Genomic DNA, 233,474 nt, shown 5'->3' with positions numbered 1-233,474 from the left:
AGTCAGGATATGAACTTGTGCTATCTGGTTCCAGAGATCATATGGTTGATAATGGAAGGAACAACCGGTACAAAGATGAGAAGGTATGCATGGGTGTTTACGTGAAGGATTGAGATTATTTCAGTGTGGCTGGAACATGGTATACACATTGTGTCTACCTCAGTGGCTCTCCCAATCTCTGTGCCTCTTCTCCTGTTTTCTCATCATTCTCTCTATGCAGTACTATTTTAAATACATAGCTTGACCTTTGAACCACACTACAGATGCAGACTTGGGCTCCAAATCTGAAAAAAATGCTAGCCCATGGTTATAACCTCTTAGAGATCAGTGTTTTTTCTTTTCTTTTCTTTTTTTTTTTTTGAGACGGAGTCTCGCTCTGTCGTCCAGGCTGGAGTGCAGTGGCGCGATCTCTGCTCACTGCAAGCTCCACCTCCCGTGTTCACGCCATTCTCCTGCCTCAGCCCCCGGAGTAGCTGGGACTACAGGCGTGCGCCACCTTGCCCGGCTAATTTTTTGTATTTTTAGTAGAGACGGGGTTTCACTGTGTTAGCCAGGATGGTCTTGATCTCCTGACTCCGTGATCCGCCCGCCTCGGCCTCCCAAAGTGGTGGGATTACAGGCGTGAGCCACTGCGCCCGGGCTTTTTTCTTTTCTTTCTCCCTGACTCTGATTGGTGCCGAGACCTCACTTTCCATCATCCCATGGGGTTTTGTGGGAGGGGCCAGTTTACCTCTGGTTCACAAGGACTTGAGGACTTGAGGACTGTGGAATCCCTGGTAATCCCTAGCCTTGACTTCTGTGTTCTTGCTTCCAGAATCCATCAAAACCACAGCTCAGTTTTGCAGCTTGGAGAATTCAGATGGACAAATGCCTTCATAGGAAAGGTGGCTTTGATGTTCCACTTACTTCTCTGGGTTCTTGCTTTCTCTTAGACTTGAGGCTGGAATTTCTTACCATCCTGTCAGCAATTTGATGCTTTCACAAATATGAAAAGAGAATTATCCAGCATGCTTAGTTATTTTCAGCAGGAGAGTTGGTCTAAATTACTAGTCCTTCAACTACAGGAAACTCAAAGTCCCAAGACTCATCCAACTCTCACAACAACCCTATGATGTAGATACAATTAACTTGATTTTTCCAATGAGGCAAATGTGATTCAGGGAGTTTAAATAACTTGCAAAAGGTCACACAGTTAATAGATGATAGGGCCAAGGTTCCAACCCAAATTTCTCTGACTTTAATTTCCACATCTCTCCCACCATATTCCCAGGTTCACCACTCACTAGCTGTGTGGCCTTGGGGAAGTCACTTAACCTCTCTGTGTTTAAATTTTCTCATTTAGAAAATGAAGGTAATAAAAGAATCAACATCAAAAAATTGTGCCAATGAAATGAATTAGTGCATGTATAGCATTTATAACTGCCTTGCACATAAAAAGAAAAAATATTTGCAGTTTCTAACATTATTATTATAGTTCTCTAGGGAAATCAAACTTGTCTAGAAGCTGGAAGTTCATGACCTATGACCTATTTAGAGAATACTTGCCAATCTCAATCTCTATCTCTCTGTCACACACACACACACACACACACACAGAGACACACACACAGACACACACACACACTCTCTGTCTCTCATTCATTCATTCATTCACCCTTTATAGGCAGCCTTCAGTGTGTAAGGCCTTCTACACAGAGTACATTTACGTCTTGCAGAGCTTTGGCCGTGGGTTTCTTCCCACTCTGGAGTCTTGTTTTCCAAAGGGAGGAGGAACTCCCCTTCTGGTCTCTAGGATAAGAGAGGAGGCCTGTCTGAGTAAATAAATATTTTGGAGTTACAGTATGTGATGATGCCCTTTCCTGTTTTCTTCACCTGTTTCTGTAGCCTCCTGGTACACAGTGGATAAACAGGGAGTTACTCTTGTGGAGGCTCTGCCACCAGACCCTCACCTCCCCCAGATGACAGGAGTCCTAAAGCATTAGTTAGTTGCATCTCTCTTTTTTTTTCCAAGTGTCAGCTACCTCTTTAGAGACTGCCAGACCCTCTCTGAAGATGAGAGGCCAAACCCCGTGGAGCCAGAGAGTCATTCGTCAGATGAAGAGGTGACTAGCCACAAATATCCATCAATTACTTGCCACGTGCAAGGAACGCTGTGTTGACGTTGTGGAGGACGGGAAGGTTATCATGACACAGCCTTGTGGTGAGGTAAGGAGCACAACAGCTCATAAATAATTTTCATTTAACAACAGAAGATTGTCATAAGGCAGTATTTAGGTACAAAGTGAATGAAATAGCTGTTGATGCTGGTATAAGGGATTCAGAGGGGAAAGAGGGAAGTGTGTGTGTGTGTGTGTCTGTGTGTGTGTGTGTGGTGGAGTGTGAATGTATGTGTTTTGTGATTGGTGTCAGGGTCCCACATGGGAGGCAAGTTGAGTGAGAACACTATCCATGGGATAGGGTGTGGGAAAATAGTGGGGTTTAGGGTCCAGGAAATACGGGGAAGGACTAGAGGCAATATATCTAGTTAGAGTACAAAGATTCTAGGTGTGAGCCATGCTGACAGTATGTATTTAATCTGAAGGGTGGTTCAAGGCAACCCATATGAAATCAAGTGGTGTCTACTTTGACCTTGTTCCTTCAAACCAGCTGGCCTGTCCACGCACCACACATTTATTGGTAAGGCTAGTCCTGGATGCATGAATACCTTTTCTTTTTGAGACAGGATCTCACTTTGTAGCATAGGCTGCAGTGCAGTGGCATGAACATGGATCTTTGCAGCTTTGACCTCCAGGGGTCAGGTGATCCTCCTGTAACTGGGACTATAGATGTGCGCCACCACGCCCAGCTAGTTTTGTGCTTTTAGTAGAGACAAGGTTTCCCCATGTTGCCCAGGTCAGTCTTGAATTCCTGGGCTCAAGTGATTGGCCAGCCTCGGCCTCCCAAAGTGCTGGGATTACAGGCGTGAGCCACCACGCCCAGTCCATCAACACCTTTTCTAATAATAATCTAGAATCCTTCACTCTTGCCCTTGAGAATAGGAAAGTGAAAGGCTTCCTAACTCAGAGACTTATTAGACCATGAAAGCGGAAGAGTTAGCTTCTGGTCATTCAAAATAAACTGAACCTAACCTTTTTTGTTCCAGCCTCTGAATCCCAGGTTTCATAAAGCTTGTTTCTGTTCTCATACTACTTCCTGTGGATCCTTATTCCTGTAGATGTAATCTTGGGCCTGGATGAAATGAAGCATAAAGAAGGAGTAAAAGACAGTGATTAAGAACTAGGCCGGGTGCGGTGGCTCACGCCTGTAATCCCAGCACTTTGGGAGGCAGAGGCGGGTGGATCACAAGGTCAGGAGATTGAGACCATCCTGGCTAACACGGTGAAACCCCATCTCTACTAAAAATACAAAATATTAGCCGGGCATTGTGGCGGGCACCTGTAGCCCCAGCTATTTGGGAGGCTGAGGCAGGAGAATGGCGTGAACCCGGGAGGCAGTGCTTGCAGTGAGCCGAGATCACACCACTGCACTCCAGCCTGGACAACAGAGCGAGACTCCGTCTAAAAAAAAAAAAAAAAAAAAAAAAGGCAGTGATTAAGAACTAAGACCAAGAAAAAGGCTCACCTATATGATTCCTGGTAAGCACTGAAAAGGTGGGCATGGCTTTTTTTTTTTTTTTTTTTGAGAGGGAGTTTTTGCTCTTGTTGCCCAGGCTAGAGTGCAATGGCATGATCTCAGCTCACCGCAACCAGGCATTTTTAAAGTGTTGACCAGGGTGGACCATTCTGAAGTGTCAGTATGTTTATTGTTTGTAAATGTTATCAAGATGTGATTCAATTGAAATCTTTTTTTTTTTTTTTTTTTTGACAGAGTCTCACTCTGTCACCCAGGCTGGAGTGCAGTAGTCCCATCTCAGCCTCCCAAGTAGCTGGGACTATAGGCCTGCACCACCATGCCTGGCTAATTTTTGTATTTTTAGTAGAGATGGGGTTTCACCACGTTGGCCAGGCTGGTCTCGAACTCCTGACTTCAAGTGACCTGCCATCCTTGGCATCCCCAAAGTGCTGAGATTACAGGTGTGAGCCACCGTGCCCAGCTTGAAATCTTTAATACTAATAATTCCATTATTCTGTTTGATGTTTGCATACCAGTTGGTGTAAAACACAAAAGTAGCTGCAGATCCAGTTGCTCAGTAGTTCTTAATCTTAATGCCACCAGCTGAGTGGTTGTGAGGTGTTTTCAAGGTACTTCTTTCTTGCATTGCTTTGAGAGAAAGGATAAGGGAATGAAAATAGCAGAATGAGCAATGGAAAAAGGAGGGAGCGGGGTTTTAACCTTGGCCCCCAAGAGGCAGCAAAGGAAAAACAACACAAAGAGAATGAGAAATCCAGACAGTCATTGAAAGGAGAGGGAAACGCCTCAGGAAATGCAAGAGAAAGCAAAGGCTGTGGGGTAGGAAATAGAGACTGAGAGTCCTAAGCATGGGCACTAAAGGGACTGGGGTAGTCTCAGTTGGAGATGGCAGCATTTTCCAGAAAGATTAAAGCCCATTATTACCTTTAGAAACAAAAAGGATGTTGGAAGTAGAGAGCACAGTGGTGTGACTGCCTTGCCATGGTTCATGAGCTAGATGCCAGCCGAGGTAAAATCCCCAGAGCAGGAGCTGAGAAAGGAAACATCCTCCACGTGGGCAGACACATGCTGAGAGCCTGGAAATCATCCCAATGTGGATCCCTTTTTAAAAGCCCACAAAACAGTGCGTGCAGGTACATTTCCAGCAACTGACTAGGGGTTCAGGGTTGCAGCCAAGCTAAGCTGGGAGTCTCGATAGATTCAAATGGACCAAGCCTTTGACCACAAAGGAGAAGAGAATGCACATTTGTTGAGCACAATAATGCTGTGAAGAGGATGTCTTACCTCCATTTTGCAGGTGAGCAAAGAGATGGAGTATACAGTGACAATACATTATTCATCCCTGCCCAAGGTCACACGTGAGAAAGTGTGAAGCTGGGATTCAAACCCCAGCCTTTCTGTCCTCAAGCCTCACCACTTACGTCATGCTGGGCATTGTTTCATTTTTTGAAATCTCACCTAGTGCCAACTTCTTTATATACTTTCTCTGAGCTATAACAGGATCCAGCCATGCGCTTAAGTGTCAGCATGTCAGCATTTCAAAAACCTGCCACTTCCACAAGACCCTAACACCTAGAGCTAAAATTGGGCAGGATCTCAGGGCCCAGGCATCTCTTTCCTTTTCTGATGATTTCATGCAGTGTGGGGGCAGGGAGCCCTGAGTGGGTAGAGTCCAGATTAGGAAATATTTCCTTAACTGGCCCTAAGGCGTGTGCTCATATATTTCTTTCCTTATATTCATAGACTTATTTAAGAAATATAGACCTCAGAAGACGAACACACTCAATAGATTTTCCTTCTGTTATTTGGAGGAATGATGTGATATGATTGATTTCTATCTTTGTTAAAACATTTAATTACATCTTTCATCTTAAATTATTTGAAAATAGAAGCATTTTTAATAAAAATGGCTGTATAGGGGAAAGTAACTAATATTCACTGTGAGCCTGTTTGTGTCAGGTGCTTTAATCTAGGTGATTTCCTTTACTTCTAGGGGGAAGGTATTACTATGGCCACTTCATAGAGGAGGAAACTGAGGTTCAGAGACACTACCAAAATAGTAGGTGGTCAGAGCTGGGATTTGAATCCAAGGACACTTGAATCTTGACTAGGCAACATGTCAGGCTTTAAGAAGGAAGTCTTGGGATTAAAATAGAAAAAACATTTATGGAGCTTAGGACAATATCTGGGACATAGTAAGCTTTAAATAAATGTTAAGTTTTGTTACTGGTGCTATTATTATTGAAAGATGATCTGTAAGACCACCTTAAAATTAAAAAAAAATTTTTTTTGAGACTGAGTTTGGCTCTGTCATCCAGGCTGAAGTGCAGTGGTGCAATCGCAGCTCACTGCAGCCTCGACCTCCTGGGCTCAAGTGATCCTCCCACCTCAGCCTCCTGAGTAGCTGGGAATACAGAAGCATGTCGCCATGGCCGGCTAATTTTTTAAAAATGTTTTGTAGGGATGGCGTCTCGTTATGTTGCCCAGGCTGGTCTTGAACTCTTGGGCTGAAGTGATCCTCCTGCCTCTGCCTCCCAAAGTGCTAGGATTATAGGTGCATAACTACACCCAACCAAAGACCACATTTCAAAGAGAATATCTGATGTATTAATTTTCAACCACATCTGGCAGATGAATGAATATCTGGAGATATGACAGTGATCATTATTCTGATGGCAACACTGGCAGGTTACATTTACACAGTGATTTGGGCTTTGCAGTCTTTCCATGGTGTCCCCATTCCTAGGGAAAACAGACCATCCTATAGGATTCCAGGAGGCTATTGACTTGTCTTTTGATAGTCAACAGCTGGAAGGAAAGATAGAGGGATTGAATGAGTTCTGAGTGCTGGCGGCAGTTGTAAAAATGCAAGCTCAGGCCTTCCTTGTAATTAGCAGAAAACAGTCACAGGTCAGAGATAAGAAACAGAAGGGCTGAGTCCGTTGTGGGAAGCTTGTCTGGAGCCCTCTCTGCTAAAGCATTCCCGAGGTTGGTGGAGAGGATCAGGGTGAGCTTCTTACTAACGATCTGTCTAAAAGATCAGAGGAATGGCTGATATTTAAGGAATTTTTATCTCCATTTTCCCCCTTGAAATTTGCTTCATGTGGGCTACTAGTTTGCTATTTCATTTTTCCGGTGTTTAGAAAAATAAGTTACATTTTGGTGACTATTTCCTTGCTCTGGCCCTTGCTCTTGGCCATACTGTTTACCTTTCCTGCCTGAGCACCTCCTGCTGGCTCCTCAGGGCTTACTCAATCATCTTTTTTTTTTTTTCAGTGGCACAATCTCGGCTCACTGCAACCTCTGCCCCCCGGGTTCAAGCGATTCTCCCGCCTCAGCCTCCTGAGTAGCCGGGATTACAGGCATGCGCCACCACACCCCGCTTTTTTTTTTTTTTTTTTTTTTTTTTGAGATGAAGTCTCAGTCTGTCGCCCAGGCTGGAATGCAGTGGCTCAATCTCGGCTCACTGCAAACTCCACCTCCCTGATTCACGCCATTCTCCTGCCTCAGCCTCCCGAGTAGCTGGCACTACAAGCACCCGCCACCACGCCTGGCTAATTTTTTGTATTTTTAGTCTACTAAAAATTCTGACTATCGCCTGCATGGTGGACTGAGAGATGGGTTCACTCTGTTTTGGAGACATTTCCACCGCACTCCTCTTTCCTGAGCACTTACTGCATACCAGTTGCTCTGTTGATGAAGGATATAAGGCCCAGGTGCTCCTCTCCAAAAGGAGATTCAGACACTTACCAAATATTTTTAATGCAGAAAGAGACATCACTTCAAAGTAATATGGGCTGTGATATAGGTAGAGAAGAATGCCCAGGATCTCCTTGAGAAGGGGTACTTAGCCTAGACTGGGGAGAGAGAGGAGGAGAAGCAAGCAGTTCAGGGAGGCTTAAGATGCTTGAGGCCTGGCGCGGTGGCTCATGCCTGTAATCTCTAGCACTTTGGGAGGCCAAGGCAGGCAGATCACAAGGTCAGGGGTTCGAGATCAGTCTGATCAACATGGTGAAACCCCCTCTCTACTAAAAATACAAAAATAAGCCGGATGTGGAGCTGGGCGTGGTGGCTCACGCCTATAATCCGAGCATTTTGGGAGGCCGAGGTGGGCAGATCACGAGGTCAGGAGATCGAGACCATCCTAGCTAACACGGTGAAACCCTGTCTCTACTAAAAAAACTACAAAAATTAACTGGGTGTGGGGCGGGCGCCTGTACTCCCAACTACTTGGGAGGCCGAGGCAGGAGAATTGCTAGAACCTGGGAGGTGGAGTTTGCAGTGAGCAGAGATTGTGCCACTGCACTCCAGCTTGGGCAATAGAGTGAGATTCTGACTCAAAAAATATAGATAGATAGATAGATAGATAGATAGATAGATATAGATAGATGACAAAATGACCACCGATGACAAGGATGAAAGTTTGGGTGATGGATCTTCTCCTTCCCAGAGATAGACTTCCTTGGGCCGGCCTAATGTTGTCACTATTCATTTAATGTCCCTTTAGGTCAACAGCCAGAAATGGAGACAGATGCTGGCTTCCGTAGCAGCAGGCTGCCTCTAGCAGGTCTTTTTCCAGTTCTAACCTGGGATCCAAGCCTGTTGTGGGCTACAGTACGCAGGATTTGCACTTCCCTGGCACATGGATGAGACACTGTGATCCAATTGGTAGCTGAAATTCCATGTTTATGCAGAAGAACATCTGTAGATTTTGTCTCTGATACAGCCCAGTTACAGCCAGACTCGGTATTTAAAGAATGAAGCAAAGCAACCACAGAAAGAGATAAAATGGCAAGAACTCTCTGTCTGGAGTCTTTGTAGTTGTTTCAAGTATGAATAGACAGGAAAAGAAAATAGGAAGATAGAGGGTGGGGGTGGGGATGGAGATATGAGCATTTATCTACCAGAGCTGGCATATGATCAGTCCTGTGTCAGCTTTGGGGTAGAGAGGACCTAGACTATTTAGATCCAGAAAGATGTGGGCTCCTGGCTCTGGCACACGCATGATGATGCTGGTACAAGGTTATTCACTGCAACATTGTTTATAGTAGCAAAAGATGGGAAACAACCCTATGTCCACCAACAGAAGACTGCTCCATTAAATTATGGTATGTCCATACAATGGAATACTGTGCAGCTGCAAAATGAAAAGAATGAGGAAGCTCTTTATGTGCTGGTAATGAAAAGATCTCAAGATATTTTGTTGATCTCAAGCTCTTTATGTGCTGAAAGAAAAAAAAGCAAGGCATGGAACAGTATGCACAGTATGCCATGTTTTGTGTAAAAATGGAGAAAAATAAGACTTTGTACTCTATTAACTGAAATATGCATAAAGAAATGCTAAAAGTATACAAGGAACAAATGGTGGTTACCTGTGTTTGTGGCAAGGAGACAGATGGGGGAAACTGACAATCTGGGGGTCAGTGGACAGGAGACTTTGTATTGTATACCTTTCTATGGTTTTGATTTTTTTTTTTTTTTTTTGAGCCAGAGTCATGCTCTGTCACCCAGGCTGGAGTGCAGTGGCATGATCTTGGTTCACTGCAATCCCTACCTTCTGGGCTCAAAAGATTCTCCTGCCTCAGCCTCCCCAGTAGCTGGGATTATAGGCACATGCCACCACACCGGGCTAATTTTTGTATTTTTAACGGAGACGGGGTTTCACCATGTTGATCATGCTGATCTCGAACTCCTGACCTCAGGTGATCTCCCCACCTTGGCCTGCCAAAGTGCTGGGATTACAGGCGTGAGCCACTGCGCCTGGCCCCCTTTCTACGGTTTTGATTTTTGAATCATATGACTATATTACCTATTTACAAGCCAAATCAAACAAACAAGCATCATAGCTCTGTCATTGTTACCAGCTGATCCTGGCAAGTTACTTAACCTCTTCCAGTCCCACTTTCCACATTAGAGAAATGGGGATATTTATATTTGCCCCACCGGGCTGTGAGGTCAGTGAACATCACTGAACAATGGAACATAGAAAGCACTAAACACAGAGCGGGGCGGTGGGGGGGAATGGGTGCTCCCAAAGGGTGTGTCATAGCCCTTCCCTATAGCAATGCCAGCGTCTCTCAGGTGTTGTGTGTGATTGTCATGTGTTGGCTCACATTTCTCAAGAAGCACTTCAGGAGCCACTTTCTGCTGCTTGCCTTGTTGTGAATCTGTCCGAGTCCTCACCCCAGTTAAAAATGTACAGTGACCTTAAGAGTTCAAGCACCTCTGAACACTCCTCTGGTAGGCAGGGCAAGCCTCTAGAAACTTCTGCTTCACTTTTCTGCTTGGTTGATTTCTCCCCACTCAGCTCCCCCTGCAGAGTCAACTCCCACTCACCCTCCCGGGGAGCAGTCCCCGCCTCAGGTACCTCACTGTGACAGAAGCTGGTTCACTGAACACTGAACATTTGGACAGTATTTGGGTCCATTCTGTCTCCATCTCACTCAAGTGCCCTCTCTCTGAATCAGTTCTCTGGGCTTCAGAATCCTAGTGAAGTCAGAGGACAGTTGCCTCTTATTGGAGAACCAAAACCTTCTGCCCCCAGGCAGTCTCCCTTAGGAGGCCACTTGGCACATCCAGCGCTCCCTTGGTAACTTAGAGACCGCGGGGTGCTCTAACTTCCGGGCTGGCATGTGATTTCCTGCAGGCCTGTGTAGACAGCCCTCAGCGGGGCAGGAGGATGTGAGGAAAGAACAGAGTGTTCCGGGCAGAACAAAGCCAGCTGCAAATTTGCTCAGGCCCTTTCGTTTCTTCCTTGAAGGGACCAAGTGCAGCCTCTAGCGGCTGCTTCTGGACATGGTCACGGGAGTCAGACCTGTGGGACTTGTGGGACTTGTTTACCTTAAACTGGGCCACAGCTCCAGAGCCTGAGGAGGCAGCAGGACTTGCTGACAAGGTTCTCTGAAAACCTTCACCAGGCAGAGTTGTGGTCTGTTCCGCAGGCCAGTGCATGAGTCAGACTGAACCTGTACCCCACGCAGCTCAGGTCCAGGGTTCAGGACCAGGCTGATTTCTGCAGTGAGCTCAGCTTCCTAACCCACAAGGGCGTGCAGAACTCCCCCTTGCTCCTTCCTGTAGCTGTGCCCTCGGCCCTACCCTCCTCCCCACCATCTCTGTTCCCCACCTCGATTGTAATGGGCTGTCTGCAGCAATGGTAGGGGTTTGCAGCTGTTAGTGGCTGCTTTCCTTGAAGTTCTTCTTTGCACAGATCCTGAGACTTGATATTTGTTGAATGAACAACATCAATCCAATTTGAGTAAGTTGAAAGCAGACCTGAAGTTGAACCGGACCCATTTGCCTTAACTTATTTTCTAAGTTATTTAAAAACGTATAACATCAACTCTTACAAATTTTGGTATTGTGGAATGCTATGTTGGAAATACTAATCAAATAGATCTCTCTTACTTCATGGAAGACCAGTATAAATTCTCTGTTCCCTAATGAAAACAAACAAACCCCCCCAAACAAAAACACGAAACACTTGAGCTCTCATCAGGTACATGAAATTATTTCAGGGGCTAGGCACGGGATTTCCTCTAACCCAAGGTGAATCTCTTTAGGGCACTCAAAGGGCTGTAGCACAGCATTTACTTTTTTCCACATATTTCTTCAAATTTCTGTTTTCTATATTACCAGCTACCATCCACAGAGAGTCATAAATCCCCTGGAGGAGTCGTATGTGACCCCACGTGATTAACTTTGCATCTGTTTTGCAGCTGTTCACTCTGCAGTTTTATTTTGCCTTTTGGAAACCTCAGGGCAGTGCTTCTCAAATGTTAATGTGCATACGACGAATCACGTGGGCATCTTGTTAAAATGCAGAGTTTTGAGTCTAGGGTCTGGGGAGGGCTGAGATTGTGCAGTTCTAAGCAGATGCCAGGTGGTGCCAATTCTGCTCCACTGGACACCACACTTAGAGCGGCGAGGTCACCAAATAATAGGGGTGAAAAGATTGTGAGAACACCGACATCAGTGAGAAAGAGGCTGGCTGCAGAGACCATGGTAGGAGGAGTTTTCCTTGGTGATTCTGCTCCTCTCCTCGCCCTTTCACTTTCCCTTTCCTTGTAAATATCCTTTACTGTGGTGTTTCTTTGATTAAAGAGAAACTGTGTGAGCAGAGCCAAAGGCCACATTTATCTATGGGTAGCATCTATGCTTCTTCAGGTCGTCTGGGCTGGAAGAAAACAAAAAGTTCTGCAGCCAGCGGTAACTGAAACCAGTGAGACTTCTGCAGCCTGTGTGTGCGCACCCAGAAACAGACCCAAAGCCAGCAGTTTCAGTTCCCTCAACTTAATTTTACTAATGTGATAGAGAGGCAGCAAACATCTGCAAGGAACCAGAAATCCTTCCTTTACGTGCGCTGTAATCTGAAACAGTTTCTCAACCGTGGCGCCGCTGACGTCTTGGGCTGCCTAACAGTTTGCTGACCGGGAGGCCGAGTGTCCTGTGCACTGCAGGCTGTTTAGCAGCATCCCTGGACTCTACCCACAAGATACCAGCAGCACTCCCAAGCTGTGACAACCCAAAATACCTCCAGACATTGCCAGATGTCAACTTGAGGGGCAAAATTGCCCCCTGGTTGAGAATTACTGGTGTAGGATAGGATAAGGTATAATGTGTCAGTTCTACAGAATGTCTACCTTCCCCATAGGGGAAGAAAGTCTTTTCTTCATACTTGTGGTAATTTCCAAACATTTCTGTAATAAACATGTTTTACTTTTATAGTTAGAAACAACTATTTGGAAAAAGAAAATAAAATGTTTTAAGAAGAGTTTCATCATTCTCATGCTACAAAAATATATATATATATATTTTTTTTTTTGAGACAGAGTCTCGCTCTATCGCCCAGGCTGGAGTGCAGTGGCGCGATCTCGGCTCACTGCAACCTCTGCCTCCTGGGTTCAAGCAATTCTCCTCCCTCAGCCTCCTGAGTAGCTGGGATTACAGGCACCTGCCACCGTTCCCAGCTAATTTTTGTATTTTTAGTAGAGATGGGGTTTCACCATGTTGTCCAGGCTGGTCTGGAACTCCTGACCTCAGGTGATCCATCCGCCTCAGCCTCCCAGAGTGTTAGGATTACGGGCGTGAGCCACCGTGCCTGGCCCTTAGTGAACTGTTTCTCAGTGAGACACCACCAAGTGAAATTTCCAGATAAGTGAAGCTAAGGCATGTGGGTTTATATTCTGTGCTTCTTCTAACTAATTCATTCTGGCTTCTAGAGAAAAAGATCTGAGGTTGTTCATATGTAGCAGGAAAGAACATTGTCTACCATGGGTTTGGGCGTGGGGTGGAGGTGCCATTATGCTTGCTGTGGATTTGTCTTTTTAAAAACTGAATTGCCATCTTTCCTTGCACCCCAACATTTGGTTTGCTCTCAATAAGGCAGTAGCTGTGGTCTAATGGAAAGCATGTTGGCCTCGGGGTCTGAAGATTTGAGCTGGAATCTCAGCTATGCCACTTACTATGACCTTGAATGAGTGGGTCATTGACTCTCCCCTCCTGAGCTTGGACTATGAGCTATTCATTCCCAGCTCATAAGGTGTGTGTGAGGATTAGAGGAGATGACAGATGAAAGCATCTACTTAGTATCCGGCTTATGGGGGGTGCTCAAACATTTATGTGCATTTATACAACCCTTATTTATTTATCCATCCAATAAGTAGGTGACACAAATTGGGGGCAGGGAATATGATCTTGTACTGAATACTTAGAGAATTTCCGAAGATGAAAATAGGGCCCTAAAGGGGCTTGTTCAGGAGAAAGGAAGCATCCTTCCCTTTGGGTCAAACATCCTCTCAAAGTGAAGGTATATTTAGAAGCCTTCAAACTGGCTTCCTGCTCTAAGGGAAGAAATATTTGCATTTGTAGAGATGACTTATTAGGGAAGCTCTAATAAGTTCTCAAAGTGTGGTTCCTTGACCTGCAGCATCAGCATCACGTGAGAACTTGTCAGGAATGAAATGACAAAGGCCAGCTCCTAAAACTCAATCGATTTGTAGGTAAAATACTCAGGCCCTCGCTCATAGGCTTGGTTCTTACAAACTTCAGATGCTTTTAATCCATAGCAGAGAAGAAACAGCAAATAAGAAGTGAAGTGGAGCTATTAGAAGGTGGACCAATAAAGGCAGAGATAAGATGGCAATCGATGGAGAAAATTCAAATACTAAGTCCAGACTTAAGCTCTTTAAATGTAGGGTAAACAGCAACATACTTCCTCAATAGCCTATGGTCATTACTTAATATTCTAAAGGGAGATATTTGTAGTGCTGGCCTAGAATCATCAAGAAAAACTTAAACCATGTTTTTGTGTTCCGTTTAAAATGGTAGGATGGTATGGATTTCAGAAAGACTTTTTTTTTTTAGATAGAGATTCGCTTTTCTTGCCCAGGCCGGAGTGCGATGGTGCAATCTCGGCTCACTGCAACCTCAGCCTCCCAGGTTTAAGCAATTCTCTTGTCTCAGCCTCCCAAGTAGCTGGGATTACAGGCGTGCACCACCACACCCAGCTAATTTTTGTATTTTTAGTAGAGACGGGTTTTCACCATGTGGGTCAGGCTGGTCCCAAACTCCTGACCTCAGGTGATCTGCCCGCCTCGGCCTCCCAAAGTGCTAGGATTACAGGCGTGAGCCACTGCACCTGGCCAGAAGACTTTTTTAAAATAAAAAATATACTTCAAATAACATTTGAGTACTTTAAGGAGTTAGCTTTACTTATTTGAGAATTTCACTTTGTGGCATGCTTCCTTCCCTCAAGAAACTGATCAATGAGGCATCACTGTAACTTGTTGAGGTCAAGAGCCATTCCCCATACTTTTACCCACTCCTGTTTGACCACACTGTAAGAACTCAATAAATATGTGTTGGTTGATTAAGCTTCTCTCTAGGCATTGGGAAAAAAATGGGGTAAACTCAATTGTTTTGTAGTTATCATGCTGTTGCCACCATGCCCGATTATTGCTTTTATCTTCAAAGCCCAATGTTCCCTGCTGATTTCTGTATTGTTTGCTTCTTTTCTTCTTTGCAGAAAATGAAATCTATGCATGGAGTGCAACCTTGCTGAAAACATTTGTTTCCTTTCTATATTGTCTGTCCATGGCCTGCTCACTCCCTTCAGGTACTAATAATAATTATAGCTGTTCAAGATTCAGTGAATTTCATCATTCCTTGTTACCAGCTATGAAAATCATCGATTGGTTCAAGGATTGGCTATTTGTTGAAATGACTTATTAGGGAAGCCCTAATAAGAGCTTCTCAGAGCATGGTCTCTGGACCAGCAGCATTAGAATCACCTGGGAGCTTGTCAGAAATGCAAATTTTCAGGCCCCACTCAGACCTACTGAATTAGAAACACAAGGAATGGGTCCCAGCAATCTTGGTTAACAAGCCTGCCAGGTGATTCTGATGCCTGGTCAAGTTTGAGGTTGGCTGTTCTGGAGTACCATCCTTCATCTCACCCCTTACTGTACCAAAGGAAGTGGGGTGGGGGTGGGGGAGACAAGTTGTCCTCAGTTCAGAATATTTGGAATATAAACCTACAGAGATAACTAAGCTTAGTAGAAACAGCACAGGCTGAGATAAACCTTGGCTTAAATTCTGGCTCTGCCTACATGTCTTTGAGCATAGCATTAATACACCCTAAATGTTATTAACCATTTTGTGACTCAGTGTCCTTAATACTTTGCAGAAGCTAAATGTTAGGTCTCTTGCCCTTACGTTGTTTAGGCACTAGAAGTGTTTCCACTTGGAAAAATGTGTCTTCCTATGTAAACCACATTTAGTGCCCAGAACCAAATGTATCTGAAATACTAACTTGGCTTTATACTTTAGGTATATTATGGGTTAAAAACACACTTAACAGGCTTTTGTGTGCTGGCTTGGGAACTTTATTATCCATTTATTTCATCATTTAGTCATGCCTTTTAAAAAGCACAATACAATTTCCCTATAGGGAAATATATTCCAAGTTTCAAAAATGTAATTTACACATAACTTTTGTGACATGCTCTGTTCATTTGATGTCTCTATGCAGCCATTATATCTTTAATGTAATCCAGATAGTCAAACTCAGGGAGCAGGGATTTAGAAGCTCCACAAAATGAGTATCTTTCCTCAATACTAGTAAATAGTCTTTGTAACTAAGTAAAACTCAAAAGTTGTGACTTGTTTTCAGTACTGACTACGCTCAGCTGAAAACGAAGAATAAGACATTAGGGCAAACCTGGGCTGACTGAGGCATAGAAGAAAATGGAAACAGAGTTTGGGCACCTGTTTGGCCATGAAGCCACGTCCATTGTCTCCAGGGTAAGTTCTCACTGAGCCTCCTAGCACCTTAGCCACCACATCATAAGGTGACTTTAATGCTGTAATTCAAGGGCAAAAGCTCTAGACTTTTGAAATGAACCACTCATATATATATATATATATATATATATTTTTTTTTTTTTTTTTTTTTTTTTTTTTTTTTGAGACGGAGTCTCGCTCTGTCGCCCAGGCTGGAGTGCAGTGGCGCGATCTCAGCTCACTGCAAGCTCCACCTCCTGGGTTCACGCCATTCTCCTTCCTCAGCCTCTCAAGTAGCTGGGACTACAGGCACCTGCCAACACGCCCGGCTAATTTCTTTTTGTATTTTTAGTAGAGATGGGGTTTCACCACGTTAGCCAGGATGGTCTCGATCTCCTGACCTGGGGACCCACCTCAGCCTCCCAAAGTGCTGAGATTACAAGCGTGAGCCACCGCGCCCAGCCCATATATATATTTTTTTTTTCTAAGAGGAAATGCACAAATTGTGAGAAGAGATCTCAGCTTTTGTTCCAGATCTGTAAGTTTTCTCCTCTTTAAAACTGGTCTGAGCCAGGCGTGGTCCCAACTAGTCGGGAGGGACCTGTAGTCCCAGCTAGTCGGGAGGCTGAGGCAGGAGGATGGCTTGAGCCCAGGAGTTTTAGGCTGCAGTGAGCTATGATCACACTGCTGCACTGCAGCCTGGGTGACAGAGCAAGATGTTGTCTCTAACAACAACAACAACAAAATTGGTCTGTGAAAATTTAAATGAAGACTGCTAATTTGTGTGAAGCAGTGTGGTATAGTAGGCAATGTGTGCATGAGGGGCAGAGGATCTGAGTAACCCTGGCCTTATTTCTTGCATATAATCTAATTTTTTTTTTTTTTTTTTTGAGATGGAGTCTCGCTCTGTTGCCCAAGCTGGAGTGCAGTGGTGTGATCTTGGCTCACTCCAACCTCCACCTCCTGGGTTCAAGCAATTCTCCTCCCTCAGCCTCCAGAGTAGCTGGGACTACAGGTGTATGCCACCATGCCCAGCTAACTTTTGTATTTTTAATAGAGATGGGGTTTCACCATGTTGGCTAGGCTGGTCTCAAACTCCTGACCTCAGGTGATCCACCTGCCTCGGCCTCCCAAAGTGCTGGGATTACAGGTGTGAGCCACCGTGCCTGGCATAATCTGATCTTTGACAAGTTATGCAACCTCTTTCAGCCTAAGTTTTCACATCTGTAAAGGAGTAATAATAATACTAATGATACTCAACCTTCCTAATTCCCAGGGCTATTGTTGTAAGGAACAAATAAGATGATGTATGTTAACATCTTAACCAGTCTATACGGACATGGAATATTTATCTAGGAAAAAAACCTAGAAAGCCATCAAGTGGAGCTTTTTTGACCACAGGAGGCTCTTTTGATAGCAGAATGAACAGGAAGTAACCACAGATGGAATGGACTTGCATAATGAGAGAGATTTTTTCCAGCCAACATTTAACCCTTTTTCCTGCTTATAGCCAATGACTCCTGATAGCTGGAGAAGGTGTTCATGTATGTTTCTCACAGGTACTTTCAGGGGAGTTTCTGCAGAGGGCATTTGTGTGGAACTTTTCAACAGTTAGTGGGAATAAATTAGGGCAGTAGAAATACAGTTGAAGAATCTGAACTTGAAAAACTGTAAACGGCAAAGCCATACAAAAGTGAACCTAGTGAAACAGTAAAGTTATGTTTGTCTTGTCACTCATGACTGCGCTTACCCTCCAGAGGTCTGAAGGCTTAGTCTCTGAAGGGATCAAACAGAGAAGTCTCTGGATGGGATACTCGAGACATATTTGTGGGTGTGAGCACAATACCAGTGAATGCCATGCCAAAAACTGGGATTGAATGGCTATATGCACGCTCAATTCAGAATGAAGGCCAGGTGCGGTGGCTCACGCCTGTAATCCCAGCACTTTGGGAGGGCAGATCACTTGAGGCCAGGAGTTGGAAACCAGCCTGGCCAACATGGCAAAACTCTGTCTCTAATAAAAATACAAAAATTAGTTGGGTGTGGTGGGATATACCTATAATCCCAGCTACTTGGGAGGCTGAGACATGAAAATCATTTGAGCCTGGGAGGTGGAGGTTGCATTGAGCTGAGATTGCACCACTGCACTCCATTCTGGGTGACAGAGGGAGACTCTGTCCAAAAAAAAAAAAAAAAAAAAACAAACCCAGAATGAAGGGACTCATTGTTTTCTTCCTTCAACCAGAACATTGGTACCAAGGACATTACCCCTAGGTAGGAGGATAGAAGGCTTTTCTTTAAGAAACTGACCAGATCAAGAAAAAAATGCCTACATATACTGACATCAGTGTTTTACCCCAACAAGTACCATCTATACAAACCTAGAATGAAGTTCAAAGTCAACAAAGCTCATCATATGCTCAGAGTTTCAAATCAGGTTTTCTTCTCTACTGGTTAGTATAAGTAGATGGCCAAGAAGTACTAGTTATCTGAGAAAGTCTCTAACATGATAGGTTGGGATGAAACAAGAAAAAAACCCACAACAGTTTAAAGAATACACAGGCAAGACAGGGAGAAAAGAAAGTAATAGAAAATAACCTATTATTAAAACCCTCAGAAGGAAAGGAAAGGATATTCCATCTATGGGAAAAAAACCAAGATGCTATCTATAAAAAGAAATATTTGGAGGACAAAAATGTGCTTCTGGAAATTAAAAACATGATACTAGAAATTAGAAACTCAGTAGAAGAAAAGGAAATCAGCTAGAAAGTAGAATAAAAATATGGAAATAGAAACTAAGCTAAAAATGTAAGAAAGTTAAAGGATCGGGAGATCTAATATCTGAATAATGTGAGTTTCCAGAGTGAAAGAACAGAACACAAAGGGGAGGAAATCATCAAAGAAATAGTTCAAGAAAATTTCTCTGCATTAAAAGACATGAGTTGTCAGATTGGAAGGGTCTGTTGAATTTACAACAAAATGAGTAAAGACAGATTTACAACAATGCACATGTTGTGAAGTTTCAGAACACTGGGAATAAATAAGTTTCTACAATCTTTGAAAGGAAAAAACTTTATCTTTTTTTGTATTTATCATACAAAGGATTGGTAACAAAAGTGGCTTTGAACTTTTTAATCACAGCCTTGAAGATAAGAAAATAATTGAGCAGTGCCTTCCAAATTCTGAAGGAAAATTATTTCCATTCTAGAATTCTATATGTAAACTATCACTTCAATTTGAGAGGTGAAAAACTACTTTTTCAGGTGTGCAAAATCTGTAAAACTGGGTCTTAGGTAACCTTTCTTAAGAGGAATTAGGAGATCCAGTTAGAAGAGAGTCCCCTGGAGGATGAGAAGATCCCAGAATGAGAGCTGTGCCAGTGGTGCAGATTAGAAGAGTAGACTAGAGAGACAGATTGAGTGCCGTCATCAACAATTCCCCTGCTGACATTTACTTTTTTTTCAACTTTAGGAAAGCATGCCTGGGTTTCATATTAGCTTCTAATCTTGTCTTGACCGCATATTGATGAAATTCCTACATCGCTGCTGCTTAGACCTTCTAAGGTCATTTATTTCACCCCACAGAATTTTTCTGTTTTCACTGACTCCTGAAGGCTAGTTGGCAAGGACTGGGGTCAGGTCACAGCAGGTTTAGAAGCAGAAAATACTCAATTCAGAGTATAGTCCATCCACTCAGAATGCTTGACATCCTTTGCCTGACCCACAGGACAGTCCTGTCTGATGGCCCAATTGTGGCAAGCCCTGTTACTGAGGTCTCACTGGTATGCCTGGCCCTATGACTTCACCGGAAGGGGCTCTGATAAACATTCCGGGCAGCTGGAGACAGAGTGTGACCTGGAGACTTCTTCAGCTTTTCTTTTCTTGGAAGCCTTCATCTAAAAGTGGTGATATTATCTGTTTTGTTTTTTTTTTTTTTTTGGTTTGCTTGTTTTTTTTGTTGTTGGTTTTTTTTTTTTTTTGAGACAGAGTCTTGCTCTGTTGCCCAGGCTGGAGTGCAGTGGCCCAATCTCGGCTCACTGCAAGCTCCACCCTCTGGGTTCACGCCATTCTCCTGCCTCAGCCTCCCGAGTAGCTGGGACTACAGGCACCCGCCACTGTGCCTGGCTAATTTTTTTTGTATTTTTAGTAGAGATGGGGTTTCACCGTGTTAGCCAGGATGGTCTCCATCTCCTGACCTTGTCATCCACCCGCCTTGGCCTCCCAAAGTGCTGGGATTACAGGCATGAGCCACCGCACCTGGCCGATATTATCTGTTCTTTACAGGTCTAGGGTTGTGCTGACTACTGAGTTTTTCAAAATGAAACAATTATTTTTTAGGGATACATACATTTGTGCTACAACTTAATAAAATGCAAAGAAATGCTTAACATTAAAGTCAGAACGGTGGTTAATTCTCTGGGGAGTGAGGGAGAACAGGGTGCAATTAGGGAAGGGCAGGGAGTGGACTTTAAAATGACTTGTAATGTATTAATATTTCTCAGCCTAGGTGAGGGGTACATTGTTGTGTAATTCTTACTATTTTGAAAGTGTAGGTTGGGCCTGGTGGCTCACGCCTGTAATCCCAGCACTTTGGGAGGCCGGGGCGGGCAGATCGCTTGAGTTCAGGTGTTTGAGACTAGCCTGAGCTACACGGTGAAATCCCATCTCTACAAAAAATGCAAAACTTAGCTGGGTGTGGTGGCATATGCCTGTAGTCCCAGCTACCTGGGAGGCTGAGGTGGGAGAGTCGCTTGAGCCCAGGAAGTTGAGGCTGCGTGTGAGCCAAGATTGCATCACTGCACTGCAGCCTGGGCAACTGAGACCCTGTCTCAAATAAAAGTGTACATATACAGTTTATACATTCTTCTCTATTATCTATATTGTAATACAGTTTTTAAAAATTATTTTTAATTTTTATGGATCCATAATAGTTGTATGTATTTATGGGGATACATGTGATATTTTGATACAAGCATGTAATGTGTAATGATCTAATCAGGGTAACTGGGATATCCATCACTTCAAACATTTATCATTTCTTTGTGTTAGGAACATTCCAATTCTACTCTTTCATTGATTTTGAAATATGAAATAATTATTGTTAGCTATTGTTTCCCTATTGTGATGTCAGACACTAGATCTCATTTTTTTTTACCTAACTGTATTTTTTACCCATTGACCAACTCCTCTTTGTCCCTGACCCCACTACCCTTCCCAGCCTCTGGTAACCATCCTTCTACTCTCTATCTCCAACAGTTCAATTTTTTATTCTGCTCCCCCATATGAGTGATAACATGTGATATTTGTCTTTTTGTGCCTAGCTTATCTCACTTAACATAATGTCCTCCAGTTCCATCTATGTTGTTGCAAATGACAGTATCTCATTCTTTTTTCATGGCCAAATAATATTCCATTGTGTATATGTATCACATTTTTTGATCCATTCATTTGTTGGTGAACATTTAGGTTGATTCTCTACCTTGGCTGTGAATAGTGCTGCGATAAACGTGAGTGCAGATAAGAGCGCATAAGAGTGTAGATATCTCTTCAATATATTGCTTTCCTTTCTTTTGGGTGTATACCCAACAGTGGGATTGCTGGATCATACGGTAATTCTATTTTTAGATTTTTTTGTGAAACCTTCATACTGTTCTCCACCTTGTCTGTACTAATTTGCATTCTCACCACCAGTGAATGAGGGTTTCCTTTTCTCCACATCCTTGCCAACATTCGTTACTGCCTGTCTTTTGGATAAGAGCTATTTTAACTGGGGTGAGATGATATCTCATTGTAGTTTTGATATGCATTTCTGTTATGAGTAGTGAGATTGAGGATTTTTTCACATAACTGTTGGTCATTTATATGTCTTTTTTTTTTTTTTTTTTTTTTTGAGACAGGGTCTTGCTCCATTGCCCAGGTTGGAGAGCAGTGGTGTGATCTCAGCTCATTGCAACCTTCACCTCCCAGGTTCAGGCAATTCTCCTGCCTCAGCCTCCTGAGTAGCTGGGATTACAGGCACATGCCACCACGCCCAGCTAATTTTTGTATTTTTAGTAGAGATGGGGATTTTGCCATATTGGCCAGGCTGGTCTCGAACTCCTGACGTCAAGCGATCTGCCCGCCCCGACGTCCTAAAGTGCTGGGATTACAGGCGTGAACCACGGTGCCCGGCCTCGTTTGTATGTCTTCTTTTGGGAGATGTCTATTCAGATCTTCTGCCCATTTTTAAATTGGATTTTTCTTTTTTTGCTATAGAGTTGTTTGAGCTCCTTATATATTGTGGTTATTAATCCTTTGTCAGATGGGTAGTTTGCAGATATTTTCTCCCCTCTGTGAGTTGTCTCTTCACTTTGTTGATTGTTTCTTTTGCTGTGCAGAAACTTTTTAGCTTGAGATGTTCCCAGTTGTCCACTTTTGCTTTGGTTGCCTGTGCTTTTAAGGTCTTACTCAGGAAACGTTTGCCCAGAGCAATGTCCTGGAACATTTCCCCAGTGTTTTCTTTTAGTAGTTTTATGGCTTCAGGTCTTAGATGTAAGTCTTTAATCCATTTTCATTTGATTTTTTTTTTTTTTTTTTTTTGAGACTGAGTTTCGCTCTTGTTGCCCAGGCTGGAGTGCAATGGCATGATCTCGGCTCACCGCAACCTCTGCCTCCTGGGTTCAAGTGATTCTCCTGCCTCAGCCTCCTACATAGCTGGGATTACAGGCATATGCCACCACGTCCAGCTAGTTTTGCATTTTTAGTAGAGACAGGGTTTCTCCATGTTGGTCAGGCTAGTCTCGAACTCCTGACCTCAGGTGATCCACCCGCCTCGGCCTCCCAAAGTGCTGGGATTACAAGCATGAGCCACTGCAATCGGCTGATTTGATTTTTATATATGGTGAGAGATAGGGGCCTAGTTTCATTCTTCTGCATATGGATATCTGGTCATAATAGAGTTTTGAAATACAAATGGACCCAAAGTTATGCAGCAGATGGAGGATTCCTAGAGTGGATGCTTGGGTTATGTTGAGCTCCAAACCCCAAGGCTTAAGGTAGAATTATTTTGGTTCCGATAGAGAGGAGGAAACTCCCAATTCCTTAGTATTAAATTCTCCTAGGAAGCTATTTTCTGACTTGCAGTGGCCTGTTCTGCAAGGATCGAGTCACGGGAAACATCAAGAAAGATGTGGTTAGTTCTTTACCAACTGCTGGACTGCTGGAATGTTCTCTGCCTTGATTCAGATGTTACTAGGGTGGGAGGGAAGCCCCTAATTATAGTCAGTTACTGACTCATATCCATACTTTGCTCATGGTTATTTCCTCTGAGAAGAAAATATGTGGTATTTTTGCCTAATGGGTGCGTATGTGTGTGTTGTTTATTATCTCTCCACAACGTCTTTACATGACCTTTAGCTGTAGGGTTGGGCCTTCCTAGGAGCTCTTAAGTCAGCTCCAGCTGTGCACACTGCTGCTGGATTGCTTTCACAGGCACACCCAGAATGTGGGTGTGGCATTGAAATACGCAGCTCTCTGGGGTGTCATTTCACACTACCTGCTGTGGTCAGTAGTAACTGAACAGGATCTGGAAGCACACCTGCTCCTAGGAACTAGTCAGGACTCCCTAGGTTACAAGGAGCAGAAACCCAATGCACAGATTTAAATGCAAAAAAGACTTACTGGCATATGTAACTGTACAGCATTGTAGGAGATTCAGGTACAGCTGGATCCAGGCCCCCACAGGATCATTGCAAGCTATTTCTATCTGCTTTCTTCTGTACTGGCCTCTTTTCAGGTGCACTCTCCCCCATCTGGTGGCCTGGGGCAGTTAAGTTTGTGTTAATATTTTACTTGCTTATTAACTCCAGTGTTTTTTATATACTGAGTTCTTTTTGAATGCTCTCTCTCTCAATAATTCCAGCAAAGGTTTGGAGACTTTTAATGGTCCAGCTAGAGCTATGTAACCATCTCTGAAGCAATCACATTGGCTAGGGCTGTAGAGTGGTCTCACCGAGAGGACACACATGCCCACCCCATTTCTGAGGGAGGGGCTTAGATCCACATGACACGGATTGAGAAAAGAAAGGTAGCTTTTGTTATAACAACTATTTGTACATACAAACTTCTCTGGAGTTAATTTTAGACAACTAATTTTTGAATACAGCGAAGTTTGAAATGATAGATTATAAATCTAATTTGTGAACATCGTCTTCCTACCTAACCGTATTTTGTGAATTTTCACACTTAATGAAAATATGCTTTAAAAACATAGAAGTTTTCAATTCAAGTGAGTAAGGAAGTTTCTGTGCCGGGCATGGTGGCTCATGCCTGTAATCCCAGAACTTTGGGAGGCTGAGGTGGGAGGATAACTTGAGGTCAGGAGTTTGCGACCAGCCTGGACAACATGGTGAAACCTCGTCTCTACTAAAAATACAAAAATTAGCTGGGCGTGGTGGTGGGAGCCTGTAATCCCAGCTACCTGGGAGACTGAGGCAGAAGAATCACTTGAACCTGGGAGGCAGAGGTTGCACTTAACCAAGATCCTGCCACTACACTCCAGCCTGGGCGACTGAGCGAGACTCCGTCTCAAATATGTATATATATTTTAGTAAAGCCATTGGGCAGCAACAGAGCTCTTATGTCTTTATATTGAATGGAAGAAAAGCCCAACAGAAGAAATCTACTGCTTCTGACAGATCTTAGGGCATAATTTATTCAGACTTGGGGTCTTGAGTTCAATTTGATTCATTGAAAGCTCAGGAAATATTTTGGTTTGGTTTAAAAACTTGCCCATTTAGTTTTCCTACTGAAGGGATTTCTAACACAGTACCTGGAAAAAGAAAGTGTTTCTAGATTGAAGGAGTTTGCTGCAAATCTTCTCTCTTATTAAAGAAATACTCATATTTCTGACTTCATATTTTCCCTTCTCTGAGGGGGCTTGTATTCTCTTTCATTGCACAGGGGTAAGATGCATTTTGGAGATGCGTTGCTTGATTTTAACTTCTGGCTCTGTTTCTCTGACTGTGACTTCATCAGAAAGCTAGTCACTCAGTGCTTTTCTATGCTTCCATTTCCTCATCTGTGAAAACCTACATAGGATAACCTACAGAAACTACTTAGGATGGTGCCTGGCACGTAGTAAGCCCTTTATTGGTGTTTGCTACCATTATTGTTATTTCATGAGCTCTCAAAGCACACAACCACAGGCCTGTTTTACTTCTGGTTGAGATGAAGCTTGGAGGGCAGAGGGCAGACGCCTGAAGCTAAGCAGCTTATTAAAAGTAGAATAGAAATAGATGAGAGGAAACCAAAGTGCTTTTCTCTTTAGATAGTTATCAAAGCACGCTTCGCTGCAGACTATGGGCTTGGGTATGGCCAGAGATCAAAGGCCCTCTTATGTGCAGTGACATTTCTGAGCACAGGGCCGAGTTATAAAACCCTTGAATGGAAGGTTTTGGAACTTGGAACACGGCTTGGGCTAGAAGGGCAGGGTTTTTATAGAGGCGATTCATGGAAGTGCTTATGCTGGTGAAGAATCCAGACTGTTATGACTCACTTGTCTCTTTATTGCTTTGGACCGAGAACTGTTGTTTCCTTTTAAGTCCCTCTGTAGGAGCTGAGCTACAGACTAGGGCCAAGATGACTCTTTCAGGAAGACAGAGTGGCTTCAGTGAGTGTGAACAGGAATACTGCCTTGTTGGGCTCTGGGTCAAGTGTCCTGGACAAGCAGAATAAGGATTTTATTTTACCAGGGTAGAGTTGCTTTTGGAAACTGGCAGCATCCTTAAAATCTTAAACTTCAGATAAGCTTTCCTTTTGTCTGTCTGCCATTTTCATTCTCTGAAAGGCCAAACTAAATTTGATGGTGTGACAAGTAGAGGACAGAAGAACAACTTTGGAAAGTAGAAATTAATGTGTCTGGGCTGCTGCATATAGAACTATGGATAGCAGAAGGAGTCATTTGAAGTCCAGGTTGCCTGAGGTCCTGCTAGATCTCCTGGGAAAAACTGAAGGGGACTTTTGCACTGATGGTGAGGCCTCATGCGGTAGGCAGACTCCTAAGATATATTGCAGTGCTCTCCAACTCCTGGTCCTTACCTCTTTAGGTAAGCTCCTCCCCTTGTGTTCAGGCCAGACCTATTGACCTGCTTCTCATGAATGGAATATGACAAAAGCAATGGGATGTCACTTTCATGATGAGGTTGCAAGAGGCTGTGATTCCTACTTTGCTAGGAATCTCTCTTGCTGCTGCTTTCTCCTCTCTTTTGACTTCTTGGCTTATGTGCTTTGATGCTGAAACCAGCTGCCATGTTGGAGGAACCTGCAAGGCAAGAAATCCAGGGCAGCTTCTAGTCAGCATCCAGCAGAGAACTGGGTCCTCAGCCCAACGGCCCAAAAGGAAGCGAAACCTGCCAACAGCCACCAGATGAGTTTGGAAGTATATCTTGTCCCAGTTGAACCTTGTGTTGACTGTAGCCCAGCTGGAGTAATTTTCAATGCAGCAATAGATAAAGAATATACCAGGTCAGTAAAATTTACTGTCTTGAACAAGGAGGGAAACAAAGATTACCCTCAAACTCTGGGGCTTTGGATACTCTTTGTGAGTTTGGAACTTATTGTGAAGTAGCAGATCATCCAGAATTCAAGGAGACAGTGGTTCTTGGTCCCTGGGGGATCCTAGGTAATGTTATGGTCTCCAATACAGTGCTTGGCAGTTATTCCAAGACATTTGAGAAAGGATGCTAAAGCCAAGAGTGCCAGGATTTCTTTGGGACTCCTAATTGAAGCTGAAGTCACTGGTTGGGAGAAAATCTCCTCCTTGGTGAACAGGAGCAGGAAGTATTAAGTGTGGGGAAAGACAGAGGCAAATCCAAGTCTTTGTTTATTTATAATTCTGGTTTCAGAATGGAGCTACCACATGATCAGGAGGAAGAGACTCGCAAAGAAAGATGAAGGTTGCAGAGGGGTGCTGTGGAAATAGCACATGCTGAAGGAGTCTTCTAAGCAGCCCAGAGGCGATGACATACCAGTGCCAGCAGAGGAGGAGAACCACGCTTCAGTATAACAAAAACTTCAATGAATCATGCTCAATGTGGAAAAGTTGAATAGACATGGCTAAGGATAAAATAAAAGAACATACACATAATCTCACTGCCCAGAGAGAAGCAATGTTGACATATTTCTCTTCCTCAATGCATATTTATATATTATTGATATTTTTACTGTCGGTGCAATTTTGCTTTAATTAAACATTTAAATTATGAAATAATTCAAACATACCAAAACAATATGTCACCAAGTGTGGCAGTTTGGATTAAGATGGGTGGCAACAGAATGAGTTCCCCTTCATTCCAGGCAATAACATTGGCTAAGACAAGAAAGACATTTATTTTTCTCTCACCTAAACTATGTCTGTAGATGGTCAATCCAGGGCTGGTTTGGCAGTTCTATATCATCATCACTGGGGATGCAACCTCCACCTCCCTGGTGTGCCATTCTTGGGATGCCTTTGTGTTTGCAAGATGGTTGTTGGAACTCCAGAAATCTCACCCACATCCTACCCCATAGGAATTTCTCTTTCTCTCTAAAGAAACTCCCAAGAACGTTTATACCACACTTTCATTCATATCTTGTTGGCTAAAATGTAGTAACATGGCCACATCTAATTGCATGATAGGTGGGAAATGAAGTTTTAATTCAAGATGATGTGACCAGCTAAAAAATTATTTGCCAGGCCGTGGAACTGTCAACCAGATTTAACATATGATATCACTTCGCTAATTTGGGTCTCTTTAAAAAATTTTTAAATTAAGAAATGAAGAGTTAGGCCAGGTGCAGTGGCCCATGCCTGTAATCCCAGAACTTTGGGAGCTGAGGAAGGTAGATTGCTTGAGCCCAGGAGTTTGATACTAGCCTGGGCAAAATGACAAAACCCTGTCTCTACTAAGAACACAAAAAATTAGCCAGGTGTGGTGGCATGTGTCTGTAATCCCAGCTGCTTGGGAGGCTGAGATGGGAGGATCTCTGGAGCCCAGAGAGTTTGAGGTTGCAGTGAGCTGTGATAGCCCCACTGTACTCTAGCCTGGGTGACAGAGTGAAACCCTATCTCAAAATAAAAAACAAAAAAAAAAAAAATGAAGAGTTAAAGATATAGATAGCCTCTACTTTCACCAAGGATATAGAAAGCTAAAAAAGTATTACTCCCACATAACAAGAAAATGCCAGATAAACTACAACATTATAACTTTTCTTAAACCCATCTGAGAATTGAGTTTGGAAGGTGACTAAGCAGCCTGAAATCCAAGCAAAGACCAGCCCCTCTGAGAAGAGAGAAGATCCACACATTAGCTCCCCTTTGGGCAGAGCATGGGTGGTGGAGACATCGGGTACCATATTAGTAGGTAAGAAGTCAACTAAAATTTGTAATGATTTGGTAAAAGCTGAGTATGGGCTACGGTGACAGTATAGAAACCTTGGGATCCCAGACACCAGGGAAGTTCACACTTATTAGTAGTTTCTTCTCCATGGACTTCTGTTGAGTGCTCACAAGAAAGATTGAGTCAAGGAGGGAGAACAGAAAGTTCTCTAGTTGGTTAAGACCTGAAGGATGGAGGAAATTGGTCACTGCCACAGGAGACTCCTCCCCTACGGAACCAAAGCCATGAGCTATTGAAGGAGAAGCGGCTGAGAGGTAGCGCCACAGTGAGGACCCAGGGAGCTGGGGGAAAGGTCAAAGACAACATTCTTTCTACGCCAGGGAAAGGGGTAGGAAAACATTCTAAGTATGAATGCTATACCAGTACAACTAGCAGCCTCCTACTGGTGAGGAAAGTGCAGGAAGTTATGTCTTGCACAAGACCTAAAGAAAAAAGCAGAATTTGGCTTACAGTGGGGAAGAAAGGCAGGATCAGTAAGAAAGTCACACCTCTGAGACCCAGGCACAGCTTACCAGTTTAACAGAAAATCCTCTTCCTTCCAACAGAGAATTCCCCCTTCTGTCCCTCCCCCTGCCCCACAAAATTAGGTGAGCAAGCCCTGAGTTTCAAGCAATGCAGCTTACTACTGTGGAAGAGACAAGAGCATGGGAGGAGATCCTCTGTGTAGTGCACACACACGGGAAGGCTGAAAGCTAAGGGTGGAGTAGAGATATTTAGAAAAACCCTCCAGCATCCAGCCGCCACACCAAGCGCAAGGTCACACTAGAGGAATCTGAAGCCACTGGTTCACTAGTTACACTGAAGGTAACTATAGCAACAAAATCCCCTTCTCAGTTCCTGACCGGATTGACTCACCCTCCCTGCCCCACTAATAACCTAATTTTAAAAATGTGTAAATGTGGCGGGGTGCAGTGGCTCATGCCTGTAATCCCAGCACTTTGGGAGGCTGGGGCAGGTGGATCACCTGAGGTCAGGAGTTTGAGACCAGCCTGGACAACATGATGAAACCCTGTCTCTACTGAAAATACAAAAATTAGTCGGGCACGGTGGTGGTACAAGTCTGTAATCACAGCTACTCGGGAGGCTGAGGCATGAGAATCACTTGAACCCGGGAGGCAGAGGTTGCAGTGAGCCGAGATTGCGCCATTGCATTCCAGCCAGGGTGACAGAGCAAGACTCTGTCTCAAAAAAAAAAAAAAAAAAACTGTATCCATTTTCAGGCACAAGTACTATTTATCTTCATCTTTATTCTACACACACTGTCCAGCAGTCAGTTAAAAAAAAAAAAAAAAAAAAATTACAAGATATACACATAAGAAAAAAAAGCCTGATTAAAGATGAATAAACCAATTTATCTATTTTTATTTTTAATTTTTAAAAAATTTCAATAGCTTTTGAGGTACAGGTGGTTTTGGGCTAATGGAAGAATTATATGGTGGTGAGTTCTGAGATTTTAGTGCACCCATCACCTGAGTAGTGTACATTGAACCCAATATGTAGTTTTTTTGTCCCACAACCGCTTCTTACTCTCCCTGTTCAGAGGCTCCATAGTGCAGTATATCATTCTGTATGCCTTTGTGTCCTCATAGCTTAGCTCCCACTTATAAGTGAGAACATACCATGTTTGATTTTCCATTTCTGAGTTACTTCATTTAGAATAATAGCCTCCAATTTCATCCAAGTTGTTGGAGGTATTATTTTGTTCCTTTTTTTTTTTTTTTTTTTTTTTGAGACGGAGTCTTGCTCTGTTGCCCAGGCTAGAGTGCAGTGGCGTGATCTTGGCTCACTGCAACCTCCACCTCCTGGGTTCAAACGATTCTCTTGCCTCAGCCTCCCGAGTAGCTGGGATTACAGGCGCCTGCCACTGTGCCCGGCTAATTTTTGTATTTTTTAGTAGAGATGGGGTTTCACCATCTTGGCCAGGCTGGTCTCGAACTCCTGACCTCATGATCCACCTGCCTCGGCCTCCCAAAGTGCTGGGATTACAGGCATGAGCCACTGCGCCCGGCCTATTTTGTTCCTTTTTATGGCTGAGTAGTATTCTATGGTGTATACCACATTTTCTTTATTCACTCATTAGTCGATGGGCACTTAGGTTGGTTCCATATCTTTGCAATTGTGAATTGGGCTGCAATAAACATACATGTACTTTTTTTTTCATATAATGACTTATTTTCCTTTGGGTAGATACCCTGGAGTGGGATTGCTGGATCAAATGGTAGATCTACTTTTAGATCTACATTTCTTTAAGAAATCTCCATACTGTTTTCCATAGAGGTTGTAATAATTTACATTCCCAGCAGCAGTGTATAAGCATTCCCTTTTCACTACTTCCACACCAACATCTATTTTTTTGACTTTTTAATAATGACCATTCTGGCAGAAGTAAGGTGATATCTCATTTTGGTATTAATTTGCATTCCCCTGATGATTACTGATGTTGAGCATTTTTTCATATGTTTGTTGGCCACTTGTATATCTTCTTTTGAGAAATATTATTCATATTTTTGCCCACTTTTTGATGGGGCTATTTTTTTTTCTTGCTGACTTGTTTGAGTTCCTTGCAGATTCTGGATACTAGTCCTTTCTCGGATACACAGTGTGCAAATATTTTCTCCTAATCTGTGGGTTATCTGTTTACTCTGCTGATTATTTTTTGTGCTGTGCAGAGGCTTTTAAATTTAATCAGGTCTCATTTATTTATTTTTGTTTTTGTTGCAGTTGCTTTTGGGGTTTTAGTTATAAATTCTTTGCCTAAGCCAATGTCCAGAAGAGTTTTTTTAAGGTTACCTTCTAGGATTTTTATGGTTTTGAGTCTTAGATTTAAGTCTTTGATTCACCTTGAGTTAATTTTTGTATAATGTGAGCAATAGGGATCCAGTTTCATTCTTCTAAATGTGGCTAGCCAGTTTTCCCAGCACCTTTTATTAAATAGGGTATCCTTTCTCCAATTTATGTTTTTGTATGCTTTGTTGAAGATCAGTTGGCTGTAAATATTTGGCTTCATTTCTAGGTCCTCTGTTCTGTTGCATTTGCCTAAGTGTCTGCTTTTATACCAGTACCACGCTGTTTTGGTAACTATAGCCTTGTAGTATAACTTGAAGTCTGGTAATGGGATGCCTCCAGATTTGTTCTTTTTGTTTAAGATTGTTTTGACTATTCTGGCTCTTTTTTGTTCCATATGAATTTTAGGATTGTTTTTCTAATTCTGTGAAAAATGATATTGGTATTTTGATGAAATTGCATGGAATCTGTAGATTGCTTTGGGCAGTATGTTCATTTTCACAAGACTGATTCTTCCAACCCACAAACATGGGATGTGTTTCCATTTGTGTCATCTATGATTTCTTCCAACAGTGTTTTGTAGTTCTCCTTGCAGGTACCTTTCATCTCCTTGGTTAGGTATATTCCTAGGTTTTTTTGTTTGTTTGTTTGTTTGTTTGTTTTTGCAGCTGTTGTAAAAGGGATTGAGTTCTGGATTTGATTCTTAGCTTGGCCATTGTTGGTGTATAACAGCGCTACTGATTTGTGTACACTGATTTGGTAATCTGAGACTTTACTGAATTAATTTATCAAATCTAGGAGTCTTTTGGAGAAGTCTTTAGGGCTTTCTAGGTATATGATAATACCATCGTGAACAGTTACAGTTTGACTTCCTCTTTTCCAATTTGGTTGCCCTATATTTCTTCCTCCTGTCTGATTGCTCTGGCCAGGACTTGCAGTAATATGTTGAATAGAAGTGGTGAAAGTGGGCATCCTTGTCTTGTTCCAGCTCTCAGGGGGAATGCTTTCAACCTTTTCTTATTCAATATGGTTTTGGCTGTGGATTTGTCATATATGGCTTTTATTAATTTGAGTACTTTATTAATTTGAAAATTTATTAAGTACTTTCTACGCCTAGTTTGTTGAGGGTTTTTTAAATCATAAAGTGATGCTGAATTTTATCAAATCCTTTTTCTGCATCTACTGAGATGATAATATAGTTTTTGTTTTTAATTCTATTTATGTGATGTATTACATTTATTGACTTGCATATGTAAAACTATCCCTGCATCCCTGGGATGAAACCAACTTGATGAGAGTGTATTGTCTTTTTGATGTGCTGTTGGATTCAGTTAGCTAGTGTTTTATTGAGATTTTTGCATGTGTGTTCATCAGGAATATTGGTCTGGAGTTTTCTTTTTTTGTTATGTCCTTTCCTGGTTTTGGTATCAGGGTGATACTAACTTCATAGAATGATTTAAAGAGGATTCCCTCTTTCTCATTCTTTTGGAATAGTTTCAGTAGTATTAGTACCAACGCTTCTTTGAATGTCTGGTAGAATTCAGCTATGAATCCATTTGGCCCTGGGATTTTTTTTCTTGGCATTTTAAAAAACATTCTGATTCAATCTCATTGCTTGTTATTGGTCTGTTCAGGGTTTCTGTTTCTTCCTGATCTAATCTAGGAGGGTTGTATGCTTCTAGGAATTTATCCATTACCTCTAGGTTTTCTGTTTTGTGTGCATAGAGGTGTTCAGAGTAGTCTCCAATAACATTTTGTATTTCTTTAGTGCTGGTTGTATATCTCCAGTTCCATTTCTAATTGAGCCTATTTGAATCTTCTCTCTTCTTTTCTTGGTTAATCTAGCTAATGGTCTATCAATTTTGTTTATCTTTTCAAAGAATCAGCTTTTTGTTTCATTGATCTTTTGTATTTTTTTGATTTCCATTTCATTTAGTTCTGCTCTCATCTTTATTTCTTTTCTTCTTCTTCTTCCTCCTCCTCCTCCTCCTCTTCTTCTTCTTTTTCTCCTTCTTCTTCTTCTTCTTCTCCTTCTCCTTCTCCTTCTCCTCCTTCTCCTTCTCCTTCTCCTTCTTCTTCTTCTCTTCTTCTACTTCATTTTTTGAGACAGAGTCTCACTCTGTCATTCAGGCTGCCAAGCAGTGGCATGGTCTTGGTTCACTGCAACCTCCACTTCCTGGGTTCAAGTGATTCTCGTGCCTCAGCCTCCAGATTAGCTAGGATTACAGGCACCCCTCATCATGCCTGGCTAATTTTTGTATTTTTAGTAGATATGGGATTTCACCATGTTGGCCAGGCTGGTCTCGAACTCCTGACTTCAAGTGACCTGCCGTCCTCGGCCTCACCAAAGTGCTGGGACTGCAGGTGTGAGCCACTGTGTCCAGCCTAACTGTGTTTTTTTAAAATTTCTTTTTCCCCCCTTAAGGATGTGACTTAAATGTTTATAGTTTATTGTAGCCTAATTCAGGGGTGAAGGCTCTGTATGCTTTCAGGGGTGCTTTCAGGGGTGAAGGCTCTGTATGAGTTCCTTGGTTGTAGAGTCTTTGGAAGATGGCTTTTTCAGATGCTGGTTGTAGTAGCACTGTGCTCAGTGTGTGAGCAAGTTCACTGTCTCCCATAGGATTGGAATGACAGAGGTCTCTTGAAGCTTATCTCATTCCCCCATATTATGCACTTCTTTCTTTATTTATTTTTCCCCAAGTATTTTATTTACTGGGTTGAATAGTCCAGGCTTCAGACCAAAAGGGGAGCTAGCCATGGGTGAAAACCAGCTGTGGTAAAGCAGGTGGGTAAATGCAATAACCAATAATGGACAGAGGTCCCTGCCTTGACAGAGGTGGCTGGGGGAACTCTCAGTGAAACATGCTGAGGTCTTATCAGAAGGCAGGACTGGAGCCACCTCAGCTCTTCTGCCAGGCTAGCAGGAGAGCTATCCACCTCCCAGACATACTCTTGATCCAGTGTTCTGGCTATTTAGAGCAGATAGGCACCTCTACTCATCTGCAGGAATGTTGATGTTCCAAGTAGAGAGGAATTGTGACTCTGTCTCTCGTGCAAGCCTGCACCTGGAGGGTGCTCCTCCAGTAGGGATGCAGTCACCCTGAAGTGTTCCAGAGAGGCTGTCTAGAGGTGCACCCACACTGAGTTCCCATGGGAAAAGCCCCAGCTGTGTTTGCAGTGGTGAATGAGGTGGAAAAGAAATCCCCCTCTCCAAGGCCTTTCACAAACACCAGCACTGCCTGACTTGTAGGAGGAGAGCTACAGATTTTCCCTGCTGATCCCAGCACTGCAATTGTGCCTCTGCTGAAGGAAACTTCCCACCAGCAGAAAGACCCGAGACTCAAGTCTTGCCACCTGGGTTCTTTTGTCCCACAGGGTGTTCCCTTGATGGGGTGCACTCCCCCGCTTCCTTTAGGAGTGGGAGGCCCTGAAAGCCAGACTACTGTGAATGCTGTTACTCCCCTGAGTCTAGCCACCCAATGTGGCTGCCACACTGCAGCCTGGTGCTAGGGAATATCTGCAAGGGATCCAGAATTGTGACCTGCCCTCAAGTCTCCCAGCAGCAGGTACCAGCACCAGCTCTAATAGGAGTGGCAGAGGAGTGACATAGACTCAGAGATTCCTTGGTTATAGAAAGTCTTCATGTATTGGCTTCCTCAAATGCCCATTTGGGTAGTAATAAATAGGTCACATGGGCAGATTCAGGACCTCCTGGTTAGCCAGAGTGGTGCAGGCAATGATGATGGCTGGGGTCACACACAAGTTTTCTCCTTCCTGGGCACAGTGTTATTCTACCTGCAGATGCTGTAATGGACTGTGTGAGTTGGCCTCCAGCCAGGAAGTGATGCTTGCCAAAGAGCACCAGCTATAGCAGAAGTGATGGAATTTGTGCTTGCCTTATGCTACCCAGGGCTGGTACTTTGGATTATCAGGCAATGGGTGGGGCCATAAAGCTCTGAAAAGTTTCTGTTCTTTGTGCTCCTAAAAGTTTCTGTCTTTCATGCTAAGCTACCAGGGCAGGTGGTGGGCAAAGCAGGTGGGGGCTGGGTCAGGCAGGTGCATGTTTTGACTCTTCACATGTGGTGCTAGCAGTGGCCCCTGTGGGAGTTGTGGGGGTGGTTCTTTGGCCATTGGGATAATGTTCCAGAGAGGAGCATAACTGCCTCTGCTGCACAGGAGAGTTCACGCAGGGAGTGGGGAGTAACCGGCAGCAGTAAGCCCCACCCAGCTCCCGTGCACTTGGCAAGGCAGATCTCTTACCTGCAGATTCTGCTAGCAGCAGCCAGCTAAGTTCCTGGCCATCTATGCTTAGAACTCAAAACTTCCTTGGATCATAAGCCTTCCCCTGTGGAGACAAGAACCACGGCTTTCAGGCCATGCCCCTCCCAGTCTACCTGCACAGCCAGGGCACCCAGCTCATTTGCTCATGGCTGCAGCACACTTCCCATTTGCTCCTGGGTTCTGGCCAAGGGAGTTCTTCCCCACTCAAAGTTATATCGTGAAATTCAGTTGGAAGCTTCTTTTAATTAACTCAGGCAATGGCTGCTGCCTGAGTAAGTTGGCAGACTTTTGTGAGGTCTCCTGTGTGGCAGAATAAGGAATGGCTTCCCTTGGTCCATGCTGGAGACTGGGAGTGCGTGCAAAGTTCTTCCTGCTGCCATTTGTGCTTTAATATTCCTCTCCACTCTCAAAATCAGTTCCAGTGTTGGTTAAGGCCTTTCCCTGTGGCCTAGATTACCAGGTCTCCTGGTAGGGGTATATATCCTGGAGGCAGTCACTCCCCTTCTCACACTCTGGGGACTTACAGGGTTTTTTTGTTTGTTTGTTTGTTTGTTTTAACGTGGCTGGTGTCATAGGCTGCAGCCTGCTACTTTAAAAAAATAATCTGTGGGCCAGGTGTGGTGGCTTATGCCTGTAATCCCAGCAGTTTGGGAGCCCAAGGCAGGTGGATCACTTGAGGTCAGGAGTTTGAGACCAGCCTGGCCAACATGGTGAAACCAGTCTCTACTAAAAATACAAAAATTAACTGGTGGTGATGCATGTCTGTAGTCCCACCTACTCGGAAGGCTGAGGCAGGAGAATCGCTTGAACCCAGGAGGCGGAGGTTGCAGTGAACTGAGATTGTGCCACTCCACTCCAGCCTGGGTGACAGAGTGAGACTCCATCTCAAAAAAATAAAATAAAATAAAATAAAATAAAAATAATCTGTGGATTTTAGTTTTCCTGTTTAGTTCCTGCAGTGTTTCTTGGAAGTAAAGTCACAGTGTGAATATCTACAGGCTATTTTGTCTTTCCAAGTGGGAGTGGCATGTGAACACTGCCTCTGATCTGTCATCTTGGAGAATAAAAGCAATCCTAAAGACTACCTAGATGTTGAGACTATCTGGGAACTTAAAATAATTATGATTAATATGTTAAAGGCTCCATTGAAAAATGGAAACAACATGTATGAATAGACGGATTTCAGTAGAGAGATAAAATATATGAAAGAGTCAAATTTAATTGATAGAAATAAAAAACAAGGTAACAGATATGAATTATGTCAATGAGCAGTTCAGGAGACTTTACATTGCTGAGGAAAGAATATATGAACCTGAAGACAGGTCGTTAAAAATTATGCAAACCAAAACACAAAGAGAAAAAAAAGTAAAAACCCCAGAGCACCCAAAAGCTATGAGACAATATCGAATGGTCTAACATAAGTGTAATTAGAATACCAGAAGGAGAAGAGAGAAACAGTGAGGTAGAAGACATAAACTATATTACTCACCCCATTTTTTCTTCTTAAAGCTAACCACTTATCCTAAAGTGAGTGTGTATTACTTCCATCCTGTTTTAATACTTTTTAGTATAGCTAAATGTGCCACCAAATATGTGTATAGGTTCAGACCTGAACGGATTTCAAACAATGGAGTTGCTTTTGTTTTTAAATGTATATAAATGGCATCATGTATCCTTTTTGTAATTTATTTTTTAAATTAAAAATTAACATTCATTAATTTTTACTGGATAGTATCCCATTATATAGTTTACTTATTTTACTGGATAGTATACCATTATATAGTTTACTTATTCCCCAAATCATAGAAAAACTGGTTTATTTTAGTTTCTACTATTATAAAATTATATATATAATATAATAATATATTATATATAATATATATATAATATATATTGTATATATTGTATATTATTATATTATATTATATATAATATATAATATATTATCTGTGGCTGGCCTTTTATTTTTGTTATCAGCTCCTTTTTTATACAGATAATAGAATTTTAATTTGTAAAATTTAACAATTGTTCTTTTTGTGTTTTTGCTGCCTTATGAAGTGCTTTTTTACTGTAATATCATAAAATTACATTTTCCTCTATTTTCTTCCCAAAGTGCTAGAAATGTTGTTTTTCACATTTGCAAGTTGTTATATGTGAGATAGGGTCTCATTTATCATTTTCTTCATGAAACCAATTGTCCTGGTACTATATTTTCAATTGCGTTTTCTTTCCCCAGTGTTTTCAAATGCCACTGTTGTCTAGTTTCAAGTTGCCACTTATATGTGGGTGGGTCTGTTTTTAGGCTTCTTATTCTGTTCTCTTGGCCTGTTTTTCTGTCTTGGTGCCTCTTCTATTTTCTTCACTTAACATTATTTCATAGGAATATATGAGGAAATTTAGAGGTGGCCAACAGTGTCTGGACCACTGAGAGAACAGCTGTAAGACTAGAGTGTTTATTTTTCTTCCTTTTTGGGCTTTATTTTTAATTGAAAAATGATAATTGTGTATGTTTGTAGGGTATAATGTGATATGTCGATACATGTATGCGTTGTGGAATGAGCAAATCAGGCTAATTTTGAGGAGTTTTGATTCCTGATGAGCTTACTGGGCATAGACTGGAGAACCAGAGACTACTCCAAAACCCTCTGGATCGCCACTCTCATTAAATATGATGAGCAAGCCACATGGCTGGTGCTGTGAGTGTGATGATAGGCTTTGGGGAAAAGGAAAGGGGAACTTCAGCCTGTTCTCGTCCCACATACTTTCACCTGAAAGTTTATATGAATTATTGAAATTCTTACCATAGCTTAGATTATTAAAAATTAAACCTTCTGATGGAAGAGGCAACATACTTACATACCAGAGTGGGGAATTGTTTTAAAGAAACACAAATGTTCCCCACTTTTTTCTCATATGGTAATAAAAAGTGAAGGTGGAAGAAATCTTTGACATCATCTAGTACGGGTCGCCTAGATGGAATTTTAAGAAGAAGTTTGTTATACTGATGTACTATGTTCTTATGACAGTTGTGGAAGAAGAGCAAGAGTCATCTTAAGTCAGAAGAAAGTGATTTCACTAATACTCCCTGGCTAGCTTGACATTTGTCTTCTAAAGTTGGAGGGTCTAGGGCAGCTCTATGACTCATACCTGAAAAGTCTAAAATCAGGAGGCCATGGTTGGAGCTGTTCCTGCCTGGCAGCAGAGTGACAGGTGATGGCTGTATCCTGAGCTACACTTTCACTAATAATGGGCAAAGATGCCTGTTTTTAGAGCTGTGGAAAGGAAGATTTGAACTGGAATAAATTTATATTATTCATATTACTTTGGACTAGTCCCAAATTGTGTAAATATTAGGTTATTTGCGATTTTATGCAGGAATAGGGAAGAAACTGCAGAGAAAGTTTGAAGGGGTGGGGAGAAATAATAAAGTTAGTTTTTTTTTTCTTATACTCCTTTGGGTCCTGCTTAATGAAAACACTAGTTAAATATGAATCTTCAGGTCAGGTGCAATTGTTCACACCTGTGATCCCAGCACTTTGGGAGGCCAAGGTGGGTGGATCACCTGAGACCAGGAGTTCGAGACAAGACTGGCCAACACAGTGAAAATCCGTCTCTATTAAAAATACAAAAATTAGCCAGGCATGGTGGCACGCACCTGTAATCCCAGCTGCTCAGGAGGCTGAGGCAGGAGAATGGCTTGAACCCAGGAGGTGGAGGTCCCAGTGAGCAGAGATCCTGCCACTGCACTCCAGCCTGGGCAACAGAGCGAGATTCCATCTCAAAAAAAAATATATATATATATATGTATATGTGTGTGTATATATATGCATATGTGTGTATGTACATATATATATGAATCTTCAGATTGGGGAATAACAAGTCACAACTAAGATAAAATAAACATTTAGGTAAAGTCACAAAGAGAATATATTTTTTAAATTCCTGCCTGCCCCTCCCAACCCCTCCAAGAATATCATGTGACTCTAAATGTGTGATATTCTGAGGGTCCAACATCACCTGTGTGATATTCTGGGCAAAAATGAATAACCCGAATCTAATAAAGAAATATCAGACAAACAAAATGAGAAACATTGTATTTAAAAATTTGGGGGAAAGGAGTATAATAAAACTGTCCATGTAATAAAAGACAAAAGCTACATAAATAGTCCAGATTCAGGAAGGCTTAAAATATATAACAACTAAATGCAATGCCTGAGAAGAGATTGGATTGTGTACTTGAGGTGGGGAGATGGAGGAAGAATGTGATAAAGGACATTACCAGGCCAACTGAAGAAACCAGGAGAAGAATGGAAGATTAATAAAAATGTATCACTGTTAAATTTATTAAAATTGATAACTGAGCTGAGGGTTATACAGGAGAGTGTCTGTACTCTTAGGAAATGCACACTGAAGTATTTAGGGGTAAAGAACACAGTATGCATACCATATCCTCAAGTGGTTCAGAAATTTTTTTTTTTTTTTTTTTGAGATAGAGTCTTGCTCTTGTCGCCCAGGCTGGAGTGTAGTGGTGCTATCTAGGCTCACTGCAACCTCTGCCTCCCGGATTCAAGTGATTCTCCTGCCTCAGCCTCCCGAGTAGCTGTGATTACAGGCTCTGGCCACCATGCCCCACTAATTTTTTGTGTTTTTAGTAGAGACGGGGTTTCGCCGTGTTAGTCAGGCAGGTCGTGAACTCCTGACCTCAAATGATCCATCTGCCTCAGCCTCCCAAAGTGATGGTATTATAGTCATGAGCCACCGTGCCCAGCTGCAGAACTAAAACATTTTAATATCCTAATATTTTCTTTGTAATTCATGCATGTTAAAATTTTAAGATTATTTTTATTTTTAAATTTGTGTTATTATTTATTTATTTATTTATTTATTTATTTATTTAGAGACAGGGTCTTGATCTGTTGCCCAGGCTGGAGTGCAGTGGTGAGATTTTGGCTCACTGCAGCCTGTAAGGCTTAAGAGATCCTCCTGCCTCAGCCTCCTGAGTAGCTGGGACTACAGGTGTGCACCACCACACCTAGCTAATTTTTGTATTTTTTTTTTTTTTTGTAGAGATGGGGTTTTGTCATGTTGTTTACACTGGTCTCAAACTCCTGGGCTCAAACCATCTGCCCACCTCAGCCTCCCAAAGTGCTGGGTTTATAAGCATGAGCCACCAAGCCCATTCTAAAATTTAAGATAAGAACAAAAAATCTATAACTTCTTAAATGGTTAAGGGAAAATAGAGGGAATAAAGAAAACAAGATACCCTCCCTTTTCCAAAAAAGGGTGAGGAAACGAAAAGCATAAAAGCAGAAATATATAAAATAAATAGTGAAAATATGTTTCACTATATTGCCAATCACAGGGAATATAAGTATGTATAAAAGAGAAAACCATATAGAAGTCAAAACAAACTAATCAGATCTATATGTATCAACACAAAAAAGTCTCAGACACATTGTACTGCGTTTATAAAATAAGATGCAAAAGGATATCATACTAAGGGACCCGTTTGTAAATTTAAAAAATGACATAAAACAACATTGTATATTGTTTATAGATACAAATATATGTAGCAAAATTATAGATGCAAGAATACACACCAACTTAATGATAGTGTTTATTTCTGGAGATGAGAGAGGGCAGGAATGGGAGAAAGAGATGAGGGCAAATTTTTTTTTTTTTGAGACAAGGTTTCACACCGTCGCCCCGGCTGGAGTGCAGTGGCACAATCTTAGCTCCCTGCAACCTCCACCTCCCAGGTTCAAGTGATTCTTGTGCCTCAGCCTCTCAAGTAACTGGAATTACAGGTGTGTGCCACCACTCCTGACTAATTTTTGTATTTTTTTTTTAAGTGAAGACAGGGTTTCACCATGTTGGCCAGGCTGATCTCGAACTCCCAGCCTCAAGTGATCTGCCTGCCTCGGCCTCCATAACTGCTGGGATTATAGGAATGAGCCACTGCACCCGGCCTATGAGAGTGATCTTAACTGTATCTGCAATTTTTTCCATAAAAAACAAAAAATAACAATTCTGAAACAACACTTAACTAAAAGTTAATGTGTTACCTCTGGGTTGACCACAAATGGGTGCCTGTTATATTTATTTCTGGATTTTTCTGTGCATTTAAATTATTTGATAATTAAATCTCTGTATTTTCTATTTCTTAATTACATTTCTCTAAGGACACAGAGATGATGCAGTCCTGCTCTCACAGGTGCTGGCTGAGGTGCTTATTAAAATACAGCTTCTAAAAATAGTGCCAGAACTATATTGGGTGTGGGGGTGAGGGTAAGGCAGCTGAGTCCTCACCTGTCATAGCAGGAAGACAATGGGTAATGTCTGATGCTGGTTATTTGTGGGCCTAGGGTCGCTCCAAGTTTCATGCTCTTCCCTGCTCCGCTGAATCCAGTGGACTGCACTGTCCAGGCTTTCTTCCTAGCTGGCTTTCGGGTTCAGCCAGTGGGAGGCTCTGTGGGAAGATGGGAGGGTGGGATTCAACAGAGGTCAGGGTAGCTCTTCCCAGCTCTCTTCCTGCTTTGGCATGCTATGTCTGACTGTAGCTGCATCCTAGGTACAGCTCTTACTCACTGGGCTCTGATAAGTGTTTCCTTCCCTTGTCTCAATAGGCCCTGGAAGCGGGGAGGGTAGTAATAGCTTCTCACCATTGCTAGTCTCTAGGTGTCCTACCATACCTTGTTTGTTACCTTATCCAGTCCAGAAACTCTGTGAATAGTCCCTTCATTAAAGCCTTTTCATTTTAACCATCTGGGATGACACAAGAAACACTGTGAAAGGTAAAAATTGCTTTTGTTTGTTTGTTTCAGAACTCCTTTGCTGTGGATGAGAAGATTGACTAGGTGACTTGCTCCAAGTTCAAAGCCTGTTTGCATGAAACAACAACGACTTGTCTTTGTTTTGTTCTGTTTTGTTATTTTGAGACAGGATCTTGCTCTGTCGCTCAGGTTGGAGGGCAGTGGTGCAATCATGGCTCACTGTAACCTCTACCTCCTGGGCTCAGATGATTCTCCCGCCTCAGGCGCCTGAGTAGCTGGGACCACAGGTGCATGCTATCACACCCAGCTAGCATCTTTAAATGATTTTTGTAGTGATGGGATCTCCCTATGCTGCCCAGGCTGGTCTTGAACTCCTGAGCCCAAGCAATCCTCCTGCCTTGGCCTTCCAAAGTGCTGAGGTTACAGGTGTGAGCCACCGCACCTGGTCACAACTTGATTTGAGAGTATATGGTTGACATCTTGATGAAAAGGGATATGGCTGGCCAGGCATGGTGGCTCACACCTGTAATCCCAGCACATTGGAAGGCCAAGGTGGGCAGATCACGAGGTCAGGAGTTCAAGACCAACCTGGCCAACGTGGCCAAACCCCATCTCTACTAAACACTGAAAAATTAGCCGGGTGTGGTGGGGGGTGCCTGTAGTCCCAGCTACTCAGGAGGTTGAGGCAGGAGAATCGCTTGAACCCGGGAGGTGGAGGTTGCAGTGAGCCGAGATCGTGCCACTGCACTGCAGCCTGGGTGACAGAGAGAGACTCCATCTTAAAAAAAAAAAAAAAAAAGGGTTGGGGGTATGGCTGATACACACAGAAAGATCTACTCTCCTAAGACCTTGTGCCCCAAGAATTTTATGACTTCTTGGATGGTATCAATTGTGTTTTATGATTTATTTATTCATTTACTTGATAAGTTTTGATCGAGTGCTGCTCTGTACCAAGAACTGTGTCAAGAAATGGGGACACACTGTTGTACAAGAGGAAGTCCTCATGTGCCAGGAGTTTACAGTAGACAGGGGAAGACACACAAACCCATTATGAAGAAATATGGTAAATGCGAGGGGAATGGAAGCAGAGGTGCTCTGGAGTACTCAGGAGAGTTATTCAGTCCACCCTTGTACTGGCAGGGATAGTCTCCCAAAAGAAAGGACATCTAACCTGAGAGCTGAAGAATAAATACTAGTTAGCCACGTTAAGGAGGATGGGTAGATGGGAGGGAGTGAGTTTTAGTTTTAAGGCATTCTAGGTAGAGAGAAAAGCAATTTGGGCAAATCTGGTAGGCGATAAAAATCATTTGGGAAACTGAAAGTCAGTTTCTTGAGTTGATTGCAGGAGGAGAGGGTGAGATAAGTTAGGAGAAGAAAAACAGGGATCGGATCACAAAAAGCCTTTTAAGTAAGATTAAGGGTAGGGGTATTATTATGAGGTCAATACAAAGCCATTAGATCTTTTGAGTAGGTGGTACGCAGTGTAATTGCATTTGCATTTTTAAAAGATTACCTTGTCTATACGGTGAGAAGAAACTGGAGGTGGATAAGAGCAGAGGCAGCTCCCTCAGGAGGTTGTTCCTGTAGCCCAGGCCAGAGATCATGAGTTGGACTTGAGGCTGGGGCTGGAGAGAAGCGGCCAGAGAAGAACACATGGCTAAAGCAGGCAACCTGAAAACTTTCAGGAAATTATTGTCATTAGAGGACAGCCTGGCAAAATGCAAATTGTTCTGTCCTTATTTGATCTCAGCTGGACTATGAACTCTGGGGGGACAGGGACTATTTTGTATTCATCCCCGTTTCCAGTACTACGGAAGTACTCAGGAAATGAATGTTCTTCCTAAGTGAGTCTCAGTGACATGGTGTTTGGATAGAGTGGTAACTCTCACGCCTTTGCTGACCCACCTTTATTAGGGAAGTTCAGCAGCGATTGTGAAGTCAATGTGTAGCACTACTGCGGCAGGGACATTAAGGTGCAGAAGCCTTACCCAGTTCACAGTGCACACTGAAATACCCAGGCTGGTTTTTCCTGACTCAGTTCTCTTCTGCCATCTGCTGGGACAGTCCTTCATAGCACATCAAAGCAAGATCACCAACGAAGACAAGCCTGAAAGCTTTGTGGGTGCCGCGGTGGACAATGACTTGGATAAGTTTACAACTTAGTCAGAGATGCAAGTATCACATCCAAACCACTGTGTATTTGAAGCTAATCTTCAGTATTTATTTCCCAAAGACAAAATGTCTTTTTTATAAGAATGAGTTCATGTCCTTCGCAGGGACATGGATGAAGCTGGAAATCATCATCCCCAGCAAACTAACACAGGAACAGAAAACCAGACGCTGCATATTCTCACTCATAAGCGGGAGTTGAACAATGAGAACACATGGACACAGGGAGGGGAACATCACACACGGGCCTGTTGGGGGGTAGGGGGCAAGGGGAGGGAGAGCATTAGGACAAATACCTAATGTATACGGTGCTTAAAACCAAGACGACAGGTTGATAGGTGCAGCAAACAAACCACCATAGCACAAGGATACTTTTTTTTTTTTTTTTTTTGAGACGGAGTCTCGCTCTGTCTCCCAGGCTCTGGAGTGCAGTGGCACAAACTCGGCTCACTGCAAGCTCCGTCTCACGGGTTCACGCCATTCTCCTGCCTCAGCCTCCCGAGTAGCTGGGACTACAGGTGCCCGCCACCACGCCCGGCTAATTTTTTTGTATTTTTAGTGGAGATGGGATTTCACCGTGTTAGCCAGGATGGTCTCGATCTCCTGACCTCGTGATCCACCCGCCTCGGCCTCCCAAAGTGCTGGGAGTACAGGCGTGAGCCACTGCGCCCGGCCGCACATGGATACTTATGTAACAAACATGCAGGTTCTGCACATGTATCCCAGAACTTTAAAAAAAAAGTCTTTTTTTTTTTTTTTTTGAGATAAAGTCTTGCTTTGTCACCCAGGCTCCAGGCTGGGGTGCAGTGGCATGAACATGGCTCAGTGTAGCCTAGCCTCCTCCTGGGTTCAAGAAATCCTCCCACCTCAGCCCCCCAAAGTGCTGTGAGATTACAGGCGTGAGCCGCCATGCCGGCCCATGCAGACCATCTTAAATGTCTGTATTCTCCTTTGAGTTTTTGCAACAACCTTACGATAGGCATATATTTTAACATTTTTTAGACAAGGAAACAGAAACACAGACATTTAAATGAAAAGCTAACTTTGAACAATAAACAAGTAGCCCGAGCCAGGACTGAAGCTTCCTTGACTCCTGGTTCCATACTTTTCTCACAACGTCTCAACGTCTCCAACACACCAAGGGAGAGTTCCAACAGGCTGAGACATGCTGCTCATCTGCAGCAGGGAGAGGGCAGGCCTAATGTGAAGGCTGACAAGGCCGGTGGCTCCCTCAGCACAGAGATGCAGAATGTTGGCATGGGGTGGGGTGGGGGAGAGCAACAGAAACAATTCTCCACGTTCTATGTTCCCCCAAGATATGTCAAGGTGATGTTTCCATGGGAAAAAATTTTTTAAGTATATGAAAACTAATAGAACTTGAACTTTTGGTGGGCGTTGTCAAATAAAATAGACCCTACTATTTTTGTTAATGTGTGTGGTTAAGACTAAGAAACTATTGCACCATCCTTTTTTTTTTCTCTCTCTCTCTTTTTTTTTTGGAGACAGGGTCTCACTTTGTCTGTCGCCCAGGCTGGAGTGCAGTAGTGAGATCACAGCTCACTGCAGCCTTGAAAAGCTGGGCTCAAGCAATCCTCCCACCTGAACCTCCCAAGTAGCTGGGACTACAGGCATGTGCCACCACATCTGGCTAATTATTTTTTACTTTTGTAGAGACAAAGTCTTGCTATGTTGCCCAAGGAATCCTCTTGTCTCACCCTCCAAAAGCACAGGGATTACAGGTGTGAGCCACTGCACCTAGCCAACTTTTCTCATTTAAACTTGTTATTCTTGTATGAATGCCCAAATACATTCTTGGTGTTAAAAAATCCAAACATTCAGGTAATGCTAAACATTCCTTTTACTACAGGTTTCAAGCCTTCCCCCAAAGACAACCACAGTCAGGAGTATGCTTCCAGATCTTCTTCTAGGAAATATGGGTGTTCTATGGGAGCATAGTCTTGTTTAGTGTTTTATCTCCCTTATATGAATGGGATCTTGCTCCCCATTCCCCTCCCCAGGCCTCTGGAAACCACCTTCTACTTTCTGTCTTATGAATTCGACTGCTCTAGGTACTTCATGTAAGTGAAATCACACAGTATTTGTCCTTTTCTGACTGGCTTATTTCACTTAGCATCATGTTTCAAAGGTTCTTCCATGTGGTAGCCTGAGTCAGGATTTCTTTCTTTCTTAAGCTGCATAATATATTCCATTGTACGCATGTACCACGTTTGGTTTATCCATTCTTCTGTTGGTGGACACTTAGTTTGCATCCACCCTGTGGGCTATTGTGAGTAAGGCTGCCATGAACATAGGTGTACAGGTATCTCTGAATTCCTGCTTTCCATTGTTTGGGGTATATGCCCATAAGTGCTGCAGCAGCTTTCTGAGTACATTTCAGGCTGCGGGTGTCTTCTTCACTTGAACACCCCTTGCATTTGGGCTGTTTACCATAGTTACCCACTGATGTAGTTTGGATTTATCCCCCTGCAAAAATCTCGTGTCAAATTGTAATCCCCAATGTTGGAGGTGGGGCCTGGTAGAAGGTGACTGGATCATGGGAGTGGATCCTTCATAAATGGTTTAGCACCATTCCTTTGGTGCTGTATTCATGAGAGAATTCTCACGAGATCTGGTTGTTTAAAGGTATGTAGCACCTCCCCGCTGTCTCCCTCCTGCTCCAGCCATTTGAAGCGCTTCTCTCTCCCTTCACCTTCCGCCATGATTGGAAGCTTCCTGAAGGCTCCCCAGAAGCAGAAGCCGCTATGCTTCCTATACAGCCTGCAAAACCATGAGCCAATTAAACCTCTTTTCTTTATAAATTTCCCAGTCTCAAGTGTTTCTTTATCGCAGTGCAAAAATGGACTAACATACCCACCCACCAAGGGCACTCCTTTTTCCTTTCTAGGGTAGCTATAGGCTTAAACAAGTGGTTCTCCATTTCTAAAGATTTGGGGCAGGAGAAAGAAGCTGTTCTCAGGCTCCTGTACTGTAAGACTCAGTTCGAATGTCCCTGCCTCTGTTGTCTTCCCTGATCAATCTAGGGACTGAGTGCCCTTCTCCTTTTCACTGCGGTAGCACTGTGCTCTCTTATTTAACAGCGCAGTGTCGCTGCTCTTTGTTTAGAGTCCCATCTTCCTCAGGATCCTGCGAACTCCTTGAGGGAGAAGATTGTGCCTTTTCAGTCTTTGATCTGCTGTATTGTACACAGTGGACAGTGTCTATTTTTAAATTTTTAATTAATTTTAAAAACATCTTTAATAATTATATACAGTTTAAAAATTCAGGACCGGGCGCAGTGGCTCACGCCTGTAATCCCAGCATTTTGGGAGGCCGAGGCAGGTGGATCACTTGAGGTCAGGTGTTCGAGACCAGCCTGGCCAACATGGCAAAACCCCGTCTCTACTAAAAACACAAAAAGTAGCTGGGCGTAGTGGCCGGTGCTTGTAATCCCAGCTACTGGGGAGGCTGAGGCAGGAGAATCACTTGAACCCAGGAGGCAGAGGTTGCAGTGAGCTGAGATTGCGCCACTGCACTCCAGCCTGGGCAACAAGAGCCAAACTCCATCTCAAAAAAAAAAAAAAATTCAGGCCAGGCGCAGTGGCTCATGCCTATAATCCCAGCACTTTGGGAGGCTGAGGAGGGAGGATCACAAGGTTAGGAGTTCAAGACCAGCTTGACCAACATGGTGAAACCCCATCTCTACTAAAAATTAAAATAAAAAACATTAGCTGGGCATGGTGGCATGTGCCTGTAATCCCAGCTACTCCAGAGGCTGAGGCAGGAGAATCACTTAAACCCAGGAGGTGGATGTTGCAATGAGCCAAGATCGCACCACTGCACTCCAGCCTGGGTGACAGAGCAGGACTCTGTCTCAAAAAAAAAAAAAAAAAAAAAAAAAAATTCAAAGAACAAATAAAAGGTTGGTAAATGTTAACTTCCCCCTCCCTATCTTAGTGCTACACTTCAGAAGGAAACACGTCTGTTTCAATTTTCAGTCCTCTGAGTGGTAATCAGCTTCTCTAAGTAGTAAACTTGAACCACTATGCCACCAACCCTGTAGGAGACAATCTATTGGCTTCTGCTTTGGTTGATGAGAATTTAGTTCACCTGTACCACCAGCCACCTTTCTGGCCCCCATTGGTTCCAAGCCTTCACCCCGTCCCCGCCCATCTCCAGGCCCATTTCCTTGTGGCTTTGCAGTTCTGCCCACTTACATATCCTGTTTTTTACTTTGGGCAGCCATATCATGTGCTTTGGATAATGGGATGTTTGCAGGCATGATGTAAGTAGGGGTTAGAAAAATGCCTGTGGTTCTGGGCACAGTGGCTCACGCCTGTAATCCCAGCACTTTGGCCGAAATGGGCGGATCACTTGAGGCCAGGAGCTCGAGACCAGCCTGGCCAACATGATGAGACCCCGTGTCTACTAAAAATACAAAAAATTAGCAGGGCGTGGTAGTGTACACCTGTAATCCCAGCTACTCAAGAGGCTGAGAGGGGAGAATTGCTTGAACCCAGGAGGCAGAAGTTGCAGTGAGCCAAGATAGTGCCACTGCACTCCAGCCTGGGTGACAGAGCAAGACTCCATCAAAAAAGAGAGAGAGAAAGAAAGAGAGAGAGAGAGAGAGGAAGGAAGGAAGGAAGGAAGGAGGAAAGATGCTTGTGCAGTAGGCTGTGTTCTGTTGTACCTCTGTCATCATCTGGCTAGCCTGCTGGTCTTGGGAGAAGGATAGAAGATGTAGGGCAACACCATCCCAGTGAATTGTAGACTTGCAGACAAGGAGCAAAGCAATCTGGCCAGCCCAGCTAGATCAACTGAATTCTAGCACATCTGTAGATGGGTGAACAATCATAAATGATTATTGTATCAAGCCACTGAGTTTTGGGGTAGTTTGTTATGCAGCAGTAGCTAACTAATACATACCATGATGTACCTTCCCAGTCCCCCTCCTCCTTCTCCAGTTATATCACCATTTTTGTTCCTCAATTGTTACCAGTTTAACCTTTCTCATTTCATTAATTATTGATGGTATCACTTCTCTCCCCATTTTTTTTTTTTTTTTTTTTTTGAGGTGGAGTCTCACTCTTGCTGCCTAGGCTGGAGTGCAATGGTGTGGTCTCGGCTCACTGCAACCTCTGCCTTCTGAGTTCAAGCGATTCTCCTGCCACAACCTCCTGAGTGGCTGGGATTACAGGTGCCCACCACCACACCCAGCTAATTTTTGTATTTTTAGTAGAGACGGGGTTTCACCATGTTGGCCAGGCTAGTCTTGAACTCCTGACCTTAGGTGATCTGCCCACCTTGGCTTCCCAAACTGCTGGGATGACAGGTGTGAGCCACTGTACCCGGCCCCCATTTGGTATCATAAGTTTATTTTCACTCTTCTTCCTTCCACTGCACTCACCACTTTCCAACAACTGCTTTCCATCAGGTACAGCTTAGCTTTTACACAGAGATGTTTGATTTCACTAACATTTTGTTTGTAATAGAACTTTCAGACACTTGGAGCTTTCTAAGTCCATCAGGTTTCTATGGAGGAAAACTGACAAGATACTCTTTTAGAGCAAACCCACAATTTCCCATGAGCTAGTTTAATGTGTTTCTCTTTCTTGCAATCAAATGATCCCAGATTAATACACCCGCAGTCCCATCAAATCTCCTGGGACCGAAATGTAAGCAGAAGGAAGACTGAATGGCAGGATGTGACTTCTTTGCGTTGAGTTATGTTGGATTTTAGCGGTGGTAATAAAACCCTGGGATGTTTCCTCTCTGACAACTCTTTCTACTGTCACAAACATTTGTGCTAGTAGCAGATAAATAGCACACATCAATTAAATGTAACAACTATCCCTTACAAAGCTCTGTCTTAATTAGTAAAGATCAATTAAACCAAGATGGGCATTGTGCCCAGGAAGTCAGTGTGGCATTTAACAAGAAGGATATTCTTGGTTGATACACTTTGCCATAAATTTTTTACTAGATAAAATAAAAAAATTTGGAGATGAAAATGAGTAGATATTTTGTAAGGTTTAGGCTGGAGATGGCGATGTTGGAACCTGGAATTCTCAATTGGTAAGAATGCTATCCTTGGGTGTGAGGAAGCTCAGATCTTTCCTGACCCCTCCACACCTACATGGGTCAGAGAGTGTAATGAGGGACCCTTCCTTTCTTCAGACATTGGGTCCTTTATTTCCCCCATATTCTCTGGAATCGTGAAAAGAACCTGGATTTGGAAGTAGACAGTTTTACATTTGAGCAGCCACTTTACCGTGGCTTGGCAAGTGGAATTTGGGCAAGTTCCTTAATGTTTCTGATCTTCAGTTTCCTCAAATAAGGAAAATAAATAAATGCTGAATAGGTTCTGCTGTGAAGAGTGAATGAGCCAAGCATATCATATGCTTGAGTCATAGAACATCACAAAAGGTAGCTGCTTTTATTCTTACTATTATTATTCATCACCTGAGACACATATTTATCTTAATATTTAACTTAGCTCACTTTATTATCCCATACAATTTATAGTGAGAATGTATTTTCCCCCCTGATATCCTTTCTTCTGTGATAACTCCAAGATCTCTCCTCCCTCCGGGATATTCCTTGATACTTGGATGCTTTCTCTTCCAGTGGAGAAAACCGAAAACAAGGGTGTCTAGGATTTTTGGCTGTTTTTGCTTATCCTAACACACAGTGGCACTGTTGAAACAAGCAATCTTGCCACTGGGTGCCATCCTTCTGGTCCAATGCCCAGAGATCTTAGAGAACCAGATAGGCACCTCCGTGGAATATAGAGATCTGGGCGGCAGCTGCTATAGCCCATCTCAGCCTCGTGGAGAGATCACTTTTATTTAAGTACGGCTTGTGATGACTATCATGTGTGCAGAAGGGATCCTCACCCTGGTGTGCCCTGCCTGTGTCTGAGACTCAGTCCTGCTCCCCTGTTTAATTACTATGAGTTTTGAGTTGACACATCCAGAAGCTCCATGACAAGTGATTTCTCTCCATGCAGACAGCTACCGTCATACTCAAGTAATTAGCATTCTTCTCCCCAGCAGTATCCACTTGCAGGTTCCTGCCACAAAGACGCCCTTGTAGGGAACCAGCTCTGAATAAAGCTTGGAAAGCTCACACCTCCCTGGGCACATCTCTGCCCAGATGAGTTCCTTGGACCTGGATGTTTCTGCCCACACTCATGAGACCTGGGCTGGAATTAGAAGGCTGTCAGTGCTGAGGGAATGTTGGAATTAACATCACGTGTTCACTTTCACCTTTTAAGCCAAATCTCAGGACTTTAAATGCATTGAGGGCATTTGCCATGGGAAGGAGAGGCATGAAGAGATACCCAAGATAAATGGTTTAATCGGGAAACAAATTGGCAAACTAGGTGTATAACATGATCCCATTTTCCTGTTTTTTCTTTTGCACTTCTCTATTGTCTGAATTTAATGTACAGTTATAAAGAGTGTGAATTAGTTTTACACATAGTAAAAAATGATAGATTTAAAAAACCACCCTATTCTGCCGGCAAGTTGGTTGGAAATAGAGGCTTCAACTGAAAGAAAAAAGTAGGGGGATAATGTGGTGCCTTTATCAGGATTGCTTTTGGAAAAATTGAAAAATCATCAAAATTATTTGCTTCTAGTGTTATATAATCCAGAATCAAAATTATTTTAATATTTTTAAATTTATTTTTGAGACCGAGTTTCACTCTGTCACCCAGGCTGGAGTGCACTGGTGCAATCTCGGCTCACTGCAACCTCCACCTCCCGAGTTCAAGTAATTCTCCTCCCCCGGCCTCCTGAATAGCTGGGACAAAATTATTTTTTAAATGAGCACAAAGTAAAATTCATAAGGTAATATAAAACTATATTGTGAGCCGGGCTTTGCTTCCTTAAAATGATTTCTAAAGAGATAAAAACAATTTCAAGGGCCAGGTACAGTGGCTCACGCCTGTAATCTCAACACTTTGGGAGGCCCAGGAGTTTGAGACCAGCCTGGGCAACATAGTAGGACCCCATCTCTACAAAAAATTTAAAAAATCAGCTGGGCATGGTAGTGCATGCCTGTAATCCCAGCTACTTGGGAGGCTGAGGCAGGAGGATCACTTGAAGCCTGGGAGTTCCAAGCTACAGTGAGCCGAGATTGTGCCAGTGCACTCCAGTCTGAGTGACAAAGCGAGACCCTGTCTCAAACAAAACAAAACATCCGTATCAAAGTCTAACAGTAACCATACACTAAGGACAACAGCAGAATCAGGCAAGAGCAGATGGTGTTTCTGTCTCCTTGTCGCCAAGAAAGGTTTCTATGCCTTCCTTTCATGTAGGCTTCCTTCTTCTGTTTTTACTTTTGATCAAGTGGTTAGTGGCTGTATTTTTTATATTTGATTATGCCTCCACAATGTAGAGTGTCTGAGCAGCATCCCTCTATTCAGTTAGAGATTAAAAACTGAGGAGATGAGGGAAATTGACATTTAATGGATACCAACTGGTACTGAGCACTGGGCCAGTGACTCTACTGTGGTCATGGCTCAGAAGCCTGTGTCCAAGAGGGTTTAAGAGCAAATTCAAAGGTGCTGGCTTTTATTTTTTATTTATTTATGTATTTTTTATTTCTATTTTTTATTTTTGAGACAGAGTCTCGTTTGCCACCCAGGCTGGAGTGCAGTGGTGCAACCTCGGCTCACTGCAAGCTCTGCCTCCCGGGTTCACACCATTCTCCTGCCTCAGCCTCCCAAGTAGCTGGGACTACAGGTGCCCGCCACATGCCTGTAGAGACGGGGTTTCACCATAGCCAGGACGGCCTTGATCTCCTGACCTCATGATCTGCCCGCCTTGGCCTCCCAAAATGCTGGGATTATAGGCGTGAGCCACTGCACCTGGCCAAGCTGCTAGTTTTCAAGACACTTGGTCCTTGGATCCTGCATCTATGAATGTGGGAATTGCAAATATGTATACTCCTTTATCGAAGAGAAGAATTCAAATTTTTCCAAATATATATTCAAGTCTATTTTAGCTGCATATGTTTTCTGTATTAATTGGGTGATGTTAGCTGCTGTAGCAGATTAACACCACTTCTCAGTGGATTAACATGAACAAACATAGTTCTTTCTTAGTTTCCTGGTCCATACTGGTTGGGAAGTGTTCAGTATGGCTACTCAGAGCCCAGGAGCCTTCTGTCCTGTGGCTCTGCCCTCTGCTTGGTCCCCAGAGTTCTTTTCATTCAGTGGATGGGTCAGGGAGAGCGATTGTGTGGAAGACACACATGTTTCTTAGTCACTTTGACCTAGAGGAGACAACAGCACAGCATCATTTCTTTGGTGAGAACTAGTCCTGCCTAGAACTGGGGCTGGGCAGCCCCTTCCCACAACGACTGTGCACGGTGGAAAGGATCACTTATCTTTGATGGTCAGCCAATCCTTTCTACCACGGGTATACGCATGACTCCAATCAATGATTCCAGAAAAATGTAATATTTAATGTCCTCAAAGTCATTTTCCAACTTCAGCAGTGAAAATGGCAAGAAAGAGAGGTCATCTGGAGTCCACTCAGAGAGAAGGTCGAGATTCAGATCAGGCATCCTGGAGCTTCCCGTTTGTATTTGCACAAGCAATCTATCTCCAGACCTGATATCTCCTCAGCAGGTTGGTCAGAGGGCAGGCAGAAGCATCTCTATCTGTCAACAATTTTTTTTTTCTTTAGATGGAGTCTCGCTCTGTTGCCCAGGCAGGAGTGCAGTGGCGCAATCTCGGCTCACTGCAACCTCCGCCTCCTGGGTTCAAGCAATTCTTCTGCCTCAGCCTCCCGAGTAGCTGGGACTACAGGCATGTGCCACCACGCCCGGCTAATTTTTGTGTTTTTCGTAGAGACGGGGTTTCACCATGTTGGCCAGGATAGTCTCAATCTCCTGACCTCATGATCCACCTGCCTCAGCCTCCCAAAATGCTGGGATTACAGGTGTGAGCCACTGTGCCCAGCCCCACCTGTATCACTGATGAGGATTTATTTCCCAATCAGCAACCCTGGACAACCAAATAGTGCAAACAACTACATGTATGAATGACTCCCAGGGGTTTCTTTTTTTTTTTTTTTTTTTTTTGGCAAGATGGTATCTTAAGAGCAGGAAAAAATTGACCAAGTTCTTATGAGAGAGAAATAAATTCTTCCATCATGCCGCTGTCGGTAACCATAAATAAGTCGCCATAAATAAGATCTAGGTCTTACAAACGTGTCTGCTACCTAGGACAAGCCCAGAGCCAAATCACATCTCACTATCCAGAACGTGGTTGACAAAAGTGCCAGTTTCCCTTAGACACACAGCATATTCCTTGCTGCAGTGTAATTGGAGTTTTTTAAAAAAAAAAAACAACAAACAATTTGCGGAAGAATTGACATCTTAAAAAACAAAAAAAAAACAAAAAAAAAAAACTTGTTAACAGAAGATTCCATAGAAAAGGAACACAAGAGTGAGCGGTTGGGATCGGCGTTGAGCCTCATAACTATCTCTTTAGTGTCTGACTTGCATCTGTTCAACTAGGTCTGTTTTATTAATGCTTACTGGCCTAAAGCTACAGCCATAATATTAAAGATGCGATGTTAGCACAGCAATGACATATAGATTGTTTTCCATAGGAAAGAAATTAATGCTCGTGTAGGATATTGAAGCCCTGGCTTTCCTCCAACTTTCTGGCCTCCATGTTCAAAGGCTGGATTAAAGGTAAGATTACAAAGGGGCCCCTAAGGGGGTTACCATTAAGAATGGGATAGAGATCAATGAAAGCTAGACTAGGGGACTAAGGCTGAGATATCACCTCACCTCAATGTGAGACCCAACTTCCTCTGCATTGCTCAATCCTCAAGCATCAGTTAATCCATATGGACTAGCAGGTACTTGGTAAAGAAGGAAACAAAGTGATCCCTTGACTCATAAACATCCAAACAGCTTTGTCAGGCAGGTGGCAGAATTTCATTTATCATAAATGCTGGGGTCCTTTTGTCACTAAGAGAGTGTAGCCACCTCCAGTTTGATCCAGGCCAATATTCATGCTCAAAATATTGAAGGGTGGAGCATTTAAATTCAGTTTCTAGGCAGCTGCCATCTTGGATACCAGGGACTCTGAGGCCCCAGCCCAGGAGGCCCCTCCAAGCAGACGAGAACAACGAGAGTCTCAACCACAAGGGAAGGTGGGGGTTGAGTGGGAAGATCACAACCCAGTAACTTGGTCGGTGCTTCAGGGCAGGGCTCCAGACCCATGAATAGAGAGGGCCTTAGAAACCAGAGGCTGGGTGGAGGCAAAGCCGCACCAACGGAGTGCACTCAGAATCCGGAGCCAGGGGACTGGAGGTGATGCTGCTCCGGACTCCTCGAGATGTTCAGACTAGATGCGTCTGATAAAAGAAAACTGACTCCTCAGGAACTCCCTCTCCTGTGGGAACAAGTTCCTCTTGGGAATGGTTGCTTCCATGGGTTCTGGGTCAGAGGGAGATTAGACTGTGGCTGACCAGCCTAATTAGGGCTTTGTTCCTGAGCTGAGCTTGACAAAGTTCTTCTGCAAAGAGTAGTAAATATTTTTATTTTTATTTATATATATTTATACATTTAGAGACAGTCTTGCTCTGTTGCCCAGGCTGGAGTGCAGTGGTGTGATCTTAGCTCACTGCAGCCTTTGCCTCCCAGGTTCAAATGATTCTGCTGCCTCAGCCTCCCTAGTAGCTGGGATTACAGGCACGCAACACCACATTCTACTAATTTTTTGTATTTTTAGTAGAAACAGGGTTTCACCATGTTGGCCAGGCTGGTCTCTAATTCCTGGCCTCAAGTAATCTGCCTCCCTCAGCCTTCCAAAGTGCTGAGATTACAGGTGTGAGCCACCATGCCTGGCCAAGAGTAGTAAATATTCTTAGCTTTGCAGGCCATAGGCTCTGTCTTGCTATCACTCAATTCTGCCCTTGTAGCACAGAAGCAGCCACAGACAATATGTAAAAAATGGACATGGCTGCATTTCCCACCCCCGCAAAACAAAACCTTTATTTACAAAAACAGGCAGTGGGCCAGATTTGTCTTGCAGAATGTAGTTGGCTGACACCTGTTCTGGAGAAAAATACTCTTTTCTGCACAAGGCCATCCCTCCTATCCATCAAGCTTCTTGTTTACGGCCCAATGCGGGTGCTCCTTGATACTTCTATTTTCCTCCTTTCTCCTTTGCTTTTCTCTGCTCCTTTTTTGTTTCTCTCTTCTATATCTTCAATCTCTTACTGTTTTTCTTGTAAAGCACTTGCCCACCACATTGTAATGTAATCATCTGCACCCAGATCTATCCTGTACTGGACTTCCTTAAGGCTCTGTTTCTGAGAGTTTGTAGTTTTTCCACAATGTTTTTTAGGCAGTCGGTGCTCGTTCAATGTTAGCTAATCAGCCTGCTCAACTGGGATATTTTACTCCTTTTCCTGAATGCCTGGTCTCCCCCTCCCATAACCTCCACAGCAGCTGTGTTTCAGGAGCAGCTCCTCCTCTCTGTTTGGAGCTCTCAGTGTTGGAGGAACAGCCACTGGGATGGGATTCTCTGAGTCCAAGAACCTTCAGCAGCTGGTCCCTGCCTGAAGAGAGAGCTGCTGTTCCAGTTCACAGCACACCTGGTTGTGACAGGAGAACAAAGTAGTCCTGGCAGGAGCATGAGTCAGACCGAGAGGGGGAGAAAGCCTTTTGGTGAAGGTCCCAGAAGGCAGAAGGCTTTTCATAGGGCTCGGGTCAGAGATGTTCCACCCAAGAGGATGTCTGGCAGGTGGCAGCTTCCTTTCTACACTCTTGCCCCATTCATCCTCTCTTTGGCCCTCATCTCTTCCAAGAGAAGGACTCCTTCCTCTTGTTTTGCAAAATGACTGATTGTCATTTATGCCAATCTAGTTGACAGACCCGGGTCAATGCAGGGCTAAGGTAAGTGTCTGACTCACGAGCCCCTGGGGCAGCAGCTCCTCTGATGGTTATAAAGAGCCACTCAGGAGATGTTGGGCCTCCGCACATGGTCTTTTTTGGGAAAGAACTTATCTGCTAAGTGTGCATCTTAGAGGCCTGCTGTAATTTTGGCTTCAGAAAGGGTGTTATCTGGGGCTTGGCCTGAATCCATGTTGCTCTTGGTCTCCTTCGGTGAGACATTTCGCCCTCCCACTCCTCCTTGCCCTCTTGCTAGTTTCACAGATGCACCAATGCATCCATTTTTAATCTGACCAAATCAATTACAAATGTTACAGATAGTAATTACCCAAGGAACTCCCGAAAACTAATTATGTAATATGCAATCCTCACAATAAATTACACCTTTCCTTTGGCTTGATGTTCCAGAAAACTGTTTTCTGCTCATGCCTGTAATCCCAGTACTTTGGGAGGCAGAGGTGGGTGGATCACCTGAGGTCAGGAGTTCGAGGCCAGCCTGACCAACATGGAGAAACCCTGTCTCTACTAAAAATACAAATTAGCCGGGCATGGTGGCACATGCCTGTAATCCCAGCTACTCAGGAGGCTGAGGCAGGAGAATCGCTTGAACCCAGGAGGTAGAGGTTGCAGTGAGCTGAGATCACACCATTGCACTCCAACCTGGGCAACAAGAGCGAAACTCCGTCTCAAAAAACAAAACACAAAACAAACAAAAAAAAACCTGTTTTCTGAGGAGGCAGAGAAAGAGTATTGCTCAACCCTGCCAGGGACGCTCACGAAGCGACTATTTAGCTCTGCTGCATGTTTGTGGGTGTTTGTCAGAGATGGCCACAGGCTCCATGCCAGGGCTCTGGGCAGCAGCCACATCATCTCTTGCCACTATGGGGGATGTTGCCAGAATACCCATGGGCCCGTGTCTTGTCGTTCCACCACCAAGAGAAACTTCAGTGTCCTTGGGAAAACCTGGGAGGCCACGTAGTGGAAAGCGAATAGCAGATGCAGGAGATGCTTAAAAAGGGAAGAGAAGCAACGTGTTAACCTTGGCCTGAGACTAGTGGAGTCCTGTTAAGGGATGGATCACTAGAGCATTCCTCAGTAACAGTGCCTGTCAGAGAAGAAACCCAGAGCAGACATTTACATTTTTCTTTTCTTGTTTTTTGTTCACTATCAACGGACAATGGAATATCAGAGTTTGCTGAATCTCAGCTTTAGGTACCAATAAAAGCTTTCCTTGACCTAAATGCGTTTGAAAAGCACACTATGCAATTATATCAGTGATAAAATGAAAAATTAGCTCATTTACAGGACTCACAGCCTCAGAGTTGCAGACCCTTCGCTGGGAGCTGCCATTCATGTGAAATGCTATTCATAACTGTTAATAAAATCATCAGGACAAAAGGGGAAACAGGGAGTAAAGTTGTAAACATCCGAAGCATGCAGCAGGGATGGAGAAGTTTAGCAACAATTGTTTATGTCGGGGGGGCCAAGGAAGGCTGACAGAATAAAAACGTTCTTTGAGTTTGTATTAGTCTAGAGTGACAGAATTAATGGAATATATATATGCACACACATATATAGGGGAGTTTATTAAGTATTAACTCACACGATCAAAAGGTTGCACAATAGGCCGTCTGTAGGCTGAGGAGCAAGGGGAGCCAGTCCGAGTTCCCAAACCAAAAAACTTGGAGTCTGATGTTTGAGGGCAGGAAGCATCCAGCATGGGAGATAGATGTAGGCTGGGAGGCTAGGCCCATCTAACTTTTTCATGTTTTTCTGCCTGCTTTATATTCACTGGCAGCTGATTAGATTGTGCCCATCCAGATTAAGGGTGGGTCTGCCTTCCCAGCCCGCTGACTCGAATGTTAATCTCCTTTGGCAACACCCTCACAAGCACACCCAGGATCAGTACTCTGCATTCTTCAATCCAATCAAGTTGACACTCAGTATTAACTCTCAGAGTCTCAATAGTAGTGAGAAGGTTCCCAGTGAGAAGGAGTGAGCTTGGGGGTGGTCCCATGTGCCTATGCACAGAGTTGGTATGTGTATGTGGCAGTGATTGTGTGTGCATACACATGTGCACATGCATTTGTCTGTGTGCAGATATTATTGTGTGCATGTGTGTATGCATGTGTGTGGATGTGAGTGTGTGCACGTGTGCATATCTGCATTTGCGTATGCGTTGCTGGGTATGGGTGTGTGTGCATATGTATGTGGGTGTACATGTGTGTATGTGCCTCTGTGTGTGCACGTGTGTGTGTGTGTGTGTGTAGGGACATTGAAACACACTAGATAAGATAAGAGCCCTTTACTCTCCTCCTGCAGCCTTGGCCTTTACTTCCCTGTTACAACCTCCATGGTTCTTACTGTAGATTCCCATTGAACCGAACGCCTCCTCTCCTAGGAGGGCCGCGGGATGGGGAGTCAGTGTGTTCTTCAGCTGCACACCCAGCCCTGAGCCTGCCTCCTGGTAAGTGCTAGCTCAGTGTCTGCAGAGTGGTGGAACTGCACCCCACACTGATGGGATGGGGGACAGTTAGTGTGCATGGCAAGCAGTTCTCATCTCACCTCCTTCCTCACCAGATGTGCTAAGTTCTATTTTGCAACATGAGCAGTCTAGGTTTTGTCACTTGTTTTTTGAGCATTGGTTTTCTTTTTTTTAGTTTTTTTGAGACGGAGTCTCTCTCTGTCGCCAAGCTGGAGTGCAGTGGCGCAATCTTGGCTCACTGCAACCTCTGACTCCCTGGTTCAAGCAATTCTCCTGCCTCAGCCTCCTGAGTAGCTGGGATTACAGGCACAGGCCACCACAACCAGCTAATTTTTATATTTTTAGTAGAGACGGGGTTTCACCATGCTGGCCAGGATCGTCTCCATCTCCTGACCTCGTAATCCGCCCGCCTTGGCCCCCCAAAGTGCTAGGATTACAGGCTTGAGCCACTGCACCCGGCTGAGCATTTGTTTTTAAAACAGAAATGCATTTTTTTGAATTAGCATGGACCCAATTCTGGCATATAGAATAAAGTCTATAGAAATATAAAGAAACTCTTCTTTTTTCAAAATTCTTGACATTGGAAGAAGTCAAACCTCATGGAATGCTCTCAGTGCCTTTTACTGCAAACCCCAACTTCTTTCTGGTGATTCTCACATTCTCGCCTCTTATGTCCACTTGGTAATCTGTCGTTTTAGTTTGGAAATGATTCAGGAACCTACCCAATCACTCCTTGTAAATGCTGCTTTTACGAAAACAGTCATTCTTCCTTGCCTGTGTCACCACAAAAGTTCTAGCTTGGTTTCTTTTTCCATTTCCCCTTCATTCTGCACACTTTGCTGAGGCTACTGTATTAGTCCATCTTGCACTGCTATAAAGAAATATCTTTACATGGCCAGAGCCAGAGGAAGGCGGGGGGCATGCTGCACACTTTTAAATAAACAGATCTCGTGAGAACTCACTCACTGTGCAGTACCAAAGGGGGATGGTGGTAAACCATGAGAAACTGCCCCCATGATCCAGTCACCTCCTGCCAGCCCCCATCTCCAACATTGGGGATTATAACTGAACATGAGATTTGGTGGGGACACAGATCCAAACCATATCAGTTACCTTTCAATAAGAAGATCTAGTTGTATTAAATGGGAAACTATGAAATTGCCAATATCCAACCTCTCTTGACCTGCAAAAATTTGCGGTCTAACAGAGGTCACCATGACACTGCTACCTAGCTCTTGAGTCTGTGTTGGCCTCTCATGACAATGGGTTTTTGAGAAGAAATTGCTGTATTTTGTTGCCTAATCGCTTCCTTAGGATTAAATAAGTGGAGTGGTAACCAGAATCTCATGTCCCATCAATGTCATTTGCTGGGTAACCAACAGCAAAAATCAGATATTTACCTCTGACATACAATGTTCAAATGAAATAGTAAAACGTCTCTATGTACACGTTTTATGCCTTTTTGTAATATCAATTGAATTCTATCCTTTCTGAAGTCACTACACCATTTCTCCCAGTATAAAATTGTCTACGAAATCTCAGAGTTGGTTCTGACACTACTAATTTTGAGTTGAGTGACCTTAGACAAATCACCTACTTTTTAAGCTTCACCTTTCTCATATAAAAATTAGGCATGTTAATAATAGTTAACTCATCGAACTTTTCTGAAAATTAAAATAAAAGTGCATATAATGTGGTAAATAGGGTGACTCACACCTACTAAGTGCTCCATGGAGTACATTGTACATTTTAAAATAACTCAAAGAGTGAGATTGGGTTGTTTGTAACTCAAAGGATAAATGCCTAAGGGGATGGATACCCCATTCTCCATGATTTGCTTATTTCACATTGCATGCCTGTATCAAAACATCTCATGTACCCCATAAAAATATGTACCTACTATGTTCCCCCAAAAAATTTTTTAAAAGAAAAAGTATTAAAATTTGTTTTTAATTATTTATTTATTTAGAGACAAAGTCTAGCTCTGTCCCTCAGGCTGGAGTGCTGTGGCCCAATCTTGGCTCACTGCAGCCTCTGCCTCCCAGCCTCAAGTGATCCTCCCACCTCAGCCTCCGAAGTAGCTGGGACTACAGCCACGCTGCCGTGCCTGGCTAATTTTTGTATTTTTTGTACAGACAGGGTTTCACTATGTTGCCCATGCTGTTCTTGGCCTCCCAAAATGCTGGGATTACCGGTGTGGGCCACCATGCCTGGACTTTTTTTTTTTTTTTTGAGACGGAGTCTCGTTCTGTCACCCAGGCTGGAGTGCAGTGGCACGATCTTGGCTCACTGCAAGCTCTGCCTCCTGGGTTCACGCCATTCTCCTGCCAGCCTCCCAAGTAGCTGGGACTACAGGCACCCACCACCACGCCTGGCTAATTTTTTGCATTTTTAGTAGAGACGGGGTTTCACCACGTTAGCCAAGATGGTCTCGATCTCCTGACCTCGTGATCTGCCCACCTCAGCCTTCCAAAGTGCTGGGAGATTACAGGCGTAAGCCACCGCACCCAGCCCATGCCTGACCTATTTTTATAGACACAAGGTCTCGCCGTGTTGTCCAGGCTGGTCTCAAACTCTTGGACTCAGGTGATCCGCCCACCTTGGCCTCCCAAACTGCTAGCATTACAGGTATGAGCCACTGCGCCCAGCCTATTTTTATAGAGACATGAGTCTTGCCATGTTGCCCAGGCTGGTCTTGAACTCCTGGCTTCAAGCAATCTTCCTGCTTTGGCCTCCCAAAGTGCCGGGATTACAGGCATGAGCTACTGTGTCTGGTCTAAAGTCTTTATTGATAACATTTTGAGTGATACTGATTAAAAAATAAAAAAGTTTTACCATAGATATTTGTGTTAGCTTTTTTATTGTTGTGTAACAAAATACCACAAGCATAATGGCTGAAAATAACACATATCTCACAGCTGGGCACAGTTTAGCTGGGTCCTCTCCTTAGGGTTTCACATCGCTATAATCCAGGTGTCAGCTGGGGCTGCAGTGTGTCTCATCAAAGGGCCAACTGGGGAAAAAGACTGACTTCTGAGCTCCTTCAACATGGATGGCAGAATTCATCTTTAACTGTAGGACTGAGGTCTGTTTCCTTGATGACCTTTGGCTCTGAATTGGGAGCTGCTCTCACCTAGGGACTGCCTGAAGCTCCTTGTTGCCTGGCTTATCTGTAGACTGTCTTACAACATGGCAGCTTGCTTCTTTAAAGCCAGCAAGGGCTTCTCCAGTCTGCTAAGATAGTATCTTATATAGAACATAACACAGGAGTGACATCCCATCACTTTTGCTATATTCTTTTGGTTAGAAACAAGTCAGGTCTCCCATCCCAGCACTTTGGGAGGCCGAGGTGGGCGGATCACTTGAGGTCAGGAGATCGAGACTAGCCCGGCCAACATGGTGAGCCCCCATCTCTACTAAAAATACAAAAAAATTAGCTAGGCGTGGTGGCTAATCCCACCACCTGTAATCTCAGCTACTAGGAAGGCTGAGGCAAGAGAATCACTTGCACCTAGGAGGTGGAGGCTGCAGCGAGCTAAGATCGTGCCACTGCACTCCAGCCTGGGTGACAAAGTGAGACTTCATCTCAACAACAACAACAACAAAAAGAAGTCAGGTCTTGCCTACACTCAAGGTGAGGGGATTGCATAGGGTATAACGGGTGACACATGAAGATCACGGGGCCCATCTTAGAATTCTGCATACTATAGTATTCTAATAATCTCTAATAGATGTCCAATAATCTCTAATAGATGTCTAATAATCAGTAGAGAATATTTTCAGTTTTATCTTCATTGAGTACCATTTTTTTAGATTTATAACTAATAAAACACTATTTTTATATTAATTACATTTCCTTCGCTTTCTTGTGAGGGTTTAGAAATTAGTCTATACATTTATCCTGGGCTGTATTTTTCTGTGGGCTTTCTAGGGTGTGATGTGAGTACACAGAGTTTACATGCACCTCACTGAAACCGTTTTTTTCCTTGCAGCACTGTAAGGGCTGTGGTAACATAGGCTGGGCACGGTGACTCACACCTGTAATCCCAGCACTCTGGGAGGCTGAAGCAGGCAGATCACTTGAGGCGAAGAGTTTGAGACCAGCCTGGGCAACATTGTGAAACCCCGTCTCTACTATAAAAGTACAAAAATTAGCTGGGCATGGTGGTGTATGCCTATAGTCCCAGCTACTCAGAGGTTGATGCAGGAGAATTGCTTGAACCCAGGAGGCAGAGGTTGCAGTGAGCTGAGATCGTGCCGCTGCACTCCAGCCTGGGTGACACAGTGAGACTCGGTCTAAAATAAATAAATAAATAAATAAATAAAAAACAACGTAAAGGGACTTAAACTCTTGGTTTAGTGTTACTTAACTTCCAAAGATTAACAGATTAGTCATATATAGTGTCGGTGCAGGTATAGGGAAACTGGCACTCAAGTTGTTAAGTTTAACCGGTACTTTCAGTTCCGATGTGTAGTTTGGCAACATATCAAAATTAAGAATTTGCATTTGCTTTGATCTAGCAATTCCATTTATAAGGATTTGTCCTACAGAAATATGTGGTTAAGAATATTCAAAGCAGAATTGTTTAATGTCAAGTAAGTAGAAGAAACCTAAATTTTCATCAGTGCTGTCGATTAGATATCAAGTCACTGATGCAACAGAATTTTACATAGTTGATTAAAAGAATGAGGCACGGCCGGGTGCAGTGGCTCACGCCTGTAATCCCAACACGTTGGGAGGCCGAGGTAGGAGGATCACCTGAGGTCGGGAGTTCGAGACCAGCCTGATCAACATGGAGAAACCCTGTCTCTACCAAAAATACAAAATTAGCCGGGCATGGTGGCCTACGCCTGTAACCCCAGCTACTCGGGAGGCTGAGGCAGGAGAATCGCTTTAACCCGGGAGGCGGAGGATGTGGTGAGCCAAGATTGCACCATTGTACTCCAGGCTGGGCAACAAGAGAGCAAAATTCCATCTCAAAAAAAAAAAAGAATGAGCCACATGTATTATGGCTATGAAAAGTTTTCTATAAGTTTGAAAACTTCAATTTTTTCAAGAGCAGTAAGAGAAAAATTTCCTTGTAAATAAAGTAATAGATTTTTCCTGGTACATAAAGAAAATATGACCTGGAAAGAATAGATCTTATATTTAAACAAAACAAGGCTTTGATTGTGTTAATACAAAATAAATATGACAAGGAAAAAATTAATTTTTTGTTAAATTCATTGTACTCAAGTTGGAAATCCTGGCTCCTTTCTTAGATACATACTATCTAATTTTATGTTGTTGTTATTGAGACAGGATCTCATTCTGCTGCTCAGGCTGGAATGCAGTGGCGCAATCATGCTCACTGCAGCCTTGACCTCCTGAATTCAGCGGATCCTCCCACCTCAGCCTCCTGAGTAGCTGGGACTATAGGCATGTGCCACCTAATATTTTGTATTCTTTGTAGAGATGGGGTTTCGCTTTGTTGCCCAGGCTGGCCTCCAATTCCTGGACTCAAGTGATCTGCCCACCTTGGCCTCCCAAAGTGCTGTGATTACAGGTTTGAGACACCACACCCAGCCTCCAAGTTTTAATATAAACATATTTCTTAATTTCACTGTGGAAGGGGTCACATGACAGTAAAAGAATGCTTTAGAAATTGTCATAGCTACAATGCATGGATCATTGGGACATCACCAGAAACTCCTGTATTCTATATAGAATACAGGAAAATCCTTATGAAGTTATCTTGAAGTATGGGAGCAATTTCTAACATTTTGGGTTTTTTAGCAAAGCACAATGTAGCTTTAATAAGACTAATGAGGACCAGGTTGTCATTTACAGGGACTAGACATCTTAATATCTGTTTTCTATTGGAGGGCTGGAGGGGCAGATTACATCCAAGCACTCTGGAATCTGTTTTCTGTGTGTGATGCAAATTGCATAAAGGGAAAGTAACAAAATCGTTTAAATTAAGCAGAAGTCTGTAACAAGGTTAAGTAAAGGCTAAATGTTGTCGTTTCTTGTTTATCATTAGGAACACGTGATGATGGTAGTGCTGGTCTTGAGGGTGACTGGGCTCAGAGATGATCATAGGTGCACCTAGGTTTTGAGGCCTAATTTTCTAGTTTCTAGAAATGAGGTTAGAAACAAGAGTACTGATCAAAATCTCCCTTGGCTATTACTGTTAATATGGTTTGCATCTAGAATGACACAGAAAGCTCATTACCCATATCTTGTCTAATGGCAGTGAGGAAAACAGCGTAAGTTCATGAACACAGGGATCTAGCCTTGGTTAATGAGGAAGAGTATGAAGCAAGGTTACTGACATTTCTAAATGTCTAGAATCTGATTTGAGGCTGGGCACGGTGGCTTACACCTATAATTCCAGCACTTTGGGAGGCCCAGATGGGAGGATTGCTTGAGCCCAGCAGTTTGAAACCAGCCTGGGCAACATGGCAAGACCCCGTCTCTGTAAAAAATACAAAACATTAGCCAGGCATGGTGGTGTGCACGTAAGATCCCAGCTACTGAAGAGGCTGAGGTGAGAAGGTCACTTGAACCCAGGAAGTTGAGGCTGCAGTGAGTCACGTTCACACCACTGCAGTCCAGCCTGGGTCACAGAGCGAGACCCTGTCTCAAAAAATCAATCAATCGATCAACCCGATTGTGGCAGATGAAAAAGTTGACAGTTTGATTTGGAGCTCATGGAAACTTTCAATTAATCTTTTCCCATATTTTGAATTTCTAGAGCAAGGAGACTGGCTTTCACAGAGGTTAGGGTTGAGTTCAGTTTTCTTCAGAAGAACTTCAGAATGCACTACAACAGGAAAATCATATTCTAGATGGAGTCAAGTCAATCTGTTTATATATCAGATACATCTATGATATACATGTAGCTACTATCTGATTATGTATTAATTAAATAGATCATAAATGTGGAATGATGGGGACTTTGAGAGATTTGTAACTGGAGCTGCCTTCATGCTTGTTAGAATGGTGGGGTGGAAGAGTTCCCAGTTTTAAAGGAGAAGTACAAGAAGACCCATAATGGTTAGCAAGATATATAGAACACGGTGGACATAGCAGCACACTTCTCAAGTCAGGTAAGCTGGGGCTGAAATCTTGCCTTTCCCACTTATTATGTGATCTTGGGCCAGATTGATTTACTATTTTATTTTTTATTTGTTTTCATTGAGCCTGGGCCTTTCTATGCTGCAGGTCAGTCTTGAACTTCTAGCCTCAAGCTGTCCTCTTGCCTCAGCCTCCCACAGTGCTGGGGTTATAGGACTGAGCCACTGTGACTCGCCCAGTTTACAATTTTTAATGGAGGGTGAGAGAGTCATAAGAACAACAAAGATGGTAAAGGGAATTTGAGGAGAAAAAAAAAAAAAAAAACAAGGTACAAATAAAAACTGCCTGAGTTCTTTTTACTGACTCCCTCATAAAAAGGCAATTTTCAGATCAAATGATTTTGCAGACATTGCCTTTCCTTCCTTACAGTGCTTATTTTTTTCAGCTCCAGGTTCAAGCTCAAAGGCCTAAAGTTTTCCAAACATCTGAAGAAGAAGATTTTTGAGACTGTCCCAGCCTATTACATAAAGGAAACATAACCGAGAATTTTGTCTAAATGTTTTTATTTGAAACAAATATTTGCACCAAGTAAGAGCTTATTTTCCCCACTTCAAATTAAAACACAGTGCAACAGGGGCCACATTTATTTGGCAGGACAGTTCCAATATGTGAACATCCTCCTCCTCACTGCTGTTGGGGTGATTTGACTCATAAGCAGCTGTTCTTACACAAAATATTAACCCGAACTGCTAGTGTCACACAAAAGGAAGTGGTCTTGATTGTGTATGTGGGCCAGCATGTTCTACAAATGCTGAAAGGTGGGAGAAGCACAAATACAACCCACTCTTTAAAAAACACTAAATAATTCAAAGTAAAATGTTCTATCCCCGCCCGCTCCCTGCCCCCGCCCCCACCTTCTCCAATAATAAAAAGTAGCATCGAGATTTGATTTGTATCCTGACCATTCACAGAGTGTTGCCCCATGGGACTTGCATCATTAGGGTTATGGATAATCACAGTTCATTTGCTTTGAAGAGACATGTGTCTACTCCTTCCTCCTCTTCTTGCCTTCATGCTCATGTTCTTTGGGGTGGCTGCTGAGGGTCTTTGAGAGCCACCATGCAGTCTGGCTTCTTCCAAAAATTTGTCCAAATCAAAAGAATCTTCCTCAAACTGAATGGTCCTTCTTAGCCTCTCGGCCTCTCTGCCTATGATCCGAACCAGAAAACTCCTTGTCGGGAACAAATCTAGGGAACAAGAGAAAAGACTATGAACTATTTTGTTTTCACTAGTGTAAACACTGAAAAAGAGTTGTACAGCTTGATACCTGTTGGTCTTTATTCTGGCTTCTAGGTCATCACCATACATGCCCTTGTCCAGATTTTTACTGGACCTATAAATACTCTGGACCATATCTTTACCACCTCTCCAGGCTTGATCATAAACATTATACATTTCCTCTTCTATACCTGCAAATCCACTGTCCATACCCTGTAGAAAAGTGGATGACATTAAATGAAAATATAAACATCGATTATTAAAAGATGAATCTGACAACATTCATGTGAAGGTAAACTCTTGCTAATTTGTAGCTTAAATTTTCCACAATCTGAACTGCAAATTTTAAAAAAGTCTTCATTGGACTGCACGTGGTGGCTCACACCTGTAATCCCAGCACTTTGGGAGGCCAAAGAGGGCGGATCACTTGAGGTCAGGAGTTCAAGACCAGCCTGGCCAACATGGTGAAAGCCCGGTGGGTCTCCTCACACGCAGAATCGCCCCCAGTCCCTGGGGTTGGGGCTGCCGCCTCTGGCGCCTTCTGGGCCAAGGCCACCGGGTAAGCCAGGCGCTGGCAGCACACCCTTTGCTCCTTCAGCTGCCCATGTGGCAGTGCCTGTTACTTCTCCTTGGCGCTGGCTAAAGCCGAGTTTAAAAAGGCCACCTGCAGGAAAGAAGTGCGCATTCTCGTAGGCGGATACACAGGACAAACGCGGCAGGGAGGGGGACAGGAGCCCTTCCTTTGGGGCCTCAGAGGGTGCACCTGTGGGTCACAGGTGAAATGATGTCTGATCACTGGCTCCCAGAGAAGGCATGAGGGTCCAGAGAAACCAGAAGGCAGGAAATCAACAGCATAAGGGGGTTCGGGAGGGACCACAGAGGGAGGCAGCAAAGGTGGGGCAGTGGGAGTCAGGCTCACCATGGCCGCCCAGCTCTCCAGGTCCCCTGGGATGTTCGGCATGGGCTGAGGCGCCCCCTCCTCCTCCTTACTGCCCAGTCCATCTCCTGTAGGGGGTTGCCAGAGGGGTCCTCAGACAACCCAACAAGGGAGGTACAGTGGGCCACCTCTCTCCCCACCCTCACTGTGTAACCCTGGGCCAGCCCCTTCCCAGAGGGGAATGAGCAGCTGTTCTCTATTTTCATTTTTTTTTTCTAGGAGCCAAGGTCTCGCCATGTTGCCCAGGTGCAGTCCCACTAGCCATCGGTGCGGGAGTTCTGACCCGCTCCCTTTCTGACCTGGGCCAGTTCACCCATCCTCAGGCAACCTGGTGGTCCCCTGCTCCCAGGAGGTCACCATATTGATGCTGAACTTAGTGCAGACACCCGGTCGGCATAATGACCGGTTGCTCTAAAGGTCTCTTCCAACTCCTCAATCCTATGCTGCTAACAGTCCCCCTTTCCTCCTGGGGCTCTCTCCTCTTCCTCTGAGTGGTCTCCTGTACCTTCCCCAGGGAGAGCCATGAGGCTCATGTGGGCCTGTAGCTGCTGGTTCTGCTGGCTGGTAGCTTCCAGGTGCTCCTAACGGGCCAGGAAAGAGAGTGAGAAGGCACGGAGGTTGCCAGGTCGTCCCCCTCGGGGCCCCGCCCTCAGTAACTCCCTTGCCTGAGTCTCCTGCGGCTCTTGGCGGGCCATCTCGGCCACTGCTTTGCCCTGAGCTTCCTGCTGCTGCAGCTGGTCCATGAGCCGGGTCTGCAGCGGTAACTGCCTGTGCAGCACCTCCTTCTCAGAGGCCAGCTGCTGATAGGCAACCAGGTACTGTTGCGGTGACCCAGGTACTGGTCTGGCTGCTGCTGCAGACTCTGAGCCTCTTGGCTCCTCAGCTCCACCTGCTGGAAGACCCTGGGCATGAGGGCAGCTGGTGGCTGGCTTCCAGTTCTGGGCCCATTAATAGGGTAGAGAGGGCACTGTGGGGCTCTGTCACCTGCCCAGGTCCCTGGCCCCTTGCTCCAGGCCTAAGTGACTGCCTCCCTTACCTAGAAGCCCATGCCTCCTTCCCCAGCCTCAAATCTCACATCCTCTTCTCACCATTTAAACTGTAGGCCACAGACTGGAGGAAAAGCAGAGGACGCCAACCACCAACTGCTAAGTGTGCTACATGCCTAATGTTTCCATGTATTATCTCATTTAATCCTCAACACCTCTGCGAGGAAAAAGCTCACTTCCTTTTTAAGTGAAAGAAACCGAGTCTTAGAGATGCAAGGTAGTTCAATGGTGAGCAGTGGAGCTGAGGTCGGAAGTCAGCTTGAAGCTAAGGAGGCTCTTATAACTCTCTTTCCCTATGATTGGGGGGCTCCGTGCCTCTAGCTGGGATGATGACATCCAGACCTGGGAAGAACCCAGGTCTACCCACCTCTAAAATTCGGAGGACAGGAAGCAAGAAACAGTCACAGCACTGCCCTGGAGGGTGCTGGGGTCACCTGTCCCCCAGGCTGGAGCTGCCTCTGGCCTTGCACCTCTCTTCCCCAGAGACTGGTGCCTGCCTCCTTGCCCTTATTGGATGGGGCAGAGGTTACCATCTGCTTCAGCTCAGCCAGCTGCTCCTCGAGCTGGTGATTCTGGGAGAGCGTGTGACTGATGGTGGCGCGGTTTTTCTGCACAGAGGACCTGCCCGCCTCTCCCTGCTCCTCCCAGAGCTCTGCTTTCCACTCCCCCAGCCTCTTCTCCTGCTCCCAGTTCAGGTGACTCAAGCCGTCACTGGCTTCCTCCTGGGCTTGGAGCTGTCCTGCCAGACTCTCCAGCTCCTTTTGCAGGTGCTTGACCTTGGCTTGTAGCTGCTGCTCCACCTCCAAGGGTCCTGCTGGGGGCTCCAGGTGTAGGGGTTTGGCTGAGAAAGGAAGCAGACAATAAGGGCCTCTGGACTCTCAAAAAGCCCTCCTCTTGGTGCATACCTCCTCTCAGGCTCCGCAAACTTGGCCTCCCTGCTAATGATTCCTCGCACCCGGATGGTAGCCAATCTTCCAAGCCACTTTCAGATAGAGAGCACTGTGGGTGGCTGACAATGGGCACTCCTCCCTCTTTGCTGATGGGGACACTGAGGCTCATGGAGATGACAAGACTTGCCGTCTCCTGGCACAGACCTCTTTCCCTCTGCCTCAAAGCCCTTCCATGCATCCACCTCCCTGGGACATTCTAAGCCACCCCTATAGCCCTCTGATGCCAGTCCTGCTTTGAGGTCACCCTAGCCCCAGCTCACCCATCTGGTTCTTCAGTTTGGCCAAGCTTGTCTCCAGCTCCTGTACCTGATGCATGTTATGCTTCTTCTCCTCCTTCAATGTATGAACCTCCCCAAAGCACAGGGGGAAAGGGCCCTGGAGAAGAGGGGCTGGTGGCTGGGCAGGCTACCATCTCCCTCTCTGCCCCCTACCCCCACAAAGCCCAGACCCATGACCACCTCTGGCTGTGCTCCTCCCATTGCACAGATGCTCAGAACGATCAAGCGACCTCTCTAAGGCGGGGACTGAAGGGTCAGGTCTCACCTGCTCCGACATCTCCTGCATCCTCTGCCACCATATGGCATGCTCTCCATGGAGATACTCAGCATACTGGTCTCTCCATTTGTAGATACTGCAGCCACTCCATCACCTGCAAGAATTGACACAGAAGTTAGGAAGGGCTGCCACTGGTCCTCACCTACTCCTGGCCACCTGGGGTCATCTTCCTTCAACGTCCCTCCTTCTGTAAAGCCTCATGAGCCCCAGATATGCTTCCAGCTGTGCCCACTCCTCCATGGCCTGCTGTAACTGCTGGTTAGCATCCAGGGCTTCGCAGCAGCTAGACAACTGGATGGTGAAGCGGGAGAAGTTTCCATCTGGGGAGCCTGGGCCGTTCCACACAGTGCCTTTAAAAGGACTAGGGCTAGGCTCCCTGTACAACTCAGTCAATAAAGATCTCTATCAAGCAGCTTTGCTTTAGAAACAAAAAATTAAATAATTTTAGAGATCTCAGGCCAGGCATGGTGGCTCACGCCTGTAATCCCAAAACTTTGGGAGGCTGAAGCAGGTGGATTCCTTGAGCTTAGGAGTTCCAGAGCAGCCTGGGCAACATAGCGAAGCCCCATCTCTACAAATACAAATTAGCCAGGTGCAGTGGCATGCACCTGTAGTCCTAGCTATTTGAGAGGCTGAGGCAGGAGAATAGCCTGAGCCTGGGAGGTGGAGGTTGCAGTGAGCCAAGATAGCACCACCACACTCCAGCGTGGGTCACAGGGTGAGACCTCATCTCAAAAAATAAAAGAAAAAAGGTGATCGCAACTCTCTATTATTACCACGGAATAGTGAAAGTGTTGACTTGAACCTCAGAAGGAAATAAACAGACTCATGAGCTAGCCACATAAACGTAATCTATAAAATAATGGTTTTCATCCATGATGCTTTAAGAAAAAAAATGTTAAGCCCTAACCTTGAGATTCTAATTCCCCAGGCCTATGACAGGGCCTCAATTTGTAGATTTTTTAGCAGTCTCTAGAGGATTCTATGGCAGGAGCAGAAAAAGGACTCAAATTTTCCAGCTCTTGGCTGGAGCCTCCTCATACCCGGCATGATCCCTAGACTATGGCCCCAGCTGGATGGGGCTCCCACCACCCTGGACCTGCAGGCTCTTGCCTGCTGAAGCATGAGGTCGGCGATCTCCAGTTTGTTTTTCAGCTCCTCCAAGTCACGCTGCATCCCTGCCTTGTGGGTCAGTACGACTTGAAGCTGCTCTGCCTAAGCTGAGTTCTCCTGCTTCAGCTCCTTATTGCTGTTGCTATGGCCAGAGGCAGCAGAGAAAGGAATGAACGAAGAATAGAAAGGATTGCTTTGGTGATCAACCCTCTACCCTCGCCCCACAACCATAGAACCCTGGCGCTGGAGGGGACCCCAGGAATCAAATGTCACAGGTGACAAGCCAGAGAGAAGACATGAGTTGCCCGAGGCTACAGCATGAGTCAGGGGCACAGATGGCACTAGAGCTTAGCGGTGCACGCATGCAAACCTGTACGACCACCTCACCATGCTCACCTGCACCCCTCCCACCTCCCAGCACACCACCCATGCTAAGGGCCCCAGACCTCCCACTCCACCTTCCCCCGTCCTAGTTGTTCTTGTCTAACTGCAGCCTGAGGGCATCTCTGTCTCTGTTTAACTGGTTGTTGTCCTGCAAATACAGAAAGGTGAAGTCAGGATACAGCAGGCAGAGGAGCAGCTGGCCGACCAGGAACCACAGCTACAGTGACTATTCCACAGTAACACTTCGTCACTCTCAATCATGCCTGACATGTTTTCAAGGCATTTCCAAGACCATGGTCTCATTTGTTTCTCAAAGAACTCAGTAAGGGTGGAAGGGACAGGGAAAGAGATCGAATTTATAGCTGGTTAGCAGAGGCCCAGAGACATCAGAAAATATTGCTATTGTTCTTACCATTATGACTACAACTGTTTGAACCTTTACTGAGTGCTTCACCAGGCACCATGCTAACAACCCCATTAATCCTCACAACCACCATAGCAGACAGTTACTATTATCACCTCTATTGTGCAGATGAAAAACATGGGGTATTAGAGGTTAAGTGCTTGCCCAAGATCACTCAGACAGAGCTGGGATCTGAACATCCAGGTATTTCTGATTCTCCATGCCCATTTTTTCACTGTGAGGCAGGAAAATAGGGTATGCAGGCAGGGAACACAAGGCCAGTTCACACTTCAGCTATAACAGGAAATATCCTCTCCATAGGGTGTACATGTAAATGACTTTGTAACTTTACTTCATCCTCTCCAGTTACATAGGGTGTACCCGAAGTAACCAATGGAATCCTCTACGGGGTCATTAAGCCCCAAAAAATTTTGTAATGGGGCCTTTAAGCCCCTGTGCTCCACACTGTGGAGTATGCTTTCATTTTCAATAAATCCCTTCATTCCTTCCTTGCTTTGTTTGTGCGTTTTGTCCGATTTTTTCTTTAACATGCCAAGAACCTGGACGCCCTCCACATTTAACAGCTAGGGGTGGGAGCACAGATAGAAAGGGAGATAATCTTGTGTTCACTTTCTGAAGAGTACATTTGCATAGTCCAAAACTCAGAAAATACAGAAGGGAAATATCTCCCAGCCACCCTGTTCCTCTCTCCTGAGTTTTTTACAAATCCTTGCAGACATGTTTTATGTGTATTATCATAGTACACACACACACACACAGACACATACATACAAGTGTTCCCACTCTCTACACAAATGGCAACATACTAAAGATACTCTTCTGTATCTTAATGGTACAAGTACCCTAACCCCTACCTAGGACTTGGTCAACGCCACAGCCAGATAAGGGCAGGACAGGCATTTGGCCTCCAAGCTCCGTGTCCAGTGCTTGCTCCCCACAGTGCCCCCCAACTCACCCATAGCAGCTGACACAGCCCCAGGCTGCCTCTAATGACCACATGCAAAAGTAGCAAGAAATGGCCCATTGTTGCGGGAAGTCAGGGACCCCAAACGGAGGGACCGGCTGGAGCCATGGCAGAGGAACACAAATTGTGATGCTTTCATGGACATTTATCAGTTCCCAAATAATACTTTTATAATTTCTTATGCCTGTCTTTACTTTAATCTCTTAATTCTGTTATCTTCATAAGCTGAGGATGTACATCACCTCAGGACCACTGTGATAATTGTGTTAACTGTACAAATTGATTGTAAAACATGTGTGTTTGAACAATATGAAATCAGTGCACCTTGAAAAAGAACAGAATAACAGTGATTTTTAGGGAACAAGGGAAGACAACCATAAGGTCTGACTACTTGCGGGGTTGGGCAAAAAGAGCCATATTTTTCTCCTTTCAGAGAGCCTATAAACGGACATGCAAGTAGCAGAGATATCACTAAATTCTTTTCCTAGCAAGGAATATTAATATTAATACCCTGAGAAAGGAATGCATTCCTGGGGGGAGGTCTATAAATGGCTGCTCTGGGAATGTCTGTCTTATGCAGTTGAGATAAGGACTGAGCTATGCCCTGGTCTCCTGCAGTACCCTTACACTTACTAGGGTGGGGAAAAACTCTGCCCTGGTAAATCTGTGGTCAGACCAGTTCTCTGCTCTCGAACCCTGTTTTCTGTTGTTTAAGATGTTTATCAAGACAATATGTGCGCTGCTGAACACAGACCCTTATCAGTGGTTCTGCTTTTGTCCTTTGCCTTGTGATCTTTGTTGGACCCTTATCAGTAGTTCTGCTTTTGCCCTTTGAAGCATGTGATCTTTGTACCTACTCCCTGTTCTTACACCGCCCCCACCCCCCACTTTTGAAACCCTTAATAAAAACTTGCTGGTCTGAGACTCAGGTGGGGATCGTGGTCCTACTGATATGTGATGTCACCCTGGGCAGCCCAGCTGTAAAATTCCTCTCTTTGTACTGTCTCTCTTTATTTCTCAGCTGGCCGACACTTACAGAAAATATAAAGAACCTATGTTGAAATATTGGGGGCAGATTCCCCCAATAGTCCATGCTACCTTCTGGGTGGGACATGCTTTCCTGCAGAAGGGACCTTTAGGCTCACTCCTCCATCTAGAAAGCCAGGCTGCCAGGGTACAGTTAGGCAGTTGACTCACCCTATTTGCCTTTTTCTGCTCCTGCTCCAACTCTCCCACCCACCGTCAGGAATAGTGCCAGCGGCTGGCTAGATCCTCAGCCTCTTCTGGAATGAGAGAGGTTGAGATGGGGCCCAAAGGACTTCCCCTAAAGGCCTGTCAAAGTGTCAAGTTGAAGGCTGATGGGGTGCCCAGATTCCCACCTTCAAACTGCCTGGCAGCATGTTGGGTGTAGTACAGCGCTGTCTGCAGCTGAGTTTTCTCACATGTAAGGATTTGTATTCTATGAACCTGAGCCTTTGGGAGAAAAACCAAGCCAGGCATGATGGCTATTGCCTGTAATCTCAGCACTTTGGGAGGCTGAGGCAGGTGGATCACCTGAGGTCAGGAGTTCAAGACCAGCCTGGCCAACATGATGAAACCCTGTCTCTACTGAAAATAGAAAAACTAGCTGGGCATGGTGGCGGACACTGTAATCCCAGCAACTTGGGAGGCTGAGGCAAGGGAATCGCTTGAACCAGGGAGGTGGCGGTTTCAGTGAGCCAAAATCGTGCCACTGCACTTCAGCCTGGGCAACAGAATAAGACTCGGTCTCTAAATAAATAAATACACAAAGCTTTTCCATTTAATAAGCACGCAAAGCCCTTTACCAGTTTAAAACACATACAAACCCCTTCTAAAGTACGGCTAAATGCTAAGTGATAGGAGAGAGAAAAAGGACATAAGTAACTCCTACTCTCATGAGGTTAATGACTAAATCCTATTTTTCTAGAATCACCTGGCCTCTCTAAGCCCTGTGAATGAAACTGAATTTCTCACTCGATACCTGGCTATGACTTGCAATCATGAAAACCAAGAATTGTGTTATGTCACTGTGTATTGCTTGTTACCTGAAATCCACACTAGGCTGGGATCAAGGGTTGAATCTTCCATGATTTTCTCCATAACCCCTGTGCTTCTTATCCCAGACCAAACTAAGCTTTTTTCTAGAGTTCTACAATTTACAGTTAATAGACAAGAGTGGTTCTCAAAATGTAGTCTATGGACTAGCAGCACCAGCAGCACCTGAGACCTTTTTATAAGTGCAAATTCTCCGGCCCCACCCTGGACCTGGTGAATGAGAAACTCTGGAGTAGGGTTCAGCAATGTGTGCTGCAGTAATCCCTCCAGGTGTTCAAGAACCTCTAGCATACAGCAGGTAGTAAAATGTGTTTCCTTCTATAGGTCCAAAGCCAGGGTTACCATATGTTCTGCCTTGTTATGAAACAAGGGCATGCAATTAAAAGACATGAATCTCCTTCCTACTCGCACCCTCCATCCAATGTGTTTTATTTTTATGAGTTCAATAAGAAAACAAGTGGCAATCAGAGATTTCATCTAAAAACGTATGTTTACAGGTATCAGTTCTCACCCAGCCTGATTTCATCCAATATCATTTATATTCTCTTACATGTAAAGTTTTAGAAAAGGATCTTCACAATGTAAGACTCAGGCACACTAGGAGTTCTACAACAAAACACCAAGTAGATCAGAATGTCCAAACTTACTGCAGAAGAAAAGTGGAATCATTGGCTATATTTTCAAATTGCATTAAACAGGAAATTAAAGTTTTGAATTTTTTCACCTTTATCCTTCCAAGTTAATAGAATTAAGCCAAAATACTCCAGTCTTCCAAGCCTCTAGCCAGGCAAAATTTTACTATATTACTTCTTGCTTTTCAATGGCTATAAAGCAGACTCCTGGTAGGCACATTTGGTATACCTGCAAAGATGAAGAACTAAACAGTTCCATCTGTTCAATACTGAAACAAAAGTCCTGCAAACCTCGGATGGTGAGTGTAATACTTCAGCACTAGCACCAAAGCCTCAAATATGAAAAGATACCAAGAACACCACTAGCAAACAAAACTAAACTCTCGGCCGGGAGCTCTAGTTCATGCCGTAACCCCAGCACTTTGGCAAGCCAAGGTGGGAGGATTACTTGAAGTCAGGAGTTCAAGACCAGCCTCAGCAGCATAGTGAATTCACATCTCTACAAAAAGTTTTAAAAATTAGCTGGGTGTGGCAGCACTCTTCCTGGGGCTGCTGTGCCATTGCTGGAACCTTCTCTATGGAGAGTACCAAGTACTTCTACCTGTAGCGCTTTCCCTGGCTGGAATCATGCAATTGTCACAGTAGCCCGAGATCCAAGAAGGCAGGGCAGGAGCATCATTTCCCCTTCCCAGCAGGTGCAAGGGAGGCTGGGGGGTGAGGCACAAGCCTGTGGGAGGGTGAGGGGCAGGAGGGGTGCATGGTGAGCCTCTGTTGACTGCTTGCTGCCTCAGCTGGATGGTCAGGACCCAATGTCTATTACAGGTTAAATTACAGAAGTATTTCAGATTTTGGATTTTTTTCAGATTTTGGAATTTGAAAATCTGAAATTCAAAATTCTCCAACGAGCATTTCCTTTGAACCTGGCCTTCGAACATCATGTCGGCACTCAAACGGTTTTGGATTTTGAAGCATTTCAGATTTTGGATTTTCGGATGAGGGATGCTGTATTATCTTCTGAATGAGGCCACTCATTCAGGAAAGCCCAGAGCTTGGGGACATGGAGCTGCAGGCCAAAGAGGTGATTTCTGAAGTGGCTTTCAGTGCGGAAGGGCCTACAAAGCGGTTTAAAGCAAGCCACAAAATAGGAAACCCAATATTTAGCTAATGGAACTCTGATAAAACCTGCTCAAGATGTTTGTCTCTACTAATTCAGATGGAGCCAAGCCAACACATCATTATTGTTTTAAAAAGGCACCAATCCCTCTGCAAAAGCACTGAATTGTATCATGATACAATCATCAATTGTATCATGAATCACCATCAGTGGTGGTTTTTTACGGATATGAAGAAGGGGTTTTCACAAGACATTGCACGACACGCTATCTTCCAAATCTCTAAACATTTCTCTCCACAGCCCAGTCCTCTCCATAGTTGTCCAAATCCCTCCCTCTTTTCTCTTGTTGTCTCCAAAACTCAAAACCATGCTCTGACTTTCTGTATCCTGCCCTCCCCTTCTTGGACCACCTGGGAAGCCCTCCGCTTCCCCGGGGTGTCCCCTCCTCCCCTCCTGGGATCACTCATCTTTCCTCAGATGGACCAGTTTGGCCTCTCTTAGTTTCTCCAACTCTGCATCTCAACCTTTCTCCCTTCACTACACAATAATGTACAGGAGGCAAAGAGCCCACAAACCAGGGAACCTCCCTTTCCAGAAGGGAGGAGAGAGGTGACTACAAATATTTGGTTATGATTTTCTTCCCTGCCACGCCTGTTTTCATGGGCAGTGCTGAGCCCCAGTACTGGCAGAGCTCAGAACCAGGCTCTTATGAGCTGGGGCAAGTGGGGCCTAGGGAGCCTCTGGGTTGAGGACCTTGCACCCCACTCTGCAGCTGCCCTGCTGATTTGGCTTATGCAACCTCTCCTCCCGGGCTCAAGCGATCCTTCTACCTCGATCTCCCAAGTATCTGGGATCTGGGCTACCATGTTTGGCTAATTTTTGTATCTTTTAGTACAGATGGGGTTTCACCTGTAGCCCAGGCTGGTCTCGAACTCCTGGGCTCGACTGATCTACCCTCCTCAGCCTCCCAAATTGCTGGGGTTACAGGTGTGAGCCACTGCGCCCGGCCTTGTGCCAGCTTTTAAATATCAACAAGGACAGATTAGAGAACAGTGGAAGAGGGTGAGCAGCATGATGAGGTGATACAGAAATAATTTCACATGAAGAACTGGGCATGCTTGACCTTTTTTTGTTTTTTAAGCCATTCTGGGTTGGGCGTGGGGGCTCACACCTGTAAGCCTGTAATCCCAGCACTTTGGGAGGCCAAAGCAGGTGAAACCCCATCTCTACTAAAAATACAAAAATTAGCTGGGCGTGGTGGTGGGCGCCTGTAATCCCAGCTACTCAGGAGGCTGAGGCAGGAGATTGCTTGAACCTGGGAGGCAGAGGTTGTAGTGAGCGGAGATTGCACCACTGCACTCTAACCTGTGTGACAGAGTGAGATACTGTCTCAACAGCAACAACAACAATGCCATTCTGTGAGGGTTAATTAAGAAAATAGGGCCAGGCGCAGTGGCTCACCCCTGTAATCCCTTTCACTTTGGGAGGTCGAGGTGGGTGGATCACCTGAAGTTAGGAGTTCAAAACCAGCCTGGCCAACATGGTGAAACCCCGTCTCTACTAAAAGTACAAAAAATTAGCCAGGCGTGGTGGCATGTGCCTGTAATTCCAGCTACTCGGGCAGCTGAGGCAAGAGAATCGCTTGAACCTGGGAGGCGGAGGTTGCGGTGAGCTGATATTGCGCCATTGCACTCCAGTGTGGGCAACAAGAGTGAAACTCTGACTCAAAAAAAAAAAAAGAAAGAAAGAAAGAAAAGAAAAGAAAATATATGTATGCACCAGAGATCAACATTAGGTTAGGAGCATTTCTGAGATTTGGAGCTATTCAACAATGGAAGTTCCTGGCACACACATCAGGTATTCATAATACCCTTTCTCAGGTGTTTGGTCACTGCTAGTGAGCCTGCCTGGATCAGTGTTTCCCAAATGGCAGTCATTTGCATCTTTGCATTTTTTTGGGGGGATGGGGGTATATCCCATACCAGATTTTTTAAAAATTGACATTAAAAATACATGTTTAAGATGTGTAAAGTGCACTCATCTAAAGTGCACTGGATGTATTTTTTATTCATATACATACTTTTGTTATCCATCACCCAGGTCAAAATACAGAACCAGCACCACAGACGGTTCCCTCCTCCTCCTTCCCAGCCAATAATCTTCTCCTCCCACCTAACCAACTGTTCTTACTTCAATCACTGTCAACTAGTATTTTACGTTCTTGAACTGCATATAAAGGGTCTCAATTTTTACTTAACGCTTTTCTTGAAATACACTTGTTTTTTGCCACTTTTTATTTGACCTAAGAAATAACATAAATGAAACAATGGTTTGACGTGATAGGCATTTCCCTCCTAATGCGCACTAAAACACTTAACTATTTGAAAAAAGAAGTTTCTTGGTGTACCAACTAATATACTCTCCTCGGTTGGTACACGGACCACATTTTGTTTGTCAAAGCAATCCGATGATTTCTGAGGTCCTCTGCATCTCGAACACGGAATGACTTTGTGGTGATCGAGTAGCCAAAAGTTCACGGAATGCACTGTCACAATTGTGATTCCGCCATAGCGCCGTGCATCCATCCAACACTTGTTTAATACCTATATTTAATACCTAATACCTTAGACTGTCCTAGGCTGTGCACACAGAAGACTAAACCCCACTTCCTGAGTTGAAGTCGGGGAAATAGGGGAGTAAATCATTTCTCGACGTGTGGTTAAGTGCTACAGCTCAGGTAACCACCGGCACACAGAGAAAGGGCGGTTTCTAGAGACAGGGCGGAGACGAGACCGTGGGTGGGCATTTCCCAGAGCAGCCTCTGCCAGCCACCCTACTATGATCACTTTGCCACAGAGCAGCAGCGGCAGTCAACCTCAGCCTCCCTTAGCAACCTGAGCGCCCCGCCCAGGTGCCGTACTATTGGTCTCGTGGAGCGGGATGGGCAGCTCTGCCGTGCAATCCCAGCTCGCAGTTCTTGCTCCGCGTGTACTCACGGGAGGACTCGCAGGCGTCACCGCCCTCTTGCGTGCCCCGCCCACCCCCGGGCAGCTTGTAGCAGATGCGCGGGCTGATTGGGGCTACGTGCAGGGCGGGCGCGGAGCCGGAGCAGCAGCGGTGAAGCCTGTGGGCTTGGCCGAGACCGCCGTGCCCATTGCTCGCCTCGGTCACCGCCGCTTTAGCCGTAGCCGCCGCCGCCGCCGCCAGGGGAGCGGCCGCCTATTGTCTTTCTCCGCAGCGAAGGTGAGGAGCTGTCTCGACTCGGCCCGCGGGGGAGCCCCGGGAGCCGCACGGTGAGAGTGCAACTTAGTTGGCGGAGTTGGGGGAAGTTTTGTGATTTGAGGAGGGGTCGGGGTGCGGAGCGCGGCCCGCCCCCTGCGGGCGCTCGGTGGGGCGGACCCCAGAGGAGGGTCGGGGGCTGCGCTGGGCTTCGGGGGCAGGCGGGACGGACGGGTAGCCGGGCGGCGCGGGGACCTCAGCTCTGCGGACCCCTCCTCCCTGCGCATCACCCTTCTCCCGCATTGTCTGCTTGGGGCTCGGCGCGCCTCGCACTCCGCAGCCCAACTTGGGGCCGTCGCCGCTTTCCGGGTGGGGGGCGCGCCCGGCCGCGGATGGCCCCGAACCCCTGCCCCGGGGTCCCCGGGTTGGCGCCGCTGGGGCGGACTCACTCCTCCCCTGGGGCGGGCGGCCGCGGTGTGGAGTCCGCGCCGCGAACAAGTGCTGCGGGCGCGAGGGAGCGGCTCCCCGGGGCCGACGCGGACGGTAAACCTGTCCGGCGGCGCCCGCCTGCTGGGACCTCTCCGCTGCTTCTCGGGGGCGCGGCCCGGCTGAAACTGCGCCCGTCGGAGGCGAGCGGCCCTCTGGCGCCCGTGCAGCCGGTCCAACTTGCAGTTATACTTTGAGACTAAACAAAATTTTTTTTTTTTTTTTTTTTTTTGCAAAGGCAAACCGGTATGTGGAGTTGAAAAAAGCAAAAACCCTCAAATTTTCCTTTTTACTTTCTTTTTTTTTTAATCAAGAAAGGGGTAGATAGGTTTGTTTTGTTTTGGAAATAGTTCTTGTAGCAGAGTGATACCGTCACATTTAATGATCCTACTGTGAACTCAGGAATTCACGATGAAAGTTGGATTGAGCGGTATTTTGGTGTTCATTCTTTGCTAATACTCATTAATGAAGTTAGTTGGAGAGTTTGTTGCTTCAGTACAGTAAAAACCAGTGTGCCTTTCTTTTTGTTACTACTCCCCCCTCCCCGCATTGTTTTATTTTTCGAAGAAACAATTTATTCAGTTTTTCTAAGCCATTGGATTGCCCAGATGAGGACAAACGGTGCAGTTCTTGAAAGGTCATTATTGGCAAGTTTGTGAGGGAGCTAAGATCAGTTGAGATAAACCAGTGTTACTGTTCTTGTATTCTGTGGTGGACTCTTGGGGATTTGCAGGCTGCATTAAGTACAAGTCTGGTCCAGTTTTGGGTGCACGTATTCCACTGAATTTGGTTCGTCTGGCTTATTATGTGAACATGATTCTGTTTCAATTCCCCACATGGAACTAGCTTAAATGTCTGTCATTCATAATGACAAATGAACAAAATGGCCAGAGTGTCATTTATTAACTTCAGTTGTATTCCTTTACCTTACCTTCTGCTAAATGAAAAATAGAAATTTGACAAACACTGTGTGTGTCAGTTTGCTCTGAGTGATTTCTCATGCTAAGTGAGTCATGTGGAGAAGCGCTCCTGGGCTTTTCTGGTTTGGTGGGCCTTGTGTTATAAAACCAATTTTCTTCACCTGATGAAGCTAAAGACAAATCTTCAGGCACAGGCATTGCCCTTTTAAACTACAGAGCCACTTTTAGGATTCACAATCCTGGCTCCATGGCTTCCCTTCCTGGTTGTGTGGTTGTGTGTGTGTGTGTGTGTGGGGAAGGGATTGTCAGGGAGGGACATAATGTAAGCAAGTACTACTTACAGCATAACGTGACGAGTGCACCAGTTGCTTTCCTTCTCTGGGCGGTGATGGCATGTTATACTGTAGGAACTATTGTTTTAGGATTTCTCACAGTTCATTTGCCTTGACTAAACGATAACTGCACACATACTATACTATAAATGGACTCCTCCTCTAATCCTTTAACTCCTTGAGGGCTGTGATAGACCTTATTTAGCTTTGTACCCTCTTTGCCAGTGGTCTTAACATAGTGCAGGCACAGTATGTGTTTGAATTGGGTAAATTATTTTTACTGCCTAGTGGTAGCTAGTGTACACAGGAGAGAGCCACCAACTGTGGGGGCTTGTCCAAAATGACGGTTCACTTGCAGATCTGTGATGAAATTTACTTTAAAAGGATTTCTAACCTTTTTTTTTTTAATCTGTCGGTTATTTTTTGAAAAGAAGTGGGGCTTAACTAGTACTCTAAGGATTTTAACAAGAGATTCCGATTTAGAAATCCGTCCCCCCCCTTTTGGTGAAATTATTATTTTTTTAGAGTCGGAATCTTCACTGTTGCCCAGTTGTCTCCCTGGGACCCAAGCCATCTTTCCACCTCAGCCTCCCACAGTGTTGGAATTACAGGCGTGAGCCACCCTACCCAGCTGGTGAAATTATTAAAATTGTGAAAACTCTCCCCCCATTTTGAAATTGGAAAAAAATTAGAAATTTTAGAAAAAAGTATACCCTTTGGAGCTAGGTAGAGTTCAGATCCCCACATTTCCATTGAGTAGTTGCATAGCTTCTCAGAGCTTCAGCTTCCTACTCCATAAGGGTTAGTAACATACTTTGCAGTGTTGTTAGGAATCAGTGAAACTGTGTGAGATATCTAACTGCAGTATCTAACATGAAGTAGGTAGCTATTTCCTGGTAGCTGTAATGATAATAATTTTGATAAGTTTTTACATGACTTAAGTATTCTTAGAAGTCTGATGCTTCTGAGTATGGAGGCTTAGCTATTTCTTTCATAAAGAAGGGGCCCTGAGACTTGTGAGTCTTACCCAAATGCATTTCTTCAAAGGTGTCAGATGAACTGAAGGATAATGGAAACAATAGCAAATTTATCTTCTCAGTCACCTGTGAGTCTTCCTTTGAGAGCTGGACTTGCAGAGTGGCTTGGTAGGGTAGAGCTCTTTGTGACTATGCTATTTAGGAAATGGTGAGAGATGGATTGTTTTCAGTACATCAGTCATAAGAGGATATGAGTTAGTTCCAACTTTCCTTATTTTACCTTAGTCTTGACAAATAACAAGTATGGATTATGTCTGTATTTCTCAGACTTGTTTAAGGTAGAACTGGACTGGGTGTTAACAGTGTTAGTTCAGTAGAGACATGAGCAAATCACTCACTTCCCCTTCAAGATAACACTTTAAAGGTGCCACCATTTGCAGAAGAAAGCAGTGATTTAAAGCAGCTATACTAGCACAGTTTAGAATACTTATATTACCCAATGGAGTAGAAACATTCTAGAAATATTTACCTGTAGTGGGAGTTGAACAGTGAGAACACACGGACACAGGGAGGGGGGAACATCACACACTGGAGCCTATTGGGGGTTGGGGGGCTAGGGTAAGGATAGCATTAGGAGAAATACCTAATGTAGATGACGAGTTGATGGGTGCAGCAAACCACCATGGCACGTGTGTACCTATGCAACAAACCTGCACGTTCTGCACATATACCCCAGAACTTAAAGTATAATAATAAGAAAGAAAAATAAATATTTACCTGTTAAGGACATTTCTGTGTATTTTATTCCATCTTTCCAATAGTTTTCTTATGAAGAGATTATAGTAAACCTTTAAACTTACAGATTGAGGGTAAACCTTTACAAATTATATTTGGTCACACTTACAGATTGAGGGTAAAAACATTCCTGACAAAGCTAGGCGAAGACACTTGGACTTTTTTTTTTTTGAGACGAAGTCTCTGTCTGTCACCCAGGCTGGAATGCAGTGGCATGATCTTGGCTCACTGCAACCTCTGCTTCCCCGGTTGAAGCGAATCTTCTGCCTCTCCCGAATAGCTGGGACTACAGGCACGCGCCACCATGCCTGACTAATTTTTGTATTTTTAGTAGAGACGGGGTTTCACCATATTGGCCAGGCTGGTCTTGAACTCCTGACCTCGTGATCCATCCACCTCAGCCTCCTAAAGTGCTGGGATTACAGGCATGAGCCACTGCACCCGGCCGAAACTTGGACTTTTGATGTTTCCTTCTTTTAAAGTTAACATCTAGCACTTGAATAGACTTGGTTATTACTAATGGGGACAGGCGTCCATTTGGAAGTAGCTTCCCTCTCTCTCTTTCCCAGGTTAGGCTGTCTGACTGCTGTAAATGGGGAGAGAAGAGAAAGCCGTGGGTGGAAGAAAGTTTGTTTCATGGCCTGGCGCAGTGGCTCATGCCTGTAATCCCAGCACTTTGGGAGGCCGAGGTGGGTAGATCACTTGAGTTCAGGAGTTCAAGACCAGCCTGGCCAACATGGCGAAACCCCGTCTCTACTAAAAACAGAAAAATTAGCTGGGCATGGTGGCAGGCACCTGTAATCCCAGCTACTTGGGAGACTGAGGCAGGAGAATCGCTTGAACCCGGGAGATGGAGGTTGCAGTGAGCCAAGATTCACTCCACTTCACTTCACTCCAGCCTGGTCGACAGAGCGAGATCTCGTCTCAAAAAGAAGAAAAAAAAAAAAAAAAAGATAGGGTCCCACTCAGTTGCCCAGGCTGAAACACAGTGGCAGGATCACTGCTCACTGCAGCCTTGAACCAAGCAATTATCCCACCTCGGCCTCCCAAGTAGCTGGGATCACATGCATGCACCACCATGCCTGGCTAATTTTTTTATTTTTGTAGAGACAGGGTCTCTCTATGTTGTCCAGGCTGGTCTCAAACTCCCGGGATGAAGCAGTCTTCCCACCATGGTCTCCCAAAGTGTAGGGCTTACAGGCGTGAGCCACCATGCCCAGCCTGCTGGGGTTTTTGATTGGCATTGCATTGAAGCTGGAAATCAGTTAGGAGGCAATTGACATTTTAATAATGAGCCATGAACATGGTATATCTATTTAGTTAGACCTTCTTAGATTTTTCTTCAGTGTTTTGTAGTTTTTAGCAATTGGATCTTGCATGTATTTTGTGATCTTACACATTTATTTCATGTGTTGTGGTACTGTTGTGAATGATACTTCTCAATTTCCAGTTGGTCATTGCTAGTATATATGAAGATGATTTTATGTTATATGCTGATCTTGGATTCTACAACCTTGCTAAACATTTTTAGTACTAGAAGCTTTTTTGTAGATTTTTGGATTTTTGTGCGTAGACAGTAATGTCACTAGCAAATAAAGGCACTTTAATTTCTTCGTTTCACTTTGTATACTTTTTTTTTTTTTTTTTTTTTTTTTTGAGACAGAGTTTCTCTCTTGTTGCCCAGGCTGGAGTGCAATGGCGTGATCTCGGCTTGCTGCAACCTCTGCCTCCTGGGTTCACGCGATTCTCGTGCTTCAGCCTCCCCAGTAAGTGGGATTACAGGCGCCCGCCACCACGCCTGGCTAATTTTTGTATGTTTATTAGAAATAAGGTTTCACCATGTTGGCCAGGATCGTCTCAAACTCCTGACCTCAGGTAATCTCCCCGCCTCGGCCTCCCAGAATGCTGGGATTATAGGCGTGAGCCACTACTTCCGGCCTAAGAGGACACACTGTTTCTTTGGCTTATTAAGAGGTATTTGGTTAGTTTTAGACCAGGGGTTGGTACATTATAGCTTGCTGACTGGATGTAACATGCTGCCTCTTTTTATAAATAAAGTTTTATTAGAACACAGCCACACCCATTCATTTACATATTGTTTAACAGAGACCATATAACCTACAGAGCCTAAAATATTTACCACTATGCACTTCGCAGGCACTTTGCTGACTACTGCTGTGGACACCAATTTTAATTTAGGCATATAAACTTTTTTGTAGCTTCTGAGGTTTTGCATTAATTTGCTCAGGCATATAGGTTGGTGGAAGTGCTTTCTGTTCCTTCTCCCAAACCAATCACACAGCCGTGTAACTTCATGCCTGAGTTTCTCTGTGGTCCTCTGTAGTGATTGAGTTTTTACATAGTTCTTTGCAGCAGCATGAATTTCAAAAATCTCCAAACTTTTGCTATTGCTAATCTTTGTAAACTTTGCACACCCAGCGCTGGTACATTCTGATGATGGTGTCCACACTACACTCTATGAAGAAAAGAATGATGATTGTTTATATTAAAATGCAGGAAGAGAATTGTAGCAGCAATTTTGCTTCTCTAATCAACAACACCATAAGAGACTTACTATGTGTGGGCAATGGGGGAGAATGTTAATTTATAAATTGAGATAGTTGTGTTAAAATTGAGTGATTCTTATTTTGACATTAAGTGAATGTGTCTCTTTTATACAGCAGAAAACTGTTAAAATTTGTTTTTTCTCATCAGTATAAAATAAAGTGGAAAAGGTGGGAAGAATACAAATCCTTAACTACTGTGCTTCTGCTTATTTCCCACCCGTCATATTTCTGATTCCTTACAACTGTAGCTGGCTTTACTACAGAGTGGTGAAATTGCTGAACATACTTAAAACCACATCATTTAAGACTTTGAATTTTGACATTTCCTCCTCTTCAGTCTTTTAAATACTAGGCAACCTGTAGGGTTCCACTGTGTCTGTCATGTATTGTCCCTGTGTTACATGAAAGCAGCCCCAGTGAACTTGTGGATTTGCTCAGTCATTTCACTGGTTCCTGGGTAAGGAAGAAGTAGGATTTTCTCTCTTAAAATTCCTTGGTGAAATCATTGAATGGGCATGGTGTGTTTCTTTAATTTTCCTTTTGGTCAAAAATCTGACAAAGCAGACTTTCAATTGGTTTTGTTCTTTCAATAGGTTTAGTTTTTCAGTGTGTTTACTCTGACCAAAAACTGCCTTCCTGTAATATGCTCCTTCCTTTAGAACACAGTTCTTAAGTAGAGTTTGTTTAAATGTATAAAATAAGGTAATACATTATATGCAGTGAGGTTTTGCATCAGAACCCTGAGTTCTCAATGTTGTGGCAGGTTTAAGTGTCTAGAACACCTTTTACCTGTTTTTTTCTGTTACTTGCTTTTTTATTATTGGGGTAAATGATATCTTCTCAGGGGGGCCTTCCCTCAGCACCATGTTTAAAAGGGTGTCTCCCTCATTTGCTATTCCTTCTTCTGTTTTATTTTTCTTTATAGAATTTGTTACTATGTGAAAACTATTTATTTTAATGTTTTATTTACCTGTGTTACCCCTAGAATAATATCTATGGAGGTAGGGATTTTTGTCTGTTCCTTCTGTGCCTACAGAGTCTTGAGGAGTATGCTGTCTGGCACGTTGTAGGTGCACAGTGACAGCTGAATTAACAACGTCAGGGAGAGTTTGTAGGATGGGGCTCGAGGTGTAGGGCAAGTCAGTTTTTAGATTTGAGGTCATTAGCAGGAGATCCTCTTACGATGTTGGGGGAAACCCATGTTTTAATGTCAGACTGGGTTTGAATCTGGTCTCTCCAACTTACCCTTTGACCTTGGTGTTAAATGATTTAACATTTGAAAGATCAATTTTTTCACTAGTGAAATAGGGGAAATAGTATCTTTTTAATGGGGATTAAATGCAATATCAAATATAATGCTCTGTAAATGTTAGTTTTGTCTTTCCCCTTGTGTGCCAGCATTGTGGACGTCTGAAAGCAACCTGAATTTACCAGTCTGTTTCTGGAGCCTTCTGGGGTCATTACTTTGATTACTTTTGACAGATACATTCTTTTCAGCAGCCTGCGTTGCCAGCATAACAATGACCTGTCCCTTTGGCCAGTGTGAGGGACAGACACTTTGTCATCCCTCCTTTAATCCGTGTATCAGAACGACTCTTACGAGTTCTGGCTTTGAAACATGTTTAGAGGAGTTTATAATTGCAAACAGTTCAGATGACATCAGCCCTTTCTTAGAGTCCTCTGAGTTTGCTCAGCTTCCTCATTCCAGTGTGGCGGGAACCATTCAGTTAAATTGATGTTTGTGGTCTTTACACATAGTCATCCTAAGTTTCTTGCAAATCACGAGAGATCAGAGGGCTGCTAAGTCACTAGTTTGTCTCTGTAGATTTCTCTAATCCAAGCTTGTCTAACCGCGGCCTGCAGGCTGCATGCAGCCTGTGAAGGCTTTGAATGTGGCCCAATACAAATTCGTAAACTTTCGCCGGGCATGGTGGCTCACGCCTGTAATCCCAGCACTTTGGGAGGCCGAGGTGGGTGGATCACCTGAGGTCAGGAGTTTGAGACCAGCCTGGCCAACATGGTGAAACCCCGTCTTTACTAAAAATACAAAAATTACCTGGGCGTGGTGGCACGCGCCTATAATCCCAGCTACTTGGGAGACTGAGGCAGGAGAATCGCTTGAACGCAGGAGGCAGAGGTTGCAGTGAGCCGAGATAGTGCCACTGCACTCCAGCCTGGGTGACAGAGTGAGACTCCATCTCAAAACAAACAAAAAATTAATGAGATTTTCTTGTTTTGCAATTTTTTTAAAGCTTATCAGCTATTATTAGTGTTAGTATATTTTATGTGTGGCGCAACACAATTCTTCTTCTTCCAGTGTGGCCCAGGGAAGCCAGAAGATTGGATACTGCTCCTTTAATTTTTATGGATTAACAAGGTGTTAATTCCTGTATCAGTTTCACTGATATTTCTTCTGCTTGATGCAGGAACACTTGACAAGTTAGTTAAGGTAGATTGGTCCATAAATTTATAGGTTCTTTCATTCCCATGTCCTGGGCAAGTCTGAGCAGGACCTGGAAAGCTGATTAAAAGGCCAGTGAGCACAGTGAGCTTAATTGTAAATTAAATGGATATTTAATACATTGAGAAGGCACTCAAACCTTTCAATCTTTCATTTTCATCCATGCTTGCTCTTTGAATCTGATGGGCTTGAAATTGACCTTGTTCTTGTAAAAATGTTGGTTGGTTATTGCTGCCTTTCTCAAGCTTGGTTTTCAGTGTGGATTTCTGCAGATAATTTTTGCACCTAAAAGTACAAAGTCATTAAGTGAAGACAGTCAGGAAGGAAAGAGTGCCCTGAGGCAGGAGGTCTGTTTAGCGCATGGGGTGGACCAGAGAATGAATGGGCATCGGCATGGAGGTGGTTCAGTCAGTGTGGGAAAGCCACCTGCTTCTCAGCTTTCTACTGCGTTGTCCAGCAGAACACATTGAAGCTTGGGGCCTGCAACTGGTGTGGAGATGATTGCATTTAGGAGGCTGATGTAGATTTTTCCCTTTTAAGTGTGTGCTAACTGCTTTTTGGCGAAGTCGTGATCCGAGACATACACAGCTTGATCTGTGGCAGATCTGTGAGGATTGTAATATGGAGATGGTTCTGTTATTTGAGTTAGGCATGGCTAGGCTACCAAGGCATTGCTTTCCAGTCCAAACATTTGGTCATTTCAGTTTATTGTAAGTGAGGCTTTTGTGATTTGTTAGAACACAAAGTTTGTTATTTTGTCTGTTTTTTGCATGTATGAATGACACTTTATACTGTTGTTTATATTGCTGGTTAGTATGTGCCTTCATTTACCTATTGTGAGTGAGAAACTTCCTCAGATCAAATTATAGTAAAGTCACTTGGTTCTGTTTCTCTGACTCTTAAGAGGATGAGATCACTTTATACTCAAACTCAGGGTGTTTGGTAAAGGACCTATCATTCTGAGCATTTATAGCCTAGATGAAGTCCTGGTCCAATCACTAAGTTAAACTTTTAAGAACATGCTATTCTTAATGTTCAGGAATTCAACCCTGGAAGCCTTCTCTAAATCTTAATGAGATTTTTATGAGAATTCGTTTAGTGAAAATATCAATCAGGGGATCCAGCTATTAACTTTGAGGAGGTTCATGCCTTTTAGTGGTTAGAGAGGCAAGCTGTAGCCTCCCTTCTCAGAGAAGGGGAATTGAGGAAGAGAGTTCTAGTGGTCCCTTGCAATCTTCCCCTCACTTTCCAGGCTCCCTAGTAAGACCGTAAGAAGTCCCTAAGTAAACAGCATTTTGTGTGTTTGATGGACTACGTAAAAATGTAAGTGAACATACAATGGTTTTGCTTTGATAACTGTTTTAAATATCCTGTTGGTTGTTGAAACTTCTGTGACAGTGAAGCCTTTTGTCTTTATTTTTCAATCGGAAGATCTTTCTTCCCCACTTGAAAAGATTGAGTCTGGGGTCAATCCCTGACCCCGCTTCCTTCCTAAATCTCTTAGTGTATAGCATACAGCTGGGCATATGGTAATCTCGGGCACAGGATTGTACTCATAGAGCTATGCTTGACACCTAGGACTTTAGGTGGCTTATATATTTTCGATGACAATTTTTAATTTTATTCTCATTTATTCCATTTCTGTTTCAGTGTCCTGGGTCATGAAACTTAATCCACAGCAAGCTCCCTTATATGTGAGTAAATCATGAGATTTCTTATTATTTTGTATTTATCTGTTCTGTTTACTTGTTATAATAAGCCACACTCTCACATGATAGATTCTCAAGGAAAATTTTAACCATATATATATGCATGAATATATTGGTGTAAGACACTTCAGAAATTGAGTTTGATTTAGTAAATACTAAATGGCTAATCTGTGCATGGAACTGAAAACAAATAATACCTGTAAGACTTGAGAGTTAATTTAGTCAGGGCGATAGTATGCACGTATGAAACAAATTGTCCTGCAAAACAGTACTGTAGCTTCTTATTTTTACCTGCAGTTCATTTCTGTAAAAGTAGTGTGGAGATCCTCCTACTGCCACTGTGATTTACCTCATGTTGCCACTAGGTGGCACTATGTCATTGGCAAGAGTACCGTTTTCTTTAGGACTCTGGGTGAAAGCTGATATATCATCTCCCTGAAGTGAGGGACTTTGAAGATAAAATTGATAAATGATTGAATCAAGGCTGGAAAAGGTAGGCTGTAGGCGACTATTCTTTATTATTGTAAGAGTGAATTAATTGAATTTGGGTGGTGAAAAGTGCCTGTTTGATGAGAAGCCAGCTTAGGGTTGTGGATGGTTAGAGCTATGAGAGGCCAGTAGATGCTGGGTTGCTATGCTCTGGAGAGGGTGAGAAAATATATTTGTAATAGGACTTGATTGCAGCCTTGAAGAATATGGGTCATTTAGTTGGACAAAACCTTCCCAGAATTAGTTGAAGACAAAAGGCAAATGGTCAGGAATGGGAGGCAGTGAACATAGTGTTGGATGAATAGTGGGGGGATGGTGAGTGGAAACTCTGGCCCACCCAAGTTTGTGTCAGGTAATAATGTGAGATAAGCCTGAAAAGGTGGATAAAACTCAATTGTGAAGGAAGACAAAGGTGTGAGGATTTGTTTTATGACCATCAAGGAGCCATTGATGGTGTTTATTTTAAGGATGCTTTTCCTTTTATGCATTTATACATGAATACATAAATGTACTTAACCATTCTGTATTAATAATAGTCATTTACCTTTCCAACATAAAATGTTCATGTAACTTCTGCATAGCTGATTTTTATGTTAAATGTAACATGTAAAGAAATATGTGTGTTTTTAGAAGATGTCTTATGTGCTCATTTTCTTTCTAGATTACTTGGAGATAATTTATGTTTACCAGTGGTTTTGCATGTGAACTGAGTACCTTGGGTTATTTATTATTATTTATTTATTTTTTGAGAAAACTGGTCTCGCGCTGTCATCCTTGTTGGAGTGCGGTGGGGCGATCATAGCTCGCTGCAGCCTTGAAGTCCTGGGCTCAAGCAGTCCTGCTTCAGCCTCCCGAGTAACTGGGAGGACAGGCGCATGCCACCATGCCGAGCTAAATTCTCCCTTTTAAAGTGTGTGATTCTTTGGTTTTTCATGTGTATACAGTTTTGCAATTGCCATTGTCTGACCAGAACATTTTCATCACCCCCCAAAAAAGTGCCATATCCATTAGCAGCCACTCACCATTCCCTGCTCCTCTCAGCCTGTGGCAACCACTTATGTACTTCCTGTCTTTACTGATATACCTATTCTGGAAAGTTCATATATATATGATTATATATGATATATATATAAAAGTTCGTGTATATATAAAATCACGCAATACATAACCTTTTGTGACTGGCTTCTTTAATTTAGCATAGTGTTTTCAAGATTCACTCATGTTAGAACATGGATCAGTACCTTGTTCTTTTTATTAATGAATGACAGTCCAGCGGCTGGATATATCACATTTTACTTATCCATTCATCAGTTGATGGGCAGTTGAGTTGTTTCCACTTTTGGTCTATTACGCATAATGCTGCTGTGAACAGCAAGTTCTGGTGAAGACATGTTTTCATTTCTCTTGGGTATATACCTAAGAGTAGAATTGCTTGGATGTATGATAACTGTGTTTAACATTTTGAGAAATTGGAAAACTGTTTTCCACAGTGGCTGCACCATTTTACATTCCTACCAGCAGTGTGTAAGGACTTCAGTGTTTCCATGTGCTTGCCAACACACGTTATCTGACTTTCTGATTTATAGCCACCCTAATGGGTGTGAAGTGATACGTCATTGTGGTTTTGATTGCATTTCCCAAATGGCGAATGATTTTGAGCATCTTTTTATGTGCTTATTGGCCGTTTTTCTGTATCTTTGGAGAAATGCCTATTCACATCCTTTGCCCATTTTTAAATTGGGTTGTCTTATTGAATTGTAAGGGTTCTTTGTATATTCTGACTACAGGTCCTTTATCAGATAGATGATTTGCAAAAATTATCTCTCATTCTGTGGGTTGTCATTTCACTTTCTTGATGGTACCCTTTCAAGCAAAATTTTCAGTTTTGATAATGTTCTGTTGTTGATTGTTTTTTTTGGCATCATGTCTAAGAACAATTCTTTGCCTAACCCAAAGTCACAGAGATTTACTCCTATGTTTTCATCTAGGAATTTTTTAGGTTTAGCTCTTACATTTAGGTATGTAATGTGAGAGTTCATTTTTGTGTATTTTGTAAGGGAAGAGTCCAACTTTTTTCTTTTGCATGTGGATCTGTAGTTGTTCGAGCAGCATTTGTTGAAAAGACTATTCTTTTCCCCGACTGAATTGTCTTGGGCATCCTTGTTGAAATTGATCATTAATGTGAGGAATTTTTTCTGGACTCTGAATTTGATTCCTTTCATTTAGGTTGTCTTTGATTTCTTTCAACAGTGTTTTGTAGTGTTCATTGTATAAACTTGGTACTTTCTTGAAATTTGTTGCTTATGATTTTATTCATTTTGATGCTATTGTTAGTTTTGTTATCTTAATTGTTCAGTTTTTGATTGTTCATTGATTATATATAGAAATACTATTGATTTTTGCATACTGATCTCTGAAACTGTAGCCTTGTTTCAGAGGTCAATTATAGACTATAATCTGGCTTGTTTGTTTGGCAACAGCTCTTAAGTGGATGCCTTAGGATTTTCTATGTACAGGATCAAGTGATCGGAGATCGTTTTCTTCCTTTCCAATCTGGATGCCTTTTATTTCTTTTTCTTGCCTAATTGCCCTGAGAAGCATCTCTGGTACAACATTGAATAGAAGTGGTGAGCGCAAACATCTTTGTCTTGCTACTGATCTTAAAGAGAAAGCATCCAAGCTTTCACCATTAAGTATGATGTTGGGTGTGGGTTTTTCACAGGTACCTTTTGTTAGGTGAGGATGTTCCCTTCTATTCCTAGTTTGACTATTTTTATGATGAAAACATGTTAGATTTTGTCAGGTGATCTTTCTGGGTTGAGATGGCCATGTGGGGTTTTTTTCCTTTCATTAATGTGATATATTACATTGACTCAATTAAATAGTTTTTATTTATTTAAAGAGATGGGGCCTTGCTCTGTCACGCAGGCTGGAGTGCAATGACATGATCATAGCTCACAGCATCGTGGAACTCCTGGGATCAAGGGATCATCCCACCTCAACCTCCTGAGTAGCTAGGACTACAGGTGTGCGCCATCATGCCTGGCTATTCATTTATGTATTTATTGGGACAATGTCTTGCTCTGTCACCCAGGCTGGAGTGCAGTGGCGTGACCATGACTCACTGTAGCTGCAATCAGGCTCAAATGATCTTCCCACCTCAGCCTCCTGAGTGGTTGGAACCACAGGCATATGCACCCATGCCCAGCTATTTTTTTTTTATTTTTTGTAGAGACGAGATCTGACTATGCTGCCCAGGCTGGGCTCAAGTGATCCTTCCACCTCAGCCTCCCAAAGTGCTGGGATTACAGTGTGAGCCATCCTGCCCAGCCTGTTTTTATTTTTAGAGATAAGGTCTTGCTGTATTGCCTGTCTACCTTGGTTGAATTTTTAATGTTAAGCCAACCTGGCATTCCTGACATAAGTATCATTTGATAATGCTGCACAATCTTTTTTATATGTTGTTGGATGTGTTTTGAAAGTATTTTGAGGACTTTTGTGTCTATACATAGAGATATGTTCTATAGTTTTCTTGTGATGTCTTTGTCTGGTTTGGGTTATTAAAGGTTTTTGATTAGGGAACTGTTGTAAACAAGTAGTTGTGTTATGCAGAAGGATGGCTCCCCCAAATTTATTCACTTCTTAATCCCTAGAACCTATGAATATTTACCTTACATGGCAAAAGGAACTTTTCATACTTGATTAAGTTAAGGATCTTAAGATGAGAGGTTATTCTGAAATATCTGAGTGTCCCAGTGTAATTACAGGGGTTCTCATGAGTGAGAGGGAGTATCAGGAGAGTCAGTGGTCAGAGATTTGAAGATGCTGCACTGCTAGCTTAGAACCTGGAGGAAGGAGCCCATGAGCTTCGGAATGCAGCTCTAGAAGCTGGAAATCGCAACAGAACACTTTCTCCACGTAGAGACTCTAGAAGGAGCACAGCCCTGCTGGCACCTTGATTTTTAAACAAGTGAAAGTCATTTTGGACTTCTGACTTCCAGAAATGATAATATGATAATAAATTTGTATTGTTTTAAGCCACTGAGTTTGTGATAATTTGTTGTTAACAGCAATAGGAAATAATAGAGTAGTAGTTTGGGGAAATTAGTGATAAAGGATAATTGGGAAGGAGAGGAGAAATGCAGTTAGATCAGTTTGAGTTCTCTGTATGTTTCACTGTGTGTGTTTTGTAACATTTTAGTTTTTCCTAAAACCACAGGATTGATTGACCTTCAGAAGGCAGCTACTTTTTGCTGTTAGTCTGTAACCTTTTATCAAATCCATATTTTCCCCAAATAGGCTTGACAAGAAGCATTCTAAATAATCTCCTAATAAGTTGTTTTGACTTCGGATATTGAAATTGCAGGCCCATCTCCCACCCATCTCTGTTTTCTCACCTTTTTTGTATGTTTTATAATAAGTCTTACATTGAAGTGTATGTGTCTGTCTGTCCCTCCCTCCTTCCCCCACCCCCTCCCTCTCCTTCCGCACTCGTTTGTGTGTGTGTGTGTGTGTGTGTGTGTGTGTGTGTGTGTGTGTGTGTGTATGTAATTACAAAGAAGTTGTAAAGGCCTTTTAAAGTAGTTGTGATGTGATTTCCCCTCCTTTTAAAAAATAAAATATGTTAAGCCTAAGTATTAACATCTTAGAGGGCATGTAGGTGGAGACTTTGACTTTCTACTTTATATATCTTTGAATCGCTTAAATGTTTACAGTGAGGATGTTATTTGTATGATATATAGTAATTTTTGATGAAAACATTTTGAAGGGTGAAAAGAATGTCCTGTCTTTTGAAAATAAACCCATCTTTGTGCTAATTAACACTGGAGGCCAGCCAAGGCTTTATAATAAAATATTGCATTCAAAACACCTATGAAAGTAGCTAGTTGAAGAATATAATTTGCCTTGAAACGTAGCTTGAAATGGAAATATATTTCTAATCATGAAAGGTGTTGCTTTAGTAATAAATGAAAATAAAATATCCCATTATTATCCCTTCATAGAAAACAAATACAACCCTAAATGACATTTTAATTAACCAGTGATTTTCCTCTAAAGCTGAGATTTGTTTTTTTAAGATGTAGGTAGGATTGGCAAATAGTGTACAGAAATCTGGACATTCTTTGAAGATAATTGTTGGGGTGGGATGGGGGCATAGAGTACTGTTTTACTGTGTTCATTTTTATTGAAGAAACTGTGAATTTAGGCCAAGCAGTGATTTCAGAGTGGAAGATGGAACAGGATGTTTAGTGGGTTTTGTATACTATTTTTGTAAAAGGATTTGGTGCAGAATCTTTCATAAAATGAAATCTTTTTTCAGCATATCTGTTATTTACTTTTACTTTTAGAATTCACAGAAAGGGTTTTTGTTCGAAGAACTACAAACCTTTATTGACTCCAGATTTGACTCAACTCTTTTATATTTTCCTTTTCTTTCTCACTGATAAGGGAAGGTACTTTATAAAGTAGATTTGTCATTAAAAAAGAAAAAAAGACTACATTTACCTGGTCAGAAGTTCTTTTGGGTTTAAAGAAAAAAATTGCAGCCCAGGTTGCAACAAATGGTCTGACAGTTATAATATGTTACATCTTTCTTTTTTTTTTTTTGTTTTGAGACAGAGTCTCACTCTTTTGTCCAGGCTGAAGTGCGGTGGCACAATCACAGCTTAGTGCAGCCTTGACCTCCCAGGCTCAAGTGATCCTTCTATCTCAGCCTCACAAGTAGCACTCACCATTCATGGTGGCTAATTTTTTTTGTTGTTGTTTTTTGGAGAGACAATGTCTCCCTATGTTTCCCAGGCTGGTCTTGAACTCCTGGGCTAAATGATCCTTCTGCCTCCACTTCACAAAGTGTTGGGATTACAGGTGTGAGCCACCATGCCTGGCCTCAACAAAAGTTGAACTATGTACTGTAGCCAGCCTCAACAATGATAAACTTTTGGCTAATCTTATTTCATTTATACTCCACTTTGGATTATTTTGAAGCAGATTCCAGACAGATCACTTCATCTGTAAATATTTGTTTGTATCTCTTGAAGGTAAAGACTCTTTTAACCATGGATGAGTGTCTTGATCAAATCAACATGGCTTGTTCATGTTGATACCATTTGCTCAGAAGGGAAAGATTAAGGGAAAAATGGGGTTGGATTTCAAATGCCAGGACCTGTCTACTGGGTTTGTGATTTGTTATTCTCTAAAGTTGTAGCTCTTAAAGGAAGGAGTGAGTTTGGCCTATTCATTAACTTTTCCTCTTTAGACAGTTCAGATATTTATTGAGTTCTTCTACAAGCTGGGCCCTGCCTTCTTCATGCTTACCAAGAAGCATTTTTATGCAGTTTCTCTAATGTTTGGGTGAACGGTACCTTACTAAGTTGTTTTTCACACACGTGCGTGCTAGTTCCTGAAGAGTCCTGTCCAGGTGCTCTGCCCGCTTTTCCTTTCAGGCTTCTGTATCAGCTGCTGTTTCCCTATAGAATGTGCCCTGACCTCCACCCCTTAACCCTACCCAATTTGCCTTTACATGTCTGACCATCCATCAAGGCTCTTCTGGGTCATATTCAGTCCATGTTGCTATTTCTCCTTCCTCCCCTCTTTAGTCCTTACTATTTTTGCTTTGGTCATGTTTTCTTACACTGTATTCTGTAAGCCTGTTTAATTTTTTTATGGTGGCAGGGAAAAATATTTTATAATTATTCTTTGTGCTTTTTATCTTCCACTCAATTAATGCTTGGTAAATATTTGTTTTGTTGAGTAAATGACACTATTCAAGCTATACTGTGCTTGAACAAAAATCTTAACTGCCTTGTAAGTTAACTGCTAAGAATTTGTCATGGATAGTACAAAAAGGTCTCTAAGGGCTTGATGGAAGTCTGTAAATTGACTTCCTATGAAAGAGAGTGTAAGAAGTGAAAGAAAGCAAAACAGAGTAGATGTTTTACTCTGTTTGCCAAGGGATTTGTGCTATTTTTTTTTCCTGTTTTATAAATTTGTCCTAATCTTAAATAATGAAGGGAAAAGAGCACTCTTTTTCAACCTCAAGGAATCCTTTTTATATTTCTTTTCTGTGAAGCCATGTTATGAAAGATTGTTATACAAACTTAAGTATAGTTTTTCCATCTTCAGTAACAGACCTGATTGCCGTCTAGTTACTGGTTCTGATCACACCAAAATGCAAAGCAGCTTGTTCTAATAACTTGTGCAGGCCTATTGGGAACTAGTATATGGCTTTGAGTCCTTTTGAAGTATTTAACATAATTTGGCAATTCCATTACTCCTTTTATGGACTTCTTGGCATCTGTGAACTCTTGGTAGGGAATCACTGTTTCAGAATGAAAAATGTCTCCCAGGGCCGGGCGCGGTGGCTCACGTCTGTAATCCCAGCACTTTGGGAGGCAGAGGCGGGTGGATCACGAGGTCAGGAGATCAAGACCATCCTGGCTAACACAGTGAAACCTCGTCTCTACTAAAAATACAAAAAAAAAAAAAAAAAATTAGCTGGGCATGGTGGCGGGCACCTGTAGTCCCAGCTACTCGGGAGGCTGAGGCAGGAGAATGGCCTGAACCCGGGAGGCGGAGCTTGCAGTGAGCTTGCAGTGAGCTTGCAGTGAGCTTGCAGTGAGCTGCACTCCAGCCTGGACGACAGAGCGAGACTCTGTCTCAAAAAAAAAAAAAAAAAGAAAAATGTCTCCCAGGAAGTAAATTAGCCAGTAAACAAATGAAACTTCATTTTTTATATGACTTGTAGAGCATAAATTATTACTCTTTCTGTATAAATGGCTGCTTTCTAGGCTGCTTTTAGTGAGATTGTTAGAAACAAGTGAACGGTGCTGTGAGGAAGAACCAGCACTCAGGCAAAAAAGTTTTCTCAGCAAGACAATTGGCTTCTGCAGGTATGCTGCTTGCATTAGTCATGATTGCAAGAGCACACACCAAACGGGGTGGAGCAGGGGTTCTTATCCCTAACGCAGTCCCTACCTCTGTGTCATTCCAACATGGGCTGGAGTAGGACTGCACAATCTTTGCTGACCCAGTTGGCTATTGTGAATATTTTCTCTAATAAGGAAGGGAGGGGGAATGTGAGTTACAGGTTGGAACTGGTAGGAAGAGTTGTTTACAAGGCAGGTTACTAAGCAGGTAACTAAGCTGGTAAGTAGGGTCGAGAAGGTACAGGGAAATTGTTCTTAGGAACAAAGAACAAGGAAGTTGAACAAGTTAAACCTTTGAAGGGGAACTTACTGTACCTAACAATTCCCCCCTCTTAATTTTTGTAATTCTTCCTCTCTAGACTTTTTTAGCATGTCTTTGCTTTGCTGTTCTGCTTGGTTTTCTAGAAGGAAAAGCTTATCTGAATAGGGTGGAGGAGAGCTAAGAGAGGTTTTGGTAAGTTCTGTCTCTATGAGTCTTTGTAGTAGTCCATGAATGTATGGTATGATACAGCATCCAACAAGAATAAGCACACCTATAACAATTGTAAGAGAAGTAAATATTGAGGATGTTAGGCCTTTCCATTTTCCAGACCATTTCTCCATTAAACTTGTAGAGGGATCATTTGTTCCAGAAATGCTTGCTAACTCATTGGATAAGGAGGTTGGGCTCTGCAAAGCTTTTGTTACTGTTCCATCAGGGGCTATGTTATTAGGAATAAAAGTACATCATTGGACTCCAGTCATGACACAGACACCGCCTTTTTCTGCTAGCATCATATCTAGGGCTATCCTATTTTCCCAGACTATTTGGTTAGTGGGACCTAATTGGTTGGCTGTTCCCTTAATGTCGTGTCTTGTGTAGTAACAAACCTTTGTTGGTTGTAATAAATGTAGTTTATCCAGTCTACAATTTTGTTTACAGTTGACCACCAAAACAGCACAGATTCAAATCCTGCAGCCGTTTGATTTCGGGCCTTAAATTTATTTGGTACCCCTCCTGGAACTCCAATAGCATCTATATAAATGTGGGAGTCAAAGGACCCATGAAGGGCACTTCTTCTCTTATGATTTTCTCTTCTATTACGTTAATGGAATGCTAGGGTGAAAGGGATGGCCAGTTGGACTAGAGCACAAGTACCGCTCCAGTTACTTGGCAGAGTGTCCAGTAAGGGTCCACCACAATACCACCATACATATGCTCAGGGATGAACAAGGGCAGACTGACTGGTAAGCTCTTGGGAGAGTTTAAGTTCACCGCATCCCTTTAGGTCTCCATGAAATGCCAAGTTTTCCCCTTGTTGTGAGAGACCCAAGGTAAAATTGGTGTCAGTAGCTGGAGGCTGGATGGCCCTCAGGGGCTGACCCTCAGGGTGTTGGACTTTAGGGAATAGCAGAGAGAGCTTGGCAGGATTCATTACCCCAGGCTGTGGGGTCTTGGGGAAGAGCTACCATACAGCTCATGCCCAGTTGGCTGGAAGACCATCCAAGTGGAAAGGGGACAGCCTGGGCCTCTGGCCTACCATGCGCACAAGCGTAACAATTGCTTTTGTTTAGAGTGCGGACAGAATATTTAATCCATTCTAACCAAGCATTCGCATCTTGGTACCCTGTCTCGATTGCTATGGTTTGTTTCAAATTTTTAACTTCTACAATGGCTACCTTGATTTTATCCTTGGTTGAAGGAAGAACAGCGGTTTCGTTGGGAGAGAGTGTAGAAGGAGGTGGAGGAGGTAAGAAAGTAATGAAACGCATTTCAAAGGATTCTATAAGATGTGTCCCTGCTATTTTGGCTCCCATGCCGTATAAGCGACTTAAAGTAGGTTTAGGGTTGGCAGAAGTGGGGATAAGAATAGAAATTTGCACTGGATTACATTGGTTATACTGGCAGTCGGGGGGGCGGGGGATGTTTCCTTTAACAAAGCAAACATGGTTTTAGGGACTTACAACTGCCTGTTGACAAGGTCCAGACCTGATGTTCAGTTGTCCACATAATATCATTCCAGCTGTGGCAGGCCTGTTTCCCTACATTTCTTAAGGAACAAGAGTCGTAATGGGGGAGGCTTTTGTCTGAAAGGGACAAAGATACTTCTCTGAGACTGAGAGTTGCTTTTGACTTTGGAGATCTCCACAAGGTATAACAAGGCAAGCATCAAAGGTAATAGTTTGGGATGAGCTCGACCTAGTTACATTAATAACGAGAGGACTAGCAATAGAAGGGGAAAAGAAATACAGCATAAGAGGATCAAACCCGTTTTAGCTTTAACTTGGTTGGAATTGGCCCTGAAATAGCTGTCCATGATTCTGGAGTGGGTGGTGCTCTTTTGACTCAGGTATGATGAGTCCATTCTTTTTTGGTGGTGTGGACGGCTGTTTCAGTCATTAGAAACACTAGATAAGGTCCCTCCCAGGTGGGCTTGAGCTTCCCTTCTTTCTAACCTTTGATGAGAATGTGGTCTCTCTCTGGGCTGGTGGTGGTGAACTGGAGATTCAAGGGGTGGTGTATGTGCCAAGAGGCCTTTAGTCCTAAGGAAAGAGAAAGTGGAGGATAGACCAAGTATATAGTTCTTGAGAAACAGATCTTTTGTTTCGAACGAGGAATTTCAGCAGTGGAGTGTAGATAAGGCAACTCATACAGCATTTCATAAGGAGGTAAGCCGACATCTTTCCTAGGGGCAGTTCGGAATCTTCACAAGGCCGTGGGGAGGCATTTAGTCCATGGCAGCTGAGTCTCTAGGACTAATTTGGTTAGGTGGTTTTTCGGAGTCTAATTCATTCTTTCTACTCTTCCTGATGAAGGTGAGTTCCAGGGGTTATGGTAGTCCCATGTTATATCTAGTACTTGGGCTAGTTTCTTAACAACATGTGCAGTGAAATGAGTCTCATTGTCTGAATCAACATTTTCTATTAATCCAAACCTGGGTATAGTATTTTCAACTAATGCCTTGACTACATTATTGGCAGTTGCACTTGAAAAGGGAATAGCTTCTACCCAATGAGTGAGGTGATCTATCACTAATAAATATTTTAAGTGACCAATTAGGGGCATTTCGGTGTAATCAATGTGGACACTTTGGAACAGCCTTAATCCTGGATTTCTCCCTCCAACAGGTGGTTTTCTGAGGATCTGCTTATTAGTCTTCTTACATACTAGGCAACTATCTGTAACTTGTCTTGCCAAAATATAAATTCCTATACATCTGTAGACCCCGAGGACTGCATCACACATAGCTTGAGGTCCCTAATGAGTCCCTTGATGCAGATGAGAGAGAATTTCCCTCATGAGGGGTTTGGATAACATTTCTCTTTGGTCTGGTGACACGCATTTCCCTTCTGAATTTTCTTTGGCTCCTATTTTTATTAATTTTTCCTTTTCAGTGGGAGAAAAGATGGGGACTGTAGTCGGGGGAGGAAGGTAAGAGGCTAAGTGAAAAACAGGCATTTTCAGAGGAAACGGCAGTGTGTTTGGCTATTTGATCTGCTAGGTTATTCCTTCCGCTTTGAAAAGAAATACCTTTCTGATGTCCTGGAACATGGACAATAGCTATTCTGGCAGCTGCAGGTTATCTAATACTTGGGTGATTAATTCTTTGTGGCCCAGGTCTTGGCCTTTGCTATTAATAAGACCTCGTTCAGTCCAAATTTTTCCAAAGGTGTGAGCTACTCCAAAGGCATACTTGGAATCAGTATAAATAGTCCCTTCTTGGTTTTGCAAGTGCTTTAAGGCTTGATTTAATGCAAACAATTCACATGTTTGGGTAGACCAATTATTCGGCAGTCTTCCTGACTCTACTTCTTCAAGTGCCTCCCCATCTACTACTGAGTACCTATTATGCCTTTTTCCTTCAATTACTTGGGAAGAGCCATTTATAAATAAGTCCTGCCCTGTTTTGTAAGGGGTCTGTCTTAAATCAGGCCTATTCTGCCTTCTAAAGGAATAGGATATTGCTTTTTTCTTACTATTTCTCCAGGGGTTTTCAACTTTATATGTATAGGGGGAATTTGGAGTTTTCCCCTATTTTCTTCACTTGCCCAAACATCAGGATGAATGTATGTTTCTTCTGCAGTGGTGAGCAGGTTTAATGAAGTGTAGAATCCTTCAGAGCCAATACGTAAACCTATACCTAATTTTAACATTAAGTCTCTTCCTGATAGATTAGTTCCTGCCTCTGGAATTAACAAAAATTCAACATTAGCTGAGCAGTTTTTACATCTAATTTCTGTTTCTTCTAAAATTTTTAGTTTGATTCCCTCTCCTTTTACCCCTGAGACTACAAGCTCCTCTGAGGACCAGGTTATATTGTGGGGGAAGGTAACAAACAGAGGAGCAGGCTGCTCCTGAGTCTACTAAAAGGGTCATAAGCTCAGATTTGGGTCCCACTTCTAAATTTGTCAAGGGCTCTTGGTGGGATTCAAGGTAAAAGAGACAGAGCCCCTAACCCCCCTATTCCTCCTTAAAGGTCGTAAGTGGGACAACTTCTCTTTCTGATTTTAATTCGGGACAATACCTCTTGAAGTGGCCTACTTTCTCACAATTGAAGCATTGATTCTGTCTCTTCTCTCTATTTTTGGGTTTCTCGGCTTTGCCTCCTTATGTTCTTTATATGGCTTAGGAAGTGGGAGCCTAGGATCTTTATAGGTTTTGGCTCTCGGGAGGCTTTGTTTGGGAGTCTGTGGGTCTCCAGGTAACAGAGAGTAATATTGGTGTGTTTTATCCTTTGGGGCCCCCTGTTGGAAGGTGGATAACATAATTTTCATTTTTTCTTTTTGCTTCTCCTCATCCCTCCTTACACACACTTCTGAGCTTCTCTAAGAAGTTTGTTCATGGGACGGTCCTTCCAATTTTCTATCTTGTAATTTCCTTGTGATATCTGGCTGTTAGTAACAAAATGAAGCTTTAACATTCACTGCCTAAGAGGATCTTCTAAATCTAGGCCAGCATATTTTCTCATTTGTTCTTTCAACCTGTCTAAAAGTTCCGTAGGCCCTTCATCTTTCCTTTGTTGTATGTTGAATGCTTGAGTAAGATTTTGGGTTCGGAGTACTGCCTCCCGAATCCCTTTTATTATCATTTCCCTAAGTTCTCGCATATCCTCTTCAGTGGGCTGCGTTATTATTGTCCCACCGGGGGTCTTGGTTGGGGAATTTTTGATCTGCTGCATGAATGTTTTGGCCAGGAGGGTGTTCATGTTCCCAGGCTACCATAGCAGCTCTACGGATCATGCTTCTTTCTTCCCCTGAGAAAAGGATGCCTAGGATGGACGTTAACTCAGCCCAAGTATATATAACTGTGGTCCTAGAAATTGGTTAATTTGATCTCCTATTCCATAGGAGTTGTCTAATAGTGTGGCTTGAACTCTTTTTAGGTTTTGGACCTCTGAGCTGGTTAAAGGAGCATTTACAAAGCAAATACCTCCTCCTCCTAGGGCACCTCTCTTAAGGGGAAGAGAGGTGGAGCTAATTCTCCCGAGGTAGAGGGGAAGGGGAAGTTCTGAATATCCCTTTTACATTGCTCTGTCTCATGTTGAAGTCCTTTCAGGGAAGAGTACTTAGGGTGGTAGTGAGCAGGCTCTTGGGATGATTCCCAAGAGGCAGGGTTATAAGGAGGGGGAACAATGTGGGTAGGAGAAGGGTCTAGGACAACTGCCTCTGCTTGAGGCGGAGGGAGGTTAGGGTTAGGGGTATTGGATGGGGGAAGGTGGTGGAGGAGGTTCCATGTGTTGGTGAGCTGTCTAGGAACAGGGACCTTATCTTTCTCAGAGGAGTTAATTTCTGACTTGCTTTTCAGGATTGATTGCTGAGTCCAAATGAAACAACAATATTTTATCATTTGCTGCTTTTTCTTGTATTTAGTCCTTTTATTCTCTTTCCAATATTTTAGCATAAGCCCTAGGGGACTATCAGGAGGAATGTTATTGTTGCTAGCTTTATCCTTTTTATCCCCTGCATTACTTGAGGTATTTCCCATCTTAAAAAGGGTTTGGGGTGAGGCTCAATTTCCCCTACTAGAAATTTCTTCCCAGTTACGAGAGGTTTGTATAAGGCTCAACCTCCCCTACTGGAGATTTCTCACCTTTCCTTTCCTTTCCTAGAGGCTCAGCCCCCCTGCTGGAGGTTTCTTGCACTTTTCTCCTTTCACTTCGTCCTTCTCTGGCTGCTTCCTTCACGGGAACGTTGGTTTCCTGTTAGCAATGGCTGTTTCAGTAGAAACCCCTGACCCAGACTCCTTTACAGAAGGGTCGCCTTAACCAGTATAAGGTGACCACAGAACCGCAGATCTGGACTGAACACTTGGTTTGCGCTCAATTGTGAGTCTCAACACACACTTTCAATCTCCAGGATATCCCAACCACCAAGGAAATGCTTTGTTGCTGTTGTGATGTTTCTTACTTTGGTCTGTGCAGATAGTTACCTGGTCACCATGGTATGTGAGGATATTTTTCTCTTAAGTTGTTGGTCTGTTCCTTTCCACATTGCTGAGAGTCCGGGTTTATTCGTCACACTGGGTGGGTCCTGATCCCTCACCATGAGGCCACTTCAACGAGGCAGTGGGATGCCTCTCCTCACTATTGGTGACCGGAGACCCTTTTCCCAGAGGAGAGTGGGAATTCCAGACGAGCCCCCAGATTGTTAGAAACAAATGATCAGGCTGGGCGCGGTGGCTCGCCCTTGTAATCCCAGCACTTTGGGAGGCCGAGGTAGGCGGATCATGAGGTCAGGAGATTGAGACCATCCTGGCTAACATTGTGAAACCCCGTCTCTACTAAAAAAAAAAATACAAAAAAATTAGCTGGATGCAGTGGCGGGCGCCTGTAGTCCCAGCTACTCAGGAGGCTGAGGCAGGAGAATGGCATGAACCTGGGAGGCGGAGCTTGCAATGAGCCTAGATCAAGCCACTGAGCTCCAGCCTGGGCGACAGAGCAAAACTCTGTCTCAAAAAAAAAAAAAAAAAAGAAAAGAAAAAAAGAAACAAATGATCAGTGCTGCAAGGAAGAACCAGCACTCAGGGAAAAAAGTTTTCTCAGCAAGACAACTTCTGCAAAAGAGTGCTGTTTGCATTAGTCACGAATGCAAGAGCACACCAAGTGGCGTAGAGCAGGGGTTTATATCCCTAACGCAGTCCCTACCTCTGTGTCATTCCCACATGGGCTGGAGTCAGACTACACAATCTAAGCAGACCTGATTTGCTATCGTGAATATTTTCCCTAATAAGGAAGGGAGAGGGAATGTGAGTTACAGGTTGGGACTGACGGGAAGAGTCGTTTACAAGGCAGGTAACTGAGCAGATAACTAAGCAGGTAAATAGGGGTGAGAAGGTACAGGGAAATTGTTCTTAGGAACAAAGAACAAGGAAGTTGAAGTTAAACCTTTGAAGAGGAACTTACTGTACCTAATAAGTTTTTTTGATTGGCTAATTAAATGTCTATTCATTATTGCCAAAAAGTGCCTACCCCAACAGGAAGATACCAAATTTTAGAAAATGTTGGAGCTCTCTCTGAATCTAAGAGGAAGTGAGTAGTTTAGCTTTTATTTAGTAGTTAGGACCTTAAGTAAATCACTTTTTTTACTGTGTTTCTGTATAAAATAGACAATATTTTTTGCCCTGCAAGAGAGCATGTAGAGGAAAGCTCTTTGGCAATGATACTGTGCCCTATGAATAAAAAAGTGATGGTGTCATTTGTGGCTGAATAACAGTTTATTTCGGCAATGCGGTTAACTTCATCTTGCATTTTTCTCATTTTTACCATGATTAAAAAGTAGTCAACTTGTACAAAGGAAAGAAACAAACCTTGACTCAGGAGCCTAGGACTTTTTCTTTGGTTTGCCCTCCTGGGACAGATTACCTTTCCAAATTGAATTTGTGGAGGAGCATTGGGAAATATCAGAACTGTCATAGTAAGCACCTAAGTGGTACTTTTAGTAGAGGAGTTATTCCGAAATTATATTAGGCAGATAGAGAGGGTAAGGAGTCCTCAGTAAGGCTTTCGCTTTTAATAGAAACAACTCCAGAAACATTTCTTTTTCTTTTCTTTTTATCTTTTTTTTTGGAGACAGAGTCTCGCTCTGTCACCCAGGCTAGAGTGCAGTGGTGCGATCTCAGCTCACTGCAGCCTCTGCCTCCCAGGTTCAAGTGAATCTCCTGCCTCAGCCTCCTGAGTAGCTGGGACTACAGGCTGCCAAGCTTTGATATGCAAATGCCAGCGCTTAGAAACTGTGTCCATTCAACATGGAGATTCCCACCCTCTTCTAGTCACCACCTCAAGGTGACACCTCCAGATGACCCCACGTGTGCAGGACAACATGGTGACCTACATTTGCATATTAAAAGGCAAGGGTGGGAGGGCCACGTTTTTCTCGGTCTACATGAATGACATGCCTGGTCAAACCAATGCCCTGGGCCCTGTGCAAATCAGACACCACCTCCTCCAGCCTCCCAATATAACCGAGTACTATTCTGCCACACATGGGGCTTTTTCTCTGTTCGGAGCGCCCTTTTTCTGTACAGCGGGGAGCCTTTCTTCTTTCTTGCCTATTAAACTTTCTGCTCCTTAAAACCAGTCCTGTGTGTCCATGTCGTTTAACTGGCATGAGACAAAGGACCCCGATGTTTCTCCAGTCATCAGAGCCATATCACTTTTAGTCCAGAGGAATTATTGTTTTCATTTATCTGACCAATTTATAATATAGAGTCAAATTCCTAGTGGTTATCCTCCCTCATCCCCATTTTTATGCCCTTCCTTGAAAGGAACAGATATATGAAGAGGAGACAGGTTTCCCTTTTGTGAATAGTATATCCCTTAGTATCTTGATTTTTTTTGTGGGGGGGTGGGGTGGGGGGAGTTAAACTTACTTAGACCTGGTAAAGGGCAGTATTTGATAAATGTCAGCTAGTTTAGGGTTAGGGAATTGAGTTGAATGGAGATAGTCACTGCCAAATGTAAAGCATGACTGGAGAGTCACAGTGATGAAGCCGGGGTCCGTTTCTCCAGATCCTTTGTAACAGTGTTATGTGATGTCTTCTAGAAGATCGTTCTGAAAGATAATGCCAACTCGGAACCTAGGAAACCATCCAGTGGATTTCTGCAGCTTAGGTGGTTCAAATCCTCATCAGCACCTTTGTTTTCTCTGCCTCAGTTTGCTTACAATGATGTTCTCAGTAGCTGTAATTGCTGTCTGTCTTTGAATACTTAAGCATTTTTTTAGCTCACAGGGGTGTGTATCCATTTTTCTTTTACCAAGTGGTAGAACTTTGACTCTGCTTTTGTGGGCTCTGGGTTAGCAACTTGGTTGTTTAGTTGTAAAATGATTAGCAGGGAAAACCGTGTGTGTGTGTGTGTGTGTGTGTGTGTGTGTGTGTGTGTGTGTGTGTATTTTAAGTTTCTTTTGTTGTCAGAGCACTTAGAATTTTATATGGAAATTCTGTCAGTTTACTTGATTCTCCACCCCACATTTATTGAACAGTAAAGTATGAAGGTAATGCATCGCATAACCAGCCTTCAGAAGAATTACAGCTGCTGTATCTCTGAACTTTCAAGAAGAAGTTTGTGCATCAATTTTCAAAAAATTATGAAATCCCTGAAGATAGCTGTGTTCTACATTTGGAAAGATACAAAAACTGAACCTTCTAGCAGGCAGTTTTGCTTGCTGGTGCTTGAGATAGAGCCACACATTGGTCTCAGTGGATTTATGGAGAAAAATAAGTACAGAAAGTTATTTCTAAATAAGACCAAAAAATCCTTTTCTTAAGTAGTGACAGGTAAAGAGGTTGTCTTGGCTAACCTTGAATTGTGTTGCCCTTGATTGAGACAGTTTTATGGTGGGGATGGTAGTGGTGATAAACTTGTTTGAAATTTGTCCGCCTATAGTAACCTTTGTGGTAGCTGTCACAGACAACTTCATCCTCACAGGCCCTAAAATTACTATAAAACTAATAGAATGGAAGAGAAACAAAGGACCTGAATAATTGGATGCTTAATTGTTCTGTGTTTTCATAACCGGTGAAAAAGAGCAGTGTTAGAAGTACTTAAACATTCCACGTAAGGAACACTGCCTGAATTTATATTGTGATTTTAGAGCATCATTCACTGTTTAAAAACAGGCATATTGTGGGTCATATTTTAAAGACAAATAGAAAACTTATCTTTTCAAGATGGATATAAAGCTTAACCTTATCAAAATTACAAAATGTAAAGGATATGATTGAAAAATATTAATGCATAGATTTAAATATTGGTCATCATTTTAGATGTCTTTCAAAATAGGTTGTCTCTTAAATATTAAACCGTACCAACATTGAACATGTTGTAGAGTTTGTGCTCAAGGTTAAGTTTCCTGGGGTGATGGATATTTTATAATATGAATAACAAAAACTTATTTTAAGAAATTTAGAAAATTTTTAGGCAAAACTAGAAAATAATACCGATAATTCTTACCATTCAGAATGTACTACTATCAGAATTTTGTATCTTTCAGTCATCTGCTCATCTCTTTTCTCCTTTGCTTGTATGTGTTCCTTCTCCCTTAAAAAATCAGATTTTTTTTTGTAATCTGCATTTTCACTCAACAATATTGTAGATCTGTGTCATAAGTTACTCCTCTACAGTGCCTTCAGTTATTGTGTGCTTTGTGTTGGATGACTGTACCATCTAGTCTTTCGTGTTTCCTGGTACTGACTACACAGGGGTGAGAGAGAGAGAGAGAGCGAGAGAGAGAGAGAGAGTGTGTGTGTGTGTGTGTGTGTGTGTGTGTATTTTTTTTCTACCTTAACTAATGCTTTGGACATCAACAGGTAGAGCTAAATCCTTGAAACCTTCCAAGTGGTGGCTTTCAGTTATTGCTGAATTGGTTTTTAGAGATGGAACAAACTATATTGTATGGAAACTTTTTTTTTTTTTGAGACAAAGTCTCACCTTGTCGCCCAGGCTGGAGGGCAATGGCATGATCTTGGCTCACTACAACCTCCACCTCCCAGGTTCAAGTGATTCTCTTGCCTCAGCCTCCCGAGTAGTTGGGATTACAGGTGCCTGCCACCATGCCCAGCTAATTTTTGTGTTTTTACTAGAGGTGGAGTTTCATCGTGTTGGCCAGGCTTGTCTCGAACACCTGACCTCAGGTGATCCACTCACCTTGGCCTCCCAAAGTACTGGGATTACAGGCATGAGCCACCATACCCAGCCTTTTTTTCTTCTAGGTACCAGCTTTTATTTATCAGATTGGTAAAAATGTTAGAAAGTGTGCAATGAACTGGGCATTCTCACAGTCATGGCAGAAAGTATAATTATCTTTGACTTTCTAGAAAGCCGTCTGGCATTCTAGAAACTTGCCTAACCTCTTCCCATTTAGGCAAGATGAATTCTGACTACCCCTAGGTGGCCAATCTTGTCCCTGTGATTCCATATCTCCCAGAAAGAGAGGTCTAGTCTCAGGGAAAACCCAGATTTTCTTGGCTTAGCCCACCTGACAGCTGATCACTGGAAATGGGGTGGGCCAGTAGAGTCCTTCGGTCAGGTTTTGTGTCAAGAGAGGGATGTGGAAAGATGGGAGGGAGGTAGCAAAACTGGCCTCAGTGGAACTATGTAAGTTAACATAGAATGGCAAAGGAATGTTTCTTCCAAGGAAGAAATTCTAGGGAAGGAAGAAAGTGGAGGGGAAGGCAGCAGTTCTCAAAGTTTTGGGGTCAGGATTCCTTTACACTCTTAAAAGTATATTGAGGGTCCAAGGAGCTTTTCTGTATATAGGTTATATCTATTGGTATTTATCACTAGAAATTAAATCAGAAATACTTAAAATATTCCTTAAAAGTTCACCAAATATTGTTATAAATGCTTTTATGAAAAGAAAATTTCTAAACCCAAAGTAGTACAATCTTACATCTTTTGCAAGTTTCTTTGATGTTTGATATGTCATTTGCACCTGCATTCAATTTATTGTGTGATATTTGCTTGAAAAAATGTGAACAAAGGACAGTCTCATACAGATAGCCATTTTAGATCATTATGGATATTTCTTTTTTTTTTTTTTGTGGAAGATGGGAGTTTTATTATTACTCAAATCAATCTTCCCAAGCATTCAGGGATAGGAGTTGTTTTTTTGTTTTTTGTTTTTTTTGAGATGGAGTCTCACTCTGTAGCCCAGGCTAGAGTGCAGTGGCGCCATCTCGGCTCACTGCAAGCTCCGCCTCCAGGGTTCACGTCATTCTCCTGCCGCAGCCTCCCGAGTACCTGGGACCACAGGCGCCTGCCACCACGCCCGGCTAATTTTTTTTTTGTATTTTTCTTTTTTTTTTTTTTTTTTTTTAAGTATTTATAGATCATTCTTGGGTGTTTCTCGGATAGGGGGATATGGCAGAGTAATAGGATAATAGCGGAGAGAAGGTCAGCAGATAAACACATGAACAAAGTTCTCTGGTTTTCCTAGGCAGAGGTCCCTGTGGCCTTCCGCAGGTTTGTGTCCCTGGGTACTTGAGATTAGGGAGTGGTGATGACTCTTAAAGAGCATGCTGCCTTCAAGCATCTGTTTAACAAAGCACATCTTGCACCGCCCTTAATCCATTTAACCCTGAGTTGACACAGCACATGTTTCAGAGAGCAGGGGGCTGGGGGCAAGGCCATAGATCAACAGCATCCCAAGGCAGAAGAATTTCTCCTCCCAGATGGGGCGGCCGGGCAGAGGCACTCATCACTTCCCAGACGGGGCGACCGGGCAGAGGCACTCCTCACTTCCCAGATGGGGCGGTCGGGCAGAGACGCTCCTCACCTCCCAGATGGGGTGGCTGGGCAGAGGCGCTCCTCACTTCCTCCCAGACCGGGTGGCGGCCAGGCAGAGGCGCTCCTCACCTCCCAGACAGGGCCGCTGGGCAGAGGTGCTCCTCACCTCCCAGACGGGGCGGCCAGGCGGAGGCGCTCCTCACCTCCCAGACGGGGCGGTTGGGCAGAGGCGCTACTCACTTCCTAGACGGGGCGGCCAGGTAGAGGCGCTCCTCACTTCCCAGACGGGGCAGCCGGGCAGAGGCGCTCCTCACTTCCTCCCAGACGAGGTGGCGGCCGGGCAGAGGCGCTCCTCGCCTCCCAGACGGGGCGGCAGGGCAGAGGCGCTCCTCACTTCCCAGAGGGGGCAGCCAGGCAGAGGCACTCCTCACTTCCCAGACAGGGCAGCCAGGTAGAGGCGCTCCTTACTTCCCAGAGGGGGCGGCTGGGCAGAGGCGCTCCTCACTTCCTCCCAGATGGGGTGTCGGCCGGGCAGAGGCGCTCCTCACTTCCCAGATGGGGCGGCCGGGCAGAGGCGCTCCCCACTTCCCAGATGGGGCGGCCAGGCAGAGGCGCTCCTCACTTCCTAGACGGGGTAGCGGCAGGGCAGAGGCTGTAATCTTAGCACTTTGGGAGGCCAAGGCAGGCGGCTGGGAGGTGGAGGTTGTAGCGAGCCAAGATCACGCCACTGCACTCCAGCCTGGGCAACATTGAGCACTGAGTGAGCGAGACTGCGTCTGCAATCCCAGCACCTCAGGAGGCCGAGGCGGGCAGATCACTGGAGGCCAGGAGCTGGAGACCAGCCTGGTCAACACGGCGAAACCCCGTCTCCACCAAAAATACAAAAACCAGTCAGGTGTGGCGGTGCGCGCCTGCAATCCCAGGCACTAGGCAGGCCTAGGCAGGAGAATCACAGGTGCCTGAGGCAGGGAGGTTGCAGCGAGCTGCGATCACGGCAGTACAGTCCAGCTTTGGTAACAGAAGGCGATCGAATAAAGAGGGAGATCGAAGAGGGGAGAGGGGAGAGGGAGAGGATATTTCTTTTTTGAGATGGGGTCTTTCTCTGTCTCCCAGGCTGGAATGCAGTGCTGTGATCACGGCTCACTGGAGCCTCATTCTCTGGGGACTCAGGTGATCCTCCCACCTCAGCCTCCAGAGTAGCTGGGACTACAGGTGTGTACTACCCTACCTAGCTAATTTTTTGTATTTTTTGTAGAGATAGGGTTTTGCCATAGGTATTCAAATAGAAAGTTTTGTTTTTGTTTTAGTATATAAAGAAATACAACTTTCCATGTTGGAAAAATTTTAAAAACCTTTTTTTAATTATAAAACTCATAAGCAACCATTGTTGAGAAAATTAGTAAAGTACAGAAAAGAGAAAAGAAAAAAATTAAAGTCTCCCACAATTTCTCTATCTAATATAACCACTATTACCACTATTGACAGTTGACATGATGGCCATTTTCCATTTTCTACCAGTATATATTTTTTCTTTGCTAGTAAAATACATAACCCTTATGCATATGTTTAAATAGTTGAGGTCGTATTCTCTATAGTTTTATATTCTTTTTTTTTTTTTTTTGAGACAGAGTCTCGCTCTGTCACCCAGGCTGGAGTGCAGTGGCGTGATCTCAGCTCACTGCAAGCTCCACCTCCTGGGTTCACACCATTCTCCTGCCTCAGCCTCCCCAGTAGCTGGGACTACAGGCGCCTGCCACCATGCCCGGCTAATTTTTTGTATTTTTTACTAGAGATGGGGTTTCACCATGTTAGCCAGGATGGTCTCGATCTCCTGACCTCGTGATCTGCCCACCTCGGCCTCCCAAAATGCTGGGATTACAGGCGTGAGCCACTGTGCCCGGCCGTTTTATATTCTTTTAAAAAGTATTTACTGTATTTTCCCATGATGTCATAGTCTTTATAGAAAAATAACAATCATTATTTTCAGTTGACATGATTGTTTACCTAAAAATAGCCAAAGGAACCAACTGAAAAAAACAATTTTTAAGATTACTGGTTAAAAGTTCTTTTATATAAAAATCAATAGCCTTCCCCAATGTTAGCTATAATCACATAGAAGATATAGTGATGAAGTATTTTTTCAGGTATTTCAGCAAAAGTTAAATACCTAGGAATAAACTTAGATGTGCAGGACTTTTATCAAGGACATGACAAAATTTTGCTGAGTGGAATGAAAGATTTGCATTCTGTGTTCCTGGATGAGCAGATTTCATGTTATAAATATGTTAGTTATCACCATGTCTTCATATTAATTTATAAATGTAATTTCTGCTGGGCACAGTGGCTCATACCTGTAATCCGAACAGTTTGGGAAGCTGAGGCGGGTAGATGACAATTAGCTGGGTGTCTGTGGCACACACTTGTAGTTCCAGCTACTCCTGAGGCTAAGGCAGGAGGATCACTTGAGCCTGGGAGGCAGAGGTTGCAGTGAGCTGAGATCATGCCTCTGAACTCCAGCCTAGGTGACAGAGTAAGACCCTGTCTCAAAAAAAAAAAAAAAAAAAAAAAAAAAAAAAAAAAAAAAAAAGGTGTGTATATATACACGTTTTATATTTTATATATATATTTATATATATAAATTGTGTATGTATGTGTATATATACAAATTTCAGTAGAAATTCCAGCAGGTTTATTTTTGGCACTTGACAAAATGACTCTAAAACTTGTTTAGAAGAGTAAATAATAAAAAATAATAAAGTATAGACTCTTTCAACCAGATATTAAATAAAATATTGTGGACTAGCCCTGGGCCAGACAGATAAAGGCAATGGAAGTTTAAAACCAGAGTCATGCAAGTGAGAATTTAGTATAAGGAAAAGGTGGTATTTTAACTTAATAGTGAAAAGATAGATTATTCTGTAAATAGTTTTAAGAGAACTGGCCATTTGAGGAAGTTTCAGTCTTAACTTCAATTTTTGTCAAAATAAGTTGGTTTAAACACATCTATTCTTAAAAAGCAGAACAGAAGAACATTGGTTTGAAGATATTCTACGAGTTAAGGCTGAGGCTGGGCACAGTGGATCCCGCTGTAATCCCAGCACTTTCAAGGCCAGGGTGGGAGGATTGCTTGAGCCCAGGAGTTTGAGATCAGCCTGGGCAACACAGCAAGACTCTCTCTCTCTCTCTCTCGATATAGATATACATATAAATACACATATACAGATACAAAAAAAGAGTTAAGTTTTGTATGGAGAGCAATGAAGATGAGAGGTAAAAATTAAAGGCTTGATGGACACATGTTTACATCTCCAGCAAGGGGGTTGATGGAATGATAGACATAGCTCCATTACTGCTACCTCCTTTTAGGAAGTTGCTTCTGAACATCTAAAGATAACAGTTTTATAATAGCAGAAATGAGGTTTTTTTCAATGTCTAAAACATTACATGACATATATACATACATAAACATGTTCAAAAGTTAAATGAAGTAGGATATAAAATTGGGCCTAGTGTTTAAAAAAGTAAATATATTTACATGAAGGAGAAAACAACTCACCTCCCACTCTTACAGCCTCTGCCAGTTTATCATAGCCTAGTTTCTTGAGAGAATAAGCTACATGTCTTCACCTTTTTTCACTGAGCTCATTATAATCTGGATTCTGCCTTCATCGTTGTGCCAAAATTTATCTCCTAGTTGCCAAATTCAGTGGCTCCCCTCTTAGTCCCCAAATTGACCCCTCTCCAGTATTTTGATATTGTTGATTGTTCCCTTGTTGAAACATTCCTCCGTTCTTAATGTCCACCAGTAAAGAGCTGGTTAAATAAAAATTATAGTGTACAGTTTTATAATAGAATATTCTGTTGTAGACCCAAAAAAAATGCAACCAGTCTTTCCATAAGAGCATGTGCAAACTTCTAAGATATATTAAGTAAAAAAGTAAGGCATAAAATATTGTATATAATCTGACCCCTTTAGTATATACAGTGTAAAAAAATCTATGTCTATGCTAGTTTATACTTGGTTTTTTCTCCCCTGGTAGATACAGGAAACTGAATAGTAGAACACAATTTAAAAAGACTGTGTGGCTTCTGCACCAGGACCTGTGATAATTGGGTATAAAAGACAAAAAAGGCATGTCCCTGTCCTCTGGGAAGGGACATGATAATCAGTTGGGACTTTTATCAGATTCTTTTCTCCTGTTTTGATCTTATCACCCTGCCTTGGTCTCCTCCGATCTCTTCTTCCTTGTCCTACTTCTTTCTTCTCTTCTCGTTCTGTGCTTTCTCTGAGTAATCTTTGACTCCCATTACTTAAGTCATGACCTGTGTTCCAGGGATTCCTAAATCCGTATTCATCTCCAGAGTTTCAACCAATATATCTGTCTGTATATCATATATGTTAGGGAATCTCACTTGGCGTGACATGGGTGTTCAAAATGATATTTAAATTTTCATGTATCCACGTCCTAGCATTCTATCAGCCCCATCATGTATTCCATCAATAATTCTCCTTGTCATTGTGAGTAGGACAAAATGAAATAATCAAACTAGTCATCCATGCCTAAACCTGGGAACTGTCTTAACGTTCTTTTATATGCTGCTGTTCTCTGATCCCCCCAAACTAGTAAATTTCTAAGACCTGTCCTTCTGAATGTCTCTAACTATTTTCCTTGTGATCTCAGTTTCTTCTTCCCATCCCTCAAATGCTTTTTGTGTGTGTGTGGTGGGGGAAGAGAGTAAAATTGAAATTCGTGGAAAATGTACTGCCCTTTCTTCCTTTCTTTCTTTCTCTCTTTCTCTCTTTCTCTCTCTCTATCTCTCTTTCTTTCAATGAAGTCTTGCTCTTGTCGCCCAGGCTGGAGTACAATGGCACAATCTCAGCTCACTGCAACCTCCACCTCCTGGGTTCAAGTGATTCTCTTGCCTCAATCTCCTGAGTAGCTGGGATTACAGGCACCTGCCACCATACCCAGCTAATTTTTGTATTTTTAGTAGAGATGAGGTTTCATCATGTTGGCCAGGTAGGTCTCAAACTCCTGACCTCAGGTGATCCACCCGCCTCGGCCTCCCAAATTGCTGGGATTACAGGTGTGAGCCACCATGCCTGGCCACTACCCTGTCTTTCTTGTTGCTTGGTATGACTCCACTACCCTGCTCCCTCTCTCCCCCTGCAGTGGGATAATTTAGGAATCAGAGAGACTGAGGGGTTGAGGAGGATATATATTATTATTTAGGTGCACTGGCCCAGTCAAATTAACATCTAAAGGACTGAGCCCTGAACAAAGAGTCAGGTTACCTTTTAAGCATTTTGTGGGGTGGGGGGAGATCTGTGCAGGGGAAGCATATTACAGAAGCAAGAAACAAAGACAGTTATTCAGTTGAGACATGCATTACATTATTTCTTACTTTTCAAGGAAAAACATGTTTTACAACTTGAGTTTATCTGTCTAGTGACCTTGCAGCTGCACAGCTAGAGAAACAGGGTCTTCGAAATGCCTGGGAGAGGAGGAAAGATAAGGTTCACTAGCCTCAGAAAAACAGACAGTTAATTTTTAAAGGACTCCACCTCTTTTTCTTTCTTAGGGGGAATTGGGGTTTTTTTTAACATACAACTGAGTTCTCGCTTACACATTCTTTTTATTATTATTATTATACTTTAAGTTCTAGGGTACATGGTGCATAACGTGCAGGTTTGTTGCATATGTATACATGTGCCATGTTGGTGTGCTGCACCCATTAACTCATCATTTACATTAGGTATACCTCCCCCTTCCCCCCACCGCACAACAGGCCCTGGTGTGTGATGTTCCCCATCCTGTGTCCAAGTGTTTTCATTGTTCATTTCCCACCTATGACTGAGAACATGCGGTGTTTCGTTTTCTGTCCTTGCAATAGTTTGCTCAGAATGATGGTTTCCAACTTCATCCATGTCCCTACAGAGGACATGAACTCATCCTTTTTTATGGCTGCATAGTATTCCATGGTGTATATATGCCACATTTTCTTAATCCAGTCTATCATTGTTGGACATTTGGGTTGGTTCCAAGTCTTTGCTATTGTGAATAGTGCTGCAATAAACATATGTGTGTGTGTGTCTTTATAGCAGCATGATTTATAGTCCTTTGGGTATATACACCCAGTAATGGGATGGCTGGGTCAAATGGTAATTCTGGTTCTAGATCGCTGAGGAATCACCACACTGACTTCCACAATGGTTGGACTAGTTTACAGTCCCACCAACAGTGTAAAAGTGTTCCTATTTCTCCACATCCTCTCCAGCACCTATTGTTTCCTGACTTTTTAATGATTGCCATTCTAATTGATGTGAGATGGTATCTCATTGTGGTTTTGATTTGCATTTCTCTGATGGCCAGTGATGATGAGCATTTTTTCATGTGTCTTTTGGCTGCATAAATTTCTTCTTTTGAGAAGTGTCTGTTCATATCCTTCGCCCACTTTTTGATGGGGTTGTTTCTTTCTTGCAAATTTGTTGGAGTTCATTGTAGATTCTGAATATTAGGCCTTTGTCAGATGAGTAGGTTGCGAAAATTTTCTCCCATTTTGTAGGTTGCCTGTTCACTCTGATGATAGTTTCTTTTGCTGTGCAGAAGCTCTTTAGTTTAATTGGATCCCATTTGTCAATTTTGGCTTTTGTTGCCATTGCTTTTGGTGTTTTAGACATGAAGTCCTTGCCCATGCCTATGTCCTGAATGGTAATGCCTAGGTTTTCTTCTAGGGTTTTTATGGTTTTAGGTCTAACGTTTAAGTCTTTAATCCATCTTGAATTAATTTTTGTATAAGGTGTAAGGAAGGGACCCAGTTTCAGCTTTCTACATATGGCTAGCCAGTTTTCCCAGCACCATTTATTAAATAGGGAATCCTTTCCCCATTTCTTGTTTTTGTCAGGTTTGTCAAAGATCAGATAGTTGTAGATATGCGGCGTTATTTCTGAGGGCTCTGTTCAGTTCCATTGATCTATATCTCTGTTTTGGTACCAGTACCAAAGCATGAGGATTTTTGGTGGATCCTAATTTACGGTTTAACCTTCCTGTTTCCACTTGCTTCATTTTCACTTTGGGAAGGCTTATTCTTTGCTTCGTTAACCCATTCTAATCCTGTGTCTTCTTTCTTTGTCCTTTGTAAACCTGCTTCTTTCTCTTCATCTCTTTTCTTGGTTAGAGACACCTAGAAAATTGTTCCTGACCAAGTGAAGTGAGTTGCCTTATTAAATCCCATATGAGTCACCTTATACATTAAAAAACATTTTAAACAATGAAAACCACACTTGTGCACATAGTTTACCTTATTTCCTTAAAGTAAACATGCTTACAATACAATTTGGACTTAAACGTGGAAATTTACAGTTATTCTTTGCAGTTTCCTAGTGAATTATTATTTTTTAGACAGACACTTAAGATCCTACTAAGTATCAAGTGTTTCACAGGTTTCATTTAATCTTTACTCTTCCGGGAAGGTTTTCATTTCTTTGTTTTACAGATGAGTAGACTCCAGCTCAGGGAATTAGATACGATATCCAAGGTCATCTAGATTTCCAGGCTCTGTCTGCTGGATCACATTTGCTTTTGTACTTTTAACTATGACTGGAACATATAATTTTATAATCCATGTGTAACAACACTGCCTGTGTGTGGTTTTCTTTTTCTTTTTTTTTTTTTTTTTTTGGTAGCCTCATTAATGTTTTCTTGTTTGAAGTTGTAAGTTTCTAAGAAAACAAGGTAGCAATGAGAAATTGGACAATGTCTGGAACTTCCTTCCTCTGCCTTTATTGTTGTCATTCCATTAGGTATCCATTGTAGTGATTATACCCCAAGCCATAGTAACTTTCTTAAACTAGAGGCTCCTGAAAATATTTCAAAGAGTTATTTAAAAAATCTGTAAGCTGCAGTTGAGCAGTAACAAACTTTTTTATTTCCTACTGGATTGATTGCAGTAGTCATAACATTATTGATGTCTTCTAAGGGCTCTTTAACATAATGCTTATTTACTGAAATGTGTTTTGTAGCTTCATCAGCAATTGAAGTGGTTGATATGTGGACTCTGCAGATTATATAACCTTCCTAAGCACCTGGATGTTGAGATGCCAGATCAACCACTACCCATGGGTCAGGTAAAGTAAAAATTCTCTAGTGTTCAAGAGCTAAAATAAATTGTCTCAAACAAAAGTCAAACTAGGATGATTTTTTAAAAATTATTCAACTTATTTAGAAGTTAGTTTTTCTGTTCCTATTGAATTGTTTGTTCTGTTTTAGATACTAAAAATAACCTTTTCATTCTTTGGAGCTGCTGGTATTTAGTATGGCAGGCAAACAATTGCCCTTTTCCCTAACACCAGCTTTTTGTTGTGAATATTCCTGGTGTCCATAAATGTTCTTGCTTCTTTCATTGCTTGTCTTTGCTCATTGACTTGCCTTCAGCTAGAAATGCCATCTGCTTAAGTCTGTCTATGCTTCTTAAGGACTCGCCCAAATGTTATCTCCTGCAAGCAACAGAAATCTCCACTAGCTCACCACTACCCCTAACTTCTTCCTGGATTTACCTATTTAGGCATCAGCTATTGACTTTTTAGTATAATACATGAGAATTTAGCTCTTATACCACCCACTTTCCCTTCCTCAAATATTATCTTTAGTCATATAAGTAATCACTAATTATCATTAGGACTTTGTAAAGCCAAGTTTTGTAGAATATTTAGGATAGGATATTTGTTTTCTTGGTGTTGCTTTTTGTTTTGCAGTGTCTTCCTCATAATAGTATTTTTTAATTTAAAAAATTCTGTTGTAGCCTTTTCTGTGAGATCTCCTTCTCTTCCAAAGCCTTTGGCTCCTGTGTGCCCATTTTGGCAGGTTGTTCTTCAGGTTGGCTGTGCAGATGTCATCTTGAGGTTTTTCTCATCTGCTCTCCTAGAGTAGATCCATTGTTTCCTGGATCCCTTGTCATCTTTCTTGGCTTTCCCTTTGTCATTTTACCTGACTGTGTCCTCAAGTAAAACCCTAAGAAAGCATGGAGTGGTATATTTTCTGATCTCTGGCTTCTGAAAAAATACAATCCAGTGTTTGGGTTTTGGAGCCAGTCTGAGATAGGTTTGAATCTTGGTTCTACTACTTCTTAACTGTATGCACTTGGGCTGATTCCATAATTGCTCTATGCATCAGCTTCCATTTGCAAAATGGGGAAACCAGTAATAGTATTAGTACCTATGTTTCTAGAGAGCTATGAGGATTAAATGTGTTGGTATATGTAAACCATTTAGAACAGTGCCTGGTGCTTAGCACATCTCCATCACTATTCACTTTTGTCACAGTCTACCCTCACGGTTGATTGATAGTTTGGTTGATTATGTATTTCTAGGTTGAGGATAATTTTACCTTAGAATTTCAAAGTCTGTGCTGTTGTCTTCTAACCAATGATGGTGGTGAAGCCTCATGTCACCCTGAGTTTCACTCATTTATGCATGACTTTCTCTCTGGAAGCTTTTAGGAGTTTGTCTTTTCCTTGATGAGTTGAAATAGCACAACATTGTACTTAGTGTGTGTCTTTTTTCATTCACTGTGCTGGGAACAGTGAATGGATAGGCCTATGGATAAGCTCTTTCAAAGTTGGAGTCTTGAATCTTGTCATATTTTTGTTCACTTTCTCCTTTCCATTTTATTTGTTCATTTTGAAGCGTCTGTTATTGGATTTTAGTCCTCTTGTTTGAGTCTTGTATCTCATGTCATTTCCAACTTTTTTTTAAATTTTAAGTTCTGGAATATTTTTCTTATTTTTGACTTTTAGGAAATTTTACTTGGACAATCATAACTTTAAGTTTTGTTTTGGTTATTTATTGTTGCTTAACCAATTTTCCCAAAACTTAATGGCATAAAACTATGCATTTGTCTATCTGTCACTGCTGTATGGGTTAACTGGGGATAGCTGGACAGTTTTTCTGCTGGTCTCATTTGGCATCTCTCACTGTGCGGTTAGACGGTGTCAGGGACTGGTCATCTGGATGCTCAGCTGCAGTGGAATGTCTGAGACGGCTACTTCACCCACAGGTCTGCTGCCTTGGTGTTTGTTCATGTGGCCTTCCTCTCTGCGTAGCATCTCATCCTCTCAGGTCTCTTCATGTGGTTTCTCTTTCTCCAAGAGGATAGTCAGTACTTATTTTGGCTACTAGAAGCACAGAATTTGAGCTGCCAGGTGTTCTTAAGGCTTAGACCTGGAACAGGTCCAGTGTCATTTCTACCAAATTCTATAGGTTAAAGTGAGTCTTGAGGCCAACCCAGATTCACTGTGGAATGGGCTTGTCCAAGGACATGATAACAGGAGGTATGGCTCATTGGGTGCCAACTCCCAAGATGAACCCTGAGTTCTAAGAACTTTTTCTTCTCTGATTATTCCTTATTCATATTCTATTTTTGTTTTATTCTTGTAATATATTCACAAGTGTCTTTATGAAGTGATTTTGATACTCTTTTGTCTTCTCCCTAGCATCTCTTTGTTCTTTGATAAATTTTTTTCTTAGTATATTTTGGTCTTATTTTTCTTTTTAAAACCTTTCCTTAAATATCTATTCTATGTTGCTTATCATTTGTAGTCTTTTTTTTTGAGACAGAGTTTCGCTCTTGTTACTCAGGATGGAGTGCAATGGCGTGATCTCGGCTCACCACAACCTTTGCCTCCTGGGTTCAAGTGATTCTCCTGCCTCAGCCTCCTGAGTAGCTGGAATTACGGGCATTTGCCACCATGCCTGGCTAATTTTTGTATTTTTAGTAGAGAAGGGGTTTCTCCGTGTTGGTCAGGCTGGTTTCGAATTCCCGACCTCAGGTGATCCGCCAACCTCGGGCTCCCAAAGTGCTGGGATTGAACGGATGAGCCACCGTGCCCGGCCTGTATTCTTTTTTTTTTTTTAATTCCCTTTTTTGTTCATTCATATTTGAGAGAGGTACTAAAAGACTGGGAGGCTGGGTGTGGTGGTTCACACCTACAATCTCAGTGCTTTGGGAGACTGACGTGGGAGGATCACTTGAGCCCAGGAGCTCAAGACTAGTTTGGGCAATATTGTGAGACCCCATCTTTACAAAAAATAAATTTAAAAAAAAAGCCAGGTGTGGTGACACCTACCTGTAGTCCCAGCTACTTGGGAGGCTGAGGCAGGAGGCTCACTGGAGCCCAGGATGTTGAGGCTGAAGTGAGTTGTGATCATGCTGCTGCATTCCTGCATTCCAGCCTGGGTGAAAGAGCAAGATCCTTTCTCAAATAAATAAATAAATAAATACAAATAAATAATAAAAATAAAAAATTGATTGGGAGTTCTTCATGGCCAAGACTTGGCAACTGATAGCTTTTAGGGGGGATCGTATGCTGATTCCTAATTGTTACCCTCTACCCCTCTGTCTTATCTCCCAGTGCAATCATAAATGATGGCTGGAACTACTCCATTCCTCTGGTGGTGAAATCTACATTCTCTTGTCTGAAGTAGATATGTTTGCTTGGGTTCTGCTTAAGGAGATGGGGGAGAGCAGTGTGTTTCAGGGCCTGGAAAATGTTCTCTATATAGGCTTTTGGTTAATTTCTGTTTTCAGTCTTACCTATCAGTCCCACTCTCGGGGGTACCTGGTGTCTGAGTCTAGAACTTTTCCAGGTTGCTGTGGGACAAATTAGCTTCCTTGTTATTGGTATCCCCTGACCTCCACTTTTGTTTGCTTTCTCCATTAATTAACCATTTTCCATTTACTTTCACTTTCTAATGGAGGTGAATTATCTTCTGTTGGTAACCCCATTTCTTTTTTTTTGTAATTGTGTGTTTATATAATGTTTATTCTTCACTGTATTTCTAGTGGAGCCTCAGGAAAAAAAGCAGATGTTGGAAATATGTGTTCAGTGTTCAGATTTTTTCTGTAAGACATCTGCAGCTTGTGTTTTTCACTGAATGTCACATGGACTTAATGCATATAGAGCTACCTTGTTTTTCATGATTGTGCCTACAGTTCTATGGAGAAATATAATTTGTGAATTACCTGATGAAATTTTCGTAATTTTGAATCATTCTGGCATTCCTATAATAAACACTGTTAGAATGGCTATGGTAATATTTTATTTTTGCATTTTTACTTCTGTATTAAATAAGATTATAGTTTTGTTTGTTTCCTTTAAGGCTCTTATTTCATTTCAGTATCAAGGTTATGCAGGGCTAACTTGGGAAGCTTTACATCTTTTTTCTAAGACCTAGGATGTAGATCTAGTTTACACAGTAATTTTCAACTGCAGGAATATTTTACCTCCCATGGGACATTTGGAAATACCTGGAGACATTTTCGTGGTCACAACTGGTCATGGTCAGGAGGTCTTACTGGCATTCGGTGGGTAGAGGGATGTTACTAAATGTCCCATAACACACCAGGAGAACCCTCACAAAGAATTGTCTGGCCCAAGATACCAATATTGCTGAGGCTGACAAACCCTGGTTTAAATAAATGTCCAATTTGGAGGATGAGTCTTTGTCTTTTTCCTTCTTCTGCGTATTGGTCTCCAGATTTTCCATTTCTTCAGTTAGTTTTCATAACTGTAGATTCTTAAAAGAAATGAACACTTCACCCATACTTCTAAGGTATTGTAAAGATGTGTAAAGTTTTCACTTTTTGCATCATATTCACATGTAACTATATGCCCTTTTCTCTTCAAAGTTTTCTTTATATTGATCACTTATCAGAGGTGTGACTGTTTTATTATCTTAGTCTTTTGAAAGAATCCTCCTTTAGTTTTATTTTTTAAATTTAGTAGGTTGTTTTCACATTTTCCATATGTCTTATTTCCCCTTTTTGTTTATTTTGTTTTTTCTAGTATAGTGGATCAATGTAATTTAAACTGCTTTTTAAACAAACATGTAAGGGTATACATTTTCTTTGGGTGCTGTTTGACTTTATTGCACAAGTTTTAAAATCTATTTTCTAAATAGTTTGTATTTTCCAAGTCATTTTATTGCATCCTCTGTTCACATTGCTCTTACTATTAAAACTTTTTATTTGCCCGGTATGGTGGCTTATGCCTGTAATCCCAGCACTTTGGGAGGCCAAGGCAGGTGGATGACCTGAGGTTGGGAGTTCGAGACCAGTCTGACCAACATGGAGAGAGCCCGTCTCTACTAAAAATACAAAAATTAGCTGGGTGTGGTGGTGCACGCCTGTAATCCCAGCTACTTGGGAGGCTGAGGCAGGAGAATCACTTGAACCCAGGAGACAGAGGTTGCAGTGAGCTGAGATCGCACCACTGCACTCCAGCCTGGGCAACAAGAGCAAAACTCCACCTCAAAAAAAAAAAAAATGACATGATTGAAATTATGTAAAACATAAGCTTAGTGTAACATATAGTTAGAGCGAGTACTTGGGAACTAACACCTAGCCAGCACCAAGGTGAAGAGAAGGCACATTGCTTGCACTACAGAAACCTTCTGCAGGCTGCTTCCTGATCACCATGCCTCTGTACGCTCATCTTGCCTTATGTTTCTCTACTGTTATCACTCATATATGCATCCTTCAACAATACAGTGTAGTGTTGCCTATTGTTTGAACTTTTGAAAATCATACTATATGTATTTTTTCATATCTTTGTTGCGCTCAACATTGTGTGTAAAATGTGTTCCTATTGTGTGTAGCTTAGTTCTTTTGCATTGCTGTATTTACTCCATTGTTTGAATACACCATACCATTTCCCCTTGACTAGATACAGACATGTGGGTTGTTTCCAGTGTTATTAGGAACAGTGATTGCTGCTATGGTCATTCTTGTCTGTATTTTGTGGTATCCTTGTGCCAGCATTTCTCTGGGGCACATACTTAGGAGTTGAATGACTGAGGCATGAGGATCAATTTCTTCTTTTACCCAAGAGTTATCTAGGAAAAAAAACATTTAAAAAGCATTTTCAGGTGGCTTTTGAGGTATTTTTAGTGCATCAGTATGGTCAGAGAATATGGCCTGTGACCTTTCAGCAAGATTATCAGCAATCATTTAGACTTAACTTTTGGTGTTACTGTTGCCTTTGCTTATTGCTACTTCTTGTATTATGTCTCCTGCTCCCTGCCCCTCAAGTATATCCCTGAATAATATCCTGGGTTTTTTGTTTTTTTTTTTTCTAGAAAGGGTTTGTGGGGATGTGTATGGAGTGTGTTCTGTGAACTTGCTGTCTGTTATCATTTGTTCAACAAATATTTGATTCTGTATAAAGTACTTCATCCATATCAGTGTGGAGAATCCAGAGGAAAACATACACAGATATACTTCCTGTCTTGAGGGAGCTAAATATAGAATTCTGAGGTCACAATTGAGTTTCTTTCCAGGTCTTTATGCTTTTATGTTCCAGTATTTATTGCTGTAGATGAAAAGTCTGATGCCTATCTGATTCTTAGTTCTTTCTGATAGTTAGTATGATTTTCTGTGTAACTGTAAAGTGTGGGGCTTTAATTTTTTTTTTTTTTTTTTTTTGAGACGGAGTCTCGCTCTGTCACCCAGGCTGGAGTGCAGTGGCATGATCTTGAATCACTGCAACCTCCACCTCTCAGGTTCAAATGATACTCCTGCCTCAGCCTCCTGAGTAGCTGGGACTACAGGCATGTACCACCATGCCCGGCTAAATTTTGTATTATTAGTAGAGATAGGGTTTCACCATGTTAGCCAGGATGGTCTTGATCTGCTGACCTCGTGATCCGCCTGTCTCTATCTCTCAAAGTGCTGGGATTACAGATGTGTGCCACCTTAATGTTTTGCTGAGTCATGTCCATTGTGTCCTGGCCCTTCTACAAGTGGTGTTTTGTTTTTTTTTTTTTGGTTTAGGGGTCTTATTTTTACCTCCTAGAATTGTCTTTTGCATAGTAGTCTGTTTTGTATTTTGTGGCTACAGTATCTTCTCAATTACTGCTAAAGATTCCAATTAGGTTTTAAAATTCTGCTTATTTCCTTCATTAGCAGTGCTTCAGGTCATCTGTGCTTCTTTGACTTGGCACCTTCCTTTCAGGTTGCTAATTTTCTTCAACTCTCTGATGATACATGGTTATCTGTTCATTTATAGATGAGGTATACCTTTGATCAGTATGAGTTGTTATGAGTGTCTTCAGAATTGTCACTCTTCTGCTGTGGCCTCCCCCTCCTGGTTTGCAGACCTGTGCTCTTCCTGTGGCATGAGGATGGGGAGGTGCTGGCCAGTGAGCTTTCCAGATTTTGAGCTAAAAGGAAGAGGCAGAGTCTGTTATAAGATTTTGCTGCTGCACTGAGTTTTATTTAAAAAAATTCTGTCTTTTTGTCTCTGGTTTTGACACTGATAGTAAGAGACCATCAAGACAGGCTTCCTATTAGCAGAGTGATCCTTACCAACTATAGTTGGGACAAGTACAGTGAAGAATGTTTGATCCTTCAAACAAACGTGGTCCCTCCATTATTTGGATTGGGTTTGTGGCTTTCTCGAGCCCAGCAGTCTGATTCCATCTGCTTTGTATCTTCTAGCATGTCCTTATAGTTTTGGTTCACTAAGGGTATTCTTTTTGTATTTGTTGTTTTGCTGCTGCTGCAGCCGACTTACTCTCTTTTATAAAATTCTGTCATTTCAGTGGGGTTTTAGAAAGAGGACCAGGTCACATCTTGAAATGAAATTAATCTTAGGATTTCACAGCCCTAACTCACTTTTTGTTTTGATTAAATTGCTTCCCCTTTTTGAGGGGGTAGGGGCTCAGCTTTCTGAGGTGTAAAATGAAGGCTAGTAACTGGGCTAGTGGTGACAGACCCAGAGGCATGTGAGAATCACATCAGAGAGCTTTTGCAAAACAGATTCTTTGGGTAGGCTTTGAAATTAGCATTTCAAAAACGCTCTTTTAACCATTGATGCAACCAAATTCTTTGGGACTTTGAGGCTAGGTATATATTCTTTAGATATCCAGAATAATTGGCTTTGGAATATAAGAATTTAGGGAAATGAAGAAGGGGTGAATTACATTTTGGAAGCTGCTGCTTAGATACTGCTGAGACCTTTGTTGGTCTTGATTTCTGGATCCTAGTTTCTTGATCTTTTACATATTCTGAGTTCTAACCTGAACTGGCCTTTATGGTTAAAGATGCATTTATATACTGTGTCCTGGCCAGGAAGCTTGTCTTTTGACTTTTGCCCAAACTGGGTACGAAGGCCTCTCCTAAAAATTCATTAGATTCATTTCTGAACTTGATAATTATAATTTGTGTTAATTGGTAAATTGTGTCTTGTAGAGAGATATATGATAGTAAATTACATGTTTTTAAAAAGACAATTTGCTTTATAGTGAGGTGGTAATTCATAACTCTTAGTTTTGGGAAGTGTCTATTATAAGTAACACGTATGACCTCTTAAAATGTAAGGAAATTGAATTTATGCAATGATTCACGCTTTTCAAAGTTAAAAAGGTAGCTGTTTTGAGGAACTGATAGTTTGGAATATTTATTTTAAACAAAATAAGCCTTTGATCTTATGCACGTAGCTGTGCAAGTAAAATGTTTTCTTATTTTAAATTAGATTATGTTTTAAAAATTTTTTCAGTTTTGCTTTATATTTGACTGATTGCTTTTCTTTATTCCTAAGACATCCATTAAGTTGAATTGTTCAAAATTGTTTCATTTTTAAAAGCTGAGAACTGTTGTTTGTCAAATCAAGGTTGGATTTAAAAATGCACATTTTAATTTTAATAAGCTCTTTGGTAGTGGGACTGCGGTGACAGATGGTTGGGAGTTTGTCCCTAAAGCTATGACACCAGTCTTCTAATGTGCATATTTGTTCTATGTAGCCCTGGCAGATTCTTTCTGTATTTCCGAATGGGACAACAGAAGAAGTGACTTCAAAAGAAGACGAAGAAGAAGAGATGGATAAAGTGGGTATTTTATATAAGAATAACATTTTGGCCAGGCGAAGGACTCATGCCTGTAGCCCCAGCACTATGGGAGGCCATGGCGGGTGGATCACCTGAGGACAGGAGTTTGAGACCAGCCTGGCCAACATGGCGAAACTCTGTCTCTACTAAAAGTACAAAAATTAGCCGGGCGCGGTGGTGGGCACATGTAATCGCAGCTACTCAGGAGGGTGAAGCAGGAGAATTGCTTGAATCCGGGAGGTGGAGGTTGCAGTGAGCCAAGATCGTGCCACTGGACTCCTGCCTGAGTGACGAGCAAGACTGTGTCTCAGAAAAAAAAAGAAAATCATAAATATCTTCAGTTTTGGACATTTGAGTATTTCTCTAATCTCCCTTATAAATAACTATTAATATGGAATAATTGAAAGTACATTGTATTTGGAATGGAATGTAATTTATAAATTCTGGCTTTTCTTACCTCTAACTCATGATATGCCTTTGAGCAAATTGTTTTATCTGAATTCTTGGATTTGATTTTCTGGAAAACAAAAGCTCTTAACTTTTAACACTAAAATTATATTTAATACTAATCAGTACTTAACCTGTATTTGGTTATTTTTTGGAAGAGAAACTACTGAGTTTTAAAAATGTTATGTTTGCATAAAAGGAGAATTTCAGAATATTTTAGAGACTACTTGCCAGAAGTAGTGAAACTGTCTCTTGCTGAAAAATCATCAAAGAAATTTGTCTTAGTCTGTTTTATAGTGTTGTAACAGAATAACAGAGAGTGAGTAATTTATGAAGGACAGTCACTTATTTTCTGACAGTTCTGGAGTCTGGGAAATCCAAGATGAAAATATCAACATTTGGTGTCTCAGGACCTTCTTGTTTCATCTTCACATGGCAGCAGGCAGAAGGGCAGGAGAGCAAGCTAGTCCAACGTGTGAAGCCTCATTCATAAGGGCCTTAATCCCATGAAGGAGAAAGGAGCCCTCTTGGCCTAATCACCTGTTAAAAGTCCTACCTCTTAATATCATCACATTGGCAACACTTGAATTTTGAAGGCAATACATTCAAACAGTAGCAAATTTAGTAGAGCAAATTCCAAAGACATTGAGCCTAGGCCAGTTGTCTGTCATGGGTATAATTTTAGATGTTTCCTGGCTCTGAAGCTTTGCACTTAAATTTGAACTTCAGAACAAAGATCTATGTCTCTGCATTGACCAAATAGAATGTATGTGAATTTCATGGTATTGATTGTTTTAAAATATTTTTTTCTGTTTGGGGTCTTATAATTAATTTAGGCTTTCATTTTCTTGATTTGGAAATTATTAATCTAAAATGTACTTTAGAGTGCTTCAGAACTAAAAAAGTAGTGTTGTAGGCTTGTTTTTGTTTGTTTTTTGAGACCGGGTTTCACTGTCACCCAGGCTGGAGTGCAGTAGCGCCGGCACGGCTCACTGTAACCTTGAACTCCTGGGTTCAAGCGATCCTTCTGAGTAGCTGGGACTACAGGCCGGTGCCCCACGTCCAGCTAATTTTTTTTATTTTTTGTAGAGTTTGAGTCTCACTCTGTTGCCCAAGCTGGTCTTGAACTCCTGGCCTCAAGTGATCCACCACCTCTGCCTCCCAAAGTGCTAGGATTACAGGTGTGTGCCACTGTGCCTGGCTGTAGGCTTGTTTTATGAGTCTGGGAGTAAAATACTTCTTAAAATTGTCCAATTAGAATGAGAGTCTGTTTTAATGTTTTTATGCAGTTTAGCTTAGGTGGAATAAACTGCATGAAAACATTAAACCTTTTCTGTGGGTCAGGCAGCCATTGTACTAAAGTTCATGAACCCTTTCATTTTCCCTTCACAAGATAAAAAACAAGGGACCACAACTTTGAGGGAAATCTAGAAAGGTAGGAGACTGGACTTTGGAGTTGTTAGATTAGGACAGGTGAAAAGCAGATATTCTAGGCTCCTAAAATAATGTGGGAACAGGCCCAGAGCAACTTTGGACATGGTGTGTTTGGGTGCATTGGATGCTTTTCTTTTGAGAAGGAAGGTTGATGTGTTGAAGTCATGGAAAGCAAGATTGTCCAGAAAAGGCAGATGGATAGAAGTCTTGAATTTGAGACAGACATGTTTCTATTTGGTGTGTTTGTTGATAAGAAGGCCTTAAGCAGGGAATTGTGTGCTGAGAATATTGTTTTAGAAAGATCTGTTGAATTCTGTTTGGGATGTGCTGATTAATACCTAGGTGGAGAGGAGGAGCCAAGATGGCCGAATAGGAACAGCTCTGGTCTACACCTCCCAGCGTGAGTGACGCAGAAGACGGGTGATTTCTGCATTTCCATCTGAGGTACCGGGTTCATCTCACTAGGGAGTGCCAGACAGTGGTCGCAAGACAGTGGGTGCAGCACACCGTGCGCCAGCCGAAGCAGGGCAAGGCATTGCCTCACTCGAGAAGCGCAAGGGATCAGGGAGTTCCCTTTCCTGGTCAAGGAAAGGGGTGATAGACAGCACCTGGAAAATCGGGCCACTCCCACCCCAATACTGTGCTTTTCCAACGGGCTTAGGAAACGGCGCACCAGGAGATTATATCCCGCACCTGGCTCGGAGGGTCCTATGCCCACGGAGTCTCGCTGATTGCTAGCACAGCAGTCTGAAATCAAACTGCAAGGCAGCAGCGAGGCTGGGGGAGGGGCGCCCACCATTGCCCAGGCTGGCTTAGGTAAACAAAGCAGCCAGGAAGCTGGAACTGGGTGGAGCCCACCACAGCTTAAGGAGGCTTGCTTGCCTCTGTAGGCTCCACCTCTGGGGGCAGGGCCAGACAAACAAAAAGACAGCAGTAACCTCTGCAGACTTAAATGTCCCTGTCTGACAGCTTTGAGGAGAGCAGTGGTTCTCCCAGCACACAGCTGGAGATCTGAGAACGGGCAGACTGCCTCCTCAAGTGGGTCCCTGACCCCCGACCCCCGAGCAGCCTAACTGGGAGGCACCCCCCAGTAGGGGCAGACTGACACCTCACATGGCCGGGTACTCCTCTGAGACAAAACTTCCAGAGGAACGATCAGACAGCAGCATTCGCAGATCATGAAAATCCGCGGTTCTGCGGACACCACTGCTGATACCCAGGCAAACAGGGTCTGGAGTGGACCTTTAGCAAACTCCAACAAACCTGCAGCTGAGGGTCCTGTCTGTTAGAAGGAAAACTAACAAACAGAAAGGACATCCACACCAAAAACCCATCTGTACAATACCATCATCAAAGACCAAAAGTAGATAAAACCACAAAGATGGGGAAAAAACAGAGCAGAAAAACTGGAAACTCTAAAAAGCAGAGTGCCTCTCCTCCTCCAAAGGAGTGCAGTTCCTCACCAGCAAAGGAACAAAGCTGGACGGAGAATGACTTTGATGAGTTGAGGGAAGAAGCCTTCAGACAATCAAACTACTCTGAGCTACAGGAGGAAATTCAAACCAAAGGCAAAGAAGTTGAAAACTTTGAAAAAACTTTAGACGAATGTATAACTAGAATAACCAATACAGAGAAGTGCTTAAAGGAGCTGATGGAGCTGAAAGCCAAGGCTCGAGAACTACGTGAAGAATGCAGAAGCCTCAGGAGCTGATGCAACCAACTGGAAGAAAGGGTATCAGTGATGGAAGATGAAATGAATGAAATGAAGTGACAAGGGAAGTTTAGAGAAAAAAGAATAAAAAGAAATGAACAAAGCCTCCAAGAAATATGGGACTATGTGAAAAGACCAAATCTACGTCTGATTGGTGTACCTGAAAGTGACAGGGAGAATGGAACCAAGTTGGAAAACACTCTGCAGGATATTATCCAGGAGAACTTCCCCAATCTAGCAAGGCAGGCCAACATTCAGATTCAGGAAATACAGAGAACACCACAAAGATACTCCTCGAGAAGAGCAACTCCAAGACAGATAATTGTCAGATTCACCAAAGTTGAAATGAAGGAAAAAATGTTAAGGGCAGCCAGAGAGAAAGGTCGGGTTACCCACAAAGGGAAGCCCATCAGACTAACAGCGGATCTCTCGGCAGAAATTCTACAAGCCAGAAGAGAGTGGGGGCCAATATTCAACATTCTTAAAGAAAAGAATTTTCAACCCAGAATTTCATATCCAGCCAAACTAAGCTTCATAAGTGAAGGAGAAATAAAATACTTTACAGACAAGCAAATGCTGAGAGATTTTTGTCACCACCAGGCCTGCCCTAAAAGAGCTCCTGAAGGAAGCACTACACATGGAAAGGCACAACTGGTACCAGCCGCTGCAAAATCATGCCAAAATGTAAAGACCATCAGGACTAGGAAGAAACTGCATCAACTAACGAGCAAAATAACCAGCTAACATCATAATGACAGGATCAAATTCACACATAACAATATTAACTTTAAATGTAAATGGACTAAATGCTCCAATTAAAAGACACAGACTGGCAAATTGGATAAAGAGTCAAGACCCATCAGTGTGCTGTATTCAGGAAACCCATCTCACATGCAGAGACACACATAGGCTCAAAATAAAAGGATGGAGGAAGATCTACCAAGCAAATGGAAAACAAAAAAAGGCAGGGGTTGCAATCCTAGTCTCTGATAAAACAGACTGGAAACCAACAAAGATCAAAAGAGACAAAGAAGGCCGTTACATAATGGTAAAGGGATCAATTCAACAAGAAGAGCTAAGTATCCTAAATATATATGCACCCAATACAGGAGCACCCAGATTCATAAAGCAAGTCCTGAGTGACCTACAAAGAGACTTAGACTCCCACACAATAATAATGGGAGACTTTAACACCCCACTGTCAACATTAGATCAACGAGACAGTAAGTTAACAAGGATACCCAGGAATTGAACTCAGCTCTGCACCAAGCGGACCTAATAGACATCTACAGAACTCTCCACCCCAAATCAACAGAATATACATTTTTTTCAGCACCACACCACACCTATTCCAAAATTGACCACATAGTTGGAAGTAAAGCTCTCCTCAGCAAATGTAAAAGAACAGAAATTGTAACAAACTGTCTCGCAGACCACAGTGCAATCAAACTAGAACTCAGGATTAAGAAACTCACTCAAAACCACTCAACTACATGGAAACTGAACAACCTGCTCCTGAATGACTACTGGGTACATAACGAAATGAAGTCAGAAATAAAGATGTTCTTTGAAACCAATGAGAACAAAGACATAACATACCAGAATCTCTGGGACACATTCAAAGCAGTGTAGAGGGAAATTTATAGCACTAAATGCCCACAAGAGAAAGCAGAAAAGATCCAAAATTGACACCCTAACATCACAATTAAAAGAACTAGAAAAGCAAGAGCAAACACATTCAAAAGCTAGCAGAAGGCAAGAAATAACTAAAATCAGAGTAGAACTGAAGGAAATAGAGACAAAAAAACCCTTAAAAAAATTAATGAATCCAGGAGCTGGTTTTTTGAAAGGATCAACAAAATTGATAGACTGCTAGCAAGACTAATAAAAAAAGAGAGAAGAATCATATAGACGCAATAAAAAATGATAAAGGAGATATCACCACCAATCCCACAGAAATACAAACTACCATCAGAGAATACTACAAACACTTCTACGCAAATAAACTAGAAAATCTAGAAGAAATGGATAAATTCCTCGACACATACACTCTCCCAAGACTAAACCAGGAAGAAGTTGAATCTCTGAATAGACCAATAACAGGCTCTGAAATTGTGGCAATAATCAATAGCTTACCAACCAAAAAGAGTCCATGACCAGATGGATTCACAGCCGAATTCTACCAGAGGTACAAGGAGGAACTGGTACCATTCCTTCTGAAACTATTCCAATCAATACAATCAATAGAAAAAGAGGGAATCCTCCCTAACTCATTTTATGAGGCCAGCATCATCCTGATACCAAAGCCGGGCAGAGACACAACCAAAAAAGAGAATTTTAGACCAATATCCTTGATGAACATTGATGCAAAAATCCTCGATAAAATAATGGCAAACCAAATCCAGCAGCACATCAAAAAGCTTATCTACCATGATCAAGTGGGCTTCATCCCTGGGATGCAAGGCTGGTTCAATATATGCAAATCAATAAATGTAATCCAGCACATAAACAGAACCAAAGACAAAAACCACATGATTATCTCAATAGATGCAGAAAAGGCCTTTGACAAAATTCAACAACCCTTCATGCTAAAAACTCTCAATAAATTAGGTATTGATGGGACTTATCTCAAAATAATAGGAGCTATCTATGACAAACCCACAGCCAATATCATACTGAATGGGCAAAAACTGGAAGCATTCCCTTTGAAAACTGGCACAAGACAGGGATGCCCTGTCTCACCACTCCTATTCAACATAGTGTTAGAAGTTCTGGCCAGGGCAATCAGGCAGGAGAAGGAAATAAAGGGTATTCAATTAGGAAAAGAGGAAGTCAAATTGTCCCTGTTTGCAGATGACATGATTGTATATCTAGAAAACCCCATTGTCTCAGCCCAAAATCTCCTTAAGCTGATAAGCAACTTCAGCAAAGCCTCAGGATACAAAATCAATGTACAAAAATCACAAGCGTTCTTATACACCAATAACAGACAAACAGAGAGCCAAATCATGAGTGAACTCCCATTCACAATTGCTTCAAAGAGAATAAAATACTTAGGAATTCAACTTACAAGGGACATGAAGGACCTCTTCAAGGAGAACTACAAACCACTGCTCAATGAAATAAAAGAGGATACAAAGAAATGGAAGAACATTCCATGCTCATGGGTAGGAAGAATCAATATCGTGAAAATGGCCATACTGCCCAAGGTAATTTATAGATTCAATGCCATCCCCATCAAGCTACCAATGACTTTCTTCACAGAATTGGAAAAAACTACTTTAAAGTTCATATGGAACCAAAAAAGAGCCCGCATCGCCAAGTCAATCCTAAGCCAAAAGAACAAAGCTGGAGGCATCACGCTACCTGACTTCAAACTATACTACAAGGCTACAGTAACCAAAACAGCATGGTACTGGTACCAAAACAGAGATATAGATCAATGGAACTGAACAGAGCCCTCAGAAATAACGCCGCATATCTACAACTATCTGATCTTTGACAAACCTGAGAAAAACAAGCAATGGGGAAAGGATTCCCTATTTAATAAATGGTGCTGGGAAAACTGGCTAGCCATATGTAGAAAGCTGAAACTGGATCCCTTCCTTACACCTTATACAAAAATTAATTCAAGATGGATTAAAGACTTAAACGTTAGACCTAAAACCATAAAAACCCTAGAAGAAAACCTAGGCATTACCATTCAGGACATAGGCATGGGCAAGGACTTCATGTCTAAAACACCAAAAGCAATGGCAACAAAAGCCAAAATTGACAAATGGGATCTAATTAAACTAAAGAGCTTCTGCACAGCAAAAGAAACTATCATCAGAGTGAACAGGCAACCTACAAAATGGGAGAAAATTTTCGCAACCTACTCATCTGACAAAGGCCTAATATTCAGAATCTACAATGAACTCCAACAAATTTGCAAGAAAGAAACAACCCCATCAAAAAGTGGGCAAAGGATATGAACAGACACTTCTCAAAAGAAGAAATTTATGCAGCCAAAAGACACGTGAAAAAATGCTCAGCATCACTGGCCATCAGAGAAATGCAAATCAAAACCACAATGAGATACCATCTCACACCAATTAGAATGGCAATCATTAAAAAGTCAGGAAACAATAGGTGCTGGAGAGGATGTGGAGAAATAGGAAGACTTTTACACTCTTGGTGGGACTGTAAACTAGTCCAACCATTGTGGAAGTCAGTGTGGCGATTCTTCAGGGATCTAGAACTAGAATTACCATTTGACCCAGCCATCCCATTACTGGGTGTATATACCCAAAGGACTATAAATCATGTTGCTATAAAGACACACACACACATATGTTTATTGCGGCACTATTCACAATAGCAAAGACTTGGAACCAACACAAATGTCCAACAATGATAGACTGGATTAAGAAAATGTGGCATATATACACCATGGAATACTATGCAGCCATAAAAAATGATGAGTTCATGTCCTTTGCAGGGACATGGATGAAACTGGAAATCATCATTCTCAGTAAACTATCGCAAGGACAAAAAACCAAACACCGCATGTTCTCACTCATAGATGGGAATTGAACAATGAGAACACATGGACACAGGAAAGGGAACATCACACTCTGGGGACTGTTGTGGGGTGGGGGAAGGGGGGAGGGATAGCATTAGGAGATATACCTAATGCTAAATGACGAGTTAATGGGTGCAGCACACCAACATGGCACATGTATACATATGTAACTAACCTGCACATTGTGCACATGTACCCTAAAACTTAAAGTATAATAATAATTTTTTTAAAAAAATGGAAAAAAACATACTTAAGTGGAGAAGTTTTGTGAATGGGAACGTGACTGAAGTTGAAGGTACAGGTGGAAATACAGGCCAAAGGCACTTGTGAGCATTGTGGGGAAAACAAGTGTGGGTGGAAGATCAGGGCTGAAAGGTGCACACAGGGAGAAGGGAGCTCCATGAAGTACAGACTCATGGGCAGAGTTTGAGTGAAGTTAGTCAGTAATCTGGTCTAGAAATCAGTGAATTAGCCGGCTTGGGAAAAAAAATCGAGATAAATATAAACTACCCCTTTAGAGATTTTGGCAATTGAAGTAGAAATATAAGGTAATTGAAAAAAGTTAGGATTTAAACAATTCTGCATATATTTGTATATGTGTAAAAGCAGATAGTATGGGAAGGGGAAGGAGCAGAATGATGTGAATAAAGATGTTGTTCTGGGGGTATTATTCAGATTCTTTTGAAATTATTATTAGTTTTTGAGATAGGGTCACTGTCACCCAGGCTGGAATGCAGTGGCATGATCATAGCTTACTGCAGCCTCAAACTCCTGGGCACAAACAGTGCTTCTGTTTCAGCCTCTTGAGCACCTGAGATCAAATTCTTTTTCTAACTTATTTTTAAGTTATGAACATCAATAGGTGCTTACTACGTAAAACCATAAACTTGGAAATTAGGGGAAAGCACCAAATGTCTCCAGAGATAACAACTAAAATTAATTGAGATTAACATTTCAATATAAGTTCTGGTCTTTTTCTGTGCTTATTTCAGCATAATTGAAATTCTTTCTATTCCTTTGTGTAATCCATTTTTCATTTCAAAGTTTTTCAATACAGGAGAAATTATGCTGTGTTGGTATTTCAGTGGCCTCTTAATAGTTCATGGAATTGAGTTAACTGTTTTGCTATTTTTGCACATGCAGATTTTGTGTTTGTTTTTGTGGTTGCAAGGTTGAAATAGGTATCCTTATGCCTAAATTTGTGTTTACATCTTAGACTAGTTTCTCGTCATACAGTTCTAGAAGTCGAGTTTCTGGAACAAACTATGAACAGTTAAGGTTCTTGACACCTGCTGCTAAACTGTTTCAAAGGTTCCTCTTAAGAGGAGATTTAAAAGATGGCTTGGCCGGGCATGGTGTCTCACGCCGGTAATCCCAGCACTTTGGGAGGCTGAGGTGGGCAGATCACTTGACGTCAGAAGTTTGAGACCAGCCTGGCCAACATGTTGAAACCCTGAATCTACTAAAAATACAAAGAAATTAGCTGGGCGTGGTGTACGTCTGTAATCCCAGCTACTCAGGAGACTGAGGCATGAGAATCACTTGAACCTGGGAGGCAGAGGTTGCAGTGAACAAAGATCGCCCCACTATACTCCTGCCTGAGTGACAGAGTGAGACTATCTTACAAAAATAAAATAAATTAAATAAAGAAGTAAATAAATAAATGATGGCTTATTTCATAATGGTTGTGACTTTGTAAAGCTTGTAAATCTGCTTTCCCCAGAGTCTAGCTTTTAAATAAAATACAGGATATAAAAGGTGGGAGCCTCTTGAATGGAATGTGGGGGCTTTTTCTCTCTCCCCATAGGATAGATATATTCTGTGTCCTGTCCCCCACTGAGTGAAGAATAATTTAAGTTTTGGCATAAGAAACTGCTGAAGGAAAGTGGGTTGAATCAGCTAATATTTTTCTTCTTTTTGCAGGATATAGAAGACTTAGATCACTGTGAGATGAAAGAAGAGCCTATTAGTGAGAAGAAGTTGGAGGATGAAGGAACTGAAAAAGAAAATTGGGCGATGTTAGAGAAAATTAGGAAGACTGAAAGGCAAGGCCATTTAAATGTGTAAGTGTGTATAAATATCTGGACTTTTTGGTTTAGTAATTATAGTTAATACCAGGCAATTCGTGAACATGCCAATCTCAGCTGCTCTCCTCCTCCATTCCTGCCTTAGTGGTGGATTCAGTCATATGTTTATTGGTTGTGAGACAGGGTCTTGCTCTGTCACCTGGGCTAGAGTGCAGTGGCACAATCATAGTACACTGTAGCCTTTATCTCCCAGGCTCCAGCGGTCCTCCTACCTCAGCCTCCCAAGTGTCTCAGACTATAGTCATGTGCCACCACACTAGACTAATTTTTTTGATTTTTAGTAGAGATGAGGTCTCACTATGTTAAACATGTTGGTCTTGAACACCTGAGTTCAAGCAGTCCTGCTACCTTGGCCTGCCCAAGTGCTGGGATTACAGACATGAGCCACCAGGTCTAGCCACGCTCATATGCTTTGTTTCTCAAGGTTATCTTTCTCATCTGTGAATAGCCACTTTTTACCTGTTCATCTGCTCTTCACATCCTGGAACCACCTGCTGATCCCTGTATATGCCCCTTTCCAGCTTGTCTATGCTGTGTTCTCTGCTTACCTTCCTTCTGTGGCATCTGTAAATTCAAGTTCATTCTTTCCTACAAAACACAACTCAAATTATTTCTCCTTCATGAAGCTGACTTTGATCCATCCTGCTCTGACCAAACCAAAAGTAATGTTTCTCTCTTGACTTAACGTCTCTTTAATGTGAAGCGGCAGGATGGGAAAGGAACACTGAGCTTGGTGACAGACACACCTTTTATGGTTTCACTTTGCTCAACTCTAAAATATGGATAGACAGTACATATCTTTTGGATGGTTGCTGTGAAAAATAAAATGATGCATGTATATACATAAAATGCTTAGACAGAGTAGGGAAACATCAAATGATTGTCTGAACACTGACTGCTTCCTGCCTTGTATTAGAGCCATTTGCCAACTCCACAATATCCGAGGACCAGTTACTTTGTCTTGGGCACAGGTTCTCCAAAACAGGGAATGAATTGTTAGGCAAGCAGATGCCAAGTGTTGAAATCAGATAGATAACTCTCCCTCCTTCAATGTTATTTGTATATTAATTTAATTGGTAATTTTTCATACAGCAAAGAAATTTAGTTAATCCCCATATCTTGATTATTTAAAAAACTAAGATTGTAGCATTTGAATTAATGTTACTGTACTTTCTGTGTCTTGTGATCAATTCCAGTTTGAGTTATCTTCAAAACAAGTACAAATTATTCAATAATTTTGCATGACCGATACTATGCTAAATACTTTATACTTTATAGATCTTTTCATTTAGTCATTATAGCCACTGTGTGAAATAGGTGCTCTTTATATTTTAGAGATAGGAAAAACTTCTCATATTTTATAGATATGAAATGAGTTCAGTGTTACATAGCTAGGAGGTAATATTTTTATAAACTTGATTTTTTTTCCCCCTTCAAAGTCTAGTGCAGTCTTTAAAACCTTTAGTTTCACATGACCAAAAAGTAGTTCCATTTCTATTTAGTCTTAGGATAAGATATTGATGTGTTTTCATCTTCAGAGAAGTCCCTGCACTGAAAAACTGAAACCAGTTGCATGTAGGCACACATGGTTCTCAGTGTCTTCATGTGTGAACTAGACCATCTGTGTAATATTCTTGCTTGTAGTCTTATGAATGGAAGCCTATTTTACTTAATATTGTGTCACCTTGAGTATTTTCAAAAATTGCTGGGGTTTGGAATAGACTCATACTGAATTCTATGCTATCGTGGAGTCCATGGTGATCTGAACATGTTGGCTAGAGTTTTTTAGGTGATAGGAAAACGGAAATGAACCAGACTTGTGTCTAGTTTTATATTTCCTTGAAACTTCATAATGCTTCATTTAATTGGACTTTTTTCTTTTACTTCTTAAATTGTTGAGTGGTGATCCATTTTTGTTGTAATCTTTTTCTTTTTTTTTCTTTTGAGATGGAGTCTCGCTCTGTGGCCCAGGCCAGAGTTCAGTGGCACCATCTCAGCTCACTACTACCTCCACCTCCCAGGTTCAAGTGATTATCTTGCCTCAGCTTCCCAAGTAGCTGGGACTACAGGCACGTGCAACCATGCCCGGCCAACTTTTGTATTTTTTTATTAGAGATGGGGTTTCATCCTGATGGCCAGGCTGGTTTCAAACTCTTGGCCGCAAGTGATCCGCCCCCCCGTCAGCCTCCCACAGTGCTGGGATTATAGGTGTGAGCCACCGTGCCTGGCTACTGTAATCTTTTAGAGCAGATTGAAATACCTTAAATGTTTAAATTAGTTGGCTCAGTAGACCCTGGTAAACAGTGGCCTTTGTGTTTCAGGCTGCAGTGTCTGGGTCAGTGCAAGCTTCAGATAGAGTTAAGAAAGAGCTCAGGGACTTATACAGATCACAGAGTTATAAGACAGGTAAGGATCTCTAAATCCCTGCTCTTCTTATCGTTCTTTTGTTCTTTTCTGTTGTCAGATTATAAATGTCATTTCTTAATGCCACATATCTACAACTATCTTATCTTTGACAAACCTGACAAAAACAAGAAATGGGGAAAGGATTCCCTATTTAATAAATGGTGCTGGGAAAACTGGCTAGCCATATGTAGAAAGCTGAAACTGGATCCCTTCCTTACACCTTATACAAAAATCAATTCAAGATGGATTAAAGACTTAAATGTTAGACCTAAAACCATAAAAACCCTAGAAGAAAACCTAGGCAATACCATTCAGGACATAGGCATGGGCAAGGACTTCATGTCTAAAACACCAAAAGCAATGGCAACAAAAGCCAAAATTGACAAATGGGATCCAATTAAACTAAAGAGCTTCTGCACAGCAAAGGAAACTACCATCAGAGTGAACAGGCAACCTACAAAATGGGAGAAAGTTTTCACAACCTACTCATCTGACAAAGGGCTAATATCCAGAATCTACAATGAACTCCAACAAATTTACAAGAAAAAGACAAACAACCCCATCAAAAAGTGGGCGAAGGACATGAAGAGACACTTCTCAAAAGAAGACATTTATGCAGCCAAAAAACACATGAAAAAATGCTCACCATCACTGGCCATCAGAGAAATGCAAATCAAAACCACAATGAGATACCATCTCACACCAGTTAGAATGGCAATCATTCAAAAGTCAGGAAACAACAGGTGCTGGAGAGGATGTGGAGAAATAGGAACACTTTTACACTGTTGGTGGGACTGTAAACTAGTTCAACCCTTGTGGAAGTCAGTGTGGCGATTCCTCAGGGATCTAGAACTAGAAATTCCATTTGACCCAGCCATCCCATTACTGGGTATATACCCAAAGGACTATAAATCATGCTGCTATAAAGACACATGCACACGTATGTTTATTGCGGCATTATTCACAATAGCAAAGACTTGGAACCAACCCAAATGTCCAACAATGATAGACTGGATTAAGAAAATGTGGCACATATACACCATGGAATACTATGCAGCCATAAAAAATGATGAGTTCATGTCCTTTGTAGGGACATGAATGAAATTGGAAATCTTCATTCTCAGTAAACTATCTCAAGGATAAAAAGCCAAACACCGCATATTATCACTCATAGGTGGGAATTGAACGGTGAGAACACATGGACACAGGAAGGGGAACATCACACTTCGGGGACTGTTGTGGGGTGGGGGGAGGGGGGATGGATAGCACTGGGAGATATACCTAATGCTAGATGACGAGTTGGTGGGTGCAGTGCACCAGCATGGCACATGTATACATATGTAACTTACCTGCACGTTGCGCACATGTACCATAGAGCCTAAAGTATAATAATATAATAATAATAATAAAAAGAAAAAAATGTCATTTCTTAAAACTGGACAGAAATGGAAATGTTTACTAGCTTTATTTTGTGAAACTCAAATGTAATCAAGTTCCAAAAGATGTAGGGGGTAAGATAGGATGAGTTTGCTTGTTTTGTGGAATTAAAGAAGTTGTTTTTATAGGTCCATTGGAATTTTATTTTGTCATCTTCATGATAGAGTGAATATTTGCATGATTTTTATCTTCTGGGAAAAAGCTTGAGCAATATTGCTTGATAATTTAATACAAGTAATACATTTCATATACAGAGAATGATTGCCAAGTTGACTTTGTGATTTTTTTCCCCCAGTTTTGAAAGCAACATAATCAACTCTTATTGTGGAGGTAGTTTTGTTATTACTTTTAAAATATATAGGTGGAGTACACTTATAGTCCCAGCTACTAGGGGTGGTGGGAGACTGAGGCAGGAAGATCTTTTGAGCTTGGAAAAGTCAAGGCTGCAATGAGCTGTGATTGCACCATTATATTCCAGCCTGGGTGACAGATTGAGACACCCTGTGTCATAAAACACAAAAAAAGGGAGAGTGGGGGGTGGGATACATATTTATATATGTATATATAGAACAGTTGTAGAAAAATACCAATTTTTTATTGATTTAACTTTTTTGACAGCTCTGTCCATGGCAAATTTTTCTCCTTGAACAACTTGGCTAGTAATACAAGTTTAGGAAAGCATATGAAACTTTTTTTGAATTCTTGAGAAAATTATATACATGCGACTGTTTTCCTTTAGAATGACTGCAAACTCTGAACCCCCTTATTAGATTAGATTGAGGCTATTATAATCTCTTTGGGACATTTATTGTAAAGGAGCTGGAAGCTATAGTGGCCTCTAGTTTTCCTGGGGATATAAAGCAGCTTAAGGTCTCCTCTTTCTGGAAATTACCTAGGTGCTATATCTTAGCTTTCAGATTGGTTCATTTTTGAGTTAGTAAAATTAATAATAATAATAATAATAATCTTTTTGTTTGAATTGTTTTTTGTTTTGGAATTCTCAAGGTTGACCCTGATAGTCCTTTGCACAGTGATCTTCAGATCTTAAAAGAAAAAGAAGGGATAGGAGACATTTTGCTTACGTTTTAAGGTAAGAAAATTTTTATGAGACTCTATATCCTATGAATGGGGGTATATATTTGTACAAGTGTTTTGGAAAATAGTTTGGTAAAGTGGAAGATACTCATACCCTATGGTTCAGGAATCTCGTGGATATATACTACACAAGAAATGAGTACACAGGTGCCAGGAGACACAGGAATGTTCAGAGCAGCATCGTTTATAGTAGCCCCAAACAGAAAATAACCCAAATGTTCATTCCAATAAAATGGAGAATTGTGGTATTCATAAAATGGCTTACAGTCATGTGGGACAAGATGAGCGAATCTTGAACACTATGTTAAGCAAAAGAGACCAGACCCCCAAAACCTATTTTGTACAATTTCCTCTATATAGAGTTCAAAAATAGGCAAAACTAATGTTGGTTAGGACATACATTCTTAGTGGAAGCAATATCGCCTGCAGTGGAGTGAAAATTGGTCCTCAGAGTGAAAGAAAATCTGACCTATTACAATGGTCTGCTGCCTTCCAAAAGGCCATAGAACATAAATGAAAAGAAAACTGAGAAACACTTATTTATGGGTTCATACTTGGGCAGTAAAACTACCAAGAAAAAAGAGGTGATTACACACAGGGTAGGGTAAGGAGTCCATCTAGGTGGGAGGTAGGGAGGTGTGAACTGAAAGGTACATCTGTGGGCTTCTTGGATACTGGCTGGAATATATTTCTGGACCAGGTTGGTGGTTACATGGGCAAATAACTTAGAATAACTTGTTAAGGTCTACCTTAAAGTATATTTTGTGTACTTTTCTGAATGTGTTATATTTAATAAAGTACTTTTAAGATACTAAAAATAAAGATTACAAAAGAATAAGAATGGAATCTAGGAAAAATGTGAATGATCTAATATGGAATCTAGATAAGATGTAATGTTTTAAAATCTATGGCTATATGAAGTATTTTGATGAAACACACAAAGACATAAAAGAACACTTTGTTGTACTTACTGTAAAGATGGTAGTAGTTTTCTAAAAGCTTCTTACTTAGCTTTTTCATGTGTGTATTTTTGCTTGGGAATATATCTTATGATTGAACTTTCTTGAAACGACCCTAATGTTCGTATTTTCTCTCAGTTTTGTAATCATAGAAACTGTTGTGGTTGTCAACTGAGTTATCTTCCTGAAGTATGAATCCAGTATATATTGACTGAAGTTGCTAGTGGCTACTTCTTTACGGATTCATTTGGGTAAACGAATGAAGCATGCAGGCCTACAACAAAAAAAACACACACACAAGAAACAGGAAGATACCATTTTTTTAAGAAAACATTAAATCATATGAACATATGCGCAACACCAAACTTAAGAAATAGATCCTTTGGCTGGGCGTGGTGGCCCACGCCCATAATCCCAGCTCTTTGGGAGACCGAGGCAGGTGGATCACCTGAGGACAGCAGTTTGAGACCAGCCCGGCCAGCATGGTGAAACCCCATCTCTACTAAAAATACAAAAATTAGCCAGGTGTGGTGGCAGGTGCCTGTAATCCCAGCTACTTGGGAGGCTGAGGTGGGAGAATCACTTGAACCTAGGAGGCAGAGGTTGCAGTGAGCCAAGATTGCACCATTGCACTCCAGCCTGGGTGAGAAGAGTGAAACTCCATCTCAAAAGATAAAAATAAAAAAGAAATAGAATCTTTTCAGTACCTGTAGCACCCTCTGTGCCCCTCCCTTGTCGTGTCCTCTTTGGGAGGTATCTTGCAGGGAATATGAAATCTTGGCCAGGAAACTGGAGGATTTGTGACTGCAGGTGGTGTTTTCATTATTTTTTCCTGCTGTAGTTAGAACTTCAGGGAGGGGATGATCTGGGAGGTAAGTGGCTGAAATGCTACTGGATTTGTGTTTGTGGCCCATGGCTCCTGATACCAGAAAGAAGGGCCTTTTCTGGGGTTGGAGTATTTCTTAAGAGGCCTGGGAAGAATGTGATTGCCTTGAGCTAACTGACCTTCTGAACAGGACCTTAATCTGAATTGCCAAGTTATTAGTATCGGGATTCACAGACTATGGAGAATAGCAGGTGTGACTCAGAAAGATTTACAGGAAAGAGCCAGAACAATATGTTTATGGCCTCTGATGCCCACAGTGGCAACTTCAGAGTCATGAATAATAAGCAAAATGGAACTTGAGATAAAGTATAACACAAAGATGGGAGTGACTGCAGGAGGGAATGCACCCTGGTCAGCAACTTGGTAAATCCAACTTGCTGTACTTTTAAGGAAGTCGTTTTCTGATGTTATAGGCAACATCAGAATTACTGAATTGAATTCTGAGGTAGCACTTTAAGAAAGGTCTACTTAGATAAGGTAGGTTCATTTAGAGAATAATAGCCAGGATTGGGAAGAGATTCTTTTCCATGTCCTAGGATAGCTGGTGAAACTGGATTTGGAGAGGAAAACATGGAGGTTCTGGTTCATGATAGATTGTCTTCAACTACTTGAAAGGAGTATGTATATGGAAGCATTAGTTTTTATTTGTTTTTGGTGAAGACAGGGCATAAAACTAGAACTAATAAGTCAAATTACAAAGAGGTGATTTTCAACTCAACGTAAGGAAGTGACTTGTAACTATTTAAACCCATCTGGTGATGTAGTCTTTGAAAAATAGAATGTTTTTCATCTTTAAGAATAACTTAGAAGGCTGAGATGTTAAATGGGAAATCAGACAACTTCATGTGATCCTTGTAGAGCCTGAGAGTCTGGTTCTGAGTTAAAATATACTAAGGTAACTCAAACTTCATTTTACCAGTCACCCTCCACCTTTATTTTCCCCTCCTTGAAGAACTCTTTTTATTTCTGTAAAATCTTGATTCCTGAGTTCCAGGGTACAGAGCTTATGGAATAGAGTCCCCAGGTTTTGATGTAGAGGATCCTCTTTCTCCTGTCTGAAAATATCCTTTAGTATTCCCTTTAGTGTGAGTCTGCAGATAGAAAAAATCCTTATTTTTTATTTCATCATTGAAGAGTATCTTCATTGAGCATAAGTCTCTAGATTGGCAGTTTCCTTCTTTCAGCACCTTGCAGATATCATTCTCTTATGCCAGCTTCCATTGTTTCTCTTAAAGTGTTTATGGTGGTTAAATCTTGTGAAGTCTTTTATCAGTTTTGGGAAATTCTCCACAACCATATCTTCAGCTCTTGCTTCTGTCCCATTCTTGTTTTTCTTCCAGGGCTCTACGTATGTGATAAACTTTTCAATATATTGTCTTTTATTTTCTCAATTTTCCACCTTTTTGTCTTTCTGACCTTTTTCCAGTTTACTGAATCTGTCTTCTGCTAGGTTACTGCTGTGGTTAAGCTTATCCATTACGTTATTAATTTCAGTTTTGGTAGTTCTAAATAGCAGAATTTCATATGGTTCATTTTATAATTTGCATTTCTCTGCCAGGTTTTCAGTCTTGTCCCATCTTTCCTTGCTCATGTTCAGCAGAGTTATTTTGAAGTGTGTCTGCTAACTCTGTTATCTTGATCCCTTGTGGTTTTGTGTCTGTTGTTTGCTTTTCTTGTTTTCTGTTATGTCATCTTTAAGTCTCATGTGGCTTTTTATTTTTAGTGATAGACATTATATATGAAAAATTGTAGAGCTAATTTGAAGCCTTGGATGATATTCTTCTCTAGAGAGGATTTACATTTCCCCTGCCAGGGGCTTGGAAATTAACAATCAGGGATTGAGATGATTAAAGCTGGCCATCATTCCCTGTCAGGGCAATTTGCAGTTTGTTCTTCAGGTTCCCAACCTAAGGAGTGGGAGACTTAGCAGGGCCTCTCCTCGATGGATGCTGAGCTCCAATGTTTATCTCCCTGTGAGCTCTGTGAGGCTGTGAGTCCTAACTCAGCTTGTTAACCTCTTCTTCTCTGCTGTCATTGGAAGAAAACACAAGGGAGAAAAAAGAAGACCCTGTTCTCTGCTATTCCCTTTTCTCAGCCCTGTAATCATTATGTTTTGTCCACCTTTCTAGTTCTCAGTGAGACGATTGATCTACGTTACCTAGTCTATCATTATTGGAATGATTCCTTTATATAGTTCTATTGAAGTGAAACCCCTTCATATGTTACATAAGTTTACCATAATACTGTTCTGTTTGGGCCTGATTTTAACTTCATTTTTATTTGCTTTGGTTTTCATTTCATTTTTTCTGTACCTATTTTACCTTTATGACTCTCACCCATTATCTGATAATAAATGTACATTGTCTTTTATAGATTATTTTAAAATCTTCTAAATAGCATATAGTATTAACGATGTTCTTAAAATTAAACTTGCTTATTTGCTTTTTAGGATAACTTTCCATTTGATCCTCCATTTGTTTGCGTGGTATTACCTGTTCTCTCAGGAGTATAAGTTTAAATGATTACTTTAAATGCTTTTTTTTTTTTTCTTTTTAGTTTAAAAAATTTTTTTGTAGAGATGAGGTCTCACTGTGTTGCTCTGGCTGTTCTTGAACTCCTGGGCTCAAGTGATCCTCCCACCTTGTCCTCCCAAGGTGCTGGGATGACAGGCATGAGCTGCTGTGCCTGGGCTACATTTTTTTTTTTAATATAGTGTGCACCAGAATCCTTTGGAGAGCTAGTCTCAGGGTTTTTGATTCAGTAGGTCTGTGGTGTTGTCTGAGCATTTACATTTTCAAGAAGTTCCCAGGTGAAACTGATACTGTTGTTCTGGGGCCTACATCTGGAACCAGTGGTTATAAAGCATTATGTTGTTGATAGGTAGATATTTTAGTGTTATATATATGTATATACACACACACACGCACATATTTACACATACACACACACATTATATATATATTCATACACACTTTTTTATCATAAAAACTGAAGGTTTTTCAAATGTAAATTGAGATTGAAGGTTTAGAGAATGTTATGATTACAGAGTGATCCCCACATACCTGCAATCCTAATTAGTACTTCTAGGAAAAATCATGGGAAATATCATGGACCTATGGAGCTGGCTGATTACTTCTAGAGGTGATAGTTGCAGTGTAGTAGAATCAAGTGGTAATTGTCATGCAGTTTTACTGAAATTTGTATTGCTTCTTTTTTGTGATTGGAAGTCTTACAGAACTGGGGAAGAGATCGCAGTTTGCTAGGTTAGTTATGAAATGTTCTGTAGACCCTCAAAGTGTGAGCAATTTAAAGTAACTTGAGGATTTTCAAACACTCAGCTGACTAATTCCATTATGTGACATAATCCACATTATGGTGATTAAAATGTAAATATCTCCAGCCCTTACTTTGATCATTTCTATGGTTGAGATAGTAATAGTTGCATTTAGGGTAAAAATATGAGTGACTACTTCAGACTTCAGAACTTTCTCCAGAAGAGCTTTGTTGCTGCAGTTATTTTTAGTTGTATTTGCTTTACATACTTATGTATGTGTTTTGGGGGCTAAGATCCTGTTAAGAATCATTCTGTATAATCAGAATACGTATTAACTGTGAGGTTGATACTATGGAATAGTTACCTGGACATGATATCCATGTGTAAAAGCTCAGAGAAACAAGAAGTGTGGGTTTAAAAAAAAAAAAAAACCTTAGTATTACATATGGATGTGCTGAGCTCATTTTGAGTTTCCCCACACAGGAAAGGAATATTGGTTTTATTATTTAATTAATGAATTTTACTGAGACAGGGTCTTTCTCTGTTGCCCCAGGCTGGAATGAGTGGTGCAGTCACAGCTCACTGCAACCTCTGCCCCCCGGGCTCAAGCCATCCTCCCACCTTAGTCTCCTGAGAAGCTGGGACTGCAGGCGTATGCCAGCACACCAAGCTAATTTTTGTATTTTTGATAGAGACAGGGTTTCACCATGTTGCTCATGTTGGTCTCGAACTCCCAAGCTAAAGCGATCCACCCCACTGAGACTGACAAAGTATTAGGACTGTGTGTCTGAGGCACTTTGCCCAGCCCAATGTTGTTTGTTAAAATTTTTTATTTATTTACTTATCTTTTGCTTTTCTGTTTTAATTTTTAAATTTCTATTTTTTTCAATATTGTGTTTTAAGAGTTTACTTATCTGACTCCTGCAGCCTAATCTTTGCCATATCTCCCCAAATGTGCTAATATAGTGGTATGGTAATAGATATTTATTTTGTGGGGATTGCAAGGTTTTGGGGAAGCCAGCTTCAAAATGTCTTTTACCAAAGGACTTCTTGGAGCCTTAATGCCATTTTCTATTTTCCCCAAATTTGTTTATTAGTGTTCCTGACAGCATCTCAGAGGATGGTGTCTTCTGGCTTACTCTGGGAAATGCTGCTCTGTTGGAAATCTGGAGTTCTGAGTGATTCCCATGTGTTTTCTGCTGCAGAGCAGGACATGCTGAAGTGATTGCTTCGTGAGCAGATGTCAGAGGTCTCCCTTTGACAGCTTGTTACAAAGTTGATCATGAATATACTATTATGGTGAGTGGAAGTCCCAGGTTGGGTGTGAAGCAGAATTGTTTAGAATTGTGTACTATTTTGTTACCTTTAAAGCTTCTCTAGGCTGTTTTGGTTTTGGCAGTAAAATTGCTATAAAAAGTACTTCTCTTGGCATAAAACCTAATGGTCAGTTTTGGAAGTTCAGTGTTAGGTAACCCAGCCAAATACTTACGTATACAAAATAAACACAAGACTGAAAAATAGTAAATGTTTAACCTTTGTGTCTCTTGCTCACTACAGCAGCCTTTTACTAGCCACCAAGCCATAGTTCTTTTGTTTTTCATAGTTGAATATTAAAATGTCTTTTTAATGAAGCCCTTACTGTTTGGGGAGAAAGGACATAAGTATTGTGCTTTAGTTTTATGTGCTGGTTTATAAAATTGTGTATGTTGACTCAATATCCCCATAAGCATAGGGAAAGGAAAATGGGTCATTTTTTGTTCAGAATCTTATTTGAGAAAAAAAATGATCAAAGAAAAGATTTGCATAAAAATCTGCAAATTCAGGATAAATGTATGAAAACATTTTAAAATGTGATTATAAAATAGACCAGTATAGCTTTTCAACGTTTTGTTGTAAGAATCCCAAGAATGTAAGTTTATGATCTTAGTATACCACCTAGAATCGAAACAAATACATGAGGTTATGAATCATGCCATTTTCAGTTTTAAAATCTGTTACATAGTTTCTTCATTGATCCTTTTTTGCCACAGTGTGTTATGGTCCTCATTATTTGGATGAATAATTTCAATAATAAGTCAGCTTGTGACTTACCCAAATAAATTTTCTGATTCCTAGTAAAGTGTTTTTCATTATATGAAATGCCAGCTATGTAAGAGGAGATTAAAAGTACTAAGAACTGTAAGTTCTGCATTGATTATCATATGCTAACCATGGACCCGGCACGGTGACACACACCTATAATCCCAGCACTTTGGGAGGCCGAGGCGGGTGGATCACTTGAGGTCAGGAGTTCGAGACCAGCCTGGCCAAGATGGTGAAACCCCATCTCTACCAAAAATACAAAAAATTTGCCAGATGTTGTGGTGCATACTGGTAATCTCAGCTACTCAGGAGGCTGAGGCAGGAGAATCGCTTGAACTTGGGAGGCAGAGGTTGCAGTGAGCTGAGATCATGCCACTGTGCTCCAGCCTGGGTGACAAAGATAAACTCCATCTGAACAAAAAAGAAAAAGAAAAGCTAAGCATGGACTTAATTTCTCTGAGGTTTAAAGCTGTGAAGAGTTGCTCTTCATGAAGTAGATGGGATCTCAGCTGGGCAGTGAAATGTGAGTGGGGTTTGGTCAGCTGGTGGAGGTTGCAGGAAAATTATTTACATAGGTGAAGAGTAAACACAATCAGGTATCTAGGAAAGAGAATGAGGGATTCAGAGTATACGAAACCAATCTGAGCTATAACACAAGGAGGGTAGGATTCATGTAGAAGAGTTGTAGGAAATATTGCGGATGTAATATTTTGTATTCAAACAGTTCTGTGGATTGGCGACAGATTTTTTTTTTCAGGCAAGTAAACTGTTACCCCTGGATATTCATCTTTCTATGTAACTGGTTGAGAAACAGGGGAGTAACAGTGAAGAAACTGTTTTAGAATAAATCTGGTGACAGCAGAAGAGAATATGAGGCACATTGTGCTCACAGAGCCTAGGAGAGTGTGACGGTAGTTGAGGGCCCCGCTGTTGTCTTAGAGTAAAGTGAGGAGAACCTGCATTGCTGTGCTAGTCATGGGAGTGAAAGGAGGAATGAAATGTGAAAGCTCATTGGAGAAGGAGTCAAAGTGGCTTGGTCTTCATAGTCAGCTATTAAGTGAGGAGGAGGAATTATTGACTGACTTAGGAAGAAGTAAAAAATGTGAAATACCAATAAAACACCAGGCTTGCAATTTTAGTCAGGGTAAAGCTTAAGCGTTGTGTGATTCTAGATAGATTATTGAGCAGTTTTGTTCCATTTATTTTATATCCCATATCTTTGAGCTATGATCCTATTCTTTATTTCTTGACATACCCAAATATTTTTTAAACTATTGTGATACAGCTGTTATATGATAAGCCTCACCCTTTGAAGTGTACAGTTCAGTGGTTTTTAGTATATTCAGAGTTATGCAGCCATTACCATTACCTAATTTCAGAACCTTTTCTTCTCCCCAAAAAGAAACCCCATACCCATTAGCAGTCACTCTGTATACTCGTCTTCCCCACCGTTGATCCTGGCAACCTCTGATCTAATTTCTGTCTCTGTAGATTTGCCTATCCTGGACATTTCCTATAAATAGAATCATACAAAATGTGGCATTTTGTGACTGACTTTTCTTTGAAGTGATTATACAGCAAATGCCTGAAGAGGCTAAGCTTAGGATAGTGTTTGCTGTACAGCTTTAATAACTGAATTTTTTTAAGTTGAAAATGTTGCTGTGTCTGTATATGTGGCATATTATCCTTAGATGACCCTTGCTTCAATTATTAGAATTTTTCTCCCTAGTATTCTTGAACTGTCTCAATATTCAGTAGGAACCCCCCTTTGGAGACAAAGAACAGTAAGAATTTGGAACACATATTGACAAAATGAATGTCATTTAATACAGTAGTAGAGTCCACCACTTTTAGGTGTCAATGCTGCTGAAAGTGTATATTAAGGAAAAGTGTACTTATCTTACTTATCTAGTGAAGGTACTAGAACTACTTCTGTCTTCTGTTTAGATTTCAACAAACATTTGCATAGGTATTATGTGGTTGTACAAATGTACTGTCTTTTGACCTGAAAATGCAAAAACTTCCTTTCTTCCCACTTTCTGAGACTCTGCAACCTTAAAGGAAGAGTGGGGTACTTTAAAGGAAAGGTTGGGTAATGGGAAACAATGTCTACCATATACTTCCTTTTCCCAAAACAAGTTCCTGTCTACCATCAGCATCTCCAAAATTTGAAGATCAAGTGTGGTGTTGACTCATTAACTAATGACTAGACTTTGAGCAGTTGTGGAACCAAAATCTGAGTGAGTGTCTGGATGTTCTAATTCTGTTAAATCAATGAGTGCACATTATATACAATACTCTCTTAGCCCAGTAGCAGATTTAAGGAGTGAGAGATAGATTTCTATGTTTCGGAAATCAAATACACAAAGAATAAAAATTTTTAATCCCATGATTCTTTACCTGAGTTTAATTTTTTGGAGAGTTTTTCTTTTAGATTTTCTTTTCCTTCCATTAAACTTTCACTTTGAAAGGTCCCAGGGTTTGGGCAAAGCAAGTGGGAAAGACACTTGCTTGGATTCTCCAGGGCAAGGGAATTAAAGAAGACTTCTTTCCCTCATTTTATTATTGAATAATGTCATGAAAACAATTATTAAGGTGAATGGTCTACAGTGGAAGTTTTTAGATGCCTTCTCTGCAAAATAATTTGGTTTAGTCAATGCAAGGATGCCTTTGGTTAGCTGGAATGGAAGACGCGCAAGCTAGAGTGGTCTTGGCAAGTCTTCTGGGGGAAATACAGCATTTGGAAGGGTAGGAAGCAGAAGGAATCTCAAGCAAGGGAAAGGTGTGGGCAGAGCCCCGGAGGACAGAACAGTTTGTGGTGGACTTGATGTCCACATAGATCTAATCAGTGGTCTTAGCTTTTGTGTTTTCACAATTACCACAGTTTTTGTTCTAAAACTATCATTCCCTTGATTTTACTTTGGGCATGCTATCTGGGTATTTTGAAATTTAAAATAACATTAGAGGAGAAATGAAATTATTTTGTTTGAGAAAGAGTTAAAAGGTTAAAACATCTTGATCTAAATAATTTTCTAATGGGAGATTTGGTACATCCCCAGAAGTTGTCTTTGGTTCAGAGAACAGTCTTCAGACCTAGAAAGGACTTGAGGAGTCCCAGAGAGGAGCCGCATGGTGTGAACCATTTGAGTCTCACAACAGAACGGATAAGAACAGTTTGAGCCATGAAACCATGCAGATGTTCATATTTTGGATAGGGTAACGTCAGTGCCATTGTCAGAGGAAAAACTCTTGGCCATCACAGGAGGGAGGGAGTTTCCATTGCAAAGAACACTCAAATGCCATTTAAGGAAATGGGGTCTTCTGCCCCTATTCTTTGGAATATTTAGGGCCAAGTTCTTAGTTTTTGACATCATAAAAATTTCAAAGTATTCTGTTCTGATTGCCATTTCAAACAATTGACTAGAATTTCAGAGCAATTACATAAGAGTAATAGCATTAGAATTTTTAAATTACCCATAGTCCTATATCCCTAACAAGTATGTTCATGCTTGCGTGTTCTCTTATCATCTTTACTGTGTACATACTTTCTTAATAATGCCACATGGAAATTGTTTAAGCAGGAATAATTCTCAAGATAATTTTGTGTTTCCTTTTTTCTTTTTAAGGTATGTATTGGGTGGAGGAGCATTATGTATTGAACCTCTCACAAAACAGGTGATTATTTTCTTATTATACTCAATTTTCACCCTCAATAGAGTGTTTTGATTATGTAAGTTAGATCGTAAGTAGACGGTTCTCTTAAAGACATTTTAGTGTTGTTGTTGTTTTTTTTCGTAGCTCCTACTTTCAAGAATGAAAAAGATATCCCAGCAGTTTGGGAGGCTGAGGCGGGTGGATCACGAGATCAGGAGATCGAGACCATCCTGGCTAACACGGTGAAACCCCGTCTCTACTAAAAAAATACAAAAAAATAGCCGGGCGTGATGGCGGGCACCTGTAGTCCCAGCTACTTGGGAGGCTGAGGCAGGAGAATGGTGTGAACCCAGGAGGCAGAGCTTGCAGTGAGCTGAGATGGCGCCACCGCACTCCAGCCTGGGTGACAGAGCGAGACTCCATCTCAAAAAAAAAAAAAGAATGAAAAAGGTAAACTAGTAAAATAACATTGTACCTGGTGCTGAATCTATGCTAGGATCGGCATTAACAGTGACCTTTATTTAAGGTTCTAATTTGCTCATGTTGGGGATTTAGAACATCGGTTTGTTGTTTTTTTTGTGAGATTCTGGAAATGTTCCAATTTTACCTTTTCCCCTTGACTCCAGACTTTTTAACACTGGTCTGCTGCTGTTAAGTTATATGCCATTTGTTAGGCCTTCTCAAGTGGGAATCAGGAACGCTGCTGTGCTCTAGAGATGTTTTGTTCTTCCTGTAGGGCTGAAGCAGTGCCTACTCGATAGAATCAGTCATCATGCAAATAAATGCCACCTGAGTCAAAGGCAAAGCCAGAGTGCAGCTTGGAGCAAAGAAGGTACTTTTATTAAGAATTTTACATAAACCATAAGATATATTTTATGTTACTTTGTGAGCCTTCTTCCTATCTTAATTCTTTTTGAGAGAATTCATTTCATTTTCATTTGGTTTGTTTTCTTTTTGTTACAAAGATGATCTATAGAAAATATAGAAATATAATAAAATTAAAGTTACTAACTGATAATCACTTAATGATTTAGTATCTGATTGTTTAGTCTTTGTTATATTTACTGTAGAGAAACATGTCTACAGTTGTACATTTATTATTGTTATGTATACCGTAGTGAAAGTTATATGTACTTTGAAGTTTTGCAAAATTGAGTTCATGTTATAGAATTAATTCCAGATGAACTTTTATGTGCTAGGCACTAGTCTTTTTATTTATTTATTTTTACTTTTTTTCTTTCCCTCTGTGCCTATGCTTACCAAGTCTTTTTATTTTTTACTTTTTATTAGCTCTTTCAATCCTCTTAATAATTTTAAAAGAGGGCATTATTAATATCTGCATTTTTGGGTGAGGTAACTGAAGGTAGGTAACTTGTCCAAGGTCACAGGTGGCAGAGCAAGGATTGGAACCAGACAGTCTGACTGCCCTAGGCCCAAGCTGAGAGCAAGCCATGGGGCAGAAGGATGTTGGAGGCTGGTTTTCTGTTCAGTTAACATGAATTGCAGGCTATAACCTTAATTCTAGGACATTACTGAGAAAGCCTTCCAAAGCCAGAGGTTTTTTTTTTTGTTTTTTTTTTTTACCATGACTATGACTTTTGAGCAAAAATTTGGTTTTGTTTAAAGGCAACATGGTGCTCTAAGAAACTTCCACTCACACTTATGGAGGGAATGGTAGTTGAGCTAAATAGTGAAATGCGGTAGCACACAGCCTTTAGGGCAGCTTCTGACCGATTTCTATGGTCAGGAAAGACACCTATCTTTGCCTGCTGCCCACAGCCTCTAGTTATTCACCTTCAGAATTTCCTGGTCTGTGATCACATGCAGATGAGAGATCTGTTTTGTTTTTTCCAGGGTAGCAGGAACTGAGTCACCACCTATACTAAGCAGTCTAGTCTTCTGTGTATAAATGAGCAAGGTTGGGGAGCCAGATTTGAGAACCTTGTGTAATGCTGAGATGCTCCAAGAGAATCCGAGAGAATGTCAGGATTATGCATGGTGGTAAAGTGGTCTCATGTTAGTTGTACCCACAGCTCTCATCGAAGCAGACACAGATACTTTTTGTAGGAAAACATCTCTAACTTAAGCCTGTAGGATTCCCAAAGATTAAAAGCAGGCAAATATGAATTCAGTCGAATCATAGCATTCAAGTAGTCTCAACCCAATGTATTTGAGAATTGTTAGAAACAATGAATATGTTTCCCAAAGACTAGGTTATGGAATTATCAGATACAGAACACAGACTTCAAATATTAGAATTGTGAGAAAATAGTTACATGTCAAACCTAATATAAAAGAAAGATGGACTCATAAAATTGAGCAACAGTAAGACCACCAGGAATGATGAGGAGGCCCTGAAAAGAAAATGGATGAACTAGAACTTACAGAAATAAAATATATAGCTGGGTCTGGTGCCTCACACCTGTAATCCCAGCACTGTTTGGGAGGCTGAGGTGGGAGGATGGTATGAGCCCAGGAGTTGGGGAGACAAGCCTGGGCAACATGGTGAGAACTCGTTTCTATAAAAAATACCCCAACACCACCAAAAAAAAAAAAATAGCTGGGTATGGGGCACATGTCTATAGTCCTAGCTAGTCAGGAGGCTGAGAGGGAGGATCACTTGAGCTCAGGAAGCAAAGGCTGTACGTGCATGCTGCTGCAGTCCAGCCTGGGTGACAGAGTGAGACTCCGTCTCAGAATAAAATGAAATAAAGAAATAAAAAATGTAATTGTTGAAATAAAAAACTCATGGATGGATTAGACATCAGAAGAAAGAATTAATTGGTTAGACAATTATCTCCCAAAAGTAAGTCAGTATGTTACACAGAGAGACATGAGGATAGATGACAGGGCGGAAGTTGGTGGGGTTGTGGGGGGAGGGAGATCAGAATGAGGTCTGAAATATGTCTTAGTGGAATCCCAGGAGGATATATTAAAATTATGTTAGAAAGTGAGAGAAATAGAAGTTCTAAAGGTGACAGAAGGAAGTCCACATAAATCAGTCACAACAAATTATAAATGGACTAAAGTTACCAGTTAGGTGGAACCAGTAAAAGAATATCCAGCTGTTTTAATCCATCATATTTAAAATATAAGGATATGAGAAGATTGAAAGTTTTTATAAATGAGAGAGAGTGATATAGATATGCCAGTATACATTAACCAAAAACAAGTGATGGAGCTTCAGTATCAAACAAAAAAGGATTTTGGAACAGAAAGCATGAGTAAGAACTTGATGCTAAGTGACTGTTAATTAGGAGGATGTAGCAATTTTCATATTTTATGTACCCGTCAAAATAGCCTCAAAATACAGAAGAAAAACTGATAAAACCACAGGGAGAAATTGACAAGTCTGCCATCATATTTGGAGATTTCACCATACCCTGCTTTACCATAAGTAAGTTACACAGAATGCCCATATGTAGATTTGAATAACCAGTGAATGGACTGGTGTAATGGACAAATATAGACCTTTGTACCCATTAATTAGATATTCTATATTCTTCTCAAGCATATGTGGACTGTGGGAGAAACATTAATTATATATTAATTCATAAAGCAAGTCAGAAGATTTAAAAACAATTGGTAGCATCCACACCATATAATTTATAATTTAAATATGAAGCAATTAGAAGACAATAATGAAGAGATTAACAAAAAGCTACATGAATTTGGAAATTAAACACCCTTGTAATTCATGGTTTAAAAAACTCCATGCAATTTTAGAATGCTTAGAATTGAACCATAGTTAAAATACGAAACTTCTATCTATTCCTCTCTCTCTCCCTCCCTCTTCCTATCTGGAACATTCAAGAAGCTAATCTTTTTCAATGAAGAACACCCCAAATACTGAAAAGTAGAAAAAGGACAGATGGCATTTCATGGTAATCCCTTCCCCCAAGAGTGTAGAATGTTTCTTTAGCTTCTTTGATAGTTTGTTTATTTATTTATTAAGTACTTACTATAAACCAGACTCTGCTTTAATTTGTGGTGAACAACCTAGAGATTAAGTCCTGCCCTATGGATTTTATATTAGAGTGAGAAAGACAGATAGCTAAGTCTGGAGCTCAGGGGTGAGGCCCAGGTTGGAATTGTAGATTCACTTGACCAAGGTGAAACCTGGTGTGCCCCCTCCTACTTCACATCCCCAGACATGCTTCTAGAGCATTTATGTTCTGTTCTTGTGTATAAACTCTTCCTTTTGAGCCTCTCTCCATTGATGCATGTCAACCTCTACTTGTCTTTTGTTGATTTTGAGGCCACTTGCCCATGTAACTGGCAGGATATTGAAGAAGAATCATACCGACCTGGTTCTGCTACCTACCAGCTGAGTTACTTTGGTCAAGCTCTTGGACTTCTGAGGCTGTTTCCTAATTTCAAAAGTGGGTATATGATGTGTTAGGCCCTGGTGGGTTGCAAGGAAGAGGTACACACATATCACCTTTGATGATGAGGGCCGAATGTTAACTTAGATGGAAAGTCATCCAAACAGCGATGTTGTCTCTGGCCCTAGTACTTTCAAAACCTCACAGAATATTAATTTAGCAGTATTTAGGATAGGGTTTGAGCTCTGAAGACCTACAGTGTGGTTATTTGTTCATATGGCTGTTTTCCATACTAGACTGTGAGTTCCATGAGGACAGGGTCTACAGTTTCATCTTTCTATCCTAGGCACTCAGTTCAGTGCCTGATACATAGTAATAGAGGTACAAATGTTTCAAGAGTTGAGGAATTTTCAACTCTTACTGAAAGAATAGGAAGATATAAAGGCTTCTCAGAGAAGGTATTATTTAAGTTGATTTTTGTTTTGTTTTGTTTTTGTTATCGTTTTTGAGATAAAATCTCGCTCTGTTGTCCAAGATGGAGTGCAATGGCGTGATCTCAGCTCACTGCAACCTCTGCTTGCCAGGTTCAAGTGATTCTTCTGCCTCAGTCTCCCGAGTAGCTGGGATTGCAGGCACCCACCACCACGCCCAGCTATTTTTTGTATTTTTAGTAAAGACGAGGTTTCACCATGTTGGCCAGACTAGTCTGAAACTACTGACCTGAGGTGATCCACCCACCTTGGTCTCTCAAAGTGCTGGGATTACAGGCATGAGCCACCATGCCCGGCCTATTTAAGCTGATTCTTTAAGGGTGAGTAGAAATTTTTTCCAGGCGAATAAAACCTTGAGCTATTATTCCAAACAGAGACCAGTAGGTGCAAAGACACAGGGATGTAGAGATGTTGAAGTTTACCAAACACTGCTAGATTAAAAAAACAAAAAGGAAACTATCAAAATCAAAAAATAAAATTAAAAATCACCTAAAATAAAAACTATGAATGGGCTTGGCCAGAGGTCACATCGCAACTGAGTTAACTATGACTGTAGACACTCAGTAATGGATGGAAGTTTTATGGAAAAAACATAACATTCTCAGGTTGTTGGCAGAGGATCTGGAACAATTTACAAATACGGGCATTGAATTCTGGGAATAATTACACTGTAGTGATAATCATTTCCTTCTGTGTGTATGAAGCATGTATGTATTGCACACTGTTCAAGGTGCTGAAAATCAGACTCTTCTCGAGGAGCTCATGAGCAATCAAGGGAGACGGATGAGTGAGCAACTGATTATCATGTGACAAATGAGGTAATAGAGATATGACTAAGATGCTGTCTAAACAAGAAGAAAGGAATTATTCGTAATATATGGAGTTCTGGGGAACGATTTCTCAAATGAAGCCGGCCGGGCCGATGGCTCCCACTTGTAATACCGGCACTTTGGGAGGTGGAAGTGGGAGGATCCAGGAGGATCTAGGAGTTCAAGATCAGCCTGGTCAACAGAGCAAGGCCCTGCCTGTCTCTATATTTGAAAAAAAATAAATAAATTTTTTAAATGAAGTGATATTTGAGCACTCTGGAGCACCATACAAATATAGGACAGACTGAAGGAATGTATCCAGCTTAATTTGAGTTAACATTTTTTCAAATTTTATATTGCAAAAATTGTTCATATTCACTGTTTTGAAACTAGAAAGAATTGATAGGCAAGGAGGGCTGTCTACAAAGCACTCCATAGATCCACCATACTGAGACAATGGTTAATGCTTTGATGGATTTGTTGTATACTTTCTATGCATATGCATGTATTATATACATACATGTGCATGGTTAAATAGAAATATTTCTTCTTGGTGTTCTGTTTATCCATTTGTTGTTATGCAGTAAATCCCCAAAGAGCGCATTTGCTTTGCCCGAGGGAGTCTTTTGCTACATACTGCTGTACATAATGAAAACTAAAAAATTGGCTAACTTTTCAGCCTTGTGACCTTGTGGTGATTCAAACAGAAGCTTCATCAAAGGCAGATTCAGAAATGAACTTGGTGTGTGTGGGTGGTTATGCTTGGCATTATTGTTTGTAATAGTATGATAGGGATGACTTCAGTGTCCACCAACAGGGAACTGGTTAAGTAAACTGTGGTACATCCAAACGATGAATACTGTGCGGTTGTAAAGAATGATAAAGACCTCTGTACTCACGTAGAAGAACTCACATATATTGTGTGTGTGTGTTAAAAGGAACAAGGAATGGTATAGTATGTATGGTATGCTACTTTTTGTGTTGAGAGAGAAGAGTAGAATAAGAATATACATGTGTATTTGCAAAGATAAATTCTGAAATGATATATAAGAAACCAATTAAAAGTGTTTGGCTGTGGAAGGAGAATAAGACTGTGAATGGGATTTGGCCACATACTTTTATATGTAGTAATATTTAAAAATTTCCTGAACTATGTATTTGTACACCTGACCCTTTTAAAAATGTGAATGAAGGAATGAAGTAGGATTATGAGAAAGATAAGAACAAATGATCTAAGGGGCTGCCCATCTTTTTAGTACCCAGTGAATATTAGTACATAACAATAGCAGCAAAAATTGGAAGAGTAGCCCCAGGAGGGTAGGGAGTCAGCCTTTCCTTTGTCTTTTCCTCAATTTCATGTATTAAACAAAATAATCTGAGAACAATAAAACAATTTGAAACAAAAATGTCTCCAGATCTCTTAAAAGGAAGGTGGGGCAGCTTTCTGTAGCACACTTCCCAAAAATGGGCTGATTTACCTCAAGAGGCAGGGATTCTAGCCTACACGGGATACATACAGGAGAAAAAAAAAATCGGAAAAAGAAAAGAGATTTAAATATAAAAAAAATGAAAATAAGAATTCTCCCTGATTATAAAGGAAATCATTCTTTTTGTAATAATTTGGATGACAAATATTAAGAAAAATCTTTAATTTGCCACTCAAAACATTCTGGTTTGTTGCTTTTTGTACGTTTTTCTGCATATAAACATTTTAAAAAGTGGAATCGTAATATATAGTCTTTTGTCACTTACTATATTTTGGGCATATTTCTGTGGCAGTAAATATATCCTGGCATCATCATTTTTAATAGCTGGATGTATATTAAGTCAATCACTGCCACCCCAGAGGTGAATTTTCTTATACATACATTGTAATGGGCTCGAGCAAACATTTTTGGACTGAATTCATAGAAGTACAATTTCTAGAGGAAAATAATTTTTAGGGTTTTTAATAGAAATTTTCTAATTATTCTCCAGGAAAAGTGACTCCGGTTATACTCCCACCAATAAGGACAGAGCTCCAGGTTCCCGTTTCCATTTGTCATCTTTCCTGCCTTTATACAGAAAATCTCATTGTTTTCATCACATTGCTTTGATTTCTTGTGCTTTTGAATCTTTGTATATGCCGTTGGCCATTTTTATTCTTGTGAGAAGTACCCGTTTCTCCATTGCCCATTTTCAGTTGAAAATCATTTGTTTTTTTCTCAGTAATTTTAAAGATTTCTTTATAGACTAAGGATACAGGCCTTTTATCTGTCATTGACGTTACAAAAACTTTCTCCCAGTAAGTAATTTGTCATTTCATTTTTTTATTCCTTCTTTTTTTTCCTTTCCTTTCCCTTTCTCTTTCTTTCTTTCTTTTCCTTGTTTCTTTCTTTCTTCTTCTTCCTTCCTTCCTTGCTTTCCTTTTCTTTCTTGCTTTCCCTTCTTACTTTCTTTTCTTTTCCCTCCCTCCGTTTCTTCTTTCTTTCCTCTTTCTTTTTCTCTTATTTCTCTCTTTTTCTTTATTCTTTCCCTCTCTTTCTTCCTTCCCTTTCTTTCTCTTTCTTTGTTCCCTCCCTCCCTCCTTCCTTACTTCCTTTTTTTCTTTCTTTCTTTCACTAGCCAAGCTCCAAAGTCACATTTCACTTAATTTTTATCCTGCCAAATTTGAAAGCCTCTTAGTGATTTTAGTGTAAAACAGGAGCAGAAGAAAATGTAATTATCTAAGTCTCGCTCTGTCACCCAGGCTGGTGTGAAGTGCCATAATCATAGCTACTGCAGCCTCCAACTCCTGGCCTCAAGCAATTTTCCCACCTCAGCCTGCCAAGTAGCTAGGACTACAGCTGTGTGCCACCACACCCAGCTAATTTTTAAAAATTTTTGTGGAGATGTGAATTGGCTATGCTGCCCAGGCTAGTCTTGAACTCCTGACTTCAAGTAATCCCCCCACCTTGGCTTGCCAAAGTGCTGGGATTACAGGCGTGAGCTCCTGCTCCTGGCCGAGAGTTTAGTTTTGTTTGCTAGTGGGCTTCTTGGTATCTTTTCATATTTGAGGCTTTGGGCTAGTGCTGAAGTATTACACTCACCATCCGAGGTCTACAGGACTTTTGGTTTAATATTGAACAGATGGAACTGTTTAGTTTTGCATCTTTGCAGGCATACAGAATGTGCCTACCAGGAATCTGCATTATATCCATTGAGAGCAAGAAATAATACAGGAAAATTTTGCCTGCATAGAGGCTTTGAAAGAATGGCGTATTCTGGTTTAATTCTATTAACTTGGAAGCATGAAGGTGAAAAAAAATTCAAAACTTAAATTTCCTGTTGAATGCAATTTGAAAATAGAGCCAACGATTCCACTTTTCTTCTCTAGTAAGGTTGGACATTCTGATCTACTTGGTGTTTTATTATAGAACTGCTAGTGTGCCTGAGTCTTACATTGTGAAGATACTTTTTTAGAACTTGAGATGTAAGAGGATATAAATGGTTTTGTAGGAGATCAGGCTGGATGAGAATGGACACTTGTAAACATACTTTTTAGACTAAATCTCTGATTGCCACTTGTTTTCTTATTGAACTCATAAAAATAAAACACATTGGATGGAGGGTGCGAGTAGGAAGGAGATTCATGTCTTTTAATTGCATGTCATTGTTTCATAACAAGGCAGAACATGTGGTAACCCTGGCTTTGGACCTATAGAAGGAAACACATTTTACTACCTGCTGTATGCCAGAGGTTCTTGAACACCTGGAGGGATTACTGCAGCACACATTGCTGAACCCTACTTCAGAGTTTCTGATTCACCAGGTCCAGGGTGGGGCCTGAGAATTTCCACTTATAAAAAGGTCTCAGGTGCTGCTGGTGCTGCTAGTCCATAGACTACATTTAGAGAACCACTCTTGTCTATTAACTGTTAATTGTGGAACTCTAGAAAAAATCTTAGTTTGGTCTGGGATAAGAAGCACACAGGTTATGCAGAAAATCATGGAAGATTCAACCCTTGATCCCAGCCTCGTGTGGATTTCAGGTAACAAGCAATACAGAGTGACATAGCACAATTCTTGGTTTTCATGATTGCAAGTCATAGCCAGGTATCAAGTGAGAAATTCAGTTTCATTTACAGGGCTTAGAGAGGCCAGGTGATTCTAGAAAAATGGGCCTTGTATTTGTTTTAAACCAGTAAAGAGCTTTAAGTGCTTATTAAATTGGAAGCTTTGTGTTCTTACTTATTTTGTATCTTATTTTATTTCTTTTGGGATGGAGTCTTTCTCTGTCACCCAGGCTGGAGTGCAGTGGCATGAGCTTGGCTCACTGCAACCTCCATCTCCTGGGTTTAAGTGATTCTCCTGCCTCAGCCTCCCAAATAGCTGGGATTACAGGCACCCACCACCATGCCTGGCTAGTTTTTGTATTTTTAGTAGAGACAGGGTTTCTTCATGTTGGCCAGGCTGGTCTCAAACTCCTGACCTCAGGCGATCCACCCACCTCGGCCTCCCAAAGTGATGGCATTACGGGCATGAGCCACTGCACCCGGCCCAAAAGCTTTGTGTTTTTAAAGATATTAGACATGTTTCTTGTTTTTAAAAGAAATCTTAACAATAATGTAGGAGAATAAGACAAATATTTTTCCAAATAAGAGAAATCATTGTGCTTATTTTGTCTTACTGGAATGTTGGATACTATAGTCGGCTTCATTAATCATCAAGCATGCTATGGATTTTCCATTTTTATAGGATCTATATCTCAGTTAAGGTAATACTGGTAATTCTTGTGCTCCATTTGAAGATGAAAAATATAGGCCAAAAATCATAGACTTTGCACAGAAGCTGGACAATGAAGACAGCTCTGGAGGAACACATAGATACACACACACAGACACACACATATATATATAAAGTATACACACATATTTTTAAAGTTTATTTTTTACAGTTTTAAAGCTTTTAAAGCAAAAGCCAGCCCCTCCCCTCTCTGAGTGGGCGGCCCCTCCCCTCTCTCTGAGTGGGCGGGGCCAGCGGTTGCATGGGCAGCTTTCCTTGTGAAGCCACAGGTCCCTCTGGACATGCTGCTGCTTGGCCACGCCTCCTTTCCCTTTCATCTTTCTCACTGACCAATGGGCTTGGAGCATTAAGGCCACGCCCCTATTCTGCATTCTAGTGGGGCCCTGGTTACGCCTCCTGTGGCTGAGTCGCACAGCTGCCTGGTAGGTGACTGGAGGCATTCAGCAGTGCTCACTGGGATTTTGCTGATGTGGCCCCAACCCCGCCTCCCTCCCCACCCCACGATGTCAGAAAAAACACAACAGGGGAAATTGGCCGCAGCCAAGAAAAAGGTAAAATGCACTAGGTCATGGCCCCCAACCCAGCCACAGATCCCCTCTGATGATAAGACCGGTGTCAGAGTCCATAGCACTCCTGAGGCATACCAGACTGGGGCCCCCAACACCAGTGCCCCTGGGCTCCCCCGACCAAAGTCTTGTCAGTCAGCCCCACCCCTTCAGCAAGGAGCCCAGTCCCTGCCCTTGCCAGTCACCCCAGGGTGACTTTGGGCGGCTGACTCCTTGGGCTCCCTGCTTCATACTCGGCCCTCACCTCCTGCTGCCCCAAGCCCAACCTCCCTGGGCTCTTTGGACTTGTGTCTCCTAGGACCTGGGTCTCCCAGCCCCAGGCCCCGCCCTCACCAGTCATCCCTGGGTGACTTTAGGCTGGTGACTCCTGGGGCTCCCTATTGCAGACTCTGCCCTCTCCTTCCACTGCCCTAAGCTCGACCTCCCTGAGCTTCTTGGGCTGGCATCTCCGAGAACCTGGGTCAAAACCCTGTGTTTCCCTCCCACATCGTGGAGCAGCAACTCGGGCATCATGCTGATGTGGTCCTCTCCCCCTTGGAGGAGTGGAATGTAGTGATGTCACAGTCCCCCTAGGAACTGTCATTACTGCTGCAAGACTGGCCTTTGATCTTACAACCCAGTCCCCTAAGTTTTCTCACCCCATTTCTGGTTCCTCTGGTTGCAGCACAAATTTCCGGCTGGAAGGGGAGTGGGGACTATGGGACCTAGGAGCAAGAGGTTTCAGGCTGCCTTACTCCCTTAACAATGTCTAATTGACAGTGGGGAAAGCCTACACGTCCCCTGTGAGCTCAAAACGTTGACAGTATCTCTGGGTGGCAATGGGAGAATGGGTTTGGTTTGGTTTTCTCCCAGACTTCTACTTTCCAGAGAGACTTTAACATTTTTTTCTGAGTTCTCCACGCTTCTGGGACCAGACTGCCCTTCAGTCAGTGGTCTCTGAAGTGAGATTTACCCATCTTCTGTGGAATAGATCTTGGGAAACTGAACTTGACAGCTTGAATCTTCCTCATGTCATCTCAACCTGGGGTACTTTGAGTGCCACAGGATAAATGTGGGACATCTTTCTGAAGCATCATTTTCCCCTGATTCTCTTGAGAAAAAGCATTAATGTACTTAGGGATGACAGACACATGGGTTTCCAAGCATATACCAGACTTCTCTCTGAAATGAGACTTGGTTTGTCCTCTTTGATAAATTCCCAGATTTAACAGAAAAGCTGCCTTCTGCCATGAGGACACATTGATATGAAAGTGTGAGAGGTACTGGTGCACTTCTCCACACTAACAGACGTGTGAGGATGTGTGACTCTAAACCACACAGCCTACAGTTCCTGCCTGCTTAATGTTTACTTTTCTTCCTCTGCCCCTGGTTCTGGTCCCTGGCAGCTGCTGATTCATGGCAAAACCCCGGAGCTTGGAGTCAGAGGACTGAGTTCAAGTTCCAGTATTGCCTTTTTTTTTTTTTTTTTTTTGTATCCATGAGATCAATCCCTCTCAGTCACTAAGTGATTGTGACAACACCTTGTGCAGCTGCTGGTGGCATTAAATCAGATGGTGTATAAGAGTATTTTGTCAAAACTGTAAAGGAGGATGTGGCTATAGGGGCTGATAGTTCACATGAGTGTTACTGCTCTTTTTTCCCACAGTTAAAAGAATATTGGCACAGGAAGAGCCCTGGCATTCCAGCAGGAGCTAACAGGAAAAAGAAAATCAATGGCAGTAGCCCGGACACAACCACTTCTGGTGGTTACCACTCACCTGGGGATGTGAGTTTTGGTTGGCCAGGCTCCTGGGGACAGGAGGCCCAAGGGGCAGTAGAGGGTAATTGTTAAGATTGTGGATGGACTGTTCGGTACTGGTTAAGAATTCTGGGCTTGAATCCTGCCTCTCCATCTGCTGAGGATTGATTAGGGATTGATTAGGATATGATTTAGGGCAAGTTGCTTGAGGTCTTTGGGCCTCTCTTTTCACATCTGTATAATAGAGGTGGTATTTTTTTTACTTCCATTTGTGAAGTTTAAATGAGATTCGTTATTGTTGCCTTTATGTGAATCCTTAGTACATGGCCTGCTGCAAACACCCAGGACACCAAGGAAATGGTCATTGCTGTTTGATTTTCCTCATCCCCAGTCTCAAGGGGAAGCCAGACCAATGAGAAGAGCCACTTGCCATCAGGCTGTCCCTTTAGAGTCACTGAAAGGGCCCCAGGTGGGATGGTGGTGAGATAAGAACCATGAGAGAAGCTGGCACAAAGGAGTTATGGGACAAAGGGTCCAAGATAGGCAGAAAAGAAGCTTTTGCCAGTTGATGGGGAAGAAAGGAAGTCAGAGGGCTTAGACAGTGAGGGGGGACAGAACATCTCCATGTGCACTCTCATCTCTTGGAGTGAGCAACAGGTATCTACGGGGAGGGCCCTGCATCATCTGCTACCCTGAAGGATCTGGAGGTAAGAGGCCCTGGGCCGAGGTGCAGTGACCCTGCAGGCCAGCCCTCCAACCTCCTCCCACAGCAGGAGCTTGTTGCCCCTCTGCCAGCTGAGACAGCCCACACCCCCCCACCAGCCCTAATGATTGTTCTCTCTACCCCTCCCCACAATCTTCCTCCAACTCCTCCTTTCTGCATGCACCTCAGAGCCAGTACTAAGAACTAGCAGTGGCCCTGGATTCAAGCTCCGCAATAATCAGTCAACTCAGTGAAAACATCAGTTCACTGGTAAGAGTCCAGTGGGGTCCCTTGATTCCAGCCTGTCAATCCTGGACTCCAGTTTCCCCTCGGGGCCCTGAAGAAGGGCTAGGGGCCCCTGATGCCAAGGGCAAATGGGGAGCTGGGGCACCCAGGTCTCACCTGGAGGGACCCCAGACCACAGAACATGCAGCATGGCTCTTCTGCACTGCCCTCTTTGCTGACTCTCTCTTCTCCAGACACCCCTGCTCTTATCCTTGCCACACATGCCCTGGGGTTGTCGCCTCTCAGGGAAGCACTAGCCTGACTGGTTGTCAGGGGCCTGTATTTCTGCCGTGCCTCAGTCCCTAATTTGCTTTTTGAGCCTGGACAAGCCATCTCTCCTCCTTAGGGTCATGTTTCTGGAGGAGGTAGAGAGTATCAAAGTCTCTGTTAGCTCTGACAGTATGAGATTTAAAGGCCCCTAGAATGGAAACCTCAGGGCCAAGGGCTCCTGTCTGTCCTTTGCTGTCTTATATCTCTGCTATGAAGAACTGTACGTGCTCAGTAAATGTTTGTTGAATGAATGCACCTTTCTAAATCACAAGCTGGCAGAAGGGGGGTGGGCCTTTCTCAAACTCTGTCTCTAGAGGTTCACCAGCCCCTCTCTCTAGGGCCCTTTCCCTGCTGTGCTTTGGGCAGGTTGGCACATTGAAGGAGGAGAAGCATGAGATACATTGGGTACAGAAGCTTGGGAGGAGCTTGTTCAAACTCAAAAACCAGATGGGTAAGATGGGGCTGACGTGACCTGGGAGCAGGACTGGCATCAGAGGGCTGTGGGGGTGACTTAGAATGCCCCAGGGAGGTGGGTGAGGCAGAGGGAAAGAGGTCTGTGCCAGGAGATGGCAAGTCTTGTCATCTCCATGAGCCTCAGTGTCCCCATCAGTAAAGAGGGAGGAGTGCCCATTGTCAGCCACCCACAGTGCTCTCTATGTGAAAGTGACTTGGAAGATTGGTTACCATCTGGGTGCCAGGAATCATTAGCAGTGAGGCCAAGTTTGGGAAGCCTGAGAGGAGGAGCTGTGCACTAAAGGAAGGATTTTTTTTTTTTTTTTTTAAGAATCCAGAGGCCCTTACTGTCTGCTTCCTTTCTCAGCTGAACCCTTGCCCCGGAGACCCCAGCAGGGCCCTCTGAGATGGAGCAGCTACAAGATGAGACCAACCACCTAAGGAAGGAGCTGGAGAGTGTGGAAAGAGAGCTCCAGGCTGAGGTGGAAAATAATCAGATGTTGAGTCTCCTGAACAGAAGACAGGAGGAGAGGCTACATGAACAGGAGGAGACGCCACGTGAGCAGGAGAAGCTGCCAGGGCAGGAGACACTGCTGGAGCAGGTAGAGAAGCTGTTGGAACAGGAGAGGTGGCAGGAGGAGGAGGAGAGGCTGCTGGAGAGGGAGAGGCTGCTGGACCAGTGGAGGAACTGCTGGAACCGGAGAGGCTGTGGCAGCAGGAGACTCTGCGGGAGCTGGAGAGGATGCTGGAGCTGGGGTGGGAAGCCCTCCACAAGCAGTGGGCGGAGCCACACAGCGGCTTTGAGGAGCTGGTGCATTGCCCCACCTGGGGAGGATGCCCCCTTCCCTAGCTCTCAAGGCCTTTGTTTCCCCACCTGTAAAATGGGGCATTGTAGCCTTCATATGAAATGGTACTTCTAAAGGCACCTGTGAGCCAGAGCCCTGCTCTCATGGCTGTGGGAGAGAGGGGATGATTTTTCTAATCTGCCTCCACCCTTCCTGGTGCCATGGGAGGCAGACCCCAAGTTCTGGGGTCTCCAGTTTTAGTGGGTGGCCACTGATTGCTTCTCTCTGTCCAGAACAACGAGAACAAGAGCACACTGCAGTTGGAGCAGCAAGTAAAGGAGCTGAAGAAGCTGGGTGAGCTGAAAGAGATGGTAACCTCTGACCCATCCAAGAAGGGCTGGGAGGCAGGCACCCACCCCTGGGGAGGGGAGGTGCCAGGCCAGAGGCAGCTGCAGCCCGGGGGCAGGTGACCCCAGCACCCTCCAGGGCAGTCCTATGACTGTTTCTTGCTTCCTGCCCTCTGACTTTTAGAGGTGGGTAGCCCTGGGCTCCTCTGAGGTCCGGACATCATCATCCCAGCTAGAGGCATGGAGCCCCCCAATCACAGAGGAAGAGACAGTGGTATAAGAGGCTCCTTGTGTCGGGTGTGGTGGCTCACGCCTGTAATCCCAGCACTTTGGGAGGCTGAGGCGGGACAATCACTTGAGGTCAGGAGTTTGAGACCAGCGTGGCCAATATGGCGAAACCTCATCTCTACTAAAATTAAGAAAAAATAATAATTAGCCAGGCCTGGTGGTGCATGACTGTAATCCCAGCTACTCAGGAGGATGAGACACGAGAATCAATTGAGCCCGGGAGGTCAAGGTTGCAGTGAGCTGGATCGCACCACTGCACTCCAGCCTGGGACACAGTGACACTGTCTCAAAACAGAAAAACAAAAGACTCATTAGATTGAAACTGGATTCCAGCCTCGGTTCCACTGGTCATAATTCAACTACTTTGCATCTCTAAGTCTCTGTTTAACTGCAAAAGTAAATTAGCCTTTTCCTTGCAGAGGTGCTGAGGATTAAATGAGACAATATATGGAAACATTAGGCATGTAGCACACTTAGCAGATGGTGGTTGGCTCCCTCTGCTTTTCCACCAGTCTGTGGCCTACAGTTTAAATGCTGGGAAAAAGGACGTGAGATTTGAGGCTGGGGAAGGAGGCATGGACTTCTAGGCAAGGGAGGCAGAGTCTCTTAGGCCTGGAGCAAGGGGCCAGGGGCCTGGGCAGGCCACAGAGCCCCACAATGCCCTAGCTACCCTATTAATGGGCCAGGAATCTGGAAGCCAGCCACCACATGCCCTCATGCCCAGGGTCTTCCAGCAGGTGGAGCTGAAGAGCCAAGAGGCTCAGAGTCTGCAGCAGCAGCAAGACCAGTTCCTGTATCACCTGCAGCAGTACATGGTCGCTTAGTAGCAGGTGGCTGCTTATCAGCAGCTGGCCTCTGAGAAGGAGGCGCTGCACAGGCAGTTACTGCTGCAGACCTGGCTTGGACCAGCTGCAGCAGAAGGAAGCTCGGGGCAAAGCGGTGGCTAAGATGGCCTGCCAAAAGTTGCAGGAGACTCAGGGGAGGGAGTTGCTGAGGACAGGGCCCCAAGAGGGACAACCTTGCAACCTCCATACCTTCTCACCTTCTTTCCTGGCCCCTTAGGAGCACCTGGAAGCTACCAGCCAGGAGAAACAGCAGCTAAAGCCCAGTTGAGCCTTGTGGCTCTCCCTGGGGAAGGTACAGGAGACCACTCAGAGAAAGAGCACAGAGCCCCACGAGGAAAGGGGGACTGTTAGCATCGTAGGATTGAGGAGTTGGAAGAGACCTTTAAGACAGCTGGCCATTATGCCAACCAGGTGTCTGCACTAAGTTTCGTATCAGTATGGTAACCTCCTGGGAACAGGGGGCCATCAGGTTGCCTAAGGATGGAAGAACTGGAGCAGGTGAGAATTCCTGCACCAATCGGTAGTGGGAGTGTGCCTGGGCAATACAGCAAGATCTTGGTTCTTAAAACTCAAAGAACAGCTCATTCCCCTCTGGGGAGGGGCTGGCTCAAGGTCACACAGTGAGTGTGGGGGCAGAGGTGGGCCCACTGTACCTCCCTTGTTGGGTTGTCTGAGGACCCCTCTGGCCACCCCCCACAGGAGATGGAGGAGAACATCTGGACAGTGAGCAGGAGGTGCCTCGGCCCATGCCGAACATCCCAGGGGACCTGGAGAGCCAGGAGGCCATGGTGAGCCTGACTTTCCCTGCCCCTACTTTGCCACCTTCCTCTGTGGTCCCTCCGAAACCCCCTTATGTTCTTGGTTTCCCGCCTTCTGACTTCTGTGGACTCTCACTCCTTCCGGGAGCCAGTGGTCAGATACCATTTCACCTGTGACCAACAGGTGCACTCTGTGAGGCCCCAAAGGAAGGGGCTGTGCTCCACCTCCCTGCCCCGGTTGTTCTGTATATGCCTTTACAATACTCACTTCTTGCCTTCAGGTGGCATTTTTCAACTCTGCTGGAGCCAGTGCCCTGGAGGAGCAAAGGGTGTGCTGCCAGCGCCTGGCTCACCCAGTGGCCTCGTCCCAGAAAAAGCCAGAGGCAGCGGCCCCAGCCCCAGAGACTGGGGGTGAATCTGTGTGTGGGGAGACCCACCGGGCCCTGCAGGGGGCCATGGAGAAGCTGCAGGTGAGTAGGTCCTCATATGGGCCAACAAGGGTGGGGGCAGGACAATGACTCCTGACATGTGACCCCATTATTTTGGCTCCACAGTGACTTTATAGAAGGACAAGGTAGACCTGAAAGAGTAGGTAGAGAAACCAGAGCTTCCATTCATCCACCTCTTGGGACAGACAGACACCATAGTGAGCGAGAGGCCAGGGCACGGCTGGGGGAGCTGCAGGGCCATCCGAGGGGACCCAGCATCTGAGCCGTGTCCTCCTGCAGGAAAGTACATCAGCCAGGGGGCAGTGCCAGAGTTGCAGCACTGGGAGAGGAGGACATCATCAGGCTGGCCCAGGACCAGGAAGAGATGAAGGTAGGGTGTACAACATCTCTGTGGGGGTGGGGTGGGGGTGGGGGTGAACGTGAGCGCCAGCACCGGCATGGCAGCTAACACCCCTTCCTCCAGGTGAACCTGCTGGAGCTGCAGGGGCAGGTGTTGCAGCTTGTGGGCGACCACAACGAGGGGCATGGCAAATTCTGACCATTGGCCAGAACCCTGCTGATGAGCCTGCTCTAGGAGCCCCAGTAGCCCAGGAGCTTGGGTGTGCGGACAAGCAGGGTGGTGAGTAGAGCCCTCAGCCGGGGTGGGCAGGCAGGGGCAGGGGAGGCTTGCACTGTGCTCAGATTCCCACCGCCCCCCTAAAGATCTTTGTGAGGTGAGCCTCACTGACAGCGTGGAGGCTGCACCAGGAGAGGACAGGGAGGGTTCTCCCCATGACAACCCCACTGCGCAGCAGATCCAGCAGGTGTTTCCTGTAACGCAGGACTCCCCAGGAGCACCCAGGCTTGGGCAGCAACCCCCACATGCCATTCTTTTTGGGCTGCCAAGAACAGGGAGATAAACATCACCATCATCTAAGAGCCGGGGAGGGAAGGCTTAGGTGTGGGCGTGGCAAGGTTCCTGGTAAAGGGGCTGGAAGAGAAAGGGGAGGAAGATGGAGGGAGAAGCTGGAGTGCTTGGGGGCTGCAGCAGCCCTCCCCACCCCACACACGCTGGCCTCTCTCATGGCACCAGGCAATCCACCCATAGTTTGGACCAATGCTCGACCCCCTCGGGCTTCCCTCTTCTCTGGTCACCCCGTCTTCCAACCCACTGGCCCAGGGCCACCTCTTGCTTGGGGAGCCCCACCCAACAGCCACCAAGCCTGACAGAAGGAACACTGCCTGAACCAAAATGGTGGAGCTATAAGGGATGGCTGGCTGGAGTGAGCACCAGAGGCCCCTCTGGGCAGTCAGCTCAGGGTCCACTGAAGGGACCCTGGGGAAGGCAGGGAGGGCAGGTAGCCGGATGCCACTTGCCACCGACCTCTAAGTCTAAGAGGGGAGCCTCAGCTGGTTGGCGGGGGGCTGCAGGTTACATAGGTGAGGCTGGGCCTTTCCTGCTGGGAAAAGCAAAAGAGGGAGACTCCGTGGCAGGAAAGGCAGGTGGGCTCGCTAGGCGGAGCTCAGCTGGGCCAGCAGGCACTGTGGTCCCCTTGGCTGAATAGCACAGGTGACCCCTAGGAACAACAGGCCAAGGTGTGTGAGCCTGCTTGCCAGCAGTAGTGCTTCAGCAGGGGCCAGGGACCCAGCCTTCAGTCACACACTATGACTGATGGTATGATGATGGTACCTGGGAGGGAGGGAAGGGGGCTGTGTGTCCCTGCCTGGCCTGTGAAGTGTGTTGTGCGATGACAGCGTGTATGGGACTGTCAGGCTTTTATCCTAGATCACCGCTGGATGGCTGACAGAGGACGTGGGACCCTGACTGTCACCCCTAATCTGCAGTGGATTTGGCTCTCAGCACTCCCAGGCTGGGAGCTGGATACCCTGCCCTCGCAGCATGACTCAGACTGCACAACAGGCACAGCGTGCCCAGGATGATGTTCCCAGGCCTCTGGCTGCCTCAGAGTCCAGCCCCACACACAACTCCCTCCAAGCTCCCAGCCCCTACACCATAAACCATGAACTCTGTGCCCTCTCTGACGGCTCCACATCTGCCAGCTTGGGCATGGAGCCTGTTCTAAGAGCCCCCAGGCTCAGCCATGGAGACCTGGAGCAGTGGCACTGAGTCCTGCGGCTCACAAGGAGTGAAGCGAGACAGCCAGCAGCACAAGAACAGAAAGAGGAAAGAGCAAGTCTGCAGCTCCAGAAGGGAGGGGCAGGGAGCCTGGCTCTGAGTCCCCAGGTATGCCCCCTGTGTGGAGCTGGGGCAGTGGGGCGGGCAGACCATTCATGCAGCAGGCAGCCAGGCATGTACCTATCATGGCTGACGCTCCTCAGGGGCCACTGATAGTGATTCTGAAAGACAGCTTCAAATCACATGGCAGGTCACATGGATGGGTGGGGCAGGCCTGGGGGTAGGGGACACACACATGCACACGCTGGAGTATGCACACACATGCTGTGAGGCCCCACGGCCCGCATGCACACGCTAACACACATGCCCACAAACAACACACACATGCCGCCTTCCCCACCACCTCCCGGTGCCCAGCACCCTCACTGGCCAGCACGTGCCACATGGATCTGGGGCGTGCAGCCACTCGGCACACTGAAGCACATGCGTGGGCAGAGTCACAACACAGATGCTCACCCACACACACAGGCTTTTGCACCAGCTCCCTGCACACTCGTGCCTGGCGTGCTCAGAGGACCACCCATGCTGCTCATGGAGACAGGGCTTGCTCACTAATGTCCAGCCCTCATTTCTCCACCTAAGAGCCTTCCGTGGCTCCCTACTGCCTACAGCATTGAATCCCAACAAGTCATGCTCTTTGGACTTTGAAGGTTCTCCACCCCGTGTCCCATCTTCCCCACAGAGCTCTTCCTCATTCTGTCTCTGTTCCCTGCTTTGGCCAGTGGCTGTCCTCGATGTGACCCACACTACACCTCTGCCCACACTGCAGCTCTTTACCCAGTTACCCTCCAATTCCCGGCCACGTAAGCCTATCTCAGTCATGCCCCGGACTGCATTGAAGCCAGGCTGCCTTGAAGAAGCTCTCCCAGACTGCCCTTTTCCCCAAGGCAGGGTCATGATTTGCCAAAGGTTTCGTGTGTGTTAGCAAGACTGGAGTCGGAGCAGGCATCAAACTTTACATCCCATATGTCACACCTCACCATAGACCTGGGTGCCAAATAGCCTAAAGAGTCTGAATTCTCGTTGGCAGTTAGCAAAGTGCTCCTATGGCCGCATCTGCGGTTAACATAGCATCCCTATGGCCACTGTGTCCCTTGATCCCCACAGCCATCCTAGGAGAAAGGCAGAACGTCATCATTTGATAGAAGGGATGCTGAGGCTCTGGGAGGGAAAGGGACTTGCCTAAAGCCCCAGGGTGAAGCAGCATCTCTGGACTCCTAGTCCAGTGATCTTGCCCAATACTATGCTGCTTGCCTTTACCCATCTAACCTGGTTATCAACACGTCATAGGGCAAGCCCCAATCCCTGCTTCATCTTTGTATATGGGCGCTAGACCCACAGCCCCTCTCTCCAGCCATTTGGAAACAAAAACAGATGCGATTGTTCTTCCTTAGAGAACGTGGCCAGTGGAGATGGGGCACACTGGAAATCAGAGTGAATGTTCCTGAAAGAGGGTCACGGTTCAACAAGGCCAAGCCAAAGGATGCAGTAGAACCATTTTCCTTAGAAATCTTTGGGAGTGAAGTAGGCTTCAGCCACTCCCATCCCTGCCCTTGCAGCTACCACTACCCCATTAGTTTAGACGGGGTCGGGGTGTGGAGAAAAAATCAGCTTGCCTGTGGCCCCCAGCCTCCTTCCCCAGCTGCTTCTCTCCTAGCTCAGGCCTGGGTGCCGTTCTTACACTCTCACACTCGTGTGCTCGCTCACGCACACATCACACACCTTGCTGGTCACACAGTCACAGCCTGGCCTCTGCTCCTGTGGTCCAGTGGCCGCACACCCCCTGGGATGGCTCAAAGGAGTCAGGACTTGGAAGTGGGGACATCAGAGTAGCTGAAGGAAATCCACACCCCCAGAGCATCTCAGGGTTCAGACCCTCAGACCTGAGGTAGGCTCCCCCGGGGCTGAGCTAGGAGTTGGACAGAATGGAGGATGGAGGACAGCGAGAAGGAAGGAAGAGAAATGCAACGTGTGGGCAGCCCCTAAGAGTGAAAATAGAGGGAAGTGCCATGCAAGTGCTGGACAGAAGGGGGCAGGTAGGACGAGCCCCACAGCCCCCTCCTCAAAAACTACCACCTCCAGGACTCAGTGCTCCCTGGGGGGCAGGCTCTGCCAGCCCTAGGCCACACGTGGCTCCGGCACCCATGGTCCCAGTGCCTTGGATGGAGACAGCCAGTTCTGGCAGCCAGGTCTGATGCTCTGGAATCTAGTTCCATTTCCTTCCCAGCCACGCGCGTCCAGCGGCCTCTTCAGCTGCATTCAACCCCTACTCACCTGGGGGCCCTGGCTGAAGCACAAGAGCACCTGGGAGGTAGGGCCCAAAGGGATCAGGGGAAGCCTCTGGCCTGGAGGATACGGGGCACGCTTCCCCAAGGGGGGACCCAGCAGGAGGAAGCCCAGGAGCTGAGCCCTGCCACCCAGGCCGGGCTAGGGACATGGCAGGGCCTCAGGGAGGCTCCATCCCCCTGATGCCCTGCCCCAGCCCAGGGCCGGCCCCACCCAGGCACGGAAGCTCCTCCCTGCCGCACCCCAAGGCAGTCGCCTGAGCTTAAGTCCCGCCCCCAGCGGCAAGAACATTCTAGCTCCACCCCGCCCCGCAGCCAGTGCTCCTTGGCAAGCTCCCCCCACTTCACTCCACGTGGGACCCACCCCGGTGAGGGGGTGTGCCCCTTGCCCTCAGAGCACTCTTCTGGGCGGCCCAGGTGGGGGGATTTTGGGGTCGCCCCTGGTACCTGCGTTCGTCCAGGACGCTATGCCCCTGCACCCAGGAGTCGTCCACGGGCAGGGGTATGGGCACGGTGACGGTGGTCCTGTTGATGTCGCCGATGATGTTGAGTGCCTCCTTCAGCGCATGGTGCATGCACAGCATCTCGTCGCGCTGCTGTGCCTGCTCTGCCAACTCCATCAGTGTGTTCTCGTCCCCACAGGAGTACAGAGTGGCCAGCGGCTCCGAGATGATGAACTCCCTGGTCTGAGAGTGGGCAAACAGGGAAGAAGGTTGGGACCTGATGCCTGTGCCGCCCTGGCTGCCTTGCTGGGTGCTGCTGGGACTGTGCACTGGACTTGGAGCCCCTTGGAGTATGGCTTTTCACACGGGCTTCTATACCGCTTCAACTGGAAGATGCACCTCCCCACCGCCTTTTCTCACTCAGATGGGGACACCGAGGTCCAGAGGAAAAGACACCTGTCCAATGTTACAGATCTTGGAGGGGACTTAGGACCTATCATGCCAAGAGGACACCTGTCTACTCAGTTTTTTTTTGGCGGGACGGTGGGCAGTGACAGGGTCTCGCTCTGTCACCAGGCTGGAGTACAGTGATCACTGCTCACTGCAGCCTCAACCTCCTGGGCTCAAAGTGATCCTCCAACATCAGCCTCTCCAGTAGCTAGGACTACAGGCACGTGCCACCACCAAGCCCAGCTATTTTTAAAATTTTTGTGTGGAGACAAGGTCTCACACTGTGTTGCCCAGGCTGGTCTCGAACTCCTGAGCTCAAGTGATCCTCCTGCCTCGGCCTCCAGGAGTGGGAGTTGGAGCTGATGCCTGGATACAGGAGCTCTGTGGGTGGGAGTGAGACAAAACACAGGGTCCTGAGCTCTGGGGAGCAAGCAGCGTCCTCTGGTGAAAGAAATCCTGGACTTGCCAGCAGAAGTTTTGCCTCTTACTGGCCATGTGCTCCGAATACAGTTAACTGCCCTCCAGGAGCTTCAGTTTCCTTATCTGAAAAATGAGGACACCTGACCCCTTCCCTGCCCAGTTCAGTGTTGTGGGACAGGGCTGCTGTCAAGACAATACCCAGTCCTGCCCTCCTTGCTGAGTGGGCCAGGTAGCCCATGTAGCCTCTTCCCCGCGTTTCTGGGTGGCACTGCCAGCCTGGCCCCCTGGTGCCCATTCAATCTAGTCCTTCATCTTGCTGGGGCACGGGGAAGCTCTGAGTAACATGGAACTATAGAGTGCAAGAGGGTTGCTGATGGTCTGGTCCCGTGCCCTCCTCATTCCTGGGCATTCTTGACAAAGGCTCCCAACAACTGAGGGTACGCAGCAGCTGTAGACACCAGCCTGATGAATATCTCATTGTGGGGAGGGCGCCATAGCAGGAGTGGAGCTCCAGGGAAATATAGAACCCAGGCCTGGGAGGTGCTGATGTGAGAGGCCCAAGAAACCTCGGCTTTGCACTTGCTGAATACCATCTGCACCTCTCAGGAGTGAGAGTGCCAGGCTCAGGAGGTCCTTGCCCAAGCAAGGGAGCTTGAAAGGGGGGCTAGGGGTGGGCTCTGCCATTTTCAAGGGCTGACAGGGGTCCCCTCTGGAGGTACTTGGGGCAATACTGCGTGCTGTGGCTCCTGAGTGACAGAGTCAGCTCTGCGCCCCACAAGACCGCTCCCTACCCAGAACTCGCTGTGATCATGTGCTGGGTCCAGATGCTCATGCAGCCTCCTGGTGGGAGCATCAGGTGTGCTGCCTGCCCAGGACAGCCCACAAAAGAGTCTGCCCTGCTATGGAACAACTCCCATTCTGCCTTTGGGGAGAAGTGTTCATTTAAACGATGACTGGGCTGGCCCCCATGGCACAATTACCACAGACAGTCTGCCGCTACCCATGGCTGAGAGCTCTAGTTCTTCTCTGAAGCCACCAGGACAGATGAACAGTTGGCTTCCCCCTTTTGGCTGACTCAGCTGCCTTTCATCAGCTCATCTGCTCCTAGGATCCACTCTGCCTCTGGCTGGCACCTAGTCTGAGCCCCAGGCCCCAGCAGCTGCTTCACCTCCGACTCCATCCCCCACCAAGCACTGCCCCTCACCAGCTACTGGGGTGCCACTAGTGCCCCTACATGGTGCTCCCTTTCCAGACCCTCGGGTCCAGCTGTAGCTTCCTTCGGGAAGCCACACCCCAAGACCCCAGCCCTGCTCTAGGGCCCTGTATCCCCGACTTCCTGCATCCTTCTCCCTCCTTCTGGGAACATGAACTTGCCCTGCCAGCCTGATGACTCCTGGAGGGCAGGACACCAGGGCCTGGACCATGGCAGGCCCGGGAGTGTCTGCTGCCAGCGATGCTGGAGCTGGTGCCCATGTCCACATGATGTCCATGGCACAGTGGCCACCTGAGGCTGGGCGCATCTGAGTGGGGCCCTTACCTCTCCCTGAGTGAAGTTCACCAGGTCCTCCCCTGTGCTGTCATGCTGGGCGTGGAAGAGCCAGCCTAGCTGGGGGCCCCATACCACATGGTAGAGCAGGAGCTGGGGGTCAGTGCCTGCTGGCTCTGAGGCTCTGGCTGCTGAGTGGCTGGACGGACTCTGCCAGAGGCAAAAGGGGCCATCAGCCTTTGTGATCCAGGCCCAGGCTTGTGGCTGCAGAGGCAGTGTGACCCTGGCATGCCACCCTCAGCTCTGCCCCAGCCCCCCGCACCCAGGAACGCCCACAATCAGCACACCTACCTGGACAGTCAGTGTCCGGCTTCCCTCCAGCGAGTGAAGCACTTGCTTCTGGGCCGTCACTCAGAAGCTAAGTGTCTAGAGGAAGTATGTTCACCGTTAGAGAGGCCAAAGTGGATGCCTCCATCCAGGGCTCCTGGGGACAGGGGTATTGGGTCCAGCTGGCCTGCGCTGGCTCCCCACCTCAGGGTGCCCCTGCGGGCAGCAGAAACCTGGGGCTAGGCCCTCAGCACCCACTTCTGAGAACAGCACGAGCCCACCATCCAGCTGGGCCCGCGTGAAGCTGTGCACCTCAGTGCCTGGCACCGCCCACAGCCCTACCCACCCATTGCTGGGCTGCTCAATGGTGTACACCAGGTCCTTGGACCCAGAGTAACCATCCATGCTCCTCGGAGCCTCTGTAGGGATGGGCACAGTGGCCCCCTCCCACATCTGGGGACACAGGCCTGTGAAGGTTCTGCCCTGTCACACTTACCCACCCCTTCCTCCCCGGCCCTGGGCTGCCACCAGGGCTCCAACCCCACTGAGGCTCAGGCCCTCAGGTGGCATCAAGGCTGGCGCTGCTCTGGCTCCCCTGCACAAATGGCCCTCCCCGCATTCACCTTCCATGTCACCCCAGGGAAGGCCACCCTTCAGGCCCAGCATCCCTGCTCTTCATCTGCCCTAGTCCTGTGTGTCCCTCAAGACCAGCTTGTGTACCCAAACCAGGAAGGCCCTAGCTTTTACCCTCACCAAGTTCTCACCCCCAGAAACCCCCAACGCTGACCAACAGCGCTCCTTAATCTGTCTCACTGGTGGGGCAGCAGTCTCCTTTCAGACCCTCCATGTGTGCCTGGCCAGGGCCGGGCACAGGTGGGAACAGCGATTTTAGAAACGAGCACTCCTTCCAGCTGAGGGAGGGGTGGGAGGTGCAGAGAGCTGGGGCCTGATGGTTGGCACTGTCCTGCAGCACACAAGCAGTGCTGGGATGGGACCAGCTGCTTCCAGAGCAGTTATGGGCCCTCCTCGTGTTTGGCAAAGGGGACCCCTTTTCAGGCCTCCCACTAGCAAGCAGAGCAGGCACCTGTTCCTGAGGTCCTGGTACCAGTTTTGCTGGGTCAATTACTTGTGGGCAGTGCTGCAGTGGGACTCACATGCCCAGAAAGCAGCCCTACTGGCATTCCTGGGCTTCCTCCCCCGGCCGCAGGGAGCTCTCAGGTTGAGCCTTGGCAAAAGGGGCCATACTGTGGGAGGCAGGACCCCATCACTGGGCTCCTGGAGCAAACACGGGTAGATGGCACCACCTGGTGGCCACACTGCCACACAGCCATCCCAGCCTGTGGTTCCAGGGTGCTGTGTCCACTCTTCTGTAGCCTCTGCACTATGAGGTCACCCCCTACAGGCACATCCTAGACCACCAAAGCCCCCCGGTGCCCCATGTCAGAGACAGCCCAAGTCAGCCCTCTTGTGGAACCTTCAGTGGCTCCTGCTGACTGGGGAGGACGCACCCCAGAAGCTGGTGTTCAAAGCCCTGCCATGTGGCCTTAGTAAAGCCACACCCTTTCTGTTCCACCAGAACTACTTTTGCAATCATGGAGAAGTTTCATCCCATGTCCGGGCCTCAACTTCCACCTCTGCAAAATGGGGGCCCTGCTCTGCTGTGGACAAGGGGCAGGAGTTTGGGGAGCCAAGCCGAGGCCTTCACTTGCTGGAGTGAAGGTGGGAAGCTTAACGTTCCCACCCTGACGCCTGCCCTTAAGGGCTTGTAAGTGATTCTGGAAGGTGTTCCGGTCCTAAGCCACAGGAGAAGGGACAGCAGAGCCACCCGTGGCTGCTCAGAAATCTGCCTACCGCACTTGCAAATGTCCAGTAACAAAACCTCCCACCTGTGTTCTATTTCAGCACCATCTCACATCTCTCCTTCCAACAACTGCGTGAGGCACACAGTAGTGTCCTCATTTTGCAGAGGGGGAGATCTGTGCGGGGAAGTAGGGGACACTGGCCTCTTTCTCAAAGCAGCCATGGGGGGGGTGGTCCTAGGAATATGCTCACCTGCAGGCCTGACTTTGTATGAGGTCGGGGGGAGGTTGGCCAGTGACAGGCAGGATGCTGACAGTGAAAGCCACAGGATAGCTCTGGCGGTCCATCTCAGAGGCACTAGCCATCAGGACAAAACTGTCAGTGTCTCGCTCCCATCGTGCACGTACTGGATCAGCTGCTCTTCCACCTAGGGGCAGGCCCAGGGCTGGCAGTCAGGCCCCAGCAGCACCCTTCATGTTCTGCCTTTGGGTGCAGGAAGAGACTGACCCTTTTAGGGCCTCAGCTTCCATTCGTGGAAAATGGGGACCATAAGTTCTGGCTCCCAGAGGAGTTGAGAGGAAGAAAGGGGATATTTATTTTATTTTATTTTGAGACAGAGTCTCTCGCTCTGTTGCCCAGGCTGGAGTGCAGTGGTTTGATCTCGGCTCACTGCAACCTCTGCCTCCCAGGTTCAAGCGATTCTCCTGCCTCAGCCTCCTGAGTAGCTGTGACTACAGGTGCGGGCCACCACACCTGGCTAATTTTTTGTATTTTTAGTAGAAACAGGGTTTCACCATGTTAGCCAGGATGGTCTTGATCTCCTGACCTCGTGATCCGCCCACCTTGGCCTCCCAAAGTCCTGGAATTACAAGCGTGAGCCACAGCGCCCAGCCTGACACAGCATTTAAAGCATAGGTCCTTCTGAAATGTGACTCCCTGTCTCCTCTCTGTGTATAACCCGTGAACTGGGAGTCCCCAGGGCTCCCTCCACTCTGCCCCCAGAGCTGGGCTGCAGCCCCTGGGCCTCTCTCATAGCCATACCTCTCTCCAGCAGAAGGTGCTGAGGATCCTGGCTTGAGGCCCATCCTCCTTCTGCAGGGCCCCATGCCGGGGTGGCTCCAGCACCTGCAGGCCAGCACCCGGGAGAGTGGGGAAGTAGGACCTGGCAACACGGAGCAGTGGAGGGGCCAGGGTGCAGCTGCCACCATGCCCCCTCTACTGCTGAAGTTTTGTGCCCCCAGTGGGGATGACAGCAGGCAGCACCTCCAGTTCCATGCGATGTCCTCGAGGGGAGCACCCAGGCCGAGGCCACATCCAGTGAGAAGGCATGGCTCCAGGCCTCAGGGCGGGAGTGCAGGTACAGGATCCTGCCTGTGTCCACCGCCTCTTGGGAGAAGCTCTGCACGGGGTCCAGGCTGGGTGGCTCATCTGCCAAGATGCCACGCGACACCATCACCAGGTAGCCGGCACTCGGTGGGCTCTTCACTGAGAAAATGATGTCTGCTGGCGGCACTGCCTCCTGGGCTACCTGGTTAACAGAGGTCATGAGGACTCACAAGGGAATACAGTGGAGTCTCAGAGGGGCCTACTGTGGCCCTAAGCAGGCAGAACAGCCTTGATCTTGCTCCACTTATTTCCCCAGATACCACTGCTCATTTAGTGACACAAACACACATGTGGGTTCACACACACAGCAGCCAGACATGCAGCTGGTCACATTTTTTGTGTTTTTGAGACAGGGTCTCACTCTCTCACCCAGGCTGGAGTGCTGTGGTGTGATCACAGCTCCCTGCAGCCTCAACCTCCTAGGCTCAACGGCTCAGCCTCCCAAGTAGCTGGGACCACAGGCATGTGCCACCATGCCTGGCTAATTTTTAAATTTTTTGTGTAGACATGGGGTTTCACTGGGTTGCCCCGGCTGCTGGTCACATGTTAATACCCACCCCACACGTGGTTACAGGGCATCGGTCACACAGCTTGAGATGCACTCCCTCAGGGAGGTGCATAATCACATGTCCCCAGACTCAGTGACACAGACATATGAGTTCATCAGATGCTGATGCACTCACACATGTACACATGCACATGTGCACACGCACACACAGGCCCCCTGCTTAGGATCTGTTCAGGCCTGTGGCTGGTTTGCTGACAGCATCCTCCCCAACCCCTGCTATTATCACCCAGGACCATCAGAGGGTGCCCCGCCCCACCCCTCCTAGAGGCACAGGCACTCCCAGCACAGGCCCTACAGAGCTCACGCCCCAAAGGCCACATAGGCTCCCCTCACCTGATGGGCCATCCACAAGAGGCTAAACTGCCCCCAAACTCACATTCGTGTTCTGTGCCTTTGCCCGGAATGTTCCTTCTGCCTGGAATACCACTCCCCATTCTCTGCTCCCGATGGCCTGTGCTCTTCAGAGCCCAAACACTGCCTTCTCCCGTGAGGCCTTCCTGATGCCAGATCTGCTGGCTCACCGTGGGCCCCAAGCTCCAGACATGCGGACCAGAAGGGTCTCCGAAATGAGCAGTGTGGGAGAGTAAGGCTGAGAGCGGGCAAGGACTGGCCTGAGGTCACAGGACATGTCAGTGAGATTTCTGGAAGGTCCGGGGCTGCTCTGTGGGGTTCCTGGGTGAGCAGAAGCCCTTGACAGACCCTCCTAGTCCTGGTCTGGGCTCTGAGAAGAGAGCGGGGTACACAGGGGTCTGAGGGGCAGCGGCCTGTCTCCACGGCCAGCAATCCCAAAAGTTCAGGACCCGTGATGCCCTCCCAGCGAACTGACTGCAATGCAGATTCTCAGGCTCCACTTCAGAGATTCTGTAGGGCTGGGTGGGGTCCAGGAATCTGCATGCTCAGCCATGCCATGGACACAAGTGGACACCAGCTCTAGAGGCACACACAACTCTCAGGAGGATGAGTGTACAGCAAGCTCCCCAGAAACTCTTGGGAACACAACATATATGGGAGCACATCTGAGGCACGTGCACACATGCAACCTGGGACCACCAAAGGCACAGCCCAAGTCACGTGTTCCCGGCAGGGAGGCTGGGAGGAAGGCCCTCTACCTGGTCCACACCCCCACTCACCACCCCCAGCTCCTCACCTCCAGCTGGTCCCTTCTGATCTCAGCTGCCTCTCCCTGGAAGATGTAGATCTTCTTGTGCCAGGCCAGCTTCAGTGGGGCTAGTGGGCCCTCTAGGGCAATGGTCACTTGTAGGGTGGCATCTGTGTGCACTGGCCCCACATCCATTGAGAAGGCCAGGGTGTTGCGGGAGCTGAGGCTGCCATTGTGGCCATAGAGAATGGCCCCAACCAGCAGGTCCTGCTGGGGGAAGGCTGTGGCTGGTTGAGTGGCCTGGAGCAACTGTCCCCAGCGAGGGCTGTCTGTGACGTGGTAGTGGACCTCATCCCCACTGCGGATGTCGAGGTTGGTGCCCAGGTGGAGCTCGGCTGTGTTGATGGTACCCTGGCCTCCTTGAGGGACCATGAGGCCGGAGCCATTGGCCACACAGAGGTAAGGCTCCAAGGCCTGCACCTCCAGCACCGTGATGGCCTGGTGCTGCCTGTCGGACACCTGCAGCAGGATCCAGCCGTGGTCAGCCCGAGTGTGTGAACAGGACTCGCCTCTTCCTGAGGCCCCTCCTGGATGAAGCGGTAGATGGGCTGCATGGGCTCATCCGTGGCCATGATACTGCCAGAGAGAAGGTCCTTGTGGGTCAGCACCAGCTGGGCCTCAGCAAAGCCCGAATCAGCATTGCTGAAGGCCACGTTGTCTGTAGTCAGCAGCCGCCACCTACCCCAGGCCACATGGAAGATGCAGCTGATGGTCTACATAGGAGCGTGGTCATTCACAGGCTGGATGGCCAGTCAGAAGACACCCCGTACCTCCTCCCAGGCCACATCACCACTGCTCTGGTCCTGGCAGCAGCAGCAAATGGGATATCATCTTCTGTGATCTCGGAGTCATCATGCTGCTAGACCAGTTGGCCACACAACAGGTCTCCATTGGTGAAGGATGTCACCATAATGGTCTTGTCCTGTGTCCCACGCCAAGTCAACCTCCCATGGCGGGGCTGCTCCATGACCTCATAGAGGTACCTGGCACTGTTGAGACTCTTGACGAAGAGCTGGTCAGCAGAGAGGACACACCCACCACCCTCAGGCACCACGAGAACATTGGTGAGGACAGGCATGTCTGGGTCACCGCCAATATGGATGGAGAAGGTACACAGTGGGGAAAAATATGGTGGAGCTGTGACATGGAAACAGAAGGTGTCCTCCACTGCCACTGAGGCATGTGCCATGGCCCCATAGGTCACCTCTCCAGCCTGTATGTCATCCTGGGTGAAGCCCTGACCATCTGACAGCTTCGTGCCCTGTAGTTGAAGGTTGCCTTTCCAGGGAGCCTGAACCACCTCACAGTGGAAGGTTGGGGGGCTTGGGCCTGCCTCCTCCAGGGTGGCCTCCAGGTGGGCTGTGGTGAGGGCCTCCTGCTGGGTGTTCTGAGTGTGCAGTGGCTCCACCCGCAGCATCCACACGGTGGCTCTCTGGATGGTCACTAGGAAGGACAGATTGCTCAGGATTTCCCAGCTCACCTGCACCCGCAGATCCAGGTTCTCCACAGTGTCCTCGGCATAGTGCTGTGGGTCAGTGCTCAGGTACCTCACGCGGCCCTGCTCCACATCCTGCTGGTGGAACGCCTGTGTGGCCCACCACTCAGCACCCCCCACACCACCAGCCCCCTACTTCTGCAGCTCCCCGAACTGCAGGCCTCCGGTGACACGGAACAGCACGCTCACATCCTGCCCCACGGCGCTGGTCTCCACCGACAAGTTGGTAGGCAAGATGAGCATGGCAGAGCCCTGGGCCAGATGCAGCCCTGTGCTGCGGTGGATCTGTATGGCCGGCTGGACGGCCACCACCTTCAGCATGGCCGGGGGGCTGGCCTGCAGTCCATTGCTGACCCGGAACGTCAAGTCCTGTGCGGGGCCACCGCAGTGGACATAGACTAGGCTGCCATCCTCCAACTCCCAACAGGAGAACTCGGTCACCGGCTCCCCAGGCTGGTCTCAGTGCTCCAAGGGGAGGCCAGAGGGGGTGCAAGGAGCTGGAAGGTGAGGCCCTCACAGGCAGAGTCCGGGTCATAGGCCTGGAAAACCTCAGGCCCCAGAGTCTTCTGTGTGTGTTCCAGGATCACCATAAGGCTGCCATGTGGGAAGATGATGCGGGGTGAGTCATTGACAGGGTTGACCTGGATGGGCAGGAGGTCAGTTTGGCCCCTCCGCAGGCATGAGGGCATGGGCACCCAAGCTGTCACTGACACCTCCAGCAGCAGCTGGTCAGAGGTGTCCTCAGGGCCATCGTGGATGAAGCGGGCCTTGCAGTTCACCACGTCCAGGAGGGTGAACATTTTTCATGTCTGGGCACCCAGGACATCCAGCTCGAGCTTGCCATAGTGTGCCCCTCAGGTCACACTGAACAGCACCTGGGATTTACGCAGTTCAGCCTCCATCAGGGCCAGCACGGGCTGCACATGCCACCACTCAAGCCAGGCCGTGCCACCTTCGGTCACCACCACTGGGCTGATAGTCAGCAGCTGGGTGAAATTGGCAAAGACAGGAGGTAGCCCTGGCTCAGGCACGCATGGCTCAGCTAGCTCCACGGACAGCCAAGCCTCGGGGGCCAGGGTGGAGAAGGCTTCATAATGGCCATAGGCATTGTCCTCATACTCCTCCACCTCCTCCAGTCTGCAGCCAGCCACCATGTTGTGTGTCAGCAAGGCTTCCCACAGCCCCCACCTCTGGCCATTGACACTGAGGTCTTCCATGCAGCCAGCCCAGCAGGGAGGCATTGGCGGCCCCTGGTGTCAGACCTGAGCAGTGTTCCCAGAGGTGACGAGAGGCCTCTGCAACCAGCTCCCCAAGGAGACTGTCACGTGGCTCCAGGTAGCTGAGGACTCCTCGGTTCAAAGTACGTGTGGGGTACTGGTCCATGGAGATTTCTAGCTGGTGAGCGTTGATGTGGATGCTGACCTTGTGGGGCTGCGCGTCAGCCACAGGCACACTGTTGAGGAGCAGTACATTACCCTGGCCCTTCTCGACCATGGACCACGTGGCCCTCAAATATGTCCACATGGATGAAGTCCCCACGCCAGCCCGCTGCCTGGAAGGCCAAGGGTGCCTGCCAGCTCTGTGTGGTGAGTGTAAACTCCAGGGTTCCTTCATCCTGAGTGCCCCAGGCAGGGAACGCAGCCAGAGAGTGGGGCCCAGAGAAGCCCAGGGCCACATCGTCATTGGCAGAAAACTCTTCAGCACAGCCCTCATGCTTATCGGGGGTCAGAGGCCAGAGGAGTCTGTGGCCATTGAGAGTGGCTGCATGGAGGCAACCCCCCAGGGGATGGCTGGTTCCCCTCAGGTAGGGCAGGCCAAGTCTCCCAGTGCTCCCAACAAAGAGCCCATAGGGGACCTCTAGGGGGCCTCCCAGGACTACAGAGGAGGCATTCAGAAACCCATCAACTGACAATGTGGGCCAGTCCTCTGAGACAGTCAGAACTGTAGTGTGGGGGACAGAGTCACTCAGTAGAATTTCTGCTGGGGTCTGCAGCCTCAGCTCCTCCTGGCCCAAGACAAGCCTGACCTGAGGAGAGACGGGGAATGGGAGATGGGGGGCAGCACTTTGAATCCATCATTTCCCTTATAAAAGCACAGTGGGTTCCCCACAGTTGGGGCCCCAGAGCAGAAAACCTAGGACAAGGGCCTCTGGTGCCACTCCTCTTGCCTTCCTGCCATCTCTTTATTCATCCTCCAAACACTCACCAAAGGAAACTCTGAGCCAGGCCTGGATGGGCTCTGGGGACACTGATGTGAATCAGATGTGGTCCTTGCCCACAAGGAACTGACATATAGCAAGATGCTCTTCTAGAAACCCAACCTGTATTTTTAAATTCTCCTCCTCTTTCCTTGAGTGAGAAGCACCAGAAATATTGTCTTGGAATCTAGATTTCACCCCTGGAATAATGGGTAACTGAGAATCCCTTGATTAGTCCTCCTAAGTGTGGCAAAGTTTCTCGAGGTCACTGAAGGAAGCCAGGCTAACTGTTCAGGGATAGGGAGCCCAGGCAGATGCTCTGTGTTCTGAAAAAAAAAAAGCTGCCTGACCTGTGGTGGAGGAAGATCTCAAGGAGAGATGAAGGACATAGTTCTGTCACCATGACATTGACACCAGAAATGGCTCTGGTATGGTGCTCCCAGATGCTAGAATAGGTGATGGCAGAGTATGGGAACTGCAGGACCAGAACACTAAGAACCACGATCTTGGAGTCCTGGTATGGTGCATCTCTGTAGGGGTGTGGCATCACTGTACCTGCAGAGCTCAACAGCCATCAGCGCCAGACTGCACCATATAGGTGTTCAACAATGACACCTTGTGGCAGTGAGCAGCAATGACAGCAGCAGACTGACCAAGCCCTAGTCCTCTTCCTACTGGGGTGTGGAAGGAGATGGCTGCCCCAAATTTGTTAATTTGTTTTTTTTTTTCTTTCTAAAATAGAGATGGGGTCTCATTGTGTGGCTCAGGCCAGTCTTGAACTCCTAGACTCAAGTGATCTTCCCACCTTGGTCTCCCAAAGTGGTGAGATTATAGGCATGAGCCACTGCACCCAGCCTGCCCCAAATTTGGACTAAGACCCTGGGTTCTTAAACTCTTCATGGTATGGGGGAAGACTCAAGTAGGAGCCACAAGACTCCTTGATAATAAAGCTTGTGGTGTCCTGAAGGATGAAATGGAAAAATGAAGCTGAGGCAGTACTTGTGCTGTTACTGTCGTGGACAGACAGTGGTGCTGCAGAGAAACTGGTGCAGTGCCACCAGGATGTGCAGGGGTCATGGGGGCCCAGGATGGGGCCTCGCCCAGGAGGAGGGGATGCCCACACTGAAACTTCAAGGAGAGGCTAGAGTTAGGCAGGTGCAGGGAATGGGTAGGGCACACACCTGGCAGAAGAAGTGTGATGACCAAAGGCCTGGCAGCAAGTGACCATAAGATGGCTAGGAACTGAAAGCAGTTCAGTGTAGTCAGAGCACAAAGGGCCAGTGAGGGCTTGTGGTGGGAAACATGGTTGGAGGGAGCCAGTGGGCAGAGCCAGTTCATGAAGGATTTACCATTTCTGAGCTGCTGCTGCCCATCCCACAGTGGAGAACTTGAGACCCCAAGAAAAAAGTGACTTATACAAGGTCACACAGCCAGCTGGGGTTCACTCAAAGCTAGACAAGGAATCTCGCCCCAATCCCAGGGGGACGTCACTCACCTGCAGGTGTCCAGAGTAGAGCTGCAGCAGGAGGTGGTCAGCTGGGCCTACTGCCAGGAGAAGGAGGGCTTCGAGCTGGGACGTGGAGAACTGCAGCTGTAGGTCTATGTCAGTCAGAGCCATGGCCACAGGCACCTCCAGGTGGTTCTCACCGAAGAAGGAAGCTGTGTGAGAGAGGGAGCTGTGGTCAAGGCTCAGATTCTTGCCTGGAGGAGGTGAGGTGCTGCAGAGAGGGATGGGTGGGTTGCAGAAAGGGGTCCGTGCTGGTGCACCCTCATGGTTCTGCTATATGGTGCTGCCTCTGAGCACTGCCCAGATCCCAGCATTTCCTTGGTCCTGGCACCAGAAGGCACAGCCTCACCTTGTGTCCAGCCCAGACCTTGACTTTGCAGGAGGTCAGACCCAGAAATTCCCAGCAACTCAGGTCTCCTCCTTGGAGGTTCCTGGAGCCAGAGGCCTCTGCCAGCTCTGACTCACCTCCCCTGGGCCCCAGAGGAGTCTCCCTACCAGGTCTGGCTCCCCGACCTGGCCCAAAGGGAAACATCACTGGCCTGATCACCTGGCTTGGTGGTCACAGCCCCGAGGAATGGAGTTTCTGGAGAATCACCCCCAGGCCAGATTTATCCCTGCTCAGATTCCTTCTCCTAAGTGCCCTTGTGCTTGGGCTCCTGTGCAGCACCTGCCGTGCCATGCCCCACCTCCACGGGTTGGCTGGGGCCACGGCTGGGATCTGGGGGTGATGTCAGTGCAGCCCACCTATCCCTGCTTCTCCCTCAGGCCATTCTTCCAGCTGCCATTGAGGGTGGGGGCGGGAGCTTATTGGCCTGAGTTTGCCAAGGAGTAAAGGCTCTGAGGCCAGATGGGGACCATATGCAGTGTCAAACCAAAGTGGGCCCACACTTCCTCCATTACCCCTGCTGTTGCTTCCTGCTACAGAGCTATTCACGGTCCCTGCTGAGCAGTCAGATCCAGCCCCATTGTTTCCACCGTGGCCAAGGAACCAGGGATGAGAACAGCTGAGCTCCCAACTTCCCCAGGCCACTACTCAGTCTGAGGCTGAAGACAGGGCCTAGGAGGGGCTGAGGGTCTGCTGGGCAGGCCAAAGAGGGCCTCCCCAGGCAGAAGGCCATGTCTGGGCTTGCCTGGGATTAGTGGTTGTTATGCAGGGCCCGTTCTGTCCCACACTGGGACTCCTCCTCATTTGAGTTGCTGCTTCCTCCAGGCAGTTTCCCCAAATTAGCCTCCCTGACTTCCAACCCGCTGCCATAATTTCTGGTCCATGCCTTTTGTGGTGACAAGAACCAAATATAACTTTGAATTGCCTGCAGATGTCCAGGGCTGGGGGGGCAGACAAACACAGGTTAAAAACCGTGATTCATCCCTGTTGGGTTTCCCTCAAACCCCAAGAACAAGCACAGGCTGATGGCCTTGATGGGGTGATCCAGCACCGGCCTCACACGCACTGGTCCCTAGCCAGCCTGAGCCAGCTGCCATCTGCTCGAGGAAGTAGCTTCAGCCATTGGAGGAGTTGGAGGTTTGTATGCCCTAAGGGCAGCCAGCCCCCCCCTGGAGGGATATCCAGGAAAGATCCCGTAAGAGCCCCTCGGGTTGAGTTAAATCCCCTCTAGTTATCCCCTCCTCCTGCCAGCACTGCTGGCAACACCAGCACCCTGTCTGGGAAGCTAAGGGAATCAAGTAAGCCCCACAGACCTTCTACACAGGGGTGGCCCAGCAGGCTCAGCAGGTACAGCACAGCTTGGTGCCAGCAAGAGACAGACCAGGGAACTGCAGGTGGCGGCCACCTACTGGGGTGCCTTATCTGCAAAGACATTGATTCCCAAGAGCAAATAGCACACTAAAGTGAGGGAGGCCGTGGCACAAGGGGTGGGGGCACGTGGCCTGCAGGACGGAGCCACCACTGTCACCCGCTGGAACAGCTCACGGCAGCGGCCAGGAGCCAACTGTTGAGAGGCAGGTGATACTGCCCGCAGTGGGAACATTTATACCAGGAAAAGAGGCAAATACTGAAAATCAGGGTTCCCTCTCCCCAAGAAAGCCCACTGCTAAAACATTTACCTACCCAGCACCCACGGGGAAGGGGGCACATCTCCCTGTGCCTAATCACCTGTGTTAGTCAGGGTTCCCTAGAGGGACAGAACTAATAGGAGATATAGACAGATATAAATATAGATATATAGATATAGATATATAAAGGGGAGTTTATCAAGTATTAACTTACACAATCACAAGGTCCCACAATAGGCTGTCTGCAAGTTTGAGGAGCAAGGAGAGCCAATCCAAGTCTCAAAACTGAAGAACTTGGAGTCTGATGCTAGAGGGCAGGAAGCGTCCAGCATGGGAGAAAGATGTAGGCTGGGAGGCTAGGCCAGTCTCGCCTTTTCATGTTTTTCTGCCTGCTTTATATTCGCTAGCAGCTGATTAGAAAGATGGTACCCACCAGTATTAAAGGTGGGTCTGCCTTCCCCAGCCCACTGACTCAAATGTTAATCTCCTTTTACAATGCCCTCACAGACACTTCCAGTAGATCAATACTTTGCAGCCTTCAACCCAATCAAGTTGACACTCAGTATTAACTGTCACACCACCCTTGCACTAAAGGTATACATACACCCACTAGGGCATGGTCAATGTCAGAGATCTGGGCCAGGCAGAAACTGAAGTAGATGGTTGGCCCTAACCACTGAACCACCTGCCTGCGGCCTCCTCCCAGCAGAAGAGAGTAGAGGCTGTTTGGCCAGAGTGGAATGGTGGCAGGAAGCAGAGGTACTTTCTGGAGCGCTGGGGTCTGAATTGGTCCATTGAGGCTGGGCCCTCCTGCTTCCTGTAGGGCTGAGTGGGAGAAGCTCACAGAGGTGTCTTGTGCTGCTGGAGTGCATAGCCAGGGAGGTCCCCACCCCAACAGAGGCCTCTGAGGCCTTGCTGGCCAGGGCTTTGGAAACTCTGACAGTGCTGCTTCCCCCACCTCCTGATCTCCTTTTTCTGCCCCTCTTACACTCTCTGAGGGGCTGCAGTTGCAAGAACCCAGAATCTCTGTCTTGGAGGTAGTGGGGGGTGGGCAGTTGAAGAGGGGATTTGAATGGAGAGGGTCTGCACAATAAAGATGTAATAAGCTAGGAGTCAATCCAGAGGACTTCCTGGAGGAGGTGATGGTGGTGTAGAGTCACAGAGAGGGAGGAATAGGCAGTCTCAGAGGACAGCAGCAAGGCCAAGTGAGAGGCTGGCAGAGGTATACAGGTCCCCGTTGGGTGGGGTGACGAGGGTTTCTGCTCTCTCACCCCCCAGAGCCTCTGGCTTATCACAGGATAAGAGCCAGCTAAGCTCCAGGGGCTTTCCAGGAAAAGTTCCCTTGGAAAGGGTGTGACCTTTTCACCGGTCCTGACAGCACCCTAGAAATGGCTTGGCCTTTTCCCTCCCCTGAGCTCCACAGAGAACACAGCCAGCAGAGGACACATTCCCTGTCATCCAGAAATGGGTTTGATTCTCAGCTGAGGGACAGCAGGACTAGTAGAGACTTGTCAGGCCACACAGCTGCCTACAGAGCACCCCCATGCTTGGTGGGGGGTGGGAGGGATGGCAGGGTCTGGCTGTCCACAGGCCGGGCATGACAGGAGGCTCACTGAAAGTGGCACACTTTGGAGGGGCAATGTCAGGGGAGAAATTCCTCTTGTTGGGCCACAAGACTCCACAAGGACAGCACGGTGACTGATTCCCAGTGCTAGAGGTGAGGCATTCGGCCATGTGTAGGTGTATATGTGTGTGTGTGTGTGTGTTTGTGTGTGTATACATACACACACATATATGTGTATATATATATGAGGATGTGTGTATGTGTGTGTATATATAATTTATTTATTTAGATGGAGTCTTGCTCTGTCACCCAGGCTGGACTGCAGTGGTGCGATCTTGACTCACTGAAACCTCTGCCTCCTGGGTTCAAGCAATTCTCCTGCCTCAGCCTACCGAGTAGCTGGGACTACAGTCACCTGCCACCATGCCTGGCTAATTTTTGTATTTTTAGTAGAGATGAGATTTCACCATATTGGCCAGGCTGCTCTCAAACTCCTGACCTTGTGATCTGCCTGCCTCGGCCTCCCAAAGTGCTGGGATTACATGTGTGAGCCACAGCACTTGGCTATTTATAGATATTTATAGAATACGACCTCAACTATTTAAACATATCTGTAAGGGTATAAGTACTTTGACAACAAAGCAGCAATACATCCTGATAGAAACTAGCTATCATGTCAACAGTGGTTATATTAGGTAGAGAAATTGTCAGATTTTTACTTTTTTTTATATTTTACTAATCTTCTCAATAATGGTTGCTTATAAGTTTTATAATCAAGAAAAAAGGTTTCTAAAGTTTTTGCAAAATGGAAAGTTATACTTCATATACTAAATACAAAAACAAAACTTCCTATTTGAATACCTTTGACTTTTACTGCAGACTTAGAGACCCTTGAAAGGAAAGGCAATCCCCTCCCACTAGTTCTGGTGTCATTCTCCCCGTCTCTCCCTTCACTTCCACCTTGGTCTTTTTTCTACTTCCCACCTTGGCTAGTGGTCTCCACCCAAAACGCTTGCTTGGCTTAATCGTTAGAATTCAGGGAAAAAGAGACCCTGAATTCCTAATCTAAACTAAGGTTATACATGTGGGAAATAATAAAGAGAATACAGGTAGTAAGTAAGATCTGGAGGACTTAAAATACCCAGACTTTAATTCCTCTAAGATTATAGTTATTAATCATGCTTTTATATAATATTATCACTTAACATTTAATTTCTAAATATAATGTTCATGAGGAAAAGAGAAAATAGCTTGGCTTCTTTCCTCACCGAAATGTTGTCCTTAGTATCTTCTAGACGTTCCAGAAGTGATGTCAGATTTGGCTCATCAGAGTCCACAAACCATATCGGTGAAGAAGATGAACAGGATTCCTGTTTAACCCAGAGACACCTATGTTAAATGTTTACATACAGACTAACCCAAATATGCAATTAAACCACACCACTAAATGGCAAGATGACCATGGATTTAAATAAAATGTATTGGGGGAAAAGGCAACACGTTTAAACCCATGTGAGGAGCTGGACTTCTGAGACAGCCATTCTCCTTGCATAGCACTGTCTGCTGCTACAGCTCATAGAAGTCAACAATTTTCTTCAACACTGGTAGGCAGCCTCTAAATGGCCCTGATCACCCTCACCTCCTGCCATTCACACCCTTGTAAAATTCCACTCCTGGACCTAGTGACTCACTTCTAACAAAGAGAATACAGCAAAAGTAACACCACTTCTGAGGTGAGGCTACAAGGAGACTGCGATGCCTGCCTTGGTCACCCTTCTCCTGCTCTTTGCATTGCTCCCTCTGATGGAAGCCAGTTGCCATGTGATGAGGTGCCCTATGAAGAGGCCCACATGGCAAGGTATTGTAAAAGGCCTCTGACCAGTAACCATCTAGAGACAGAGGCCCAGTCCAACAGCCTCTGACGTGAATCCTGCCAACATGAGCTTGGAGACGGATTCTCTCCCTATCCTGCCTTGGGATGATCACAGCCGCCACCAACACCTTCACTGCCTGGTCAGAGGCCAAACCAGTGAACCCAAGGTAAACTGGACAGAATCCTGACCCACAGAAACTGTGAGGTAAAGTTTGTTGTTTTAAGCTGCTAAATTTGTTACAGAGCAATAGATAACTAATTCAAACACCATAAAATTCTAATATTTTATTCTATCACACAAACCAAGTAACACCAAGTAAATGCCGTTACTATACATATATTCTTGGAACACAATTACATGTGATTTTTTAAAAAAGCTAATGAACTATGCATTATGTGCTTTCACCCACTAACAGATATTCCCCCTGTTACTTCGTACTGTTCTCTATTATAAATTGGGGAAAAAACATTATTATTATATATTAGCTTCAGAATAACTAGGTTCAAGTCATGGAAAACAATTTTGCACAAACAACTTTAGGCAACACTGCTTTGAAAACTGTAATCTGAATTAAAGCTGAAGCCACAGAAACCAAATATTTACTGAAGGTTCCTTTTTAAGAAAAACAAGATGGGCCAGGCAAGGTGGCTCACACCTGTAATCCCAGCACTTTGGGAGGCTGAGGTAGGCAGATCACGAGGTCAGGAGATCGAGACTGTCCTGGCTAACACGGAGAAACCCCGTCTCTACTAAAAAAATACAAAAAAATTAGCTGGGCGCGGTGACGGGCGCCTGTAGTTCCAGCTACTCAGGAGGTTGAGGCAGGAGAATGGCGTGAAGCCAGGAGGCGGAGCTTGCAATGAAACCGGGAGGCGGAGCTTGCAGTAAGCCGAGATCGCGCCACTGCACTCCAGCCCGGCGACACAGCAAGACTCCGTCTCAAAAAAAAAAAAAGAAAGAGGAAAACAAGATGGCTGGGCACGGTGGCTCATGCCTGTAATCCTGGCACTTTGGGAGGCCAAGGCAGGTGGACCACGAGGTCAGGAGATGGAGACCATCCTGGCCAACATGGTGAAACTCCATATCTACTAAAATTAAAAAAAAAAAATAGCCGGGTGTGGTGGCACACGCCTGTAGTCCCAGCTACTCAGGAGGCTGAGGCAGGGGAATCACTTGAACCCGGGAGGCAGAGGTTTCAGTGAGCTGAGATGCGCCACTGCACTCCAGCCTGGCGATAGAGCAAGACTCCGTCTCACAAAACAAAAAAAAGAAAAACAAGTTGTATTGAAGGAGGACATCATTAACAGTATATCTCTTCAATAATGGTTTATTTTACTATTCTCATTCTTCTCATTCCTCTTCTTACTGTGTTCCAAATCTCTTTACAGGCTAAAAGAAACTCTTCAGAATTACTCCTATTCTTTTTTTCCTTTTTTTGGTTTTTTTTGAGACCGAGTTTTGCTCTTGTTGCCCAGGCTGGAGTGCAGTGGCACGATCTCAGCTCATCACAACCTCCACCTCCCGGGTTCAAGCAATTCTCCTGCCTCAGCCTTCCTGAGTAGCTGCGATTACAGGCATGTGCCATCATGGCCGGCTAATTTTGTATTTTTAGTAGACACGGGGTTTCTCCATGTTGGTCAGGCTGGTCTTGAACCCCTAATCTCAGATGATCCGCCCACCTCGGCCTCCCAAAGTGTTGGGATTACAGGTGTGAGCCACCGTGCCCAGCCAATCCTATTCTTAAAGAACACCACTTACTGAGTATTGCATTTTCTTCTATAAATTCTTCAGCATACAGACAGAATACACCATATGGACCATTTTTACGCTTTTAATTTTGAGTTTTTTTCTTTTGGCTAAGGAAATTGCAATTAGATTTAGGACCTCATTCTGTTAGGTTAGTATTTGTCTAGTAAACTTCAGCATAAGCAAAATAAAATACGTGTTGTTGCTTTGGACTGAAACCCCTCAAAACCATATTTTAAAAATTACAAAAAAAATTAACTGAAATCAAGTTTTTAAAAACCTTGTAGATGAAAAGATATGATATATAGTAGGTCTAAGTACCTATTTCAATGGTTCCCAAAGTGTGGCCCTCAGACCCCCAAGTCCAAACTATTTTGACAGGAATACTAACATGGTGACATTTGCTGTAAGTGTGCAAATACAATGGTGGATAAAAATGCTGGTACTTTAGCACAAACAAAGGCAGTAACACCAAACTACTAGTAGTCATGGTATTCTTCACTATGCACAGGAAAGGTATAAAAAGGAAGGGTGGGTGGGGCATGGCAGCTCACACCTGTAATCCCAGTGCTTTGGGAGGCTGAGGCGGATGGATCACCTGAGGTCAGGAGTTTGAGACCAGCTTGGCCAACATGGTGAAACCCCATCTCTACTAAAAATACAAAAATTAGCTCGGTGTGGTGGTGCATGCCTGTAGTCCCAGATACTTAGGAGGCTGAGGCAGGAGAATCACTTGAACCTGGGAGGCAGAAGTTGCTGAAATTGTGCCTATGTAACTCCAGACTGGGCAACAGAGCAAAACTCCGTCTCTAAAAATAAAAATAAAAAGGAAGGGCAACAAAAGGTCAGTTTCATTTAAGAATGTCTATGATAAGGTTGGGAATTTTGGCTCATGTCTGTAATTCCAGCACTTTGGAAGGCCCAGGCAGGGGGATCACTTGAGCCCAGGAGTTCAAGACCTGCCTGGGCAACCTGGTGAAACCTCATCTCTATAAAAAATACAAAAATTAGCTGAACACAGTGGCTGCATGCCTGTAGTCCCAGCTTCTTGGAAGGCTGAGGCAGGAGGATTGACTGAACCCAGAAAGTTGAGGCTGCAGTGAGCTGTGATCATGCTACTACACTCCAGCCTGGGTGACAGAACAAGGCCCTGTTTCAAAAATTAAAAAAAAACAATGTCTATGATGAAGCGGTGAATATTTTGCTACATCTATATCCTTGAATATATCTTTTTAATATTTCAAGTGATGAAATGGGAAGTATACATGAGCATTCCTACAGGCTGCCTGAGAAAAAACCCTTGAGTGACTAAGTCATGAAGTGAATTAACCACTTTAATGGAATACCATTTTTACTTGAAAGGCTGACTAACAAAAAATGTTATTTTAACTTGCATTTTTGGCAGGTATTTTCTCAAAAAATGAGATTCTGTCATTTCAAGGAAAACAACAGACAGGCCATGATAAAATTCAATAATAGAATTACTAATAAAATTCAAGCTTTTGAACAAAAAATTACAATTTTGGAAAACTTATACCCACCATCACTTTCCAAAAGTATTCTGATGAGATTGATGGTGGTACTGATGAATGTATTTTCATACTGTACAATCAAATGTATCAACATGTAGAAGATCTTAGTGAACCACTATTTTATAAATGACCAATGCACGATGTAATATCATGCAAGGGTGGAAGATCCAAAGTTCAAGAAAAAACAAGATCTGATGGAGTATAAAAAAAGAAGCCTAGGCAACATGGCAAAACCCTATCTCTACAAAAAATACAAAAAGTCAGCCAAGTGTGGTGGTACACACCTGTAGTCCCAACTACTCTGGAGGCTGAGGTGGGAGGATCACCTGAGTCCCCGGAGACTGAGGCTGCAGTGAGCTGTGATCACACCACTGCCTTCCAGCCTGGGCAACAGGGCAAGACCCCATCTCAAAAAATACATAAATATCCACAATGATCTAAAATGGTTATCTGTATGAGACTGGCCTTTGTTCACATTTTTTCAAGAAAATATCACACAATAAATTGAATGCAGAAGCAAACTGACATACCAATTTGCTAATGACGTATCAAATGACATATCAAACATCATGCAAATGACATATCAAACATCAAAGAAATTTGCAAAAGATGGAAGATTGTACTACTTTGGGTTTAGAAATTTTCTTTTCATAAAAGCATTTATAACAATATGTGGTGAGCTTTTAAAGAATATTTTAAATATTTCTGATTTAATTTCTAGTGATAAATACCAATAGATATACCCTACATAAACCAAAGCTCCTTGGGCCCTCAATATATTTTTAAGAGTGTAAAGGAATCCTGACACCAAAACTTGGAGAACTGCTGCCTTCCCCTCCACTTTCTTCCTTCCCTAGAATTTCTTCCTTGGAAGAAACATCCCTTTGCCATTCTATATTAACTTACATAGTTCCACTGAGGCCAGTTTTGCTACCTCCCTCCCATCTTTCCACCTCTCTCTCAACACAAAACCTGACCAAAGGATTCTACCGGCCCACCCCATTTCCAGTGATCAGCTGTCAGGTGGGCTAAGCCAAGCAAATCTGGGTTTTCCCTGAGACTGGACCTCTCTTTCTGGGAGAGATGGAATCACAGGGACAAGGTTGGCTACCTTGGGGTAGTGAGAATTCATCCTGCCTAAATAGGGAGAATTCAGACAAGTTTCTAGAAAGCTGAACTACTTTCTAGAAGGTCAAAGATTATTATACTTTTTGCCATGACTGTAAGAATGGCCATTTCATTGCACACTTTCTAACATTTTTACCAATCTGATAAATAAAAGCTGATACTAAGATGAAAAAAAGGCTGGGCACAGTGGCTCACACCTATAATCCCAACACTTTGGGAGGCTGAGGTGGGCAAATCACCTGAGGTCAGGAGTTCAAGACCAGCCTGGCCAACATGGTGAAACTCCATCTCTACTAAAAATACAAAAATTAGCCAGGCATGGTGGCATGCGCCTGTAATCTCAGCTACTCGGGAGGCTGAGGCAGCAGAATTGCTTGAACCCAGGAGGTGGAGGTTGCAATGAGCCGAGATCACACCATTGCACTCCAGCCTGGGTGACAAGAACAAGACTTCATCTCAAAAAGAAAAAAGAAAAGAAAGTTCCCACACAATATAATTTCTTCCATTTCTAGAAACAAATTCAGCAATGAGAACTGAAAGTCACCACGTGGAAGGTTTCAAGGATTTAGGTCTACCTATTGATGTCTAAAGCATTAGTTATGTTAGAAAAAAATACGCACACACACATGCACGCACACACACACATACCCCTATGTATTCAGTACCAGAAAACATGACTGACTACATGGTACAGTCATCCAACAGAAAGCACACAATAACTGAAGGCAATGTAGAGGAGTAAGTTATAACATGGATCTACAATACTGTTGAGTGAAAAAGCAGATTACAAACAAGTATCTGATTTTTAAGGGAGAGGAAACCTATGCAAGCACAGGAGAAAAGAGATGAGGAGATGACTGGAAAGATACAAATTTCTCACAGCGACACCTTCTCAGTGGTAGAATGACATAGGTAATGTTTTCTAGTTTTGCCTGAAAGTTTTCTAAATTTCTTAAAATAAGAAAGTTTTGTTTTCCATATTACAAAATATCCATCACCCCAGGAAATTTAACCTTCAGCACAAACTCTACAACATGTTCAAAGTTTGCTTAGTTTAATATTTAAGAGACAATCTATTTTGAAAGACATTTAAAATGACCAATATTTACACCTATGCATTAATATTTTTCAGTCACATGCTTTAAATTTTGTAATTTTGATAAGGCTAAGTTTTAGACCCAACTTGAAAAGATAAATTTTCTATTTGTCTTTAAAATATTATCTACAATATGCCAGTTTTTAAACAGTGAATGGTGCTCAAAAATCACAATATAAATTCAGGCAGTGTTCCTTACATAGAATGTTTAAGTGTTCCTAACACTGTTCTTTTTCACAAGTTATGAAAACACAGAACAATCACCTAAGCAGCTAATTATTCAGGTCCTTTGTTTCTCCTCCATTCTGTTAGTTTTATACTAATTTCAAGGCCTGTGAGGATGAAGTTGTCTGTGACAGCTACCACAAAGGTTACTATCAGCAGACAAATTTCCAACAAGTTTATCACCACTACCATCCCCACCATAAAACTGTCTCAATCAAGGGCAACACAATTCAAGGTTAGCCAAGACAACCTCTTTACCTGTCACTGCTTAAGAAAAGGATTTTTTTGGTCTTATTTAGAAATAACTTTCTGTATCTATTTTTCTCCATAAATCCACTGAGACCAATGTGTGCCTCTATCTGAAGCACCAGCAAGCAAAACTGCCTGCCAGTATGTTCAGTTTTTGTATCTTTCCAAATGTAGGGCACAGCTATCTTTTGATATCATAATTTTTTGAAAACTGATGAACGAACTTCTTCTGGAAAGTTCAGCTAGGCGCGGTAGCTCACGCCTGTAATCCCAGCACTTTGGGATGCTGAGGCAGGCAGTTCACGAGGTCAGGAATTTAAGACCAGCCTGGTCAACATGGTGAAACCTGTCTCTACCAAAACTACAAAAATTAACCAGGGGTGGTGGCAGGTGCCCGTAATCCCAGCTACTCAGGAGGCTGAGACAGGAGAATCGCTTGAACCTGGGCGGCAGAGGTTCCAGTAAGCCAAGATCGCACCACTGTACTCCGGCCTGGGTGATAGAGTGAGACTCCATCTCAAAATAATAAAAAAAAGAATTTCTGATATACAGCAGTTGTAATTCTTCTGAAGGCTGCTTATGGGACACATTACTTTCATACTTTGCTGTTCAATAAATGTGGGGTGGAGAATAAATTGACATAATTACCATATAAAATAAAATTCTAAGTCCTCTGACAACAAAAGAAACTTATAACACACACACACACACACACACGCACACAGTTTTCCCTGCTAATCATTTTACATCTAAACAACCAAGTAGCTAACCCAGAGCCCACAAAAGCAGAGTAAAAATTCTAACACTTGGTAAAATAAAAGTGCACATATATCCCTGTCATCTAAAAAAAATGCTTAAGTATTCAAAGACAGACAGCAATTACAGCTACTGAGAACATCACTGTAAGCAAACTGAGACAGAGAAAACAAAGGTGCTGATGGGGATTTGAACCACCTAAGTTGCAGAAACCCACTGGATGGTTTCCTAGGTTCCGAGTTGGCATTATCTTTCAGAACGATCTTCTAGAAGAGATCACATAACACTGTTACAAAGGATCTGGAGAAAGGGACCCTGGCTTCATCACTCTGGCTCTCCAGTCACGCTTTACATTTTCACTTCTTACACTCTCTTTCATAGGAAGTCAATTTACAGACTTCCATCAAGCCCTTAGAGACCTTTTTGTACTGTCCATGACAAGTTCTTGATGTTATGTCTGCACTTTTGACAAATTCTTAGCAGTTAACTTATGAGGCAGTTAAGATTTTTGTTCAAGCACAATATAGCTAGAATAGGGTCATACATTCAATAAAACAAATATTTACCAAGCATTTATTGAGTGGAAGATAAAAGGTACAAAGCATAATTATAAAACATTCTCCCCTGCCACCATAAAAAAATTTTTTTAAAGCCTTACACAATACGGCATAACATGACCAAAGCAAAAATAGTCAGGACTAAAGAGGGGAGGAAGGGGAAATATCAGCATGAACTAAATATGACCCAAAAGAGCCTTGATGGTCAGACACGTAAAGACAAATTGGGTAGGGTTAGGGGGTGGCTGTCAGGGGCACATTCTACAGGGGAAAAACAGCTGATACAGAAGCCTGAAAGGAAAGCGGGCAGAGCACCTGGACAGGTCTCTTACCTGCTGCATCCAGGGTACAATGCGCCTTTCCAGAACACAGCAGCGGCCCGGGGGAGAGGGATCGCTCAAACAGCACTAGAGGCTGCATTCCAACTTTTCCTCCATCAACGAGTCCGTTTTCATTGATAGTTTCTCCTTAAAAACAATTGGCTGAACATGCGGGAACAAGGAAAACCTGAGTGAAGAATGAGGCGTTTAAGCTTAAGGGCCTTGGATCAGGGCGCGGTGGCTCAGGCCTGTAATCCCAGAACTTTGGGAGGCAGAGATGGGTCATTTGACGTCAGGAGTTCGAGACCAGCCTGGCCAACATGATGAAACCCGGTCTCTACTAAACAACACAAAAGTTAGCCAGGCGTGGTGTCAGGCGCCTGTAATCCCAGCTACTCGGGAGGCTGAGGCAGGAGAATCGCTTGAACCCATGGACTGTCAAGAGACGGAGGCTGCAGTAAGCCGAGATCGCCCCACTGCACTCCAGCCTGGGCGACAGAGTGAGACTCCATCTCAACAAGCGCCTGCCACCATGCCCGGCTAATTTTTGTATTTTTAGTAGAGACAGGGTTTTACCATGTTGGCCAGGCTGGTCTAGAACTCCTGACCTCAGGCGATCCAGCTGCCTCAGTCTCCCAAAGTGCTGGGATTACAGGAATGAGCACTGCGCTCGGCCAAAAACCCGAAAATCTTAAAGGCCTTTTCCCCTTCCCCGCCTGGGCTCAAACAACAGCCGGAGCCGCCCTGCCACGCCCCGTCGCGGTCCCGGGGAGCAGGCTGGCTGACTGAGGGCGACCATGGGCCCCGAAAGGGCTGCGGGCGACGCGGGCTCCCACCTCGGGGCGCGGCGACTGGGGCGAGAGGTGCCCGCAGCCCCCAAGCCAGCCCCGCGCAAAAAGCCAGAGAGACGCGCCCTCCCCCTCCTCCCACCCAAGCCTCACGCAGCGGGGCGGGCCAGTCGCGGGAGAAGGGGGCGCGCTTGCCCCGCCAGGGGAACCGGGGCCTCTCCCGGGCAGGCTCCACTTTGTCCCGGGACTCCGGGGGCCTCCTCTCCGCCCTCGCCCTGCCCCGTGAGGCCGCCACTGGGCGCCTCACCGTGGTGTTGCAGTGGAGCCTGAGCTGCGGCGGTGGCTCCTGGTTCTTGTGGAAGACAGAGGCCAGCAACTTCAGCTTGGCCTTGCACCCCGACACGGACATTTTACTCTCACCTCTGGCGGGAGGGACGCGGAAGGTGAGCAGGTCGGGAGCCGCTGTCATGGCCGCGACCACCCGCGAGACCTCTCGGCGGCGCTTTCCCAGCTCCGCCTCTCCCCGCTGCCTCGACTCTAGTCGGAGTAGGGCTGGAAAATGGCAAGGGGCACCGAGGCCTCTGCGGGGAGCTGTGTGGCGGCCTGGGCGGCTGCTCCCCTTGTAACAGACTCCACCGACAGGAGGCGCTGCTCCTGTCAAGCCGCAGCTTAAAAGGGCAACAGCACAGCCGTCCCTTCTATCGCCTGGGAAAGGGCTGCCCTTACCCCGCTCCCGTCCCTCTCGCCCCTCACACCCCTCACCCCTCACCCCTCACCCCCGCGCGCCCGGTGCGCACCCGTTTCGGCGGGTGCACGAGTCCAGAGCATGCGCGCGCTTCCGGCTGCCCCGTCCTCGCCTTACCCAGCACTGTTGGACCCATCTGGTCCGTTCTTCACACTCGCGAACTGGAGGCTCCGGGCAGCACAACCACCAACTCGTGTGTGTGTTGGGGTGGGGGTGGGGGGGCAGAAAACCACCAACTCGTGTGTGTGTGTGTGTGTGTGTGTGTGTGTCTGTCTGTCTGTCTGTCTCCCAAGGGAACAGCACTGCTGAGTTCAGGCTATTATAGCTCATGGACTGTCAGCAAAATACAGTCACAAGAAGGCTATGTGCTGTTTTGTCTTTTGCAGTGACATCATGTTGCTCATGTTTTATGTTTTTCAGAGTTCATTAGTTTCTGTTTGTTCTCAGTTAATATCCAGCTCAATAGATTGTGTAAGTAGAATACCCCCAAACTGAAAGTCACCCACATAAAATATAGCAAAAAATATGTCACCCACTTAAACTATAGTTGAAAATATGTACTCATTAGTTTTGTGTAGCCAACACTGGATAATGGGTAAGGGCACAGGATCCCAGGGCTAGACTGCCTGGGTTCAAGTTCTGATTTAGCCACTTGCTGACTGTGAAATACTTGACAGCTTTAAGCCTCAGTTTCTTTTTTTCTTTTTTTTTTAACTTAATCCCAAATGTGATAGTAAGTCTCAGTTTCTTGATCTGAAAAACAGAAATTATTCAATGAGGGTCCATGTGAAAACTTTAAAGTTTTAAAGCCACTATCTGGCTCAGGAAAGTCCTCAGCTTTAGCTGTTAAAGTTTTAAAAGCCACTTTAAAGTTTTAAAGCCACTGCCTGGCTCAGGAAAGCCCTCAGCTTTAGCCATTATTAGCTATGATTATTATTGTGCTGGCTACACATGCATTAATGAGGCAGGAAAATGCTCAAGGATAACAACCAAGTATCCAGATTATCTCATCAGACCCAGACAGATGCATGTTGTGTGCATGATCATGTTTTAGCCCAGAGCCATTTGTCTAAAAGGCTCTTGAACTCAGAGGCCCAGGAGTATCAACTTTACTTTGCAGTGGAGCCATCACTTTTGTTAATCAATGAAAATGATATAATGCTCTTTTATTTTTTTTCTTTTTAGCACCAACCATTTGCCTAAAGCTAACTGCGTCAAGAAGAGCATGCCTCAAGGGGCTGGAGTGAGCAATTCAACTTGTGGAGGAATGAGAAATGATAGTGTTGAGACAAGCAACATAAAACCCCAGGGTAAGGTAGGAATCACTGAAAGTCAGGCAAAGGAACTGGCATCCAGTAATGAGTCAGGCTTTGCCAGCCTCTGGCCCTACAGATGGCTCTTTGGAGAGGAAAAAATTAAACCAGGCCTGAGGCCACAGATCCTAAGGGACTGCTGGCAGCTCTAGGCTGTCTATGGAAAAGAAGCAGAAGGTGGCACCTGGTTGAAAGAGGGAGCTGGGGGGCATGGCTTGAACCTACATTTACAGATAGAGTCCCCTGATTCCTACAACTGGGGAAGAAGATCATGCCTGGATCAGGGGACCTCAAATCAGAACTCTTCCCACCCACACCCCTTCTTTTCAGGGCATCTTTCACTGCAAACAACAGATAAACTAATTAGAAATCTCAGCAGATTCTCACGATGGTGCTTAGCAGGCAGGGCCTAGCTGCCCTTTGACAGTGACTGAGGGTGATGCCACTGGCCTGTAAGCACACATTGGAACATCTTTACATCCATGGACACGCCATGCCCCACAGAGACAGCTGTGCAGGGTTCTTTAGGTTTGAGCTGCTGTGCTGGCAGTTGCCTTATAAATATGTGGGATTAAAATGGGATGCCCTGGAGCTTAGCTAACCTTTACGCCCCACTCTAAAAGGAACGGACTGCTAGTTTTGTCTGCTTTATGAAAGATGGATCTGTCATTGTTTTTAGAACCTTTGGAGAAAGATTTCTTGGGAGGAAGCTATCCTGAACCCTCAGAGACTTTTCTCATTTACTGGCACACCAGCTTTAGAGTCCTAGGTCTTCATCCTGGCTCAGCCACCCTCCAGCTGTGTGACCTTCAAGAAGTTGCTTGACTACACTGAGTCTCATTGTCACTATGAGTGGAGGTTGCTACATTGCTACTGTGTGGAGCATCTACCCCCAGGTACTCTTATAGGGTGATGGTGAAGATTAAATGAAATAATAAGGCTGAAGGGGGAGGATCACTTGAAGCCAGGAGTTTGAGACTAGCCTGGACAACAAAGCCAGACCTCATTTCTATGAAAATGTTTTTTGTTTTGTTTTGTTTTGCTTTTTGAGATGGAGTCTCACTCTGTTGCCCAGGCTGGAGTGCAGTGGCATGATCTCGGTTCACTGCAAACTCTGCCTCCTGGGTTCATGCCATTCTCCCACCTCAGCCTCTGGAGTAGCTGAGACTACAGGCACCGGCCACCACACCAAGCTAATTTTTTGCATTTTTAGTAGAAACAGGGTTTCACCATGTTAGCCAGGATGGTCTTGATATCCTGACCTTGGGATCCACCTGCCTAGGCTTCCCAAAGCGCTGGGATTACAGGCATGAGCCACCTGCCCAGCCCAAAAATGTTTTTTAAAAAATTAGCTGGACTTGATGGTTTATGCCTGTATTCCCAGCTACTCGGGAGGCTGAGGTGAGACCACTTGAGCCCAGGAGTTTGAGGCTGCAGTGAGCCATGATCGCGCCACTGCACTCCAGCCCAGGCAACAGAGAGAGACCCTATCTCAAATAAATGAATAAGTAAGTAAATAAATAAATAAATGAAATAATGCATGCAATTAGTACACTAGTACATGATCAGGCACATGATAAATGCTCGATAAATGGTAGCCCCAATAAACTTTGTAATGTTTTGGGAAAGGGTATCCTTTGGACTCAGCCCAGTGACAGAAGCATTTGAAAAGATTGATTTGTGTGATGGCTATTTCCTCCAGGTACAAACCTGTACCTCCAGGGACCCAGGGCATTGGCTCAGTGGGGCACCTTGTTCTATTTACTTTTGTTTTGGGCAGCACTGATTGCCCTAGAGCTAAGCATGACTGCCACCCCAGACTCCATTGCCAAGAGTATCCCCCTCCCCAAGCTAGCCATGGGAAAGCCACTTGCATCATAAGACTACAGGAAGTCAAAGGGAATAAAAAGCACAATTTAGTCACTCACTCTCCAGTTGATGGGAAATAGGTTTTTGCTATTTTGAACAGAGTTGTTAGGAACATTCCTTGTCCACATCCCCTGTTTTATATTGTTTTATATAGGCAAGAATTTCTCTTGGATGTAGAGTAGAATTGCTGAGCTGGGAGAAGTGTGAATATTCAGCCTTATGAGATGGAGCCAAACTGTTTTCCAAAGTGGTTATACCAGTGTATACTCCCAGCAGCAGTTCTTAAGAGATCTCAGGATCTCTATCTTCTGGTGATGTCACAACATTCAAAAAGAACGAATGCCAGCTATAAACAACAATAAGGATGAATCTTAGCAATATAATATTAAGTGAAAAAAACAAGTTCCAGAAGGATACATGCAGCATCCTCTATATAGCTTGGAAAAGAAAATGTGGGCATGGTGGCTCATGCCTGTAATTCCAGCACTTTGGGAGGCCAAGGCAGGAGGATTGCTTGAGGCCAGGAATTCAAGACCAGCCTAGGCAACATAGCAAAACTCTCTCTCTACAAAAACTAGAAAAATTAACTGGGTGTGGTAGTGCAGGCATGTAGTCCCAGCTACTCACGAGGCTGAGGCGGGAGGATCTCTTGAGTCTAGGTGATCAAGGTTACAGTGAGCCATGACTGCACCACTGCACTCAGAGACAGTAAGTAACTTGTCTAAGGTGGCCTCATTAGAAGTTAGCTGTGGCCAGGTGCAGTGGCTCACACCTGTAATCCCAGCACTTTGGGAGGCTGAGACGGGCGGATCACGAGGTCAGGAGATCGAGACCATCCTGGCTAACACAGTGAAACCCCGTCTCTACTGAAAATACAAAAAAATTAGCCGGGCATGGTGGCAGGCGCCTGTAGTCCCACCTACTCAGGAGGCTGAGGCAGGAGAATGGCGTGAACCCGGGAGGCGGAGCTTACAGTGAGCCGAGATCGGGCCACTGCACTCCAGCCTGGGCAACACAGTGAGACTCTGTCTCAAAAAAAAAAAAAAAAAAAAGAAGTTAGCTGTGCTGGCTGGGTGTGGTGGCTCATGCCTATAATCCCAAAACTCTGGGAGGCCAAGGCAGGAGGATCACCTGAGATCAGGAATGTGAGACCAGCCTGGCCAACATGGTGAAACCCTGTCTTTACTAAAAATACAAACATTAGCCAGGCATGGTGGTGGATACCTGTAATCCCAGCTACTTGGGAGGCTGAGGCAGGAAAATAGCTTGAACCCAGGAGGCAAACATTGCAGTGAGCTGAGATTGCACCACTGCACTCCAGCCTGGAAGACTCTGTCTCCAAAAAAAAAAAAAGATTCAGAAGCATTAGAAGCCAAATAAATATAATGAACACAATCAGATTTTCTGCTTAAAGACCAGCAAAGAGGACAAAGGATGGAAGGGGGAAACTGGAGCTCTGCCCCTGTTGATGGGAGTATAAACTGAACCAATTTTTCTGCAGGATAATTTGAAAATTTATATTAAAAACCCTAAAACTGTTTTATGTTATTTTCCTCCAGAAATTCTACTTCTATGAATTCAATCCAAAAATGCTTGCTCTAATCCACTAAAAAATATATATAAGAAAATTTACTTCTGGGGTGGCAATGATTAAGTTAATATACATTGAGCTATTAAAAATGATGATGCCAAGGATAGATTTACTGCCATAGAAATATGCCCAAAACCTAGTGACAAAACACTATGTAATGATTCTACTTTTTAAAATGTGTATATGCATAAAAAAGTACAAAAAGCAAGAAACCAGAATGTTTTGAGTGGCAAAATTAAAGACTTTTCTTCATATTTTGTCTTCCAAATTATTAGAAAAAGAATGTGGTTTTCTTTATAATCAGGGAGAAGTATTATTTTCATTTATTTCTATTTAAATTTCTTTTCTTTTCCTTATTTATTCTCATGTATGTATCACATATAGTCTAGAAAGCTTGAATCCCTGCCTCTTGAGGTAAATCAGCCCATTTCTTTCTCTATAAATTTGCCTTTTTTGGACATTTCAAATAAATGGAATTATACAATATGTGGTCTCGTGTCTGGCTTTTTTACTTAGCTAATGTTTTTGAGGTTGGTCCATGACATATTGTAGCAGGACGAGCTGCAGACAAAACTCCTCAGACACCAGGTTAAAGAAGGAAGGAGCTTTATTCAGCTGGGAGCTTAATCAGACTTGCATCTCAAAAGCCATGCTCCCCAGGTGAGCAATGCCTGTCCCTTTTAAGGGCTTACAACTCTAAGGGGGTCTGTGTAAGAGGGTCGTGATCAATTGAGGAAGCAGGGGGTATGTGACTGGGGGCTGCATGCACCAGTAATTGGAATGGAACAGAACAGGACAGGGATTTTCACAATGCTTTTCCATACAATGTCTGGAATCTATAGATAACACAAGCAGTTAGGTCAGGGGTTGATTTTTAACTACCAGGCCCAAATTTTTTTTTTTTTTTTTTTTTTTTTTGAGATGGAATCTCACTCTGTTGCCCAGGCTGGAGTGCAGTGGTAGGATCTCAGCTCACTGCAAGCTCTGCCTTCCAGGTTCACGCCATTCTCTTGCCTCAGCCTTCTGAGTAGTTGGGACTACAGGTGCCTGCCACCACGCCCAGCTAATTTTTTGTATTTTTAGTAGAGTCAGGGTTTCACCATATTAGCCAAGATGGTCTCGATCTCCTGACCTCATGATCCACCCGCCTCAGCCTCCGGAAGTGCCGGGATTACAGGCATGAGCTACCACGCCTGGCTGATAATGAAATTAATGTTTTGCTTTCTTCTTGCATCTATTTTTCACTTCTCTGTCATTTTGATGGATAAAGTTTCATTTGGAAGGATTTTTATTTCAAAATAGAAATAGCATATGACATGAGAATGGGAACTCTGAAAGGTTCAACTTTCTAATCATTAGTTTCCTAAGATTGTCACAAAAGCTACATATAGTCAATCATGATTGGCCTGTATTAAAAGTGAGATAACATTATGTACAACTTAAGCACTGTACTTTCTATCAAATATAGAAAAACAGGTGTGTGTTTGGAAAAGTATTGAGCTAGGAGTCAGGAAGCTTGACTGTTAGTCCCAGCCCTACTTCTTCAGCTGAGCACCCCTAGGCAATAATTCAGCAGCTATTTCTTAAATACCTAATGAGTTTCAGGCTTTGTAGTTGGGCTGGGAATAAAGACATAGATACTACATTCATGATTCTCCAAGTCCCCCCTCCTCACCCCAGCTCACAGTGAGCTTTCTTATGCATTGTGTAAATTTGTCTCCTAACAGGTCCCAACTCTCTCTCCAACCTGCTTCACAGGGCAGCTGTGAGGATCAAATGAGAGAGAATATGTATGAAAGCAAATTCTAAATGATTTTAAAATGCAATAAAAATATGACCTATGGAAAATTATTTAAAGATCCTTAGAATTTTAAATAAACAGTACATTAACCTGAGTTCTCTATGGTTTTTATTTTAAATAGATATGAAAGTTTTACAGTGAACCACTGATATGGTTGAAAATCTTAGCTTGATTATTCTCCGAGAAAATGATACAGTGGTTTGTGTGAAGAATTTTCTAAACTTGCCAGCCAAATAAAACCAAAACCTTTTTTGAGTTGAGTGTTGAGTGACTGGATCAGTCAAAGGAACACTGACTGTGTAATGAAGAAATGTTTTCTGTGTTCACTGACAGCTTGCCATTGTTTGATTCCAGCTGCAGCATATCGTGAGTGATGAGGTCTGTGTGCAGGTGACTGACCTTTACCTGGCAGAAAATAATAATGGGGCCACCGGAGGCCAGCTGAACACACAGAACTCAAGAAGCCTCCTGGAATCAATGTATCCACAGAAAGCCGAGCAGCTAATGTCAGATGAGAAATGCTTTAAGGTGAGAGTTGCTCATGTAGTCAAAGACCTTGCTGGTGACAATGTAAGTTGTTAGGATTCTCTGAATTGGAAGTTATAGCCAGGGTACTTTGACCCCGTGATTCTACTCCTGGAACTTTTTAGAGTTCCTAATGAGTTCACCAGAGAAATACAAAGTGGAAGTAACCATCTTCCTGGACAATCTATTTTGTTTCTTTCTTACCTTAAGAAAAAAAAAAAAAAAACTAGTTATATATGATTTTTACAATTTTGTATTCTTTTTCTCTGAACATTTTTCATAGTATGCTTTGTATATATTATTGTTAAAAAAAAAAGTTGGTACATGAAACCCATGGTCATGGTCTAGGCCTGGCACACGTGGCTCACACTTGTAATCCCAGCACTCTGGGAGGCCGAGGTGGGTAGATCGCTTGAGACCAGCTTGGGCAACATGGCAAAACCCCATCTTTGCAAAAAATACAAGAATACAAAAATTAGCCAGGTGTGGTGGCACGCGCCTGTAGTCCCAGCTACTCAAGAGACAGACGTGGGAGAATTGCTTAAGCCTGGGAGGTCAAGGTTGCAGTGAGCCCTGATCACATCACTATATTCCAGCCTGGGTGACAGAGTAAGACCCTATCTCAAAAAAAAAAAAAAAAAAAAATGCAGATAACCAAAAAAAGTCACCGTAGAATTCTTTCCTGAAATTACCATTGAAGACATTTCTAGACTTTCCTATGCTTGAGTATATATTTTGAAAGAGTTTATACTGGACAAATGGTCTTTATTTATTTATTTAGAGACAGGGTCAGGCTCTGTTGCACAGGTTGCAGTGCAGTGGCATGATCTTGGCTCACTGCAACCTCTGCCTCCTGGGTTCAAGCGATCATTGTGCCTCAGCCACCCTAGTAGCTGGAATTACAGGCATGTGCCACCACACCAGCTAATTTTTGTATTTTTAGTAGAGATGTGTGTCAGATCCCAGGGTCCAGGTCCAGCCCATGGTGAAGTCTGAGGGGAGCGGGTGGGTGAGCAGAAAGAACACTCGGGGCGGGGGCCATAGGCAGGTGAGAGATAGTTTTACTCAGCAGCAGCTCTCATTAACAGCTTTCTTACACTAGCTTTCTTATTAGCAGCTTACTCTTAAACTGCTCGCCCTGTCTCAGCTGCTTGAGCCAGCTGCCCCCACACACAGCTGTGCAGCCGACGCTCCCTTGCCTTCAGGATCAGCAGCTTAACTCCTTCTCTCCCTGGGCATGAGCAAGCCCAGCTGTGTCCTGGCTCCCTCCCATCTCTCTACAGGATGGACAGCTTTGGCTGTCTCTTTCTCTGGGTGCCAGTGCGCTCGTCACGTCAAGCCATGTTGAGCCAAACTGAGCCAAGCCCCGAAGAGCCATGTCTCATGCACAGCATCAACAGGGCAGTTATACTTTTTACAGACAATAGTGGCATAAAGCCAGGAATTAACTTACACACAGGTTATATTACAAGTGGAGCTGTGTGCTTGCATGCCAAACTCGTGAGTCACGCAGGCCTGGATATCCACCTCGGCCTATTCCTTGACCAAAGCACATCCGTGTACCTTACAATGTGCTTTCGCCATGTTGGCCAGGCTGGTCTCAAACTCCTGGACTTGAGTGATCTGCCCGCTTCAGCCTCCAAGTGCTGGGATTACAGGTTTGAGCCACTGCATCTGACCGGAAATGGTGTATTTTTGCTCAATTAGCAACACTTCTGGGTCTTTAATGCCTTTCTATGGCTATTTGATATTCACTTTATAGGGAATTAATGCCTGTATTGTTGGACATTTAAGTTGTTTCCAAGTTTTCACCATTATAACTGTATTTGTGTGTATATATTATATTCTTGCCAGGCTGTAAGCTTTACTAGCAGAGAGGAAATTTTAAAGCTTTAAAAGAACACTGAGCTAGATCTAGCTTCTGGCTCTGTGTGTTTATTGACTAGTGGTGTGCCTTGAGAAACCAGAACTCTCTGAATTTCAGTTTTGTCTCTGTGTAAATGAAGAAGGTTGAAATAAAAAAAATCTCAAGTTTCCTTCTAGGCTCTGATATTCTCCATGTGATTCTGATAGTTACCTCCTCTGCAGAAAGCCCTTAGGGTAACAGCACTGAGAATCTCAGGGTTCTGAAAGAGGAGATCCACGTGCCATCACCATTGATAGTTGTTTTGTGCAAAACATGTTTTGCTTGCCTCTATTGATATGTCGCTTTTAAGTATGGATTTCTTTTTTTTTTGTCACCAGGCAGCCCCTACAACATTTTTGGCAAAAAAAATCATTCTCCCAGAGCAGATTGTGATTGTGACCTTGGGCCATGATAAGGCCATAGTCTGGTGTCAGTGTGGGGCAGCAACGATGACACGCCTCATCCTGCTGTGAGGCCTTGTTGGAGGCTCTTTGCCTAGTCTCCAGGCAAGGGGAAGCTGCCCTTCTCTTAGCAAGGAAAGGGGCTACTTCTTTTAGACCAGAGCATTCCGTGGAAACTGGAGGCTCAAAGTTCTCAGATGTATCCACTTAAGTTTCCGCATACCAGCTATCAGGATCCTATTCTTCTCCTCTCCTCCCCTCCCCTCTCTTCCCCTCCCTTCGCTTCCCCTCCCCTTTCTTTTCTTTTCTTTTCTCTTTCTCTTTTTCTCTCTTCCTTTCTCTCTTTCTTTCTTTTTGAGATGGGATCTCATCCTGTCACCCAGGCTGGAGTGCAGTGACGTGATCTCAGTTCACTGCAATCTCTGCCTCCTGGGCTCAGACGATCGTCCCACCTCAGTCTCCTGGATAGCTGGGACCACAGGCACACGCTACAACATCTGGCTAATTTTTGTATTTTTTATAGAGATGGGGTTTCACCATGTTGCCCAGGCTGGTCTCAAACTCCCGGGCTCAAGTCATCCTCCTGCCTCAGCCTCCCAAAGTGCTGGGATTACAGGTATGAGCCACTGCATTCAGTTCTCCTTTTCCTTAAGTAATTCTAAATAAAAACAAGACTAAATCATAAAATCAAATGTGTGTTTTTTGGGGAAATGACACAAAACTTCCATGACACCTGACATTAAAATAGTTTGTTTCTCAATTTCCTGCTGTGTGCATGTGTGTGTGTGCACACTTATCATTGGTTGATGTCCTATGTGTGTTCTTGCTATAGCTACTGGGTCAATCTGCACAATGTCTGACTCCACAGTTTCCAGCAAACAAAAGCTCTACATGGCCTAATTTTCAAGCAGTTGAGACTGAAGCAGCAGTCTCCTTCTGGGTTTAATTTGAATTAAACTGCCAGGCTGCACTTGTGTGGGAAACTGACAATTTTCAGCAAGAAATTTCCAGGTGAGGCCTGTCACCCTCCAGTGTAACTCTAGGGCCTGCATGGCAGGGAGACTGGCTTTGGCTGGAGGCTGGGTCAAAAGACCTCTCCTGGAATGGCACATTCCCGTCTCAGGGAGGGAGCTCTGTTTGGGAGCAAGAGATGGACCAAGAAGACCCATCCATTAGGAAAGTGGCCCTTGGTCTGTCCAGTTTTAATACAGGGGGGAGCTTGGTGCAATAATCACTTCTGATGGGGAAACTAGTTGGAGACATGGGCATTCTTTGTCTTTCCCATGTGTGCCCCATTGGGGCCCAAACTTGAGGGGTGAAAAGTTCCAGGAGACAGATCAAGAGTGGTGTACATGTCACAACTGCCCAGGCTGGGCTCCTCCCACCACCCCTCAGTCCTGCCCTCTGGAACCCTGGCCAGGCTGGCAGGAACCCTTTTTGTGGTCTGGGCTTCTGGCCAGGATGCCTGTGGCTTCCTAACACCCACGTGGGGCAGCCTAGTGTAAAGATTCTGAAAATAGGAGAACAGCAATTGATCAATTGAACCCAAGATATGACTAAAACTGTCTCTGGTGGCAAGGCCTTTGATGCTGAAGAGTCTGGCTTATAGAAAGATGGCTCTGAGCATGGCACCTCTGACCAAATTCCTCACTCTGACCTACTGAGCATATGAACCCAGCCCTGCTCACAGCTGGGGCTGGAGGAAGACCTCATGGAGTTTATGTGATAACTATACTTCCTGTGTGCCTGTTACAGCTGATTCCACCCACACTGTCCTCTGCTCTGGCCAGCCCAGCCCTGCCATGCCCTGCCATTATAGTCAGGGCTTTTTGGGTATGAGTGACAGAAAATTCACTCGAGTTGGCTTAGGCAAGAAGGGAAGTTCGTTGGTCAGTAAGTTAGCCATGCACAGGGCAGGGAACAGCTGGGCCTCAGGAATACCTGGACTCAGAGTCACCAGCACTGTCAGGATTTGCAGCCTCCTTCCCTTGTCTCTGTCTCCACCTCAATCTGCAGATCAGTTTTGTGCTCTCAGAGCAACTTTCTTCACAAGGTTGGAATCAGGCTGTTGGTAGCGTGAGGCTTCCATCTTCCTGGCTTTGCCCCCAAGAAAGGATGGGGCTCCTCTCCATTAGTTCCTATTCAGAAAATTCCAGAAGAAAGTTTCTGCTTGGTCTAGTCTGGATTGGCTGGGTAGCTGGGACACTAGAACTGCCAAGCTCTCTAGTGTCATGTGGTTGAAGTAGGGTGGGGAGATGTATTAGTCATTTCAGGGTGCCATGCCAAAATACCACAGACTGGGTGGCTTAAACCACAAACATTTATTTCTCACAGTTCTGGAGGCTGGGAAATCCAAGACCAAAGTGCCAGAAGGTAGGTTTCATTCTGAGGCCTCTTCTCTTGGCCCGTAGGTGGCTGCCATATTGTGTGCTCACATGACCACTTCTTTGTATGCACATGGAGAGAGAGTGAGTGCACTCTCTGGTGTCTCATCTTATAAGGACACTAATCCTACTGAATCAGGGCCCCACCCTTAGGACCTCATTTAACCTTAATGACTTCCTGAGAGGCCTCGTCTCCAAATGCAGCCACAGAGAGGGTTAGGGCTGAATTTGGAGGATACAGAGACATTCAGTCCATCATGGAAAGAAAAACTATTCATGAAAAAAGGGGTGCAGTGGCCTGAAAAGGGGCAGACAAAACTACAGATGCTCTTCCCATTTCCCCCAATACACAATACACACACACCTGCCTTTGTCCCTTCCTCACAAGGCCACTCCCCACCGCATGATTATTTACCTCCCTCCTGTCCTGCTCTCTGGAGCTACCCCTTCCCCTAAGTTGTCCTGTGGCTCACTGAATGCTACATGCAGATAGTTGCATGTAAATGCAGCCTGGAACTGGGAGCCTCCTGGACCATGTGTGTCCTGAGCCCCACCATGGGACTGGGCAGGAAGTGGGTCTCACCCATGTCTCCTGTCCTCAGGCAGAGCCTAGCACTGGGACATGAGTTCAGTGGATGCTGCAGCTTTGTTGGATTCACCTCAGTCCCCCTTTCCCTATCCACCTATAAGGTTCCCAGGGCCTTGATACCTCTGTCCTTGGAAGAAAAGAATGAGATTACCCAGCTCACATGAACCTGCTGGTGGCTTCCCACAATAGAACGACATAATTTTCTAGTTCAAAAGAGTCTACTGAGTGACTAGCATAGTGAATGAAGAAAGACCTACAACAAGGCACATCACTGGGAAATTCCAGAAAACCAAGGATAGAGAGAAAATCCTAAAATCTTATAGAGAGAAAAGAGTTCATATATAAAGAGCCAAGAATCAGCATGACACTGACTTCTTCCCAACAACACTGGGAACTAGAAAATAATAGAGCAATATTTCCCAATGTGAGGAGAAGTTACGTTTAAATTAGAGCATTATTTCCAGCCAAACTATTAATCAGGAGTTGGAGTAGAACAATGACATTTTAAAACATGTGGGGTCAGAAGGCTTGGCTTCCATTCACTCTTTCTCAGGAAGCCACTGGAAGATGTGCTGCAACACAATGAGAGGATAAACCAAGGAAAAAGAAGATCTGGGGCCAGGGAACAGGAGATGCACACAGAAGAGGCAGCAGGAAATTCACACGATGGTACAGAGATATGCCAGGATGCCAGCCGTGCCATGGGCTGAGAGACGAGTCCAGTTTGGAGCAGAAGGATGGAGGGCAACGGAGAGAGAGAAGCCTCCAGGAAAATAATGGGGCTGATAGAGTATCCAGTGTATCTTAGTTTTGGGATAATTATCACTAGGCATTTGATAGATTGGTTGAAGCACCTGAAAAAAATTGGTAGGTAATTGGTAAAAAAATAAAAATAAAAATAAAGAAAAACATAAACAAATGAAGGGAAAAAGTCTAAAGCAATTATTGACTCTGGGGGAATAAAGGAAAGAAATGAAACAATTTCAGTGCGGAACTTGGGTTAGGGAACAATATTTAGATAGCTACAAGAATGTAAATGCTTTTGATTTCATAAGATTTTGATGCAGTCAAATTGGTGTAATGGAGGCAAGGAAATTAAGACCTCATAAGGAAGGTAAGCCTTATACTGTGCTATGCCAGGAATTGACAGATACTGAAGAAAACAAATCAAGAAAGAGAAACATAAACATTCTTTAGAAATACAATGATAGTCCGGGCATTGTGGCTCACACCTGTAATCCCGGCATTTTGGGAGGCCAAGGTGGGTGGATCACCTGAGTTCGGGAGTTCAAGTCCAGCCTGACCAACATGGAAAAAACCCATCTCTACTAAAAATACAAAATTAGCCAGGTGTAGTGGTGCATGCCTGTAATTCCAGCTACTCGGGAGACTGAGGCAGGAGAATCGCTTGAACCCGGGAGGTGGAGGTTGTGGTGAGCGGAGATCACACCATTGCACTCCAGCCCAGGCAACAAGAGCAAATTTCCATCTAAAAAAAAAAAAAGGATAAATACCAGAGGAAGTAGCAAAATCAGCTTAAAGTGATGGCCTCTGGAAATTAGGACTCAAAGGCAAGAAAGGAAAGGGAAGAGTAAATGCTTTTTGATATAAGCCTTTTATTATCATTTTGTTCTTTTTTCTTTTCTTGTTTTACTGAGGATTTCTTGATCCAGATACCATTTTGTTCTTAACTCTGTGTATCTAGTACTTTGATCAGAATTAAGTATAATGTTATAAGTTCTGGAGACCTGTTGTACAGCATGATGACTATAGTTAATCATAATGTATGCTTGAAAATTGCTAAGAAAGTAGATTTTTTGCTTTTATTATTATTATTATTATTATTATTTGAGACGGAGTCTCGCTCTGTCACCCAGGCTGGAGTGCAGTTGTACAATTTCGGCTCACTGCAACCTCCACCTCCCGGGTTCAAACAAGTCTCTGCCTCAGCCTCCCAAGTAGCTGGGATTACAGGCATCTGCCAGCAGGCCTGGCCAGTTTTTGTATTTTTAGTAGGGACGGGGTTTCACCATTTTGGCCAGGCTGGTCCTGAATTCCTGACCTCATGATCCACCTGCCTCAGCCTCCCAAAGTGCTGGAATTATAGGTGTGAGCCACCACGCCCAGCTATTTTTATTTTATTTATTTATTTTTGACAAGGAGTCTCACTCTGTTACCCAGGCTAGAGTGCAGTGGTACGATCTCAGCTCACTGCAACCTCTGCCTCCTGGGTTCAAGTGATTCTCCTGCCTCAGCCTCCTGTGTAGCTGGGACTACAGGCCCATGCCACCACGCCTGGCTAATTTTTGGTATTTTTAGTAGAGACGGGGTTTCACCATGTTAGCTGGGATGGTCTCCATCTCCTGACCTTGTGATCCACCCGCCTCAGCCTCCCAAAGTGCTGAGATTACAGGAATGAGCCGCTGTGCCTAGCCTCCTTTTATTATTTTTAATCAACACATAGTTGTATATATTTATGGGGTATGGTATAATATTTTATACATGTATACAATGGGTAATGATCAAATCGTAATTAGCATCTCCACCACCTCAAACATTTATCGTTTCTTTGTTCTGGTAGCATTCAAAATCCACTCTTCTAGCTATTCAAAACTATATAATAAATTGTCATTAATTATAGTCACCCTATAGTGCTAAAGACACTAGAACTATTCTTCCTATCTAGCTGTACTCTTTGTTTTTGTTTTTGTTTTTGTTTTTCCCCCAGACAGGGTCTCATTCTGTCCCTAAGGCTGGAATGCAGTGATGCAGTCACAACTCACTGTAGCCTTAACCTCTTGGACCCAAGTGATCCTTCCACCTCAGCTGCCCAAGTAGCTGGGACCACAGGCGTGCACCACCATGCCTGGCTAATTTTTAAATTTTTTGTAGAGAGTGGATCTCCCTATGTTGCCCAGCCTGGTCTCAAACTCCTGACTCAAGTGAGCCTCCCAAAGTGCTAGGATTACAGGCGTGAGCCACTGCACTCAGCCATGTACTCTTGTATCTGTTAACCTGTTAGCCAACCCCTTGGTTACCCCCTCCCAGTTACCCTTCTTCACCTCTAGTAAACACTATTCTAAGCAAAGAGATCTTAAATGTTCTCACCACAAAAATAATAATAAAAGTATGTGAGGTGATTAAAATGTTAATTAACTTGATTTAATCATTTCACAATGTATGCATATATCAAAACATCATACTGAACACTGTAAATGTACACAATTTTTATTTGCCAATTATACTTTAATAAAGATAGGGGAAGAATTGAATATGATGTTAAAACAAAAACAATCGCAAAACCTAAAGAAAATTAATAAGCTAGTTCAGACCAGCCTTTTACAGATGAGGTCACTGAAGTGCAGAGAGCTGAACTGACTTGTCTGATCTTACACAGCAAGTCACCGGCAGAACTTGGCCTGAAATCCAAAGCCAAGCATTTTCTAATACCTCCAGGTCCTTCAGTCCAGCCCTCCCGGGGCTCTGCTTGGGGAATTGGTATTGGTGACAAAGGGAATAGAGAGAAACATGCATAGCATTCTCCATTTAGATTAACATATTCACACTGTGCCTGGGCATTGGCCAGAAACAGTGCAAACTCCAAGAGTGCTCCCCTGACCCTTTTCCCCTCCCCATCCTCTCTCATAATCAACTTCAGCTAAAAGGACTGAGAAGAAAAGGGAATCTTAGATGACTCTCACTAGGGTATAAATGGCTCCCACCATGATTTTTATTTTATTGAGACATAACTGTAAAACCAGTTTGATGGATAGGATGCAGGCAGTAGAATGAAGACAGACAGGGAAACTGCCTAGGGTCATGAAGAATGTGGAGGCACTGAGGTCCTGAGTAATTTTATAAAGAACACCTTAGGAAATGTCCAGCACCATGGTTTTTTACCTTCACTCAGGACCCACAAGGCCCCGCGTTCTGACAGATTTTGTTTATCAGACAAATTGCAATCAGTCATGCTTCATTCATGTTCCCCAGAGAGTTCCCAGGTTACATAGAACTGAGATAATTTCCCCCCACCCCGTCACCCCCAGGAAGACACTCCATCTTTCTGTTTGCAATACAATCTTATACGGATCAATATTAGATTTTCATGGCGCTCTTTGAATTTTGCAACTATTGCTCAAGCTGGAGACCCAAAAAGAGCACTAGCTTTAGAGTCAAAGACCCCTGGGTTCCAGTTTCAGCTGAGAGACTGTGAGCACATCACTAGCCCACTCTAATCCTGTATCCCAGTTGTATAATCACCTATTTCCCATCAATTGCAAGGCTGGAGAGAAAAATGTCCACTCTGTGACCAGTACACAGTAGGAGCTTAGTACGCTTAAGTTCTCTTGCTTCCCCACTATCCTAATGTGTTAGGGGAAAGACAGAGATGTGGGGAATGGCACCTGGGAGGCTCCAGCTGTGTGCTTCATAATACTACCAAAGAAAAATCTGAATTAGGCTTCAGTTTCCCATCTAAAAAATGAGACAGGACAGGAGTGGGTAGGAAGAGGAGGAGCTGGGCTTTGTTGGTTTAAGCTGGGCCCGTCTGATTCTGTAACGTGGACTTCACTGTCGGATCCAGCCCACTCCCCAACCGGAGCTTCGCGTGCTCTGAATGTCTTTTGGCCAAGTCCAAGGCTGTCCAGGGTCGGGGTGGGGCGGCGGGGTGGTGGGTAGCGGGGTGGGGAGAAGCAGTTCCCACACATAACCTGTAGGTGGCACCAGAGCAGCGCAAGAGCCAAGGGTTCTGCTCCAGCCTTCCTGGAGACCCGGGCAGGGCGGGGTAGGACTAGGCAGAGGTGGTGCACACCGCTCAGCTGGGCAGCGCCACCAGAGCGGCTGCGGATGGATCCACACCGTTTGAAATAGACACATAGGTCTTCTGGCTAATTTCCTCTCTTTAATAGGGTGATCATATGCTTTATCATCCAAATCCAGACACTTCAGAGAGTGAAAGGGGACACTAATAATTGCACCGGGACAGCAGATATAACCTTAGCTGTACCTTGCAAACCAGAACGAACATATGGTTGCCCTACCCTCTGGTCACTTTTTCTTCCTTGTTTCCATTCTTTCTATTTTTTTTTTCTTCTTAAACACACAGCATTCTCTTTCCCTGAGCGCCATTGTCTTTTAAAATGTCCTTGCAATCAGGGTGTTTCCGACCATGCAACATCGGCTTTCGCATCTTGAATCTGAACAGTCTCTCTGAACCCACCCCAAAGGCTGGTTTTAGCTTCCAGTCAGAAGACTCTGTTCCTGGCTAACTATCCCCATGACTCAGGAATTAAAGATGTCAGACGTGGAACAGTGGGCCTTATCTCAACTTTGGTGCCTCTTTCCTAAATTTATTCATGTAATTTATTATTTTATTTTATTTTATTTTTTTCTGAGATGGAGTCTCACTCTGTCGCCCAGGATCCAGTGCAGAGGCGCGATCTCGGCTCACTGTAACCTCCGCCTCCCCGGTTCAAGTGATTCTCCTCCCTCAGCCTCCCAAGTAGCTGGTACTATAGGTGCCCACATCCATGCCCAGCTACTTTTTGTATTTTTAGTAGAGACGGGGTTTCACCACTTTGGCCAGGCTTGTCAGAAACTCCTGACCTCCGGTGGTCTGCCCGCCTCAGCCTCCCAAATTGCTGGGATTACAGGCGTGAGCCACCGCCCTTGGCCCTGTTCCTGTAATTTTGTTCTGAGTGCTCATGTCCTTTGTCTCTTTGAATTTACGTATATTGATTTATTGAATTGCAAGTAGACAAGCCCCATTCAGCAGGATTCTTATATTTCCAAGATCATCCCATTATGCCATTCAACCCCAAATTAGCATGCCATTTCTCCCCTTGTTTCTGAACCCTCTTCACTTAATAGTCTCGGAAACATCCATCCATTGCAAAACGGACTCAAACTTTGCTCACTTCCATTTTTAGTTATCCAAGTAATGATTTGTCTAGGGGAGTTATTAGTAGAGAATTGTGCCCTTAAATGTATTTTTATAGTTGGATTCTGCTAGTTAATCTCTCTCTCTGTCATTCTCACATTGCAACAAATGACTGTGGGTTTCTGTCTTAACCTAAAATCTAGGTTAGAAATTTGGTTTTATCTGAATAGGATATTAATAGATAATGTGAGAAGAAAATTTAATTTACTGAAACTTTTCTCAGCTAAGAATGACACTCATGGTCACAAATATGTATGTAAGCAAGCAGAAAATTGGGCTGTAAATATATAAACTCTTTTTTCGAAATGGAGCCTCACTGTGTCACCCAGGCTGGAGTGCAGTGGTGCGACCTCGGCTCACTGCAACCTCCACCTCCCAGGTTCAAGCAATTCTCCTGCCTTGGCCTCCTGAATAGCTAGGATTACAGGCACGCACCAGCATGCCCAGCTAATTTTTGTGTTTTTAGTAGAGACGAGGTTTCACCATGCTGGCCAGGCTGGTCTCAAACTCCAGACCTCGTGATCTGCCCGCCTCGGCCTCCCAAAGTGCTGGGATTACAGGCATGAGCCACCGTACCTGGCTATTTATTACCCTTCCATTTTTATGTCTAACTCAGTGTCTTGTGGGGTCTATTGGTAATTTTTAGCTGGATTGGTATTAAAAATCTTCTTATCGATGGAGCTTAGGAAATTTTTAGAAGACGAAAGCCTAATAAACCTAAGCCCCCCAATCTTAAGCCAACTTTCCTTCTCGTGTCTGCTTCAGTTGCTCTTCTTTGTGTGGTATTTTTTTCCTCACAAAGCTAATGGAAAACCAAGGAACACAGAAGCTCTTCATCATGTTATCAGCTTACAGATGCTTGTCATCTGAATAACAGGGTAGATATTTATAATCTGAAATGTTAAAATAACAATAGCACACACTTACATACCACTAACTGCTGTTCAAAGTGGCTTTACATATATTATTTTCCTCAAAAAAACTCTGTGAAATAGACACTATTATTGTCATCCCCACATTTTAAATGGGGAAATTGAGGCAGAGAGAGACCATGTAACTTTCCCAAGGTGGTAGAGCCAGGGCTTGAACCTGTGTCTTCTGGTTTTAGAGGCTACACACTTCACCACCATACCATATTGTGTAGCCTGATACTTCCTGTAGTTAAAGTATTTTCTTCTATTAGATTGGGAGCATTTTCTGAATAATACAAATCTTATAAATTTCCTTGAAAGAATACGAGTAAATTGAAATGGAAGATCTAATATAGAATGTGTGGCATTCGTGAATAAGTTATAGGACTCTCTGGTTTTAAATAATAATTATTTGCTTATCTCGTGACTTTTGTCACAATGGGCTATAATGCGCTAGCCTCATTTTCCTTCTCTTCAATAGGAGGAGATGGACTCAGAGACAGGCACAGTTTATCATAAAGTCTCATCACACTTTCCCTCACCATCTGGAAGCTGGAGACAGGTTCATGAAATCTTGGTTGAGAAGTAGTTGAATGCCACTTGTAGCATAGCGAGTTTAAGAAAGAAAGATGGTTTTACTTGCCAGTTCTGTTGCACAGGGTCCTGCAAGTTTTGGCAGTTAACATATGTGACCAACAGTTTTCTCACAAAGATTATCAGGGTTCTAGAGGAAATTGTCTTCCAGTTTTATTCTGCTGCTAAAGTACTATATTTCTTTTCTTTTCCTTTCTTTTTTTTTTTTTTAACAGAATCTTGCTCTGTCACCAGGCTGGAGTGCAGTGGTGCAATCTCGGCTCACTGCAACCTCCACCTCCCAGGTTCAAGCGATTCCCCTGCCTCAGCCTCCCAAGTAGCTGGGGCTACAGGCGCACCACCACACCCAGCTAATTTTTTGTATTTTAGTTGAGATGGGGTTTCACCATGTTGGCCAGGATGGTCTTGATCTCCTGACCTCGTGATCTGCCTCCCTCAGCCTCCCAAAGTGCTGGGATTACAGGCATGAGCCACCACACCCAGCCAGTGCTGTATTTCTTTATAAATGAACTAATTAATTCTTGGTCACTTGTTTTTCATTAGACATTTCTTTTCCTCTTTATGCTGTTTTATGTCTCTTTATGCCCAGCCCCAGGTTTTTCCTTCTAACAGCAAGAAGATTATTGAAATTTTCTCTCTCTGTCAAACTCCCAGGCTCAAGTGATCCTCCCCCATCTGCCTCCCGTGTAGCTGGCATTACAGGTGTGCACCACTGTACCCTGCTGATTTTCTCTTTAACCTTCCCCCTGAGTGTGTGTATGCATACACACAAACATGAATATAGATACCCAGACATCCACATGTATACACAAACACACACAGAGACATACACATATCTACATGTACTTATTAGATATACATTTATGAACACAAACACACATGTGCACACACATATGTACACATCTTCCTCCCATCTTCTTCTCAAGACTCAGGGTTCTCAGAGAGTGGAAAGAGCATTATACCATGAGTCAAGAATCAACTGTGCAACTTTGCTCAAGTGCCTTTCCTTTTGACATATTGTTTATAATAATAAACATCCTTACCCACCAATTAGGGTTATTTTGAAGATAAAACAGAAAGGAAGGATAACAGAATGATGGTATGTTATATAGTTAAAAAAAAATTAATCTTGACCCAAAAGAGGTCTGGCCTTTGTCCTCGACTCCTAGGAGGTAATCTCCAACATGTAATGCCTGACAGGAATATCTTTGCCTGTGGATCTTGGGTCTTGATGGATAGTCTAGTAGAAAGATTTAGGGTGGGGACTAGCCAGGCCAGGAAAACCAACTATGTGATTTAGAGTCCAGGCTTTACATCACCCCTGGAATGATGGGAGACTTGAAACTGAGAGCAACCACGTGGACAATCAAGCATGCCTCTGTGATGAAGTTCCAGTAAAAACCCTGAACACTGAGGCTTGAGGGAGCCTCACTGGCTGGGAATACTCCACGTGTATTGGCACATAGCAAAGTCAGGAGGGTAATGCACTCCGACTGCATGGGGAAGGGATAATGGACACTCCATGTCTGGTAACCTTCTGGACTTAGCCCTATACCTTTCTTCCCCTGGCTGATTTTAATCTATATCCTTTCCCTGTAATCAAACCATAACTGTGAGTATAACAGTTTTCTGTGAGTTCTAGCCAGTTCTTAGAGGTAAGCAAGCAGAGCTCATCTACTGCTTGCTGAAAAAACTATTTTAAAAACCCTAAACCAAAGAAGGCCAGAGTTCTCATAAATCTGACCCAACAGATTTTGAAGCCAAAGCTGAGGGCATTTGGAGCCAAAGCTAGGCTACACAGAGACGAGGCTCCTGGGAGGGAACAGGTGCAGTCCTGCTCAGGCTACAGTGTCCCCGGGCTACAGCTTGACAAGGGCTCCCTCTGGGTCACAGCCTCTAGGGACAGAGTTTGGGGCAGGTTGACTGTCTGATTTGTAGGACTCTGCTTATGAGCTCAGCTGGGAAACTGTGTGGTAATGGGAACAGAATGGTTTTGCTTTTCCAAATCATCCACCGTCTGCATGCTTTGATCCATATTGGAACTCAGTGTGGAAACAGTGCCTTTGAACAGCCTAAGCCTAAACTCTGGGCTGTGTGTCCAGTTTCCTGGCCTCCAGCTTTGTTCGCTCCTTACCCCGCCCATCACTGATACCAGATCCATCCTCCCAAATATCCTTTCATCATGTTACCTCCCTACCACCTCATGGCACCTTCTACACAACAGGAAATGTCTCCAACCTCAGCCTGGTATTCAAGGTTCTTTCTGATGTGGCCCACCTCTCACCACTCCACCACATCTCCCTGTGGGCCCTGCCAAATTGGATCATTTTTTTTCTATCCATGAGCTGTGAACTTTCCCATCTCCAAACTGTTGCTTATACTGTGTTCTTCCTCTGAATGTTCTCTTCCTCCCTCTCCCCAAGTCCAAATGCTATAGACTGAATTGGGTCTCCCCAAAATTCATACATTGGAGCTCTAATCTGCTATGTGATTGTATTTGGAAATAGGGCTCTTAGGAGATAATTAAAGTTAGGTGAGGGAGGAGGAGCAGATCAAGATAGCTGAATAGCAGCCTCCACCAATGATTCTCCTTGCAGGAAAATCAAATTTAACAACTGTCCACAGCAAAAAAGCATCTTCATAAGAACTAAAAATCAGGTGAGGACTCACAGTACCTGACTTTAACTTCATATCGCTGAAAGAGGCACTGAGGAGAGTGGGAAAGACAGTCTTGAATCACTGATGTTACCCCCTCCCCCATCCCTCAGCAGTGGCAGCTGTGGTGCTGAGAGAGAATCTGTGCGCTTGCGGGAGGGAGAATGCAGCAACTGTGGAACTTTGCACTGAACTCAGTGCTGCCCTGTCACAGCAGAAAGCAAAACCAAGTGGAACTCTCATGACACCTGCCCATGGAGGGAGCATTTACACCAGCCCTACCCAGAGGGGCTCACCCATCCCAGTAGTTAGGAGGCTTGAGGCTTGGGTTTTGACAAGCCTTGGCATGGCAGGCTATCATGCTCTGGGGCCCTAAATAAACTTTCAAGCCAGTCTAGACCATAAGGACTTCAACTCCTAGGCAATTCCTAATGCCATGCTGGGCTCAGAGCCAGTGCACTTGGGGCACACGACCTAGAGAGACACCAGGCAAGGGAGCCAAGGGATGGTTTGAACCATCCCTCCCCCAACCCCAGGCAGCGCAGCTTGCAGCAACAAAAGTGACTTCTTCCTTTTGCTTGAGAAGAGGAGGGGGAAGAGTAAAGAGGACTTTATCTTACATCTTGGATACCAGCTCAGACACAGTAGGATAGAGCACTAGTTAGAGTTGAGAGGCCCCCATTCCAGGATGTAGCTCCTGAATTACATTTCTAGATACACTCTGGGCCAGAAGGGAACCTGCTGCCTTGAAGGAAAGAACCCAGTCCTGGCAGGATTCATCAACTGCTGACTCAAGAGCCCTTTTGCCCCAAATAACCTGCAGTGATACCCAGGTAGTATGCTATGGGCCTGGAGTAAGACTCTGAGGCATGCTGGCTTCAGGTGAGACCCAGCATATTCCCAGCTATGGTGGCTGTGGTGAGAGATTTCTTCGGCTTGAGAAAAGCAGAGAGAAATGTAAAAAGGACTCTGTCTTGCAGCTTAGGTACCTGCCTGGCCACAATGGGGTAGAGCATCAAATGGGCTCTTGTGGTCACTGATTCTAGGCCTTGGCTCTTAGACAGCATTTCTGGACCTGCTCTGACCTCACCCTGAAGGGTGAGTCCCAGGCCTGGAAGCAATCACCACAAGTGACTGAAGAGCCCTTGGGCCCTAAGTGAACATTAGCAGTAGCTTGGCAGTACTCCCTGTGGGCCTGTGGGGGTGGCCACAAGGTGAGGCTCCTCTGCCTGTGGAAAGGGGAAGGAAGAATGGGAAGGACTTTTTCACATGGTTTCAGTGCCAGTTCAGCCACCATAGACTAAAGCACCAGGTAAATTTCTGAGGTTTTTGACTCCAGTCCCTGGCTCCCAGACAGCATCTCTGGACCCGCCAGGGCCTGAGGGAACTCATTGCCCTGAAGGGAAGGACACAAGCTTGGCTGGCTTTGCCACCTGCTGACTGTAGAGCCCTAGGACTTGAGTGAACATAGGAGATAGCCAGGTAGTGTTTACAGCAGGCCTTGAGTGAGACCCAGTGCTTTGCTGGCTTTAGGTCTGATCCATTGCAGTCCCAGTGGTGGTGGCCATAGGGATGTTGTGTCAGCCCACCCCCAGCTCCAAGTGGCTCAGCAGAGACAGAGAGAGAGAGACTGAGACTGTCTGTTTGGGAGAAATGACAGGTAGAGGATAAGAGTCTCTGCCTGGTAGTTCAGAGAATTCTTCTAGATCTTACCCAAGACCACCAAGGCAGTACTTCTATGAGTCTGCAAGAACCATAACATTACTGGGTTTGGCGTGTCCCCTAATGCAGATACAGTTTAGATCACAAGACCCACATCCTTCGAATACCTGGAGAGCCTTCCCAAGGATGGGTACAAACAAGTCCAGACTGAGAAGACTACAATAAATACCTAAATCTTGAATGCTAAGGCACTGACAAACAACTGCAAGCATCAAGACCATCCGGGAAAACATGACCTCACCAAACAAACTAGAGGGGTGAATCCTAGAGAAGCAGAGATAAGTGACCTCCAGACAGATAATTTAAAATAGCAGTTTTGGGGAAACTCAGAGAAATTAAAGATAACACAGAAAGAATTCAGAATTCTATAAGATAAATTTAACAATGAGATTGAAATAAAAAGAATCAAGCAGAAATTCTGGAGTTGAAAAATGCAATTGACATAATGAAGAATGCATCAGTCTCTTAATTGTGGAATTGATCAAACAGAAGAAAAAATTAGTGAGCTTGAAGACAAGCTATTTGAAAATATACAGTTAGAGAAGACAAAAAAATTTAAAAAAAATGAAGCATGCCCACGAAATCTAGAAAACAGCCTCAAAAGGGCAAAGCCAAGAGTTATTGGCCTTAAAGAGGAAATAGAGAAATAGAGATAGAAAGTTTATTCAAACGGATAATAACAGAGAACTTTCCAAACCTGGAGAAAGCTATAAATATTCAAGTACAAGAAGATTATAGAATACCAAGCAGATTTAACCCAAAGAAGACTACCTGAAGACATTTAATACTCAAACTCCCAAAGGTCAAGGATAAAGAAAGGATCCTAAAGCAGCAAGAGAAAAGAAACAAATAACATACAATGGGGCTCCAATACATCTGGCAGCAGACTTTCTGTGAAAACCTTACATGCCAGGAGAGAGCAGCATGACATATTTTAAGAGCTGAAGAAAAAAAACTTTTACCTTAGAATAACATATCCTGTAAAAATATCCTTCAAACATGAAGGAGAAATAAAGACTTTCCCAGACAAACAAAAGCTGAGGGAGTTCATCAACACCAGACCTATCCTACAGGAAATGCTAAAGGGAGGTCTTCAATCAGAAACGAAAAGGACATTAATGAGCAATAAGACATCATCTGAAGTTACAAAACTCACTGGTAATAGTAAGTACACAGAAAAACACAGTATTATTAACACTGTAATTGTGCAAACAACTCTTAAGTAGAATGACTAAAAGATGAACCAAACAAAAATAGTAATAACTACAACAACTTTTCAAGACATAGACAGTACAATAAGATGTAAGTAGAAACAGCAAAAAGTTAAAAAGCAGAAGGACAAATTAAAATACAGAGTTTTTATTAGTTTTCTTTTTATTTGTTTGTCCTTTGTGCAAGCAGTGTAAAGTTGTCATCAGTTTAAATAATGGGTTATAAGATGGTATTTCCAAGCCTCATGGTAATCTCAAATTTAAAAATATGCAATAAATACACAAAACACAAAAAGCAACAAATTAAATCATACTACCAGAGAAAATCACCTTCACAGAAAGGAAGACAGAAAGAAAAGAAGAAAGAGAAGACCACAACAACAAGAAAACAAAATGGCAAGAATAAGTCAACAATAACATTGAATGTTAATGGACTAAACTCTCCAATCAAAACTGTTATGGAAAGAACTGTTATGGAGCAGTTCTCCCCATTCCCACCCACATCATTTTTCATCAACTCTATATGAGCTAACGGCCCCCAAATGCCTTAGGCTGAGCATTCCTTGGGGTGAGGTCCCTTCTTGCTCAGACCCTAAAGACAAGTAGTGATACTGTTTTTGCCTGTCCAGTGTTTCCTAACAGGCCTTCAGTCTCCAGAGTGGAGAATCTGCCTTTGTGTGGGGTATTAGTAAGAAAATCTAGGAGCCAGATCCAATCATCTCTCACCCTGCTGCATCCAGGGAATGTGCATGTGACTTAGACTCAACCAACCAAATGCTCTTTCCTTGCATGGGAAAATTTGTGTGGGAAAGGCGGGGAAACAGAGATGGCTGTAGTACCACCAGAGGTCATGAGATGGGCAAGCTGACCTTTTTCTGCTCAGAGACTGTTATTGTGGTTCTTGGGGACTTCCTCTTTGTTTCTTGGCTCCTAACTGTTCTCAAGCCTGATTCGTCAGCTCCCTTCTACTCTGTCAGTTCCCTGACAGTCTTTCAATAAGTCCCTTTTACTTAAGTTAGCCAGATTAGTTCTTAAGCTTTTAACCAAGAATGCTTCCTGGTGGAACAGAGCCTCTCTCACCCTTGTGGTTTGGCCAATGGAGAAGGGAATCTCTTGGGGGGGCAACCTTGAACTTGGCTGTGTTTCCAGGCTTGCTTCAATGTAGCAGGCTGGTCTTAGGGTACCAGCTTGGCTACCAGGGCCCTTCTCAGTAGGATCATTATGCCATGAATTGGTCTTAAATGTGACTTTCTCTCGGTCTCATGTAGGATAGTTGACACTGGCAAAGACCAGCTTCCCAGAATCAGACACAGAGGAGACGGCTTCTCTAGGACTCTCCAGTGACAAGCTAGTGCCAGTTCTGTGGTCAAGGGTTGACATGGGTTAGGAACAGAGGTAAATAAACTCTTGAGCTGCTGGAAATTTCCATCTGTGCATCCCCAGCCTCCCCTACATCTTTTCCTTTTTGTGTAAATTTCCATTCCTGGTAAGGATGGACACATGGAGAAACCCATCTTTTTTAATACAATGTCATCCCAAAAAAATCACTTGGAGGGGTGGTGGCCCAGAATTCTGCATCCAGGGGCTTAGTGTAGACTTCTCAGGCTGGCCTGGAGGTGGTGCTATTTGCATGTGGTCAGTCTGAGGTAATAAAGATGCTACCAGGGTATTGGATAAGATTCACTAGCTGAACTTGACTTTGCATCTCTGTAATTGGATTCAAGAGGTTAATTAGTGAAAAACAGGTGAATTTCACATAATCTTTGGAGTGGTGCAGAGGACTTTCTAACACAAAACTCAGAGGCTATAAAAAGACAAGATTAACAAATTTGACTGCAAACAAATTTCAAATTTCTATATTTAATAAACCAGCAGAAAACAAACAGCAAACTGAGAAAGAGTAGCAACTGCTGTGACAAAGAGATAATTTTCTTAATATACAAAGAGCTCTTACAAATAAATCCAATTTAAAAATGGGAAAAGGACCGGGCATGTGGCTCATGCCTGTAATCTCAGCACTTTGGGAGGCCAAGACGGCTGGATCACCTGAGGTCAGGAATTCAAGACCAGCCTGATCAACATGGTGAAATCCCTGTCTCTACTAAAAATACACAAAATCAG

The 233,474-nt window shown here is 44.1% G+C and overlaps 3 protein-coding genes, 3 long non-coding RNA genes and 2 pseudogenes across 15 annotated transcripts; 5 read left to right on the top strand and 3 right to left on the bottom strand.

Moving 5' to 3' along the window:
* Positions 1-360: 360 nt before the first annotated feature.
* LOC129050182 (uncharacterized) lies at positions 361-45,564 on the bottom strand. The gene is made up of 7 exons (XR_008513735.1): positions 45,437-45,564; positions 43,676-43,840; positions 41,699-41,858; positions 35,369-35,453; positions 4,146-4,260; positions 3,129-3,228; positions 361-975 (listed from the first exon to the last, which is right to left on the bottom strand). It is a non-coding gene; the product is annotated as an uncharacterized LOC129050182 (long non-coding RNA).
* On the top strand, positions 11,470-27,058 carry LOC112129114 (uncharacterized). Its single transcript, XR_002911545.2, has 3 exons — positions 11,470-11,631; positions 14,654-14,743; positions 26,792-27,058. It is a non-coding gene; the product is annotated as an uncharacterized LOC112129114 (long non-coding RNA).
* A 9,219-nt stretch (positions 45,565-54,783) lies between the features above and the next one.
* On the top strand, positions 54,784-67,345 carry LOC129050183 (uncharacterized). Of its 2 annotated transcripts, XR_008513736.1 has the most exons (5): positions 54,784-54,861; positions 54,957-55,041; positions 59,625-59,722; positions 66,722-66,832; positions 67,246-67,345. It is a non-coding gene; the product is annotated as an uncharacterized LOC129050183 (long non-coding RNA). The 2 variants fall into 2 exon arrangements; XR_008513737.1 differs by lacking the exon at positions 59,625-59,722.
* A 1,090-nt stretch (positions 67,346-68,435) lies between these two features.
* LOC100454118 (golgin subfamily A member 2-like) lies at positions 68,436-75,951 on the bottom strand (annotated as a pseudogene).
* Positions 75,952-86,686: 10,735 nt separating this feature from the next.
* On the top strand, positions 86,687-156,610 carry LOC100432654 (ubiquitin-conjugating enzyme E2 Q2-like). The gene is made up of 11 exons (XM_054531793.2): positions 86,687-86,768; positions 91,681-91,724; positions 120,881-120,985; positions 129,656-129,739; positions 139,819-139,958; positions 142,304-142,388; positions 144,831-144,915; positions 151,137-151,338; positions 155,748-155,796; positions 155,920-156,225; positions 156,512-156,610. Coding segments are annotated over exons 1-7 (543 nt in total). The 5' UTR covers positions 86,687-86,767; the 3' UTR covers position 144,915; positions 151,137-151,338; positions 155,748-155,796; positions 155,920-156,225; positions 156,512-156,610.
* Positions 156,611-170,552: 13,942 nt separating this feature from the next.
* On the top strand, positions 170,553-179,532 carry LOC103892577 (putative golgin subfamily A member 8D). Of its 2 annotated transcripts, XM_063716291.1 has the most exons (9): positions 170,553-170,781; positions 171,258-171,318; positions 172,334-172,429; positions 172,662-172,736; positions 173,144-173,232; positions 173,484-173,672; positions 173,931-174,021; positions 174,115-174,270; positions 178,755-179,532. In XM_063716291.1, exons 1-9 carry the CDS (start codon positions 170,587-170,589, stop codon positions 179,144-179,146), a joined length of 1,344 nt encoding a protein of 447 aa, XP_063572361.1. In that variant the 5' UTR covers positions 170,553-170,586; the 3' UTR covers positions 179,147-179,532. The 2 variants fall into 2 exon arrangements, with proteins under 2 accessions (XP_063572361.1, XP_054387769.1); XM_054531794.2 differs by lacking the exon at positions 172,334-172,429 and having other exon boundaries at positions 170,587-170,997.
* Positions 173,792-204,510, bottom strand: LOC100454937 (chondroitin sulfate proteoglycan 4-like; annotated as a pseudogene).
* Positions 204,511-204,597: 87 nt separating this feature from the next.
* LOC100938654 (paired amphipathic helix protein Sin3a-like) lies at positions 204,598-216,009 on the top strand. 8 transcript variants are annotated; one of them, XR_010137227.1, is made up of 7 exons: positions 204,599-205,641; positions 206,364-206,414; positions 207,129-207,258; positions 207,936-208,152; positions 211,233-211,376; positions 212,872-213,045; positions 214,160-216,003. XR_010137227.1 is itself a non-coding variant. In XM_063716292.1 (5 exons), the coding sequence occupies exons 3-5, from the start codon at positions 208,105-208,107 to the stop codon at positions 215,419-215,421; spliced, it is 357 nt and encodes a 118-aa protein (XP_063572362.1). In that variant the 5' UTR covers positions 204,600-205,641; positions 207,129-207,253; positions 207,936-208,104; the 3' UTR covers positions 215,422-216,009. The 8 variants fall into 8 exon arrangements, 2 of the variants coding, with proteins under 2 accessions (XP_063572362.1, XP_063572363.1); XR_010137225.1 differs by lacking the exon at positions 206,364-206,414 and having other exon boundaries at positions 204,598-206,138; positions 212,872-216,003; XR_010137226.1 differs by lacking the exon at positions 206,364-206,414 and having other exon boundaries at positions 204,599-206,138; positions 207,129-207,253; positions 212,872-216,003.
* Positions 216,010-233,474: the final 17,465 nt, after the last annotated feature.

This window comes from Pongo abelii, chromosome 16, assembly GCF_028885655.2.
Source record: "Pongo abelii isolate AG06213 chromosome 16, NHGRI_mPonAbe1-v2.0_pri, whole genome shotgun sequence".
Lineage (NCBI taxonomy): Eukaryota > Metazoa > Chordata > Mammalia > Primates > Hominidae > Pongo > Pongo abelii.
The sequence above is the reverse complement of the archived record's forward strand: the minus strand, read 5'-3'. Positions and strand labels throughout refer to the sequence as shown.

What these genes read in the sequence shown, in the direction of transcription:
- LOC100938654 (XM_063716292.1), top strand. Translation starts at nt 208,105, where the DNA reads ATGAGTGGAGGTTGCTACATTGCTACTGTGTGGAGCATCTACCCCCAG. An exon ending in TGTGGAGCATCTACCCCCAG is followed by an intron (nt 208,153 to 212,871) that starts GTACTCTTATAG and finishes GTTTGATTCCAG; the next exon opens with CTGCAGCATATCGTGAGTGA. An exon ending in CAGATGAGAAATGCTTTAAG is followed by an intron (nt 213,046 to 215,286) that starts GTGAGAGTTGCT and finishes TTTTGTCACCAG; the next exon opens with GCAGCCCCTACAACATTTTT.
- LOC103892577 (XM_054531794.2), top strand. Translation starts at nt 170,587, where the DNA reads ATGGAGCAGCTACAAGATGAGACCAACCACCTAAGGAAGGAGCTGGAG. An exon ending in AAAGGAGCTGAAGAAGCTGG is followed by an intron (nt 171,319 to 172,661) that starts GTGAGCTGAAAG and finishes CTGGCCCCTTAG; the next exon opens with GAGCACCTGGAAGCTACCAG. An exon ending in TGTGGCTCTCCCTGGGGAAG is followed by an intron (nt 172,737 to 173,143) that starts GTACAGGAGACC and finishes CACCCCCCACAG; the next exon opens with GAGATGGAGGAGAACATCTG.
- LOC100432654 (XM_054531793.2), top strand. An exon ending in CACAGCAAGCTCCCTTATAT is followed by an intron (nt 91,725 to 120,880) that starts GTGAGTAAATCA and finishes TGTGTTTTGTAG; the next exon opens with CTTCATCAGCAATTGAAGTG. An exon ending in AGGCAAGGCCATTTAAATGT is followed by an intron (nt 139,959 to 142,303) that starts GTAAGTGTGTAT and finishes TTTGTGTTTCAG; the next exon opens with GCTGCAGTGTCTGGGTCAGT.